This window comes from Phaenicophaeus curvirostris, chromosome 5, assembly GCF_032191515.1.
Source record: "Phaenicophaeus curvirostris isolate KB17595 chromosome 5, BPBGC_Pcur_1.0, whole genome shotgun sequence".
Lineage (NCBI taxonomy): Eukaryota > Metazoa > Chordata > Aves > Cuculiformes > Cuculidae > Phaenicophaeus > Phaenicophaeus curvirostris.
In genome coordinates, this window is record NC_091396.1 from 37662496 (window position 1) to 37950853 (window position 288358).

The 288358-nt window shown below is 37.6% G+C and overlaps 1 protein-coding gene and 1 non-coding gene across 5 annotated transcripts; both read right to left on the minus strand.

Annotated features, from left to right (window-relative positions):
• Positions 1 to 22714: 22714 nt before the first annotated feature.
• LOC138721669 (U5 spliceosomal RNA) lies at positions 22715 to 22797 on the minus strand. Its single transcript, XR_011337598.1, has one exon. It is a non-coding gene; the product is annotated as a U5 spliceosomal RNA (small nuclear RNA).
• Positions 22798 to 68042: 45245 nt separating this feature from the next.
• Positions 68043 to 174755, minus strand: STXBP6 (syntaxin binding protein 6). 4 transcript variants are annotated; one of them, XM_069858354.1, is made up of 6 exons: positions 174689 to 174755; positions 137016 to 137201; positions 90091 to 90221; positions 88225 to 88390; positions 73525 to 73682; positions 68043 to 69245 (listed from the first exon to the last, which is right to left on the minus strand). In XM_069858354.1, the coding sequence occupies exons 2-6, from the start codon at positions 137167 to 137169 to the stop codon at positions 69222 to 69224; spliced, it is 633 nt and encodes a 210-aa protein (XP_069714455.1). In that variant the 5' UTR covers positions 137170 to 137201; positions 174689 to 174755; the 3' UTR covers positions 68043 to 69221. The 4 variants fall into 4 exon arrangements, with proteins under 4 accessions (XP_069714455.1, XP_069714456.1, XP_069714454.1 ...); XM_069858355.1 differs by lacking the exon at positions 174689 to 174755 and adding an exon at positions 153829 to 153845; XM_069858353.1 differs by lacking the exon at positions 174689 to 174755 and adding an exon at positions 147780 to 148047 and having other exon boundaries at positions 137016 to 137197.
• Positions 174756 to 288358: the final 113603 nt, after the last annotated feature.

Genomic DNA, 288358 nt, shown 5'->3' on the forward strand with positions numbered 1-288358 from the left:
ATACATTTGATGTTAGGTAAAGCCCAGATAAAAAAAAGAATTTTGATTCCGTGTGCTTTCATATTTCTGAGTACGGGGTGGATTTGAATTCACAGATTAGAAGTAACCCTTCCGAGTTTAGTATTGGGTTGTGTCCAGAACCATATGGGACCTAATTTCTGGCTATACTTACATGCAGCCAAGAACTCACAGCTAGTACGAAGAAACCTGGGACAAGCTGACAGAAATAGTTTTACAGGCAGAATAATAATGAAAGATTTGCATCAAAGAGGATTCAAAACTCTCAAACTTCAATCACTTTGTTCTTACAAGTATTTGCAGGACTGCAGAAAAACTGAACACTAATTCTACTTTTTTCTACAGTAAGCAATTTAATTTGCTAAAAATTAAATGCCCTTTTAAACTAGTCATTCATACTCCTTTTGACGAAAAGAAGCTGGAGGACAATTAATTCTGCAAGTCTTAAATGACTAAACTTTTAAAATGGAATGAATGACCCACTGGAGTTTCCTTTCCCTTAAAATACAGAGAAAAAAAAAGTGTGCAAAATCTATGAATAAATGGGGATTAGTTGAACAGTACTAATTCATAATGAAAATTACTTAAAATATTTTCATAGCACTGTTTATGTAAAGAACAATATACTCTCTTTTTAAAAAGTCAGTGCTTTCAGTCTCAGGATGCATGTAAATGGGAACTATTGCTTTCTTTGTACAAATGGAAGAGAAAATTTTAAACTAATATGAAAGATAAAAAAAGAACTCATTCTTCTTACTCCTATAGTTGGGCTTTTACCACATTAACATACTTCTCTTCAAATCAGTAAGTTAACTGACAATAATAATCCCCAGAGCAGCACTGCCCTTACTGCACATGTGGCTGTCATTAAAGATGCATCTGAGCCTCCCAATCAAGAGGAAAGATTAATTCAATACAGCAAATGTTGGGAAGAGCTGGGCACGTAATTTTGAAGCAGCTTCCTCAAAACACCAGTATAAAAAAGGTCACTAAGTGTGTGTGAAGAGCTGTCTCTAAAGAGTAGCCATGAGCAAGTTGAAAGCCTGTGGTTTCAAGTCAGAAGCAACAAAAGGAACCTACTATTTGGTGTCTACTCCAGACCACCTGATCAAGGGGAGGCGATTGATGGAGCCTTCTTACTCTAGCTTCAGGAGGCAACATGCTCACAGGCTATCACTCTGCTGGGGGATTTCTGCCCTCATTCTGCTGAGGGATCACCCAGATATCTTCCACACAGGGAGCAGGCAATCTATGAGACTCCTGGAATGCATTGAAGACAAGTTTTTAAGTCAGGTAATAGACACCCCTACCTACCTGGTGATCATCAATGTGAGACAGCTAATAGAAGACATCAAGGTTGGAGGCTGCCTCAGGTGTAGTGATCATGCACTGTTAGAATTTGTGGTCCTGAGGGATATGGGTCAAGGAAAGAGTAAAGTTGGGACCTGAATTTCAGGAAAGCAAGGTAACACCTCTTCAATGAGTTAGTCAGAAGAAAAACCGCCCTGAGGGACAAAGGTGTAGAACAGAGCTGGCGGATCTTTAAGGATGCTTCTCGTAGAGCACAAGAGCTCTCCATCCCCAGGTGCAAGAAGTCTGGCAAGAAAGGCAAGACACTGGCATGGCTGAGTTATGACCTGTGGCTCAAATTAAAGGGCAATAAGGAAATGCATGAGCAGTGGAAGCAGAGTCAGGTATCCTCCTGGAAAGAGTACAGAGATGCTTCCTGGTTGTGTAGGGATGCAGTCAGGAAGGCCAAGGTATGGCTGGAGATGGATTTGGTGAAGAATGCAATGTATACGTGCATGCATTGGATACCATCCTGCTTCCTCATATCAACAGCTGTTATACTTCTTTATGAGCTATCAGAATAAACATTTTTTTTAAAGCACCTGTGATTTAAATATCAATACCTGAAGGTGTTAATTTTCTCTTCTCATATCTGCTAAATATGTGAGTATCAATTCAGCTTTTATTGTTTCAAAATTTTTATTAGAAATAATGCTGGTAAGGTGAAATCACAAGGCACAAATCTTATGAAAATAATAATTTTCTTATGCAAAAAAATCGTAGCCTTTTGACTAAAAAAGTGCATGTGTTGGGTGTATGTATACAATTTAGGTACACAATTGAACATTTTGTCAACTTCATGACATACCAGAAGGTGTTTGTAATTCAAATCAATAAAATACCCTCTCCTCTGAGTAGTCATGTCAGGTAAGATTACGCACCATGATGTACATACACAGCAATTCAGTGCACTGAAATTCCCGTGCCACTGTTTGACTGTGTTTACGTGGCAAGGCGACTGGCTACTTCCACAGCTCTGGTCTCCAGCCACCCATACTGTGGAAAACATTGAACTACACTAAAGCTCTTTTCCTCCCTGAACATTTAAATTTAGTTTTAAAGAAAAGGAGATGTGTGAGGGAACAGTGAGCATACAGGTACTGTTTTGTTATGAAGCCATTTGTCACATAGTTGAGATGCAAGCAGTGATTTGGCTGTGAACACACTGAAAAAGACAACTTATCTTAAGAATGAATTCAGGTCAGACTTTTCTAAATACTCCTAAGTCACTATCAGGCACCTCAGTAGTGTGTGATGGACCTGTCTTCCTGTGCAGACTTGACTGAGTAATGAGTGAACCCTTAGATAACAAGAATTTACCTACAGGCTCCATTGGATTCCTATATTTAGCCATAAGCATCAGCAGTAAAGCAACATATTGTATTTCCCTTCCACTCCAGTTAATGTTAGGTGTTATAAAAATTAACAGATACAAACTGTTACACTCCTTGCACCGAAATCTTTGTGGAATCATCACCAGGTGCCTTGTAACTGATGAGACCATTTTCCCCCATGTATTTTGTTTCTAAATAAAGTAACAAATTTTGGCCCCCCTCCTTTTTGTCTCTGTTTTCTAATGCTGTGATATTAATAAGGAGTGACATGTTTAAGGCCTTTATTTATACTGGTGAAGAATAATTTTGCAATATTTATACTGGAGTGCTCTGAGATGAGGACATTTTATGATGGTTTTATGGAGTAAGGCAGGAGATTTTCCTCACAAAAAAACCCATTAGCCAAACCAGTAGATCATTCGAGTTAATTAAGAGAAATTATTTCTTTTTGTGGACATTTCAAGCAATACAATTCACACAACAGCCATCTAGTAAAAGTGCTATGATGAAATCTGTCTTATCTATGCACTATTTACTTTGGCCAGCCCACAGGATTAGGTTCAGGCTCAAAGTGGGAATAAGAGGGTTGGAAATGTTTTCAGTCTGATAGCAACAGCTGTTAAGGCATAGTAAAAATTCAGTGCTGCCAATCCACCTTCTTCATCTTGCCCTTCCTCGGGATTCTCTTCAATCTGAAGGTCAGTAAATTCCTTAAGTATTCAGCAAAGATTTCCTGAGGCCTCCCACGTGCATTAGGGGCTGCTGCTTGTTACTGGGGGTGGCACAAGGCCATCATGAATTTCATACCCTTCCTCCACAGTTCTGTGTCAGATTCCTCTCTATTTAGTTTCTCTGAAAGACAGATTACTTTTTAGCAGCTCCCTCACTAGCTTTGACACCAAGTGATTTCTAGCAGCAGATTCACAATGTTTCTTTCCTCCAATCTCATCAAGGGAGAAGATGCACAGCCAGTTTGGTGCAAGAAAGGGAACAATCAAGTCCAGTTACTGGAAAGCAAATCCAGTAACTACCCACATGTCTGATGAATCTGGTTAGATTTTTGGTTCACTATGCTAAAAAACCAAAAAGTATCACAAATATTTTTTTGGAGTGAAAAGTGGAGATAAAGTTATATCCCTTTATAATACTGTTTGAACCTAATAAAATTGTAAGGTTTGGGCTGTGTACTTAGTATTAAACAAACATCGTTGTCCAAAAGAATGGTGGAAGAAAAATGAGGCCCACAGATAGGGTATCTCCTACTTCGCAATTTTCAGAGGCATTCCTCAAGGCCACAACTGCACCTTCAGTACCAACCTTTTGATTTAAAAATGAAGGTACATAATCTTTATCTCATTAGTAATCATAATCTTTTAGATCATGTGGAAGAGAACTTCATCATTCTCCCCTGCAGAATGAAGAACAGCATTGCAAATACTGATGCAAGTGGCTTTCCTTTCCATATTTAATTTTCTTCTATTCTTTTCAGCTTTCCGAAACTGTTTTTGTAAAACTGAACTTGTTCTCATTTTTCCAAGTAAGCTTGTTAAGAAGATATATCACTAATGGCACAACAGCTTCATGCATTTCTCCCTGGGACCTATACTTCGTAATGATCAGAAAGTTCATTACTAGATCCACTTTGGAAAATTCATGAATGTCCTAGTATATTATATTATGCAAAAGTTTACAAACTTACTTAAAAGATTAGGCATAACATTACGTATGGCTTGTTGCTGACCAGAAACACTTGTGAGTTACTTACTTGTTATCCTGGAATGTTGTTTTTCCTTAAAAACACATAAGGCTGTCAGCACTGTTCAAAAACGTGGTCTAACAAAGAGGCTGAAGGCCATGGAACAATGGAGATTTGTTTCAAAACTGCTGAACAACTTGGTGTGAAAAGTACATGACGTGCTAATCTGCTTTTCACATTTCCTAGTCTAATTTTGTAGGACAAGTGTGAGTATCCTACTGCACAATCTTATTCCTGAATTAATTCTTAAGATACTGAATTCCATTTTCTGAAATAATTTTCTTCTGTGAGTTGAAAGTGCAGCCTCCATATGAAATGGACTGTGCTTCCCTACAAGTTTTTTCTTCCCTAGCCGGTTTACTGAAATTGCGCATTAGAGCACATGTAATTATTGGAGCATTTGTTGTTGTTGCTTTTCTCCAAGAGGGCTTTTCCTGCCTAATAACCATCTGAATTATAATGTTTAGGAGTACACAAAGCATATATTTTTTTTTTACATTACACAGAAGAATCACTTGGCAGGTGTTATCTATCAGATTGGTTTGGAAGAAGTGATTGACAAGTAATTCCATATTTGTTTGTGCTATAATTGTCATGTTTTTCAAAATATTCTGAGCAAATATTTCAAGACATGTAGAGGACAATGCAACTCTATTCCTGAAAAAAATATTGGTATTTTCACAGAGTCACAGAATAATTGATTTATCATGGTTTTTTTCAGAGTGGAAATCACACAGTTATGACTGAGCAGTCCTGAGCTGATTTTTTCCATCCATTATCACAGAATCACAGAATCACAGAACAACCAGGTTGGAAGAGACCCACCGGATCATCGAGTCCAACCATTCCTATCAAACACTAAACCATATCCCTCAGCACCTCGTCCACCCGTGCCTTAAACACCTCCAGGGAAGGTAATTCAACCACCTCCCTGGGCAGCCTGTTCCAGTGCCCAATGACCCTTTCTGTAAAGAATTTTTTCCTAACGTCCAGCCTAAACCTCCCCTGGCGGAGCTTGAGGCCATTCCCTCTTGTCCTGTCCCCTGTCACTTGGGAGAAGAGGCCAGCACCCTCCTCTCTACAACCTCCTTTCAGGTAGTTGTAGAGAGCAACGAGGTCACCCCTCAGCCTCCTCTTCTCCAGGCTAAACAACCCCAGCTCTCTTAGCCGCTCCTCATAAGGCCTGTTCTCCAGCCCCTTCACCAGCTTTGTTGCTCTTCTCTGGACTCTCTCCAGAGCCTCAACATCCTTCTTGTGGTGAGGGGCCCAGAACTGAACACAGGATTCAAGGAGCGGTCTCACCAGTGCCGAGTACAGAGGGAGGATGACCTCCCTGGACCTGCTGGTCATGCCGTTTCTGATACAAGCCAAGATGCCATTGGCCTTCTTGGCCACCTGGGCACACTGCTGGCTCATATTCAGTTGGTTGTCAACCAACACCCCCAGGTCCCTCTCCTCCAGGCAGCTTTCTAGCCAGACTTCTCCTAGTCTGTAGCACTGCATAGGGTTGTTGTGCCCCAAGTGCAGGACCTGGCATTTGGCCTTGTTAAACCTCATGCCGTTGGACTCAGCCCAGTGGTCCAGCCTGTTCAGATCCCTTTGCAGAGCTTCTCTACCCTCCAGCAGATCGACACTTCCACCCAGCTTAGTGTCGTCTGCAAACTTGCTAAGGGTGCACTCGATGCCTTCATCCAGGTCATTGATAAAGACATTGAACAGGGCTGGACCCAGCACTGAGCCCTGGGGAACCCCACTTGTCACTGGCCTCCAGCTGGAGTTAACTCCATTTACCACCACTCTCTGAGCCCGGCCATCCAACCAGTTTTCCACCCAGGAGAGGGTGCACCTGTCCAGGCCAGAGGCTGACAGCTTTTCAAGCAGAATGCTGTGAGAAACTGTGTCAAAGGCTTTACTGAAGTCCAGGAAGACTACATCCACAGCCTTTCCCTCATCCAGCAGCCGAGTCACTTTGTCATAGAAGGCGATCAGGTTAGTCTGGCAAGACCTGCCTTTTGTGAACCCATGTTGACTGGGCCTGATCACCCGGTTCTCTTGCATGTGCTTCATGATAGCACTCAAGACCACCTGTTCCATGACTTTCCCTGGCACTGAGGTTCAACTGACAGGCCTGTAGTTTCCTGGGTCCTCCCTGCGAGCCTTCTTGGAGATGGGCACAACATCAGCCAGCCTCCACTCCAGTGGGACTTCCCCAGCCTTCCAGGACTGTTGGAAGATGATGGAAAGGGGTTTGGCCAGCACATCCGCCAGCTCCTTCAGTACCCTAGGGTGAATCCCGTCCGGCCCCATAGACTTGTGGGTGTCCAGTCGGGCTAGCAAGGCTCTGACCACCTCCTCTTGGATCACGGGAGCCTCATTATGCTCCTCTAGCTCCTGGGTTTGTACACAGACAGAACGACCCTCCTTACAACTAAAGACTGAGGCAAAGAAGGCATTAAGTACCTCAGTCTTTTCCTCATCCCCTGTCACTGTTGTTCCTTCTGTGTCAACTACTCTGTATTTTTCTACAGCATCATATTGACATGGAAGGAAAGGAAATAAATTTTTGAATCTGTTCACTCAAAATAATAGAAAGAATCATGCTTCTTTCCACAAGCTAAATTCATAAAACTGGCTGTATGGTGCTTTTTCCAAGATATGAAACACATTTTTTCCACCTTCCCTATAACTAGCACCATCTATCAATGTTCTAGAAGTCTGTTCCTTCTAATGCTTTGTAAGCTCTTTTCTTTTGAGGCTGTATTATTACAATTTTATTTTAGATATTCCCTATAAAGTATAGAGGCAGTTTAAAGAATATTTCAGCTATAAGTAGAAATAATTTAATGAACAAACCCATGTAGAAACAATTTAATGAACAAACAGCTGTTTAAGGGTATCATTCCTATAATACCTGCTCAAGAGGTCTATGTGTTGTTTGCAAGTAAATTTTTAATAAGTGCTTATGTAAGGAAATTTGATTACTTGCAATCATATTGCCCTCCCCCTCACCATCGTCTTTCCTTGCCTTTCCTTCCTCTGCCTTTTCTTCCCTTGGCTTTCCCTGTCTTTCCCTCTCCTATTTTGCCCTGCCTTTCCTTGCCCTTCATTGTCTTTCTTTCCTTGATATTAAATCAATCAGTGGTGAATATCAGACATTTAGGTTAGAGAAACATGAACAGCAAGAAGTTAGGGTGAAAGAAGATGGCATTTATGCTTTATATGTAATGTTGCCAAATTGTCTGCTAGCTGCCCTTTTAATAACCTCTTTTTATTTCACATCTGCTAAAGATGTCTCAAAAGCCCATGGTGAAGGCATAATTTAACAAAATTCAATATCCTGTAATAAAACAACATGTTTAGAAGTTCTCAACGCTGTCCCAGAAAAGCCAAAAGGTCATGAACAATCTACAGTATTTCTGGGAAAAGACAATGTTGTAATCCTTTGCTGGCCAGAATCAGCAGAGATTTAAGATCTTCTTCTGCAAATATTAACCACACAACTGAAAAATGTCATGGGAGAATCTCTGATCCTTTTCACTGACTTTAAGAACAGCTCAAACATTATTTTTCTCTACAAGCTACAAGTATGCTAAAAATAAAGTGGCACACTGGAGATTAATTTTATTTGGGGATGGTAGAATCCTTTAGCTGCAGATTGAGTAATGGTAGAATAATGAGTAGAATGTGGTAAGACAGAGGGTAAAGGGTCAAGTCAGGACTCTGTCTGTGTTCAAACCTTTTGACCTTACTGCAGAGCTGGAAAACAGTCCAGAATATGGTCCCAGTATTTCACATATTGGTACTATGTAACGGCAAAAAAAAAAAATGCACTTATACTAATTTGAGACTTAGATAAAAATACTGTAATTCAGCCCTTTATGCATTTGATGGCATTTCTGTTTATTCAACTTCAGCATCTTCCCACAAGTTCTTATGAAGAGACTTTTGAAGCAAAATGTGTAAGTAAAAACTGTTTAAATGCTTACTGTGGACTACTATCATTGAATTTTTTTGACCAACTGTAACACAAAGTTGCAGTGTTTCTATATGTAATTATCCTTTTTGATAAAGTAAAGGCATTATCTATCACATGAAATGTGAAAATTACTACAATCCTTGGTTTTTACAGTAATTTCTGAATGATCTTTGAGTCAGATTTGCCTAAAAGAATAGAATAATTAGAAGCAGAGTATATGTTTCATTTGTTTAATCTCTCAGAACAAATACTGAAACACCAAATATTTAGTTTTAAGCTTGATTTCTGTATTGGTATTTTAACACCACAATCAATTCTTTGATATGCCTGGATATATATATTAACTTAGTCAATTAGATTGTTCAGTTAGCACACAATTCAAGTTGCAGGCGCACAGGCTCCAAAATAGCTCAGTGCAGCCTGCTTTGGCATGGCAAGCTTGCTGAGAAGAAATATAGTGTGAATGCAGTGATTTTGTTTCAATGTTTGTAGAAGTATCCACATTCTTATCACACAGATCGTGAGCTACTAGGTATGACTGGGCATAAGCTGTTTTTATGTAGAGGCAGTTGCAATGTGTGTGCACCACAGCACTTTAGGTTTCATTTGAATATTGCACATGAGATGCAGCGCTGGAGATGGCCATGTCACTACTAGACTCATTTCCTTGCTTTCCCATCCTTCTGCCTCCAAGACAACAAACCCTCTTGGAACCAGGAATAATGTATCACTGAACATAGACACTGATCTGATGCTGTGTACCAGGCTATGCCAGCTGGGATCCTTTCTTAACCCATGTATTTCACTTTCCTCTTATTCTCTTCCTGCCAAATAGTGAACTAATTGCAGAGCTGTCCTGTTGTGATGGTGATGCTGCAGGCTTGCTACATCCGTCAGGCTGGCAATATGTGGAAGATCCATTCCTTCTTCTCCCTTTCTCCTCTGGTGCCACTAGCAAGTTGAAGGCTCTGCCCTTTCCTGAAGGTACAGGCAGAAGATAAATCAGTACGGTAACATGCAGATGCCTTTCCAGAGCTGCTCCCATCTTCTGCTACACTTTCTTTGATGGTAGTCAACCATTTAGCAGCATTGTCCGCTAAATTCTATCCTTACTAAACCTAATTTCATCCCGTTTTCCATGCCTGTAGTCTTTCTTTCAAAAAAATGCCTACGACAAAAGCTTTGTACATAGTGGAGGCTGACCCTGTAGCTGCCTAAATTGCTTCATGCTCGGCAGCATTTTTCACACACTCCCCTCACCACCTCCTAACCTTTATATTTTTATTATTTTCCTGTGTTTTAAAATTTTTATGTTATTTTGTGGTAATATTCAGAATGTCAGTACAGACACTTTGTATTTTCAAGTTTCCACATCATACCTGGCCCTGTGGCTGGTATTCACTAATCTGCAAATGCTCTAGTTCCAAAACACATGCGGGATCTTAGGCTGTGGGCTACTGAAGCCTAAACCTGTCATGAAAATGACGTGTATAGCTACCAGAGGCAGCAGGTTCTGAATAATCAGTAACACTAGAGCAGTATGTTGCATGGGCTCTGTGCTGCGAACATTATTTATAGTTCACTTGTGAGTCAATTGTTTGCAGCATTTGCTGGAGGTAGGTAGGGTTTTCAGCCTTTAAAAATAGATGTTAGCAATAGGCATGAACATTATCTTACACGCATATATATGTGAGTGCCTGCTATAGAGCTGCAACTAGCCATCCAAACAGAAGCAAACAATTGCATCATCACAATCCTGATGATCTCATTAGGCCTGTGGCAAACGTAGGGTTGTATCAAAGAATCATAGAACGGTTGGAATTGGAAGGGACCTCTGGAGAGCTAGACCAACTGCCCTGCTAAAGCAGCTTCACCTAGAGCAAGTTGCACAGGAACACTTGCAGGCAGATTTTGGATATTCCAGAGAAGGAAACTCCACAACCTCTCTGGGCAGCCAATTCCAGTGCTTTGTCACTCTCACAGTAAATAAGTTTTTCCTCATGTTAAAGTGGAACATCCTGTGCTCCAATTTGTGCCCATTGCCTCTTGCTCTGTCACTGGCCGCCACCAAAAAGAGTTTGGCCCCATCCTCCTGGCGCCAACCTTGCACATGAACTTGTGCTCCTTTTCAAAGTTATGCCTTTTTGTCACAAAGCACTGAATGCAGATCTTTCAGGCTGTGGTGGACTGGCTTGTGTTTATTTACCTTCATGCACAACTCTCCAGCCATGTACTGACAACAGCACCCAAGTCAGATATGTCACAGGGGTTAAAATACGGTAGAAGAGGAAAGGTCATCTTTGTACAACATTCTGCACCTGCTTGTGAGAAGCCTTGCCAGAGGGTGGAAGCAAGGAGATTTTTAGCCTCCTTGTCTCAGCTAGGCTTCTGAAATATTTGCAGTAAATACTCTTCATATATAAAGTAATTTCTGTTGGCCTCAGGGTTTTTTTGCTGCAAAGGTAAAAATGACAGTATGACAATTTTACCTAACGTAGTGGAAAAAAATACAAAGTTGACAAAGTGACAGAGAAAGGGATTAAAGTTTGATTCATAAAGAATAATGCACAAATAGATATACGTATATATAATACTTGAAAATGGAATTGGTTTTAATATTCTTTTAAGCACTTAAATAGAATTTCTTGAAATTTTCCCTGCTCTGTAGAGAAATTGAACTTCAAGGCCTCAGAACAATTACCAGGATTTCATTACCTGCAAGGTCTGCCAGCCTGAAAGCAATTGGGGCACTTTGCCACTTTGGTTTTTTTTTCTGCTCTGGCCAGGTAATGAACAAAATTTCTTTCATAGTTTGATTTACCAAAAGGCTTAAAAAACATATTTTAATTATATATGAGGATTACTTTGCAAAAAGGCTGTTGCAAAGAAATCCTAAGGGGTTCTAAATTAGGCTTGACCTCTAGAAATACTTGCTAGTTACCTAACTCATCTCAATGACCTTATCTGTTTCTGTGGGATTGCTGTGGTTAGAGTTAAATTAGAATCAGTTTTGTGACTCTAACTCAATCTTGCCTAAGTAACTTCAGTTTCTGAAAGATTACTGCATGTTTTTCAGGCAGTTTCTAGAAGTGATAACACAGGGCATCAGTATGCAGAAAGGCCAGTGCTTATAATTATTCCTATAGAAACCAAGGCCATGCTTGTGCTGGCGGAAAAGGGCCTCACCTGCAAGGAGGAGCAGGCAGGACAGGTGATCCTGACCAACAGAGTATTCTATCCCATATATGTCATGCTCAGTATAAAACTGAGAGATCACAAAGGTCTTGACACTCTTCTGCAATGGCCAGTATCCAGTGACGTTGTCTGTCTGGTTGCTCCTAATCCTGGTTCCATGCATTCGTGAATCCACTTCCTGAGTCCAGCTCCCTCCTAGCCCCTGACTCCTTCCCTTGTGTCTGCTCTATAGTATTTGTGGTGATTCATAGCCGTCAAGGGGTGGGGTGTGTGATCTCATGTATTTGTATACATTTTATTACATTATAATTATTTTTATTATTATTATTTTTGTTTCATTAAAACTGTAGTGTTAGTTTCCAACCTGCAATTCTTTTCCCTCTCACTATCCTTCCCCCTTTCCCTGTGTGTGGATGGGGGGAAGCAAACTGCAAGCTCAACTGCACAGTTTTAGCTGCCGAAATTAGCCAGGTCAGAACTAAACCATGACAGGGAGTTTGCATGTTAGTGAGACATTTTTAAGGCCTATTTCTTCATGAGGACACATTTTTGGATAAAGACAGAAGTGTCTAAAATGGGTCTTTTGTCACATTAAGTTATCATCACAAAACGACTTTAGGGAGAAGAGATTCTAAATAACACAGTCTAGGTTTGAGCTAAAATCGTCATACTCCTAATCAAAATCTCCAAAATGAGACTAATTAGACATGAGTGGGATCATCCTTGCTTTTAGCAGAACCAAAATCTGACTAAGATTATTAATAAAAATCAATAACAATTTTAGTTTCACCCAACCGGATATTAGATGGATTAAATGACTGCAAATATTCTGGACTGGAGGGTCTGTGGGCTTGGGAAGAATCTTTATTTTTGCTTCTAATTGTTGCTACAGAAACTGAAATTTGTTTCAGCAACCATTCTCTCCTCAAGTCCTCTTACTTCAGGAGAGCACTGGAATGCTCTGTCAGTACAGATAACACCTTCACATATATGCTGCTCACTGACCTCAAACTATATGAATAAAAGGCCAGAAGAAATTGTGGTGGAATAAGATGCAGTGTTTTAGTAAGGAATACATGTTTTGTATTTTTTTTGGCATTGTGCCACTGTTCAGAATTAAGAGATGGATTATTGTGGATTTGTTTTCTTTCAGGAATTAGGGCTGGCCCTGGCTTAGCTTCAGTACTGCAGAGGTATTAACTGCAATGCATTTCTGTCTTACAGCTTCATCCCATTTAGCCATTGTGACTTTGGAGTGACTTCCAAAGCAATCCAATCAGAATGAGTTGGCAGATTAATGTTAACTTTCATGTCAGGACTGAAGGCAATGCAAAATGAAAATGCTAAAAGAAGAGTCACTGCACCAGCCATACTGTAGCTAAAAATAAAACTGAACAGTCTCATGTGAGCTAATGAGCCTCTGTTTAATCTACAAATGGGTAAAGTATCAGTAAACTGCCTTTCTGTATAGTAATTACTCTTAAAATTTAAATAAAATTAATGCTATAGCCTCTGGCCAGTATACTAGATCATACCCAAGGGCTGCCCTTTATGTAAAATTTTGTATTACCACAAAAGTTTCCATCTTCCTTAGCCTTGGCAGCCACAGAGTTTGTGATAAATTTTATACTGCCATTCCTCAGTAACAGTACTGGAAAGATTAGAAAAAGATTCAGTGTCACCTTTTGTTTGGGAAATGGTTCAAATTATGCTTTCTTCCTTGCTACAAACCAGGATGGAGTGCACTGATACAATGAAGGGATAAAAGGTCAAAGGAGAATTTTGGAACAGTACAAATTACACAGAGAGCGCCCCCACCCCCCAAATCCCGTGCCATTAGTGTATTTATTCTTTTCCAAACATTGAAATTCAATGATCAGTGAAGCTCTTCGGAAGGACTGTATTACAACTAAGAGCCTGTATTGTTGTGTGTGGCTCAAGATTCTAGCCTGACACATTCCCCTCAATCTGAAGACTCAATTTCTCTCTCTGCCTAAAAATACTCATTTTTTTTTCTCATGTGCATGGTACTAGGTATGGATATTTCTTGTTCTTATGACATTTGAATGCTGTGTATGATTAAATCTTCTTTGGGGTTTCAATGCAATGATGCAAAAACAAGTCATGCTCTTTCTGGCTGAACACCTTCTACTGACAGTCATTTATCAGTGGCCTAAAAGATATATGGAAAACAGCAAGACACATGTCTTTCAACCATATTCTGTGGCTTTGGAGAGCCCTTTCTTCCATAGAACTTGTAAATCTTAGAAAAAAAGTAGTTAAATCTCCGTGATATAGTTGTACCTATACATTCTATCTACATTAGCTTAGCCAGGATGTTCTTAACATCAACACAATTTAACTTTTTAGATCTGTAAGCAAAGCTGGTTGAATTCATGCTCATAATCAAATAAAATTAATTTTGCTGCTCTTCTTTATTTAAAAAAATACTTTTTAAAAGAAATATCTTTAAACCTGTTTAAAGATATTTTCTTTTCACCAGGACATTTTCTCTGTTCTAATTTGCCCATTTTCCTATATGTAAGAATACATTTAAAAAATAAGTCTTGCTTTTTCTGCATGATTTTAATAACCACTTGCTTTAATATATAAATACACTTCTCTCAGTACTGTATTTGCTCCAAGAGTCAAGTATCTTCTGTTATTCACAATGGAATAGAAGCCTTGACGTGTAATTTTGTATGCATACTCATTTTATTTTTTGTAAGTTGGGAAGTACATGACAGAAAAAATGCTAAAAATAAAAACAGTAGGCTAAGAGACTTTGGAGAAATTATTGCTCTGATAATTTCTCAAACTCACATAAGATGACACAGACACTTTATTAAAAATATGTGGCTGCATTACATACTTAATAAATAATTAAATATTAACATTTCTCTATAATCCAACAGCTGACCTATAAGAACAGCAATCTTATAATAAGGACACTTGAAAACAGAAAGAGACTTCCCCATACTCATCATATGCAGTTATTCTAATGAAAACAGTATGGGCTAATAATATTGTCAACAAAATGTCATCTGCAAACTTACTGACATTTTCTAGAAGGTCAAAACCTTAAAAGAAATTAAATAGTGATGGAACTAACACCAGCTAAATTTTAAGAAAAAAATGTCACAACATACAGTTTGTTAAATATAAACTATCAAATGCATTTGTCCCACTTCCACTCTTGGCATGTTTGATTCTTCCTTTTTTTGCAGAGCAAACTATTTACTCTGGAGGTGGATGCTCTTAGCTGTGGATTCACACGAGACGTCAAGGTAGTGGATAGCTCTTCCTGCAGCAGTTCAGCTGATGCCAGCAGAACTCAGACAGGCACAGTGATGCAGTTCTTATATAACACTCCAGAGCTAAAAGTTGGGCTTGTTCCCACTTCCAGCAGCACGCAGCTTGCATTTCTTGTTCTGCAGTGTCATAGAGTACTAGATACTAGTCTCGACACTGATGAAGGTCTGAATAATTGTCACTTATTACTGAAGAATCTCAAACCTACTTAATCTTTAGGCAATATTAACTAGACAAGCAATTCTATCTTCGGAAGATTTCTCTGGCATTTTTTAAAAAATATTTTTATTTTTCTCTCAATTTCACAAGCTATGTACAGTGGTGAAATTCATAATGCAAAATTTTCATCTTCTTTAAATGCTTCATAACATATTTTCACAACTCGGACATCAGAATTATTGCCAGCATATGCTACTGTAGTTTTACTTGTAAAATGGAAATTGCTTATTAGAATTAGAAGACTTTTCTTTCCTAAACTTTAATACAGAATAATGTATAGGGCATTCCCTAAAAGCCTAAGATAATTTTTTAATGAGGAGTAGCAAATTACCTACAGTAACTCACAGTATATTATTTCCTTGAACATTATGTATTGTCCAATTAAATAAAAGCACCTTCTGCTTAAAATGATCTTACTGCTTGACAGATCAGTTTACGTTGAAAAGAAATGGCTTGTAGCACGTTACTGAAGTTATATAAGGAAAATACAGAAAATAATAGTATCATTTAACTAGTGGTAATAATGTATTTTAGAGATTTGTCCTGTTACTATAGTTCTCCAGGAAAATTAAAGAGTTTGGCTAGATTAATTCCCACAGGCTAAAAAAAACTGTTGTGTTCTGACTAGGTCAAAACAGACTAATGTGTGGTTTCATTCTGAAGACCTCTGAGGTAGCTCCAGGATTGCTGATATGGTCCTTCAGCACAAAGCATGGCTATAGCTATTACAGACCTATCAGCTAATAACTGAAAATAACACAGCTGTCACACTATAGTTTGCATCCAGCCTAATAGGCTGGACTTACAAACCAGCCTGATTAACTCAGCCACACTACTTACCAATCACTTACCAATTACTTACAACACACTATGAAAATATTTAAGTAATTTTGTCTTCTTTAGGATGAAATCAGTAAGAAACTATGAAAAGAAAACAATTTTTGCAGCAATAGCATTAAATATAATTTCATAAAATCTTTCCACTATTATTTCATATGTATTGTCTACCTCACTGGGAATGGCAAAACAATATGATAGCATTAGGTCAGTTTATGTTTATCAAAATTTTGGTAGACCTATTTTTTAAAAAACAATCAGAATGCAGTCTGATTTTTTCTGAAACTAACCTTGTAAATGCTAAAAAATAATATATTTAATAAATTACAGATTTATAAAAACATTTAAAGTATAATAAAGCATGTTTAGCTGTTCTCTTTATTATGAGGATGTGTTAGAATTTAAATAAAATAAGATTTCAGTGTACTTAAAATACTGGAAACTGCTAAATCCAAAAGTTCTAATAAAATAATGTTTTCTCACCCCACACCCTGGGTTGTTCAACAAAATTGGCTCACAAGAATTAGACTTGAAAATGCATTCATCATTTTCTGTTTGGGACAGTCTGGCTTTCAAGTTGTTCAAGCTCCACTTCACGTTCAACCACTTCAAGTGCAGAACTTGATAAGCTGCAACAGGAAAGATTACTTTTCTAAACTTTGTATGGAAATAAAACATGTACATTTTTCTCTGAAATTAATTTTAAAATAGAAAATCTGAAGATTTTTATAACACCTCTAAGGTTAGTGAACAGAGTTGTCTTAATTTCTTTATTTTTGATTTTCAGACTCTATTGAATATAAAATTCTTCTGTGAAGTAACCTTTATAGATCACTAGTAGGTTAAAATCTCAGATAAAGCTAATCCTTGATTTGATATTTTTACAGAGGTTATATAGTGGAGTCCACTTTAACTGGATGCCAATTGTCCAGACAATCCTGACAAAAGCTGATTTTCCAGGCTAAAGCCATTTTCTGTATGGCATGTTAAGCCCAGTGGAATATTTTTTTAATTCATTATTTATGGTCACCACTAACAAGCTCCTTTCATCCTCTAATACTTTTCTCCATCCTCTTTGACTAAAATTTTTTAAGTGCTGCAATTGTGCATGGGATGTTGAAAGCAAATGAAATAAAGTGCTTTTCTGAAGGACCTTAAACCTGAAGCCATGGGCTTGCAAATGGTTCTACACCTGCCCAGTTTCGCTATATAAGGAGTCCCAAAGAACTCTTATCCTGAAGTACATCTGATTCTGTACCATTTAAAGCAGCAAGAGTTTGGTATTGAATTCAAACTGCAGAGGAACAAACCTTAGCTGTTTGAGGGACTAGATATATTGCAGTGAGACAGGAATATAAAACTGAGAGTAGGCAGTACTGAACTGAGAGTTCAGACATGTGGGATGTAAAGCAACAAGAACTTAAATTTCCAAGTGAGATTAGCTTTAGTAATGCTGATATTGGTAGCTCTGTAGTGAACATGTCAATCCAGATTTAGGAATTTCTTGCAAATGTAAAGCATCAGGGTCATAAGGATAAGACCCATATCAGACAATAGGAGAGTGAAAAGTCACCCAAGCCAGTCTGTAAGAAAGGTGACCGAAGAAAAAGCAAAAGCTGCTAAACAGTAATTTTGCGAAGGTAGTAAGAAGGAAATGACTTTATGCAGTATGGTGGAATTTGGATTTAAATTATTAATTCTAGCTTCTAATGGCCTAACAGGCAGACATGATATTTCTCTTTTATACCACATCCCAGTGAAAAGATTTGGCTTCTTACTTCCCTGATTTGGAAAAGACATTTTAAAGCAGATCTCCCATCTGCTCCTTCAAAAAAATTGAAGTGAATTATTCAGAGATAGCCTAACATCCCTTCCCCTGGCCACAGGATGTCAGAAGTCTGATTTAATTTTTGGCATATGAGGATGTCTATGAGATTAGTCCCAAGAGACAAGCCAAGCAACAGAATGCCTAATTTGAGAATCGGCTATGCTCACATTCGCAGCTGCTCAGCTTCTTCAGGATATGCATAGGATATCATTATCCAACATCAGAAATTTGGGAACGTAGAAGAATTTATTGGTGGAGTGTTTCAGTGCTGAGATAACTTCAGTGCCTTTCAGGTTAAGTAGCAGCTAAGCAGGGCTTTCTGAGGGTCTCACAGCTGGGTTTGGAGAACTGAAGTAGCAGTCTAAATTTAGAGAGCTAAAGTGCTATCTAAATTCCTTTGCAAAGCCATGTTGGAGAGGTAGAGAACTAATCTTGTATTGAGGGAGGAGAGCTATTTCCAAAGGCCTGGACCTAAGGGAAGCATGTGCCAATGTAACTACTGACACTGAGTTTTCAGTACTTGCTTATGTTTCTAGCTAGCTTGGGACTATGCTGAGCTAACAGTGTGAAACAATTAAATTTCTTGTACAGAAATGCAGGGAATTTCTTGTACAGAAATACAAGGAAATATTCAGCACCAGTTCAAGGTCTCTACTTAGCTCCTCCAAATCTCCTCCACACTTAACGAGGTGCTCAGAACTAAGGTATTTGGACTTAGATACTTTAAGTAGGTGTTGTCTTTGTAGCCTGAAATAGATCACAAATGGGAGACCTGCTTACAGTCAGTTTAGTTTCTGAGTTTCTATACATGAATTTCTGCTCTCCAGTGCCTCCTTCCTTTCCTTTAAAGGCATGTGGTAAATTAATATGTAATCTGCCACCTATATTGAATATATATAGAACCTATAGAATATATATGTAACTTATATGAACCTTTCTTCTGGTGCTGTCTCTTATGTATTGCCTATACAAGCGTCAACACAAGATTTGTCTTTAACTCCATATTTACTTTCTAAAATCTGCTTAAGAATTATTCTGCAAAGAAAATAAGAATGATAAATAATACTATCCAAAAGTATCCCATTTTTTTCTGTGACTAAAATGCTTTCCTTTAGAGAACCTGTGTATTAAATTTTATTCCTGATTGAACATTCACCAATAAATCGCAGTTAGTTATTACTTTTACAAATTAATCCTAATAAATATATTCCACAAACTTTAGCTACAATGTAACCTATTAAAATGTATTATTACTAGATAGATAGGAATATATTACTTATAGAGTGTAGTGCATCTGTAATGAAGAGATAAATAGGATAAAATTGCTACTATTTTTGGCCATATATATAATGATTTGTAGAAACTCATATTATTTATATAGTTGCATCTTGCTAGGAACTTCATAATTCATGGTACTATTTCACTGAGTTTTTTGTTAATATATCTTTTCAAATGGTAATGCATTTTCTGCCAATTTTTCGAACATTTTGTTTTGCCAGAGGAGCGATTTTTCTTCTTGTGAAAGAAAATGATAATTCTTTACACCACAGGCATGGATAGCTAGTAAATGATTGTGTTTATATATGTATGATACATAAAACTCACCTCAAAGGCCCGTTCAAACCAGAAGAGACACCTGTGGATTGTCTGCGTACAGACAGAATCACTCAGAAGTGGTAGAGGCTGACATATAACCTCCTGGTTTCTATTTTTTGTTCCCTAATGTAGTATAAATGTGATTGCCTTTTAAGAACTTCTTATGTGTGCCAATGTTTATGACAAATAGTTGAAAAGCAGCTTTGCAGAAAAGGACCTGGGAGTCCTGGTAGACACCAAGCTGAGCATGAGCCAGCAGTGAGCCCTTGCAGCGAAGAAGGCAAATGGTATCCTGGGCAACATTATGAGGGGTCTTGCCAGCAGGTCGAGGGAGGTGATTTCTATTCAGCACTGATAAGGCCACCTCTGGAGTGTTGTATCCAGGGCTGGGCTCCTAGTACAAGAAAGAGATGGACATTCTGGGGAGAGTCTAGTGAAAGGCCGCCTGGATGACTAAGGGACTGGAGCACATCTCCTGTGAGGAAATGCTGAGAGAGCTGGAAGCATTTGGTTTGGAGAGCAGTAGGCTCAGTGGGATCTTATCAATGTATATAAATAACTGAAAGGAGGGTATAAAGAAGAGGGAGCTAGACTTTTTTTCAGTGGCGCCCAGTCACAGTACAATGGGTACAAGCCAAAACACAGAAGGATGTAACTGAACATCAGGAAACACTGAGCACTGGCACAGATTGCCCAGAGAACTTGTGAAGTCTCCAACCTTGGACACATTCAAAAACCATCTGGACACAGTCCTGAGCAACTAGCTCTTGATGGTCCTGCTTGAGACACTCTGTAATTCTGTGATTATTATGAACTCACAATACACCTGAAAACTTTCATGAAGTATAATCTATGTTGCATTAGGGTTAATCATAGTACATAGGTCTTATAGGTACTTTAGCTTAATACACTGAGTTTCTTTATTATAGGATTCTGTATGAACATATAAAATAGACTGCACAGGAACATTTTTATTCAAATTAAAAATAAATGTGCTTTTAGGGCTTTATTAAGAATTTTTTAATTTAAAAAAAATAAAAAAAATAAAATTCTTGATAAATTCTAATTTTGTTGCAGTTACACTATAATTTAGCCTTCTAAAAACATTTTTATCTTCATATATTTGATATAATCATAACCGAACCCATTTTATTTTGAGAGACATAGCAAGGGTATTGCTAAATCTGACAACAAAGATTAGTCATTAGTGAGAATTGTGATAATCCTTGAGATGGGAACATTCATCCTTTAGATCTAGTCCAAATCTACTCACAAAATCACACATAGATTAAAATGAGGGGGTTGTTTTTTGTGTTTTTCTTTTAAATTTTCTTTTGTAAATGTCATTATACTGTACTTCATGATGTAAATATTAGCAATGTATTGTTATTTTATGCATTGTTGGATTAATACTTCAAGATGAATGGTTAAGAACGGGTGAATGGGTTTGTAATATTGTCTTGAAAACTCATGTCATTTCTATCATTACTAGCCACGTGAAGAGTAAGTCTTAACAATGTGATGATTTGTTCACTCTGAATGCTAAAAGTTGAGTGTTCTCTCTCTCTTTTTCTATTTTGCTTTATGTCTCAGAAATATGTGTGCTGCAGTCCCTTGTAGAAAAATTATAGAAACATCAGAAACAGTATTTCTCCCCTTCACATGTTCTTGCTGTGTCTAATGGTACTGTAGTGGTAATTTACTCAATGGTAGTTCATTACCAGCAGTTACAACTGCTTCTGGCAATTAACCAATTACCTTGCTTTTGACTGTAGTGAAAGGAAATGGCCATCAAGGGCATTGTTTGCTCAATTAACCAAAAGCAATAGACACATACTTAGTACAAATTATAGAAGGAAATCACTCCAAAATGCACTCTTCTTACCCAATTTTTCACATGGGGTTGGGCAGTCTGAAATGACAAAATAAAGAAAGTCAGAGGAATTAACGTGCTCCTCCCCACATTGCTTATGTAAAATGTAAGTCCTTTGCTCAGCTAAGGTTCATGGTATTCTCAGAGCTCAAACTAATGCAGCCATGATCAACTCTGGCCAGGATGGTCACTAGTATCCTGTGAGCTGGATGTAGCCCAGGGGATGATTCTTCTTGGCCAGCTGCCTTTTCCTCAGAAGAGCTGTCACGCTTTCTCCATGTGGGCGTAGAGAAGGATGGGGCTGTATGCCACCTACAGAGAGCCTAGCAACACCTCCATATGGCCCATGCAGAAAAGACAAGGCAAAGCTGGTATCTCTCCTTAGTAAAAAGATTGCACTGTATCTCTTAGTCACAATCCCTTTAGGCTTCAGCTACTCTAATCTGTGTAAGATTTGTAACAAAAAAACATCAACCCACTAATGTATAAAGAGTTGCTGGGCAAAAGTTCTTCAGAGAAAGATGGCATGTTGTAAAATAATTTCTGAAATAAAAGATAAATTTTATTAAAAACACTGGTAACATGATCATAATTTTTCATTTTCTTCAGAGGAAAAATATCATACTTCTTACAACTAGTTATCTAAGAGGAACCATAGAATCATAGAATCATAGAATCACCAGGTTGGAAAAGACCCACCAGATCATCGAGTCCAACCACTCCTATCAAACACTAAACCATGCCCCTCAGCGCCTCATCCACCCATCCCTTAAACACCTCCAGGGAAGGTAATTCAACCACCTCCCTGGGCAGCCTGTTCCAGTGCCGAATGACTCTTTCTGTGAAATTTTTTTTCCTGATGTCCAGCCTCCCCTGGCGGAGCTTGAGACCATTCCCCCTTGTCCTGTCCCCTGTCACTTGGAAGAAGAAGCCAGCACCCTCCTCTCCACAACTTCCTTTTAGGTAGTTGTAGAGAGCAATGAGGTCTCCCCTCAGCCTCCTCTTTTCCAGGCTAAACAACCCCAGCTCCCTCACCTGCTCCTCGTAAGACTTGTTCTCCAGCCCCTTCACCAGCTTTGTTGCTCTTCTCTGGACAGGCTCCAGAGCCTCAACATCCTTCTTGTGGTGAGGGGCCCAGAACTGAACACAGTATTCAAGGAGCGGTCTCATCAGTGCCTAGTACAGAGGGAGAATAACCTGCTTGGACCTGCTGGTCATGCCATTTCTGATACAAGCCAAGATGCCATTGGCTGTCAACCAACACCCCCAGGTCTTTCTCCTCCAGGCATCTTTCTAGACAGACTTCTCCTAGTCTGTAGCACTGCACAGGGTTGTTGTGCCCCAAGTGCAGGACCCAGCATTTGGCCTTGTTAAACCTCATGCCATTGGTCTCAGCCCAGCAGTCCAACCTGTTCAGATCCCTAAGCTCATACTTGTTCCTCTCCACGGAAATCTTTAGTAAAAGGTGAAAGATTTATATGATTTGAAGAGAAACCAGAGAAACCTTGAATGATACAAACTTAATGACAATCCTTAACTTTTTCTCCATGTTCTTAATGCTTCGTGTTTTTTTCTGTTGTACCTTGAGGACTAGAGCTGATGACCAAAATGCCACTGCAAGATGGGATGATTTTTTTTTTTCCATTTAATTTCCTACTGATAATAATAATTGATTCATTTGTAAATGACTTGCAGCTCTCCAAAAACACCCAAACATTATCTTTCGCTTTTCTTTCTTCCCTGTTGATGTGATATTAAGCTTATGGAATGCTAAAAATCAACACCTCCCTCTTTGCTGACCCCTCCCATCCCCAACCATGAGCTACCGCTTCTTTTCTGGCTAGGAGAAGTCCCAGGGTTTAGGAACCTGGTGATATGATAACTGCTAATATTTCTCTTCACTTTAGGAATAATAAAAACATAAATATATTAAAAATTCAGAATTTAGGGACCATATACTGTAAGAACAATTGCAAGGTGTTTAAGGAAAAAAATCAAGATCTATTTTCTTCCTCAGAAAATAACATTTGTGACTTTTGTAAAATATGTTCTTTCTATATAAATAAACTCAGTTACACCACTTATCTTCCTTACCACTCATGTAAACAAACCAGCCCAACAGTCCCCTATCTGTCGTTTCTAATTTTTTCACAATTCACATTGCTTTCTCTGATCGCTATCAGCCCTACACAAACAAAATTTACTTCACCTTTTGCAGTGGGTAAGGCTCTTTGGAGATCTTGTTGAAAGAAAATCAAGACAAAAAAAAATACGCAAAGACAGTGATATCTTACATTTCATTAATTTCATTAAAGCCTTGAAGATATTTGTCCATATCTAATGTTCCAATGTCACTTTGATTTTATATAAAGCCTTCAATTAATTTTGATGAGTGATCAAGTCTTAATGAAGATTTGTAGAAAATTCTCCTGCACAGAGCTGCATATTCTAATGTGCTTAAACCTGTAGTCAATGTTTATGCTGTTGAGTGAGTCAATTTTTTTCAATAAATTTCATTTATTAAGTATGTGCAGCTGAGATCATAAAAACATATCATATGAACCTGAATAACTTTTCCACTACCTCCATAAGGACTGGCAAATACTGTATACTACAAAGATAACTATAAATCTCATTCACTATCCCTGTTCTCTCATTGCCTTATTTGGATGCTTTGATTTAACACAAAACAATATTCAATACTCCTAGCATAGCAACTGATATACTAGAAGCTATTAGTCTACTAGCAGCAAAACTATAAACCTGTCATCAAAATAATAAAGAACAGAAAGTTATGCATTTTTATAACCAATCTTCATGAGTTGCTAACCTATTAAGCAGGTTAATGTTAATCCAAAGGGGTACTATAAATAACACAATAAAGAATCAACTAATAATAAAAATGAATCTGTACAATATTTCAGAATCAACAAGTCCCACATGTGAAAGACCATTCCTGCTCTTTAGTTTAACCCTAGATGATTAGAAGCATATAGAAATGAATGCCCATTTGTCTTAAATCCTGTGGGCTCACCATCCTATGGCTTTTGTTTTCCTTATTCTTTGACAACATCTATAATTTCTTGAAACCTTGGAGAATAAAACATGTTTAAGTGACCAAAAAGCATCTAGATTCCACGATTTTGCCATTAAAAACCTATGACCAATGAGTGACAGTTTGGAAAATACTCTATCCTTTTGCTAGAGTGCCCAAGACTTCTGCAGGCTTTGTAAAATGTTAATGTTACCCAAAGGAAGAGACAATTGCCCAGATGATTATCAATGCAATAATAAAAATCTGCTTTTAAGAATCAGATTACATTTGCGGATAAAACAGGAAACATTTGTTCATAGCAAAGTTTATCATCTAGATGTTTTTGCCCCATGCTCTTTTAAAGATATTTTAAAAAATATTTTCAAATGTCTACTTATTTCAAATGTTTAATTAAATGTACTGTGTTAGTGAAATCATGATAAAATAAAGAAGTGTACAGTGCTGTACAGTGTCTGTGATATTACATGAATGAAGACTTCACAGGACAAATTCAAATATTCTCATGCAAAACTATCAAACTACATATATTGTTAATAAACTTAGAAATTTCTACTGAAATTTTCTATACATATGAACACCAAAGTTCAAAATAATAGTCACATGAATATGAAAACATTTTAAAATAAATTATTTCACTAAATGAATATAGTTATAGAATTAGCTGAAAGCAGATGAAGACGTATACCATTTGCATAAAATAAGCCCTATTCTGAATACAAACAGCTGTTTATTGACCAAATTGACCAATTGATTGCATGATCAGCAACAACAAAGAAAAAAATTCTCTGTCTATACCCTTCTCTGTAATGCTGTGTTGTCAGGAAAGACATATTATCCGTGCTCTTGCTACACTCTGAATGGAAGATCATGTTCCAGCTTAGTGTAAAAACAGATGCAGTAACACATCATGCCTAAAGTAATATGCCACTTACACAGCAGATGGAGCCCAGTATCTCAGACTAGTTTGGGAAAATGACAGCACAAGAAGTATTTTAGCATGAAAGGAGAAAAACACAGCACAACAGCAATCTTTTTTATTCTCCCTGCTGTATTCTCAGCAAGCTTGCATCTTACTGAATAAAAAAGCTCATTGCAATAACTGTTTCTCTTTAGCCTGCTGCAGTGGAGCAGACACATATCACTTAAAAATGTTCAGTAATATCACTTCAACAACCCTTAGAAAAGGAACACTGGTGATTAATGTTTTAGGAATAGCTTTTTCCTTTCTAATTCAAACAATTCATATGCTCATTCCTCTATTGAGTGCAATTCTTTTTACCTTCCTTGTAGGTTTCCCTGAAAAGTGATGGAGATTTTCAAAAGCCTTATGTTGGTGGTCTACCTTCCTTTCTGCCGCACTCATAGGTAAAAGTGCCCTTGATTTTCAGTAGGAGGAAAGAACTGTAACTTCTGCCTGTAGTTTCTCCTTACTATAGGCTTCTGTCTTTGTAGTATCATCATATATGTTTTAACGTTTCTAAAAAAAACTTTTTTAACCAGTCATTCCACAAATACTAAAAAAAAAAAAAGTTTTTATATCAGTTTTATTGCTATTTCCAAGTGCAGAAGGTCTAATCTCAGATATAACAGAATGAATTATTAATTTTAAATATTAAAAAAAAGCTGCAACATTAATTACGATAATGCCTTCTTTTTGAGTTTCTATGAAACTGGATTGGTACGGCTGTTAGAATGAACAGAGAAAATGTCTGTGCCATTTTGTAGGATACTTCAGGTTGCTAACATCCAGGCTGCACAGAAAATGGCTGACATCCACTATAAACAAAAAAAGGCATTAACGTCGCATAATAGCTTCAGGGCTGGTTTCAGCTGCATTATGTCGCATAGAGATGAATGTGAGAACTGCAAAGTGATATGGGGTGAAAATCACAGTACGTTTCCTAAACTAGAAACAGATAAAACCAATTGATGCATCCTGATAATACTTTTGAAATCATTTGGAAAAGTGACATATCTTCTTAAAAGCCTCCATAAATCTATAACACCTTGGCAGAATATTATATATGTCCTTAGCATAAAAGATTTTGTCTGCGTTACAAATTACTAGTCAAAACATATATTTTTCAGTCTAAATCTGTAGCATCTTTGGTGCTTGCCTCTGCATGTAGACGAAAGCATCCATTGACACTCAGTGCTTGCAATGTTTGTCAGTTCCATGACTCTGGCTTGAGGCTCTCAGATAGTCATGAGACAAACTGAGGGAGTAGCCAGAGGTTTGAAGTTAACAAAAAGTGACGGAGTTTATATCTAGGACTGTGTTAAATAAAGTTAGGTCAGCTGATTTAAATAACCACACTATTTATAGAGTATTCTGTTTATAAAGTATTTTTCACAGAAAAACTTAGGTTAATGCCCCTTTGTGTCCCACAATTTGTCCCTTAACCCAAAGAGAAGTTTGTGAGAGGTCATTCAGAGTTGTTATTTTTTAACCTACTTATTTTGTCCTAGAAAAGCTATTTTGTACATTGAAGAGGAAACTAAATGCGTACGCCGACACTGGAAAATACACGATGTTATTCAACCATTGAGAGAAAAAAAAAATAGAAACACAAAATATTTGGTAAATTACTTTTGAGAAACCATAGGCTATGTATGGAGACTTACAGACAGAAGAGCTAAAATTACTGAAATAATTTTTGAGCAAATTGTCCCAGTGAGCATTAGATCGTGAAAAAGGCAGGGCTTTCACTCTAGCAATATGATATTACATTTCAGTGGCCTAGAAATAGAATTTGCAAGAAAATATCATATTCTTTTATAATCAAGCTACTACCAAAGAGGTAGAGACGACTTTGAATGACATCTGCTCGATACTGAATGGAAGGCTGGACGAAACAGAACAGGGGTGTTGTCTGAAAGCATACATAGGTTCCAGGTACAAGCATCAAAGAACCAATTCTGAGTATTTTGTGCTTGGACTTCTTTTGACGAATATCGAGAAATTATTTAGTGTGCATATTTTTGTATGCACTATTGCAGTATGAATATTTTACATGCAACATTGCATACCACCATGCTCCTCCTCGATATATATCAGCTGTAAGTACACATTTCTGTAGCAGATAATACTGACAAAATCCCCCCAGTCTTCATGCAACTACAACAAAGATCATTACACAGACAGGAGAAAACCTAGGTGCAAGCTCTCAGGCAACCACAATAGGCTCCTGTACCATGTGGCCAGTCATGCAATAAATGGTGAACTCAAGGACAATCCTTCTGTGCCGTTTATAGTTTTACGAATTCATAGGATAAATGTTCATCTTATGCTAGTTTATCAGTGAGATCTCTTAGTTTTACCACATAATTAACAAATGAATACATCCTAAGTAGGATCCTTCTGATATTTTTAATTATGTTTCATGTTTTTCTTTTTATTTTCCTTTATGCTTGAATCTTTTTTACCCTGATCATTCATACACTCATTACATTACTAAATCAGTGTAGGAAGCAGTAATTCTTCTATATTGTCTAAATCTTTCTCGAAATACTCCATTTTTAACTTTTCTGTGCTGAAACATTTCTTTATTATTTCTGTACTAAAGTACATTCCAGCAGCTAAAGTTTTGTCTACTTCATAGTCTTCTGCTTCTTGGTCGTTTTTTTTCCCAAACCAGAACAGTGTAAATCATACGGTGCACTGGTGAGACAGCTTCTCAAATACTGTGTTTAGTTCTAGGCCCCTCACCACAAGAAGGATGTTGAGGCTCTGGAGCAAGTCCAGAGAAGAGCGATGAAGCTGGTGAAGGGGCTGGAGAACAGGCCTTATGAGGAGCGGCTAAGAGAGCTGGGGTTGTTTAGCCTGGAGAAGAGGAGGCTGAGGGGAGACCTCATTGCTCTCTACAACTACCTGAAAGGAGGTGGTAGAGAGGAGGGAGCTGGCCTCTTTTCCCAAGTGACAGGGGACAGGACAAGAGGGAATGGTCTCAAGCTCCGCCAGGGGAGGTTCAGGCTCGACATAAGGAAAATATTCTTCACTGAAAGGGTTATTGGGCAATGGAACAGGCTGCCCAGAGAGGTGGTTGACTCGCCTTCCCTGGAGGTGTTTAAGGGATGGGTGGATGAGGTACTGAGGGGCATGATTTAGAGATTGGTGGGAATGGTTGGACTTGATGATCCCGTGGGTCTTTTCCAACCTGGTTATTCTATGATTCTATGATTCTATACAGAGATAATTTCTGACATATTCAGAATTCTAGGTAGTCTGTGAAAGAGCAGTAATTCTTTATGAGACATTACTGAGCTAAGAGAAGGCTTAATGCTTAATACTAAAGTATCAGAGAAATAAAACTGACATTGGATTAAAATGTGTTTGAGGTCTCTTCCCATTACCTTACATTAAAGTGCTACACATCATATGCTCCCATTTTTCCTGTGTGTATGACTGTAGTTGGTTAATTGGCAATGTGTGAATTAACCAAAGACCTAAGATGTTCTGATCTAACCATCACATCCACTTTCTAGTTCTCTGTAGTGGTACTGGGAACTAATTTTTTTCCCTGAATGGCACCAGCGTTTCATGCTGACTCCCTGAGGTGCAGCACTGGAGGCAGAGAACAAGACATTCAGCCCAACACAATGTGGGTTTACGCATGTGGGTTAACTAGTCTCAGTGTTTTTTCTAACACATGGATTGCAGCTACCCTTGCTGAAATATGTATAAAGGAGGGCAAAGTACCCAATTTACTGCCTTTTGAACCACAAATCATGCATAAAATTCTAATTCTTCAATACAGCCTAAACGTATCTTAGGTGAAGCATTTATCAGGGCAGTATGGATAACTAAGATTTTTTGTTCCTGAACAATTTGCATTTGTTATTCTTTTTCAGCAATGTGATGAAGGCCATATGTGAGTATGTTACTGCTTGCAGATTACTTTTAAGATACTACTTTGAATGAGAGCTATTCATAACTCACTCTTTATGACACCTACTTACTACCTTTCACACCTCCAGCTGGATCCCCAAATTTATCAGTGCTTCTCAGCATAGTTGTGTGAAGACTTACAGTGAAGATATTTTCAGGGAAGTATGTTAGTGTAAGCATATGCAATTCTCTTTAATCCTGCCAATGTTTTTGTGATCAAAAATGCATTTTTATTTGTCTGCTCACTGCTGACATGACTGGTAAAAAATGCTTGCCAAGCCTTGAATGCAGTACATGTGATGTGCTAATTGTATCTTTTATTTTTCCTCATTAGTTATTCAACAATAGCAGCTGGTTGCACTATGAAGAATTAAGATTCCAGGAGGCTAGATTCTGTGATCGTCAGTAGGTGTCCAAATACCTTATCTTCAAAATAGGTGATGGATTAGTGCAACAATTTTAACACAAGCTATAGTCAGGACAGTACTCTGAGAATGTATGTACATGGGCAATTTCTAGCAAAAAATGAGAGATGAATGAATGAAAATCTTTGCAGAAATCCTAAATGTTTCTGCTTAACAAAAGTACATGCACTGAAAAATGAAACAGCATACAGGTCTTTAAGTAGATGACATAATATCTCACCTACAATTCCTCAATAATGACCTGTAAATGAATGTCATATTTGATGACATAACTGGTAAAGTAAAAAAGACAGGAAAAGATAAAAGTTGCAGCATCTCATTCATGAAGGAAAGTCGTGTACAGACAGTGGTATTCTATTATAAAGTCTAATTGCTTGTCTCTTGCTTTTGAAATGTTACTTGTTCTACACTCATTGATTAAACAGTATAAAGAAAAACCCCAACAAAATCCATTAACTCTCTTATACAGAAGGAAAACTATTTTATGGTTATCAGTTTTCAATTAAATTATTCTGCATTGAACGTGCAACAAGGGATGGGTAATGAAATTCTCATTTGTAATGAGAAATCTATATTTGATCAAGTGTTTCTAGAAAATGCTATGCAAAATGCTATGCAAAATGCTATTATAAAATACGTAATACTGTAACCAGACTATGGATCGTGTTACGGGCAATACAGCATAATGATCAAAAAGAACAATAAACAAAATGACAGAGATTGTCAAAACGGAAAAAAAATCAAGGTTTTTTTGAACAGCTTTCCTAAAGAAATGGATGTAAAAATGTCAATTTGAATTTAAATTTAGGATATTTAAAACATGAAGTTATGAGCAGTTAAGCAGCTGATAGTCTAGAGTCCTACATATATATATATATGTATATATATAAAAAAATATTATCTTATCTCAGAATTTGTACACTACAGCTACCTAAGAGGAAGACTTCAGAAGAAATATAATCCTCTAAAACCATGGAATGCTGAAATATCACCTTTTACAATGGTACAAAAAAATATTATAAAACAAGACTAGAAGGAATATTTTTCATAAAATATCCAGACTACACTGATAGGGTAGAGAAATGAAAAGCTAAGGCTGAGATACTGAACAACAGGCCAAAGAGAAACATTCCTTACTGTGCATCTACTTCTGCATCAACTGTGAAATTGATACCAGATCCCCTATGGAAATAAGCAATTTGTCTTGGTCAAAGACTATGATGCCTGTGAGACTGTCAGAATACTGGGGCTTGCAACATCAAGTATAGAATGCATTATATCTTTCCATAGCTTTCTAAAAGTAGTTAGTCTAAAATAATCAGTAGGACACCCATTTTATTCTAAACATTTAAGGTAAGTAAAAGGTAGTGGGTATCTTCCACAGACTATAGATCAAGCTAGACAGTAGTCTACTGCTTTCTGTTGAAGGTGGATGCAGTTAATTTCTCCCAAGGTAACTGAACACAGCAAATCTGAGCACAGCATTGGAGCTGAGACAGCAACAAATCCACCTAACAGCATATCAGAATTGGACAGAGTAACTCGTCAGATGGAGAAAAAGTATCCCAGAAGAGAAAGCCATACAAGCTGTGACTCAGTGCAATAAATGGCATCCATTAACACCTTCTGTACACTTTCAGAGATTACCCAGCAAGGTTTCTGTATGGAGAATCCTGCTTAAAATTTACACTATGCCTAAAACTGGGATAATCCAGTAAGACAAACTTTGCCAAAAAAAACCATCTAATTTGCCATTCTGAAGGGGTAATTACTTCTTAATGAAACAACGGGAAGTCAAGTACTGAGAAATGTCTCTTGGTGAGAAGAGAAGGTTTTGCTTTCTGTAATCATTTCCTACCAATGTATAACAAAGTGTATAAAGATGGAGTTCTGCATGTGGTAGGTCTCACCTAGAACCTGTTGAGTGTCCTTTTCAGGCTGGAGGAAATGCTTTGGGAATGATTCTCGGAAGATAGAGACATGTTTTGAGCCTACATATGTTGTTAGTTTATCCAAACAGAGCAAAGGAATCAAGATGCATTTCTTAATTTTAAGTCTTAGATACATTAACACTTCATGGAAACATGTAAAAAGGTGCTGGGAACAATCAGATCAGCCAGTCTCTGCCTCTACTGTAGGCCAAGTTAACCACGAGCAATTTACCTTTTTGACTGCCAGGTCCTTTTAAAATGAGATCTTCTCAATGTACCAAGAGAAAAATCCCCAAGTCTCTCAAGTCACCTGGAAATGCTAGCTTATATCTGCTGTAGTTGCCAGGCAACCATCACAATCTTCCAGTTACTAAAAATTATCTGACTGGAGCTGACCTTACTTTTATGCTATGGTTATCCCTGCAGCCTTCCCCAAAATAACAAAATTCTGTCAATCTGCCAGAAACAAAATTCTGTCATTATACTGAAATTTTGCAGCCCATTAGTCCATAATATGAACTACTGCCTTTAGCTGTCCCAAAGGGATGAGCTGCTAAAGCAACTGATTTATTTCTGTTGGAAACGAGGCTTTTGTATTTCCATGCATATACATTATGTATTTCTCACATTCTTTTTTTTAACAAATAATGTTATTTATTTTATGCATGTAGACTTGGGGACTTATTCTGCACTGCAGTCTTAGCCCAAATCCGAATTAGAGTGGAGAGAAACTCAACCTGTCTTTAAGAACGCAGAATATGACCTCTGGCCTTCCACAAAAAGATGCATGTCAGTAATTACCATGTGTCAATGCCAATGCACAGATCAATATCAGAGCAGAATGGTAGTCAAGCAATTCCATGTCAGTTAGGTCACATTTCCTTTTAATTTATTTAGCATTTATTGTTTATATTACAAATATGGTATGGGAAAGAAACTGTTTTACAAAAGCAGACAGATATCATTCCTACCTTGTAAACAGGAGAAATAAAAAAAAATCGTTAAGTGTTCCAAGAGACAAAGTACTCAGCCTAAATTCCACTCTTACTTCATACCCCTTATTTAATGACATCTGAAATTCTCAGAGGGACCATCCAGAAGGAAACTGAATATTGGTCATGGAGCTACTAGGTTGATCTTTAGCTCAGCTAACTTTACCTGGCTTAAATGGATGTGTACAGTCCAAACTATGTTCTATCTACAGACAATGGAAAGTGGTCCCAAGGAAGGTTCATCCCATTTGAAAGGTGTATTTGTGTCTGTATTGAGAACAGTTAGATGCAATCCAGACGGCTAACTCAAAACAGGCACCTAACTTTTAGATGTCTGAGGTTAAATGAGATTAATTACTCAGTAAAGGTAGTCAATGGAAACTACTATGCAGATGAACTTTAAGCTCGCATTGCAATTATGTGCAACAAAGAACTAGTTTTGTCTCTGATCATCTAGTTCTGTGATTTATCCACTGAACACTTCCCTTTCTGTAGATTCTTCTAATGTGTTGGAAAGATTTTTTTCCAAGCTCTTTAAAAAAGATAATTATGAGTTTAAGTAACTGTCTCTTTTCAGCTAGGTTTTTGTACTGCAAGCTCAACCTCTTAGTCTGGAAAGCATACAAATGTGTTATAACAATATGACTCATTCTGAATTTACTTAAAAAATAATTAGCTCAAGGGTTGCCAAGTAAAAGTATAATATAACAGTGCTAAGTATAAAAAAAGGTGTAACGACCTCCAACAGAGCACAGTGATTCAGGATCCCTCTTGGCAAAATTCAGGTTTATCTTCTATATCACTCAAAAAGGAACGAGTCTTAAGGGAGATATAAGCATAATTTTCTTCTATTTTACAGCCTATTTGGGCTTAATACAAGTAATATTTTATACTGAATATAATGTAACCTTCCATTTCTATTTCCAAGATGTTGATGTTCACACTACTGCCAGTAAAGTAAAAAAAAAAAAATTAATTCAGTGATGTATAACCCTAACTTTATTTTCTCACCCACTGTTAAAATGAATGTGAAATAGTATCTTGAAAGTGATTTGTATATACTTCATAAAAAATTCCTGCTGCATATGTCTTTTTTTAATACCAAATGGAAGCAGTACCTGTTGAAGTTTCCTGGGAATCAAGGTTAATATAATAGTCCTAGAGTCTGCACGGATAAAATGCTGATTGATGTGGTACCTTGGTAAGAAGATATCTAATACTTCAGCTGTATTATTCCTAAACCTTAAGCTGAGGCCACACCAGGCTATGATCCATAACAAGGAGTTTCACTAATGCTTTGAGCCTGAGCAGTTGCCCAAAAGAGACATCGACTGTTCTTCATACTTGTTTTCATCCTTATGCTGTTTTATTCCTTAATACCAGAACGTTTATTTGTGGCCATGCATATAGAATGTACGGAGCAACTAGTGGAACAGACAACAATACTCATTCAATTACATATGTCCTGTGCTGAATTTGTTTTAATCCAGGTTAGTTCTCCCACCCCACTTTTAGAGTCGTAGTCTTGTAAATGTAGAATAGGGCATAAGCGGGGTGGAGTGGAGATAAGATGAGATGGAGAGACACCGAAAAAGGAATGAACAGCTAGATCCACTCCTCTATTTGCCTGGGCTGATTTATGTGGATTTAATGTTTGTGAAAAGATCATCTCAGGCACCTGAGCAGTGAAACTGTTAAATGTTAATATGAGCATGTTTAGTGCTCTTGATTAATTTTACTTCAAGCTAAGTATCTAATAGTTTTACAACAATATGGTGAAAGCAGCATGGACAGTCAGTGAGTAAACAATCTTATGAATATATTTAAGATTAGCGGGTTTGTAGGATTTTATAACATCAGATCACATTGGTATTTTGTTTAAATAGCACCTGTTGTTTTGAATTGCTTTCAATGAAGATGTCGGCAGAGCAAGCAATGATGTATCTAGTGAGACTGCACTCAAAGATGAATGTATCTGGAAGTAGGACAACAGCAGAATGTAAGCAGATATGCTAGAGGATATAATGTCAGTGGCTGGAAGCTATTTGGATAGCAAATGCTGCAAGTTTTATGAATGGCTGTCGTGAGCCAATTGTATAAAATACACCTTGCATAAGCCATAGAGAAGCTTGGGAATAGACTTGCAAAATATTTTGGGCTCCCTACTTTAGGATCAGATGGCAGATCTGAGTCTAGATGGGATTGATCTTGGTAGTGCCAAATCTCCCTAAATTAATTTCTAACCTTAGAAGAGTGTATCTTTCAGACATAAAAATAAAGACATTTATGACTACAATGATGCAGAAGCCATCTTGACATGGTTATTCCCATTTCTAAATGTTATTCACATTTCGAAAAATGCAAACAAACCTAGTGTGAAATTTCAGGCCTCTGGATATTTTCACATGTTTTTAGGCTAATCTGAGAGCTCACTGTGATCAAATTGTCCCCTAACTTTATTGGAGTTCATGTGAACAGATATTTCCTAGAACTTTTTCCTACTATTGATGTTTTTGAACTCTTTTTATAAAAGTCATCGTAAAGGCCAGCTTTAGGCATCAGGAAAGTAGACATGGCAGATATATGGTGTCAGCAAAATGCCTCTGTGATGGGCACTTTTGGCCTTGGCTGGTTATTTTACCTCTGCAGGAAGAAACAGAAAACAAATTATTCAAATACTGAAAATTTCCAAAGAGTCCAAGTTTATTTTCCATCTAAAAGTTCTCTCCTAAACGCAACAGAAATGTGCCTAGTACCATCAAGTGGATTCTGTGGTATAGTATATCTGTTAAAAGCACAGGAGAAGTTTTTAAAAGTTGATTTATTCTTTAAATATTAAAATCACAATTTCATATGAGTTTGCAGTTATGATGACATCTAAAACCCAAGATATTCCTGAGAAAAATGCTCAAAGATTTAAAACTGTTTAACCATCTTTTAAATGGCAAGATTTTTTTCCCTTCATCATGTTGTTTTTAATAAGTTTAAAACATACAGGAGCTTTGAACTACTTGATTACTTGGATCTTACTTCATTTCTGGTTTTCTTTATGTCTAATGTTATTTGGTCAGATGTGACGACATCATTAAGCCCTTAACATCGACAGGACGAATAGATCTGACACTACTGAATGAATAAATACATGCTTTTGGACTTCCCCTGTATTAATTTTATGCAGCTAAAATTGCAGGTTTGGACAACAGCTGATTCATATGCGCTGTTAGTGCCCTCTGCAGTACTATAATGCAGTTGTGATATAAAGTATGATAATAAAAGTACAGAAGAAAAGAGTGACAGAACTCTGAATATTAAGGAGCCAAAGTTTGAGTAGCATATGCAGTATAGTAATACACTACCCAGAAGCGTCTATTTTATTTCCATCAATTTAAAATCAATGTGTAGTGCAATATGATTGAAGTTTGATTTTGAATGATCTCCACTTGTGCAAGCTGCTGCATGGACATCAGTAGTCAAAATAACTGCAAATTAGAAGATCGATGCTGCATTGTGACGGTTGTATGACATTACTAGGAACGTGCGCACATGACTAAAGTAATTTGGCACCTAGTAATGGCCTTCCAAGGCCATTCAAACTATAAATATCCTTGACTTTGTGAAAGTGCTACTCTTACCCTGTGTTTAGAGCAGTTTGTCATCATCTCAGCTATTGATTTAATCTACTCCACTGTCTTTATCCTCCTTAACCACAATCAAACCAAACCTGCTTACTCCCACATCTTTTTCTCCCACTCCTAAAAAAGTTTTCTGAATGCATGTGATGAATATTTGTGCCACATTTTGTTTTTCACCGAAATCCTAAAACTGCTACTCACACCTTTATAATATCAGCAGTAGAGAAGCACTTAATGAAAGACCTCATCAATTCTAGACTTATTCCCAAGATATCAATGATAAGAAGCAGTGTATCTGCTATTGTATCAATTCTCACGGCTTGGCTGCTGAGCTACTCATTGCTGGTGTTAGTTTTTGCTTCCTAGATCTTCCTGTGTCATCTCCTCTCCAGCAACTTGTCCCAGTTAAGGCTTAGAATGGGAGAATGCATAGAACTATGACATCTAGCCCATATAACTATGTTAGAGTTTGTAGGTTTTTATGTTTTAAAACTTTCTCCAAGTACCTATGGCAAATGTTTTGCATATGCTTCTCATTGGTAGCAACTGAGGATAAATTTCTGACACAGAGCCATTTTGTTTGGATAGTAAAGTTACAACAGAAGAGAAATTTTGAGAATAGAGAAGACTGTGCTGTGTGTAACAGACCATACATGAGTGATGCTGGAAAGAAATGCATTTCTAGATGCCAATACTAGACTAGGAAGACATTGTGCAGAGAAAAAGTTAAATAAGGAGAGTTCAAAATAGGATATCTTGCTTATGTAGGCAGTTTGCATATTGCTACATAATTAGTGTTATTACAAGGTCTTGGATTTTGAAACAATCTGTTTACTCTAATTGCAATTTTAGCTTTACCATAATATCAAAACACAGAAATACTTTTGCATCATTACCTCTGTTAAAGTACAGTTAATAGGTGGTAATCTGGGAAGTAGTGATTTTAAAGTGGCTTCAATACCTGAGATAATTTAGAAATAAACAGAGATTATTTTTGGTCTAGCCAAATGTATGATAAAGATCAGGAATAAAATGAACATTTTTAACCCCTGGGATAAAAGAGAACCCAAAAGGAAGCAATATTTCTAGAACAGATCAGGCTAATCAAAATAATGTATTTGTCCTAGAAAGAGCTGACATATTATTGCCAGCACAATGAAAATTTGTGAAACAAGTTCACATTCTCTGCCCAAAAATGGAAAAAAACCCCATGGACATGACTGGCAATAAATGTAGAAAAGAAAGTTGGATTTTTTTTTTGGTGTGTTTTGTTCATACAGACCTTTTTCAATATGTCACGCATAGCTGAATCTTGATGACCCTAACCAGGCTTAAAATTTTAACCCTCACTCAGAAGCCGCTTCCCGTGGAACAGTATCCTGAAGCTACCAGTCAGTGTGTAGCTTGTAGCAAACCCAAGTATTTGGAACATTTCAGTAAACTGGGAGTTTGAAGCGGACCTTCACTTTCTGGATTTATAGCTTTTGAATTTAACGGCTATTTTTATCATTGTTATAACCTCTGGCCAAGTGAAAATCTGTTCAGTTTAATTTTTTGTTTGGGGTTGACTTTCTAAAAAGGCAGTGATTTGCAAAGCAACTGCATTTCAAGAGACCACAAATAGAAAGCCCTGACAAAACAGGAAACGTTATGTTTCTTAGCCAAGAGAGCTACCTCAGGCCTTGGTCATAGGATGTTCCTCTTGGACTTTGGCCTAATATTAAGATACTAGTGAATATATTAAGATACAGCATATTCTAAGGCTAGCAAGAAAATAACTTTTCTGTCCCTACCTGCAAAAAAATACCTCCAGACCACCCTAAAATCACTTTAAGAAAGTTTGACTCCTAAAAATTATTTTTGGTTTGTCAAAATTAAAAAATGCCTGCTCCAGGGGATATGTCTGACACACTGCTCATGAAGCTTGATTTACACTTCCTGTTTTGTGTATGGAGTCTAAATAGTCACTGGCACACAAATACGTACCCAATACCTGTTCTGATGCACAGCTGCATTAGAAGCTGCAGTGAGGAAGGGTCTGGCCAAAATACAAGCATTTCCCTAGAAACTTTTCTGTTTATCTGAAATTATAGCTCTGATGAAGCTGAGGGGATCTTGGTGATCAATTTGCCCAATTTTGTTGAACAGCAGTGAACTTTTGTGGTGACAAGGCTAACTGTGTACCAGGCACAGAAATGGACCACAACCATCAGGCTGGGGGAAGTGGCTGCTCACTGCTGCTTGCTTAGAGTGCTGCTTCTGGTGTCTGTAGTCCAGCCTGAGATCTCAAAACAAAGACACACTGGCAAGGTGGAGAAAGACTTCTGGAGGGCCATCAAGATTACAAAAGGGGCTGTAATACATGCTCTTTGTCAAGAAGCTGAAGGAAATGTATTTTCTACAATTAAAATCTACTCTTCCTCGTGGAAGAGGAGAGTTGATTTTCTTATCTTAAATTAGAGAGTAAGGCCTTCTCACCAAAGACTGCCTTGTGCTACCTGTTTGTATATCACTAAGAGAAACAGAAGTTTATTCTGTGACTTCAATATACCTGAGTGACCTAATATACAAATCATATGTAACAGCTGAGTCTGGGGATTGCTGAGATAGTGGGAAAAAATACATCTGATTTTAATCCTCAGTCAAAATAATCTCACAAAAAGCACTTCTTACAGTGAATGTGGCTAGAAATAATGGTACTAGATGATTCACTTCCTTCATCACTTTTCTGTAGCACTTGTCATCTATTAAATGTCAACCTTGACCAGAGGAGAGCAGAAAGTAAACAGCCCGATTTCAAGAAGTCTTTCAGAACACAGAAAGTTTATTTTACTTTATTAACTTCTCTATTGTATTTGTTATGAAAAAAATGGTCAAGTTCTGGTTGACGTTTTTCCCAAACAAATCTTGATCAAAAGCTGAACTTGCACTACTTTTAATGCCTCATGTATTCCACTATACTATTATACTTCGACTTTTCCAAGATTCAGCTATTTCCCTGACTGATCTCTTTTGCTTTCCACTGTTTATAGTTTCACTGATTTTCCTGTTCATTATCCAAAATAAGCCTGTAAAATTTGAATTTACACAGGTGAAAAGAAGCAAAATTTTCAAAATGAAAAGTAGCTTCCTCTGAAGTAGTCTCAAGCCAATGCTGGATGTAATGTGTCAGAAAGTCTCACAAACACTAACAATAAACAATCACATGTCAAATTCAAAAAGTGAATTTAACAGCTAGAAATTGATATTCACTGCATGATTAACTCTAAATGTAACTTGAGTATTCCCACTATGTGCAAATCTCATCTCTATCTTAGAAGACGACGATGTGTTGTGGGCCATATTAAGTGTCATGCACAAGTGTAACCCCTTTCTCTAAATGTAGTCATGCCATGAGTTCAAATTGATGGATTTAAAAGAAACATATATGAGAACTTAATACAACTATCTACCTTGTAGCATGATTGCTCCATAATATGAGCACATACTGTGCCATTCAGACACCAGAACTCTTCTGTACTTTCCCACAACTGCCTATGAGGCCAGGAAAAAGTCACACTAGGCTTATTTTCTTAAAAGCACTGATCACACAACTCATAGAATAGTTCAGCTTACTTGAGTGCAAAACCCAAGAGGATATGACTCTTAGGATATTTGCTGCTTTACAGAACTCTGTGTCAAACAATAGCTGACTTGATAAGGAAAGCTTGACTGTAGATAAACCATACTAACTATACAGTAATTTTATACATAAAACTAATTTACAAACTTCTTCCTTTCTCAGAATTCTGCAGATATTTGAGAAATTAGCTCTGAGAAATTTACAATGAGAAGTACAAGGCTATTGATCTCATATGCTAAACTAAACTGGCATTGTTGTGATGATGTGTCTTAAATGTATACTCTTACAGAATGTAGAGAAGGAAGAACAGTACAATTTGAGGGAGTAAAGGGAAACAGCAGGATGGAAAGATGGAAATGAACATCTGAAAACATCCTTGACAATTGATGAAGCAGTATTACATCTTATTTGTTTTATTTTTTCCCGTGTTTTGCCCCAGAATTTTGTTTTCTGAGTCATATAGTAATACATATGGCACCATCTAGTGGTCTATAAAAATTTACTCAGATAATCACATTGGTTTTAGGGACAAATAATGAGTTACTTATGTACAGAATTCCTGATTAGTGAAACTTTGATTTTCTAGTATAAACTGGCACGAAGGTGTTATCACTGATTAAAAGTCAGAACAATGTGTAAGAAACTTCTAAATAAGACTATAATGGAAGAATCTATGACGATTTCAAATTCTGACACTCTAGTCTCTGGATAAAGGCAAGAAAGATGCAGCATTCTTCTTTGATGTGAAATCCCAAGTCCAAATAAATGGCAAAGACAAAGGAGAAGGCTACTCCCCAGATTCTCATTCGATGCTGAATTCTTTGATTTCTGCTGCAGTGTATCTTGACTGATCGTCTAACACAGTACGTTAGAGATGATGTCTACGTGTTATTGGTTTCAGGTTATAGCTCTTCCCTTAGTTCTCTTCAGACTGTCCACCTTTGAAAACTAGATTAATGATTTAGAGTGGGAAGACAGAGGCTTTCTTAAAAACATGAAGTGGTCTTTTCAGGTCTTCCCCAAGCTGAGCTAATCTGCACGTCTGTAGATCTGCTCTCAGTCATTGAGTCATTTGCATGCATCTAAAAATTATGCAGTTTTACTGCTCCATTTCCTATGTCAGCCTTTCCTCAGTCTTGCCCCTCTTCTCAGGTGGGAAATGCAGATCTATTAAATAATTCCGTGTTTTACCATCTTCATATATATACTTATAACACAAGCTAGATTATTATTTTTCATACTAAACACTTCTCTTCGTTAGGACTGATAGGATTATTTTTCTGTATAATGCAGAACAAGATACAAAAAAGTAAGAAATTTGTACTGTAGGTGACATTACTAGAAAATCTTCAAGCTATATAATGGAGATCTGCAATAGATAATTGTCATTGCAAAACCTCGTTTTTAACTGTCTTCATGAATGAAACTAACTTTCCGCTGTAGGTTTCATTAAATCCATGGGCCTTCTCAAAATCTTTAGAAAGCAAATGTGACATTCTTCACTTAGCTTATCACTCTCTTGGTCCATTTGTACAATTCAAGAGAAGGTGCTTAAAATGAGGTTATATCTAATCCTAAACAGTTAGCAAGTCCCCCAAACCTTTCAAATCAATGAAAAGACTGGAAGGAGAATTTTTTATAAACTATATAGTGATAATATCATTACCAGCCATTCCATATCAAACCAGATGATTTAAACAAATATGGACTCTTTATAAGGAACTGAATAAACAGTGATTCAGATGGCACTGCTGTCCAAACTGAAAAAGATAAAGCAGTTTACTTTGTTGGTGCTTAGATCTTAAAAAATCAGAAAAATATAGTGTAATTTCCTGGTTTGATCTTCCCTGGAAAGTCAGTTTGCCTTATTTCTTCATTCTATATTACTGATGGATACAATTTTAATGCAATTGTAACTTTGATTTGATAAAGGCATGGTTCAATTTTGCTCAGAATAATTTAAGTAACAGAGGCTAAATTGGGATATTCATAGGTTTTAAAACTGATTATTAACTTGCAATCAAAGTCATAGAATCATGGAGGTCTAATTTTTCTAAGAAAATTTCCTTGAGAGTATCCAACCATGCCAGTTTAAGATGTTATCCCAGCTGGTAAATCTGTAAGCTCATAAAAAGACTTTTAAAGCTCTGTGTATTTTCTTCAAAGTATATATTATGATCATCATTCTTTGTCATAAGAAGGTACATTGCACTTAAAACTTTCTAGGGAAGATTCCCGTTTTATTCATATTGGCAAAGTTCTCTCTGCTACACACTACTTTATCTTACAAACAGGAAATATTCTGTTTCTTTAAACTGTGAGTGCAGTGCATTTGCTCATGCTGCATGAAATGAAACACAAAGGTACCTCATGTTTCACCATGGTTCGTGGTATAAGTTGAGACATTTTACTCCATGACACTAAATTTAAATGCTGTCGTAGTGGGTTGTACACCTCTTATAACCAGGAATTCTTCATGTATACTGGCTCTCTGATCTTGACTGCTGCTTCTTTTTGTACATCTGGACGAAACAACAGATCATTAAGTTAGTTTCATGATGTGTAAATACTCAATGTAATTTGGCAGCTAGAGTAGACTTTAATGAATACTACTTTTTTGGACCCTAGCACAACCAAAATGTGTACTTACCACAAAATCACTAATATTCAGAATAAATAGCTTAGAAAGGATGCAGTAAATAAACTGTGTAATTGGAAACACCATATGTTCTGCAGGAAGAAAATGTGATTTTTAACAATCACTTCGGTCTTATTGAATAGATTTTATTCCACAGGCCAGAGAATATTTTGCAGTACAATTGTAGTAGTAGATCAGAGACAGTAGAAGATGCTGCCAAAGTAACTTAGAAAAGTTTCAGGACAATGCTAAATTCTTCTGTGTGCAGTGGCTCTGATTCTCAAGAACAGTCAGCGTAATTATACACACAATAAGTTTAAACAGTTTTTGCAGAACTGGGCCAAATACAATGCATAAAATAAGGGCAATATTTGCATAGTAATATAATTTACTAAAAATAGCTAAGATGGTGCCATCTTTGCCTTCACTATTTTAGAGTACAATGGTATAAATGAGCTTCTAATTCAAGCAAATAATACAAGTTTTGTTTTTTTCCTTTATGAGAAAACCAGAGCAACTTTTATTATTTGATTTTGTTCAATATTTCATCCCCAGTGATTTCCAGCTCTGTTGGAGATATATCAACTTACAAATCAGAATTTGACACTATCTTCAAAGATTTATTTTATTACTCCTGGGCTTACAATCTACATTTTGTCTCACATTGGGTCTCCCCCAAGCACAGCTTGTAATGGGTTAAAATTAAATAGCATTACTTGTGAAAAATGCCCTGCTAAACATGCAAATAAGCAATACACTGGAGATGTCTGAATTTATTTCTAATAAAAAATTATGGATAAAGCGGCTTCCAAAAATTACAGTCACTGATTTAAAACTTTTGGACAGAATTATATTACTTAACTTACCATCAGCTGCATTTGCTGGATCCTAATGACATTACATTGGAATACACCATGGGCCGGGTAATGTTGCATGAACTTTCAGAGTTCATTTTGCTAAGACACTGGTAAAGTTCACCTCGTAAAATTTTAGGCGCCTAATCAAGATCTTTAAATTAGAAAGCTATTGTCCCTAGGATTCTTTTAAAGACAGTAGAAAACAAGACTTCTGCTGTGAATTATCTTCTGAAGGACTCGGAGCCTTTTTGCTACAGTTGCACTGTGGACCAGGCAGCGAGAGATGGCTGGGGCGCAAGACTTACAGCTTTTAGGTTCCCTCTCCACAGAGTCTCAACATTGCCCAGTCACACACTTTAACCTGAGCTAGACAATCCTCTGTATGTTTTCACATAACCTGTATTCTTACAAATTATTTCTGTCCCTTTTGCTCTGGGGAATGTTTTACCGGTCGTTATATCCCTGTCTGTACCAGACCTGCATTTTGGGAGACTGTAGATGGGCTTCTTGCTCTTAGATTATAAGAAAACTACTGATGCACAAGAGGGCAGTATTTGACAGGAAAATCTAGCATTGGATTTAGAAAGTACAATGCTGCAGTTCTGGCATTAAAGAGTTTAGGGGCTGATACATCAGCTAAGTTATTTTAAATCTAGTCATTGAGCCAATTTAATGAGCCTAGGGAATGGAGCAAATTAAACATGTTTTCCTCCATTTTTCCAGCCTTTATACCTTTATTGAATATACAGGTTTTGTATATTCTATTTCATACTAAAGCATATGTGGAATTCTGCCAAGAGTGACAATATTACAAAATTATTGAAAGCTGCAGAAAAAAATATTGGCTCGGCGGCAAGCACTGGCTCTGAAACTTCAAGGTCACCTTTCATTAGCAGCTCACAAACATCCAATAGCTTGTATTTTGCCATTCTAAGGATCCTGGAACTGTTTTTTTTCCTACTGTGCAGTTACAGGAGGAATAAGAAATATTGGAACGGGTTGCCTAGGGAAGATGTGGATGCCCCATCCCTGAAAGTGTTCAAGGTCAGGTTGGATGGGCCCTTGAGCAGCCTGATCTAGTGGAACATGTCCCTGCCCATGGCAGGGGGATTGGAACTAGATGATCTTTAAAGTCCTTTCCATCCAAAACCGTTCTATGATTCTATGATTCTATGGTTCTATGATTTGTAATAAATATTCAGATAAGGCGTTTTAACTTACTTGACCATGAAATAAATTTTCATTGTGTCTTGGATCCAATATGACAAGTTAATTTAGGCCTTACTGCATGTTTCAGCCACCTAAGGCATCAAAACATGCAATTATCACCATGTAGTCTACTCAGTGTTCTGTTCTACATATTGTGAATACCTCTGTGGTACAGTAACAACATACTTAATATGTTTACTTTGATAACATAAAAGAGCTAAGAGTCAAAATGAATGTGTTTGTGCTATAGGTTAGAAAGTAATATTTGAACACTGTCAGTTCATTATTTTAAAGTCTGTTATAAACTCTTTTGACGCAGCATAAAATAGCAAAGTATATCAGTGTTCCTCATTGTGTCTGGAGGCCTATTCTGCTGAGGCCAGTGCCTGCCATATTACAGGGCAACGTACAGGTACATTAAAACAGCAGTAGGAGAAAAACTGTACAGTATTTCCCCCAATTATCTGGCTCACACCAATATTATTCAACTTACACCTGACTTAAAAATAAATGAATATGTATACAAAGTGAACAAGCAGCCACTGCTTTGTATTAGAAAACCTTTAAAAGAATCAGTATTACAGAATTGTAGAGCGTTTACACACTGAGGGAAAAAAAAGATAAGATATAGCGTATGAAATATCACTAATGTACTTCAAAAGTAACTTTCTTCCTATACTTGTCCCTTCATTGAATGTGGAATCCTAAGAGAAATAATTCTCCTGTCATTGTGCAAGGCATACGCTGTTTTGTGCTTGTCAGTTCATACTTTCCTTTATCAAGAGAGTATTGTCCCCATAGTTGTCACAGAAAGAAGGGAAAGATTGAGGGAGAAGAAAAAGCTAAGTCCAAATGCATTCTGCTGTGCCTCAGTCATTTGTGTTTATAATAGCACTTTCAAAAACAGACTGGGAGCAACCCTAGTAATGGTATCATGTGGAAGACTAATTTAATATGTCTGAAAACATATTTAAAACATGTTATTCAGCAAGAACAATCAATCATTGGCATTACCATCTTCCTTTCCATGCAATGCTTCGCAGAGGATAAATCCTCCATAGTGGTTAAGTTATTTTGCTAGATGTAGTCACTCAAATGAATATTGTTAATTTGGTATCACAGTACCTTGCAAAACAGAAAGAATAAAATATCCAGCAAATACATATACTTACAATGGCAATGACTTGCATTCATAGGCAACATGAGGCTGAAAAGCTATTCTCTTAAATTTCCAACTTCATTCCTATTGGCTAGGAAATTGCAACCTGGGCTGTGAAAATATGTAAGTTATATGAACGGAATCAGTCTCTGAATGCTTAGAAATAGTACTCAACTGCCTGTCAAAATACAATTCAGTACCTTCATGAGGGTCATGCAAGCTCACCTGTCAAGCCTGTCCTAGTCCCTCTGCTTTTAACCCCATTGTCCATGTCTCCAGCAAAGATGTTAAACAATTTCTATAATAGCCGGCAGTCCGTGAAAACTGTGAAGTCCGTGCATTTTTCAGTAAGGTTTCCACAGAGAAATGGAAATGGCTCTGCTCTGCACATCATTCTTCAAAACTGTTTGGATACGGGAGACAGTAAGAAATTTTCTGTCTTACTCAAAAAGAGGGGTTTAACATAAGCCAACATGTAGTGAAATGGGGAAATTGACTGAGTGAAAGATTAAATTCTGCTATCTTTAAGGTGCTTGTGCAATTTTCACATTTCCTTGTGATATTTCAAAGTTCTGGCCCACAGCTCATTTTCTTTTTCTTTGGTATTTTGTGGTTATACTTATTTAATGCTGAGTTACAGAGAACTGGGCAATTCCTATAGTTTCTCCCACAACTTTGTAATTGTTTGTATTTATTCAGCTCACATCTCACTTTGAGTGAGACTGAAAAATCTAGCATGAGACTAAATACAGTCAACTGTGACAATGAAAAAAAAATCAGGACAAGTTGTACTGAAGTTCATCATGTTATTTTTTATCCTATCTACTCTTCAAACTGTTCTGGCTTCTGTTGTTTATGTATCCAGATAAAAATGCCCATTGTAGCCAATATATAAAGGATTATTGTAGTGTATTAGCACCCATTTCCACAAATATATGTTACTGTCTTTTACAAAGATCATGAAGTTACCAAGAAGGATTTTGCAATGAGTCAAAAATGAAAAAAACGTAGGTCAATATATGATGAATTCCATCCAGACCCTAAAGTATCTTCTCTCTGGCTGCCTCTGGCCTGGACAGGCGCACACTCTCCTGGGTGGAAAACTGGTTGAGTGACCGGGCCCAGGGAGTGGTGGGAAATGGAGTTAACTCCATCTGGAGGCCCGTCACAAGTGGTGTTCCCCAAGGCTCAGGGCTGGGTCCAGCCCTGTTCAATGTCTTTATCAATGACCTGGATGAAGGCATTGAGTGCACCCTTAGCAAGTTTGCAGACGACACTAAGCTGGGTGGAAGTGTGGATCTGCTGGAGGGTAGGGAGGCTCTGCAAAGGGATCTGAACAGGCTGGACTGCTGGGCTGAGACCAATGGCATGAGGTTTAACAAGGCCAAATGCCGGGTCCTGCACTTGGGGCACAACAACCCTGTGCAGTGCTACAGACTAGGAGAAGCCAGGCTGGAAAGCTGCCTGGAGGAGAAGGACCTGGGGGTGTTGGTTGACAGCCGACTGAACATGAGCCAGCAGTGTGCCCAGGTGGCCAAGAAGGCCAATGGCATCTTGGCTTGTATCAGAAATGGCATGACCAGCAGGTCCAGGGAGGTTATTCTTCCTCTATACTCGGCACTGGTGAGACTGCTCCTTGAATCCTGTGTTCAGTTCTGGGCCCCTCACCACAAGAAGGATGTTGAGGTTCTGGAGCCTGTCCAGAGAAGAGCAATGAAGCTGGTGAAGGGGCTGGAGAACAAGTCTTATGAGGAGCAGGTGAGGGAGCTGGGGTTGTTTAGCCTGGAGAAGAGGAGGCTGAGGGGAGACCTTATTGCTCTCTAGAACTACCTGAAAGGAGGTTGTGGAGAGGAGGGTGCTGGCCTCTTCTCCCAAGTGACAGGGGACAGGACAAAGGGGAATGACCTCATGCTCTGCCAGGGGAGATTCAGACTAGATATCAGAAAGGAATTTCTCACAGAGTCATCAGGCACTGGAACAGGCTACCCAGGGAGGTGGTTGATTCACCATCCCTGGAGGTGTTTAAGAGATGGGTAGGTGAGGTGCTCAGGGACATGGTTTAATGGCAGATAGGAATGGTTGGACTTGATGATCCAAGAGGTCTTTTCCAACCTCGTGATTCTATGGTTCTATGATTCTGTGATCCAGATTGCCCTACGTTGGTGAGTGGGATAATTGCTCTTCTGACTTTTTCTACTAATGATGTGGGTAGCATAGAATATACATAGGATGAAAAGCGTTTTGAAGGTGCCCACAAACTATCCATGTAAAACCTAGTCCTATGGTTAGAAGGGTCCAATAAATTACCTTGGTGATTATTGGTGTCCATACAACCTTCTCCTGAGTCCAGTAAAATTTCGCAGTATGAAAATCAGAGGGGATTTGTCAAAAGAATTGCTTAAACACTAGAATGGGACTGTACAAAAAGGCACACCTTTGTTCATCGTCATGTACTAAAAATCAGGTACAATTGCAGTGTCCAGTGTATGAGCACAAATACTTCGTCTCTGGAACATATCACAAATCAGGATAATTTGCTGTTAAAAATCCTCAAACAAACAATAAAAAAATCAAGTAACTAAAAGTAGATGAAATGACTGGGTATTGCATATGCTCCATTATTTCAGCTAGAAATGCATTGACTGAAGAAAGTCTGTGTCTAAGGAGGAAGACCACAATTCGTATATGCTTCTTTTACATTTTCTATTTTGTTTTTATCTTTGCCTTTATATTTTAAAAGATGCAGTAATGTGCTTTCAGAAGAAAAAAAATATTTTAAAGATTTTGAATATTCTGTTGTAGAAAACAATATAAAAAACTGGGCAGAGGGTGTCTCATGAATTTCAAAAAGTGCTCATGAATTTGCAAATGTGCCTGCTTAGCACAGATAGTAAAAACACCTCTCAGACTACATGCTCTATAATGCACTTCGACATGGTTACTTGAGAGGCAGTAAATTAACTGCAGTCCTTGTTCAGAATGCTTGATCTAAAGGGAACAGTCACAATTGCGCCAGGCTTAATTCACAAAAAAAAGCATGGAGAAAATTAATGCAAGTGTATACAGGCTCTAAAAGGATTCCATCAACTTTATAGGACAGCAGCCTTTGCAGAGAAAGTAATCCAGAGGCTGGAAACCAATTTAAGAAAATAGGAAGCATCTGTTGTTCATACCAGCTGGGCTGCAGTGTGCTGACAAAAGAAAATTTTCAATTTGAACAGCTATTAGCAGGATGACAAAGTAGACTTTATTTCAGAATCTTCAGGACTTATAATTGTATTTTATAATGAAAAGTACAGGTAGAATTTGATTCTTTCTTTGTACAGACAAAGATTAATGGTGCTATTTAGCTCACCTTATTCTTTACTCATTAGATTTGGATTAAATATTAAAATACAGAGCAGAATCTTAAGAGTTTCTGAATTATAGCTCCAAAGCAGAACAGAAATATCTCAGATGTTTTTCCCACCAACTTCAGTGAGAGGCATATTCTGGCTTTCCTATTATAACAGAGGACTTTTAAGGTCACCACTTTTTCTTTTTTTATTTCTGAGCTCTTGTTCATTTTAAAAAACATATGTCTTCCTTTTTAAAACAGGTTATCCAGACTGAAAACCAAGCCATTCAATGTTTTCAGAATACTGAGACCAAAACAATGTACTTCCATGTAAAACAGTGACATGTAAATGTAAATAAAAACAGAACAAATAAAATTATTCTATATGTTCTTTTATTTAAATTTGGCCACTGTCAGAAGTTCTGGAAATACTTATAAAAGCAAAATGAACACAATACATAATATTTTTAATACTTATTGTCACAGACATATCTTAGTTGTTCTGCTACCTATAAACACAACAAAATATAGATGATAGCCTGTATACTGGAATGCTTTGTAGGTCATTCAGGCTGATCCAAATGAAATTCATGAGTTGAACATGTGTAACGGGTGTTTTTCAGAATCCGGCTGTGTGTCTGACATCACATCAGAAAGGAACATGTCAGATGAAACAGGGATAGAATTCAAATCACATTAAATGAAACAGGGACAGAATCCCACTCCCCAAAGTGGGAGGTGGTTGAGTCACCTTCCCTGGAGGTGTTTAAGGGATGGGTGGACGAGGTGCTGAGGGGCATGGTTTAGTGGTTGATAGGAATGGTTGGACTCAATGATCCTGGGGGCCTTTTCCAACCTAGTGATTCTGTGATTCTTTGAAAGAAACACTTTCCTGCCTGTGCTCTATGTCCATCTTCTCTCTTTCTCCAGTCAATATATATAAAAGGGAAAAAGATTAAAAGCAAGTTCCACAGAGCTGTTATCTGTGCAATACTATCATATTTGGAATTAAGCCAAGGATCTGTGAAGAAAAAAAGCTACATGACTACAAAATACTACATGATAAACTAAAATAATCAGTTTCATGTTGATAATACTTAAACAGACTGGCCCTTCCCAACTCTTAAATGCCTGATCTTGCAAATTTAAATGTACAGATAGAGGTCTGCACAAATAATATATATATTATCTACATATTTATATCAAACTTGCACATCCATAGAAGTATCTCAAACTTAAAAATACAGACCCAAATGTTTTACGGTAATTAGCATTATTTTTACTGGCATAAGCATCTTTTATATAATTTAAGATAGGTGTTTAAGAATATCACACCCGATTATAATTGCAAAAATAATTTGATCAGAGAGAACGTGGCTGTGGATTAAGATCAAGCCTGTTGAAGATGACAGTCCTACTATTACAAAATGCACACTAGGACCTTAAATGAACAAAAGTGGTCAGAATCTAGCTTAAACATCCTGCCTAAATGCTACATTTCTCATCTAGGACTACAGTGAAGTTATCTAAGTGATGGAATGGGAAAATCCTAAAAAAATGAGAGAGTAAGAAAAAAAATTGTCATATTGTTTATGCTTAACAATTGAAGTATATGTTAAGGGGACATATTCTTCCAATTCTGTCAGAATTTTCTTCTTGGTCTGTAGCATATATATTGCAATTTTATATAGATACCACTGTAAAGCTTTCTTCTGCACACTCAGCTAGGACAATGAAGTGCAGTCAATCAAGACATCTTAAGCCAAATTCATCCTTCATGCACATTAGTGCAAACACAATCACTGAAGATGATACGGAAGCAATTTTAATGATGAACATAGTTAATTAAAAAGTTCTAGAAATACAAAGGTAAACCTTCAAATCTGAATTACCACCTTCTTAAATCCAGGGTCTGCTTTCTGAAAATTGCAGGTTTCCATTGATAAGTAAACATCTGGAATCCATGAACTCAATAAGTATTATTTGACAAAAATCACCCACCATCAGCAACAGAGCTGTATTAGGGAGAAGAGTAATCTCTTAAGCATATTTCCAAAAACAGCTGTAACGTGCTATCCTGTTAAATTTGAACCCCATTTGTAGAAAGGACCTTTTTTACTCCTGTTTCTATTTCATATTCTAAGAAAAAGAGGAAAAATAGATTTCAGCCATGTGCCCACTGTTCAAATCACTTACAAAACATTAGAAGTTATATTAATTGACAGGATTTAAAGTAGAACTTTACCAAGCATGATCTATTTAAAACTGCAAAATATAATAAAGTAATTCTTATGTTAAAATATAGATAAGTAAAATGCAGCAAATAAAATCATAGAGTTCCAATATTTAAACTTCAGAATAGTTGTTTAATGCAATATGTTATTAAGCAATTAATATTCTTTCACTGAAGGTGAAAAAAAATCACACTTACTCATTTCTGATCACTTGCTTGTGTAAAATAAAGATAACAGTAATTGGATAACTGTTTTGAATTTAATCTTTTGACATTCATTAACAAGTCTATTTCTATTCACAGGGATTAAAGATATGGTATATTTGATCCCCACTTAGAACTACACCTTTCATTGCAGGGTGAATTTTTTTTAAACAAAAATACTGCTGGAGGTATGTATTGGATCATCAACTAGATCTAAACCTTGATACCTTTCCCTGTAGGAAAGAAATGTATAAGATGTAGAATGACGGCTGTAGGACTGAATTATAATAATCAACAAACAAAAACTCAGTAAAAATTATATATTTTATTTAAGATGTCTGTACCATATTGAAACAAACAAACAAACAAACAAACAGTCCTGGTATTTATTATAACTGAGTTTTAATTACCATATCGTTCATATCACAGTAACTATGGTAAAAACAGTCAAGTGCCTGCAAAACTTGCAGTTTCTTTTGTATATTTATTTACAAAAGTGACTAGGATTGCTCTAAGGGCATCACATGTTCAGAAAGAAGTTAATTCCTTTGGCTAAGGAGGAGATATATGATAAGCAGTGAAAAACTGGTTGAATGACAGGGCCCAGAGAGTGGTGGTAAACAGAGTTTACTCCAGCTGGAGGCTGAAGGGAGGCCTTATTGCCCTCTATAACTACCTGAAATGATATTGTGGAGAGGAGGGTGCTGGCCTCTTCTCCCAAGTGACAGGGGACAGGACAAGAGGGAATAGCCTCAAGCTGCGCCAGGGGAGGTTCAGGCTCGACATAAGGAAAAAATTCTTCTCTGAAAGGGTCGTTAGGCAATGGAACGGTCTGCCCAGGGAGGTGGTTGACTCGCCTTCCCTGGAGGTGTTTAAGGTGGGGGTGGATGAGGTACTGAGGGGCATGGTTTAGAGATTGGTGGGAATGGTTGGGCTCAATGATCCGGTGGGTCTCTTCCAACCTGGTGATTCTATGATTCTATGATTCTAAGCAATGGCAATGGAAGATTTTTCAGTCTTTCCTGTACCTCAGCTGATGAAGGTCTCTCAACGTCATCAAGATCTTCAACTTAATTAAGCTAGTTGAGATACTATGGTCTCATATTGACATGATAAAACATGGGAGGAAGTGGAGCAACACCTAGATTACATGCTTTACCACCACTGCCTTCTGAAAAAAACAACATGAGAAAAATTCGTGGATCAAAATGGGTAGCTCACTACTTTCATCCCACTAGGCAACATCAAACACTGATTTGCACAAATAACATGTGAAATACCTAATTCAAAGCAGAGTCCTAGAGACATGGAATGTATTCCATTGCACATAAAATTATTTAGTATAAATGTATAAAATTTATCTCTGCCTTTTCTTGGTGTTTAGAGATACAATCCAAAATACTATTTTATCAAAACCTTCTACAGGTAGCGTAGAAAAAACAAGTCTTAACAATTCCTTTCTGGAAACTTTTACATTTGAAGTTTTTACATTTATACTTACTATTAATTGTGAACAAAATAAGAAAGGAAACCAGAGAAAAATAACATAATAATGCTGCCATTAATATGGCACAAACCCATATTAATGGATTTTTTTTTTCCTGTGTAGCTATGCAATTGGTCTTGTACTTTTGCAACATATCTATTCAGTTACATTCACAAAGATGTAACAAGTCAGTTTTGGTTAAAGGCAACTGTGAACTTCAGACCCTGCTTACAATGTTCAGTGACATAGTCCAGGATTATTCAGAAGTGTGACAAGCCAAACAATTTTGCATTCCCCCACTCCACCTCTCATTTTGATCTTTATACTTTTCATTCCTCCCCATTTCCAAGGAGCCTTAGAATTTCTCTGCACAAAGAAAGATACCTATTTCAGAGTAAACTCAATAGATTTTTCTACTGTGTCATGTACTGAAGTGATGCTTTAAAGCAGTCCTCAAGGAAAGGTCATTCACAATCTAATTTAATTCGTGATGTAAGGAGTACATTTGGGGGAGCCAGTACAAGGATAATGATGATGTGAAATCCAGTTTGACTGAGTCTATTTAAGTGAACAGCTAATAGAAAAGAGATCAGAAGTCACAGAATCATTAATGATACAGATGAAAAAGATATTGAAGTTATCTGCCTCAAGAGAAGATGAATCATACCTCCATCATTTTTCTTCTTCAGAACTCTCAGTGCCCATTCAACCATATTTACACCATTAAGAAATATTTTTATTGTCTATTTTGTCTCTGCTTTCCTGCAATTGTAAACCCATTGCTTCTTAAGCTGTTATGAAACACTTTAATCCTCTTTAATCTTTAGTTGTTCATGTTATCTTTTTATGCATTTGAAAGTCATAATCATGTACTCTTTGTTTTTCATTTCTATACTAAATGACTTGGATATGTTCGGATTTCCCCCACTGTTTACACTTTGCAGATAATTTTTTTTTTGCCCTTGAGTTTCAGGCTACCCTCCATTCATGTCAAACTTCTCTCTGTGGAAGAGCAAACAAGAATGTATGCAAAATCGAAATTTGTTACTTGTCCACAACAGCAGCAGTAAAAAGTGTTTGGAGTTGTGTGCACAACATTTTTTTGTCTGGAAAGGCAAAAAACATTAAAAAAAATCATAGGAACTTTACCATTGGTTTTGTAGTGAAATGATAAAGAGGATAGTATTGGGGAGAGAAGGACATCAAAACTATATTAAGCAAAAAGAGATGAGAACAAGGATAAGGTAGCAGCATACTCTGATGCTGATCATTTGAATGTATATATTTGGGTGTAAGAAAGTGTCCCCGGAAAACTGAATTATGGCCACAGAGATTAACTTGGTCAAATAAGAGATCTGAAAAAGGAAAAAACAAAGCAGGTAAAAAGTTAGCCAACAAAATCAATTTGAGGGAAGATGATATCTCTCTGAACAAAATTGTTGCTTTGTGCAGAAGTAGTGTATTTTTGTTCAAATAAAGGAATGCCCCAAAAGGTTTTTATTTTGAAATTCTGTCATAGTGAGACTTTAGCTACAGTATTTCCCAGCAATGTTTTCTTCTTATGGTCAAATACGTGAGGCAATTTTTTAAAACATGATGCTCAACTTTAGTTCACTTAAAAAAAGCAAACAAAACCAACAACTCCACAACAATAACTTCTGTGGAAAGACCAAGAAAAAACATTTAATTTAGATAGGGTGGCTGTTTGGATGAGTGCTAGAAAGGTGTTATTTTGAAGATTTGATACACTTCTGATATCTTGAGCAAAATTCCCTGTTTCCATGTGTCTACTATCAAAAATGCAAAAGATGAACAACTTGACTAGCTACTTTGTTCTTCTGGCTTACCAGATAACCTATATGAATATGAAAGCTTCTTGGATCAGGACAACAGTTATCACAGCAATATTCCTGCCTCCTCTGTACGTTCAACCAGCTGCTGCTCTTTGTATTACTGACATAGAATAATATTCTCCAACAGTACAATACCAGATGGTAAGTGGCTTCTCATCACAGAACAAACCACAGAGTTTTCCTGCTGTTTTGCCTTCCTTAACAGGTGACAGCAGAAAGTTTGTCATCTGATAAATGCTGTAAAAGGAGTAAGGGATACAAAAAATAATGCAAGCCATATGGCTATGTTTGTCTACACTCTTAACATAGTGCTGCTGTTTCTTCAATCACTGTATGACGACAATTCCAAGGGATAAATATCCCTACATTGCATTTTTCTACTTGCAACTTGGCTACCCTTACTCAGATGTGTTTTCTGCAGCATACAAGAACTTATATTTATTTCTAAAAGGCCAGTGAAACAATGTGAAGATTCATACATAAAGGATTTCAGTTCCAGTACACATATTTCTTGGAATCAGAGCTGAAATTCAAAGTTCTCCAAACATCAGACATGTATCAGCTAGCATAGCTAATCCTTCAGGACTTCAAAGAAGTAAGGAAATACATTTTTTTTTCTCATTATGAACAAGGAAGCAATGTCCAGTCTTAAATTCTCACATCATTACTTGTATTTCTGTTCCAGTTTTATTTTTCCACCTTTAACAATATCCTCCAAGACCCACTTTTGAGCCTGTCTGATGTAGATACCCATCTGAAGATACCTACATCTCTCTTGTAGACACCAATGCCAAAGCTATCCAGTATTTTCTAGTCACACAAAATAATAGGACCAATATGGCCGTATTTTTTACCAGGCATCACCAAGAGTTCTCTAAAGAATTTTTCCAGCTTTAAAATCATGCCAGATATTGAGAAGAAGAGAGAGAAGAGGAGAACCAGAATACATGAAAGATAACTTTATCATCTGTGTGAGATCTTTCTTTCTCTTGTGACTAGTGTAGTGATCTAGTGTAGAAAAAACTACCTGAATTTTCTTACAACTCTGCATGGACAGCACATAGCAGGAAAAAAAAAATCAGACAACCTCTTTCTTCCCTTCAAGCAAGTTGTGAAGCCATAGCTGAGAATGAGACCTAAGCTGAAGTAAGTTTCAATCTAGAGTCACAATGTTCTGCTGGATGTTAAACATTGCTCCCTTGCAAAGGACAGGGTGAAATATTACGGTAAGTGCTAGTAATTGCATCATAAAACCATTTATTCTGCAGTCAACAATACTGAAAGCAACAATAATTAGCATTGATGTAAAACCAACAGCATCTAATATTGCCACTTAAATCAATTAGAGTGAACAGTGGCAGAACTTAACAGAAAGCAAATAATTAATAATAGTTATGTACTGTCGCAAGCTGAGAAGACATTTTATTTGTGAAGAATGTTTAGGGTAAAATTGTTCATTATCTCCTATATAGCCAGGCCAGCTACCTCACTTTAAAGAGCAATTAACACAACATTGAAGATCAGAAATATTTCTGAAAGAGGAAATTAAATTGTTGTGGAGAAACTGATCTATTTTCCTACCTTAATTTTTAATTAGCAATGCATTAACTGCATTCTAGTATTTCATATATTGTACTTAGAGTAAGGCAATTTATTGAAAAGCGTTTAATAATTTTAGAGCCTTTTTCAATTAAACTTTGCATCACTTTAGCAGGCAAACAAAAATTACTTATAGATATTACTAATAGATGAGCACATTAATAGCAGAGCCCACAGCTTGAGAATTAGAATTATCTAGCAAGAAATGTCCCCAGTTCCTTGTGTTTCGTGACAAGAGAGCATCTCTTCATGTTTTATAAGAAATCCCTTTAACAGAGAAAAATAAAAAAAAATTCCTAGTGTAATTTGCAGAATGTTACCAGAAGAATGGCAGAAGACTACTGCTGTCATATGGAGAATATGGCACAGCATAAGCTAAAATAGAACTGATAATATAAAGGATTTTATCTGAAGCAGAATAACCATGAAACACGAGGTGACAGCTACAAAGTTAAACTTGTAGGGTCATTAATATTGGAACCCGCTTAAATTTTCCTTCTTTTTTTTGCTATTCTCGACTTCCCTCATAGCTTGCATGTTAATTATGGGACTCAAGGGAGAAACCGCTTTTTCAGAAATGTTTAGTGGATAACATAACTGTAACACTGTTCTGGTGATTTTTCAAAGGCCAAGATAATTACTACTGGATAGCACAGTGTAGCTGTTTATCAGTTTTAATTGCTTCAAGTGACAACAGTAATGTTTTAAGAACTATATGTGTAAATTCCTGTATATACTGATATAGGAAAAATTTTAAAAGGATATTATAGCAATACTACTTTTGCTTTTTTATTTGGATGATTGATAAGGACATTTCTTTCTTTCAGAGCAAATAGTCATGCTTGAATTCATGACAGAAAAGCACTATGAAGAAAAATGTCATGAATTGCTTTTTTCTTTTCTGTAAACTCATTATAATTATGATATTACTAAAAACATATTTCAAGGACTGTACTATCATGATTTCTACTCTGCATCTGCAGATATAATTGGTGTTGTGCAGGAACAAGAATTACTTGACAAAGAACTCTGCTCTTCTTTGAGTCACTATTTCTCAGCCTAATTGTCAACAACTTATTACTGGTATTTACAACTAAAAGTGGCTTCTAGAAATCTCTTTCTCCTGACAAACAGAAAAAAAAAAAAGAGAAAGATTGAAAAATGATAAAAAGGAAAAAATGCACCCATTCAACCTGACCTCATCACTCGGTTCTAATTAGGGGAAAAATACATTTTCTAACACCAGCTGTGGTAGAACGTACTTTACATCTTGCTTCAGGAAAGAGCAGAATCTGATCTAATGATTCAGCTCATGATAGTTAAGGATTTACTACCAAGTAGACAAATATCCTGCTGTTTCAGAAATAAGTTCCTAAGAATATCTTTTATTTTGACAGTTTACTAGTTCAGGTGAACTCATCTTTCATCTTACTGAGATGCAAATAAAAACCTGAGATAAAAGATACAAAACTTGTCACCTCTCCAAAAGCAGAGGATTTTTAGGTGAAAAATGAGTCACAATGCAGAGTCATATTACAAATCAGAAATATGATGTATTGGGGACATGCTGCATGTGCACAAGTAATAGAATTCCTAAATATTCATTTTGTGCATCTATGAATTGATTTCCTTTCCATACAAAACCATGAACAAGTACTAACTGGCTGTGAGACTTGTGCCAGTTCACAGATCAATTCTAAACTTCAGGGATAGTGCTTGAGACAAAAATATATATAAAAAAAATATATAAAAATATATAAAAAATATATAAAAAGCAGTTGTTATTTTCACAGAAAGCAGTGAATACACAGCCAGGGAGATGGGCATAAAATCTTGTCTAAAACAGAAAAAACCCTAAACTAAATCCAAAACCAGAGACTCCCTCATGGCAGTGTCATTGCAGGACTGTTTTGTTTACAAATCAATAATGATGTAATTTATTGTAAATTGAAACTGACTCCAGTGACGGCAGGAACTAATGATCATGACAAATTGACCCAGTGCATGCATTGCCTCGCTTAATTCCATTGTGACCCAAAGTTACCTTGACCAACAAACTGAATCTTTAATTCTCCTGATTTTAAGTTTACATTGGAAATCTAGCTGTAAAAACTACTAAAATTAAGAAAGTACTTTTCTCAGATGCTCCAGAAAGCCAGTGAAATCCCTTTTTCTTGTAACAAATACACTGTGGTTAACCTAAACCAAAAAGACCTATTCTTTCATTCCTTCTTGCATTTCTTGCCTAGAGTTAGTAAGCCATTCTATGGTGCTCACTGAAGTAATCTATTTCTCAGGTCCTACTTCTTGTAATTCAAACTACGAGACATGAAGAATATTAACTTTTCAGCCTCTTTAAAAGAGCTCTAAATGACTCTGTTTATCATGTTGGGCAGGGAAGTTTTAATAAAGACTGAAAGAAAATGTGCTATGCCACACATCCCACCCTCTCTTTTCCCCAGTAATCTCAAAAAGGTTTCAAGGTGTGTGGCTCACTTCCATCTTATATAGCCAGATTTTTTTTTCTTTCAGAGGAAAACAAAGAGGAAGCGAAAGAGGAGAAGGGAGGGTTGTTATCTAACACAAAGCGTACATCCAAGCTTTTGTATCACTCCAGGAACTGAAATCTTAGATCCAGAGGTGGACAAGGATATCCTTGACCATAAGTCAATTTTAACAATCAAGCTAACCTATAACTATAGTGAATTTTCTTTTATTTTCCCTTTAGTTTTTGTAAATAGGTTAATTAACTCAGTAAGTGCCTTTAGACAGTAGAAATAGTTTCTACATACCTTATTTTTATTTTTCAGTTCAGCAAACCTGCACAGAATATTGTTCATGTCATTCTTTAAAATGTTTCTGAGAATGTCTTAAAAAATACACTCACATACAGGGTTTACATGGAAAAAGGAAGGTTGCTGTAGCAAAACCAGTGAATTGTTTATTTTAATTACATTTGTGGTACTAATGTTTAGAAAGAATATACATAACAACTCAGGAAATCTGTCATCTACACTCACAGAGAATAAAAGAACTGTATTGAGAAGGAAGAGCAAGAATTACAATGCAAACTACTTCAATTGCAGTAACTAAAATGACAAGAATTGTCACAGCGATATGACTTCTGCCACACTGTGTCAAGCAAGTTTAACTCACTAGAGAAGCTATAGAAACCGGACACAGATTCTTTTAGACTTCCTATACGTGAAATGAACCATGCTTGCTGGGTATCTGCAAACATGGTTTAAGCAAGTTTACTTTATTGGCTAAGTCTGAACCAAGGTAGTTGTCAGAATGTAAATTAAGGAACTCATTAAACCCTGGTATGTGAATTGCTTCTGATGATGTGCTTATAACATTTTCCTAAGGATCAACTACAGCTGCCATGTTGAAAGCGATTGGTCTTTTATCTTCTTACTCGAAGGTGTTCTCCTGTTTTATTTGAACATATGATTATATTTTTACAATGAGTGGTTATTCCCTGGGTGTGTTTGGCAAATAAGTATTTTTACAGACTAATGTGATTTTGCTTGTATGCTCCATTGACTCTACAAATGTTCTAGTCTTCATGAAAAGATATGGTCTACTTCTATGTTTTCTCTGTTTGAGATACATCATATGAAACCTTTGAAGGTTTTTCTGGACAGTATGCTGCTTTCCATACATTCCATTCAGAAGTGCCTTAATGCACTGTGCATAAAAATCTCACAACCAAAGTTAGGGTACAAAAATTGAATGAGTCTATGATTATAAAAGCAGGCTTACATCTTGGCTTGTACAAAACAATCCTTACTCCTCATCTGTCATTACCTCCTTGAAACCCTCTATTCTGTGCTCTCTAGGGATTCAAGCCAAACCTTCTCTTCTTTCCCTTAAATTTTAAAAAGATAAAATAACGTATTACTACCATTCCAATAGCCTTTCCATCATTGTTTCTTATTGACTTCCTTAGCAAAAAAAAAAAAATAAAAAATCCTGAAGCTATTTTATTTGATTTAGATTATTTATTTCTAGATCTCCCTGACAAAAGTAACTGAATTTGCAGTCTGATTTGGGGAATCACACTGCCTGTCTGGCAAAATGCTACCCTGTTGCTTTACAGTCCTTGGATTGTCAGAAGTACCAAATACTTTAATACAATTAGCGGCCACTAATCTCACTGCATATGTTTCAGATAGACAATATGCTGTAAAATAGCAAAATTGAGAAAAAAATCTTAAAACTGAAAAATTCCAGATTTGAAGACAGCAGATACTGGAAGTTTTCACTTAACTCCACCACAGGGCGAGGAATCTCAGCAGAGCTAGTGGAATACTAAATTACCAACTCTGCAAAGAGATTTTTGTATGGAAGGGTTGGCCAAAGAACAGTTTATTGTATTTTTTGACCACTTAGAATGCAAGTTAGGACATATGGTTACTTTTCACTTGGACTAAACTAAGCCCTCTGGCATTACATTAGCATTTGACTAGGAAAGGAAAAGTTGCCTGCAGCTTAGGGCATGGAACTTGAAAATGGTTGAGTTAAATTCATTATGTTAGAAAACAAAGCCTGCTTTCTTTTCTGTTTGTAAATTCTCTGTGCAATCTTAAGGAATTTAAGGTTACATGACTGCCTTGCCTTTTTCTAGCATGACAACTATGGATCACATCCTTTTCACAGACTATCACTTCGCCCCTGAAATTCTGAGTTCTGCTGCCTTTTGAGGGCCAAGGTGAATCAGTCCATCCTCACTTCTTTACTGTGACCTTCTGCTCTTTCTGTGCCTCCTGTGTTCGCTGCACAACTTGAGCAGGAGCTTCAGTTAGGTCGCCTGAAATGCTGATTGGAGAACGCATTTCTATAGCAAATACTTGCACTCTGGGATGGTATTTCTCATGCTTTAGAAGGACTCCTTCTTTTCCCTGAATTACTTCTTCCATGCTTTTAAAAGGGAGATTTTGTGTGTTTCAGAAGGGCAGTCTTAATGAAAGCTGACACTGACAAGGCGCTCTCTGTGGCTCTGACACTGAGATGCTTTTGTTCCTTACACTAAACCAAATAACAGTTTGAGCACAAGGCAGCAGACATTTTTCCTTACAGTTGCTGAGGCCTGTGTCAAAAGGCATGCATACACAGCATTCCCCCAGTTCTTTCAGTGCATTAATACAAATGCATTCAGCCTGAAAGCCAAAAGCCGAAAGCCTCCTGCAGTGCTTGTAAAATCCAAGTAGAGAAACAATGATATTTTATTGCCACCTTTGCCCAGCTTTCTTCTGGTGTTTCCCTTTCTCCAGAAACACTTTGTAACAACACACTGGACTTTGCAGGCAGCATATACTGCACATCATGAAAGATTATATACTGCTAGAGCAGGAAGGAAAAAAAAAGCTTTGGTCAGAAGCCTACTTTTATTTCTGGCACCTTTAACAAAACAAGAAAGTAAAAATGTTCTATCATAATCCTGATATTTCCTACTAGGAATAAAGAGGTCTGGGTTTTGTGTTCTCAGATCTCCATTCTATTACTCCTCATTAATTTACTCTATATTACTTATTTCCATGCCCTAGTTTATACCTGTATGAAAGAAATCTGATGTTTCTCTTTGAATTCCTGTTACAGAAGGGTGAAAAATACTACATTCATGATAAATTTCTTTATTACAGTTTGGACACAGAGCAAAATCTTTAGCAAGATTGCAGAAGAAACACATAGGTAGTGATCTAGTACTATGAATTCCTGACTATTAAATCTTGGATTAAACCCTTTCAGTCATCCTGAAACACCTTCAATACAACTTTGCCCTTGTCAAGTATCCTTACTACATCTTCATCTACAAAAAGTAACACACTGCAGTCAATAAATAACACAACAGGAGCTTTTCAAACCCCAAAGGGCAAGGGCTAAAGATTGCACTTCATGTCAGCCTTAAAAATCCTGAGAGTTTAGCTGTGGAGCCACCTCTTGGGATAAGGGTGTTTTAAGTCAGTAATAATACAAAAACATGATACTGAATAAGGAAAGACTGGACATAAGTGGTAACTAGGAATGCCAGTCAGGATAGTGAGGGAAGCCATAAATAACCTTACACATTTACTGTGCCAGACAAAGACAGGGAATGGATTCTATCAAACCTACTCTGTCAATGAACATGAGAACATATCCTCTTCCTTCTCACCTACTTCTCCTCTTTCAGTGCCATTGGAGATTGCCCTATAGAATAGAAACTTCAGAAAAAAAGGATTGTAATCTAAAACCTACTAAATCGAGGCAATTAGCAGTAGCCAATAGTTAATGATGCTTTCCTTATGAACAGATGCTAATAGTTATGAAACCTTGCTTGGTAGATAAATAGTACCTTTCTCAGCAATCGATCTTACAAATGATCCTATATGTACAGTCATTACTTCAGTCAGACACTGGCAGCTCTGCAATTGTTCATAGCCTAGGTGAAGAATAGTACCTGTCATGCAGTTTGAATGTTTCACCTTTCAACAGACCTTTTTTCAGCTTGTTTGAAATACTGAACAATTGCACATGAGGAAGTAACATAAAAGAACAGTTAAGATAAAAACCAATGATACTCACATTTTTCTATACATAGAGAACCTCCCCTCCACCTCCGCCCAAGGAATGTCCTGAAGACACTTTGGTAGAACTTGCTGCCAAAAACCACTAACAGCAAGCCCTCCACCACTGCTGCCCTCTTTCCTGGGACCTGTGTTATCACAGGGCTCACTTGGCACTTACTTCATCACCGTTTCTGACTTGCTTACATGGTGACCAAGGAGTCGCCAATCCTTCCCCAATATTCCCCACCTTCACCTCAGAATTCAGCTGCTGTTGACTTTCAGCACGAGCAGTGCTCATTCCTCCTTATCTTTTAAGAGCAATATTGGGATGCTTCCGACTGAGCTAAACTCTCTTAAAAGCCTCCAACAAACAAATGTAGCAATCTATTATTAAGGCTAAATGCCTTTTATCAGGGCACCAATTATACCTACAACACGAAGGATATCACAGCTGTCATAAATATTTCCAGATGCTGTATTAATAAAACTAGGAATTGTTTTGGAAAGAAGGATTCTTATTAAATTCTTAGTACTTCCCACAAGTAAATGTACTTTTTGTAGAAATCTTTATTTTCAGACCATTCTTATCCAAAGAAAGCTTTACTGTATCTCTTCTTTCTGAAATATGAAAAGAAATCCCCAACTCACTTTTTTGGCTGCACACCAACACGCTGATTAATGTTAGTCTCATACATTGAAGGTTTCCTTTTGGATAGAGTATGAAACACTAACCAAGTCTTTTGGTTTATTTTTAACACATTTCCTTTCTGTTCTATCAGGAAGAGAACATTTAAGACAGAAGATAACTCTCTGTCCTCTCATTTTTAGAGGCAAGAGAATTTCAACAAAGTAAGGCTTGAACTTAAAATCATAGAATAGCTTCGACTGGAGGGGACCTTAAAGATCATCTAGTTCCAATCCCCCTGCCATGGGCAGGGACACTTCCCACTAGGTCAGGCTGAACAAGGCCCCATCCAACATGATCTTGAACACCTCCAGGGAAGGGTCATCCACAAGTTCCCTGGGCAACCTGTTCCTGTGCCTCACCAACCTCACTGTGAAGAATTTCCTCCTTACAGTAGTCTAAATCTGCCCCTCTCTAGTTTATACCCATTGCCCCTAGTCCTATCACTATATGCCTCTGTAAGAAAAGTCCCTCCCCAGCTTTCTTGTAGGCCATCCTCAAGTACTGGAAGGTCACTATAAGATCTCCTCGGAGCCTTCTCTTCTCCAGGCTGAACAAACCCAACTCTCTCAGTCTGTTCTTATAGGGAAGGTGCTCCAGCCTTCTGGTCGCCCTTGTAGCCCTCCTCTGGTCCAGTTCCAACTGCTCCATATCGTTCTTATGTTGAAGATTCCAGAACGGGACACAATACTCCAGATGAGGTCTCACAAGAGAGGAAGAGGGGGGCAGAATCACCTCCCTTGACCTGCTGGCCACACTTCTTTTGATGCAGCTCAGGATATGGTTGGCCTTCTGGGCTGCAAGCGCACATTGCTGGCTCATGTAGATCTTCTCATCAATCAGCACCGCCACATCCTTCTCTGCAGGGCAGCTCTCAACCACATCATCCCCCATCCTGTATTGAAATTGGGCATTGCCCTGACTCAGGTGTAGGACCTTGCACTTCGCACTGTTGAACCTCATGAAGTTCGCATAGGCTTACGTCTCCAGACTGTCCAGGTCCCTCTGGATTACACAATGTCCTTCTGGTGTGGCAACTGTACCACTCAGCTTGGTGTCATTTGCAACTTCAGTTCCTCTGCAAAAGTTATCATCATTTCAGCTATAGGAGACTCCTGTCAAAGCTAGCCATCATCACACTATTAAAAAAATCTACTACAATTTGGATTGCATGAGCTGACAGGAGAAAAAAGTACAGTAAGAACTCTAATAATAAAAAAAATGTAATTGAAACATATATGTAATACCATATAGTGCTTCCAGATAATGCACAAAAGCAGCTGAAATGTGTTATGAAGTGGATGCTGAGGTTTCAGAATCATTGGAAAAACTAGTGTTCATATTAGTGCCTATTTTCAATGGCATCTTAGTTTGATTTTTGCATTCAAATATTAGGCTTTCAGCAGTGTGGCAGCAACAATATTCTCCAAAACACTCAACATATTAGCATATCTTTTACTCAGGAAACCTAATATATTGAATTGGTAAACGTTCATGCTTAAGCATCTTCCATGACTCAAAGATAACAAACAAAAAGCCATCATATTTATCACAAATTATACAGAGCAGCAGACTAGGCTGATGATTGATGAAAATTACAAGATCAAGAAAAAATGCCAAAATGGTAAAATTGATCCAAAAAAATGCTCAGAAAAAACCCCGAACACTTAATTTTTCTATTTTGAAAGGATAAACGTGCAATAATGATGGAAAAGAACTGCCAAATTGTAAAGTGTAAACTACAACAAAATGCTCTTCTGATCAAGTTTGCTTAGATTCACTGTGTTTTATTACAAAAGTTTCATAGAGATTGGGCATTTATGGAAATCAACACCAGATGCATTCTAGAAAAATTTACCTATAACAAAAGTAATTTAACTAGTTGACAACATTTGACAACAGGACATTTTTGAGATTAGTGAGATTAGGAATTTAGGGATCATGGGATCATGTTTAACCCTGAAAAAAAAATAAAAGTGATGACAGCAAAGTCATTCATATTTGACATGATTCTTCCTCAAGTAGCCCTCATTTGACCATATGGTTTTGCTTCTCTGTGTGTAGAAGAACTCTAGGGCTTTATTTCCATAGGGCAATTAAAATTGCCTTTGCTTTAACAAAAAAATAATCAATAAAACTTGATGGCCAAAATAAACAATAACAATTTAAGTATTTCACAGCAAATTAAAAGCAAATTAACACAGTTTTTTAACTTGTTCAGCCTTTACATAGGATACTAACTTAAATCTGTGTTAACTGTTGTCTGGAATCCACTTGGACATGAAATCCTTCAATCTAGTTCTCATTATTTTTTTTAATTACAGTATTCTTTCTAGAAAAAGTTTTCAGTATTACATTGAAAACTAATTTTTATTCAGTTTTGCTAGACTGAAATACAATTCTGCTAGAGTGAAATATATAAATACCATTTACAAATAATTTCCATTTTGAATAGACAACTCAAATAATCCAAGGACAGTGTTTTTCATCACAGTTGAAGCATTTAATGACAAAATCAGGTTTTCCAGTAATGTCTCAAGAGAGCAGGTCCCACTTCCCCGAGTGGCACAAAATTTCTACATCTTTGAGAACTTTCAAGAAATTGGGTTACAATAGATACCATGAAGTATTACAATTTTGGCATAGCAAAACCTACCTACCTTGAAGATTATTTTCTAGAGAGCACATTTTTGTTAATATTTCACAGAATGCACGACTTCTGGTAGACACAGAATTAGCCTTTTAAGACGTTTAAGAATTTGCAGTACAGTAGTCAAGTACAATACATTATTTTTATTCTTTGCAGAACTTTAAAAAGATAAAGAAACTATTGACGTTGTTACAATTTACAAATACATTCTTTCATATGAAACATTAACCTGAATTACAGAATATGTACAAGACTATCTAATGATACTAAGTTGTATACACTACAAGCTAAGTTCCAGAAGGAACTGCAATACTATAAGATTTACCTTTGGATAGACATTTATACACCTGATTTTTTTCTAAGAACTACCAAATCTTGTAGTTGAATGAACAGCAAGAAGAAAGTAAACACAGATGAACTGCTTTTGCTTCATTCAATAACACTAGGTTACTTAGAATTCACATGGTAAATGGCTTTTGATGGTTGGATGAAAGTCCTGAGTTTACGATACGTAACACAATACACTTAACTAGAGGATATTAAGAAAAACAATGCTGAAAAACTGTCAGTAGGACAGTATTTTAGAACAGTTCAGCTCACAAAAGGTCTGGAACTTAGCAGTGCCACTGTGCCCTCGTCCTGTCCAGCTGATAATCACGTAAACACCTGAAAACCTATGCCTTTTTATCTGAATTTAGACAACTAATTCTTTCCAGGTTTACCTGGTCTGGGTTTTAGACATTTCTTATAAATTATTGACAAGCTTAGAAGACCAGCTAGATGGCAGCAGTTCAAAATATATTCTTTCTTTCTCTCAAGAGAAAGACTAGTGAGGTAAATAACAGAATATAATCCGAAAAGAAAGAGGAAAAGATGATGATAGAAGATAGCTATGTGGTCAAAAACGAACTCCCTAAATGGTTTCTAATGTAGTTATTTTTAAAAAATAGCCTAACATTTTGTCTCTAGCAGAAGTTTAATTTCAAATGAGAGACTGTTTTCCCAGTTAATTTGGAGAAATAACCATAGTAATTACAATAGCACTCAGAAAGCTACTGACATTTCCCATTACCAGGGCAAGCATTAATTGTACATAGCTCAGCAGAGTGTTCAGAACTCACATCATTAATGAGCCTGTTCTGACTTATAACAGATGTGGCCAAATTCTTTTTCAGTTGACAGTGCTGGATGTGGTAACTGTTAAAGCTGATGCTAAACAGATCTAAATGATTGTGTGGTGTTACGCAGCTGACAAATTTACCCATTCTCTCAATTCCCAGTGTGAAATTAAATAAAAAGCTTCATATAAAACAGTTTAAATTACAGAGAAAAAAAAAACAGATGTAAAATTTGAATGCAATCAGTTAACTAGTCAGTGTCCTTAGTTCAAGTGAGAATGTTTTCCTAAAGCCAAGCATCTTTTTACAGAATGGGTATTTCCAAGAGATTTTCAGTTACTTCAGCTTACAGTAACTAAAATATTCTAAATTACTACAGAGGTTTTTATCTGTCTTATGGGTGCTGCTCTGAGGCTTTTAGACTGTTTAAAGTGTCATTAACAACGCAAAAACCTTATTCTACATTCAAAATGAAAACTAAAGTACATTCATATAATGCCAGTTTTCTGGCTTTCTGATAAGATGAGGACAAAAATGAAAAGCACGTATCTTCAGAAGATGAAGGCTGAAACTTCTGCTAGAATTTCTGGTTTTAGCTTACCAGTTAAAAAAAAAAGTGCATAATCTCTTTTTTTCCTTCATTCTAGAAGCATATTAGAACATATTAAAAATGTTAAGAAAACAGCTGTGAAGTAAAGAGAGTATCCTACTTATTTTTGCAAGAGACTACAGTGCATATATTGCATATAGTGAATACAGAATGAAGTAGGGAGTCACTCTTCCAGTGGTAGTATATATTGAAAACTGAGGTCCAAACTAGAAATTATAATTCTATTGTACCAAGATATGCTTTTTGAAAGCCTCTATTTTAAAAATCAGACTACTACCTAACAGAAAAGTAATTCGAATCAGAAAAAATTCTGAAGTGTTCCCAAAAATTCTTACAGTGGAATTTACGAAGAAAAAGACTTGAAAAACAGTGCATTCCAATTTTCCCAGGCCTTTGCATTCTCATTTGCATTGGCCTTTAGCCACAGAATCACAGGTAAAAAGAAAATGAAATGTTATTTTATATCAGACTGCTAAATTCTAGATTGTGTTTGAGGCACAGCTGTTTGTGTATTGGTGTAAAAATTACTTTTCTCCTCAATTTTGAAACCTCAAGCATACATTCTGTAGGTTTCATTACACTATTCAAATAATCAAACCCGAAGGAAAAATAGGAATATTCAAAATGTAGCACTGGTAACTGATCACCCTATGAAATTCAGATATGCACTTCTGAATGCTGGTGATGGTGCACACAAAACTACAGTAGGCAGACAAAAATAGTTTTCCTGTTTCTCAGTACAAAGCAGCCTAATTTCCACTATAGTTATAACCCCAGGTGTTTAATTCCAACATTCACTTTCTGCTGTTGTTACATAAAATGAAGTATACCTTTTCTTGGGATATTATTTCCAAACATATGTCCACAACCAGTTAAATTTCTGTACAACTGGGGAAGAATATTACTATTTTAATCCTGACCAGCTTGTCATTTGGTCCAGTTCCCTTGTTTGATTTCAATCCTGTAACAACTGAAATGCAAGTAGAAAATATTGCAGGACTGTGCAGCAATATTACAAAAGAGGAACAAAAGTAAGTCAAAAAGGTAGAAATGCAACACTTTTTCCTGCACAGAAACTGAAAGAATGCCTCTCCACTGGAAGAAAAAAGACACAGAAGTCTGGTTCTCCTGTAAAAATTGCTGAATGTAGCCTTTTCAGTTTCTCTTTGAAGATTTCAACTTTTGGCAGTGTCTCAGCATTTGTGCTTCATGGCAAGCTGAAAAAGAAAAAAAAAATAATTAAAACAGATCACATGTAAGAATAGCTATATCAAGCTTATGCGGCTAGTTTGGATCTGGAGAGTTAGTAAACCAAATTCTCCTGAAGGTGCCTGAATTCCCTAACTCCTTTGCACACAGACAGGCAGTCATTCCCTTTACTGTGACAGATAGGCAAAGTTTCTGTTTGCTATGCTGAGGATGCAGGATTTATCTGCTTCCATAGCTGTGTTTCCCACTGTTCTGCTACCTGTGAGGCATGCTACAGCAATACACTAAAAACAAAGACATGCTTGAAAGGATGGTCATTTAGACCTAATGATTTGGATTGTTAAATGCAATCAGAAATTCTAGACAAATAACTTAAAACACTTGTTCAGCAGCTCTGCCACTATATAATGACAAACAATTAAGACCTGATTTCCTTTCTACCTCTGATTACTGATTATTTCCATTTCAAATAGCTCCAAAATGTCTTAAAATAGGGAACAAGAGGTGAAAAAACAGCTACAGTGACTTAAATCCTGTATAAAAAGTCTATAAAAATATACTTTGCAAACCAAGCAGAGACCTTAGTTTTAGGCTCTGTATAATATATTGCCATGTGTAAATTATGGCGAAAGCTGAGATGAGTGAACCCTCTAGGAAGCTGCCTAGAAACCAGAACTGGTAGGGGTAGTTAAAATGTCCTTACTTGCGACCAATGAAATGCTGACCAATGAATGACTCCAATTTAATTGACATAAGCCTTTGATACTCAAGTTGATGCTCAGAAATATGTCATTTTAAAAATTATTCGTGCAGATAGACTAGGAAGGCATTTCAGCATGAAAGAGCTCAGGCCAACAATTTCCTCTCCAACAAGATTTTATAACAGAGAATCCATTTCTTGGCTCCTGTACAATAATCAACAAGGGGAAGGAATTCTGTATTGGAAAATGAAGAAGCTGAAAAAGGTATCATAAAGAAGATTTGATAGATACACTGAGCTATGTTCCAGCCTTTGTACAACTATATATAGGTATATGCTTTCATTCAACAAACCCTGATGACCAAACCAGAAGCACACTGAGACTGCTACTATTTCTGATGCAAACTGTTTTATTTGTTTGTTTTAACAAGTCACTACGGTGTTTTGTAAAGATGCTAGAAAGAATGTTTCTGTGCCACATATCTTCCACTGTCTTCATTAGGTGAATTATATCTTAAAATAACCAGATACGTAGCTGAAATACAATTATAGAATCATTTAGTTTGGGAAAGACCCTTAAGATCAGAGAATCCAACTGTTAACCAACTACGGCCATGTCCACCACTAAACAACGTGTCTAAGCACCACAGCTTTCCATCTTTCAAATACCTCGAGGGACGGTGACTCAACCAGCTCTCTCAGTACCCTTCGGTGATTCCCATCCATTCCCATTAACTTGTGTATGTCTAAGTGGTATAGCAGGTTACTAACCATTTCCCCTTGCATTGTGGGCGCTTCATTCTGCTCCCCATCCCTATCTACCAGCTCAGGGCGCTTGGTACCTGGAAAACAACTGGTCTTACTATTAAAGACTGAGACAAAGAAGGCATTAAGTACCTCAGCCTTTTTCTCATCCTTTTCACTACGTTTCCCCACACATCCAATAAAGGACGGAGATTCTACTTAACCTACCTTTTGTTACTAATGTATTTACAGAAACCTTTTTTATTGTCTTTTATGGCAGTAGATTAAATTCTAGTTGGGCTTTGGCCCTTCTGATTTTCTTCTTGCATAACCTCATGAGATCCTTTAGCCCTCTTGAGTTTCTCTCCTCTTCTTCCAAAGATCATAAGTTCTCTCTTTTCCTGACTTTCAGCAAAAACACTCTGTTCAGCCAGGCTGGTCATCTTCTCCATAAGCTTGTCTTTTGCCACATGTGAATGGCCTGCTCCCGCACCTTTAAGACTTCCTACTTGAAGAATGTCAACCCTTCCTGGAAGCCTCTGTCCTTCAGGACAGCCTCCCAAGGGACTCTGTCAACCAAGGTCTTAAACAGGCCAAAGTCTGCCCACCAGAAATCCAAGGTGGCACTTCTGCTGAACCCCATCCTCATTTCTCCAAAAAAACCCAAACTACTGTTTCTTGATTGCTATGCTCAAGACAGCCTCCAACCATTACCTTCTCTGTTTGTGAACAATAGGTCCAGCAGGGCACCTTCCCTAATCGACTCACCAGCTCACTCACCAGCTATGTCAGAAAGTTATCTTCCACACAATTCAGTAACCTTCTAGACTGTTTCCTCTCCATTCAATTATATTTCCAGCAGACACCTGGTAGGTTGAAGTCCCTGATGACAACAAAGCTTAGCAACTGTGAGACTTCTTCCAGCTGCTTATAGAATATTTCATCTGCCTCTTCATCCTGGCTGGGTGGTCTGTAACAGACTCCAACCATGATATCTGCCTGTTGGCATTTCCCCTGATTCTCGCCCATAAACACTTGGCCCTATTGTCACCATTATCAAGTCAAAACACTCCCTAACAGAGCCCACTTCACCACCTCTCCTTCCTTGCCTATCATTTCTGAAAAGTTTATAGCTATCCACTGCAACATTCCAGTCGTGCGAGTCATCTCACCACGTTTCTGTGATTACAACCATATCAAGAACTACACTATATTTTGTTTTCTTCAAAAATGAGATGTTATTTTCTTGTTCAAGAGACAAACCCCAAGCATTTATTACAAAATTTTAACTATCACCCACTGAAAGACTGTCACTCTCCTGTTTCAGCAACCCGGTAATTAGGATAGCTTCAACAGCACATGGCCTCATACTCATCAGAAGAAGACTGGTGTGAAAGACTGGAAGAGTTAATGTGAATGTATCAAACGTTGTTGCATAGCAGTGGATGAGACACAACACTGTTAAATCATGATAAGCAGGATGTGCCTGTAGGACAGAATTTGAAGGAGCTAGAGTAGCCTAGTTTGACCCATGCCCCTCTGAGATGGTGACCATCAAAAGATCTTTGCCTCATTATTGGTCAAGTTAATATAACAACTAACACCCATGCATACACAAATTAAGATTAGAGACTGAATGCTAATTGCAACATCCCATGTAGAGGCGTACCCTTTCCTTATACCACTGACTGACTTGGTAAGGGGGCATAGGGGCATAAAAAGCACCTCCCTAAGGGGTTGAGTGCGCGCACCTGCCACGAGAGGATCTTTGTCATGACCATACCATCATTGTCACAGGATTCTAGGGTGGTGATATCGTTATATCTTTCTCTTTTTCTGTCTCTTTCTGATCCTTCTTATAAATGCTCTGAAGAAAACAAGCTGCCTGCCACTATGCTTTCCCAATTCAGGTTTCTTGCTATCATGAACAAAACTTTCATAGAATCATTTGGTGTTGCTTCACCTTAATTTAGCCCAAGGGGATTATGGAACCTTCACAACATCCTAATTTTTCTTATTTCGGTTCTAACAACTGGTAATCTGTAGAACTGAACTGGCAGGAAGGTTTCATAAATCTCAGCCCAGCTCACATTCCAAATGGAGTTTATCCTTTTCTATTCTGCATCATTTCCTGCAGAATCTTACTTACTGCCACCCAGACATGTAAATTCAAATGAGTTTGTACAAAGTCCCGATTAGGAATTTTCCCATATTTTATATTTGGTTAGAAAAATAAATACTCATATTGTGGATGTTTTTAGCCTCTTCACCATTCCTCTAATTTTTGCTTTGAATGATTAAATCAGGATTTTTTAAAACATTTACTTCTAAATATTGCACAGCACAGGCTCAAATCAAAGACAGCATTTTTATTACAATACTGCATCATTTAATACTGAGATTTTTTAAATAAGATTTTCCTAATGGAACCTGTTGAAAGATCTGTTTCTGATCAAAGCATGCCCTCCTTTGTGGAACTGCAATTCTGCATATGTGGAAGATGAAAGGGCAACACACACTAATGAATCCTATTCAAAACTTAAGATTCATAGTAGCCCAACTATCAGAGGCATTTTTCATTTTTGAACTCCCTACACCAAACATCACTGTATGCTTTACTCTAAAGCAGCAAGCCTTTTGCCCCCTTATCCTAAAATACTCGGTTTATAACTGTTTATTCTATTATAGACCAGAAATCTGCCAAGTGAGGAACAGAATAAAGAAAAATAGCAAGCTGTTTGTAAACAGTGACGGATTGCAATTCTTTCTGGAACATCCTCTTCTTGAAATAAAGGAATGTGTGACCTCAACTTACTGAGTGCCTTAACCCACCGAAATCTTACCTTGTGTGCAGTTTCTGCAAACTGCTGAGCACTGTTTTTCAGCTCCTCTGTCTTCTCTTCTGCTCGACCTAGCCTTTCACCACGCTCATTCAAAGCTTGACTTGCCTTCTGTACTGCACTTGTCACACTGTCTGCTGCAGAGTGGAGTATGCTGTTTCCTGCAATATTAAAAGAAACTATTAGAACACCCATATAAATATATGCTTCGTATTAAACACACATATTTGCATTTGAAGTGTTCTAGAGCTGATACATTACATACTAGTTTACCATCTAGTTGCATTTTGGACAATGGGATAAGTTATTGTTTTCTCACTCAAACCATATTATTAGCAACTTACAAACAAGTATCACATGGCAATTTGATACCTTGGGAACATAAGGGGGCAGTGGACATAACTATGTATTATTTTTTAATCTTTATGCTCATATATCATTTCAGGAAGCTATTCTGCTACATCAATAAAAATGTTCACAAGTGCACATAGCTTCTGCCCAACACTCTCATATAAATATAGATCAGCTTTCTTTGGAAATTACAGTGTTTCCCTACAGACTAAGTGACTGACACCGCAGAACACGTCTGTACGAAGTCACCTTTTTCTTTCCATGTTATAATTATTATGACAATATTATAACAATATTTCATTTACAAGTGCATCCTAAACACTATTACTACAGTTATTTTACACCGCTCTGATCTATCTACCTTTGACCCTTCTTCACCAGCCACATTTATGTGACAACACACTTCATTTAAACCTTAGTAGTAAAGTTCCAGTAAAGCTCAATATTATCTATGCCTCCAGCTTTATAATCCAAATCACTTTATCATTTTCTGTTTCTTTGGTGGTACACAATGTAGTAGCTTCTTGGGATTTTTCAACAGAACTGCATTTCGCCACTACTTATACCCATTTTAATGCTCAGTCATTTCATTATGGCTTCCCAACAGAAGGGCTTATCCTCCTTCTGGAATGAGCTGCTGATGGATGTTTAAAATATGAACCACAGCATAAACTGAAAACTCTTCAGAGAAAGTTAGACATTATCAGTATCTGCTGCTACGTATTAAAATATATGTAGAATAAAAAATACTTTGTCCAACCCTTAAACTTTTTCAGCAAAAAGACCAGCAAAAATTCAGCTTTTCACAAGACAGTACATCTTCCACAAGTTTAGAATTTAATCTACCTTAAAGGGAATTAGCTAACTAGGAATTTATCATCTACACACATACAAATGCACTGCTAGAGACAGAAAGCTAATACAGATCATAGAATCATAGAATAACCAGATTGGAAGAGCCCCACCGGATCATCGAGTCCAACCATTCCTATCAAACACTAAACCATGCCCCTTAGTACCTCGTCCACCCGTGCCTTAAACACCTCCAGGGAAGGTGACTCAACCACCTCCCTGGGCAGCCTGTTCCAGTGCCCAATGACCCTTTCTGTGAAGAATTTTTTTCCTAATGTCCAGCCTATTCGAGTATTCGAGGAGCGGTCCCACCAGTGCCGAGTACAGAGGGAGAATAACCTCCCTGGACCTGCTGGTCACGCCGTTTCTGATATAAGCCAAGATGCCATTGGCCTTCTTGGCCACCTGGGCACACTGCTGGCTCATGTTCAGTCGGCTGTCAACCAACACCCCCAGGTCCCTCTGCTCCTGGCAGCTTTCCAGTCAGACTTCTCCTAGTCTATAGCACTGCACAGGGTTGTTGTGCCCCAAGTGCAGGACCCGGCATTTGGCCTTGTTAAACCTCATGCCGTTGGTCTCAGCCCAGCGGTCCAGCCTGTTCGGATCCCTTTGCAGAGCCTCCCTACCCTCCAGCAGATCAACACTTCCACCCAGCTTAGTGTCGTCCGCAAACTTGCTAAGGGTGCACTCAATGCCTTCATCCAGGTCATTGATAAAGACATTGAACAGGGCTGGACCCAGCACTGAGCCCTGGAGAACCCCACTTGTCACTGGCCTCCAGATGGAGTTAACTCCATTTCCCACCACTCTCTGGGCCCGGCCATCCAACCAGTTTTCCACCCAGGTGAGTGTGCGCCTGTCCAGGCCAGAGGCTGACAGCTTCTCAAGCAGAATGCTGTGAGAAACTGTGTCAAAGGCTTTACTGAAGTCCAGGAAGACTACATCCACAGCCTTTCCCTCATCCAGTAGTCGAGTCACTTTGTCATAGAAGGCGATCAGGTTAGTTTGGCAAGATCTGCCTTTTGCGAACCCATGTTGACTGGGCCTGATCACCCGGTTCTCTTGCATGTGCTTCATGATAGCACTCAAGATCACCTGCTCCATGACTTTCCCTGGCACTGAAGTCAGACTGACAGGCCTGTAGTTTCCTGGGTCCTCCCTGCGACCCTTCTGGTAGATGGGCACAACATCAGCCAGCCTCCAGTCCAGTGGGACTTCCCCAGTCTTCCAGGACTGTTGGAAGATGATGGAAAGGGGTTTGGCCAGCACATCCGCCAGCTCCTTCAGTACCCTAGGGTGAATCCAATCCGGCCCCATAGACTTGTGGGTGTCTAGTTGGGCTAGCAAGGCTCTGACCACCTCCTCTTGGATCACAGGAGCCTCATTTTGCTCCTCTAGCTCCTGGGTTTGTACACAGACAGAACGACCCTCCTTACAACTAAAGACTGAGGCAAAGAAGGCATTAAGTACCTCAGCCTTTTCCTCATCCCCTGTCACTGTTGTTCCTTCTGTGTCCAATAGGGACTGTATGGTCTCCCTAGTTCTCCTTTTATTATTTATATATTTGTAGAAAGATTTTTTGTTATCTTTCACAGACTTTGCCAATCTGATTTCTATCTGAGCCTTAGCCCTCCTGATTTTTTCCCTACACAATCTCACTTCCCTCCTGTAGTCCACCCAAGAGGCCTGTCCCTTCTTCCAGAGGCCATAAACATTTCTCTTCTTCTTGATATCACTCAAGATCTCTCTGTTCAACCAAGCTGGCTTTCTCCCCTGCCGGCTTTTTTTCCAGAACATGGGGATGGCTTTCTCCTGAGCTGCTAGGACCACCCTTTTGAAGAGCTCCCAGCCCTCCTGGGCTCCCTTGCCCTTGAGTACTGTCTCCCATGAGACTTCACCAACCAGCCTTCTGAAGAGATCAAAGTCTGCCTTCTGGAAGTTTAATGCTACCGTCTTGCTAACTACCTTCTTCACTTCACCTAGAACAGAAAACCCTATGATCTCATGGTCACTTAGTCCTAGGCGCCCACCTACTGCCACATCCCCTACAAGGCCTTCTCTGTTCACAAACAGCAGGTCCAGGAGGGCACCCTCCCTTGTTGGTTCATTCACCAACTGTGCAAGGAAGTTGTCTCCCACGCACTCCAATCACTCAAGATCTCTCTGTTCAACCAAGCTGGTTTTCTCCCCTGCCGGCTTTTCTTCCGGAACATGGGGATGGCTTTCTCCTGAGCTGCTAGGATTTCCTTTTTGAAGAGCTCCTAGCCCTCATGGGCTCCCTTGCCCTTAAGTACTGTCTCCCATGAGACTTTGCCAACCAGCCTTCTGAAGAGTTCAAAGTCTGCCCTCTGGAAATTCAATGCTACTGTCCTACTAACCATCCTCTTCACTTCACCTAGGACAGAAAACCCTATCATCTCCTGATCACTTTGTCCTAGGCGTCCACCTACTGCCACATCCCCCACAAGGCCTTCTCTGTTCACAAACAGCAGGTCCAGGAGGGCACCCTCCCTTGTTGGCTCATTCACCAGCTGTGCAAGGAAGTTGTCTTCCACACACTCCAGGAACCTCCTAGACTGCTTCCTTTCTGCTCTATTGTACTTCCAGCAGCTATCAGGAAGATTGAAGTCTCCCACAAGAACGAGAGGCATTGATCTAGAGATTAACCCCAGCTGTTTATAGAAGAGCTCATCAGCTGCTTCTCCTTGGCTGGGTGGTCTGTAACAGACTCCCATCACAAAATCTACCTTCTGGTGGGCTCCTCTGATTTTAACCCACAGGCACTCAATCTCCTCATCGCCACAATCCATCTCAACGGTGTCCAAGTCCTCCCTTACAAAGAGGGCTACCCCGCCTCCTCTCCTGCCCTTCCTATCCCGCCTGAAGAGTTTGTACCCCACCATAGCTGTACTCCAGTTACATGAGTCATCCCACCACGTTTCCGTGATGGCAATGACATCATAGGCTCCCTACCCTACGACAGCTTCCAGCTTTTCCTTCTTATTCCCCATGCTGCGTGCATTGGTGTAAATGCACTTCAGATAGAGCAATAACCACTAGGCACACTTTCAGTTTTCTAAATGGTTCCAAATATTGTAATCACACAGAGCCTTTTTTCACAGCATTAAAACAAAATATGGAACACTTCAATGAACTGTGCTGGGTCAAGGTACAAAATCAGTTCAAGACAAGAAGATGAACTGAGCACTAGAGCAAATCTGCTGTTAGAACAAAGTCTGCTGTTCCTAAAGTTACTCCTTTTATCATTAATCTGAAATCATATCTACCTCAAAAATATTGTCAGGTTAAAAAGTAAAATAAACATTAATTTGAATGGTTATTTTGCAATTAGTTTCACAAGGAAAAAGAAGACCAAAATACTCATTCTGACTCATTTTACAGACAATACCACTTTCCTTAGAACACCAAACAAACAACAAAGTATAGCATGTTGGGGAGTAGAAGTCAACACAGATTGCTGACCTTCTGTCAATGTCAATAGGAAATGGCAGAATGAAAATACAGAATATTTTCTGTATTCCTGAAAATAGCAGGATTTTTCCACATTATTTTCAGCAGAGAAGAAAGAACTTGGAAGTCTGGAACGGTCATAATAATTGTTTTTCTTTCTAGCTAATACAGTATTGAGCTCTCTCCAGGTAAGATCTGTTGTATTTTAGTATGGGCAGGGACTTGCAGAAGCTTCTATTCTGAAACTGTTTTGGAGAACTATTTTTGGATAACCTTTCCCAAAGGAATCTCAATTAAATAATAAAAAACAATCAACTCTAATCTACAAACAACACAGAAATCCACGTCAGTAGTCTACTAATTTTCATCAGTGTATTTCTAAGAGCATGTGTAGGTGGTTTCTGGTATGGCTGCCTATACCTTGGCCTTATATTAGTATCATTGCAAGAATAGCAATGCTTGTACTGGATATATTGGAGAATTATTCCTATGAACAAATCACCTACTACTTGTAAAATTTTTAAGCTGTTCTTCAAGAGATAGCTACTACAATTCAAATTCTCCAGAGAAGTTTATTCATCACCGAAGAACAAAACTATCTGAACTGTTCCCACTTACTGTGTAAACTCATGCCACTTGAACTTGTTTGGTTTTTTTTTTTTTTTGGTCTTCTTCCTTTTCCTCTAGGAAGAGTCTGAGGAATTTCAGGACTTCTTATCTATAAGGTGAGAGACACAAGCTCCCCAGTGGAAGACTTTCAACAGCATTTCACATACATGTTCTCAGGAAAGAAATTTTAGAATGCTTGCAAGATGACATAAACACTACCAAAATATGGCTATGGGTCAGCTGATATTTTGTATTGTTTTTAGTGTGAACGCATATACATTGTTCAGAAGATGTTCAACTCCAAGGGCATGCGATCTCAAATTTTGCATGGCTACAGCCTTCACTGCAAGCAGAAAGAGTTGCATGCTTGTGTTGCTGCTTTTTCTAAGGCATACAGGGATATTCCTGTTTTTGGAGTTCATATATATTTCTACAGCTCTGCAGAACAAATACCACTAGTTGAGACTACAGACTTTTCTCTTTGAAATAAATATGAAAGGAAAAAAGAAAAATTTACATATTTCGTCATTTTATTAAACTTTTTTTTTGAAGTCTCTATGAAGGGCAAGCACGCAGCTTTTCACTATCTAACAGTATTTGCAGGCTCACAGAGTAAGTGAAGCAAACACTGGCAGATAACAGGGGAAAATGTATTTGTAAAATATGTATTTACACTGAATTTAGTATAAAATATTAGGTTAATATTAATTTCTAGTATCAGTAAAACATGCATGTTTAGGTCAACTTCAGTTTGAAACTAAACAAATCAAGTCTAATTCAATGGGTTTCTTCAGCATATAAAAGCACACAAATACACTGCTAATTTATTTTCAGTTACTCAAGTAAGTGGCTTAATAAGGTTACCTCTAATATAACTTTTTCTTCTATAATACATTCTGTCTTACTATCTCAAATTTTCTACTCACAGGAAAGAAACATGTAGATTTCCAAATCAACCAATAGCTACACAGCTTGGTAATCACATTTTCTAAGCAAATCATCTGTTTCACTTTGAATTTGCTGTACTGAAATATACTCTTGGGATTAAATTCCCCTCTATCCTTAGAAAATTAAACTACAGACTTGTACAATTACACATAATATTACTGGGCCCAAAGGTAAAGAAATAGCAGGAGGGCAGTGGCCCCTGGGCAAGCGCTTTAGACCAGTGATCCTAGAAGTATTATTATTTCCATCTTCCAGCAGTCCTGGAAGACTGGGGAAGTTCCACTGGACTGGAGGCTGGCTGATGTTGTGCCCATCTACAAGAAGGGTCGCAGGGAGGACCCAGGGAACTACAGGCCTGTCAGTTGAACCTCAGAGCCAGGGAAAGTCATGGAGCAGGTGATCTTGAGTGCTATCATGAAGCACATGCAAGAGAACCGGGTGATCAGGCCAAGTCAATACAGGTTCATGAAAGGCAGGTCTTGCCAAACTAACCTGATCGCCTTCTGTGACAAAGTGACTCGACTACTGGATGAGGGAAAAGCGGTGGATGTAGTCTTCCTGGACTTCAGTAAAGCTTTTGACACAGTTTCTCACAGCATTCTGCTTCAGAAACTGTCAGCCTCTGGACTGCACAGGCATACGCTCCCTTGGGTGGAAAACTGGTTGGATGGCCGGGCCCAGAGAGTGGTGGGAAATGGAGTTAACTCCAGCTGGAGGCCAGTGACAAGTGGGATTCCCCAGGGCTCAGTGCTAGGTCCAGCCCTGTTCAATGTCTTTATCAATGACCTGGATGAAGGCATTGAGTGCACCCTTAGCAAGTTTGCGGACGACACTAAGCTGGGTGGAAGCGTGGATCTGCTGGAGGACAGGGAGGCTCTGCAAAGGGATCCGAACAGGCTGGACCGCTGGGCTGAGACCAATGGCATGAGGTTTAACAAGGCCAAATGCCGGGTCCTGCACTTGGGGCACAACAACCCTGTGCAGTGCTACAGACTAGGAGAAGTCTGGCTAGAAACCTGCCTGGAGGAGAAAGACCTGGAGGTGTTGGTTGACAGCCGACTGAACATGAGCCAGCAGTGTGCCCAGGTGGCCAAGAAGGCCAATGGTATCTTGGCTTGTATCAGAAATGGCATGACCAGCAGGTCCAGGGAGGTTATTCTCCCTCTGTACTCGGCACTGGTGGGACCGCTCCTTGAATACTGTGTTCAGTTCTGGGCCCACCATCACATGAGGAATGTTGAGGCTCTGGAGCGAGTCCAGAGAAGAGCAATAAAGCTGGTGAGGGGAGCTGGAGAGCAGGCCTTATGAGGAACGGCTGAGAGAGCTGGGGTTGTTTAGGTTGGAGAAGAGGAGGCTGAGGGGAGACCTCATTGCTCTCTACAACTACCTGAAAGGAGGTTGTAGAAAGGAGGGTGCTGGCCTTTTCTCCCAGGTGACACGGGACAGGACGAGAGGGAATGGCCTCAAGCTCCACCAGGGGAGGTTTAGGCTGGACATTAGGAAAAACTTTTTCACGGAAAGGGTCATTGGGCACTGGAACAGGCTGCCCAGGGAGGTGGTTGAGTCATCATCCCTATAAATTAATAAAATTAATTTATAATAAAATTAATTTAAAAGACAGATGGTCGAGGTGCTAAGGGGCATGGTTTATTGTTTGATAGGAATGCTTGGACTCAATGATCTGGTGGGTCTTTTCCAACTTTGCTGATTCTATGATTTGCTTACGGACATAAAACCTGAAGAAATAACACTTTGCAGGAAGCACTGCTGCCCCTCTCTGACCAATTTTTGTTCTTATGATTGCAGGCTATATCAGAGGCTCTTGCAGCCCATGAAATCAGGTGTCATTGCTTTAGTCCTTTTATCATACACAAGAGAAAAGTACATCCTTAACCTACCTACCCAGTATATTAAAGATACTAGAATACTACCATCAATCAGCTTGGGAATGCATCTATTTGTTAAAAAAAACTAATTGGTCTGTAGAGATAACATTATTTAGTTTGCATGATTTGTGGACCACACTAATCGTCTGTCTAGCTGTATTCATTACCACCTTCTCAGAGGGATGTAATGCTGCAGTAGGCAAACTGGAGTTAACTACACAATGAAGTCATCCCCTAAGCCTCAAGAATTACTAGTTGCTTGATGATAAGAAGAACAAGAGAATGACAGATTACTTCTAGACTTTGCTTATTAATAAAATTATGATTATATTTATATCATTAGACAGCTAATCTTTTAAATGTTTTTACACAGGCAGCACATTAAAGCAAGGATTTTCATAAGCTAAGTGTTTTTTAAATTTCTTTCTATCTTTGATCTCTTTGTCTTGATCTTATATTAGTGCTAATAAATGATCCATTAAAAAAAGGATAAGACATTATCTATAATCTTTCAAGCCAATTACGCTCACATGCTTTGGTTTATTCTAGGGCTCAACATCACCATATAGTTTACAGCTTTGTCTTTCTGCCTCCAAAATACATTAATAAAATTTAAACTTTAGTCTAGATTACAGAAATTAGAAATTAATAATTAGAATTTGGAGAACACACAGGATAAAGATTAAGAACCTAATTTACAGGTCACAAATATCTTTCAGAAACACTTTTCTTCTTTATTTCAAATGTACTTCTCTGGTTGATGTTTCTATAGCAGTGACTTAAGGACAGGACATTATATATTGCAGATTGGATGTAAATTAAGGAAACATCTAATTCATATTACCACAACCTTTTCCCTCTTTCAAACTTGGAAATGACTTTAAACTTGAAAACTTTAAACTCTAATTTAATACATTTATAAAAATCTATACTAACCTAAGTCAGCAATATTTTAAATAGTAACTAATATCTATATTTAATGAAAATCTAACCAACCAGGAGCATTCAGAATCAGTAATTACTACAGAAGCATAGAACTCCACTCTGCTTCTGTAAACACCAAAATCTGATAATTTGACACAAAATCTTTCCCATTTCTATCACACAGACTAATATACTGCACCTTGAAAAGAATACTTCTCTTAGACCTTCATTCTTCAGAAAGGCAAGAAAATATATTGCTTAATTCTTTCTATATTATCTCATCTCAGAGTTAATAAATATCAAAAAGGAACCAAACTTTATAATGATAAATGTCTCTTCTCATTTTATGTACCCCTACAGATTTTACAAGAATATAATATACTTTTTTTTGCCCAAGTTTCCATTTTAGAATGTTAATTTTTATACAATGTTTCTACGAAACAGGCAATCAACTATTTTTATCCATTCTGATCTCAACACATGGCTATTACAGTTAAGATAACTAAAGTCAATCCAGTTAAATAAAATAATGGTAAAGCGTAATTAATCTTGACATGAAATGGGTTTTGGCAGTGGAAAAATTATTTCTAATATTTCAGCCTCTAGAATGACAACGTCTTTTATTTTCTCTAAAGCAGATAACTGAGTATTTGGTATACTTGGGCAAGAAATATCTTAATCAAATGCAAAATAAAAATTGTTGTTTCTGTACGGAAACATGGCTAAGATTCATCTGATTGGTAATTTAAGAACAACAAAACACTGCCAAAATGGTAGATACTTCATCTTTTTCTTTTTCTTTCTTGGTCAAATTCATTTGCATCAGAATTAATTTACAAGTGAAAGTCTCTAGAAATTTTCAATGATTATCAGGTAAGAACTGAAACTATAACTATCAGGTATTTGAAAGGATGGAGGGGAGCAAATGCCTTTCTTCCCATCCTAATTCCTAATCCCAAGTTTTTGTTCATCTCGTAGTCATTCATCTAGCACAGTATGGTAAACACCACTATATGCTTACCAGGTCTCAAATGGGGTAAGCTAAGAAGTCTCAATAACATGTGAAAAAAGAAGTTCTCATTATCATTCTCACACTGGCAATATATTCTTTGAGGAGAAAAGAATGATCTATTAACAAACCATGCCAGATGTCCTAGAGGAAAGGTTACAGAAGCAAAGATGTCATTACTATGGGCTTCTAAGAATATTTTAATTCAGCAGCATGACTATTAAAACCAGAGAATAGAGGTAGGACACAGCTTAAAACAAAAACAAACAGAAAAAAAAAATCAAAAGACCATCATCTTCCTCCAGCCTAAGGTCTTGCTACTTTCCAAGTACTCTGAATTTCTAATATGTATCTAAAGATGGCAGAAACTGTTCTTACAAGCCGTGAATAAATCTCTGAAGAGCTTCAAATGCTGTATCACAGGGTTCCTCCCAAAAATTAGCCAAATTCATCCTTAGTGTCAGCCTACTGTGATGTCAAGAATTAAGTTGTTCTAACAGAACCTGTAGATGACAATTTCTGGACATCACTCATCCCCAACATTGTTTTTTTACATTACTGATGTAAAAGTAATCCAATCTGATTAACAGATGAATGGCCACTGAAAAATATATAACATCATACAAAGATACTCAAAATCAGACATATTCCAGTACCAGAACATGTATGTTATAAAAATACAAAAATGGAAAATATTTCCTACCCCATCAATAAAACTTCAACCCCCAAATGCCCACCTTTCCTTTCCTCTTCAAAATAACATCCAGAAGATACATAAGCTATTGAGAGGGCTTTTTAAAATTCTAAATAAAAGACATAAAATAGAATTATAGAATAATTAAAGGTGGAAAAGACTGATATTAAGGTCAGGCTGACAGGCTTGTAGCTCCCCAGACCCTCCTTCCAGCCCTTTTGTAGACAGGAGTCACATTGGCAAACGTCCAGTCATCTGGGACATCCCCTGTTAAGGAGGACCGCTGATAAATGATGAAGAGTAACTTGGCAAGCTCCTCTGCCAGCTCCTTCAGTACTTGGGTGGATCCCATTCAGCCCCATAGACTTGTGAATGTCCAGGTCATTAACTGCTTTCTCCTGGTTTATGGAGCTTTCTTCTGCTCTTCATCCCTGTCTTCCAGCTCAGGGGGCTCAACACCCCGAGACAACTGTTCTGAACAAACTTGAAATATTTAGTATAAAATACTAGTGCGAGAAATCTTGATATAGTCTTCCTAAATTTAAATTTGTTCTCAGAATTAGCTCCCACACCTTCAATCAGTTCTCATTATTGCTGCAATTACCGTCACTGATGAAGTTACAAAAAAACTGCCTAGCCTATTTAACTCCAGAGACTATAACCTTATATGATACTCAAATAAAAATAATACAAAAAATGGTTCTAGAGGAGAAGAATCATGGGCAGTAGTCTGGCCTGCAGGAGGAAGTGTGTGTGTGGAAGAGGAAGTAAAAGGAGGAAGGCAATGAAGGGGTATGCAGTTCCACAAGGACACCCGTATTTACTTATGGCTAAGCTCCTAAGTACTTCCTGCAGAAACAGGAGCCGCATGAATTTCACTTTCTTCACGCTTATCCTTTAGGAAGTTATATGGCTTAATAAGATAAGTAAGCTTGTAAACAAGCCCTTCAAGTTCTTTAATCTTCAGTTCCACTTGGGAGGAGGTGTTCTTTGGTGGTGGTTCTTTTTTTTATTTTTGAAAATATGCATTAGCTACAGGAAACACAATACAGGCAAGATATGTGTATCTATATCATTACATACATAAGCATGTGGCTGTATGCATATAAACATTCTAATAATTTTTTTTAAAATGTACTTGTAGCATATTACAAGTTGAACTAACTACCCCCCAAAAATATTACCTTTCACATCCTGTAGAAAGTTCAAAAGCCTAAGCCTGCCCACTATCAACTCACAGAACAGCTTCTAAAGTCACTGAATGATGCTGCTTCCATTTGCCTCAAAGTAACGGACCAACTAACAGGGACTGAACTGTCTTCACAGTATTACATATTACCAAGGAGACTTGCCTTTAAATGTGAGATATTTCAAAGCTGGTCTAACAGTTACTTATTTTTAATCAGTGGAGGAACCATGGGGTCCATTAGATACACACATTTAAATAGAAAGTAATGCAAAAGCTTTTGAACATGACAGAAAGATTAGTGAAATATTTTCCCACGTATACTAGAACATTAGGAAAAAAGTTAAATGACCTAGTAGGGAAAAAAATTTCCACAACTCAAAGAAACTTAGTTTGAGAAGGTAATTTAATCTATTTTTTCATAATTATCTATATTTTCAAGAAATACCAGCATGGGTGCTAGAACAAAGCTTGTAATTATAGCAAAGATATAGTATGTCTGTAGAAAACTTTGCATTGCATTAAGAATACCAGTCTGAATATTGAAAGGGACAGCAGATGTTCAAACAGACTATTGTGCCTTACATATTACAAGACTATTTTCAATAATACAATAGCATTGCCCTTTATAACTACTGACACCCGTTATTTACCAACGAAGACTTCTTTTTTTAAAAAAAAAATTAGTAGTATTCCCATTGATTAGTGAGGCCAACACACAGGAAGTCAGTGGAATTTAGGGTAAGCTATTACTTAGTTTACAGTTGTTATAGTTTCTGCCAAATTTAAACTTATCTACATGATTCTTATTTAAGCTGTAACCCAGTGTAAGAAAAAAGTTGACAGTGTGAAGAACAGCAGAAGCAGTGTATCGATGAGGAGATTCAGTAGTGCCTGGCCCTGTGCCACACCTATAGCTTGTACCATGTGTGTATACACATGGGCTGTGTCTGTGCACAGTTAGAGTGACAGGCAGGGAATATGGCAACAGTCATCATCAGACGATGGCTGAATAAACCCATTTTAGCTATGAAGTTGTAACAGAAATTGTGGGCATGTTTCATGGGACATGGTTAGGTCTAGTGTGTGTGTTAAAAGTAGTAGAAGTCAAGCAGAAGTTTATAAGCCTGAGCAGCAATGTGGGTTTTTGTGGGTTTGTTTTATTTTTTTTTTCTTTTGCCTGTGATCACACTTGATTAGGATAAAGGTTAATATTTGAGTCAGTTGAATCAGGAACACAATTTTGGAGAAGTCAAGCTTATAAGAATAAAATACTTCCAGAGGTTGAAATGTCTGGTGGCTTATTAACACTGACTTATTAGCAGGAAGGACCGAAGTGAGCATCATTAGCAAACAGTTGACAAACAAAGGCTTCATATGACATTTCTTCCACATGAAATGAAATGTTTTTGAGGATATATTCTTCCCTCAGCACAGAAATTGCTTCACCTCCCTCCTCCACACCATGCCAAAGAGAAAACAAAAGTAATCCTACTAATGTGGAAGGGGAGAACACAAGAGAGAGAGACTTTACAAGAAATTTTGTTTCTTTTTTCTTAGTTTGAGGAGATGGTAATAGAAAAGGATTACTTGACAGAACAGTTCTGTCATGACTACAAAGCCAATGGTAACCTCAGTGTCAGTAACTAACAAGTAAGCTCCAAACTGGAAATGATTTCCCTCTTCATTAAGTTCACCTTTGGTGTTTTAGAGAAAAGGGGTACAAGACAAAATAAGAGCCAGAAAAAAAAAAAGCCAAATATTTAAAGGTGGCTGCACAATATGCAGTTCTGAAAGAAAGCGTACAGGAATGTATTCTAGATTCATGAGACAGGAGAATTACCAGAAAGAACTGAGTAAGGTTCTCCCTATTTATAACAGAGGTCTATTGAGGGGAAGAAACAACAACTGAAAAAAAACCCCTAATCAGCTTGCACTTCTCTTCTACAGCATGGAAACTCACTGAGAAAAAAAAAATAATTTTTTTATTCCAGCTATGAACAACACAGGAGGTGTAAGAGTTTTTAAAAAGTGTTCCATTTTAATGCAGACAAAAAAAGGAGACTATTTGCAAACATTTCAGTCTAAGGGAACAATTAAACCAGTTTATATTCCTCAAAGATACTTGGTGAAATACATAAAAATCCTTCCCAAAAAATATTTTTTGCTACTTGGAAAGTGGATGGTAAAGACCAATTTCACATTTTGACCAGAGTTTTTTTTTACCTAATCAGTCATTTTTCAGTCTAATCCCTGACATTCACCTTAAAATATGTGAATTATAAAGAGTAATAAAACTTTAAACTCCCTGATTTCTGTCAAGACCAAAATAAATTCCAAGAAAAGCCCACTGGAAGTTTATAAATAACCACTTTTTCCACAGACTTGTGAGGAAATGGCAACATAGAACAGACTTCTAGTAGGAAATGGTATCTGTTAGACTACCCAGAAGTGTTTCAGGATTAACAAAAGTAGAGACACAAATGGAAATCAAGGCTGCTAAAAAGAGGGAGGGGAACAACTTCTCACAAGGTCAGTAAGGGATGTTGCTCCAGAACTGAAGACTGAGGAAACAAAGACAGAGGAAAAGTGCGAAGTGGTGCTTGATGGAGAAACGCTGAAGCCTTTGAAATTTCGTACTGTGAAGTTAGCATACTCAGACCCATGACTTCAAGATGTTATTAGGCTGCAAGCTCATTTGAACACAGAATAACTCATGTGGAAATCATTTCACATTCAACTGCAGGAAGTACTCCAACTTCAATTGACTTACCTCCCATAATTTTAGATTGGCAGTTGATAAATTCTGGCTTCTTGTCTGTAAGGTACCGCTGACAAGTGTGATGTAGAACCTGAACAAATGTGCATTTTTCTGAAGCTGTGCTTGCCACCCATTGGTCAAAAGCATTTTCAAATAGTAAATCAAATTCTGGGGAGTCCTAGAAGAAAAAAACCCCATACTACTATTATTCTGGTACACAGAGGATACAGAGCTATTATTTTTTAAAATGTATTATGTTGAAAAAGCAGAAAGGTCATGCAACTCAAGACTATCCTGGGATTATTTTACCTCTGAATATTTTTGGATGCAAAACACTGCGCAGGAAGTTTTTTTTCTTGCAGGTATTTTTAATGAGCTATGACAAAATACAGCTATAATAAAAAAAACTGAAAACAAAAATACTTTAGACAAAAGAATTAAAAGTTGGAATCTCATAAGAAATCATTATCTACAGATATTTTGTTACTTATGTCTTCTATATTGCATAAGGGTTTGTGCCTTTCAGCACAAAGTCTACTTTCACATTGCATTATCGAAGATGTGGTTCTGCTCTTGATGCTCAACCAAAGGAAAACAAACAGGAAGGTGTAGTTATTGTTTTTAATGTATCATCATGAAGTGTTGCATAGGTCTCAAGATGAACAAAAGAACACTCCCAGAACAAATCAAAGCCCAGCTCTATATCATGCATCAACTGTCAAAATAAATAGATATTATGCAAGAAATATAATAAATGCTTGTTTGAATTAATGACACTGTGAATTCACATGAAGAAAGTTTGAAAGGAGCACGGCTAAGCTTAAGAACTTGGTGGGACTTTCAATCAACGAGTATCACAAGTATCTGATATTTACATAGCTGCAGAGCAGATGTTAGGAAAGGGCTTAAAATTCATATCCGTCATCTACTCATCATTGCTCTCATTTTCTTGTTCCCTTACCCAGAGAAAATACAATTCCACTCCCTGTATTTCACAGGGCAGGGGCCAAAGTGCTGCTTTTTTGTACAAAATACTGCACTGGATAGTAACAGAATTGGTGCACGTTTGTTAAGATGCTTGGGTGGCTCATCAAGGCAGAGCTTGGAACAAACCAAGGGGGTTAGTCACTAACGTATTTTGCTGTACAACGAATACAGTAAGTCACTTTGTGATCACGTAGTATGAGCCACATTTCTAGCTAATTCTGCTGTTTTACAATTGAAGATTCATATTCATAAGCCTATTACATATTAGTATGACTTTATCTTGTGAAAGCTCAAGGCAGGCTGTATTTTCCATGTTAAATGAATAACTACAGATCTGTTTAGGGGAGGATTTGTTTATTTTATTTTTTCAGGTTTTTTCTATTTAAAATCAGCGTTCACATGCCACTGGCAACTAAACCACACCAGGACCTCTTGTAGAAAAAGATAAGAAATGCAGAAGGATCTGAGAAGAGAATTGTCCAAGAAAAAATGCAAGGTTCACAATATTTCACAAGCTTGAACCTTAGTTACCTCTCTTGTCCTTGCTTCTACTTACTGCTCTATCTTACAACACAGTTGCATGCCAAAATGGACCCAAGAGACTTATAGTTGAAGACAAGGCAAATGACGCTCTTATTTTTCTCTTTACAAAGAAGAGAGAGTAGGAAGAAGAACAGGGAAAGACAGGAAGGAAAAAACCCATATGACTATGAGCTTTGTCATCCTCCATCTGACGTACTATATTGAGTTATATCTTGTTTGACATTTTGCACTTAAACTTGTATCTAATCTCTCCAGATGCATTTTGTATAGTGAAAGAATGCCTGATTCACAAATTGGTTATTAAAAAAAAAATCTTATTTTTCTTTTTCTAGAACTGTTTAAACTCACCCGATTAGGGTCTATGCCATTGACCTGGCGAAGCTGCTCAAGCATCCACTGTGTTCTCCTGACAAAAGATGTAGAACCTTCAAATTGCTTCACCTTCGTAATAGAAGCTTGAGATGGTTTCTTGTTTGTAACTGAACAAATAAAAGAAAAAATATATAAGTGCAATGGGCTTAATTTTTCAGGAACATGTCATTTAGTTCACTGTATTGATAGCTGGTTTGCTTGTGTATTTTCTATAATATTCCACAAAGTAAAACACATTGATAACATCCTGAAAAGAACATTTTTCATAGTCATAATGATGGTATGATGCCAAACAAGCATTATACAACTCAAAACTGTATGTATTTTAGCCATTATCAGCTTATGGTGCAAACACCCTGTAAAAAAACAGAACTCAAATGAAGGTCTTTCCATCTGCATTCTTACAATCACCTTACTGTTCTTTTTTCATAAACCCATAGAATCACAGACTCATTAAGTTAGAAAAGGCTTCTAAGATCACCAAGTCCTTCAGTCCAATATCACCATGCCTACTAAACCAGATCCCCACTCGTGGGACTCCACAGTTCGTGACTCCACCTTGAGCAGCCTGGTCCAACACTTTACCACTCTTTCAGTAATTTTCCCTGAACTCCAATCTAAACTTCCCCTGATGCAACTTGAGGCCATTTCCTCCTGTCTTATCACTAGTCACTTGGGAGAAGAGACTTACACCCCCTTTGCTATAGCTTCCTTCCAGGAAGTTGCACAGAGCAGTAAGATCTCCCCTCAGCCTCCTCTTCTCCAGACTAAGCAATCCCAGTTCCCCTAGCCACCCCTCGTAAGACTCGTGCTCCAAAATCTTCACCAGCTTCATTGCCCCTCTTTGGACATGCTCTAGCACCTCAATATCCTTCTTGTATTGAGGGGCCCAAAACTGAATACAGTATTCATGAGTATGGTCTCATCAGTGCCAAGTACAGTGGGACAATCACTGCCCTATTTCTGCTCACCACACTGCTTCTGACACTAAGCCACAATACTATTTGCCTTCTAAGTCAGTCATGAAAGACTGCTCTGCTTTTGAAAAAAAAAGCAAGATAAAACACTCCAACTAGTGTATCCTTAACTCAGCATCAGATTTCCAAAGAGTACCTATATATTAAAGCTAACTTTTCAGCAGCAGGAAAAATAGCTTTCTGTATTAGATTCTTTCCCTAAACAAAGAAATTTTCTTTTCATAAGTGTAACTTCTAACCACCATGAAAGTTTTGTAAGTAGTATTAGGCACTTTCTATAGTCATGCATTTTATTTACATGTTATTTATCTCTTGCTGCACGTTAAGTCACTCCAAAACACATTTCCACTTCCCGCAAAGAAATAATTTGAAGAATCATTGTACTGAACAATCTACTAAAGGTGGTTTCTCATTTCTATTTGTCCTTAATCTCTTTATATCTATATAGTCCTCCTAAATGTATTACTGGAAAAGTCACTTTTCTCTGCTTTTAGATGCTGGCAGTTGAAGAAGGCTTTTAAAATAATCAAGACTTGAATAGTAAGATTACTTATTTTTGTGTACCCCCTTTACCCATATAATCAGAAATACTAACAGGCTTCTCACTCTGAAGATATATGCTGCATACACTTCTGCACTCAGCGGCACAGTTATATAGTAAGTAAACACTGATGTAATACCTTATCATTCCATAAAGTTAAAAAGTTAATACTGTTTCTTGGGGTGAAATGCATAGATCACTGTCTTGTTAAATGTACTTTGGAATTCGCATTAATATGAAAAGTTCTTTTTAATATCTCAGATTTATAAATTTCCAGTTCAGTGTGTGTCAGTGCATGTGAATGTAATCTTATGAACATAAAATTGATTTCCATGGAAATTTTAGTAGGTTAAAACCAAACTAAACCAGATACTGACATTCCACGTGACAGAAAACTGTTTTTAAGTAACTTTGGTATAGAAAGTATGGACTCTATATATATTGACCAGACTATCAATAAGAATGTAATGAACAGACTGCCAGAAGTATCTTCATCAGCAGTTAAAGTACTGAGAACCAAATTTGTGCAGTATGAGATTCAGAATCACATCTCAAATGGTACAGACCATGGAAAAATCAATGTAGTATCAGAAAGGCAGCATACAAATTAGATTGAAACAACTACCAAAATGCAAAGACTAGAAATTACTAAGAATTAAGTTTAGTATTAAAGATTCATTCATTGATTGCTCAATGGCCTACGCACCCAAGCCCATCAGTATCAATAATGCAGAGTTGACAGGCATCCTATCTATATTTACATAGTACATAAAGGTTTTATTTCCTTTATTTCCTGCCTTCCCCAAATTAACTCTTTCTAATATTTACTCGTCCTTTTTGTGAACTCCTGTGATCACTTTGGCATTCCACTGGACCAAGTTCCACATATTTTCTACAAGGTAGTAATAATGAAAGGCTATTTAATAGTGGCTCAAGTATCAAGGTCTGTGGAGTACTCCCTTTCCATGCCAAACAGGCAATAATCTACTGCTGAATGAACCATGTATTAAAAAGAAAAAAATGTGCATACTATACATAAACCTCATATAGAATTAACACTAGTAGCATTGCAAAATGGAGTATTCAAAACTAGGAAGCTAATTTTTTTACTCCTCAACCTCATGGATAATCAATTATGAGATGCATAGTCTTAAACTTTAATACAGCAACATTACTGCTCTTAAGATTTCTATGTTACATACATTCTAGTGCTCTTGAAAACAGGGGTCATTACATATTTCAAGGTGAAAATATAAAATTTTACAGATACAGTAATGTCTAATCTTAAAATCTCAACATCTCAATAAATGGTTTGGCTGATTTGACATATCCAAAACCTAATTCTCCAAACTTCTCAGTATAGCACTTCTAGTAATCATTGAAGAGGTGCTTTCTCTTCAGCTGGTGCTGTTACTATTCTGTATTTCGGCAAAAGAAGACCACATTAAGTGCCTGAACTTTGGCAGCTTTTAAAAATGCCTATTAATTATCAACTACAAAATCATCTTGATTAGATGACTATTTCTATAGCATCCACCACACAACAGCTATGGGAGAGTCCAGCTCTTCTACAGAAGACCTTATAATGCTCTAGTGTACATCAGTTGTCCTAAGTAGAAATTCAGCCTCTAGGTAGCTGATGTGAGCAAAAAAAATGGCAGCTCCCCCTTTAGGTCTCACCCTCATAAATACTAAGCACAGGCAAACAGTTCTAGTTGCATTTCACCATTTATGTCTTGGTATTTGAGGAAAAAGCTTGCATTTCTAGAACACTCAAAAACCCTGCTACCCACAAACCCATCAAACTTGCTTTGAAACCTTCATTTAGTCCATGACAGCTTGACAGTAGTATGGCAGTCATCATAACTCTGTGAAACCCTTTGGCAGCTGGGAAAAATCATCCTCACTAGCTGCTCATTATGTTGCTTTGCAAACTAAAGCACTTCCACACAAGCCACTGAGTGGGTGTTATCTTGCAAACACATAAAAAGTCTGTTCTTAAATCTGAAAAAAACTCTGGAGCAATTACATGCTCCTAGCCAAATTCCATCTCTGACAAGTCATTCAGATGTGTTTGCTAAAATCTTACAATATCATCTACCTTAACATAATAAAAGACAATATGTAAGTGATGCTTCAATTTTAATTTTAGTTGAAGTTTTTTGTTTGCCCTTTTTTTTTAACATGACATTATGCCTTCAAAACATGTGGACAAAACACATTTATTTGGAATCTGTCAATAGATGGGAGATCCATATGGTATTTCTGTGTATCATCAGACACAAATAAGCAAGTTTTAAAATTTTTATTTATTTTTATTTTTTCAGGAACATATAGTTACTGGTAAAATAAGAAAGAATGTGTGAGAAGTTAGCTACAGCAATTTATGATGGCAGGCATTGTGAGGGATTTTTTTTTAGTGTTGCTTTTTTGTTTTTTTTTTTTAACAAACACTATATTAACATACAACCAAAAGTCTGTAGTTAGAAATATTTCTTCCAGGATTGAAGACATCATTAACCATTCTGCATTGTAAATAAAAATGAGTATCCGTATTACATTTCAAAGAGGTTGTTACAGTTGAAAGCCATGCCTTTAAGTGAATTGTTTCAAAAGCAGATCAGAGAATACAAGGCAGAAACAGTCAAATCAGAATACGCTTTCAAGAATGCTGTGACAGTCAGGAAAGTTACTGTTCTCACCATCTGGAACACATGGGAAACAAATGTATTTGAATTCCACACCTTAGCTAGAATACAGTACCACAAGCATGTCTAGCATCTTAAGCAGCAAATCAATACATCTCCTCACACAGAAAGCTAAGGGAGACTAAAGTCACAGTTCAATTTCATCTCATCTGCAGTTCAGAATACATTTTCTTTATTATTTCAGTCTCCTAAAATATCTTTACTTGAATGGAAAAGATAAAATAATGAAAAATGGTATCCCAAAATGTCTGCCCTTGAGAAACAGTCCAAAATCTCTCAGCCATCACACTATGAACTTTTACTTATTTTATCATGGTAAAAATGCATTTTCTTTCAAGCCAGTTCTTAAGGAAAAAAGTAGGTTATGAACAGACTGCGACTCCTCTGTCCTTTCCAGTTCTCCAGAGCTACATATTGAAAAGCTGTCTTCTCCCTCTAGACTTCTGTTTGTGTAATTACATCTAATTCTCATTCTGCAAGTCCCTTCACCCCCAGCCACCGATGAAACAACTATTTCTTAAACTTGCAAAAAGCTCACTGTCTAAAATTCTGACAGTCAGGTACACAATCCCAGTGAGCTATGGCTACCAGTTAGGCTGATAATCTGCAGTTTCTGACTGTTGAAAAAAATAGTGAAATTTTTGTTTCTTTGTCCAATTTCTACTCAATTCTTCAACATGTTTGAGTTTCTGTATTCAAAGGATAAAGTGTGAGTATCTTGTGGAGATATCTCACAAGTTCAAGGAAACCTAAGGCAGGTTTCTTTCTGGCAAATGTCATTAAGTACAAAGGCTCAAAGATAAGACATCATCAAAATATTAACAAGGACTGACCTTCATTTGTTATTCTCACATAATTCCAAAGCAATAGTCAAGAAAAGAAGATTTATCTCTATTCTTTTAAAATGAGGAGCTATTCCCTCTGTCCCAAGAACCACCTCACAATTATTTTCCCTCACATTTCAAAATCTTACTCTTTCTGTTTTCTTCCCAGAGTAAGGAAGTGTGGTCTAGACAGGGATACTAAATTACTCACCCCTCAACCTTATGATATAAGCTTGTATTACTTGTGTTCTGCAATGCTCCAAAGTAGTTCAGCTTTACCATTGTTGAGGCTATGTGGTCCTATAAGCAAAGCACGGTCCTAGCAAGTAGCTTCCAGAATTTCCCAAAGCAACTTGCCAACAAACAGAGAAATGAAGCTAAAGATTAAGTAAAATGGAGCAAGTGGGTACATTCTGACTTATTTACGTATTAAAGAATAAGGACCAGATACATGACACTGTCTTAGTATTCCATGTGGATTTCAGGAACAGTATTTCCAGTCTGCTTAACATGATGATTGTGAGTTTTGTTGTCTGTCAACTCTCCCTTTGAGTTTGAACTCCAAAACTTGTAATATTTACTATTTTCTCAGAGCAGTTTCAACTAAACACTGATATAATGTGGAATCTAAATTAATTCCAGAACTTGGAAACTTTCTACTGTGGCAGTCCAATTGCTACCTCCTGCAACCTTCATACCTGCCATACTGCTTAGACCTCAACTACGTATAAAACACAGAGACACTCTGAGAAGATAGTGCTAGTAGGAACCTGGACTTACACTGTTACTCCGAGGATTAATTTTAGGTACATTAAAAAAAAAAAAAGGATATGTCTGCCGTAGAAGACAGCTAGCCTCACTGAAAATAAGTTTAGGCTTGACTTCTCAGAACTGAATCTCCTAGTTTGTCCCATATTTCCTCTTTGATCATGCTCTTTCTCACCATCTGGTATGAAAACAAGGAGAAGCTGTACAGTTTCCACCTTCTTCACTTGCCAAATAGGACAAGGGGATGTCAGTGACCCTAAATACACAGCCATTTAACCAAAAATCAACAGCATTCTGTTTTGACATCAAATCAGAAAACACAAAGCAAAGTGAAGCTTTCATATACAGAGGGAAACTGTTCATAAGTCTAAATGCACACTGTTTTTCCCAGAGACTTTCTGGATAGTTCAAATAACAAGCAACGTCCATCATCTGTCTGCTTTAATCAGCATCTACTGCATCATTGTAACAAATTCTCAGCCTCCTTCTCACGGCTTTCTAAAGATGTATGAAATATGTATCTCAATGTTTATGCATACCTTGTTCAAAATATAGTTTTGTTTCAGTAATATTTTTTTCTATACATAAGTTAACATTATGTGCTGAATAGTAAAACAAAAATCAAACCCTAAAAACATCAGTTGCTGTGGAAATTCAGATTAAGGTACGTAGTATTTTTCCAAGATGAAAAGCTAGACAAAAGATTGTTCTGGTGCCTTCAAATGAAAAAACAATTGCTTTGAGTTGCAATGAAAAAATACTTTTAAGACACCATAAAGTGCTACAAGCCTGAAGTAAAAGCAGGATGTTTTCCAACTGCTGCTTATAAATTTTGCACCTACTTTTCTATTATATCTACTTTTCACAGAAGTAATTACATGTCCTTAAAAATAGTTTTTATGCACTTTAAGCCCCCATCATACCACATACATCACAGGTCTTATAGTTCCCAGAAAGGCTCATTGTTCATTTCTATCGAATTTCTAAAGCTAGAAAGATAGAAGTATTGCAGTTATAAATTAATAGTTTGCTTAAATTATTCTTCATACTACAGTAATAACGTTAACGTATTGCTAACCAAAGAAACTGCTTTTCATATTGGCACAGTTATACAGACAGATGCAGTAACAGTGGAAAGAACTTCATTCTATAGCCAGAGAGAGAGCTTCTCCTTAACTGCATATATTTGGAAAGGAATCTTATTAAACACACACTTACTTCCAGAATGATGACTGAACTTCTAGGTTTTGCTGGAATTCCCTTTTACTATTCCATATTGCAAAGCAGCCAACTTTCAAACTTTTCCCACCCACTTTTTCCTGCATATGGAGTCAGCTCCATTTGAAGACTACTGAGATAGTTTTCTAGTGAAACTAGCAAATTAAGTTGCATACGCATTTTCAGTTGAAACCTAGTTAAGAGCACAGGACAGTGCTCTGACAGATCTACTAAGGCACTGTTGCCGCAGGGGGAGATAACAGGTATTCCAGCCAGGCCCTAGGGAAGAGGGATGACTTCCTCACAACCCAGAGACCAAAGTCTTCATTAGAGGCCTCTCAGCCAGTGCAGAGCTCCTGCTGATCTTGGCCCAGAGCATTTCGCATTACTATTCCACTTTGTCCTGGGATAGTAGAGCCTGACCTCCTAACTGGAATGTATTTGGTGACTGAGAATTTCAGCCCACCATAGCATGTGCCCTTCTGTATTAGTCTGGATGATCTACAGTTTCAATATTATCAGCTCTCTTTTCCTTAAAGGGCTGGCAGTATCCTACACAGACTTTACTGAACAGGATACTTTAAACATTTACGTCCACTTCAGAAAATCACACTTTAATCTAGTTTAGAAATGAAAGCCAAAGATACAGACCACAGCGAATATCTGTGTGGGTGGCTTGAGATATGCCTTTTATCACATCCTGGTCACTTCAACACCCACAGCTATAGAGAACTAGTTTAAATTAATACCATGAAAGTACTTCTACTCTTATGCGGAATTTGGCATAATTCCCATACAAGGTAACAGATGTGCATCCGTATGCAGAGAGGGAGTACACTAGGAACTACCTCACCAGCCTGAAAACAATGTTTGAACTTCACAGCAAGTGTCCTGAGGGGCAGGAAGAAGCTCTGGAAAATCAAAGTTCAGATTCATTACTCAGTAACTCACACAAAAAGAAAGTATTAAGAAATTTTCCATTTATAAGTTTGCTTAGATAACCTGACAGGCTTCAGGTTCTGGAAGAAACTGGCCGAGTTTTTAAGATCCTTCAGTGTAAGAAGACCCTATTGTAAGAGGGTAGAGTGTTCACTGGAGCTTTTAACAAAGTGACTTATAAAACTGTGCTCCTTTCTTGATTTTGTACTGAATCAATGACCTAATATCTACTAGATAAGACAACAGCCAAAGAAAATACTTAGTACACAGTAGGCACAAGAAAGGACTCTATTACACCTGTTCAATACAAAATCATTTGCTTTTGATATACAGTGGCCTAAATCAGAACCGCAGTGGGCAAATTATTCCATATACCTATGACTCACTTTCAGATGGGCAGAATTCTACAAAAATCTTCACGTTCACATGTGGCGTCATAACATCCAAGTATCAAATACAGGCAACTAAAAAAGGCTGGTAGACTTTGACATCTTCAGATTAAGAAAAAATTTTAAAAAAACATACACACAAACCTAAACAATTAAAAATGCAAAGCACATCTATCGGAAGTACAGGAGGTGACCAAAGGCAAGGCCAAGCAGGAAGAAAAACAAGCAAGTGGGCCAACAGCTGCAATCCCAAGTTATCATCATTCATTATTTTAACTGAAGCCAGTTATTCAAATCCTGTTCATTCAACAACAAAAATCAGTATCTCAACTCCACAGCATACAGCCCACAACACATTTACTCAGTAGAAGCCAGAGAGCCAGCCCTTCTTGCATCTTATTGCTGCAAGTACAATAATACAATGCAGGGTTGTTTTTTTTCCCATGTCAATTATTTTCTGCAGACAATTAAAATGAAACACAGCAAGCAACATACAAAAAATAAAATAAAATAAAAATAGTGAAATTTTTGTTTCTTTGTCCAATTTCTACTCAATTCTTCAACATTTTTGAGTTTTTGCATTCAAAGGATAAAGTGTGAGTATCTTGTGGAGATATTTCACAAGTTCAAGGAAACCCAAGGCAGATTTCTTTCAGGCAAATGTCATTAAGTACAAAGGCTCAAAGATAAGACATCAAAAATAAAATAAAATAAAAATATCTCTAAAGCATGTATAATCTGTGAACTTAAGTTCACAAAAATGAGGCCACCAGGACTACTACCACTACATCCAGGAGAATGCTCATGTTACATGTGTCTTACATTAATGCTAAGGGTATTGTACATACCAGCAGGTACCATGTCTGTACTACATATCTGGTAGTAGTCCAGAAAGGAATTTTTTATTTCATATATTCATACACGAATGAACAGACATCTGAAATGCAATCTCACCTCCCAATTTTTTAACTTCTTTACAAAGTATGAACGTGACAAATTAACTTTAGACACCAATCTTCACAAATTTACATACGAAACACCATCAAGGCAGCTTAGAGTTAAGACCAAAAACCTTCAAGAGACAGAATACTATGCAGTGTTTTATGGACAGCTGAGTAGACAGCATCCTTGTCACACTTCCAATGCCCATTGTGCTTCTAGAAATCAGTTATTGGCCCATCTACAACCAAGGGTTTTCAATAGCATTCTTGCAGACTGAGTTCAGTGGTTAAGCCCTCCTTTTCAATGGCATCATCCAACAAGTATTCCTGACATAACCCACAAAATAGAGGCTTTTTTAAACTTTCAAAAATTTTCCCTACAGCTTCTGTTACCTGAAGAGACACAGTATGCCCTCTTGACAAGATATTGACTACTATTTCCATGTGTTGTTCAGTGTCAGAAGTCATCTCCATTTATTTTTACGCCAATTTGGTACGCAAAGTACTCTGAGACTGTGATATGGAAGGTAATATGTGATTAAATTTAAAAGTTTGAAATCTTTTAGCACATGAATAGAGATGTGAAAGCAAAGTGAAACTGAGAATCTAACAAGGCTAATTCAAAAAGCATTAAAAAAAATCATTTTACAGAAATAAACATCTTGCTGAACCAGGACCCAACATTTAGGTTGTATATTTACCCTCCCTCCTTTTCCACTATGCATTATTCTCTTGCTCCATTTTAAATTCTAGAATGGTGGCATTTCACAAGCTGCCAATTTTTTCTCTTTCAGCTATTGATTTATTGCAGTTACCCACTGAACTCGTTTCACTTTGTAAACAAGATGCAGGTAATTAAAGTGTCTACAAACTGAAGTATATCTGTACTCTGGTACTTTTAATATAACAAGGTGTGCTTACAGACTGACATTGAAAGGCTCTCTCAAAATAAACCAAGAGCAAACAAACAGCCACAGGCAACACCAGAATAATGAGAGTGACAAATTCTGAACAATCAGTTACAACTCTAGAAAATATGAGAAAAGAAACATGACAGTCCATTTAAAGCAATAAATCATTACATTTTTGTTCCCTTTCTCTCCACACAGCAAAAACAGAGCAGGGCAAGGAGAGGCATCTAATTGAATTCCCCTCTTCCTGTCTCTCTTACTGCACAGTCCAAAATAATCAACATGATCCTCATCTTACCTTACTGCACATGCACATGCAGTAAGGTGGCATGCTTTTTGTGGGAAAGAAATTACTAGCTGCTCAAAGCTTACAAGAAAGGGTCAGTGAAACAGATGATATAATCAACTTCCATTGTCATACTGAAAAGTTGTAAAGAAAGAGTGAAATAAAATTATTTATGGTATGAGTTGAGGAAAGGTAATCCACCCCTAGTGGTATGAAAACAAACAAAAAAAATCCCCCTCAACAAACTCTGGAACTCTTGCCTATTTGTTAATACAAAGACAATTTACATTAATTTGAAATGGTTACATCAGAACATTTCCTGGAATTAAGAGCAAAGCAAATGTGTACTGCATACTATGAGAAAAAAAAATTCAGAACTCTGGCACTTGAGCACACCACCATTGCACCTGAATGCTTTTCAGCAGGACCATTTGAACATCTTTTTTAATATTTTAACACAGTCAGTATCAATGGCTGATCACTTGGGTTAGCACCCTCAGAAAAGCAAAATAATGCAAAAAGGCCTTTGGCAATATACTTCAACTGTGCAAAGATACGTAATTTCTCAGGCTTTGAACAGACACTCAAATCTGAATATCTTCATCCATGTTAAAAACAGCTGCTTATTTTTCTTGAAACTTGGATCTTGGGCACATTCACAGATCAAATATCCAGTAGGAATATAGCCCTCATTAAACTCCATAGAAACAACTGAAAGAAAAATTTTCATTCTATATACTACATTCCAAACTTCACATGTGTGGTGGACTAGATTTTTATTTGAAGGTGCTGTATGCAGATAGCCTTCAGTTACTGTATGTAGTACCTTAAGTTACCTGACATGAAATACTGCACACAGTTCCTTTTATTAATATAAAAGATTTCACTGTAAGGGACTAGAGCAGAAATTAAAAAGTAAATGCTTAGCATCTGAATTTTTACTATTAGTATTACGCAAGTCCTCTGCAAAGGACTGAATCTCAGAACACCCCTGTAAAATGTTGTTCTTTTAACTGAAATATTTTTAGTAAAATAAAACTACTCTCATCTGCCACTGCACAACCTTGCAACAATAGGACTGAAAATCTGACTTAAATTATAGTTTTCTCATATTTACTATTATTTGGGACAATTCTCTAAGCCATTGTTTTTTTTACCAAAAATAAGTCTGCCATTTCCAACCATGGAGCATTCCTAGGCTTTAAAGAAGAAAAAACCCAGAAACTGGTAAAAAAATTGTTGTAGAAAGTAAACCACCACATTTAATAGTAGAAGAGAAAGGAAAGCACGCACACTGCTAGCAAATACGTGTAACAGTTTTTATTTCTCCAGCTTAATCACTCTCCTTAAATGAAGTCCCAGCAACCAAGGAATGACATACGCTTCCTTAAACAGTAATTTTAAAAGGTACTCCACCAATGGAAGATCTGTCGGGGAGCATTTTGTGGTGAGACAGAATTGGGCACAAGTTGGTCTCACTTTGATATGCATTAAGGGGACAGCTGAATGACTACCCTAACAGCTTCCACACCCCAGAACAGAGACTATATGACTAGCACAAGGTTAAGACCACTTCCATAAATTGGAAGTTTATCTTAATCATATCTTCAAAAATTCATGCAAAAGGCGCAAAGTCGTGAAGAAGCGATTTATACTGATGTACGTAAACAACCGAATATTTTGAAAATATATTTTGAAAAGGTACATTCTGAACTGCTTAACTGAACAAAAGCTGAACATCTAAAACCACAGACACAAGACATCACAGTAAAATTAATTACAGGGAAATATCCAGCAGATGAACAAAACCACCAAAAGATACTGTGGTGGATCCATGGCTTTCTGCAGCTTTCTTCCATGAACGCTCAACATGCCAGTTACAATATATATTTTTAAAGTGTCCATATTTGTGCTTCCCTATAACTAGTTACAGGAAACCTCTGAGAAACTGTTTGCCGTTCTCTCCATCAAGGATTTTATTGACTTCAAAGATTTTCAGCAGGTTCATCAAATCTACACCTAATCACTTCAAATCTAACTTAATCTAGTAGATTTAATCTATGCCATTTAATATGGTGTAGCATAATGAATAGCAGGTGATCAAACTGGTGTTCAGTCAATCTGCGATTTCCTAAAGGGTTCGCAGAAACAGGTCATTTCCAGGCAGAAAAACACAATTAAAAAGATATTAAAAGATGAAGGCTACCTTATTATTTACCATGCAACATTTGGCTAAATCTAATTGAACTATTGCCCTTATAAGGTCTGCATGTAGGCAGGCATACAAAGGTAAGACTAAACATCTGAACTGCATGCCATCAACTTTTTTTCCCTCACCAGCTTTTTTCAGCTTGCATTCTTTTCCATTTGAAGGAGGCCTTTTTTCTTCTTTTTCTTTTTTTTTTTTTTGTGTGTGTGTATATCTTAAAATGCATAGCTCCTTATCTCCAAGGATTAATTACTGCTATTTCATAGGCATACTTCTTACAGGAATATACTCCAGGGAGTCCTTCCTTACAGGCTACAATTTTTCTGTTCATGGAAGACCCTGCTCTTCTCTTTATCCATAACTCAGTTAAATGAAATTTTGCTTCAGAATTAATTTCTCATCTGTGAAGCTAGGAAAACCTAACCTCCTCTTTATCTTGGCTTGTTATGTAAGTATTTTTCAGGTTAACAAACATTCACTAAAGCCTTCAAAGCACTGTGATCCTACCAAAATGGATACAGAGCAGAGAAGGAAAACTAACAGACTCAAAGGCCATGAAACAATTTTTGACACATTAGGTGATAGTTTAAGAGGTTTAGACCTAAAGTCATAGCTGAAATGTGAAGTGAAGCCAAAAATGAAAAGACATTCCAGTTTGGAAACATTTTAAAATTACATTTTGGGTCCCAGGTCAATACTGAAGTATTGTTTAAGGATTCCCCATTGATTGCAGCAACTTTGTTCATCATCTGTAATGGCCAACAAAAGAAGCTACTACAGACCTACATTTTAATTTTCCTCTACCAAGAACCAATTATCTTCAAGTACAATGTTACCAAACAAACAAGCAAAAACCCAAAGATAATAAAGTTCATTAAAACAAATGGACCCCCAAAAGCAAATATCTCATTGATACTGTAAATAAGTTAAATAGAAACCCAAAGTACTGATTAAAAAATGAAAAGAGAACTTTCAGAAAAGTTATTTTTTATACTACACATTAGTATTCACCACTCAAATTAAGAAAAATAGGAGGTATTTAGCAGTACAGCACTCGAATGTTATAGCATACATATCTTTCAACTCTCAAAGACAATTTTGAAACTTTCTGATAGATGTCACTGATATGTCCTTTTTTCCTAAAAGATTAAAAATGATGGCTCTCTCCCTCCTCCACTAAGATGCAACAGCAAGTCCTTTTCCTCCTTTACAATGCAAGAAACTTAGCCACTATTTTCAACACTTCCAATACACAGAATGAAATACAAGACCTAGAGGTTGAATGATGGCATTAACAGATAATTAGAGAAGTGTACTCCCCAAGAGCTGAAAAAGAACACCTCCACAACCATGTTTTATGAACTTAGTTGGCCTTTTGAAGGGTTATTAATCATCCCTACACAGGGCCAACTGAGTTCATGACTCATGTCCCCTCGGCTAAGCTCTATGGACAAAGAATGCATACCAATGCCTACTTTGCACAGGCTTTTTGTTTTTCCTTTTTTCTTCTTGTTCCAATTCCATTTTGTCGTGGTTTCATGACAGACTGGGATTATCATACTTTGTCTAAATACACTGGAGTTCTTCCACTGCCACCTGCTCATTTACAGAATTCAGAGACACAGAATTGGAACAGAGCTCTAAAGCACATCTAGTTCCTGCTCAAAGCAGGTCAAACATTAACATTCAGTGAAGTTGCTAAGTGGCAAAACACAGTAAAGCTAAGTGTATAATTTCATTTTCCCACAGTGATTTTAATTTTTTTTCCCCTTTTACCTGATTGGGATTTCCTCCATTGTGACTTGCTACCTTTGTCTCTAGTTTTCTACTGTATACATCTAAGAATCTAGTTCCTGCCTTCTCTATAACCATGAAACATTTAGAGAGTGCAAGGCTTCAATTAGATCTCCCCGGCCTTGTCTTATCTTTTGATCTTTTCTAAACAAAATCAGTTTCCTCAATCTCTCCTCCTGTCATATGTTACAGCTTCCTATACACCTTAGTTGACTTGGGCTAGACTCTGCAGTTTAACAGTATACTAGGAGCATGAAAACAGGTTTCCAGATGCAGTCTTACATGCCCAGCAGAAGAGATCTGCAGGCTATGCTCCTGGTAAAGGAGCTTAACATGCAGTATATGTCTTCACTGCTGCAATGGTGGTCCATTGACGCCTGTCCAGCTTGTCTTTCCTATGAGGCTGCTCCCAATTCAACTAGCTAGCACCTAGCCCAAGCAGTGGATTATTCCAGCCTAGGTGCTGGACTTCGTATTTCTCTTGGCTAAACTTCATGAAGCTCCTGTCATCCCATTTTCCTATGCAGAGGCAGCTTATTAAAAGCCCTGTCTCCACCCCTACTTGTCAACTACTACCCTCCAATTTGGTAGCAGCTGCAATCCTGAGGGAAACACAGCACATCCTATTGTCCCAGTCATAGACAAGGACTTGAACTAGGATCAGCTTCTGCACTACGTCACTGACAGCTGCCTGGTTAGATTCCAAACCTCTAAGGAAATGCAGACTCACACGTTTGTGCTCTGTGGTCCTCCCAGATCTTCCCCTCACCTTGCAGTCCACCTCTCCAAAACAAATTACCCCATCTGCCAGCAAGGATGCTGAGCACTGAAAGTTGTGCTATATGTCTACATGACTAGATTCCCATATGATAGCTGAGTGATACTAAATTTACTTGAGGATTTATAAATTCGGTTACAAGTATCAATACATTGATTTACTGTTGTAAAGCAAAACAGTGAGCTAGACGTCTTTTGAAGTCAGTTTTATGTAATACATAATTTTTACCCTCACCAATGTTCAATTTCAGAATTAGTTAATTACTGAAGGCTCAGGGCTTAACACTTAAAATCAGACGAATTATAGTTTAAATGTACCAGTGTGTTTCTCAAGGGCTTGAAACTACATTGAAATTTATTATTTAAGATGCAAATAGAATAGCCTTGAACTTGAGCTACAGCAGTGGCAGTAATAGCTCCATAGCTTTCTCAGTTTCCTTAAGCCTTTACCCTATGTGAAATGAAATTATTTTAAAGCTTGCTGAAAGTCTTAAACATATTAAACCCTTGTTGTAGTGGCTAGAGATTAGTAATTAGCCATATTCTCCTCAGAAGACAATAATTTGTCTTCTTAAAATAAAAGTATAATATAAAATTATTTTATAAAAATTATAGTAAAAATGAAGTTGCATTTGTTAAATTATTAATAGCCATAGACAAACTAAAAAAGTGGGACTGTGTCCTCAGTGCTGCATTTGTGAAGTGAATCAGTATCACTGCACACGGTCAGCTTTGACAATTCAGAAAGTAAATTCTGGGTATTTTTTACCACATTCTATGCCTCTTTGTTGTGTATCTCTATACTTGAGACATAACTTGCAAGTGTTCAAATGCACAATTTTACTCCCCTAGTTTTTTTAGACTTTAGCAGTCTAAAAACAGGCTTTCCAACAGACAGCATCATAAAGTAAATTGTCACTACCTCCTTCACTTCCTATTAGTAATACTGTATATTTTCATTGCAAGTTAAGAAAGACTTCTGGTATAAAAAATACAGATATTAAGTTCATGTAAGAAAAACAGTTACTGCACAACACGCTCTGAAATATTCCCATATGAAATAAAGTTGAAATGAGTAATTAAATCATAAAATTCAGAACATAATTTACAGGTATTGACTTACTAGTTTTAAAACTAGTAAGTTTAAAACATTAAGAATGAAAATGCTATACTTACAGATTGATCGCAAGTATAGCCACATTTTTAATACAATATTCAGAAATTGTATTATGACAGCTGACCAAGAAAATGAGGTTCAAAACTTCCTAATGAAAATATCCTGAAAAGAACCAGGTTTTGCCACTAAAATCAAGCTTCAACAGCTTTGTCCAGTGATTTAAAGTGATTTACATTACCAAAATGATCTCTCAAAAGTATTCATTTTAGTGAAGAAAGGTTTTGTAACTCCACAAAAACAATATGGCAGTCTTAACTCAGATTTACTTAAATAACTATAATACTATGCCATCATAAGATTTGGTATATTACTAACCATCTATTAAACACAAAAGAGACTAACTAAAAGAAATCCTATTTGACTCTGAACTTTATCACCTACTGAAGACAATGTACATGGAAATCTGTCTTAATGGACTGTGGTACATTACGCTGTCTGTCCAGTTGGTCACTGTCAAGAGGGCATAAGTCACAGTCTAACCTCAATTTACAGAATCATAAAATCACTAGGTTGGAAAAGACCCACAGTATCATCGAGTCCAACCATTCCTATCAAACAATAAACCATGCCCTTCAGCACCTCATCTACCCTTCCTTTAAACACCTCCAGCGAAGTGACTCAACCACCTCCTTGGGCAGCCTGTTCCAGTGCCCAATGACCCTTTCTGTGAAAAAGTTTTTCCTAATGTCCAGCCTAAACCTCCCCTGGTGGAGCTTGAGGCCATTTCCTCTTGTCCTGTCCCCTGTCACTTGGGAGAAGAGGCCAGCACCCTCCTCTCCACAACTTCCCTTCAGGTAGTTGTAGAGAGCAATGAGGTCTCCCCTCAGCCTCCACTTCTCCAGGCTAAACAACCCCAGCTCTCTCAGCTGCTCCTTATAAGGCCCGTTCTCCAGCCCCCCTCACCAGCTTTGTTGCTCTTCTCTGGACTTGCTCCAGAGCCTCAACATCCCTCGTATGCTGGGGGGCCCAGAACTGAACACAGTCTTCAAGGAGCGGTCTCACCAGTGCCGAGTACAGAGGGAGAATAATCTCCATGGAACTGCTGGTCATGCCATTTCTGACATAAGCCAAGATGCCATTGGCCTTCTTGGCCACCTGGGCACACTGCTGGCTCATGTTCAGTCGCTGTCAACCAACACCCCCAGGTCCCTCTCCTCCAGGCAGCTTTCTAGCCACTCTTCTCCCAGTCTGTAGCACTGCATAGGGTTGTTGTGCCCTGGCATATGGCTTTGTTAAACCTCATGCCATTGGTCTCAGCCCAGTGGTCCAGCCTGTTCAGATCCCTTTGAAGAGCCTCCCTACCCTCTAGCAGATCAGCATTTCCACCCAGCTTAGTGTCATCCGCAAACTTGCTAAGGGTGCACTCAATGCCTTCATCCAGGTCATTGATAAAGACACTGAACAGGGCTGGACTCAGCACTGAGCCCTTGGGAACCCCACTTGTCACTGGCCTCCAGATGGATTTCACACCATTTCCCACCACTCTCTGGGTCCGGCCATCCAACCAGTTTTCTACCCAGGAGAGTGTGCGCCTGTCCAGGCCAGAGGCTGACAGTTTCCAAAGCAGAATGCTGTGAGAAACTGTGTCAAAGGCTTTACTGAAGTCCAGGAAGACTACATCCACAGCCTTTCCTTCATCCACTAGCCGAGTCACTTTGTCATAGAAGGCGATCAGGTTAGTTTGGCAAGACCTGCCTTTTGTGAACCCATGTTGACTGGGCCTGATCACCCGGTTCTCTTGCATGTGCTTCATGATAGCACTCAAGATCACCTGTTCCATGACTTTTCCTGGCACTGAGATCAGACTGACAGGCCTGTAGTTCCCTGGAGCCTCCCTGCGACCCTTCTTGGAGATGGGCACAACATCAGCCAGCCTCCAGTCCAGTGGAACTTCCCCAGTCTTCCAGGACTGCTGGAAGATGAAGGAAAGGGGTTTGGCAATCACATCCGCCAGCTTCTTCAATACTCTTGGGTGGATCCCATCTGTCCCCATAGACTTGTGGGTGTCCAGCTGGGCAAGCAAGTCTCTAACCACCTCCTCATGGATCATGGGAGCCTCATTATGCTCCTCTAACTCCTGGGTGTGTACACAGAAGGAACAACTTTCCTTACTGTTAAAGACTGAGGCTTTATACTGTGTTCGATTTAAACATATAGTCTTTAAGTCCACTCACCATCTGATGCAAGTCAATACAAATCCTTTAATGATGATCCATAATGAGGACTTAAGATTCTTCTAGCTTGGAAACTAATTATCCTGGTGAATCTTTTCTGGAAAAGGCATTGTTTGTACCACAACAATGAATCAATACAATTCCACTCAATAGTTCAAGTTTAGAAGCAAACTCAGAAATACTAAATCAAATAAATAAAACACAATGTTGATAAAGACTGTGCTATCACCAATTTTAAAAGGAAGTACTCATCATTTCAACAAAATATAATCTTATCTGACAGGGAAAAGGAAAGAGAATTAAAAAAAAGACTGAGAAAAGTTTAAAGACCATCATCTGACAAAGACTGTATCTTAAAATAAATAGGTCATCATCACAAAAAGGTGAAGATCCAATTCACGAGGGTAATATTATTTAATTAATTTGTGGTTTTCATTATAACATGCTGTATGTTTCTATATTATATAATTTAATTAAGAATATTAGATAATAACAAAGTAATTAAGATACCCATGTATACATTCAGTAGTACTGTACTACAGGTGTACTTCCATCTTGTTGAAGATAAAAGTAAACCTAGAAGTAGTACATAATAACATAACAAATATGAACAAATATTTTGCAGGGAAATTTTGCAATGGGAAAATAAAAATAGCATTTTTTTAATCTAGAAAAACAGCACTAAATGCTGGGAGGGCTTAAAGGAGGGGATGAGTATAATGTAAGTCCTAACTTCAAGTATGCAATGAAGATAATGAATAGGGAATAACAATTCACTTCTTCCTCAAAAATTCTCACAGTAACTACAAGGCATTAAGTTAATCAAAAAAGAATATGCGTGCAATTCAAAATTAAACCATATAGGTATTGTCATAAAACATAGAAAACCTAGATGAGTTTAAACATTGATGAGACAAGCTTGCAAAAAAGAATCCTCGGAAAAAATTAAGTATAAAGATCCAGTATCACGTTCAGTAAATCTAAGATTTAAGAAGGAGCTGGAAAATGTTTTAGTGACTACGCTGACATGTGCTAGCCCTTTTTTTGTCTTCACTCTCCAAGTACTCTCTATTAGCCAGCATCAAAGAAAATAGGGCTAGACAGATCCTTCTGAGTATTGATGTTATAGACTAACCAGTCACAAACTAACACTTCCTTACAGGCAAGCACGAAGCTATTCAATCAAAACTCAGTAAAGAATAAAATCCCAAACTATTGAATACTATGTTTTCTGGCAAGTTACCAAATACTTAGCTGACATTGAGGGGAAAAGAAAAAATATTGAGAAAATTACTTCTCAGCTGCCTTCTCTGAAGTCCTTAAAAGGAGTTGAAATGGCTAAAAGCAAGGTGCTAAACAGTGAAAAGAACACCGTAAAGTCTAAATCATACTGGTAAAGCAAGTGAAAGTCTCTCTCTATCAAAGGTTATTTATTTTACTGGGCTCCACTATACACAGTTTCAGGAAGTGGGTCTGGGAAATTCAGGACTGCAGCCCATACATCACTGTTTCGCAATGCTTAACTAAACTGCACGTTTGTATTACTTGCCACTACTGTATGCAGAGTTCAACCTTGTAACACTTCCCTTTGCTATTGGGGACCTACAACAATGGCATAACAACCTTCTTAAGTCAAGATAAAAGTAGAACACAACAAGAAGCTTTCATACATACAATCTGTGTACCCTTAATGGTTCTCTTCCGCCGCTGAGGGAACTGGGATTGTTTAGTCTGGAGACAAGGATGCTGAGGGGAGACCTTATAGCTGTCTACAACTACCTGAAAGGAGTAACGAGGTGGGTATTGGTCTTTTCTCCCGGGTAACAAGTCAGAGGATGACAGGAAATGGCCTCAAGTTGTGCCAGGGGAGGTTTAAATTGGATACTAGGAAAACATTCTTCACTGAAAGGTTTCTCAAGCATTGGAACAGGCTGCCCAGGGAAGTGGATGAATCACCATGCCTGGAGATATTTAAAATACATGTAGATGTGGTACTTGGGGACATAGTTTAGTGGTGAACTTGGCATTGTTAGGCTAATGGGTGACTGTGATCTTATAGGTCTTCTCCAAGCTAAACAAATCTATAATTTCACAGCCATCAGTCCCCAGTGATCAAGATGTAACTATCTCACAGACTCCAGATCTTTGGCTGATGCTTCAGAGAAAAACAGTTGAAAGCCACTGTCTTATACACGTGGCCTAAGGCTAGCATTTTTTTTGTTGGTTGTATAAATTGAGGAACACTTAAACCATACAATGCAGTGTCAAACTGCATCCTGCTTCAGTAATAAACAACTGCTTTGATTTGCTCAGCCTGGAAAAACTCACTACACTGTTTAAAGAGCTATTTCATTGTGTTTCACAATTTGCAGTTGGTTCTCTAATGCTAAGAAATAATTTTTGTACAAAATGCTCTAACCAATCAACCAAGTAAATGTTTTGTTTCCTTCAGATAAGCACATATATTTTGAAGAGATGGGTAATTCAAAGCAAGTCAAACACCGTACATCTATGATTGGCTTCTACCTCTATCCTCTGCCATCCACCAAGGAGGTGGTGTGCCCTTGCATACCTTTTCCTTCTAGATGAGTCAGAAACAGTAGTTATAAAGGACTTTTTCATTTCAAAGGAATTTTAATTTACATGATAGAACCTTGTTGAGTAAATAAATTCAAATTTCAGAAGAGAACTGAAGTGTAAAAAGTGCTTGAAATGAAAATGCAAAAAACTAGATACTTAGAAGTTCTCTAAACATTTAAGTTCAGTTTTCATTTCCATATTAAAAAAAAACACAGAAGGCTTGCTTCATAAAGATTCACTGTCACAACTTTGAAGAATTTACTATAACAGCATATTGCCAATAGCTACCATAACTCCTGCAGGTCTGATTCTGCCTCCCACTGAAACTAAGTTAGAAAATAAGTTGGATATTTCCGAGTCCCAAGCCTCTGTGAAAAATGAAAAAGGAAAAGAAAAAAGATAGTAATAAAGCCAATACATTATTTAAGATGCTTCAGAGTGAAATTTAAGAGGAAATAACAACACAGAAATTTCCTAGAAACACAAGTTTAAAAAAATTACCAGCATTACTGAATTTAATTACATAAGTACACATTAATAGCAGCAGTTAGGCACAGCACCTTAAAAGAAGAAAAAAAAAGGAGAGTGTGTATACTCCACCCTACAGACTAATTCTTGCAATGAGAAACATTTCATTGTTTCACAGGTGTCCATTTCTATTACCTTTTCCTTCAAGAAATTTTTCCTATTTATTGACCTGTTACAAACACTACTACTTCAGTTTATGTTCAGTCAGAACAGCATTCTGCTGCTAGTTAAGATGCTTTATTGAAACCAAAGTTACTTTGCTTCACTCCTGAAATAATTAAATAAAAGATCAAGAAATAGGATGCCTTGCTTTAAGGGGTTTATTTCCTCCCTTCCATCTTTTCATATGACCATTCAAGAAATTAAAAGATCTAACATTAAAGTTATGTATTAAAAAACGCTGCAGCATTTCTGTTTGAGTTCTGCACTGCATAGCACTTTTTTCTGCCATTGGCTTTTCAAGAAGCAGCAACTTTTCTTTCTGAACTCTGTCTCTCTTGATGACATGTTAAATGGGATATTAGAATATCTGGAAATCACTGGGATACAGTAATTGGTCCCTATAATCTGGCCTGCCTAACTACTGCAACAGTTGTTTATAACATTTGCTGGCAAAATCTCCCACAGCACTGGTGAGACACAACTACTGAACCCTTCCATCCTTCTCCCAGGCCTGAGAATAGTGAAATAGTTTACTCTTACCTGAACTAGAATCTTAAATCCACAAAATTACCTATGAATCTAGAAGAGTTTTTTGCAAAGTAGAGATAGCTACTTACAAGCAGTAAGTTGCTGCATCAGTTGCTTAAATAGTTCTTAACCAAACATATCTGCATCCCAGTTACAGGCTTCCACAGACCTACTGCATCACAGCTGTGAAGAAAATGCTATTTGAAACTAAAAGAAACTTCTTGAAACATTATACTGCATAGGGACAGGAATTCAAACACTTAATGCTCTGGCACTGCTAAAAGTGGAGGGATGTGTCCCTACTAGCATGTCAGGGCAGAAACTGATGGCAATGAGGCCTTCAAAAGGCTCTTCAGAAGTCAATTTAGCCTTGTCAGAGATTTACTGAATGAATTTAATGAATAATTGCAAAGATTACCAACACAAGAAGTTTAATGCGATCCAGAATAGATATAGAAACTACAACATCAGGGAGAGAAAGCAATTTGGATTGAAAGGATGCAGAGGAATTACAGGGGAAGTGGGTAGAGCAGCCCTATCCTATTCAAAGGGTTTTATCTTGTTGTCTTGCCATCCCTACTCAAACTCAACATCATGAAGCATAACAGCAAGTACAATACTGGTGAACAGACTCATTAAAAAAGCTTCCCAATAGTTTACAAATGCTTAAAGGTTACTAGTCAATACCATGGGAATAGTAAGGCTTCTTGGTTTCAATTACATTCTAAACGGATGCTTGATTCAGTGGTTTTTTATGTGCTGAATTAGGTCAAATCATTTCCAGAACAACAGGTATTGAATATGAACAGCAAGGTTGTAAGAAAATAACTAGGGTCATATTATTTTAAAGCAAACAATTAAATGACATCAATTTCTCTCAAGGAGATCTGAAATGCATCATCAGCCAAGTGATGTTGCACAGCTACATCGCCCACATACTGTGCATTTCAAGAATTATCTAAAAAAGGGGAGGAAACTTTTCCACTCTTCTATGTTTGTCAAATAATCCACACATAAGATCTATTACTTTCATTTTAAACAGACCTTGCAGAAAGGCCAACTGTGCAGTAATAAAAGACCTTCAAGCTACATAGCTTTCTTTACTACTCATGGACCACACACCACACACACATTAGCATCATACTTGCATAAATCCCCAGGAAAAGGGATGCTATCTGATGCAATACTTCTAAAGAAAGAAGTAGTTCTCTTCTTATATCCCACTATGAGATACTCCGAAGGATTACAATGTGGCAGGAAAAAAAAAATGCCATATGCTCTCCCCAACTCACCTGATGTTGCCAATCAGAAACACTTTTCCTGAGAAAGATGAAGATGGAGACATTCTACAGTTACTCTTGTAATACATATTATTCCAATATATAAAAAGGAAGATTTGATACCATCTACGATGTTGATACTTACCAAGTCCTCAATCAGTGACAAAAAATGAACAATAGTCTGAGGCAATAAATCATACATTTCACATAAATCTGTTAGGGATAAATGCCTATAAGACAGAAATCTTTACAATGGGATACCAACAGCCATATTTGAGAGGCTTGGATCACCAAGCTGGAACACTTTTTTGGGTTGTGAGCTGCCATTCAGTGGCTGAGAACACTGAGCAGCTTACTAACATCTCCTTTATATAATGGGTTGTTGTGCTCCTTAGCTTCGTATCAGCCCATATCCTAGTATACATGACTCAGAGAAGGCTATGCAAACTACATTCTAGTCTTTGGATAAAAAGCACACTCGAACTAAGTATTAAGGTGACAGCAATACCTATTGCTTAGGAAAACCCTTGCATTTCCCTTGTGAACTTCACTTTGTTCCCATTCTGATTACTTACACTATTATTTACACACTTTTAATAAATGCATAACTTGTTTATGAAGAGCTCACTTGATCTCACTAGCCTCAAATAAAGCTTTGCACAGATACATGGGATCAGTTTGTTCAAGATTTGTACCAGCACCAAACAAGAGCCCCATGGCAAAGAGAGCACGGGCTATGGTTTGAAGCTTGGTACTCCTACAGCTTAAATCAAGTACTGCTGCCAGCTACCTCCTGCCATTGCCTTTGTTTTCACTATGTCCCATGCTGTGGGTTTCATAGTCACAGAAAGAACCAGACTGCAAAGCGAGTAGGCTGAAAAAGAACACAGGAAAACAAAAATATTTTTCAATTGAATCATTTCCTGACCTGGGTCAGTATATGACTGCACAAACTGCAGTGCCATCTGAGAAGGAGAGAATGGTATTTCCCTGAACTGCCAACCAAAACGTTAAGAGTGAAGGCCTTATGCTGAAGGACTTGCTTTGCAGACTCCTTTCAGATCTGTGGCTTTTGGGTTTTTGGTTTGTGTTTTTTTGTTTGCGTTTCAGTACTGCTATTTTACTGTGTGTGTTTTTTTCTGAGGGGGGAGAGGGTGGTGGTGGTGGTCTAATTCCCTGTATTCTACAACCTGGACTGTGTCAATCCCCCGTTACAATGCATAAGAGCTGACTAAATACCAATTCAACCTTAGTTTGCAGGGCCGTATTTTGTGACCTATGCTACAGGTGAAATGAGACTAGATAGATTAAAGACTGGTTTCTTCTACATTTTCTAACCTCTGGTTCTAGGTATGGCCTTCCTGTTGATGTAATGTTTTTTTCAAACTCTTTCAATAAAGTAAAGTAAAAACAACCAAAACACTGCAGCTTAAGAAAAATGCCATGAACTTGTCAAAATTTAAACCACAGTAATGTATTTAACAGGAAATAAACAGATCTAACTGACTAGTTTATAACTGTTTCTTGATCCATGTTTCCAATAATACATTTCAAGCTAATATATATGACTTGAAATATATCTTATATAATTTAATTCATTTAGATATTTCACCCAATAACTTTATCTGAAATTATGACATCTTAATATATGACATTAAAAAGGGATTATTAATTTCATCAAATAGTCAAGTTTGGAGCTATTGCCAAGCACATTCCCTAAAAGGGCTCAACTCCTTTACTTTTATAAATGCAATTGCTAAATAACCCTTACTGCCTTAGTACCCTACCTACTTTCAATTCACCCATCAATATAACAGCAATGTGTTATTACTAGAATAAGTATTATATGATTTTTGTTCAAGTGTAACATCTAATCTATCTTTTACTGCTGTATCAGCTAGAACCTACTCTCCTTTACAAAAGTACCAACAATACAGCAGTAAAGTACAGCTTCCCACGCCTACACTGCAATTAGGACTTGGCCCTAACTGTTACAACCAACTACAGCATTAAAAAGATAATTAAAGCCTTATAACCATCACAGCACTAAGCACTGCTGGATATATTACTAAACTCACCCAAATCATTACTGCTAAAAAAAGAGTAAATAGTTCAGTATGTATCTTTACCAATGGTGTGGCAAGTTCTCTAGGTCATTGCTAGGGATTTCTAGGAAAATATGACTTTACAAAGCTGCTAAAGATACTGTGTTTCACACATGCAGAAAAAGAATCCACTAGATGTATTTGATTACAAATTGAAGCAAGACAAAATAAAGCATCTTAATATGGTTTTCCAGATTAGAACACAACAATCCAACATGATTCATACTTGATCCCCAAATTCTAAATCACAACATAGAAGTACAATAAGCTTTTAAGAAATTCTATGTATCTGTCGTCTATTTCAGATCAATTATTTTAACGTTACCTAACCAGACTAGTGATTTCAACAGTTTGTTTATAGAACAAGTCAATTTCCACAATGCTGAAAATAAAACAAACCTAAGAAACAGACCTACCTTATGTTCAGATTTTCTCAGATATATCCTGCTCTCTTTCCATCTGGAAGCCTTCCCTAAACATAAGCTGAAGACTTCGAATACCTGCACGAGGTTTCCCACACAATTTGTTACTCAGTTGAGACTATGAGACTGAACAACATATCAGGATCCCATAGTACAGTGTGTGCACCAATTGTGCACTTGCAGTTTGCCTAACACACTTCAGGACTTAAAATGTGTGTGCTTTCATACAGTTTTCTGGAAATCTCATGTAAAAACCCAAGAATAGTGCTTAAGATTGCCTGAAGTCCTCGTCAAAATCACAGAAATCTCACTCAAATACTCCTTCACTGAGAAAGGAAAAAAAGCTACTAGAGTTGCATATACCTCTCCCAACGGAGCAAATAAACAGGATTCAAAAGTCCATAGCTTGGAATGATATCAGCTAGTTCAAGTACCTGGAACAGGAACAAACTGATACTTGGCTGAGTTACTTTTAGCCATATGATGCCCTCCCTGCTTGTAGCCGTATGACGAACCATCTAAATATCTACTTAAAGTTCCTGTAATTCCTTAGCCTTCTATGTATGCAGTGCAGACCAATTTTTGTTCTGAAAAAAACTCTGACAGGGTCATAGAATCACAGAATTGTTTGGGTTGGAAGGGACCTCAAAGACCTCATCTAGTTCCAAACCCCCTGCCATGGGCAGGGACATCCCACTAGATCAGGCTGCCCAAGGCCCCATCCAACCTGTCCCTGAACATCTCCAGGGATGGGTCACCCACAGCTTCCCTGCGCAACCTCTTCCAGTGCCTCACCACTCTCATAGTGAAGAAATTCCTCCTCATGGCTAATCTAAATCTCCCTCTCTTCAGTTTATACCCATTGCCCCTAGTTCTATCACTACATGACTTTGTAAACAGTACCCCCCAGCTTTCTTGTAGGCCACCCTCAGGTACTGGAAGGTCACTATAAGGTCTCCTCAGAGCCTTCTCTTCTCCACGCTGAACAATCCCAACCCTCTCAGCCTGTCCTCTTATGGCAGATACACCAGCCCTCTGATCATCCTTGTAGCCCTCCTTTGGACCCTTTCCAAAAGCTCCATATTCTACTTATGTTGAGGATTCCAGAACTGGACACAACACTCCAGATGATATCTCATCATATCTTGATATACTAGAAAATGCATAGTATTACAAATAGGGTTTTGCAAGGGCATGGCTCTTCTATTTAGAATATTTTCCATGAACAAATAATAAATCCTAATGCTCAGTACTACAAATATTTACATTTTATTAATGGTTGATTTTTAAATCAGAATTTCATACCGTACTTACCACCACTGTCCTCAGATTAATATCACTCAGTACATTATAGTAATCAGTTAGCTTTAACAGGAATCCAAGCCTTTTACTAGTCAGTCCTAAGACTAAGTTTAGAAATTAGACAGCAAACTCATAATGGATTCTTAGTAAGTTAATGTTGTTAAAACTCTACATAGCATACTGCACAACACTCCACAAATTGCATTTGTATTACCAGAGAATGCAACAAGTTCTCTTGTCACTGTTATTTAACTGATTTGTATTTGTCCTTCTATAGAATACTTAATGAAAAGGATTTAATAACACAAGAAACAGCTTCATCTTGAAAGCTAACACAGATGTTACCAACCGAGATCCTGTGGAATATATAACAGAGATGAAAGACAGTCGAGAATGATTATCATATGGATGACCTTGTAGCATTAAAAAATACAAGAATGGATGAGTAGGAAATTATTAAATTTTATTATTGCATTACGATAAATAATGCTAATCTGTAGGCTGAGGTTACAGATTACATGAGAGATTTTGCTGATTAATGATTTAACATTATGGGGCTTCAGATATAATATTGTTTGCCATCACAGATGGAGGTTCAGGATAACAGGATTTAGAGCTTGTGGCTTGTTTTTTTTCGTATTTTTATACAGATATATGACTGAAAGAAAACAGTTCTGAAATTACAGCCAAATAATAATCAGAATAGTAGGACCTTACAGGATAGTAACTTTTCAGTCTTCAAAAGAAGATTTTCTAAAGAGTATATGAGAATACATCGAATTGTACATTGGGTGCAGTAGAGGTCAAGTATTCTTGGGACTAGGAATTACTGATGGGAAAATGTGAAGTTCTGTTCTCAAGTGCATTAGAACATTTATATGAATAAGATGTTGAAGTTTCCTGGAACAATGATTACAACTGTCCTATTTAAAAAATACCCCACCTAATAAGTATGTGATTAGCATTTCTGTGGAACACTAATAACCAAGTTCAAACACAATCCAACAGAAGGTCAGGCACAAAAGACACCTAATCAACTGTGTAATAACTTTAATGGCATGCTGAACTGTCTGCAGACATTGTATATCAGATATAAAATAAGACTTCATTCAACTGGATATGGTAGCATCCACCTAATTTTACAGGTGAGCTGTACTGTCAGCAGGATACACTGGCTGCAGACAAAGTCACAGCTCTTTTCTCTATATATACTGCCCTCACCTCTTCTCAAACAACTAACAGATTGTACCTTGAAGAAAACTGTATTGGTAACATCATTAAATTCTTTAGAAGTTATCAAGTGTCCATCAAACACTTAATAGCACAGCACAAAAGGAAAGGGGAAAGATAACGAAGTCCTTTTAGAACATTATCTGCATTTCAGAGCAACAAAATCCCAAAGGTGCACTCATGAAAAAGGATAAGAGACGCTATATCACTCAGCATTTGCTTTCAAAGTACACCCAGCTTTTTAGAGATGTCCATATGAATCACCTTTTATTGCTCAAATATTATGACCACTTCCAGTTTCTAGATTGTATCAACACAGGGTTTGCATTTATTGACACAGTTTAGTAAATCAATCTCCTTCTGCCTGCCTCAGTCTCCTTGTTCAATTCATAGAATAACAGAATCATTTGCGTTGCCCAAAGCCCCACCCAACCTGGTCTTGAAGACTCCAGGCATGGGGCTTCCACAAACTCTCTGGGAAACCTGTTCCGGTGCCTCACCACCCTCACAGTAAAAAAATTCTTCCTAATATCTAATCTAAATCCACCCTCTTCCAGCTTAAAATCATTACTCCTTGTCCTATCACTACATAAAGAGCCTGATAAAGAGCCCCTCCCCAGCTTTCCTGTAGGACCCCTTTAAGAACTGGAAGGTTGCTATAAGGTATTCCTAGAGCCTTCTTTTCTCCAGGCTAAACAAGCCCAACTCTCTCAGCCTGTCTTTGTATGAGAGGTGGTCCAGCCCTCTGATCATCTCTGTGGCCCTTCTCTGGACTTGTTCCAACAGGTAACTTTCCTGTGTTGAGAATTCCAGAACTGAATGCAGTATACCAGGTGAGTTCTCACAAGAGCAGAGTAGAGGGGGACAATCACCCCCCTCAACCTGCTGTTCACACTACTTTTGATGGTGCCCAACACACAGTTGGCTTTCTGGGCTGCAAGCACCATCACACATCACTGGCTCATGCTAAGCTTCTCATCCACCAGCGCCCCCAGCACTCCCAAGTCTGTCTTTTCAGGGCTACTCTCAACCCATTCTGCACCCAGACTGTATTAGTGCTTGGGATTGCCCCAACCCAGGTACAGGACCCTGCACTTGGCTTTGTTGAACTTCACTGGGTTTGCACATGCTCACCTCTCAAGCCTGTCCAGGTCCCTCTGGATAGCATGCCTTCCTTCCAGCATGTCAACTGCACCACACAGCTGGAAATCCTTTGTGTTTCTTCTCTTCAGGTGCTTTCCTGCTGATGTGTTCCTCTTCCAGGTTCTGGGCATCTATTGCTAGCACTAGCATCAAACTGGTAGGAGTGGGATGGAGTGAAGTTCCCCTCTCCCAGCAACTTTAGTTCAAAGCCGTCTTTATAAGCTTGGCAAGCCTTGGACCAAGGATGCTCTTCCCCTTCTCTGGCAGATGGATCCCATCAGTCCTCAGTTTATCAGGTTTACCCAAAGTGAGTCCCATTGTCTAAGCAGCTGAACCCCTGGCCAGGGCTTGATTTGCCAGGCTTGACTTACCCTTTCAAACCCCATCCCTTAGACCATTATGACTGACGAAAGAAAAAAAAAAAACAACCAAACTACCTGCATTCCAGAATCCGTTATCACTGCTCCCAGGGCTCTGTAATCCCTGGTAATACCTCTCAGACTGCTCCTGGCTGTATCACTGGTGCCAACATGAAACCACAGCAGTGGATAGCAGTCAGTGGGCTATACAAGGCTTTGCAGCCTATTGGTGACATCCCTGACATGAGCCCCTACTAGGCAGCACACCTCTCTGTCAGGTCGGCAAATAACTCTGTACCTCTCAGAAGAGTGTCTCCTATTACTATCACTCATCACCTTTTCTTTGTTGTGCTGGTTTTTATCCAGGGAGCAAACTGGGCTGCCTTTTTTGGCTCCAGTGTTTCGGTGGATGTGAGGGGTGTTTCCTCTTCCTGCACAGTGGTGAAGCAGTTCTGCAAAGGCATCTCAGGCTTCAGGGGAAGCCTCTTCCTCCTGCTGGTCTTAATTGCATTTTAGATATTCCATAGCCATCATCATTCCCAGTGTATTATTTTCTTTGTGGCACATCTTAATTCACACCTGCCAGTCTCTTAATCCAGATTCAACTTCAATAAAATAACTACAAATAGCACTAGCTAAAATAAATCTATAAAAATGTACCCCCAGAGGTTCTAAGCCTCACTCTCCTGTGGATGGTAATACTGCACTTAAAAGATCTGGCCCCAAAGTGGATGTGAGCAGAGCAGTTGAACAGCTGCACCCTTCTCATGACGGAGTCTGCACACCATACTGTGCACAGCTTGCACAGCATGGCATCACTTGTCTCCTGAGACTCCCTGTCATCTGTACCTCAAAGACCCTGCTTGCATTTGCAAAGAAAAAAAAAGAAAGAAACAAAGTACTAGCCAACATTTTGGGTGATAAGGAAATAGCATTCCTTGTGGAAAGGGAATCCTGCAAACAGTTACATTACGTTTCCAGGTTCTCTTAATGTATCTTTTGGTGCTCACTCTCTGCAAGATAAACTGATTTCTATGCAAGTTGTAGTCACAGTGTCAAAGAACAAAGCTGAAGAGTTAAGACAAGAGTTCTTAGGTTTATATTAGGAATATTAAAATTGGGCTGTCTACCCCTTTTCCTTGCAGTAGCACCCCTTATGCAAGCTTACTTGTATAGTTACTTAGCAACTTGGTGGTAACTGCCTTTGTTCCAAGAATATTAGTAACTAGATTATGAAACTACTGGTTCGGTAAAAATAACACCTTAAAATAAAGGACATGTCAAAATTTCCTAGAATAGGAATGACTTGACTGTGTACACTCTGAGTCAGATTGCTTTGACAGATAAAAGCACATAGTCAAGACATAGCTTGACAAAGTTACATGTGCATATATTATATTAAGTTTCAAGAATTTACTGAATATCAGTTCCATCCAGTTCTTGAGATATTTCTATTATGCTCAAAATGAAACAAAATCCACCTTTTTAAAAACATTCATATCTTTGGAAAAATAATTTTAAAATCAGCCCTCAAATTGATGCATTCCTGTTATGATTTAAGAGAAACTGTCTGCTTAGGCAGCACCTCAAGGCCCATAGAATCTGTATTTCTCTTATTTTGAATACGTACAAATGTTTGTCAAACTGTCACACTAACATGTCACACTAACATAGAAAGTATTTTATGAAAAAAATATCTCACCATATTGCTCATTTTTTATCCACACACTTTTGCAAGAAATGCTGTGAGACAACTCAACACAGAGGAACTAGATCTAAGGCCAATTTTAACAGATATGAGGATTCATATGTTGGGAGATCAATTTGTATTCCTCTCTCCTGTGTTGTTCACTGAAGCTTCAACACATGGAAAACATAATATACTATCTTTTTATACGTGTACATGGTAATACTTGCGGAGAATACTAGGTAAAAAGAGGGGAAGAACTGTAAATTCTCTTTCTGCTGAGATTAATGTGGAAAAGAGAATGAAAGATGAACAACAGTCAAGCCAAAAAGTTCTCCTAGAAAGGAGTAATACGCTTTAACAGGTGAAAAAGAAGCCAAACTATAACTAGCTAAAGCAGAAGTTTACAGTTGAATCCTGAACAGTTAAGGCAATGCAATGATCCATCCCCTCAAATGTGTCCTAATGCCACTCATTCACAGCCAAAAATATAGAACTACAAGGCTGCTTTAATACTTATGGTTTTCTTTGCTATTCTGTGCACTTCTTAATATTCCAAATGGTTTTAAAACCAGGCTCTGTGGCCAAAAAAAACTCAAATCCTTTTTCAGGAATAACTTCCCTGCCCTTCTGCTCTGTGACCCATTGTACACAGTGGACCAGCAAGTGCCTTAATCAAATATTATACAAATCAGCTGAATGATTCTTTTTGATCTCCCAATAGACACTCACTAACAGAAACAGCAAATATCCTATTTGGTTGAAAGCAAAGAGTGCAAGGGGAATAAGAAATAGGAATTCTGCACTCCAAATGATGCCTCCTGAGCCCGGAATAAAGCCAAGTGACAGGATATAAAATTTTCACAGAAATGGCATAGCAGAAGCCTGTGTTTACAGCTGTAGAAGGATTCTAGAAACAAAGGAAAAGAGAAAAAACAAAGCAAAGCAAATCAAAATATGGTTCAACAGAGCAGACAATTTACTGACAGTTAAAAGAGGTTGATTGTAAGATGGGAAAGTCAGAGAAGACTACCTAAAGAGAGCAAGAAGGTAAAAGGGGAATGGTTAAGACAGAATCAGCAACACTACTAGTCTGAGCTAGGAATGAAAGAGGTTGGCATAAGCAATGGTTGACAGAGGAAGAAAAGTAGTCTATTTTATTTGGGGTTTTTTTGAAAAAAGGTAGATTTTTGTGTAGAGCTTGACAGCTGCAAATTGAGTTAAGCGTAAGTAGCGGCAAGATGACAATAGCTTGTTACTAGTGCATATTCACATTCAGGAAGGAAGTGCGCAAAATTAAAACGAGAATTAACTTGAAGTGAAGGAAATATGCTTAGTGACAGAAATTCCTCCAAGAAAGTGTTGCACCCTAAGAGAACCACAGAGATAATTAGCTGACAGAACACAGTTGAGGTAGAAAAAGGCAATATAAATGGCTGCAGAAAGAATCCAATTAACTAACAATGTATAAAGAAGAGCCTTTAAAGGTATTTTAGATACACAAAAAGGGGAACAACATAATGAGACCAAGTTGATTCCCCTAAATCATCTAGGTTTATTTAAAATAGGACAAAAGAGCAAATGGAAAAAATGAATGTTTGAAAGTAAACAAAGAGGTAACAATAGTTTTTATGAAAACCATTAAGAAAGTGACTATGACTGTACTGAAACAGTCTGAAAGCATAGGTGATGGGTAAATGCTTACAATAGAAAAAGCAGAGGTGTAGAAAATCACAAACACAAATAACTCCTATGACATTTTCTCATCACAAAATCCCATTACTACTGGAAGTTCATGACACAGTGCTTCACTCCTCATAGTATCTCAGTATGGATTGAAAGACCCATCTTGCAGAATAGCAACATCATGCTGCGATACATCATTAGACTAAAGAGTTCTAACAGCTTGCGTAGTTGCAGACGTTGATTCTTTCCACTCTGCTCTTACCCTCTGGACCCTTCCCCCGGCGAAAAACAAAAGCTATTTGACATTAGCACAAAAATGTTTTATTAGGCTACATCAGTTTCTAGCTAGAAAACAAACAAACCTCAGCTTTGGTTAAAAGTGATATTTATTGCTTTACACAATCTGCTAGGAACACAGATCAATACTCCAAGAAGTTGACACACCCAAAGTCAGGCTTCCTGATTTTTAAGGGGTGGGGATGGGTGAGAGGCAGGGGACAGGACACAAGAGGAACACTTTAAATTCTAAATTTACCCCCAAAAATAAAAAAATTAATTGGGTGTCCAACTGAATAAATCATTAATACTTCATGGCATTATCATTCAGCACACACACTGGCCTATCAGTTTAGAACCTTTCAAACGCCATGGTGCAAGCCATCTCTTTTTCCAATTCCTGACAAATTTCAAAGTATCCTTCTAAGTCTTTTCCAATTTTCAGGTCAATTATCATTCTGCTGCTCAACTATCTTCCATTAAGAATGAACACTGGGTAAGCAATCAGCACTCCTCCACGGAGATGGTACAGCTGAAGGACAGTCTGTGTGTATTTGTATGCTAAATTTATGTAGTCTAAACTTAAGAAAGTTATTCTTTAAAGAAACCATGATATGCGAATACAAAACAAAAACAACACAAATAATTTCAAAACTTTTACTGAAGTTCCCTACCTAGCTACTATTGTTTTCCTTCTACGTAAATTTTACAAATTTCAGCTGCCAAAAATCTTATCAGATAGTGTTTTTGACAACTTTAGATATTCCCAGACACTTGAAAAACCAAGATTTCCTTAGGAACCTGTCATTAATGCAGGTGAACAAACATTATGACTGGAGGTTGAAAGCTTTTGTTTATCTAAGCTTTCAATTTTCACCTCACTCAGGAAAAGCAAGAGAATATTCTTTTAACAGTTCTGTTCTCTTCCAAGTCATTGATATTGTCACAGAAAACTGCTCTTGTCATTACTTCTGTGTTCCACAAAGACCAATAAGAGGCAGAGATTTAAGAAAACTAACACAGCAGGAGCCGATATCATATTATTCATGAAAAGCATTTACTAGTTATTTCATCCAGCAAGAAGTTTATGTTGCAGCTTCCCTTCCAGGCGAGTCTGTCCTCTGAAGGCATGTCTGAGGAGACAATACAGAAGGGCAATTAGATGCTGAAAGCTATTTTCCAATAGCCATCCATATTTAAGGGATAAAATTGCCTACGAAGCTTCGTATGTTTCACAATATTATAAAGCTATCTCAGACCTACCCTCTAGAAATTTCACCTTAACTAAGGTTTCTTCAAAACACTCGCGTCAGAGGATTTAAGCTGCAGTAGGACTTCGACACCATCATTCCCTCAGGCTACTGAAAGTTACTGTGTGCTGCTGAGCTCTAATGAACACAGCAAAAGAGCAGCTGACAGGGCGTGCCAAACTTTCTCTATGAAGTTGTTCCAGCTAAACAGTTACTGGAGATTGTTTTAACTTGGACAAACGGGTAGGCTCCTCCCTGATACAAGGCCAACAAAACTTTGCATAGTTTATATTCTCTCAGCCTCCCCACCCTTCATATGTTACTTTTTCCTTCTTGTTAGGATATGCATAATCAGATTACAAAACCCAAGTTGCATAAAAATCTTAATGTAAGTAGGCTGGAGGAAAAACACTGCCTGCTGTAAATGCAGAACAATTGTTTGTGGTAACATATACACATGCATGCATGAGACCATGACCTTGTTTTTATTGCTACAGCTAGAAATGTTCATATGGTATACCAGTGAGGAAGAACTGGACATAATTAGTTCAAAATTAACCCTCTACTGTATTTTATATGTGGCATGCTACTTGGTTAGTGTCTGAGCTCCTGTGGTAGCAGTTTATATAAAATGGGGGATGCAGGCAAATCACAGCAGAAGATCAGGCATCAGTTCTGATCTCTTCTTTTTAACTTGCCTTAAAAAGATTACTTGTAGATTAAAAACAAAACAGAAAATATTTTGAGATCAGAGCTGCATCATTCATCTTTTTCTTTGTTGAGGCAACACCAAAACCTACATAATATTGGAGAAGCTTGATGTTACATTCAGCTTAGCAATTCCTTTGTTAAGTACTTACACGCTGCTCTGCACTGAAAATTATTTGATAGTACAGTCTAAGGTCAGAAGCATGATGAAAACTTACAAGATTCAACACCTACAGCTTGAAGTACTACAAAAGGATAAGATTTCAGTCTGACAGTCTGTAATACACAAACCACTGGACACGCAGAAAGAACTTGCAGTTTTCTTTATGAGCTGCTAGAACCACTAAAAGCAGGACTACACAGCAAGTGACAGATATGCTTTAGGTACAACTGCAAGGGAACAATCCAGGTGTTTTCTGCCCAGTATGACAGAAGCTCAACAATCCGTAATGCAGTGAGCCAGTGTAGTACAAACACCACACACAATGAAAACTAAGAAAAGTGTTCAAAATGAATCCTGCTTCAAAGCAAAACACAACAACTTTAATTGTCATGGTACAACGAAAATGGTTTCAACCAAAGCTAGCAAATAGAGAACACTCAGGCAAGTCTTAACATGCATGGCTGCTATGCTTAAACTTGAAGGAACATAAATCACGAAACATAGTTTCATCTTCACTTGTAGCTCTGCATTTTTATCATATATGAGATAATACCAAGCCTTGCCAAGAGCTTCACTTGGACAAACAACAAGCAAACTACTTCCAAAGACAGCACAATATTCATTTTAACCTGGCATTAAACTTGATGCAAGCATCTGCCACATTCTGGGCAAAATACTCGAGAAATATCGAATCACAGAATCATAGAATAACCAGGTTGGATGAGGCCCATCGAGTCCAATCATATGCTGCACTCACTCACAAGGAAGCTACTACTGCCAGCTCTTGAGGAATACAAACCTACCCAGCAAAAGTAATTCCCACAAATGGATAAAGTACTGCAGAGCCACCATTCTCCTCTGAACATGCAGGAAGGAAAGTAAGTCTGCAATCGAACTACCTTGTGTAAGCCATGGTAATTTTTTGATGCCTCCATGGAAAAAGCTACAAATTCCAACTAAGAACAACCTTGTTAAGCTCCCTGTATGACGAATGGGGCAACATATAGCTTCCAGTGTACAACTTCCAACATACAGCTTTACAGCCAACTTGTTTTATGCATAAAAACTTATTGCATCAATACAGGCTTCGTATGTATGAACATTAAATCTATCCCTTTTGACTACTGCAAAATTACATCTGACTAAATAAACAGATCAGATACCTCACTTTGCTCATTAAGTTTTCAATGGCTTTGTTTTGCTCATGTTTTGTCTTTTCTCATTTTTCCAAGATAATCTCAATTGGGATTTTAGAAATCTTTCCAAGGAATCCACGTGTGCATAAGGCAAAAGGGAAAAAACAATTCTAAAAGCTCAATTCTGAATAAAACTGAAAGCAACATCAGTAACAGAAGTTCCCTGGATGGACACATGATTTTACAAAACTGAAAGTGATACACAACAGTTAACTGCAGCTTTATATCAGCCTGCCAATTCTATAATTCTATTCTGGGGAGAAAAAGAAAAAAGAAAAAAGGAAAAAAAAAAAAGAAAAAGAGCTAACAATCAGACATAGCTGCACACCTTCACCTTGCAATTTAGAAAATTTCCTGCATGCAAATTAGATGAAACAGTAGGTTGGGGGGGTGTGCACATACGTCATTCTTTCTCCACTTTAAGATGAAAAAATCCAAACCCACTAATTTTAGACTAGATGTTTTCAAATACGCAGTCCTGGAGCTTTGTTATAACAAGAGTCTCTCCTACATAAAATTGTTGCAAAAAAAGTACTGGTTAGCTTAAGTTGAACAACTCAGAGCCAGGAGGGATTGGAGTATAAACATATATTGACAGTACTATCCTGAATATGATCAATAAGTGTAGCCTACCTGCCGAAGTTGCTCATCATTTCCTCCCCTCTATTTTAAATAAATACAAAAAGATCAATAATGAAGAACAAATAGCAAATCTGGCTCCCATCAAAAAGCCACTGTTTTTTCACTTAAATGATTTTATCACTGGTGAAGCTTTTCAAAAGCCCTCACATGACTTCAGATTTTTAAATTCCTTTTATAAAATAGAATTTGGCACTTGTTATCATTAAGAACAAGTTATATTTAGACTTCTAAAACTTCTTTTGAGAACCATCAAGTTAAAATATCAGAGATATCTAACAAAGACAAAGCATGTTCTGATTAAAAAAGAGGAAAAGAGGCTTGGTGAAGAACTGTATTCAGTATCATAATCACTTACTATAAGTGGAAGAGGAAAATTACGTTTTGACAGTTTAATATGAGCACTGCACCCAAAACATCAACATCGTTGCAAATTCACTGAGCTGTGATGCAACAGGGAAACTGTCTTGTGAGACGTATTACCATTGTCAGTGCTGCCAGTCTTCCAGGCCACTACATGAGATATGCCTGAGCACAGCTGTATTATTACATCAACTTGTGTTACTGGGACCAGTTGCTTCCACAGTTTCCACAAACTCTGAAGCTAGCAGCCAAGATTAAGCAGAAACTTTGTGCACATGAATACATTCAATATATGTTTAATTAGATACAAACAGTACACTAAACGAATGTAACTATGTTAAGCAACAATTCTGAAAATATCAGTGCTCTCCTTTACCCAATTTCATGGTCAATTGAGAGTGGTGAATACAGGTCATTGAGCACACACAGCAAGAGGAGATAGACATTCATTTGCCCTACAGGTACCTGAATGACTGAATTTTCATCTTAAAGAAGCCTTTACCAAGATAAGACAGCAATGGTTACAAACTTTGCCCTTGGAAGAAGTAGAAGGAAGAGAAGTTTGCTTGCTTTTTCCCTGTTCTGGCAAAAAGATTTGCATTTTTGTCATGAAACACATCACAAAACTTATGTGATTGCTGTTGTTTATGAAAAAAACCAAAACAAAACCCAAAAAACCCAGCTAACACTTGAAGCCCGAGAAATACATACATGCACAGTAAGGAAGACAAGGTCTGAAATATCTTTTAGACTTTACTTACTTTTTATTTCTTTTTTTTTTTTTTCCATCAAGGTTTTAACAGGCCTCAGGTTCACTCCAGGAAAAGGTTAATGATAGTACTATATCTCTGTATACATGAGCTTATATTTCATTATTTTCAAAATAACATAACAACATTTAAATAACTTCAAAGTTTTTGTTAAAACTCGCTGGTATTTTTTAGGAAGCTATTTCAAAAGGAGAAGGAAAAGCAGAGTAAATGTCAGATAATTCCTCCAAACTTCTATGATGGTTAATCAAGGTTAAAAGAAACCTTAGTAAAGACAAGGTAAGGGCACTGGAGACAGCTATTTGCTTAAATCCTATCACTTTTAGAAAGGTTTTTAACACCACAAAGACTGACTTCTGAAGCAATGTTAATAGGCGGAAAAAATGTATGACCATAATAATGCTTGCATATTTGATGATGGGAAAGTGTTTTCCAATGAAGAATTTACGTTAAGCAGAAACTGCCTTCATAGTAATACTTGGGGTAGGAAGTATAGGTGGATTCTTTGCATAGGATTTAATGATTTTTTTTTTTCATTTGGTATTGTCACTAGAAATAACTTTGCTAAGCAACAAATATAAGCACCAGTCTAAAACGCATTCAGCGTTAAAAAAAATACAGAGCAATTTGCCATGTATACAACCCTAAGAAGGCATTATCTCATTCAGAAGTAGAAACGATAAGCATTGGAATGATCAAATAATTCTTTTCTTAATTAATAGAGCAAAGCCAAGAGGAAAGTGGAAAGAGCCTATTCTGCCTTCCAAATATGGTAAGCTTCAAGGCAAAACCATACCTACTGAAAAGGACACACTCCTTGACCCTTTTTAATGTTTGCCACAGCCTCCTGACTCACTTCAAGGAACTCTCACACATGCCCTTAAATTTAACTGAAGAGCTTAGGTATTTCAGCTTGTTTCTGGAAAGCTTCTCCAGTGAATGAGTATTTCCCCAGATGAGGAAAACTGATTTTTCAGATTGAACCACAGCTAGAAGGACTGAAATTAAGTATTCAAATGTCTTCTACAAACTCCAATTATCAACTAAATAATGTTCAGACAGTATACTGTACATACCCAGAAAACTGTTTCCCAGATTTTCTAATCTGAAAATACATACCAAAAAAAAGGTTATGTGGAAAGAAGATACAGCACATACGAAATGGTAAAGAAAAGCTGAAAACACTTGAGTATATTTAGTTACTTTCTAGTGGTAAAAAAATTACTGTATGAGAACTGAATAGAAAGAAAAGCATTTTGTATTACTACATTTTCACAGGTATTTATCTAAGTATATTAAAAGGTATATAGCAGCAGAATGTGGAAAATAATCAGTAGCTTATTCATCACAAAATAGTAGTATTATTGATTTCTTTTCCCCCCAACTCTGTGCTGTGGAAAAATAACATATTTGCACCAGTTCAGCCGAATAAACACTGGTAAAAGGCTTCAGTGAGATCCTACAATCAGTTCATTATATAGAAACATGAACACCAGTGGAGGCACTAGGAAGGCAGCTAGAGGCATCAGTCCACATAAGTCCAGGAATAAGGATGAAGAAGTTGTCATTAAACTTGCATCTAACTACAAATGTGTGGAAACCACAGAATGTTACATTCATTTAACTCTACCCACACTACCAAATTGTACCACTTTGTCAAAATGAACGCAAAATCTGCACAAAATCTGTGTAGGGTAGATTTCTGAGTAACTAGAAGCAAAAATAAGCACTGACTTTGCAAAATGAGGTTTTACAGGGATCAATAGCCAGCTGAAGAAAGTGCAACTGAAGACTCAAGGAATTCACTAGACACATAGGAATACTTAACATCCCTCTTCAGTGAGGGACAGAATATAAACATTTACGTTAAATCATAGAATCACAGAATCACCAGGTTGGAAGAGACCCACCAGATCATTGAGTCCAACCATTCCCACCAATCTCTAAACCATGCCCCTCAGTACCTCATCCAACCACACCCTAAACACCTCCAGGGAAGGTGACTCAACCACCTCTCTGGGCAGACCGTTCCATTGCCCAATGACCCTTTCAGTGAAGAATTTTTTTCCTTATGTTGAGCCTGAACCTCCCCTGGTGGAGCTTGAGGCCATTCCCTCTTGTACTGTCCCCCGTCACTTGGGAGAAGAGGCCAGCTCCCTCCTCTCCAGAACCTCCCTTCAGGTAGTTGTAGAGAGCAATAAGGTCTCCGCTCAGCCTCCTCTTCTCCAGGCTAAACAACCCCAGCTCTCTCAGCCGTTCCTCGTAAGACTTGTTCTCCAGCCCCTTCACCAGCTTTGTTGCTCTTCTCTGGACTCGCTCCAGAGCCTCAACATCCTTCTTGTGGTGAGGGGCCCAGAACTGAACACAGGATTCAAGGTGCAGTCTCACCAGTGCCGAGTACAGAGGGAGAATAATCTCCCTGGACCTGCTGGTCACGCCGTTTCTGATACAAGCCAAGATGACATTGGCCTTCTTGGCCACCTGGGGACACTGCTGGCTCATGTTCAGTCAGCTGTCAACCAACACCCCCAGGTCCCTCTCCTCCAGGCAGCTTTCCAGCCAGGCTTCTCCCAGTCTGTAGCACTGCATAGGGTTGTTGTGCCCCAAGGGCAGGACCCGGCATTTGGCCTTGTTAAACCTCATGCCATTGGTCTCAGCCCAGCAGTCCAGCCTGTTCAGATCCCTTTGCAGAGCCTTCCTACCCTCCAGCAGATCCACACTTCCACCCAGCTTAGTGTCGTCCGCAAACTTGCTAAGGGTGCCCTCAATGCCTTCATCCAGGTCATTGATAAAGACATCGAACAGGGCTGGACCCAGCACTGAGCCCTGGGGAACCCCACTTGTAACTGGCCTCCAGCTGGAGTAAACTCCATTTACCACCACTCTCTGGGCCCGGCCATTCAACCAGTTTTCCACCCAGGAGAGTGTGCGCCTGTCCAGTCCAGAGGCTGACAGTTTCCGAAGCTGAGTGCTATGAGAAACCATAAAGCCCCCATTTGCAACAGTTAGCCCTTACGCTGAGTACAGGTACCAGAAATATTTCCCCTATCTAACACACCAGTCTAGACTAGCCCAGATGTTCAACTTGCTTGCTGGTTGTTTTCTAGGTCCATGGGGCTAAGTTGTCTTCACACGGCTGTCCAGGTCAGAGCTTGCAGAAGACTGGACCACCATTCGGTTTGCATATTCTTCTGAGCTGACTGAATCTCTCATGTCAATCATGTTCTATTTTGCACAAATAATTAAATACTCAATTGAGAGTCTGACATCTAAAATAGGGCATTGATTTATGAGTCTGACCCATGTCTGACTATGAATACTAAAGTATCATTCTCACTTCTAAATACAACATTCAAACAGACAGGAAATGTTGTCCCCTCCAACGTGCAGTAATACCTCAGTACACCCTATAAGGAGGTGATTACAGCATTCTCCTGGAAAGTCAACTGAAAATGAAGTTTAGTTTGGTTTCTCAGGTCCCGAGAAGGAACTGTGAGAATCCTCTGCACTATAAACTCCTAAAAATGGGATATTTACTTCAACAAGAAAAAGTAGAAAATAAATAGGGAGATTGTCACATCGGTACAGTAACAAAACTTAAATGGAAGATGAGAACACGGTAGGAAAAAACTGAATTCTTTTGATATGAAGCTTCTCACTACTTTTCAGTTTTCAGTTCAGCTACCACGCTGAAAACTCAATTGCATTTAGTCTGCCCTTGAACTCCACATGAAATGATGGCCAGTTTCTGGCTGCCATGTCAAATGACCTTCAAAGGAGCAAGAGATATAGGTCATTCCCAGGTAACAGTCTATTCCATGAGCAGCCTTAAAATTAAATTAAATCTTAAAGAAGGAAGGAAAAACCAACACACTCTCCCCTTGCTTGTGCAACTTATTTTTGTAAATTATTTCTTGTGATTTCTTTGCATGTACTTTTGGCTTTTCTAGTACTATTCTCAACAGACTGTACTTTTGCATAGAAGTCATCCAAAAAAAACCCTGAAATGATGATATGTTAATAACACTATTAAAGTTGCAACCACATGGGGAAGAAGTTACACTCCTAGTTTTAAATAACTTTAGCTTTACTGTCATACAACAAGCTTTTCAGCAGGAGGACTAGAAACAGCAATGCAGCTAAGCCAAGAGTATTATGACACACAGGAATTCAGGTTCAAAAGGAACCATCTGGTTCATTCAATTCACTGCAACTGGAATAGATTAAGCCCTGAAAGGTCAGTGCTACATCCATATGTACAAACTGGAACACTTCAAATGCACTATAAAAAACTAAAAACCTTTTTAAATATTAGAACTTACTTTAAAAACATAAGTACATGGTGTCAATGGAAATAACACACAGAACTGTGTAGAAGCACATGGAAGAGATCAATGTCTTATATTTCTCAAGTGACCTTTGAAGTATTTTATACTTAATTCAGAGTTCTAAATAAGGCTAAGAACTATTTTTAAAAAATTGTGTTTCAATTATATAAGACAATGATGACAAATTAAAACCTAGATCTGCTACACTAACTGTCACTAGGTCTGCTAGTATGGAGGAGGTGATAAATATCCACTTTTGGCTCTGAATTTCTTGTCTTTTCTGTGTTAAATCCTCTAACATTAAAAAAAAGTAATTAAAAAAAAAAATCTCAGTTTTTATCTTCTCTGTTCTGCCTACAGCCACCCAATCTCTGCATTTCCCATCTGTCCACTACTTTCTTGATATTCTTCAACTAAATAACTCTCAAAGGATCTCTCTTGGCTCTACTTGCCAGTCTAACTTGGTGAGCCTCACCACTACAGCAGGCTAGAAGGTCACAGGTAACACAGCTGCTCAGTTTCCTATGGCCCTGCATGCAGTCTTGCTACAGCTTTCTTACCTTAAACTGTCTCCCGTTTCAGCTGACAAGATTTAGGTATACCTTTTTGGAGCATTAATGAGTATGGTCTTGTAACCATTTCACTATTTAGTATTCTGAAAAAAAAAAATCCAGTACACTCTTCAAACAAATGTTAAGGAAGTATCTCTCTTACTCTCTCATCTTGCTTTGTTCGGTACTTGATTCTTTTAATGCTTCACTATCCCATCACTTTGAGGCCTACAGGCATTCTCCCCAGTCAGCATTTCTATCCATGCTTACAAATGCAGATAGGCAACAAATATGATATGATGTATTTTCAGTTCAACACAAAGGAAAACATTTCACTGATTACAGCAATTCATGCAATTTGTCAGTTACAAACCAAGCAGTAAATACAAGTAGCTATGAGAATGGCTGATGTTTAATTTCTTGTACTCTATCTTGAATGAAACTACAACTAGGCAGAATATTTTATATCCCCAAATATCTATAAGTCCCTTAACATTTCAGTTTCTGTGTAATTTTTTTGAATGACAGATTCAGTTCTAAACAGTACATTATGAAGTTCCTTTTAGCAAAGGGCAAACTGAATTAGTCCAAGGAAATTAAGAACACATGGATATTCAAGTCACTCCATTTACTGAAACCGTAGCACACTTGGAAAAATGCAATGAGTGAAAGGCCAATAAAGGTGTTAATAACAGTGGCAGAAACAGTGGTACCTTACCCTTCAGTTTTGTGCCACTGATTATTCCTGACTAAACGACTAATTGCACTTGAATCACTTGATGCAATTGAATTGCATCATCTTCCTGATTGGACTGTTTGGAACTCTAGTATCACCCTGAAACAAGAACACTGTGAGGCAGACCTCTCCCTGGTCATTTTGTTGTCTATTGAAATTACCAATCATATTGTACATTCCATAGTATAAACCATAAATGTATATAAAACAACTGTTCTCTGATCTTGCAAAACTCCACTAACAGTGAGCCACATATAAGGTCTCTCCCAAAACAATTGTGCAGCTTTTCAGTGCCCACCATACAGTAATTTTATTTAGATCCTGAATGCTTCTCCTTGTCATCAGTGGGAAACAGTCAAACCAAGGACATCTGCTGTTTCATCCTTACTCAATGTTATTTCTTGCAGAAAGGCATTAGATGCATCTAAGATTATTCAGGCTCTTAAAATCCATGTTGGCTGGAGGTAGGGGAGGGCTAGGTTTCCTATAATGGCCATAAAAAAAAAAAAGTCTACTGAACAGTTAGTCTACAGAAAATTACAAGCACAGATCACACCTCTAACCTTTCCTCATGAATATGTGTATCAAACACCTGGGTATTCCAAAACTGACTGCACAGCCCTAGAACAGGATTGTTCTTTAAAGAAAGATGACTTACAAAACTTGGACTGACACTTGAAAAATGTGACTGCCAAAGGAAGAAGCTTTGCTTCAGAAGGTTAGTAATTTCAACACTTCCCTAAAAGACAGGAGAGCTAGATTCAGTTTCCTCTGCATCCTCAGAAGACTGAAACCTGCAATCCTTGCATCAAAAAGACTATCCCAACCTTAGAAAATCAGTTTTTAAACTCTTCCTTGAGGCTTTACATACAAGGAGAATACCAAGCAGAATACTCAGCTGAAAACAAGTTCCATCTTACTATCCTCAGTATGTGTTTGCATATAATCTGCAGCTTATATTTTAATGTAAGGATTAGTACATATGCATACAAATAACATTTAATTCAATAACATTGAATAAATATACATTCTGTATCCACGCACATGATTTCTTGTACCAGTATTAATTATTGGGGTTTACTTCCTATGTTTTGAAAGTTTTCAGTGGAAAAAAAATTCAGTCATAGAATTATAGAGCAGTTTGGGTTGGAAGGGACCTTAAATATCATCTAGTTCCAATCCCCCTGCCGTGGGCAGGGACACCTCCCACTAGAATAGGCTGCTCAAGTCCCCAATTCAACCTGGGCCTTGGACACCTGCAGGTATGAGGCATTCACAACTTCTCTGGGCAACCTGTTCCAGTGCTTCACCACTCTCACAGTAAAAATTTCTTCCTCATTTCTAATCTAAATCTACCCTCTTTTAGCTTAAAAACATTACCTCACGTCCTATCAATATACTCCATGAAAAAGATCCCCTCCCCATCCTTTCCTGAAACACTGATTTAGTCCAAAAATAATTGCTCTCTTCTGAGATTCACAGTGTACTTCTTGCTCTTCAGAAGTGTGTAGTCCAAGGACAATCAAAAGAGACTTAAGGGCCCTGGAATGGTTGGTAAGGGAATCTGGAGCTCAGGATATTTTTCCCCTCTACCCTTCCAGCTACAGATAGCAACATTAGAAGAAACATTTTGACATGGCCATTTTTGATAATGGGATGGCCTATGTGGCATCAGGCTTGCTGGCAGAAGACATGGAGAGAGTCCAGAGGAGGACTACAAAAATAATCAAAGGGACAGAACACCTCTTCTGTGACGAAGGGCTGAGAGAGCTGGGCTTGTTTAGCCTGAAGGAGAGAAAGCTCTGTGTAGTTAGAAGTACTTAGAGTACTTAAAATCGGGGGCTTATAAGAAAGATGCGTTGAGACTTTTTAGTAGGTCATGTTGCAACAGGACAAAGGGTAATTGCTTTAAACTAAAAGAGGGTAGATTTATACTAGATAAAAGGCAGATAATGTTTATAACATACAGTTCATCCCTCCAAGAAACATTTTAATAAGCAAAGACTGTTAGCAAATATTCTATTTGTTTATATTTTCTGGCTATGCTGTGAAAGAACACCTAATTTTTTAAAAACGATGAAACCACCTGAACAATTGATTATATAGTATAAATATGGATAGCCCTGAGTGTGTGGTTTCTCATGATACAAGCTCCATAATTCTGTGGTTACATCATTAAGATTTGAGCCCTAAAACTCCTTTTAGCTACAGATAAAATCTAATCAGTTAAACGTAAACCAAAACACATAACTGGATGTAAAACCCATTAAACTTACCTGAGAGGCAGATGTATGTTAAATATTCACCCTGACCCCCAGTAGCTAGGAAAGGAATCTTTTTTTTTGTTCTTCTTTTCACTTGGACAGCTCCCAGCATCCTCTCATCATGTGGGGCAAAAATTTGTTTGCTGATTGCAGATTTGGCATTCATTATAGATCACAGACACAGTACACTGCTGCTTCCTAAAAAAAAATAAATTTAAAAAATCATAAATAAAAACATGTATTAGAAACTCCTAAGTTACATGAAAGTACCACTAACTTACACAGGCATTAGCAGGTCTAACCTTCCAATAGACTGTAATGTTTCAAATAATGTAAAAGAAAATTTCATACACTCAGAGGCATAACTTTCAAAGTGTCTAAGGAGTTTTCACTTAAGTTGTTCTCCATGCTTCTTAATTTCTCTTAAGCTAGCTTAGCTTATTTTGGGCTGAAACTGTCCATAATAGCACTTCAGTATGATGCAAAAACTTCTAAGAGGGATGCTCTGCAACTCTATGCTGCTTATATTAATTCCCTCTCTGGTGAGGTGCTCTAGACAGCACCACTACAATTAGGTCTCCACTCAAACCTGTTAATAAGTATATAGATCCCACTGACAGAGACTACTGAATGCCCCTGTTAATTGTTCAAACACAATAATGCACCAGTACACATATTTTAAATTCCACATCTCCATATTATTACGACTTTCAAGCCCTTAGACTTAGATCTTGACACCCTTAGCTCTTCAGTTCTCAACTACTGAAGCTAGAAATTCTGACCAGAGGACCACTGTACGTTTGCTACAATTTAACTATCAGAAAACATAGATAAATTCAAATCAAATTAGATTATGAAACCAAGAGTCTTACGTCCATTATTTTTAGTATGCATACTCTCAAAATAATTAACACTTTCAGTCTCAACATTTCATTGGCCTTTGTCTATAATATTCCTTTATTGTAAGAAAAAAAAAAAAAGCTATATTCATAGAAGTGTGAGAGAGTACAAACTAGTCCAAGTCAAATTTAGCTATGTTTGTTAGGACACAAATAGATTCCTTTGTCAAAATAATCTGTAATAGTATATCTCAGTTAACAAATACAGAGTTCTGACAAGTTTCAGCAGGAAGTTATTTTACATGTACCTTTAAAAAAAGCAATTGCATCTAAAAAATGGCCCCATGAAAGGAAAAATTCAGACCAATTTTAAAGGAAGAATGAATGCGTATCTCCTGAAAAAATCTGATTTCATAACTCCTGCCATCTAAATTGCCTATCCTTCAACAACAAGTAAAACACAACAACACGAAAAATGAATCGAGAATAAAATTACCTGCTAGTTACTTGGAAAAGGTTGCTTTCACATTCACGTTCATTATACCACAATTCTCTTCTCTTATGTGTTATGAAAACATTTCGAGTATATCTTAAAACATCATGTGAGCAGCTGGCAGTTTTGGATTTTAGTTTGGTTTGGGTTTGTTTTTTTTTTTTCAAGGCCACTATCAACGACTGAATTTAATCACACAGACCTTCTGACCAAGATAAAAACTGATAATCTTTGCAAAAACACCTTCATTCTCAGACTTTCATGTGCTTAAAGAATTTTCGATACATAGCTTATTGGTAAAACACACACAAATGTTGTCAAGTAAAAAAAAATGTTCAACTCACAGCCAACTAAAAAAGTGTTTTTCAGCTTGCAACAATCTGATGTTGTTAATTCTGCAATTGAGTCATTAAACAGATGTTCTGAGACACATTTCTCAGGTTCATGTGCTGCAAAATCAAGTGTGTTATATCCAGTGATGCAAGAGCTCCCTGGATTAGGAGAGGATATGTTTTCCTTACATACAACTGGTTGCATGAGAAAATATTATTGGTTTATAGCTTCAAAACATCCATATAGTACTTCAAGATTTACTTTAAGGATATTACAAGCAATAGGTCTCACTCTATATAGTTGCATTTGATAAGACTCAGCTGAACAGGAGGCAAGCCAAACAAGAGACACTATCCAAATCCTATTTCCTAGATTTCATAAATAATTTTGCTTCCTATATGCATTGCAAGTTATAGCATGAAACTAGAATGACTGTCATGTAGACAATAACCCAAAATAAATGCATCAATCTCTTAATGCAATATCCCAAAATAGTTTAAATCTGTTTCAAGAGACACATAAAACATGACAGAACAATCAAATATTGCAGTTTATTGCTGCGTGCTGTTAGTTGCTTTGTGATTAAGCTGGTTGTATAGACATGCACCAGAAGTTGTGCACAGAAAGATACTGTAAACACTAAATGCTGTAACCAGAACCTCTGAATAAGGTATGTGCTCACTGTCTAGGAGGTTGTGATCCTCCTGTTCCACATATTTGGTTCACAACAGCCTCAGATGCCAGAATCAACCAATTAATCTAATAGTGCTACTTGATATGACTGCTGAATGTGATGTGGAAACTGACACTGGCACAAATAATAAAACCTTATTTATTTTAAAAAGAGAATAACTAACTGTGTCTGTGTACAAATAGACTTCCAAACTGTACCAACAGCTCAATCCTGGATGCAGTTGTTTTTCATAGGTCAAAATAATCTTCAGCTGGGTTTAAACAAGCTATGTTCTTCGTATTTACTGGTTGATCTATGGGAGTTGGCGTTGATGACTCCTGTGGGTCCCTTTTCAAACTGAGATATTCTATGACTCTAAGAAAAGCAGATTTCATTAAGTCTTAAATAAAATATACAAGCACTCTTTCTCAAAAGCAGGCATGTAATCTTTTATTAGTCTCACTAAAAAATGTGGAAGAAACATGCTCAAGAAACATCACTAAGTCTCAATTTTTCCCACTCTCCAATAAAAAATGCACCCATTTTAATCTTAAAAAAACCCATGCTTGTGGTACAAGCAAAACTTAATGTAGCGCATGCATACTTCCTTACACAGTAATGTTTGTTCTTGGCACAGATTCCAGACAAATTCAAACCATCAGCAGTTTCCATTCATGGCCCACATGAATTCACGTATTTTAGAATGTAAACATTTTCCCCCATACTCAAATATAAAATGTCTTAAAAGTTGAAACATTTACTGGGGGATCTCTGAGCACTCTAAGACAGTGCATTACTGTTTCCGTTTACCCCTCTGTGGCAAGAGTGATTTAAAAATTTCAGTAAATGTAAGAATCTTTAAAGAGAGACTGCATTTCCTGCCTCGCATGTTTTTGTCGTATTTAATTGTGCTCAAATTACTATAATGATGCTTTTGGCTGAACAAAGAAAATTCCATTTTTCTCCTACAGTTTTTCACTCCAGCCATCAGTATTATGGAAGAGGATGTCAACATTTACACTGAGCTCAACAGACACACCTAGGAGGGGAAGATTCCTCTGCAGATTTGAACTACTGCCTGTAATATGCTGCCAATTTGCATCTCCTCAGATCTTAGCTGCAATTCTTCTCTACGACATTTTCTAGCATTAAAACCTTCTCTAGGAACAGCTGACCATTCCTCTGCATGTATATGCGAGGGGATGGGGATTCAAGGTAATTTCTAAAAAAGATATTAAATGAAAACAAGATAATAACTTCAGAGATTCCACACATTCAGTAACAAAAAATTTGGACTGTTTTCTGGTCAGACAAAATATCAGACTGTTCCCAGGCAGTGAGCCAGGAAGCGGCTGATTTATCTTTACATCCAGATGTTTTACTGGACCATGCAAGTAAGTGGAAAAAGGGAGACAGAAAAATACAAATCACCTTAACCTTGTTTTTAGCCAAGATATGGTTTGGTTACTGGGATTTAATGGTGTTCCAGCACTGTTTAGTGACCCCTTAAAGCACTCTGGTTTGGATGATCTACGATTCTCTAGACACCAAGAACAGGCAAAAGGAATGAGAACCATACTCTGTGGCCTAAAAACACGCGAAGGTTTCAGTCAAGGGAAAAAAGAAAAAAAAAGAGGGCCAAAGTGCACAGTTAAAGTCAAATAAAAGCAATAAGTGTCTAAATATTGATATTTGACATGTTTTCTCCACCTGAGGCAAGCAGCCTGAGGCCTTGAGTAATTCCTACAACCTTTCATCCCAAAAGAAGGCAATGCAAGTTCTAGGCAAGTTGTACGGACCTATGGATCTGAAGAGAGCACATGCATCAAAAGCTCTGAATGTATTTATAAAGAAAAGATAAAAAAGAGATGCACAACAAAAAAGGTGTTTTTGAGTTTACATCATCCAACGCCTCAATCTGGCAGATCATACAAAATCCTTCCAAAAAATGAACAAAGTTCACCTAGAAGCTTTGTTTACTTCCCTCCATCCACTCTCAAAACCCCTGAAAATCTACTTACAACGACAGATTATCAGGGACATCACGGAAATCCCACAAGTGGGTAAACAGAACTAGTCCCACTTTCATGCAGAAGACAGAGCAGCTGTTCCACTCTGCTCTAGTAAAGGTAGATTCCTTCTGAGAAAGGCACACATAGAGGATCCCGGTAACCAATATCCTTACTTCCCCAAGCCAGATAGTAGCCAAAGCAAACCCACTTGCATCTTTTGAGACTCTATGTCCCCAAACCTACCCCATGAGGTACAGAAAATTAAGCAGGAAATGGTACAAGCAGTCACCAAAGAGACGTACTGATGGATTACTGTCTACTCCAGGTAAAACAATTTTTTCTTGTTTTGACAAGAAAATAGCTATTCCAGACCTAGCAGCTCATGTCCTAGTAAACAGTACGGTGGGTCTCAGCTAAACTTTGCTCACAGTACACCAAGCTGGAAAAATCTAACTGTAAGACATGATATATCTTTTCTGTACTGAAATTCTGTGTGTAAATGGCTGCAGACAGTTAGTAGAATGTTTTAAACAAGCATGGAAAGGAATCTTAGTACTAGGTGGTATAGCCCTGTCAGGGCCTCTCTGAATGAAGAGCAACAGCAGGGGACCCATTAATACAGGTTCTCATTAGAAGTGTCCCTAAATCTGAAAGTTGCTACTGTTAGAGAACATATGAATTTGAAAGCAACAATGGGCAATGCCACATTAAGTAGCACCATAAAACCAGCAAAACTATTTACTAAAAGGTAATTAAGAATTGAAACAGGGACATTTTGAATCTCAGAGATTAACAGAGAAACTTAGGAACTGCCAGAAGTTAAAGCAAAGCCCCAGAGAGATCACATGTGCATTTGTGAAAAGTTGTTCATTATTTCAGGACCCTGGGAGACTCATAGCAGTAAAAACTACTACTACTGCATGGCAACATTGAACATCATAGTTTTAAGAGATCAGCTTAATTCTTACAATCTTTTAGATATTTTTAGATGTTAAGATCAGCTATTACATCTATGCTTGGACTTCTATTTGCAGACTGAACTATCACAGTTTCTTTCGTCATTCCTCACAGATTTCTTGTTCCAGGACACCTCATCTCTCTAGACTCTTTCCCATTGGCCTAGATCTTCTTTGAAATGTAATCCTCAAATACAGACTTACAGCCTTATTTATGGCACCGCAGTCCTTATGGGTTCCCTCCAACTCAAGATATTGTACGAATCCACAATGCTTTATAGACCTTACAGTGCTTACTCCTCCTATACAGCTACTGCTATATGTAGATCTTTTCCAACTGGTCTCTGCTGACAAGAGCTTTAGTTCAAGCTCTACCACCCTGACATCTGAGTAACTAATTATTCCCAGTAGACAGGGGATTTTTGTACTTACTACTTTCAGGCTATTTCTACAATACTGTATAATTATTTTTGAATTCTAATCCTGTCTTTCAACACTTGCAGGTCTCTAGATCAATACCCACCAAAAGTCAGGATGTACATTCTATATGTCATCACTTTAGTCAGTTAAAATTGTTTGAGACCTAACACAGCCTCCCTTCACTGCTCCAAGCAGAACTAGGAAGATATCAGGTCCCTTGAACACACCTCCACAATCAGTTCTGTCTTCCTGCATCTTACACTACTTCCACGTAAACAACTTCCTTAGTTAACTCATGACTAACCTCACATGAGACAGAATCAAAGGCACCATTGATGTTGAGATATATCTGCCAGTTCCAACTTATTCATGTGGCCTAATACTTTATTACAGAAACAAATCAACTGGTTTGTTTTGAGTTCTCCCTCTCTCTCTCTGTTTATTCGACTTTGTCCAATATTTTGGCAAAGAAATATCATTACAAAAAAACTAAGAAATCTTGCTGAGAAGGAACAGTCCACATTCCACAGGGAAAGGAGACTTAGACTGAAGGACTGCAGTTTGGAGCATGCAGTTTCTTTGCATTGTTTCACATCTAATTAAAGCCCATCTCGTGCATTTGTACTGGTAGAAACAATTGATTCCCCTGTGCACTTTTCTTCCTTATGACAGTACACATACTTATATGCTAGTGGAGTGAACTAGAGAAGAGAATTAATCCAAGTTTAATCAGCTTAAAGGTAAGAAAAATAGTGATTAGTTTTGTTTTTACTCAGATTATCTCCCTGACTCAGTTCAATATACAGCTGTGTGTCAGCACATGGGAAGGAAGAGCAGGGGTAAGATTAGGGTTGCCTTAGACACCAACAATATTAGTTTGCAAGGTTTGTGAAACTATGATTTAAAGACAACTTGAAATGTCAGGAGCTTTCAGCAAATATTACATTGGCTGACTGAAGACATGGCACAGAGCCAATCTAGATATAATTTTTCAATATCAAAACTTGTAACAAAGAACCAAACTGAATAAAGAGTAGTAAAAACAGAGGATTTCATATGGGGCTCTCCTTGATAAGAACAAAGATCGGAGCAAATTTCTTCATGTACTGACTCCATTATTTGTATATAAACAGAGTCATAGCAAAAAGACAGTTGGAAATTGGGCTCTGTTAGCATGCAGCACGATTTCTGCACTAAATTGGAACCTGCTACGTATAGGAATATACAAAAATATTATGCAACACTATTACTGCAGTATATCCTACATAACTAGAACACACTAAGTCACGGCAGTTACTCTGCCAAGACATCTCACAGGAACCCAATTTTGCATTATTAGCATGAACAATCACAGACGTTCGGTAAGGAAAACCCTTCAAGTACTAAGTACTGATTACTGAAAAAATAGATGCTACATGGATTCATAACTCAGTGCACAAGTTGCCAGAGAAAGGATACTACTACGGTATTAGTTGAAGGTGTTCTAAAGGAATAAAAAACAAAAAAAAACCCTAAAAAATTGTTTCAGCTAACAGCTTGCATGTAGTACTCTTGACAGTGGCTTACTCAACTAGTATACCTCAGTAACATCTTAAATCATGTTTTCCAAATCCTCACAGTTCCATTTCCATTCCTCCTCCAGTAACTGATATTGGCACAAACTGCAAATTTCTGCACATTGCAGTCACCTATTAAATGGAACAGGGAACAAAATTGAGACTCTCAGGCTGAAGATATTCTGTTTTCTGAACTGCAACCTGCAACACCAAGAGCTGAAAATAGGGGGGAAAAAAAAAGTATGTAAACTCTATTTTTAATGTTTCTTATATTCATTTTATGCCAGAGAGAGTCCAAAATCAGAGTAATACAATGGGATAAGACATAACACTAAAGCATTAAAGCATTCTGTTTTATCCACCCAAGATGAATCAACTTTCTCTGCTGTAAGTTTTTTTTTGATCACTCCAAATGCATGAGCAAAATCACCTACTAGCAAAATGCATAGTTCTTTCAAGAATGGAATATATCACGTTCTGGTGATACTGGAATCTCTGTAAGGGCAGGGACATCTATGTAAAGTATTATACCAACATTTTAATTGAGGAAAAATAAGAACTGTGTAGAAGTAGTAAATCATCTGCTGGCAGTGTGCTGGTATTTCCTAGCAGTTAACTAAATAAAGTTTTCTTTGTAGCAAATAACACAAGCTGAAGGCGTTTCTGACATGCTGCATGCTTCTTCCCAGGAATCCTCCATCAGTAAGCACCACCCATTTCAAAAATGGGTGACCCCAGTAAAGCTTTCAAAACTCTAAAGAGTCCTGCAGACTGAAGGAATTACGAAAAACTGGTCTGCTCCAGTGTTCTGTTCAAGGGATGTTACCTCAGGAATTATTAAAAATGCTATCTATAGCTTTTATTCCCTATGTTTGATTGCTTAGCTCTGCACTCCTGAACAGAATTTGGGGGGGGGAAGAAACAACAAGCAAAAAGAAATTTCCATTAAACATTGAGGTGGTGGGCAGAAATCATTTTTGACAAGTGATAGCCTATTGAGAGTGAGATAAAAAAAAAAAAGATACCACTTCTTTCATGGACCAAGTAGTGCCTTCTTAAAGATGTGAAAACTTTCATCCTTAAAAAAAGCTTTCATGAATCTGGACACACCAATACATTTTAGAATAAAATACCTGTAAAACACATAGTAACCTTATACAACCCTACACCAAATTCGGAGATAAACAGTATAACAGCACAGTGAGGGATGAAAGAGAGGAAACTATACAGCCAAACCAAACAAAAAAACATCCTTCTCTAGTTCTTTCCATTATGTCTTTTTCCCAGAAGAGAGAGATAGTGGAATACCTTTATCAATGTTTTCACTTAAAATAATTAGATATGTTTTTCAGGCGTAACTGAGATAACACAACATGGAAGCTTGAGAAGATGGACCAAACAGTGGCACTCAAGTGCCAACTAAGAAACATCCTATCCAAGGAAAGGGGACAGGATAGGACAACACAACATAAAAACTCTGCAACATTCCATTCATAAATTTAAGAATGATTTTATGCTTCTCGCACACAGAACTTCCATTTATAACCCTTAGGCATGTAACCATTTAATGAATCAAAATGTGAGAACTGTTTAAGAAAAACAAAACAATACAATGTACATCTTTCATTAGACTGATCCCAGAAAATACTATCTCAATCAATGTATTAGATATCTTTCCAATCTTAATGCACTTGAAGCTTTGCTGCGAATAATTTTCTCTAAACAGTGGGCCCTGAAATATCATCTCTCAATATATCTTCACAGGCTACACAAAGACAATTATAGCACCAAAAATACATCCAATTTATAAATATATATTTTCAAATGAACTAAGAATTTCATTCTTCTCCCTATCAAATTCAGAAGTATAATAATTGATGTCCACAGCAACAAATCCTCTGCAGTGGATTAATATGTCCCACATTTATTGTTGAGTTGCAAACACCGATATTACAGACAAAATGACATCTCCAACCTTCATAGTGTTTAATGACCGAAATCATCTAAAAAAAATATGAAAAGTATTTCACATGGCAACACCCTTAGATAAAATGGGATCCAACTGCAAGAAGCAGCATATATCCCATAAAATGTTGGGATTTATCTCACAAATACTTTCTGCTCGTGCAATAAGAAGAAACAGATTATCCTTAACAAAGACATCTGCAAGAGAAAACAACTGCCAGCCACACACCTCTGTGTGCCTAGAAAAGGAATCTATGTAGATATATACATAGAATCATAGAATGGTGGTTTAACTGTAGGATGCCACCAAATACAGTGGTCAGTATCCTTCATCTCCCAGGTTTTTGCTGATTCATCAGAACACTAATCCTATACTTAAATTTGCAGCTGCACATCATTAGTATCAACACAGTGAAATTGCTGGGAATATGTGCTACTTTTGGCAATAATCTACAGCTTACTTTTTTAATTCATTCTTAAAACCTTACCTCAGCAGATGCCTTTAGAAGCAAGCCTGAAAATGATGTTCTTAAACTTGACTATTCTTGAATCCTAAAGTGATATCTCACAAACAATGATATGATGTTTCCTGTTAAAATGAACCTATAGACTCCCCTCCACAGCTTTGATCTCTTTCTTTCTTAACTCAACAGGACACATAACCTCTGCTCACCCCGCCACCACAAAATTATTAAACTATCTTGCCTTTCAGTCATCATAAGCAGTTGAAAGCAATTAGGTCCAGTCAGTAATTAACAGCTTATTACAACCTACATCCAGAAAACTTTACAAGTATATCTTATGGTAGACCAAGTGATCTCTTTACTACAGGCTTTTCCTTTCATATATTCTGCAGACATAAAACAACAAGACAAAAAATTCATAAATGTATTGATAGCATTATCTTTAGACTGGCAAGTCCTGAAATTCACCCACCTACAAAATCAACTTCGTTAAAAGAAAAAGGGTAATTTAATAATATGGATGATCCAGATCAAACCTCGCTTTAGCTTTCACTTAACTTTTCATTTCACATAGTCAGTACATAATTAAACCCAGCTTTAGAACCTGATACTCACCCATTCACTAGACTAAATCACTACAAAGTGCTTACTTCAAACATGCTCATTTCACAGTAAATAACAAGATTTGGCAAAGAAGCCTGAGAACTTACACAGGTGGCTTAAATTCACAATACATATTTACAACATCTGCCACCTAAGGATGTTTGCTTATTTAAAGTAACTTACAATACATATAGTTACAGAAGAATTTATAGAAAAACAACGTAATCAAAAACTTCAAGGAAACGATATTAAAGCTCATTTCTGTGCCTGGTTGATACACATTTAAAATAGCACTTCGGCAACATGAAGTGCATAATAAAGAAAAAGCTTACTACACCTGTCTTAACAGACTTGCAATTTAGATAGTAATCAGCAGTTACCCTGTACAAAATTACAATGAAGAAAAGATATAGGTAAAACAAACATTTGTTTGTCAAAACAGTATGGGTACAGTCAAGAAACTTGGAGAAGAGAACAATCCTAGCTTCCTCCGGTGAAGAAAAGGAGGGAGATATAGGGAACGTTCATTGAAATAGCAGTAACAAATTAGGCAAGTACAACAAGTCCAAGTGTGAGTAGCCCTAGATTAAGTAGCTCTTGGTAGGTGGCACAGTTATGAAGCATTTTGCCATCAAAAAAAACAAGTTCTCTACATTCCAGGTGAAAAGGTAAAACTTGTTTTCTCAGCCCATGTCACATAACCATCTCCTAGCAGGAGGGTAGAGAGAACCCGCAATCTACCAGAAGAAGAAAAACATCTGAGTATGAGCTATGGAGAAAAAAACAAAAAAAAGCTAGGGGAGTAGGATGGTAAAGCCCTACTTTTCAAAGTGCTATGATGACATCAGAAGAGGAATAAATAAATTTCACTGGGAGTATATATGTCCTTATTTTGTCCAGCCTTCAGATCTCTTCCCCTCATGCATTGAGGGAGTAGTTTCATCACAGAAAGCAGATTGGTCAAGCATGATTTACCATCTTGGCACTTCCTACTCACCTTCTTGTCCTCATACATCTGAAAATAGCTTCCACTGACAAAACACACGAGCCTACTATAACTTCGTACATGAAAAACTGGGGTGAATATAGGGTAGGTATTCTGTCTTTCACATCACTTACCCTGTTGCCTTCACACCATTTCTCAGCTGTGATCTTCTGCACCCCCTACCAGCACCTCACTGGTGACTTAGGTTCTTTAGAAGCTAATGTTTGCCTGCACACCTTGTTGGGCAGAGAGACTCAGTCTTAGTAATGAAAAAGGATGGCATAAAAACCAGTTAAGAATGCTAGATCTTTAAAATTTATTTTGTGGAGATGAAGATGTTGCAGCTCTGCATATTTGGTCAAGGATATGCATGGAGTTAGCATAATATGCTTTTGGTCTGTGCTTCTTACTTGCATTTTAAAATGAGATGGCTTTCTACAAAACACTTGGGGGACTCTACTCCTGTCAGAGACAGACACAGTATGTTGCAATTCTGGCATTTATCATCAGAGTTTACTCTGTGAACAAGTGGTGACGCATCTAATGATGGTGGCAGTTCAGGGAGTAAGTCTGTGTACAGTTATTACACTATTTTGTTTCAAAAACAGTGATCTGTTATTTCCAGGCAACAGTAGATGCAAAGCAGAGAACTTCACTGAGAGTTACCCATGCTTAGTGGATTCTTGCCGAAAAAAGGAAGCTCACTGTTTCAAGGCTATTGTCTTCAAATTGACTCTATCCCAAAATGTCTCTTCCGAGCACGGAGAAGAAGTGTCCCCACTTCCTTGCATTCATCCCATCCAAGTACAAGAATATGAAAGTAATATTTTTCTTCTCTTTCTATCTGACCCTCTGGCTGAGATAATACGAAGAGGTACAATGCTCTCATCCAAGTACAATCACACACACTCAGAACCAAGAAAAGAAGCCTCCTCCTAAGAACATAAGCAAAACACAGCAGTTGTAAAAGATTCCATCCCAGCCAGGAAGAAGAGATACTTCATTCATCTCTGGCAATGGATATGAAATGGGGCTGTGGAAGAAGGCAGCACCATCCCTGACTAGGTTTCATATGTCTGAAAAGATACCTGGATAAAAGGCACTTCCTCTCCAACACTGAAATGAACTTATAAGATACCAAACCTTGACTTTCAGAGCCTAAGAGAACCTTTATTTCTTTTTTAAACTGGCAATCTCTAAATAAAACCAAGCCATTGCTTCAGGAGCTGATTTGCCTGATTCTGCTGCTGCAGAAACATGGATGCTCCACTCAGAAGCACTTCAGGGGCTCCACAAGGGTCATATTATGAAGAATGGTTAGGATGAGGTGAACTCCAGGCTTGTGCTTTATCAACCTGGACTACTGCTATGCCAGGGGCTGGCTAGACAAAGGGATGAGGCTAAAAGACATGGGAAGCAGCGCAGTGATAATACTGTTGTACCCTAATGGTCTTGGCAAGTACGTACGAAATATGTTCATGCTTTAAAGAGTCTTATGATAAGTTTCATCTCTCAATTTCTGTGCAGCTGTTTCCAAGACATATTAATGTAAATAAATGGAACTTTGAAAATTAAAACTCCCACAGAAAATGAGATCCTGAAGAGGAAATGAGACCATGGGTGGGCCTATGACTAATAGCTGGAGTAGAGGTTCCCACTGCTTAATGAGATTGCCAGATAATGAATCTGAATGTGGGAATATATGCAAAAGACCCAGATACAGGGCCACTGACCACTGTGGTAATAAAAGATCTCAGGAGGCACATGTGATCCAGGAGCTGAGGTATAAAATAAATTAAATTCTTTTAAACGAATGAAACTGGATCAGTTTCCATATAAATCAAACGCAGAGATTTAATAAAGTATCTAAAAAGAAAGTGCAAGTGCAGGGTAATTAAAGCTAACCCGAATGTGTACAGAACTAAATCTGGAAAATACAGTTATACAATATCTTCACTAGACAGTATTTCAAAACTTACTACATCTTCAAAAGTTACAAGGAATGGACTTAGGTACTGAAAGAATCACCTCAATTTCTTCTTTTAAATGAAACGTAACTCAACTAGATAAATAAATTAATATTTCATAAAGAAAACCTCAGGATAAAGCAAATGCTGAAGAGAACAGCTTCATTTTCAAAAATAATTTTCTGTATACTGGTACCATAATACTGCTTTTCAAGTAGTTTGTGTTTAAAGTCTTATATTCTTTGAAACATTTCTGCACTACTTTTTTCCCCTCAATTATGGAATTCACCCACATATAAATTTATGTCAAAATTGAACTGACAACACCATGCTGTTCTTCACCACTCTTGCCATATTTTTCATTCCTCCTCACCGCGTTCAGATTCTTACTTTTACTAGTATAGAAATTTTTGTCCCAGTCCATTTAATCTGTTTAATGGTGAAGAAAAGGAAACCGCTCTCCTGGAAGGGAGTTTGTAGTATTATAAGGGCTCAAAAGTAGAGGATCGTATGCAAGTGTAGAAAGGAGATAATTTTTACTGAGCTCACAATATAATTTTTATTTTTGGAAAGCACATTGAAAATCCTTCAGTCTTCTGGTGATTTCATTGTGCTGAGATCAGCACAGTTCCCAAGCCCATGACTCATTCTGATTCTAGCAAAAAAATTGCTGGGGAGACAGATGTTTTGTTTATGATGAATTAATTCCTTCAGTGTGTTTTGCTCAAAAAAAAAATAATAATCTGGCTTCATTTTGTATACAGAAGATAAAGCATGATAGTCATGCTCCTGCCTTTCCCCTTTTTAAACACTTCAGTGTTAAGACTGAAATGGCAGTGGATGCTGCCAACGCTTGAACAATTTATTTAGGAAGAAGAAAACACTGTCTTGCCAATAAGGATTTAATTTCCCAGTTATGTTCTGTAAACGTGTGTAATTTCTAAACATTCAGGTTTCTGGCTTTAAAGTTTACTTCCATAGCAGCAAAATATGATATTATTTGTTTCTTGTGACATAAAATTAAACTAAGGCCAAGTATACTTTGTTAACAGATAGTGAAATTGAAAGGAGTATTTTCAGCATTGTTCAGTGTGACATCAAACCTCAAAACAGTAGAGAGCTTTCATTTAGAAAAACTCGTTAGTTATTTTCTTAAACAGTCTTTCTCTTTACACATTGTGATAACATCAATGGAGTTATGCTACCTTAACCTCTACATATTTGCTGCCTCCCCCTGTAAATAAAATATTTGTGTCTACCCCTAAAATGCACAGAATGTCATTATCAATCAGCTCAACAGAGATAAATTTACTTACGATGCACACGTGCATCCTCCCCCATCTTCTGTCATCAATGTATCCTCCTTTGCACACGGCTCATTGTTTTCTAACATAATACTTCCTCCTTCCTATCCGGTTTCTTTTATAACACTGTTCTCAGGTGTATCTAATTTTTATCCCAGCGAAGAAAACCTGGTACTTCAAAACATCAATGGAAGCTAATTGAAATCCATGAAATGGAAAATTATCTCCAAACATACCATCAGAAAAACCTCACTTCATATTATTTTATTTATCCTCAAATATATTAAATTTCACTAGCATTCCAGGGAATGGCTGGTCTTTATTTAATGCCCTAGATACTGTCCAATACTGCAGAAGCAAGATCTTTCTCACAGTTCTCATACAGAATGCAAGAACAGACATGCATCCACGCGCTGAAATGTTAACAATCCAGAAAAACGTTAGGGCAATTAACCACAAATGTATGCCTTTACTCATCTGAGGAAACACATGTAACTTGAGCTGGAGATTTAAGAGTTCGGTACCACTGCAAGATGCATGTAACCAGTTCCTTAGTAAACTGTAGGCTTATTTGATATGAAAAATGCAAAACCAAAAAACACTATAACCACCACCTGAGTACCATCCTTGATTTTCTACTTTGGCAGTAATCAACATGTGCCTTTTAAATTGGGTTCTATTAATGGCATTGTCAGCTGTCTGACAGAGCTACAAACCTACCAATGTAACAGCTAGAGGTCACTTATAACATACCAAGTTCAATACACCAGCATGTTCATGAACTGATTACTGCCTGATAACCAGAGAGCTGCTGGGTTTAGAGAAATGACTTTGGCACGTTCCCACTGCAATCTTCCCAATAAATCTGAAATTATTCCAGTTTCAGAGCTACGAAAAGCAATATTAAAACTACGCCACTTTGTATCTGCTTTCTACATTAAATAAAGTAACTAAGGAAACAAATTTCTCCCAAATGGAATAGGCATTTGTGGTACGTCAGAGAAAACACTCTCACAAAACAATTTGCTTTACATAGCACCCATGATAAGATAAATACATTGCACTACTAACTTCATGTACAACCAACAGCAAAAATCAAGTCACCTCACCAATACCTTGTAACGTACAGAAAAAACTCTTAAGGAATTTTGTTGTTGCTGTAAAGCATATGATCTTTAGCACACCAATCACATGAACAAAGTTCTTCACATGGTAATTCTTAATTAGCATAAAGGAGAAAGAAAAGACATTGACAAAGAAGGGAATATTGAAAGTAATTCCCTTTTCTCAGCCAAGATTTAAAATGTAGACTACAATATGGCAAGAAGATATCGGCAAACTAACGATGCCAAGCTGTTATTTCCATAACATTAAATCTGACCAAAAAAAGAAGATTGTACATTTTAAGTATCAGCAGAGATATATAAAGAGAAATATTAAAATTATACAGCACTTTCTATTGCTATAGAAAGTAATTTTATTGTTATAGAATGTAATTAAAATAAGCATTTCAAAAACCTAGCTAGTCAAATTTTTAAAAGCTATCGTTTATGTTGTCAAAAAAGACTGACAGTATGTTAATGATCTTTCTGTGTTAGAATATATCCTTACTGCAGTTTTCTGCACATCTGACTGCCACCAGGGCTTCTGCAACCTCTTACTTTTTTCAATTAAAAGCCCTCATATTTAAATAGGCAATTCAAACCATTCTATTGGTTATTTTAATTTTACATCTACAATTTTGTATAGGTTTTGCCAGGACCCTGACAGACTATACTGGCCCTGCCAAGCTTCCTGGGGCTGACCCCTCCCTGCCCACAGCCCAGGACCTCACACCAGCCCTGCCCTGCCTGACTGCTATTCCCCTCAAGGGGCCTGATTCTGTCCCCCACCTGCTGGAAGGCTGATCTCTGGACCTAGCCTCAGCTTATTCTCATTCCAAAGGAGATGTCCAATGCCCCAAGAAGAAGCCCTCACAGCTGCTGGTGCCCAGGCCACAAGGAGCTGCCACCCCACTGGACACCTGGGCAGGTTTAACAGACATGAGAAATAAAAGAGTAGTTTAAAGCCATCAGCAATTATTTGCCAAAGGATGATGTACATCAACAACATTTTGAGTAAAAGTATGAAGCAGCAAGCAAGACCCAAAGCCCGTACTGACTCCAGGTTTTTCTGCTGCAGGAATTCCAAGTCTCATTGTGACAGGGAAGAAAAAACAAAAAAAAGAATCAAGTAAAAAATTGATTTTTACTTACTTTCAGAAGGTTTTAAGTAACAGATTGCACAGCACAAGAGAGACTATTGTGAAAGCTATCAGTGAAGGACAGCCAACCCATGGGAGCCAAGAAGCAAACAAAATCACCTAACCATTGCTTGCACACAGTAGCATATTGAATTCAGCAGCAGTAGCTAGCCTAAGCTATTTTTCTTTTTCAAAGAAAAGGCAATTATGCAAGTGACTGTCCAGCACAGCAGCTCAGCAGCAGGAGGGAAAACAGCATGTATCTGAAAGTTATACCACTGAACTGAAAACGTCGTGATTATTTGTGGTTAGCAAGGGCAGCAAGGACTTCAGAACTGCAAACAGATCTTCATAGGGTGGGCTGCAAAACTTCTGCAGAATGACAGCAGCAGCCTGATTCGGGTTTGACCTAGAAAGGCTACACTGTCTCCCTTAGTCACCATCCCTCCTGTAGGTAAGCCTCACACTGAGGTGAAATGACTAATGACGTTCTTTGAAACACTCACCAGCATCGCAAGAACATACTTAGTCCTTCTGACTAACTCTGCGCTAAGATTTAGTGGGAAAGAAAAATGACATGAGCAACTCTAGTTTATAAAAAGCACAGTGAAAAACTGGCTTAGTGACACAGGCAAGAAATCCAAATTAGATAGCAGGCAAAGGACACACAGATGCATGCCAGGTCTTCCACTATAAGTCAAGAGCATGAAATGAATAACTGCTTTACCAATCATAAAATAATTAGAGCCCAACACATCATACCAGTGTCAATAAAACTGACATGCATAATTGAAGTAACTGCTCAGACTGTGACTGATCCTTATCAATATTTATCAACATCCTGAGGGCATAATCCCATTTAAGTGAAGACAAAATGAAGCAGGCCAGAAAGGAGAATTATGCACAAAATAGTATTGCTCCATGGCTCAGTATGGTTCCCTCTTGATACGGTTCGGCAACAGGCAGTCCTCTGAGTGTCTGGGAGATTCTAGCCCATAAATTTGAAGAAATTAGAAAAGAAACAAGTCCTTGAACATATAACTATGTCTGAACACAAAGGAAAAGCAAAAAAAAACAAACCAAACCAAAAACTGTCTATCATTGTTATGATAAACAGCACGATAAATAGTGAAATTAACATTTCAAATCAGTTTTTTGAGCAATTTATGCAGTTATTCAGAAGGAGTTAAAACAGTTTCCCAGATTACTAGCACAGGTAAGTATCAATAAGACACTGTGTACAAACCTTAATACTTCAATTAATTCCACCTCTCAAAATGCTAGCAATATTTAAAATAAGAGACTGCAACTTCTTCCTGAAGAGTTATGAGAAATTTTGAGGTCATATTTTGTAACAACCCTTGGTGAATTTCAAAGGTCTCATTTCCCACAGGTTTTCCGCACTTATGGCCAGTGGATATATAAAGGAAGAGCATAAACGCCCACTGAAAACAAGCACTGTTATATCCATTTGTGGATAAAATAAAACGATTCTTTTCAAAAAGAAGCAACATCTTGAGATTTGAAAGAGAAAACAGCAACAAGGAGCAAATAAGCTAGCATTACTGCCAGGCAAACTACCAGTTAAGAATTACTGACAGGTAGGAAAACAACAAAAAAACAAAAATCAACTTATTTCTGGGGACAGGACTACACAGGGGGTGGTTTTGTTCTGAATGAAGTTCAATTTGTACTGAAACTCAGAAAATGGGTTTGGAAAGCATTTCAAGAGGTCCAGTCCCATCTGGGAACAGCTCCAGCACATGTTTACAAATGGTATTTCTCCAAGCTGTTTTTAATGCCATCCCATGGTAAACTCCTTCCAGAGGTATTTCTTTCCCCCAGGAGATGAAAAGGGGGAACAAGCTATTCCTTGGCTTGTTTTAATATCCTTTTTTCTTACTTACTACTAATGTAATTTATACCACTCAAGCCGAGTTCCTTTTACGTAACAGTTCAAACTCAAACACCACTGAAGTTGTCTGCCTATGTGAAGTGCACAAGCATCTTAAGAAAGCAATAATAAAACTAGAATTCTGGCATTTTAAAACCAGAAACTATGGTCCATGTGTTAACATAAAATTAGTTCGAATGCCATTAAAAGAAATACAGATCTCTGTCTTCTAAAGCTACACTTAAAACACAAAAAAATTAAGAGCTTTCTATTAGAATTTGGTAATTGTCATCTAGCGTTTGATAGATCAAAATGCTAGATATCTGGCCTTCCCAAAGACAACTATTTATTTGTCCTCATTAAAGACATACAGCTCTTATGTTTGACAGATACACATCCTGTTTGCATCACACTTAATTACATCACTTCACCAAACATTACTGTATTGCATCAGTATTCGGTATTGCACACTGGGTTCATGCCCATACTTGTGACACATAAGGTAATTGCAGCCACTTACGCACAGGATAAAGGTATGCAACAGACTCATAGATCACATGCATCCATGCTAGTATAGCTCAGCATTTTCACATCAAGCAATAGATAGTTCACTAGGCGATAAACGGTGATGCTGACAAGCATTATACGACAGACTCCTTTATTAGTGCAATCTAAAAGGAGACTAATGCAATCTACAAGGATTCAAACAAAACTCTTGAATGTCTGTTTGAAAGTGGCTTTGAAGACTGTCATTTATACTGAAGCTGTCATTTTAACTTAACTAAAAATCCACAACGAGAGCCATCAAAGCATCTAAAAAGACGAGAACAGAGACATAGTTAAAGCACATGCATAAAGACAGGTTAGGTGAAGCATTAAATTAATCCAGTCACTCTCCAGTGACAACTGAAATCAAATGAAAACATAAGATTCTAATTCATATTATATTTTTCCTTGTGGTTATTAAGTTCTTCAAACAGAAATTACGTGCATTTCATCAGTTACAAAAGTTTCTGCCTTGTAGCAAGTTCCAGACAGAAACAGATTTACTTCTTTTCCAAAATTAGACTTACACTGAACAGACTTTCTGGGATGATGACACATGCTTACTAAGCACTGCCAAAAGAGAAACAGCCATGTAATATTAATTCCATGTAACTTTCCTTCAGTAATTCACAAGAAACTGAAAATGTGAATTAGTTACCTTGAAGAACAGCAAAGGAAATTAACTGAAAAACATCCTTAAACTGCATGAAAATACAAGGTGTCAGTCACCACTTTCTAGCACAATCTCACAAACCAAAAAAGATCATTTATGAGCAGAGAGCACAACTCTTTCTTTAAGCCAAAAAAATCAAAAGATATTATGAACTTCATTGACAAACAGTAACATTTTAGGCCACCGAGCTGCTTAACAATACAAACAAAGTGCTCCAATATAAAAAAAACAACCAACAACCAAACAGGAAAGGTCAATCTTAATGCATTTCTCAGTTTGCTTCTAAGACAGCATTTCCCCATATGATGACAGAGGGGTTATACGGTTTGTCTCTAGTATACCCATGGTATTAAACCAAGAAGGAGTGGGGGGTGGGGGAAATACAGAAAAACTGTATGCAAAGATGAGACTTCCAAGCTGTTCGCACTGGGTCATAGTGACGATATCTGTAGGAGACTCCCTTTCTCCTCCTGCTCTATTTCAAAATGGCCTTTCTTCGATTACCTTCAAAAACTTGTTTTGCCAAACTGGAAATATATAGGAACATTGCTGTGGCCACTAATGGAAAACAGTAGGCAAAAAGACTTTTTTTAGTTATTCTGCAACTCTGATATGGAAAATAATGCAGAAAAGAGGATCCCTTGTTTCCAATGCAAAGTACCTGCAGTACCCAACAAAGTCTAAAATCTAAAATAGCTCATAGAAATAATCTGCATTAAGTAACCAGCCCCAGCATTGTGCAAGCTTCAGTATATCAATACTTTTCTTTGAAAACTTAAACAATTGTGAGCTCAAATGCCTAAACAGCATTAATGCCCACCAACTTGTAGATTAAAAAAAAATGAAACATTTGGTTGCTTTAAGAGATTGCATTCTTAGAGATCCACTTCCTGGCAGTCTCACTGTCACACACATAAGCGGACATCAGAAATCTTCTGTGAGCAGAACAAGAACCTCCACCTCAGAAAGAAAAAAAAAAAAGGAAAAAAAAATCACACAATTAATCAATATAGTCATAACCCTTTCTAGCGTATGCAAGTTACTGCAGTATTTCTTTGTATTATGCAGTTTAAGAAAATAGTCTGCCTTCAGGCTAAATCAGTACCAACATTCTTTATCTTTTAACATTATTATAGTAATCCAGTCACAAAGGAAGTAACTGTCTTTTTCACCACAATACTACAGTCTGTTCAACAACTTTCTGCTCCTGTTATTATATATAAGAGCTGTAACTCTTGTCCCGCGCTTATTGTTTGGGCACACTTCTGAGGAATGCCCTGAGCAATTCAAATCCCCAAATTTCATTCCACAACTTGAATAAATATAAAATAAGAGATAATGATCTTAGCTGAAATAGGAGATTACATCACGTAGCAAATTCCCCACTTTATGGGGAACTAGGGTAACATTATTAGGTGAGAGGGAGCATCTCTACACAGACGGTGTAGAATGGAATTAGGAACAAGGGTTTGGATCTACCTACTCCAATCCATATAAGTCTACTTTATTGACTTTTTGGGTGTGCACCCCAAAGAAGTGACCAACTACCACTTCTTACATAACTTTAGTTAAAAAAAAAAAAAGCTTAAACTAATCAGATCTTTGAGCCCATTTCTTCCAACTCAAATATATTAGTAGACTGCATTTTTTAATACTTCATAAAACAAGAACCATAAATCCATTTTGGTTGGAAAAGAAAAGTTTTGATAAGAGAGCAATCTAGGACAGTTTTACAGTTTTATTAAAACACCCTGACTGCTGTTACTCAACAACAGCCTTCCAATAAGAACTGCAATTACCTTACTTTTCTTATCTTTATTTAAGGAGAGGAAGCAAGGGGGAACCTACAGCACTGCAATCACATATGACTGAAGCTGGAGGTATAATTTCAAAATATGAATGGAAGGGGTAGTATAGGTGAAAGGGAGAAAAAATGTCCCATGTGAAACAAGTACCCACAACCTCTTCAAGCTACCAGAGTTTCAAAAACAAACTTATGTAGTTCTACCTCTGTGGGGGCTTGTAAATCGACACTGCAGAGCTTACTTGAAATCAACAGGTGATTCTGGCTACTTCTGCTGTCCTCAGTTATGATGAAAGATTAATTTCATCTCCCTTTCAAGTCCATGTGATTTGTTTTTCATTTTTATGTTTGTCAACACACCAACCAGATAAGAGCACACTTCAGGCCTGGTCCCTACCTCTATCATTAGTCTACCAGAAAATTATAGGATTTTTTCATACAACGCTTACAAACCCAGTCTGCGTGGACTCTGAACCTCTCACAGGAAGACTGGCTAATTCTCCCCTCCCTTGCACTGCAAAGATGCTGCTAGCTGTGTTTGAAATACAGAGAGAAAGAACTAGGCACTTCAAACACTGTCAGGTTTTGTCTGCCTTCTGTTGGTAAGGCTCACCCTTCTCAGGATCTTTGTTCCCAGTAGTCAAGATGCCAGCTCAAGTAACTGTGTTCACACTGAGGAGACATGCTTTCAGTGTACCAGCACATCTGGTGCCTTATAGGTTTATTCTGACACCCGTGAGCTTGCCTAAAATAAAGTACAAATGTTTACGGAGTATTCAAATGCATGTATTATTCCTTTCAGCTTTTGCAAATATGTTAACTGCTTCAAGGCATTTGCCACTCAGTAAACCCAAGGTACAGACACCTGATGAAGGCATAAATGGAAACTACTCACCTTGTAATTGCTACCAGTTCCTGTTCCACTACCATAAAAGCAGGTAGCTTTGTTAAATAAACTTCGTAAATGAGATTCAAGATCAAATCCAAATGTTTACTGTCCTCTAGCTGTCCTGGCTGATACAAAGTAGAATTATTTACTGCTCTGATGCCTTTTCACTACTGCAATAAGAACAATTCACATCTAGCATTGCCTCATACACAGCTCTAGAGCTGTCTTCACCAGAAACACAATCCTCTCCTCTATTCATTTCTGAAAGGAAAGAAAAATGGCTTCACTCACATTTTTTGAGCCCTGTTATGGTACAGTGGGAAGGGCAGAGAGCTGTGACAATGTACAATGAAACCTAAGGGAAGTATTTTTAAACCAATTTTCATAAATTATAAATTTGTCTCAGTATTGTTAAAATCTTATTCAGATTACTGTCATTAATATTCTTTTGTGATTAGTACTCTTCAATGCAATGTGCATGGCATTCTATGCTTCATTAAACATCAAGTTTTTGTACTTTTTTGCTGGTAGATTAAGATATTTTTCTTTCTTTCAAGTCTTCTCCTTTTAATATTTGACTTTCACACTAGCTGTGCTGTAACCTGAGTAAGCACCCTGCTGCAACTACAGTCTTTTCAATCACCCTTACCCAAGTGAAATTTAGTGAAGGGAGGGAACAGGTGATAAAAGAAAAACAATCCAAATACATGACAGCAGGATGAGAAACAGTCAAGTTGAGAAGGAGGAGAGAAGAAAAGGAAAAGAAGGGAAGTCCTATTGATTTTCATATGAAGAAAAGCCTGGAACAGGATCAGGACAAAATCACAAGAAAGGAGAAATTTCTTCCTCCGAGAGGAAGAATACCCATAACTGTCATACCTTCAACAGAGTGCCAGGATCCTATGGTATATGTAAGTATTTTTAAAGTTAATTATGTCCTGTGCTCATTATGTTTAACAACTGGAGAAATCCCTGGGAGAGATCTTCAGGACAGGTACTTAAAGCTTCACAGGTAATTCTTCATATTGAACAGTTCTTCCAGTAGTTCTCCCAGAATGTAGGAATGATTCAGCCATGTACTTTATCGTAGACCTTATCATTAATACAACATGTTAAACACAGTATAGACAAAAGCAAAGAAATACAACTAAACAAAGTATCAGCCATACTCCACACAGATACTTAGGCAGACCCATTCCAAGTCACACACATCCCTTTGCAAATAACATTTTCATCCCTACTCTAACTAAAGTAAAGACTACCTGGCTTACACAATTCTTCTATCTGATCAATACCTCAAAGTAGAAACCTCATTCCTCACTGCAGTTTCACAAGCAATATCCAAGCCACAGAAAAAAAAAAAAAAACTAAACAAAAAAAAACCAACACAGAAACTCAAAGGTCTGAATTCAAGTCTTGGCAGATACGAAAAGATTAAAATGTGTTTTTTTAAAGAGTGTTTATGTGCAGTGCATACGTACGCATCCGAGGAGTGATGCTGGGCCAAAATATAAACTAACAGACTATATCCAGCATAACAAGTACAGTGAGGCCACCAATGAATCACAACACATGATAGGCAAAGAAGTTCCAAAAAAAGGAGACCCACCAAACATTACCCTTAAAAGGGTGTGATGACAGAATGGGTACAAGCACATATATACATAGGCTTTCTTCTAGGCATTCAGCTCTATGGTAGCTGAACCTAGCTTTCTGCAAGTTCAGATGTTTTCATCAAGATTCACCAGCACAGAAAGTTTTTTAAAAAGTAGGATACTATCAGTGTTGCAGTACTTAAATATCTTTATTATTCCTGTTTATATGTCAGAAAGATTGTAAAGAAGAAAACCAGGTGTTGATTGAACTTTCAAAGTTAACCTTCCAACATGCGGGGTGGGGGGAGGGAGAGGGGGGAATTAGGGTGGTGCAGGGAGAAGGGAAGCTTAGGATTATTTCTTTTGGTCAAAAAAGTCAAACCACTGAAACATTACTCCCTTATTTCATTTGCCTGAAGAAAGAAACAAAGTGCTTCATTGTTAAAGTATACATCTTAAAGGCTTCAGAAACTATTACTATTGGCGAACCTTGTGTTTCTCCAGGAAAATTTCATATAGGAAGTATCACAAGAACATCCAGGCAACTCTGTAGAAGTCAGCATCTATAATGCAAGAGCCATGAGGGTAGGCACACAGCATGATACAGCTATCATTCTCAACTTCTTAAAAGGCTTTCATTTCGTTTTACAAGGATACCAATCTGGTAAAAGATATATCATTGTGACAGCTGCTTTTAAATCCACACCAGAGAGATATTTTGAGATTGAGGAGTTAAGTGCATTCTGTGCTTTAGGCTACTATGCCTAGTGACGTTTCATTTTTTCTTCAAAGAGCTATCTTTTGTGTGACCATCTGCAAAGCAAAAGAAAAAAAGCAAGAGATGTTTTTTCAAATTTGGATGGTATCAGAAAAGTGTGGGTATAGCCCTAATAGCCAGATGCATACTTTGAATTCTTTGCAACTCATTATTTTCAGTTGCTTACTCAGCTTGATAATTCTACCATCGTTCATATACTTGAGAGACTATTTGCTTACTATAGGAAAGAACAATTTTGAAGGAAACCCAAAGAGAACTGAAAGATTTCCATCTGGAATTAAACAAGGATCTACTGTTAACAAACCTTCCAAAAGCCTTCAAAGAAATACTTTTTGCCTCAGCCGTTCTTTGAGTCCACAGACAAAAAAAAAAAAAAAAAAAAAGTATTCTGTCAACAGAGCAAAGCAAACAATAAATCACCTACCACGATTTATATTACCCATCCAAAACATAACAGAGCTCAGACCACTTGTGTACTGGTAACACAATGAAGCTATGCAAACAAACCATTAGTTTTATTCAGCTTCATACTCTATAAAGAGCAGATTTTTTACAGATACCCAAAGTTCAGATAATTCATATTTGATTTAAGTTTTACTTTTCAAACTAATATTAAACATCAAACAAAAGTACCTGCACATTACGAATATGCAAAGATACAGGTTCACTAAATGTCTAATTAATTTACAAATTTTGTATAGTAATATTACTTGTAAAGGTTTAATTTTAAGAAGCACAATAGAAAATTCAGATATATGGTAGAGATATTACTAGTATTTAGTCTGTGTATTTAGACTTTCTGGAACAAGATAAAATACCAATCAGAAGAGAAGGCAGGCCTTCAATGTCCTGTATGTTGTTTTACAGGTAATCCTACACTGAAATCAACTGCTCCTTTCAATGAAAGAATAAAAGAAAACCAACAGATTAATACTGTTCCAATTTCCAGCTTTATTACACACAGAATACTCAGCAAAATATTAAAATACATATATTAGACTTGTGAGTACCTTACTCTGGAGCAAATAACCACCTACCACCCTAAGTTTGCCTTTCTTAATTTTAGCAACCGTTCATTCCTATTTCCTCCTTTCAGCACTGGCACCACTTTGGCTTTTTTTGCTCCCCTATGGCGTAAGGAGCAACCATTTAGTTACCTATCTAACATAATTCCAGGGCCCTCCCTCCAATTTGCATTCCCAAATTCAACTTCTTATTCTAGCCACACCTTTTCTAGCTTTTCACTTAGGATTCACCCTTAGCAAGTTTGCAGACAATACTAAGCTGGGTGGAAGCATGGATCTCATGGAGGGTAGGGAGGCTCTGCAAAGGGATCTGAACAGGCTGGACTGCTGGGCTGAGACCAATGGCATGAGGTTTAACAAGGCCAAATGCCGGGTCCTGCCCTTGGGGCACAACAACCCTATGCAGTGCTACAGACTGGGAGAAGTCTGTCTAGAAACCTGCCTGGAGGAGAAAGACCTGGGGTTTTGGTTGACAGCCGACCGAACATGAGCCAGCAGTGTGCCCAGGTGGCCAAGAAGGACAATGGCATCTTGGCTTGTATCAGAAACGGCGTGACCAGCAGGGCCAGGGAGGTTATTCTCCCTCTGTACTCGGCACTGGTGAGACCGCACCTTGAATACTGTGTTCAGTTCTGGGTCCCTCACCACAAGAAGGATGTTGAGGCTCTGGAGCAAGTCCAGAGAAGGGCAATGAAGCTGGTGAAGGGGCTGGAAAACAGGCTTTACAAGGAATGGCTGAGAGTGCTGGGATTGTTTAGCCTGGAGAAGAGGAGGCTGAGAGGAGACCCCATTGCTCTCTATAACTACCTGAAAGGAGGTTGTAGAGAGAAGGGTGCTGGCCTCTTCTCCCAAATGACAGGGGACAGGACGAGAGGGAATGGCCTCAAGCTCCACCAGGGGAGATTTAGGCTGAACATTAGGAACAAAAATTTTCACGGAAAGGGTCATTGGGCACTGGAACAGGCTGCCCAGGGAGGTGGTTGAGTCACCTTCCCTGGAAGTGTTTAAGGGATGAGTGGATGAGGTGCTGAGGGGCATGGTTTAGTATTTGATAGGAATGGTTGGACTCAATCTGATGGGTCTTTTCCAACCTGGTGATTCTATGATTCTATGATTTTCTGGAACGAGTTATCCAGCTCTGCTAATTTAAAAAGCATTGACTCCTAATAGCTATTATTTACTCAATGTGCATGAAGTATTTCACATCCTCCTGTCACAGAGTGTGACAACATATCTGGGACCCAGAATGAACCACAGTGGCATTTAATAGAATACTTACCTTTTATCCTTTATCATCAAAAACTTCACTGTTTCATTTGAAGTATGCAAGTCTCACAAGAACAAGAGAAGAAACTTTGTGAAAGGGAAGAAGGCTGGAAATTACAGGGAAGCGGAAGCCATAAGTGTCACCTCTTATTCTCCCCAAAAGATACCTTGTTTTCAAGGTAAGCTGGAAAAGTCTGATTGTTCAGATAAGGAAACAAGAAAATGAGAAAAGGGGAGAATGAACCTGTCAGTAGAGGAAATCAACTCTAGTCAATTTTTTTTTGTCCAAAGATTCATAAGTTAATATTTAAGGTAAGGTATGACAGAGAAACACAGACCTACTGAGTCCCAGGGGACTGATAAGTGATGTTTGAAAGACAGCTGCTAGATGATTAAAGGCACATACTAAGGATGACAAGATGATAAATGATGAAAGAATAGACAGAATTATAAAGGTAGAAAATTTAAAGAGCAAAATTAGACAAGAGTAACACACAGCTGAGACAAGGTCATGAGAATAATCCTTATCTGAGGAGGACAGTCGAACCAGTGCTACTGGTTCATTAATCAAATAAACAGCTTCTACACCCCAGTGTTAAGAAGGCTACTCACTGCACTTCTCGTGTTTCAGTGGTACTGAAGCCTCGCTTCCTTCTGTCTCAGATGTGTTCATAGGGAGGCTGCTGCATTTTCCGAAAGTCCTATAATATCTCCTTCTCATTTTCAGAAGAGTTTATCCAGAAAACTCTTATTACAATACACTATATTATAGTTCAGGTTCCACTTCTGATCTCTACTATTCTCCATTCCCCGCCTCAGGGTAGCTCATTGAACAAAATAAAAAGCGTATTTCTCTTACTGCCAGCAAAATTATGTATTTACCCCCCTTTCAGAAGAACAAGGTTCCCTTTCAAAGCCATAATAGACATAAATTTTCATCTCTACCACCCTTTTGGAAACAGGAGGGAGGATGTTGAAATGATAAAGCAAAAATGAATACAAGCACTCATGTCAAAGCTGTTCATGTCTCGAAGTTCAGACAAGCCAATGCTGTCAGTACATTAAATAAATCCACATAGCGGAGGCAACATATAGAATCATAGAATCACCAGGTTGGAAGAGACCCACCGGATCATTGAGTCCAATCATTCCTATTGAACACTAAACCATGCCCCTCAGCACCTCATCCACCCATCCCTTAAACACCTCCAGGGAAGGTGACTCAACCACCTCCCTGGGCAGCCTGTAACCCTGGCTTTACTGCATTGTCACCAGCAGGAAGTGACTAAATGCACTTGTGTACCTCTGGCTGCTAGATCAGGTCCCTATGAAACACTCAGACACTACACCTTCACACAGGTAGCTTTATTGCTCCACCTGTAAAATTTCATTTTCTTCTGGTTCAGAGACAGGGTACATGCACAAACTACGTAAGACTACAGTGTAAGACACAATAGATGCAAAAAGAAAGAGGCAGAAAGTCTAACAGTCCATATACATCATTGCCAATTTTACTCTGGAAACATAAGTAACTGATTTATTATAAACTGGAAAGGTGAAGTTTGTTTTACCAACTGGACAAGATTCTCCCTGGCATATATCCACAAATTCAAATACCATGAGTCTTCAAAATGCACACTGAGTTGATTTCAAGTCTTTTATTGACTTGCTTAAAAGATAAAAATAAAGTCAGATACACTGACCATCTATAAAATTGGAAACAAAGATGCATTATTATCACAATTTCACCACTGAAGTATAAGGTGACCTTAAACAGCTCACTCTAGGTCATTTACTTCAGCAGCAAATGAAGGTTCACCACACCCAGCTCACGGATCTAAAGGAGAGCTCAGCGTCTTGTGAGCAGTTGTGGGACCTCAAGTGCCAGGTCAGTGCTACGGGTGTTGGAGAGCTGCATTCCTCAGCCCTATCACTCCTCTGAGAGGGGGCTATAAATTAAACTCACCCAGCACTCAAAGTCATGCCTGGGTCATCAGCAAGGACAATCCACTCCTGTGCTTTCCACAGTTACTAAATAGAATACAGAAAACAAATCCCAAACCATACAGTTAGCTTTTGAATTAATAACACAACTACTCTGATGCACAAAATGGAGTCGATGTTTAAAGTTACTCCAAGATTTCAGATAAATAATTTGAAGACATCAGCTGTTACTGTTTGAAACAAACACCTAATGACGAACTATTTCAGCATCTTGACTACACACTGCTTCCACAGGGGACAAACATCGGAGAAAAAAAAATCCAGAAACCGAGTGAGCTCCCTAATAAACCAGTGGTGGAGAAGAAGAAGCGAAGTTGCAAACATGTTCTTATCGTCCCCCTAAGAGCAATGCAGAAGCATTGCTATTGCACTCTAAGGACAAGAAGATCAAGACCTCAGCCCAGCCCTGCACACTGTTATGCATAAGTAGCCATTTCTATATGAAGAACCAATTATAAGATTTACACGCATGTAACTAGGAGTAGGATTGATCCCACAGACATCCGGAACCATGACAAAAGAGTCTACAAAGCACATCATAAATGCTCATTCTCCCACTCCAAATAATTACTATCTTTTTCACAAGAATAACCACCACAAAAAAAGCAGGTTTATTTTACGTGACATCACTAAGTCCAATATGTATGTGTATGCACACACATTATACACACACACTTTCTTTTATGGAGAAAAATAATCAAGACATTCCTTAACTGACAGGGGTTATCCTTGAGGTTTTCTTTTTAGGAGGTTAACATGCCTGATTTTTAAAGGAAAAAAAATTAAAAGCCACCAGAGTCTAGAATATTTTAGCTGCCTGCTTCTTGAACACTGTTTAGCAACTAAACAGAACCTGAAACTAGGCTACGTAATTCTTTACGTAATTCTTCTGAGGATCTGAAGGCGCCCTATACACAGCTCACATCTGGTAGATTCCTTAATCAAGGTACAGGCATTTTGATTTCTTCCTCCTTCAAGGGCTGGCATATTAATCTTCTGTCAGAAAAAGGCTATGAGTTAAAATATCATATTGGGAACACAGGTTTTGCTTTTATTTTAAGATGTTAAATGCTATATTTGAGATTCCATCAAAGCATTAAAACTAGAATTACAGGTCCCAACTTCATCCTCAGAAACCTCACAAATCAATGAATTCTCTTACCTTCACAAAGCTTTCTCAAGTGACACACCCATGCAACAGATCCCCTGGTCTGGGGACAAGAACCATTCACAGCTCAGTATTACCTTGGTAAGTTGGAGCATGCAGGGATGCTGGTATGCCAAGATGTGTAAAGGGGACGTAACACAACAGACAGACCTAGCTGGCACTATCTAATGTGGAACAGTCACAAAACTACAGTTTGTGCCGTATTGCCAAATCACATAAAAGCAATTTCTGTTCTGATACTGCTTACTGAACTAATGACATTACTATTTTGTGAAACGCTGCAATGCTCAAATTCATGCCCTTGGGGCTTCAAATTCCTTCTACTGCTCAGACTGGAAATGTGGACACCTCAGGTCACAGAAAAATCAAGTGCCTGAAGTAGACAGCATCAACTCAAAGCCTGATATAAGAGACAGAAGAGATATTAAGCACAGACAGAAATACAAATGCAATTTGTTTCTAACTGCAGGTTAATTAACAGCTTTGCAAGATACAACTGGCCACTGTAAGAAAATCCTTAATCTTAGATTTGGTATTTCAAGAATGGATTATATTCTATAACTACAGTCTTAGCATCTCAGAAACGTATGTCACCTATTCCTTTAGGTTAAATATTAAAGGAACGTCTGAAATCTACCTAAGTACATAGGAGATAGAAAAGTAAAGCAACTCCGTGTAATAAAGCATGCCTAGCTGCTCTGTTCAAGTCTCTGTGAAATCAACCACAGCCTTTTCTTTAATTTCCATAGGAGTTAATTTAAGTCAGAATCTTCAAAAAAATACACTTCAATCATGAATTACTGTATGCAAATTTCAAGCCCTGGTAAACTGAAAGTGACTTGAATACTCTACTTTAAAACAACCTCAGTCTGCTAATGTAACACAGTCAAACTAGCTTGTTATGCAGAAAAAATATCAAAAACATGTAAATATTCAGTCTTGGTTGTACTCTTCACATACAGATAGTACTGTATTACCAGCGATGTGGGAGATATACAGCATTTCATATAGTGGCGAGTCCCCTTTGCTCCTCTCTGACAGTCACTTCTGAACAGCTGCAAATGCATAGATGCTACAGTAAAACTTGTGTTTTCAAAATTTAAATGAACTGACACGGGATTTCAGTTCTCTTAAGCTGGAGTTTTATTAAAACCAGTTAAGAATAATCCTTCCCCTAAACAACATACTTGAGATGTGTTTATACTGAAATTGAACATCAGTACTGATCAAGACAAAAATAGTTTGGGCACAATTTTAATTTTTCAGATCTAGTAACTAAGAACTCTGTTCCTTCTTCCTAGAAACAGAATCAACCTTCCACCACTTCTAATACAATACAGATTGTTAATTCAACCTGCTAACAACAGAAGGGCAAAGCACTAAGGTCAGAAGACACAGGAGGGAAGTAACATTAACATTTCTGGAAGATGCCTATGGAATACTGAAAGTCCGAACTTTAGACGGCTCAGAAAAGACATAAGTTTTCTAGGCCTATAATTTTTCTAACAAGAACTCAATTCCACCTGTGAGTGCCTCCCTGATCTCTCTCAGATGCCTTCTTACAAAACAATGGGAAAAGAACAAAACAAAACCTCCCAGGTTAGATACTTTCTCTTAACTAGTCAACATCTGAATTTGCGAGCAACAATTTCCTTTCTACATCATCCAAAACAAACAAATAAAAAGCTAATCATAACATAGTTTTCCTTCTGAAGAGACGGGTATGATCTCCAGAGGTCCCACCTCAGCTGTTCTGCAATGCTATGACTTTGTTTTTTCTATTTTTAAGTCAGAACGCTTTCTTCATGCAATCACTTGTGTATAAATAGAGATTTTTAAGCGACAAAAGTTGTGAATTCTGAATTTCAACACCTACCTCTAAGCCCATCTTAAAGAGACTAAGGACAGCCGAACGCAACTTCTTTTGTTGATCTTTCCCAGTAAAATGGGTATAGTGACACGTGACACTTCTTTTGTCTCTCTGCAATCTCATAATTTGTATTCACTGAAGGAAAGGGGCAAAGGCCACAGATACAGAGTCCAGCAGCAGTAGCTGTACATCAGCAAGGAACTGATGGGCACCAGGAAGCCAGTAAGTCATCCCTTTGCGTTGCCAGGCACAACTGGTGAACATCTCTGAGCATCCATCCCTTCTCCAGTGCATGCTGCCCAAATGGCTAACAACCCAACACCAAGTCCTACAGAACAGCAGTGTATGCTGTTAGAGGGTAAAGCTGCTTATTAACCTACAGTGAACAAATTCCCACTCCACAAAGCTAATCGGAGTGTTTATAGAAAAGTCACAAAGGTAGCAGACTAGTCACTAACCTCTGGGCATATCAGAGCACTAGGACATTTTTTATTACAGTTTCAGGCACCTCCCGTACAAACTCAAGAAAATAAATGAACTAATAGGAACTCACTCTAACAGAGTAATACGACTCTGTCAATAATTGATCATATTCTTTCTTTCTATATATGAGTGATGATCACGACCCAAGCATTGTGTATCTTTAAATGGAGAGAGAACGTTGATATCATCAGATAATGGCCCACAAAGGCAAACAATTCAAGAGGAAGCTTGTGAAATCCTACAGACTTCTGTTGATTGCCAAGAGGGAGTTTCCAAGTGCGGATTGCATATGGTCAAGTGTTTGCTGTTCCCCTCCTCCAAAATACACTAGCAAGCGGAAAGGTAGAAACGGAATTAAAACACCAATTTTGCACTACTGAAAAAAATCTATAAGTAAACTTGAGGAATTCCAGTTTTGGTTTTGAGAACAATAACTGCAAGATGCAAGACAGTGATTTCTAAAACAGCCTGCATGCATAGCACAGAATTGCCTGTGAAAAGGAGACCCAAAACCAAAACACAAACAACAAACTTGTTGGCCAGCATAGCTACCAAGAAGAAATTATAAGTATTTATAACATTTTTTTTCAGATGAATTGCAGGGCAAGCAAACTCTATAAAACTTACATTTCCAATTTTACCTTATGGTGGTACTTCATGCAAAAGGAATTGTTTCCACAGCAGCATAATACATGATTTAAACAGGTTTATTTTGTCTCAGTTTAACTAGAGGAGAAGTAGGTTAACTTCTTGTGCTGAAATCTAATTCATAATAAATATATTACTGACATAGGTTTAACTAAACTGGTTCATGCAGAAACAAGAAAAAATAAACCTATACAGAAACCTGTTCTGCAAAGTCTCTCCATCCACAGGGTTGTATAGAGATATAGACAACTTGTGGGGGAGGGTAGCCTATTGTTAATAGATCTGTATCAGATATAAAAATCACATGCCATCTCTAAGAAAAAATAATGAAGGGGAAGTATCTGAAGTTTATCACACAAGACAGTCAAGGCAAGGGGTAGCAGGAAGAGACTCTCGGAGCTGGCACTGCTCTCCTCTCTACAGCAAGACTAGAACCAAATTTAAAGGGCAAGAAAGAAAAAGTGCTGGCTTTTAACCCATACCAGCTCATGCCAGTAAAACGCTCAATAACTTCTGTTCATAGCCATTGGTAAGAATTCTTCAACACTGAGAAATCTTAAAACACCGATAACACTTCTGTTTTCTGGAGGAAACAAAAATGTTAAAGATCAGAAATATCTAGATTTTTTCCTTTAGGGCTACTGTCATTCTATTACCACTAACTAATCTACACATAAAAGTCAGAAGCTCACAAAATTAAACACACACATACATATAAACCTCGGTCTTCCAAGTATCAAGTAAAGAACACAGCCCACCCTTCCAGGAACTTTAAAGTCCAAACTGCTTCCAGACCTGCAGCACTCCACCATAGCTGGGAATCCTGTCCCAACACTATCTGCCAAACAAAACTTATGAAAGGGAAAGTAGGAATACATAATTATTGAGCTAACCTACAGTCATGCAATCCCATTTCCAAAGGAATTGGCATGTTTTATACTTATGTCAAAGGAGCCTCGCAGTATCATCATCTGTGTCAAAGACTTTAGGTGCAGAGGAAACACACCTACTGCTCAACTACGAGCTCCAGAGTGTGACAAAGAACAAAACATGCCAATGTCAACTGGGCCTCCAGCAAACACATACCAGAGAAAAAAAGTGGACTACCAGAAAAAGACTTTTCAGGATGGAGGGAGGGTACTGGCAGTTCTGAAAGAGTTTGAAAACAATGATTTTGTAAAATGGTCTTGTCTCTTTTCTCCCCTCAGTTACCCAGCAGATACATTTCATGAGTTTATTTCTGCTATATATAGCCTCAGAAATGCATTTGCTTCCCGAAAAACTATCATTCATTTCTGTGATAGCAGCTTACTCAGGGGAGGGGAGGAAAAAAAAGGCAGTACAAGGAAATGTACTTTCCCCCACTAAAACCAGACTTCCCTCCTACACATCAGTCTAAATGCTCTACGACATGGTTTGGGCAGAAAAAAATAGAAGAATACCTTCTCTTGTCAAACCATTTCTTGTTTTTTATTGTTGCTACTATTTTGCTCTCCCTCCAAATTTAGGAAATTTGTCTGGGATACAGAAAAAAACCCCAAAAACGTGTATTTGTGCGCTATTAGAGATTCATATAACCACAGAATGCTATACAAGAAGAAACTAGAAATAATCAGGTGATGCTTATTAGCACTGATAAGACACTACGTTTACCATACTTAGCGTGTCCTGACTCAAAACAAGATACAGTCAAACCTAAAGCCTAAATTTAAACACACTTCTATATGTAACACTGCCTGCTGCAGCCACACTGGCACATCCAGCTACAATACAAATTAATGCCAAGCTTTTTAGTTCATCCATTTTTCAAATCCCTATCATCACTAGAGACTGCCAGTCAAAGACTAAGTAAATTAAGTGTTCTCTTGAAGGGCTTGTTCTGTCTCTGTAAACACAATAGCTGTATCATTCCTGTTTGGTTAAAAACAGAAGGAATCAATTTGTCTTACCATCATGTTATCCAAACATAAGCTTCCAAAACTGTGATTAAAACACGTTTGTACAACCTCAGCAACGTTAACTTGCTAGTTGTACACTGGGAAGGAATATTAAATTACAAAGGAAGAAAAGATAAAGAAAGAACAAATGCGCTATTATTCAAATAGCATACATCCCCCCAAAATAGACCAACAGGTACTATTTTCCCTATTTTCCAGAGTCAGCATTTCATGGAACTTTATCCATAATAAAACAAAAGTAATGTTATTCTATACAGTTTTTAAAACTGCATCTTTTTTAAAAAAGGTATTTTTAAATTCTCTTATATATGCCTTATTCCACTAATAACAGTACAAACTCAAGAAGTATCTATTGATAAATTCATCTTATTGAATAAGTAAACTTCCAGTATAAATAGCCTAATGTAACATAGTGGAAAAATGTACAACTAGGACATGAAAAACAACCCCTACATGCTGAGGATTTCATGAATTGCTTATATTTATACTATCTTCACTGTCTACAAATCCCACAAGCACACAAAATGAAGTGATCTGCATTTACAGATGGAAGAAAAAACATAAATACAAAATACTTCTTTTTGGCCCTTTTAGAGTACATGATATTGTATTACTGTTACAATTCCCTGCCTCTAGCTGTCCAGCTTCAGACTAGGTCTAGGACACGCAGAAATATGAAGGTAAATGAAATCAAGGTCCAAAATGACCATGTGTGAATTACAGCAACCTCAGTTCCTATGGCAAATGCCCTGCCTCAGGGGTAAAACATCCCTTACTTCCCATAGCACAATTCTTCACAGACCTTTTTCCACATGGAAATTTCTTCACCAGGGAAGCTATCACAAAACGGTGACTGGGCTAACGCCCCAAACGGTGTTTTCACTCCACTCTAAAAATTTCATGGTACTTTTCGTTGATTTGTCTTAACGCATTTTTAAAGGTGCTATCCAACTTTTACGGCATGCTCTTAAAGAAAATCAAGGGTATGCACAAGGAAAATTAGTGTGGTGTGACTACACCCTAACTGCATTACCCCAGGCAGAAAGGTTCTAAAACATTTCGCTGAACAAGACCTTTTTTAAAGTAATTTATCAAATAGACTACCAGCAGCCTCACAGGGGATCATTCTTCCTAAGCGCAAGAAATCATAATATATTATATAGAGGGTTGGGGGGGGGAACAAAACTAACTTGCCATCATGACTATTCACACTCAAACTTATGCAACTTTTTATTTTGTGTTTGTTACTTAAAAAAACACCACATCTGGAGTTTTTAAGGCTGCATTAAAACAGCTAACTACACTTACAGAAAAATTCAAGAGTGAATGTGTGGTTGGAAGCTACAGATGTGGAAAAGATTCAACGCATCTCCAGCAAAGTACAACTTTCCTGCACTCTGATTATTCCTCTCTTATGAAAGAGACAGCAGATCAGAGATCTTCTCCGCAGTTAGATGCTGCAGCTTTGATTAGATGTTATAATCAAAAGAGAATCAAGAAACCATGTTGTCATCTTCCAGTATTTCAGGATGGAAAAAGGTCCTGCCCACCTCAGTCAAGTTAAGCACAAAGAAATGTCTGATCATCACATGAGCAACAACTCCTAAAACTCTGAAGAGAGATGTCGTGGGTTTCTGGAGTCCGCTGAAGCAATGCAAAGCAGTAACGCTAGTTCTGACTCACAAAAGGAAAACAGCCAAGCTGAAGACATCCTAAAAGACAGCTTATTTTTAGAAGATAGGGGGATTTGCAAAGCGATGTCATTCCCAGAACATAAACTCCTCTGTTTGACAGAGGGCAAAATAAGATGAAAAAAGAATAACGCAGTTCTCTAAATAACAGTGAATATTCCCTTGAACTTCACCAGCATCGACGCAACACGAAGAGGATAAAGAAAACGGACGCTCCAAGTTTTACTTCTCCATTAGCAAAGATACCTCAAAGGGAAAGGCAGGGAAGGCAACGGTGCCCGTTTCAGTCGGCTGCCAAGGTTATTCCTAAAACATCGCGCTGGAAGGAGTCTGGATCCGCCTAACATTTGCGGGCCGGCTCTGCGCTGCTCTTCCCCACCACCCAGGAGGAGCGGCGGGGGCACGAAAAGCGAAGCCCCGGGCCGAAGGGGCGACTGCGGAGTCGAGTCCCCCCCACCCCGCCCCCGCCGCAAGACCCCAGCCGCCGCTCCTCGAGGCGCGGACCCGGACGCCCCCAGAGCCGTAAACTCGCGGAGGGCGGACACGCAGCCAGCCCCCCACCCCCCCGCCCCCGCACCTACCTGGCTCCCCTCGCGGCCGCGGCGCGGGCGATGCGCGGAGCCCCGCGCGCTGCCCCTGCCCGGCGGGCGCTGGCGGCGCCGAGGCGTGAGAGCGACCCCACGTGCGCCCCGCGCGCCAATCGCGGCCGCCCGGGCGCCGCCGTCCCGGGCCGCCCGCGAGGCGAGCAGGAAGCCGCGTGGGAGGCAGGGGGGGGAGCGGCGCGCCGGGGAGCGCGGTTTGGGGTCGCTGGCGGAACGGAGAAACCCCGAACGCTGCCGATGGCGGGGGCCGGGTCCCGCCCTGCCCGTGCCTGGCTCGGGAAGATGAGTTGGGAGGGACGAACCTCCGAAATCAACGCGCAAAGCATCCTTCTAGCTCTGTCGTGAGTTCGGTGGCGCTAAACGCGCTGAGGAAAACGGGAACGCGTTCGGGCTTTGTCGGAAAGCCGGCAGGGTGCGAGTCGGGGCTCGAAATGGCCCGAAGATCAGTCAGGCTGAAGAATGATTGGAGAGCCTCAGCTCCGCCAGGTGTGGGAATAGCTACCTGAAAGGCACTAAAGCGTCAGACTTCGAGTAAATAATAATCGAGGGCTGTTTATCCACGCTCAGAGGTTAAGGCTGGCTACAAACTCTGCTACTGTGCTTTTTGCTTTGGATATTAGTGAGGTGCTCGGTTTCTGGGCCGGGTTGCTAGAGTTGTTTTGGTTCCTGTGGCACCTAGGAATGTAATGTTTGAAAACAGTAAGCTGGTTAGTAAGAAAATAAACATTCCTAACATAGAAAAATATTTTTGTACTTTACAATGCTTAATTTATAACACTGCATTTTTTATGGGTTTGTCAACATGAATTGCATTTTGTGTAGTTTCCTTTAGTTAATGAAAATGAAAATATAAGTTGATTATTTTCTCGGTGTGCATGTATTTTGATTCCATCATTTAATATAATGGTTGTTATGTTACACAGTGGCACTAGTTCACTACCACCTCCATTTCTCAGTCCATTACACTCAGTTGTGCTGCTGTGCCTTTAGATCTCTCTTAAAAATGCTCTAAAATCCGTTCAATGACTCACATTAATTTCAATATATTTTGCATGAGTGTTGTGGAAAAAAGCCAATCTACTTTTGTTGTAGGCAACAGCCTCCCACAAGTGCCTTACTGCCTTCCCATCTTATATATAAAGAAGTTCAGCCCCCAGCGGCCTTCTGTTTTCAGAGAATCACAGTATCACAGAATCATTTATGTTGGAAAAGACCTTTAAGATAATTGACTCCAACTCTAAACCTAACACTGCCAAATCCACCACTATACTGTATCCCTGTATATTATAATAAAAATAATTTTTCAAAAGACAGATCCTTCTTTTGTGTGAGACTGGTTGACAATAGAGTTTGTTGTCTCCATCATCCGTGGCCAGATGCACAGCCATGGAAAGAAAACACAGGAGTCAAGGCCAAACTGTGAAACGCAAAAATGGAAACAATGTTACTTTTTCATTTAGTAGAAGGGGAAGTCAGAATCTGAGCATTGAGACAAAGAGTTTGTTACTACCTTTTTTAGAAAGATAAACTTGGGGACAACCAGATATATAATCCATTTTTATTTACAATCTAAATATCTTGTGGTTTTAAACTTCTCTTCTTCCATACAGCCTAGTAATACTTAAGCTGAGATGGTAATTTACTATAATTGCCTGATTCCAGAAATCAAGAAGGAAAGAGCTTAATGTGTGTTTGGGAACAATAAAAATGCACTTGCCAGGCCTTCAACCTTTTATCTGTTTTTTTCTTCTTTTAGTTCTAATGTATTTTGGTGAGATTTCGTTGTTCATTTGTTCGTTCTTTCTTATTCCCCCACCCCACTCCCCTTAAGTTCTCTGCAGGCAATGTATTTCAGATTAGAGTAGAACTTCATCATGGTTTAGCCCCAGCCCAGCTAAATTTGGCAGCTAAAACCCTGCAGCTCCAAAATCCCTTTCCTCTCCATCCTTAGGGAAAGGGGAGAGGAAAATGAGAGGAAAAAGACTTGTGGGTTAGAAACTAAAACTACAGTGTTAATGAAATGATGATGATGATGAAAATAATTGCAAAGTAATAAAATATATGATATTGTGACCCCACCCCTCGATGACTCTGTGTTACCTCAAATACTGTAGAGCAGACACAAGGGAATGGGTCCATGGCTAGGAGGGAGCTGAGATCAGCAACTGGATTCAGGAGTGTACAGATTGAAGATCAGGAGCAACCAAACAGACAAGGTCCTCGTTGGACATTGGCCATCGCAGAAGAGAGCTAGACTCTCATGATCTCTGAAGTTTATAGCAAGTATGATGTATATGGGATGGAATACTGTGTTGGTCAGGTCAGGATCACCTGCCCTATTCACCCCTCCTCACAGGTGCAGCCCTTTTCCACCATAACAAGGATGGCCTTGGTTGCTATAGGAATAAATATAAGCATTGTCCTTTTTGCATACCAATGCCCTGTGTTATCACTTTTAGAGAAGAACAGTCTCAAAAACATGCAGTTAGCTTTCAGAAAATTAAGTTAATTACAGCAATTGAGTTAGTCACAGAAACCGACTCTAATTTAGCTCAAACCACAAAAAACTTCAAGTCCAGTTTTTATCTTTGCAGCGACTCAGAACTTTGAAATGTATCTCATTTTTGCTTCCATTGTGTTTTGAACTGATAGTATTTAATTTTGGTAAGTTGATTGTTGTTACTAGAAATGCTGAATTATGTTCATGGTTTATATTTAAGCCTACAGCCTGTCATCTACATTGACTTGTACTGTTCTTGTAAAATGTCATCTTCACTGTCCTTGGGCTTTGTCAGGCTGAGTGGCATGCTTGTGCTCAACCATTGTTCTCCTCCTATGACTGGATAAATTTATTACTTAGACAGATTTAGCACACCAAAACTGTCCAGAAGACATCAGCCTTTATGCCTAACAGCTCTAGGCAAGCAAGTGGTTATAAGTAGCCCCAAACAACACAAAAAAGGTGGGTCAGTCAACCCTGTAAAATTATTTGAGTGCCTAAAGGTTCTGGCAAGTAATATCTGGTGGATCTAAATGAATAAATTGAGAGATTAATGCCCACAGCAGTATATAGACTTGTTAACAAAGCTTGCTTTCTTCATAGTAGAACAGTTTGTGTCTCTCCTACCGCAATTCGTAGTCTGTTATCTCAGTAGAACCAGCCTCACCCCTAACCTAAACATTCCTTGCAGCAGCCTCTGGCCAGGAGGCACAGCTTCAACCCCAGGAAGCGATACTATGTTAAACCATTGTAACTAATTCTGCCAAAGCACATCTCTGTGCCATGGACTCTGCAGGGTTGAGATCCGAGAAACAAACTCTGAGCTTGCCCATGTTCCGTAATCCTGTGGGATCAGGAGGGAGATGCTGTTTCTGAAAGGTTCGCTTTCTCTCAGTTTTACCAGAAGAGAGGTGAAATAAGGATATTGCTGGTTATCTGGGTCTATGATGGATCAGAGTATTCAAAAGCAGAACTTGAAATTTGCTCCATGGTCACGTGAGACTATGGAAATAGCTTGTGTGCAAGACACTTGAAATTACATTTCAAATAATAAACTATTTCCAAGAAATATGACCTCAGAATTTAGGCTAAAGAAATGTCATACAGGCCTGGAGATAACGAAATCTGACTATTATAGCTATGCATTTGAACCACCTGAGTGCCTAGGAATATCATTGATAAATAGCTTGATAAAGAACTAATGAGCAGGATTAGCTGTGGTCCATCACAGCAATAATTATGCAGGGGACCTGAAGTAATATGGAAGTAATGTACAAACAAAATAAAGACATGTAGCATAAACTGAATGCACAAGGCTGCTAATGACAAGTGATGTTGTTCATGCTTAGTGCATAGCTAAAGTCATTAACCAATTTAAAGGCCTGACAGATGCAAGAGATGATAACTGGTAAGAAAGTGCATGATTCAATGTATTGATGAACTATATGGCAAGGGCAGCTGCGCCTTGGAGTCTGCATTTTTTAGGCTGCAGTTCTATGGGAGCCAGAATTGTGTTCTGCTGCCACCTGCATCTGGTGCTCCTTTTGCTGATTATCCTAGCTAACCCTCAGAGCAGAAAACCCCATATGGTAACCCCAAGTCTGTAATTAAAAGTGATGGGGTGAGTCAGGGGACTTGGTGGATGGTAGGGGCAGATTCTAGAGCAGCCAATGTTCACATTTCTTACTGGAAGGCAGCCAGTCTTGAAGAGGCAAAAGGTGGAATCTATGAAGAGCTGGCAGTAGGAGGTGTAGAACCTTGTGACACATGGTAAAAGTACAAACTAATCAGCTGTGATGAACAGTGCATACTGAAAAACTACAGTGTACAGCCTATCCCAAATGTGTCACCTGAAGGACTGTAACTGATTTTCTTTTCGCTTCAGAAGCAGTAATAGTTTTTCTAATGATGAAAGAATGATAGATTCATAGAATGGTTTGGGCTGGAAGGGACTTTAAATATCATCTAGTCAGTTCTAACACGCCCTGCCATTGTCAGGGACACCTCCCATTAGACCAGGCTGCTCAAAGCCCCATCCAACCTGGCCTTGAACAGTTCCAGGGATGGGGCATACACAACTTTTCTGGGCAGCCAGAAAAGTTTTCTTTTCTGTTCCAGTATCTCAACATTCAACATGAAGAATTTCTTCAAAATGTCTAATCTAAATCTTCCTCCTTCCAATTTAAAGCCATTTCCCATCATCCTATCACTACATGCCCTTGTAAAACATCCCTCCCCAGCTTTCTTGTAGGCCCCCTTCAAGTACTGGAAGGCTTTTATAAGGTCTCCCTGGAACCTTCTCTTCTTCAGGCCAAACAAACCCACCTCTCCCAGCCTGTTCTCATATGAGAGGTGCTCCACACCTCTGGTCATCTTTGTGGCCCTCGACTGGACACTTTCAAACAGTTCCATATCCTTCTTATGTAGGGGATTCCAGAACTGGACACAATACTCCAGGTGGGGCCTCACAAGAGAGGAGTAGACCCTCAACATGCTGGCCATGCTTCTTTTGATGCAGCCCAGGATAAGGATGGCCTTCTGGACTGCAAGCACACGTATCCGGCTCATGTTGAGCTTCTCATCAGCCAGCATCCCCAAGTCCTTTTCTGCAGGGCTGCTTTGAATCACATCATCCCCCATCCTGTACTGTAACCACGAATTGCCCTGACCCAAGTGTTAGGACCTTGCACTTAGCCTTTTTGAACCTCATGAGGTTTACACAGACCCACTTTTCCGGTTTGACTAGGTTGCTCTGGATGTTATCCTGTCTTTCTGGTGTGACAAATGCACCACTCAACTTGATGTTATCTGCAAACTTGCCAAAGGGTGGTCTCAATCTCGCTGTCTATATCATCGATAAGAGTATTAAACAGCATGTAAGAAAGTAAATGGACAGAATTGCATCTCTAGTTTTTAAAGGTACAAAAAAGAAATTTAGCATAAAATTATTAAAATATTAAAATATTTATAAAATTATACTTCCCATCACCCTTGCTGACTCATATTTTCTTCTGGAAGTACTCAGCATTAGCAAATGCTGCTGTACCAAAAGAAATTTGGTACAATCCAGTCTACAAAATTAATACTATTTACTAACATTTGCAGGAAAAGCAATATGCATCTATGCTCTGCAAAATGGATAAGTCTATGTTAATAGATACAGACTTCTTGGTAATAATAAGGTCATTTAACAAATTGCTCCCACCCCTATGTTACCCTTGGAGGGAGCGTTCAGGAGTTCTAAACTTCTTCCAGCAGCAAAAAATATTGGTGAGTAGCAAAGGAGACATTACTTGTTTCATAGAATCATACAATCCCCAGGTTGGAAAAAACCACTTGGATCATCAAGTCAAACCATTCCTTTCTGCCACTAAACCATGTCCCTGAGCACCTCGTCTACCCATCTTTTAAATAACTCCAGGGGTGATGATTCAACCACCTCACTGGGCAGCTTGTTCCAATGCCCGATGAACTTTTCTGTGTAAAATTTTTTTCTGGTATCTAGTCTGAAACTCCTCTGGCACAGCTGGAGGCCATTCCCCCTTGTCCTGTCCCCTGTCACTTGGGAGAAGAGGCCAGCTCCCTCCTCTCTACAACCTCCTTTCAGGTAGTTATAGAGAGCAATGAGGTCTCCCCTCAGCCTCCTCTTCTCCAGGCTAAACAACCCCAGCTCTCTCAGCCGTTCGTTCCTCATAAGGCCTGTTCTCCAGCCCCTTCACCAGCTTTGTTGCTGTTCTCTGGACTCGCTCCAGAGCCTCAACATCCGTCTTGTGGTGAGGGGCCCAGAACTGAACACAGTATTCAAGGAGCGGTCTCACCAGTGCCGAGTACAGAGGGAGAATAACCTCCCTGGACCTGCTGGTCATGCCATTTCTGATACAAGCCAAGATGCCATTGGCCTTCTTGGCCACCTGGGCACACTGCTGGCTCATGTTCAGTCGGCTGTCAACCAACACCCCCAGGTCCTTCTCCTCCAGGCAGCTTTCTAGACAGTCTTCTCCTAGTCTGTAGCACTGCACAGGGTTGTTGTGCCCCAAGTACAGGACCTGGCACTTGGCCTTGTTAAACCTCATGCCATTGGACTCAGCCCAGTGGTCCAGCCTGTTCAGATGCCTTTGCAGAGCCTCCCTGCCCTCCAGCAGAGCGACACTTCCACTCAGCTTAGTGTCATCCGCAAACTTGCTAAGGGTGCCCTCAATGCCTTCATTTCGGTCATTGATAAAGACATTGAACAGGGCTGGACCCAGCACTGAGCCCTGGGGGACACTACCTGTGACCAGCCTCCAGCTGGAGTTAACTCCATTTATGACAACTCTTTGACTAATGTGTACATGTATATATTTATATATATATATTTTTATATATACACACACATGTATTTATGTGTGTGGAAAATCCAAATCCTAAATTACTGGGATACATTAGAGCTGTCCAACTTCCTAAAATGAGGGTACTGGAGCTTGTTCTCAGGAACATGCATGGATCCGTTTAAAAGTAGCCATATAAGAATGAAATGGAGGATTATCTTTTATGACCAGTACTATGAGAAAGCTTTCAGACACACAGCAAGGCAGTGGGAAACACAAGTGAGCCTCAGAGGTTTTAGAAATTTGGACATTTTCCTAAATTTTTGAAAATATACACTTTTCCAAAAATGTGTGGTTTTCTGAAAACACAAACTGGGTTAGGCAGCAGTGGGAGCTTTTACGGGGTTTGATTAGTACATACTTATAGGACTTGGAAGACCCTAGCATTTTATTATATCTGATTGGCTTAGTCATTAATTGCAGGTTTCTCTTGAGCAGCAGATAATATCTACGCATAATGTTTATGATTACCAAGGGAGTGATGTCACATGCTGCCTGGCCTAACAAAGTGTATGACTCAGGCACAGAAATTCTAGTGTGATTCGTAATATGATATGAGGAATGCAACATAAAATTATATATCATTTGCACAGAATGCCTTCCTGCTTATTATCCCTAACTGGTTAGTGTCTTAGCCATGTGGAGACTAGTGTTAAAGTCATGGGGCTGAGTACAAAGTTCATAGACTTTGCAAAGGTTAAAAATATGCTTTCATGAAAGTTAATGCAAAATTTTTTATGACTGAGGATTTTTTTTGCTTTGGAGTCAGGAGTACTTAAAAAGTTTATAGCAGTTATTTGAAAAATGTCTTTCATGATAAAGAGCAGAAAAAGCAGACAGCACTAGGAAACTTACTATGATGCCTGTACAAAGCACTTTTGTAATGGTTGATTTGCTCTGTAGTATTCTTTCTTAAGTCATGTCCCAGATTAGCTAATACAAATATGTCGCTTCCTTAGAAACAAGTTTCTTTTTCACTTCAACTTGAAGCTGTGACTGGAAAAAAAAAAAATCTGATTGTTCTGGGGAAATGTTGTTCTTTCAGAAAACCATTCAGTTTGTTTTTCATTATTGCAGTGATTAGAGACCCTAATTTTTTTTAAAGTGTAAACAATTATGTGGTTTTATATATTGAATATAAAAAGTACATGACATGTATTTTCCTCAAATTAAATGTTGTATGTGAAACAGCTAGGCAATAATGAGGAGGACAAGGTTTAAAGGCCGTATAGATAAATCACTGAAGGTATGTTGTGTGTTGGAGAAAGATGCCTGAAGGAAGCATACAAAAAAGCTGAGGAGGGACTTTTATAAAGGCATGTAGTGATAGGAGAGGTGGAATGGATATAAATCGGGGAGGGCAGATTTAGACTAGACATAAGGAGGAAATACTTCACAATGAGGGTGGTGAGGCACTGGAACAGGTTTCCCAGGATGGCTGTCCCATCCCTGGAAATGTTTGAGGCCAGGCTGGATGGGGCCTTGGGCAGCCTGATCTAGTGGGAGGTGTCCCTGCCCATAGCAGGGTGTTGGAACTAGATGATCTTTAAGGTCCCTTCCAACTCAAATGATTCTATGATTCTAAACCAATAAACAAAACTGTACAGATTTTGGCAATTAACATGTATGGTGTTCTATGAAGTACGTTCCAACTTTTCAAGTGATGAAGTAAGGCCCACATACAGCAAAAGCTGCATCTTCAAAAGCGATCTCAAACTTCTTGTCGCTTCAGGTTTGAAGAATCATTTAAAATGCCAAAATAATATACATGAGAGAGAAATGTAGTATTAGAAGTAATTTTTATAAATGTGACCATGATTGCTCAGCAGCTGGTAGGTTTGGAACAGAAGAGGCTTTGGTCTGCAATTTTATGCTTTTTTTTTTTTTAAGAGGGACTGCTTTTCTTAACAGGTCTCACTGATGTAACTAATTCTTTTGCCATGACTACAGTATTACACATAGATGCAACTGGAAAGAAAGTCTTGGTGATGAAAGTGATAATGTGCAGGGAGAGGAGACTCAGAGGGGTAGTGGAATAGCCATCATTGTAGAGGCCAAGCCTATCTTTGAATTTAGCCCCGATTTGAGGTTGGGCAAAATGACATCTAACGGTCCCAATCTAATTACGCTTTTTTGTGATTCTGTGACTGAGATATATATAAAGAACTGGGAGGAGGCTCTGTTTGAGGCCAGTATGGAAATTCAAAACCTACCTGGTTTTATCCTGATGTGGCACTGGAGAGGTGCATGAGGAGGTAGACCAGGTGTGGGTGACGCTCTGCAAAGGATTCCTTTGCCATTATGGTGGTCAGTTCTCTGGTAGGACAGAGAATGTTTGTTGTAACCTGCCACATGAAATTCTAAAAGGAACCACTATTGTACTACGTTCTCTAGCCAATTTTTTTCTTGGTGAATCTTCAAGTGGGAATAAGGAGTAAGAAAAATTGCAAGGAGGTATTCTATTTTTTTTTAAAAAAGTGAAATGTCTGCTTAAAAAACCTCATCACAGACAGAACACAATGATAAGGCATTTTGACTTACCAACATTACTGCCTATATCTTCTTTTTCTTTCCCTAAAAATCATCAAATTATAAAAATCAGAAAACCCTTATATGCAGAGCAGTTGATTCAGCATTAGTCCAAAACTGGAAAAACATAAATCTTAGAGAAATTTCAAGATCTTCTCAAGCTTATTCTCTGGAACTTTGATTTGTTGTCCTAATGATTATGTTTGCCTTTGTTTCTGCAACCAGAACTTTAAAAGACACAAGAATGCAGTTATGAAAACCTGCCTCAGAAATACTTGGGCACCATTGCTCCTTAAATTGTTCTTATAATATTTTTTTTCTTCTAACATGAATCTATAATAATATTAAAATAGATATTGTAAGGGGTTTTTTTAATTTATTTTTCTACCACTGACCTTCTGTCTGCCTTTTGTGAAGACACATCACACAGAAAATAGTTTAAAAGCTCTCTATATCATAGACTTAATGTATGAAATACAATAATCTGGGCTGGATTTGAGTCTGCTTCTGGAAAAACCAGCCACAGGCTCTGTTAAGTAGATAACAGTGAAAGACGTTCACTGATTGTGAATGCCTGAGGTTGTACTGAAGTTATATTAAACACAATTTGTATGGACAGATTGCTTGGATAGGAATGTATATGTGTGTGAGAATGTGCTTTTTTAGAATAGTAGGGATTATTAGATGGGGTGCCAGTTACAACCTGAAAGCTGTATGATACGTTGTCCACGTCAATGACAATAAATTAGATCTTGTCTTCAGAGGCAGAAAGAACCAAACCAATTGCCTTAAGAAAGAAATTAATAGGTTATTTAATGAACATATACATTAAAATATTTTTTTATGTATATCTGTATCTATGTGCTGTGTACGCATATAGGTAGATATGTGTGTGCCTGTGGAGGTGCTGTTTAACATTACCACCTCAGTGAAATAATCACAATCCTCAAAGGCTCAATACAAGTGACCTGAGAATTTCTGCAGTAGAGGTGAAACAGTCTTGTGCAGTGAGGCCTAAATAATGCAAAGCTGTGTACTTAGTCATGGCATGGGCTTTCTGTTAACCGCCAAGTCTTTCAGAAGCAATAGGGCTCATATTCTTTATTTCAGAAAGAAAAGCTTAGTTCAGTCACCTCCAGCCCTGGAAATATCTCAAACTTCCAAAGGGTCTCACTGCATACTGCGTAGAGGAACAAGCATGCATACTTAATAACTTCTGGGTTTCATTTTGTATTTAAGAAAAACAATTTTCAACCTGCACATAACATAGTACTCAGCCTCTCCAATCTTTTAAAAAATCAGCCAGGTGAAAGGGCTTTGTATATCCTGATAATGAATGAAATGCCCAGTGGACAATTTTTCACTTATCATTAGCTGATTAATGACACCATTCCCCGAGGGAGCTACTCAAACAATGTTTGTCAAAATAAGCAGCTATACATAGAGATATACACACATATATATATGCACAGTTCTGATTAGATACCAGTTTGTTTATTTCTTTCAAAAATAGAGTCTAATCAATACTGTGCTTTTTAACTGAAATCCCTTACCAAATAATACAATTGATGGCACCATCAGGTTTCTTTCAATACAAAAATGCTGATTGAATAGCTGTAGTCAATATACAGAGACATAATAAACTGTTGGCAGGGGGGAAAATGAGTGTATTTACCATAGAACGTTCAAAGTATTTGATCATATATAACAGAAAGGTGCTTTAAAAATTAATATTCTTGAGGATTTAGAAGAGAATGAGTGACTTTTCCTTCATATTAGAAAATTAATTTCACTACATACCTATGTATGGCCTCTGATTTTAAATTCCCAAGAGGGATTATAAACTTCCCAGTACCTGAAGTCTGATCTTCTGAATACTCTGAGAAATTAAAGTGCAGTTCATTCTGAAAAGCTTTCATTCTCTGTATAACAGTAAGAATAGTCACAGAATCATAGAATCATGGAATCATAGAATGGTTTGGGTTGAAGGGACCTTTAAAGGTCAGCTACTCCAACCTCCATGCAGTGAGAAGGGCAATCTTCAACTACACCAGGTTGCTCAGAGCCTCGCATTCAAGACAACCTGGTCTTGAATGTTTTCAGGAACAGGATGTCTATCAATACTCTGGGCAACCAGTTCTGGTGTTTCACCACCCTCACTGTAAAAGATTTCTTCATTATACTTAATATACCTTAATATGAAACCCAAACAATTTTTTTAATAAATTCAGTTCTCAAAGTACCTTCAGTACTGTTTTTAGAAACATTTCCTGTGTTATATTTAAGCTAATAAATACATAAAATATTAAAATAGCCTTTTGTTGTTACTTATTGAAGAGAAATAACGATGAATGCAATTATTTAATAAAATCCAGAATTCATTTCCAAATAAAATGAGAAAAGAAAATTTGTGTAGAAAATGAACGCATGTGAGAAGAAGATACAGTACTTAGAATTCATTCCTATTCAATTTCTAGGCCACTTAGCTGTCATCTGGCATTTTTTCATCATATGTTTTGTTTCACTACCATGCTATTTTTACCTGCATATCTGTGGCAAACAGCTAGGATAAATTTTGTACTTTATAAGTGACTTTGGTTCAAGATAAGCAGTACTAAAATCAGCATTCATTGACGCCATTGGGTCTAAGTGAAAAAAGTTTTGGATATTGTATTCTCTTGCCTTTGTGTCTGAAGGCAATTTTTTTTTTTTAAGGAAAAAAAAGAAAGAAAATATCCCCGTTATGCAATTTCTGTCTCCTGAAACTTTATTCCCTGTAAGGGGAAGTAGAAGAAACTAGTCAGGCTGAAAATCACTAATATAAAAAGGAGGGAAAAAAGAGAAAAATCATGGAATGATATGCTCTTGTTCATACCCAAATGCTAGTTTTAAATGTTAGTGTTCTGTGAGTGAGAATATTACTGCAGCTAACTTGTATTTTTCCGTTATATGATCAATGTTAAAAATAAATATTCTGCAGGGTGTGCTGGCCCTGCTCTGAAATGTGCAGTTTCCTGTGTTCTTGTGGCTGGCTAATTTCAATGAGGTTACTTTTCTTTTAACCTTGCAATCTTCCCAAAATTTTTAAATCTATTTTTTACTTTCAATAAAGCAAATGTTTTCCTTATCTACTATTGAAAAATATTTCTAAGACTGGAAAAATGTGGTTTTGTTCAGCTGAAGTTTTCTATACATTTACAGTATTAAAAAAAACAACAGAACAACACTTGCCTACTACTTACAGGCTGTAGACCAATTTTAAAAGACACTTTTCTTTTGAACTGCCATCTTTTATCTAGACATCTTTAATATTCTGCGATATGTACTATGATATACAGAAAACCACAGTGTCCTTTAAGTGGTTAAAGATGTTTAAATTAAGGAAATTGAAAATGTCATGGATTTCTGTATAGTTCTCAGGACACATCTGATTTTAGACTACTCAGTGATCTGTGATCTCGTTCCCAGATGTTAATAAAGAGAACTCTGAGTAAGAAATTACAGCTAGAATGAGAGTTTAACATAACAAAAAGGTAAGTTAAACTAGAGAACAGCTTTTAGGAGAGAAAGAGTTCCATTCCTGCTGAAGGCCACACAATCACGTTCATCCCTATCACCACAGATCACTAAGTAGTGCAGATTTAAATAGGACCAGGTATGAATAAAGACTGCACATACTGTGGCATTTATGTCGACATGGTCTGTGATCATGTGGGCTGCTATTCCAGATTGCCGGGTGTTTTCCTTTGCTTCTCTGCATGGCTCATTGAGGAGGGTTTTGGCAACTGGTTCTTAAACTCTCCTGCTTCTGAGCTCAGCCCTGCAAAAAACACACATTACTATCAGTACACTGTTACTTTTCAGCCCAATCATTTTGAGTGATCTTCAGAATCCTTTCTAGTCTGCAACCTGACAGCAACCTGAAATGGAGCTATGTGGTCACTGAAAAGAGTGCACCTTTTCGTGCTTTGCAAAACCTCACAGTGGTGGGCAGGGAGCAGAGCTGGTAGTGCAGCCAATGCATGAGTGCCAGATGTCTGTCTCAAACATCCAGACACCCACACCAGATAGTGTCTGGGTCCAGAGGAAAATACTGATTGAGTGCTATTGAGTGGTTGCTGGTGAAGAGACAGCTTCCAGACTAAAGAGTCGATGCTCACTCATGCAAATCTGTGCCGAGTTCACCCTTTAGGTGCTGAAGTAGACAACTGACATTTCTGGCAGCCAGTAAGCCTACTGTTGACTATCATCTGACAAAATAATTCAGAAGGTGGCATTGGCTGGTTTGATAACTCTTGCCCATCATCTCTGTGAGTGGCAGTTACAGGAGGGATCATCATTCATATTTTTTCCCCTCAGCGGAATCTGGCTTATGTACATGATGCTGCCTATAGTTTTTGTTCTCAATTCTTAATGAGTCAGCATCCAGAAAAGGAGGAATTACTCAAAAACTAACAAGTGACTCAGACAATAACTGGCCTAATCCAAACATTCTGGTGTTTGTTATAGTTCTTTCAAGTGTCTTGAACGGCCACTCATCCTGACAGCCTGAAGCAAAGCAACATTAAAATTACTCAATATTTATTGGGCTTTCCATGTTCAGGATGTTAGTTAAGAGAAGTCATTAAGTTTTCCTATGGCCCTATAATCAAACAAAGGATTTTACTTAATGTTTGCTCAGGTTTCAGTGATGAGTAAGGAGATTTTTCGGTACATAAGGACTGGTTAAAAAACCCCCAAGGTATTCCAAAAGCTCTAAAACTCTAATTAGATTTTGCAAAACTCAAAACTGATCAACTAAGACAATTGTTAGAAATTGAAACTAAACTGAACAAAGAGTGTTTATTGAAAAGACATATTACTTAATAAGTACAAGTATGGTCTCGTAAGTTAAAATTATTGAGGTCCTTCGCATAAATGGCACAGATAATTATGGCAGTGCTGTTGAGTAATCACTGAATAAATAAAAAAAAACCCTATTGATTTTATGCAATTTTTATTTACAGGACTTTGCAGACAAGATATAGTGACAAAAGGCAATAGGTATATTTCCTTAAAAACATACTGTCACTTTGTAGTGACAGTAGAGAGAGAAGAGATTTGGAGAAAACTGTGAAAAAGCATGTGGTATTGACAAGGAAACAGAGGAACAAAACCAAGTTCTCTAGAACATGTTGTGGTACCAGCATATACAATATCTTCATTGAAGGTTAGAGTCCTTGGATTGCATTTTGCATCTGAAGTCTCTGCCTAGAACAGTTTGCTACAGTGTGCAGTTCAGGTTTTGGTGAAATCTGGAGAGAATGTAAGATGGTGACCAAGGCATCTGTGGGGACTGTCTAAGAAATTTTTATATGCCATGTATTACACGTGTATGAAGCAGGCATTCATAGCTGGCATAAAAAAAGGACTGTACATATCAATGGGTCACTAGATTCTTGAAACATGAGGTTTGCCTCCTAAAGGGGAGGGTTGGTTTTCATCCTGCGCCTGCCTGTGTGGCTCTTTTGGTGCGTATAAGGATAGCTGGGATTGAAATGGAAAGAGAGGGGAGGTCACAAGGCTTTGGGGATACTTCTGCAGAAAGCAGGTACTGTTGTCAGACCGAAACTACTGACATCAGGGAAAGAGACTAATAAGCACTTCTGAGCCTCTGATAGTACGGTAGAGTACGATTAGCTATTGAAGAAGACAGCAAAATTACCACTAATTTGACTAAAACAAATTTCATCCTAGTGTTCCTGGTGATTTCACATGGAAAGAAGCTAAGCAGTCTCTTCACCACTCTGCCAAACTGTTTATAGAATGGTAAGGGTGGAGAGCCTGCTCACAGCGATTATCTCTGCTTCAGCAACAAGAACCGCAATTCCTCACATTCACTCTGCTATGATGCTATAATTATCCCTCAGTACTTGATGACTAATTTGAAACCAAGCATTCTTAGAGGCTGCCCAAATAATATTTTAAATATATTTTTAGAATACTTTTTTTTTTTGTTGGAAACAAAATTGATGAAACTCTGGTAGTTCTTTCTACCTATCTCCAATCCACACTCTAGATACAACGCAGCAGCATTTGATTTCAGCTTAAGTTTATGAAAAATGCTTTATCCTGACTGCATAGACTGCAATTTTAATAATCAGTAGAAGAACTTTGCCTGTCAGTTGTATATTAATCTGTAGAATTCAGAAGCATATTGCTAATAAATCTTTGCCTACAGCCTCTGTGAAAATAAATAGTATGGCTGTTTCCCCAAGAGCTTAGATTAAGGCTTAGAGATACAAAATGGGAAGAGAAATCAGAATTCAATGAGCCAACCAGTAAACAAGCCTTTTCCTTTTGCACACTTTGCAGACAAAGAGGTGTGAAATAGCAGTTTAAAAGGTACTCTGCTTTGTAAATCCACCTAGAGTAAGAACAACTGCTTGTAACAAAAAACCACAAGAATTTATTGTGTGCAATACAGCATAGTAGGTCACACATATCCTTCCACAGTTTCTAAGAGCATCAGTGAAATACTTCCCGGCAGCAGAGGCAGAACCTTTACTTTCCCAGCATTTACATTTTTTCCCTAGAGGATATCTTGGAGCTTGATACTCTTCTGTGAATACAAAGGAGCTGTGTCTCTTTCTGAATGCAGGCTGCAGGCATGCAGCCTTTAGCAATTTACTGTCCACTGACAGAAAAATTGTGAATCTTCCTTAAAAGCACTTGCCCATCTGTGACGCAGAAGCAGACTTTCTGTGGTCAGAAGGAATTTTTATCTGGATATTTAAGCCCTGACAAAAGTCCAGTTCAGATTATAGACATAGCTTTTTACACATAAGTTTTTCTAGGTGTTTTGACATCATTTGATGGATTCACAGCTTCTGAGGCCATTCTTTTAGGGAAAAGTACAGTCATCTTGATTCAGTTTCTAATATAAAGGCTTGAGGGTAAAGTACTATAAGTGAGAAAAATAATTGCAAATCTTTTTCATATATTAAAAGATAATAGAAGAAGATAATTTTTGGAAGATGGTTGTACTATCTAACGATAGTTAAGTTGCGAAGTGTAAAATCTTGCTTTTAAACCTCCAGTTTAACTGATGTGCCTGACTCCAAAAGTGGAAGTATCATATAAATGCCCTAGTTCTTGTACTCTCTCCTTATGCCGTTGCTTTAAGCCATTGCAGGATTAGATAGACCTTTGCCCTGACCCTATGTAACATTCCTTATATTTCAGTGTTGATATTCCAAACACAGCAGTGTTTCACTCCTGCATGAAATGTCAAATGGTGTAATACAAAAAAGCGAAAATAAGGTTTTTTTCTCAATAACTTTAAATAATTCTGTAAAAGCATATATTATTATGCAGGATTTTTTTTGTATCAAGATAATCATGTTCTATTTCCTTTAAAGCAAATTAATTTCTTTTTGTATGACACTTCTTATGAAGGTCAGAGTCTGTATCATAAGTGATGTGAAAGAATTTCTGTGAGTTACTTGTACAGTGAATTATCAGATGCCATAAAGTACTGGAGAGCTCAATGCAGTGACATAGAGTTATTTATTTTACCTAGCATTTATTTTACCTGTGTGTGCTCTGGAGGAGCTTACAAGCTGCCTAAAGTCTTTACCCTGAAACGCCATAACCTGGAAGCATATGTATTTGTCCATATAAACATACTACATATGTATACATATGTACGCTGTATATAATATTTTAATATAATGTACATATATATATGCCTGTATAAACAGATAGTCAAATTCAGAGATGGGAAGACAACAGACTGCCTAGAAAAATAAATTAAGGTTAATTAAAACTAAATCCAGACATATTCATATTAAAGGAAATACAACATGTTAAGGGATTTTATTTCAGTTGTTCCCAAATAGGACTGAAAGGAACCACATATAATCTAGTTTGTCTTCCTACAATGACAGATAGCCAGGCAACAAAATTTTAATTCAGATCTCCACAACTGCTCCACAAACTTGCTCTACAGTCCCCCGATATGCTTCCATATACCCTTACTGTACCTGCTGCTGCCAGTAGTGTTGCATAGCTAGCTAGCTTGAATTTGTAGAGAACACTCAGATATATCCATGTACTTATTTACAAATTGTTAAAGGAAATTTGGTTTTCAGTCTTATATATTTTATTATCTCAGGTTCCTTTTTTTCCCATGTGCTCTTTCCTTACCTTTTGCTTTTCAAATGTATTTCGGAAATAAGGAAGCCAAGTGTCTTGCAGTATAAACTTTCGAGTTTTCAGCCTGGCTTCCTTTCCTCTGCTTCCAATATTTGCAAATATGCAAAGTGGAATGTATGACTTATACAAACTAACTGCTGTATTGATGTAAATCCAGTTCATTTCAGGATAAGCAGCATAGTCAGATGTGAAGCAAGCAAGCCAGCAGATTAGTTTTGTCCTGAAGAGAGAGGGCCACTTGGACATCTGAGAAGTGTAGTCCAATACCTGTGTTTGGAAAATCACAGCCTCATGCTTACAAGATCAAAAAGGAACACAGCATACTAAAAATGTGAAATCTTAAAAATTTAAGTGAAAGAAAGTAAAAAGTGTATTCTGTATGGCCCTTGTACAGTTATTTGATGACTGAAAACACCTTAGATGATTGAATTTTAAAAACAATGAACTAAGCTATATCTGTAAGATTCATATTTCTGTAGCAGAGAAATATTTAATAGGAGAAGGATACAGAAAAATGAAGTTCAAATGAAACACCTGATAGTGCAAGTCTTTATGCAAAATAATCTGCTAACAGGCAAGGATCCCAGCTGGTATTCATCTGATATATTTCCAGTTGCAGATTATCTGGATGTTGGTTACAAGTATTTCTGAATTATTATTATCTATCAAATGCTGTTATATTTGGGAAATGTATAATATACAGCCCTGGTTTGTTCCATATTAATTTTCTTGAGACTTTCTAGACAGATTTTTGTCATTTCACAAGTATGAAAATTTTTCTTCCCACTCATTTGTCTTCCCCACCTGTCAGATTTACAAATTCCATCTGGAATCTGAAAAAAGCAAGCTGTTCATTCCCTCCACTCCCCTTTCTAATGAGGGCTTTGCAGACAGAGCTAAGCCAACAATTTGGGTGATGTAGATGGAAACTTGCAGTCCAGTTCATTCTTCCATGACTGTATCGATACTGTAACATAGAAGTGAAAAAAAGGGTCTTTAGTATTAAAGTAGGTATGTGGGACTCCACATTGTACAAAGATATTCATTCAGAGTAATAGAACGTCACTCTTTAACAACGTTGCTTTTTCTGACCATAATCTCTGCAGCTTGGTTTATTAATGGATGCCATCAGATTCTCAAGATGCCTAGAGGGAATGAACCAGCATGTATTTCTTTATCTGCATCAAGAAGAAAACATCTCTGCACAGCTTCAGCCACAATATAAGACTGCTTTAGAAGACTAGAATCTCTTTCTTCCAGGAAAATTATACCCTTCTTCATTTGTCCATGTAGCATTGTTGGGACATATATCTGACTATTTAGCTCTACTGTGAGTAGAAATTCATTATTTAACTATGGAAAAATGATATGACTTATGAAACCACAAAATAAACAGGAAAGAGAAAGTGGCTGTCATCCTAAATGACAAGCTCATAGCAGCTAGGCTCTTGGGAAACTGCCAAACATCAGTTACCTCCCACATACGTGACTGCAGTTCTAACATTAAAAGACAGATATTGAAATCGTGTAAATATAACCAACTTTCTGCGATACAACAAGTATTAACAGTTTCACTTTCATTCATTTAAAAGCATATTGGAAAAATAAACCCAATCTGCATTGACATCTGTTATTTTACAGTTTTTCAGTTAATGTATTACAGCTAAAAAGTGCATTATTTTCCTTTCTGAAAACTATAGAAAGCTGTAAATATTCTTTTATTTATTAAAGAAAACAATAGCAGATTAGTTTACAGAGGTAAGATAAGAGGTAGTTAGGAGTCACTCATTAGTTTTGGGCAGAATGAATATAACAGACAATATCACTAATATCTGACCATGAAAAAAACAATTAAAAATTATATTCATAATGGAATTCTGTAGTCTATGTTTCTGTAATGTAAGTAGAGGTGATTGTACATACTATAAACACAGAGAGGAAGGTAGGAGACATAACTGAAATTGTAATGAAGTATTACTTATATCAGTAAGTAATTTGCAAAGCAGTAACATACATCTTATTTTTATATTTCCTTGGCATACGCATTAATGGCTGGTGAAGGAATTCATACAACTTCATTACATGACAGCTGTGCCCTGTCCGTGTACACCACTCTAGCACTGAAACTCTCCAGGGGAACAGTGTCACCTTCTATGCCACCGTGTTCACTTTCAACACCTGTCTCTCTGTTGTGTTAAGTATTTTTTAAAAAAAGAAAAAAAAAACAAGAACGAATGTTGCTCTTTTTCATGATCTGCCATGATTCCTACTTTTTGTTGTAAAATGGAAGCTTTTTCCTCTTCAAGTTGCTAAACATAAAAATTCCTATTAAAAATTATTTAAATAAGAAACAAGTTTTTCCCCCTGAGGAAAAAGGGGCCAAACCCCCCTCTAGGTAAAAGAGAAAAAAAAATAATTCTCAACACATTGTTTTCCCTGTACTGGAAGATTTTTTCATTATCTTTTTTTATTTAATTTTCTCTTTCTTCTGGTGAATACATACATGTGTATGTAAATAAGCTTGTATGCTATTTCTCTTCTTTTTTAAAAAAATTATATTCCTTACAAAATACTGCCCATAGAGTTTAATTTTTAAATCTGTTTTCTCACTGTACAGAAGAGAGGCCTGACACGGAAATTTTGGAAGCTTTGACTACTGTCTAAAACTGCTCCTTTGTATTTTTAACTTTATTGGTAATATAAAATGTACGCATCACAGCCATGTGAACTAGCCAAACTCCTAAGCAAACTGCATTTTATCTTCTAGTATTGTATCAGCAATCTGTATCAGTGGATATACACACCCTTCAGTCATACATACTTCAATATTATCTTCCATAAGCAGGAATTAATACATTATAAGCTAACTTCTAATAATCATTAAGCAGTAATTCAGTAATTAATCAGTTGCAAATGTCTCTGAAGATTTCTTACATAGCATACAGCCTACAACACAGAAAAATAATTCATAAAAAGGACATTTTAAGATATTAAGGTTTCAGTGTAAGTGCCATTCCTCTTTTAGGTCCCACAGCAATTAACACTTGAGGAAGGCAACAACAGGTTTTGAAGAAATTTCTTTTCATTTTATTGAATACCTGAAAAAACAGCCTTCTGGAGGGATGAATCTTGATTTGTGTAGAAAACAAAATATACTACTGTTCCATACAACTTAAGGGCTTAATTCGTCAGTTGCATGGCTTTGTCAAACTACCTTTTTCAGCTCAAATCTTATTAGGATAAATGATAGTAAATGATAAAAGGAAGAAGAAACAACTATTTGCAAAATATCGTGTTAGTTATTTATTATAAATGAATGTTATTTATTCAATAATTTGGATTCTGTTATCTGAAGAAATAGTTTTATCTCAGAAATATTTAAATAAAAGTCTGATTTTCTACAGAAATTAATAACATTAATTCATAAATATTTAAACATGCATGCCAAGAGATACTATAAATTTAAATGTAGTCTATGGAATTTTAGATAGGTTTATAACTGATCTTCCTTCCCTATATACACAGAAATGCCCTTCTTCAAGTATAATATAAAGCTCATTCAAAAAAATGATTTAAAACAGTTTTCATGTACACCTATATTTTTTTCTAATTAAAACAGTCAAGGCTTATTATCTCTAGTTGCAGCTCATATAGCAGTATAAGAACAACCCAAATTTAATTGTGTTTAGCAAAATCCTTGGACAATTTCATTCAGCACAGCTTGAAAATATGGAAGATATTTCCATTCTGACTCCACTTTTTTTTTTTAATCAGAAAAATCTTCGTCACTTCAGGGAATGCTGTAATTTTACGTACTTTTGTCTAACCAGGTATCCATTGCTTATAATGTATAAGCATTTATAAGCCCTGGAAGAACTAAAGTATGCATGAATCAAACACAATCTCATTAAGTTATCACTTTTCCTTTCTATTAACATGTGATTAATGATAAATTCTCAGGGCTTTAATTTTCCTCAATACGAAAGATAATTTCTGTGACAGATTGGGCATTTGTTTGCAAGCCTTAGATACTTGTTTCTGGATTTTTTGTTCGTTTGTTTTGTTCTGTTTGGGTTTTTTTTTCAATTGCAATGACAAATTTTCTGTATCCTACTTTGAAAGTTACTCCTGCTCTGCTTTAGGATATCTATGTCTCAGTACTTTTACTCGCTATCTATCTAAGATTCAAACAATCCTACAGAATATGTTATTGTGAAAGAAGGGGAAGAAAAGACAAGCTATTTCTCCCAAGATAGGAACAGTGACCTGAATTTAGCAGCTACGCACAGAGTGCAAATTGGCCTCATGACATATTCTTCTAGCTTCTGCAACTGCAAGAAGTCAGGCAAAAAGATTAACACAAGCTACCAGAAAGCAAACTCTAGTTTCCATTTGTTACATGTGTTGAAGATATTTCATTATAGCTCGTTACTCACAATACTGTATTCTAAACTGATGACCAGGCTGGGCAACCTGTATATAGGTGAGAAGACTAAAAGATCTTAAATTCTAAAATATCATTGAATAGATTAAAATGGTGCAATTTGGGCTAAAGTGCGAGAGCAACACATAACATAGTAGAAAAAATGTTTAACAACAGGTTAGAAATAAGTTTATTGTAGCTTATCCTTTCTGATCCTTCCTAGATGTTTGTCTGTTTTAGTTGCTTAGATAATCCAGCTCCAAATGCTCTTCAGAAACTGTCAGCCTCTGGCCTGGACAGGCGCACACTCTCCTGGGTGGAAAACTGGTTGAATGGCCGGGCCCAGAGAGTGGTGGTAAATGGTGTTAAATCCAGCTGGAGGCCAGTGACAAGTGGGGTTCCCCAGGGCTCAGTGCTGGGTCCAGCCCTGTTCAATGTCTTTATCAATGACCTGGATGAAGGTATTGAGTGCACCCTTAGAAAGTTTGCAGATGACACTAAGCTAGGTGGAAGTGTCACTCTGCTGGAGGGTAGGGAGGCTCTGCAAAGGGAACTGCTAGCCCGACTAGACACCCGCAAGTCTATGGGGCCGGATTGGATTCATCCAAAGGTATTGAAGGAGCTGGTGGATGTGCTGGCCAAACCCCTTTCCTTCATCTTCCAATAGTCCTGGAAGACTGGGGAAGTCCCACTGGACTGGAGACTGGCTGATGTTGTGCCCATCTACAAGAAGGGTTGCAGGGAGGACCCAGGAAACTACAGGCCTGTCAGTCTGACCTCAGTGCCAGGGAAAGACACGGAACAGGTGATCTTGAGTGCTATCATGAAGCACATGCAAGAGACCCGGGTGATCAGGCCCAGTCAACATGGGTTCACAAAAGGCAGGTCTTGCCAAACTAACCTGATCGCCTTCTATGACAAAGTGACTCGGCTGGTGGATGAAGGAAAGGCTGTGGATGTGGTCTTCCTGGACTTCAGTAAAGCCTTTGACACAGTTTCTCACAGCATTCTGCTTGAGAAACTGTCAGCCTCTGGCCTGGACAGGCGCACACTCTCCTGGGTGGAAAACTGGTTGAATGGCCGGGCCCAGAGAGTGGTGGTAAATGGTGTGAAATCCAGCTGGAGGCCAGTGACAAGTGGGGTTCCCCAGGGCTCAGTGCTGGGTCCAGCCCTGTTCAATGTCTTTATCAATGACCTGGATGAAGGCATTGAGTGCACCCTTAGCAAGTTTGCGGATGACACTAAGCTGGGTGGAAGTGTCGATCTGCTGGAGGGTCGGGAGGCTCTGCAAAGGGATCTGAACAGGCTGGACCACAGGGCTGAGTCCAATGGCATGAGGTTTAACAAGGCCAAATGCCGGGTCCTGCCCTTGGGGCACAACAACCCTATGCAGTGCTACAGACTGGGAGAAGTCTGTCTAGAAAGCTGCCTGGAGGAGAGGGACCTGGGGGTGTTGGTTGACAGCTGACCGAACATGAGCCAGCAGTGTGCCCAGGTGGCCAAGAAGGCCAATGGCATCTTAGCTTGTATCAGAAACGGTGTGACCAGCAGATCCAGGGAGGTTATTCTCCCTCTGTACTCGGCACTGGTGAGACCACTCCTTGAATCCTGTGTTCAGTTCTGGGCCCCTCACCACAAGAAGGATGTTGAGGCTCTGGAGCGAGTCCAGAGAAGACCAACAAAGCTGGTGAAGGGGCTGGAGAGCAGGTCTTACGAGCAGCGGCTGAGAGAGCTGGGGTTGTTTAGCCTGGAGAAGAGGAGGCTGAGGGGAGACCTCATTGCTCTCTATAACTACCTGAAAGGAGGTTCTGGAGAGGAGGGAGCTGGCCTCTTCTCCCTAGTGACAGGGGACAGGACAAGAGGGAATGGCCTCAAGCTCCGCCAGGGGAGGTTTAGGCTGGACATTGGGAAATAATTCTTCACAGAAAGGGTCATTGGGCACTGGAACAGGCTGCCCAGGGAGGTGGTTGATTCACCTTCCCTGGAGGTGTATAAGGCACGGGTGGACGAGGTGCTAAGGGGCATGGTTTAGTGTTTGATAGGAATGGTTGGACTCGATGATCCGGTGGGTCTCTTCTAACCTGGTTATTCTATGATTCTATGAGAATAAGAGCATATTCTTAATGGTGACCAAGAATGATATTTCCAATATCTGTGCCAGTATGCACTTACTGAAAGTGCCTGTTGAAGAACCTAGGTGACTAATAAATTTGATCTAAAATTTAATTATTGCTTTGGCTTTGCGCTTACATACATTTTCAGGGATTTTTGGATGAAAATGCTTACAAATTATAAAAGTCACCAAATTGATTAAATATTCTTGATATGTTGTAGCTAAAGACATGACATGTTGTTCTAATGTGTGACTGATTTTGGAGAAAAAAAATATGACCCATTATTTGCCCTCTTTTGCAACAACAACAAATTTCTCCCTATTTCTGGAGCTTTTATTCTCTTTGAAAATATCTTTGTTTTCTGTCTGACATTACCTGCTGAACTTCCTCAGAGAATAACTGTTCTGGAGATACGTCTTTTGCTCATGTTTTCAAGCATTCAATGTTGATTTCTGCTCTGTTAGCACCATTATTTCTCTTGAAGTCTTGAATGGCTATTGAAGTTTCAGAAGAGATTTTTTTCTGTGTAACTCACATCTTAACTCCGGCAAAGTCATAACTCCTCCCCCAAACAAACAAGCTCCCCCACTTGAAAAGCAAAACACCAGCTGTACTGTGGAAGCTTAAATCTAGCATTGCATATCCCAAAGCTTTCTAGAGCTACTTTAATTAGCTTACAAATCAGTTTGGGTTCCAGATGGGGTTCTATCTTTGGTCATTGCTTTTAGTTATTATGGGGTCATGCTATGAAATTTTTCACTGAAATAATGAGAACAAATTGGACAAGAAATTCTAGAATAATTAGGGAGCTGGGCAATCACCAACCACATGAAATTTAACAAGGGCAAGTGTCAGGTTTTGCACCTGGGACACAGCAAACCGGGGTATACATACAGACTGGGAAACAAGAGGCTGGTGAGCAGCCCTGTGGAAAGAGGTCTGGGGGTTCTGGTTAGCAGCAAGTTGAACATGAGCCAACAGTGTGCCCTGGCAGCCAAGAGGGCCAACCCTTTGCTGAAGTGCATCAAGCATAACATCGCTAGCCAGTAGAGGAAGGTGATTGTCCTGCTCTACTTGGCACTGGTGCAGCCTCACCTCAAATATTGTGTGCAATTTTGGGTACTGCAGTATAAAAGATATCAAGCTACTGGAGAGTGTCCAGAGGAGGGCCACAAAGTTGGTGAAGAATCTGGAGGGGAAGCTGTATGAGGGGCAGCTGAAGTCATTTGGTTTGTTCAGCCTGGAGAAGACGAGACTGAGGAGGGATCTCATAGCAGTTTACTGCTTCTTCACAAGGGAAGGAGGAGGAGCAGATCTCTCTATTGATCAATGACAGGACTCAAGGGAATGACAGGAAGATGTGCCAAGGGATGTTAAGGCTGGATTTTAGGAAAAGGTTCTTCACTTAAAGGGTGGTGGAGCACTGGAACAGGCTCCTCAGGGAAGACGTCACAGTGCCACACCTAACAATATTCAAGCAACGTTTCTAAGTGCTAAAGAGTTAAAAAACCAAAAGCCTGCTAGATAATGTAGATGTCTAGGTTAATAAAAACCCTTTAATTTTACTAACATATTGATATTATTATGTCTGGGAAAACACTACAAAATTACTGGTAACAAGCACAGTGAATCTGGGATTTTCAGATACCATCTGGTCTGTAGCTTAATAGTTCTGCTTTCTCAGTAACTCTATTTACAGTGCTGCAAACAGTGACAATTTCCTGCATTATAGTTACATACTTGAATTTCACAGTTCATTTTAATTTATGGAATTCCTTAAAGTTTGATCAAGTCTGAAGAAATATTATCCTGGAATGTGGAAAAATTATTCCTAAAATGAAGGTCACACAATAGAGAAGAAATTACCAGAAGACAGGAAATAAACACAGGAGAAGTTATTAGCATTACAGAAGTATTTTTTCTTTGAACCAAGTTGGTTTACACTTTCCACAGCTCATACTCAGAATGACGTAGAAAAATTGAGCATAGGAAAGAGAGGAGGAAAGATGCTGTTTCAGTATTTGTCTTTGTTTCTCACTACCTGAATTTATTTTAATGGGCAACACATTACATTAATTTTCCTCAAATCACTCATTGGTAAGTGATGTCCCTGTCTTTATCTCAAATCCCAGTCTTTCTTATCTTATTTTCTCCCCCGGTTCTGTTGCACAGGGGGGAAAAAATGAGCAGCTAAGTGGGAAACTGGCCCTTAGACAAGGTCAATCCACCACAGTAAACCAAATGAAACATACAGTTTTCAACTTTTCTAACAGTTTTGTTTGGGGTAACCATCTGACTCATCACAGTTCCTTTCAAATCTTTCAAACAAATATATCAGAGCATTTGAAATAAAACTCCAGGTTGTCCCACAGTTCATTACCATTTTCCCTAGAGTATTTATTGGCATACTAAACATGTTGGTTAATAAACTGCAATTAGAGCTAGAAATAAAGATTCAAAGATTGATATAGTGAATTTTTCATAACTGTACACTTCCTTAGATAATTTCTTTTGTAGACATAATGGAAGTCTAGCTTTTTGTATTGAGCTAATGCTGATTGTATATTATGATGAGAAATCACATGTGATATTATTGCACATACTTTTAATGCATTTCTTCTGCATACACAAATAAATCTTTTATTTTAGAGAAATGTGTTCAGTTCTCTGCAGAAATTGCTTGAGGAGGAAACTGACTGAAAGAAGGCTTATTTTCTGCTTTAATTTCTGAGCACAGAAAATTCTTGAGAAATAATTTTTCTGTAGGTATTGAATTGAAGCTGATTTGAGATATCAGAGGAGAATTATTGTTTCTTTGTTGCTTGATCACATAGTATGTTTAACATACTTAGTATGTTATGTATGTTACTATGTTAACATAGTATGTTACTTAGTATGTTACTATGTTAACATACTTAACATAGTATGTTAAGTATGGTTTGCGCACTTGAGCAAAACAAGATTTTACTTGGAATCAATTATTGAAATCCAAGCTCTACCTTATAAAAAGCGATTTGTTATATGTAGATATTTATGACTATGAAGGAAGAATTTTTTCAGAGTGAGAAAGGAAGAAGAGAAACAATATTTACATTTATAAAGAAAATTAATTTATCTAGTAATAAAAGTAGTTGGATTTCTGTTTCTTTTTTACTTAGCATATGAAAGCATGTTGCATAAGATAGCAGGGTATAACTTACTAGGCCCTGTAGATGGCAAAGAGCTTGTTTTTGCAAAACAGAGTGGTTGACAAGACAGAGTGACTGGCAACAGACAACCACATCTGGTAAAACAGGTGAGTGCAAGTGGTGGTCTAACAGCTAAGTGACACCTGGGGAGAGTTGGAGGCCTCATATCCTGGTGTTGCTTCAGATAAGAGCAGAAATACCCCCAAAAGCACATATTCAGCTGCCTGTGGAGTCCTCACTTCTGAGGACACAAGTGGCCTTGCCAAGGGCCAATCAATACATACTAATTGCCTCACTCCCACCTCACCAAGAGGTGCAACAAAGTGTTCAAAAAGTATACAATTAATACCTAAAGCCCTTTTCTTTGGGGGTAGAACAAATAACCACCTTAGCTGATGGACAAGTAGATGGGCCTGGATCTCTCTTCCTCCACCAATAAGAAAATATAATTTCGGTAAGAATTAAGCCCCTCTGACTGTCAGATGTTCTTCTTGGGAAAATGACTACTAACTTGAGTTTTTATTGCTACTCGTTATATATATATATATTAATTATTAACTGGTTATAAGTGTTTAAGTGCTAACACAGCAAGTGAATTTATCAAGGCAATCTAAAATTTGTTTTAATCTGTCACTTGAATTAAATTACTTACTGCCTCCAGCATTGCAAAATTGTCTCTCAGGCAGGCATTGCTGGCTGTGAACCGTAGGTATTAACCCTGTGTATACCAGTCTCTAAGGAGACTCTCACAAATAGCCAGATTCCGACTTGTGGCAAAAGCATGTATAAGCATACACACATAATACTTGCATGTGAAAATTGACCTGTGTATTAATGACACTCAGATCTGCAAGCAGGCAATAATGAAATTAAATATCTACCTTGTTCTTGAACAGAATTCTTGTTTGTTTGCATTATTTAAACAACACAACGGACATACATACCTACAAAAAGCAACATATCAAGGAAAATTTTTCTTCAGCGTATTGGGAAATGTACCACATGATCAATTATCTTTATCCCAGCCTCACAATTAGGGGTAAGATATACAGATATGTAGTTGTTTAGAGCAATTGTGTAGCAATGAATCAATAAATTAACTTATGAGTAAAAGATCAAAAGAAAAACAGATGTAGTGCTTAGAAAGTTGCAACAGCAACACCTGGCTCTGAGTTACTGTATACATGCATTACAGTGGAGTCCTACAGCTCTGGGGAGCTCTGGGGACAGTTCCATTGAGCCTATCACCTCTACAGTAACTGCTTCACACTGAAACTGGATATGGGAACAATTAGTAGTTACTGACAGGACACAAGTGATAGAAGTTGTCAGTCACATTTGAGACACAAAATTACAGTTAAAGTATAATCACAAGCTATCATACGTGTGAAGAAATTGCTATATGAAAATCTGGTAAGTTAAACAGCTGGCCAGCAGCAGATCTAAGTAACAGAAGGAATTACGATGATAAAGGTTTCATCAAAGTTCTGAAGAGTTCTTTGGGTCACAGTAAAATATTTGTTCCACTGTTTAGATCATCCTCATTTAATTAATACTACTGATTCTTAAACCTTGTGGAAATAAGAAACTGATTTCAGAATTGTGTACAAACTATATAAGTACACAAGCATCTTTCTCTGTGGCCCACCTGCAGCACTTACGTTTTAATTTCTAAAACAGTGCAGCATTCTTCTCTGTTAAAAGTAGATGTAGATGCTAATGCCAAATTGGATTTTTTGCTGATGTGAATCATAATTGTAGTTTTGGTAACTCATTAGGGAACAGCTCAAGGAAGTTAGAGTAATTTAAAAAAAAAAGTATGTATGTATTTCCCCCTCCCCCTAGGTAGCTCTTGAAAAGAATCAGTTTAATCTATGCCAACCTGCACTTATTTTTCTTGGTAGTAGAGACATGCAATTATCCAATAAAAAATGTTTTTAATATTTAGCAATATACTGAAAGCAATGCACAGAAAAGTCATTATGAAACATACTTCTAAATGCTCATTGAATCAAGACATTAATGTTCTAAACCTCTAATATTAACATCTTCTGCAATCAAGTCAAGAAAATCCATTTGCTGTCATTAGTCTCACCGTTAAAATCTGGGGAATGCTGAATGTGTTTAAAATGAGATGCACATTGAAGATATTGATACTGTTTTTCAGATGGAAATTAGGAAGGCAATATAATCGCACTTCCGAGCAATGCCCAAAAATCTCTACTTAAAGAAATGTTGAAGGAATGGAAAGAAGATCTATTGTCCAAATTGCTACTGACAATTACTGCTGCTGAGCATGGCAGTTTTGCTAACGCTGCTGCTTCACAATGCAAGATCTGAAAGGGATCAAGCCTATATTTTTCTGACAATGAATGAAGTTACATTCTGTGTATCCAATTGACTGCTTTTCCAAAATCTAATATTAGAAGATGCCTTTCAAATCCCTGAGGAACTCCGTTGCAAAGAAATCTGTAACTGTAACAACATTTCCAGTTCCTTAAATTAGACTGTCTTCTCACCTCCTTCTCTATTTCCCTTTATCCCCAGAAGTCCTTTCTTCCAATATAAGTGAAAGCAACATATTTATTTCCCAAGCATTAAGTTGATTTTCTCAGACAAGGTCCTGGTCCTGAAGCATGTATGACTGAAGACTTGACAAACATAGGTCACATTGAGAACAGTAGATTTCTGAGGTGGGGACTGTCATAGGGGCAGGTTGCCAGCAAAACAGGACTGTGAGGTTTCTAAGGAATAGCAATAAAAAGTCAGTGCTCAGAAGGTATCTAAAATTACAATTAAAGGCTTAACTGTTTAAACATCCAGGCTCCCATCATGTTTGTTATTGTTCATAGATGCTGAGAATAAGTTTTTCACTACAAATACTTCAGATTAAATAAGAAATATTGCCTCTCTTTACCTCAAAACTGAGGAAAGACTCACAGCAAAGTAAAAAACTTAGAGCTATTCTATCCGTCTCCACTTACATCAAAATGAAACTCCAGGCACCTGCAAAATCACCAATCTCTCAAATTTTCCTCACTCTCCTTCCCACTCCCTTGGGTCTACTTGTCCTTACATTTTACTGAACAGAATATTGGTAGGGCTTTTTTAATTCCAGTTCTTGAGTAAATCTCAAACTAATAAAAATGATTCTGTTAATTACTTGAAATTAAGTCTAGCAATTATCAAGAAGCCTAAGGAGGTCAAAGCTTTTACTACAGAATGTTACTGAGGAATAACGGTACATCTAGGCAACTTAATTGGATTTTTAAGCGCTTGCAGTATGCAAGGTTGATTTTAAGGACAAATGTTTCTTACATAGCAAAACCATATGAAGCTACAAATCTTTCTACTGCAAATTTATTTGAAGCAGGTATAAATAGTTCTCTTAGCCTTAGAACTGAAAATAATTTGCAGAATATACTTTCCAGAGTATAGAAATAAGAATATAGAATTTGCAGGATATGGACAGTCTGTAAGCAAAGATCCACCAGATTTTGGGTCACCTTTGGCTTACATATCAATGAATGAAACTTTTAAAAGCAGAAAAGAGACAAGTTTTCTGATGAAGCATATTCAAGATAAGATAGTTCACATATTGCATAAGTTTGAACAAACATGATATATCTACCAGCTTGAAAAAAAAACCCCTCAGACAACTGATATGTATTACCTATTTCTATTCTTCTGATCTTCCCTTACTGTTTTACTTTTTCCCTTAGTGTTATCTTCCCAAGTGTTTTACTTACATAAATACAAAGTGCCTTCTCAGAAACTGTAAGATTTTTGTCTGGTACAAACATTAACCATGGAGAAGAAACAAGCAGTGAGTCCACATATGTGAAGGATTAAAGTGGAACAGATATTTATAATAACATTTGCATGATTAGTGCTTTCATAATGTCTGACTCTCTGCATGTTCCTTTTATGCTTGACAATTTGCTGCCATTTTACAAAAAATATATAAATATCATGGGCAATTTTATTGTCAGATGTAGTAAGTTTGCAGCTTACAGGCACACTGGAGTGCCTGCCCAAGGCCTGCCAAAATTCAGTGGGATTTGTTTATGAAGTATTTAAGGACGTATATTCTCTAAGTCACATTTAAAAGAAGTAATGAAATGGAATTAATGATCTACAGAACCATGAATTTACACCTCAGATCTTAGAAGCATTTTCGTATATTTCTGTATTTAGGATAAGGGAGCCATAAATAACCCTATAATGCTTGTGCAAGAATATTTAAGTGCTATGGAGGATCACGTATGCCTTTCAATTTTAATAAATTTCAGTTTAAGAATTCAGAATGGTAAGGTATTTTCTGTTATTTGGAACAGAAAAAAATATTGCATGTTGCTGACATTTTCTGAGACACTCCTTTCCTTGGAATGTAACATAAGTTATACTCTGGACTGGTATCTGGGATTTTCAGAAGTTTTGATGCCACTGCTTTATTTGAGCCCCTTTTGTAACAAAATACTTCAAACTCCAATCAGTCGTACAAGTTCACAACAAAAATGTTTTGTCAAACCCCAAAAGTTTACTGAAATGGACTCTTGTGTTGTCTTAAAAAACCCTAGGAACATAAGGATTAAAGTCCCCACTAACTTGCTGAGATATTTTTCCATACTTACTGAGAATAGATAATCCTTTGGCTAAAGGAAGATAAGTGAGAACGCTGACTGTGGGCAAGTCTTTTGAATGAGATTTAGATGTGTAGACTAAAGGGCTGATGGGATACTGGTAAAACTGTCTGCAGTTGAGAGCCTTTCTAGACAGGGAGATCCCAATTACAAGAGGTATATTACATGTATTAGATCATTTTAAAATAGCAGTTGTAAAAGATATTAGATTTATTTGCTTTTTGGAGAATGAACTTGATTATCATTCTGTTTTTCTATCAACAACAAGAACATGTTTTTCTTCAAAGGGTGATCTACATTATTTGAACGCTTCTTAGGAACAAACACATTACTCTTTCTACAAAAAAAAAAAAACCTGTCAAATAATCACGGTGACTTGTCGCCATTGACCGAGTAAATATTAAAAAAAAGAAGATAAAGGAGTCCATATTCCTGAAAATTTTTGCTTTTCTTGTCTGAAGAAATCATTATGAACTCTTCTTTTACACATTCTTCTTCCTATATAATTCTGATAAATATTTCGCTTAGAATTATGTGATTTATGCCATTGGGACTATTTGCCAAGAAAAAAAATGTTCTTTAAAAAAATCAGTAGTGTTGTCTAATATAAATAAAACATGGGAAATAATTATGCTGAAGGAATGTTGATTTTGTCATGCTGACAAAGCTATCTAACAACAACCTCTTTAAACAAATAATGCTGTCAGAGATTAAAAGCATGACACTTACAAGTAAAGACTGAGGATTTCTGTATCAGAATAATGCACACAGTAGTTTACATGTTAAAAATCAGAATATACTGCGCCACTTCATTGTGTATAATTTGTTGTTCTGTTGGAAGAATTATTTCTTTCAGAAGCAATTAAATACTTCCAAGTATAGGGAGACAGTACTTATTTTGAGTCAATATGTGATTAAGTCTCATCATTACATGAGAACCCAGTGTTGCTTCAGGACATGGATTTCCAGCATTATAGGATAAAGTCTAATGACTGGGAAATAAGGGACGTATTGTACCTATATTTAAATAGGGTAGAAAAGACAACACTGGGAGCCACCAGCCTGTCAGCCTCACCTGGAAAGATCATGGAACAAGCTATGCTAAGGTACGTGGAGGACACAAAAATGATCTGAGACCACCAGCATGGCTTCACCAATAGCAAGTCCTGCCTGACTAACCCAGTGGCCTTCTGTCATGCAGTGACTACATCAGTGGACAAGGGATCTGCTACAGATGTCATCTATCTGGACTTCTGTGAGGCCTTTTACATGGTCCCCCACAACATCCTTGGGGTTGTTCAGCTTGGAGAAGAGAAGGCTCCAAGGAACCTTATAGCGACCTTCCAGTACCTGAAGAAGCTACAAGATGGGGGCTTTTTCCAAAGCCTTGTAGTGACAGAATTGGGGCAATGGGTACAAATTGGAGAGGGGTAGATTTAGAATTTCTTCTCTATGAGAGTTATGAGACACTGGAACTTGTTGCTCAGGGAAGTTCTGGATGCTCCTCTAAAGCCTGACTTTGCTTCTTTCTTACCCTTAAACATTTTGTTTGAAGGTGTGCCATCCTGGTTGTCTTTTCCTTCCCATCTTTCTTTCTTTGTCTGGCATATTGCGATCCCAAATTCCTCTTCTCTTTCAACTGTGCAAGTAGAAAGAGGCCTGGGCACGAGCTGACAGCTCGTGGAAATACCCCGTATCTTTTAAATGGGCAAGTTGATAGCTCATGGATCTGGGACATGACTATCCCTTCCTCCTCTCTCTTCCTCCGCCTTATTCTCTGTCATCTTCTTCCCTTCTTATAAGGGTCACCGCTATAGACAGCACAGACTTGAGTTTTGGATTTGAATTCTGTGACAAACGTTTAAGTCGTGAAGTCGAATGTAAAGCCCAACCAACTTTGCTTCTTTCTATGCCTTAAACATTTTGCCTGAAGGCTGGCCATTTCCGTGTTTGTTTTGTGGCACCAGTAACAAATAGTGGAGGTGGTGCAGCAGCAGAGCTCCCTGAGAATGGAGCTTGGGATGTTACTGCCTGAGGGCCTGATCTGTGGCTCCAGGTGCAATGGAGGAGAGGAGCAGAAGTAAACACTGCTCCCCCTTGCGGGGCGGAGCTCAAGGTCTGGAGTCTGCTGCTACAGGGGGAGGTGATGTAGCGGCAGATGCTGCCTACCCCCTCCATTCTTCCACCTGCCAGACTGGGGCTTTGGGCAGCCTGACCTTGTGGGATGTGTCCCTGCCTGTTTTAGGGGGGTTGGAATTAGATGGGGGATGGAATTAGATGGAATTTAAGGTCCTTTCCAACCCAAACTATTCTATAATTCTATGATTTACTCTAAATTGGAGACAAATTGATTTGATGGGTGGACTGTTTGGTGGATGAGAAATTGCCTGAATGGTCACATCTAAAGGGTAGTGGTCAATGGCTCAATGTCCATATGGAGACTTGTGACAAGTGGTGCCCCGCAAGGGTCTGTACTGGTACTAGTATTGTCAATGATATAGACAGTGGGATCAAGTGCACCCTCAGCAAATTTACAGACAATACCAAGATGAGTGGTGCCGTTGATACACCTGAGGGATGGGAAGCCATCCAGAGGGAACTGGACAAGTTTGTGCAGTGGGCCCACATGAACCCTATGAGGTTCAACAAGGCCAAGTTCAAGGTCCTACACTTGGGTTGGGGCAACCTGTGGTCTCAATACAGGCTTGGGGATGAAGGGATTGAGAGTAGCCCTACAGAAAAGGGCTTGGGGTTCCAGTGGGTGAAAAGCTAGACAAGAGCTGACAGCCAACCATATCCTGAGCTGCATCAAAAGAATTGTGGTCAGCAGGTCAAGAGAGGTGATTCTGTCCCTTCACTCAGTTCTGGTAAGACCCCATTTGGAGTACTGTTTCCAGCTCTGGAGTCTTCAGCATAGGAAAGACATGGATTTGTTGGACTGGGTCCAGAGAAGGGCCATGAAGATAATGAGAGGGATGGAACATGTCTGAGAGAGCTGTGGTTGTTTAGTCTAGAGAAGAAAAGGCTCTGGGGAGACCTTATTGTGGCCTTTCAGTACTTAAAGGGGACTTACAAGAAAGATGGGGACAGATGCTTTAGTAGAGCTTGTTGCAATAGGACAGGGGTAGCAGTTTTATACTGAATGGGTAGCAGTTTTAAAAAGAATGACGATTTAGACTAGACATAAGGAAGAATATTTTATCATGAGGATGGTGAAACAGTGGAGTAGGTTGCTTATAGAGTTTATAGATTTCCCGTGTCTGGAAACCTTCAAGTTAAAGTTGGACAGGGCTCTGAGCAACCTGATTGATTGGAAAATGTTCCTACTCACTGCAGGGGAGATGGAGTAGATGACCATTAAAGGTGCCTTCCAACCCAAACTATTCTGTGATTCTGTTCTATGATTCTGTGATTTTACTTCCCCAGCAAGTATCTAGTTATGATACTTCTTGATATTGTGTGAAGTCTCCCAAAGTGCAGGGAAACAAAGTAACAGAATATCATGAAACAGCTTAGAAGTGCATACTTTTGCAGTAGCCTACAGTGCAGTTTACAATTAGTTTTCACTGAACTGCTTCACAGAATTAGTTATTAGCACATCAGCAGCAAAACTGTTACTCAGTATGAAAATAGTTTCTTAAAGCCAATGGCTATTCTGTGTTGCTGGGAAAAACAGAGACCGCACAATGAAAGTGTGCAGACGTAGAGTAGTACAAGTGTGTATATAAAAAGCTGTCCCAAATGTTCTACCCTTGACCTTGCTTTTTCACAACTCACTCTTCTGTCAGCACGTTAATGTTCAATCCCATCACTGTCATCTGTTTCACATGAATTTTCCTATGGAGTTGAGCAAATAGAATAATTTCAAACTCATTAATACAATATTGTTTACCTTTCAATGCATGATCTTTGATTTCTTCATATCTGACAGGAGTAGTTACTGAAAATACAGCTTTCAAGAAAGTATGTTAGGTAGTTGTCCCAGCCCAGCTTTCAGAATGAGTAGCATATGCTCATAGAAGAAAGTTCTTGGCTACAGTTGCAATTTTTTCCACTTGAATGTCTGCAAATCAATTTAAAACTGTCTGTAAGCTCTTGCTTTGTTCAATTATCTTTACTCCAAGGTTCAGAATATTAAAGTGTGGGGTATCGCTCAGAACAGATATGAGTACTGTTAGTTGGAAAAAGAACAGAGCATGAAACTGGTTAAAACAAGACAGGTATGCTGATGAAAACAGTGTTGATTTCAATGCTTTTTCTCCTGAGAAACTAACAGCACAGGCCATTAGAGGAGAATATAACCTGACATTATAAAATTTAGCCACATGGACTGTTACTTTCCGAAAATATTACAAAGTAAACAGAGATGTATGGAAAGCTGACACTTTTGCCCTTAAAAAAAAAAGACATATCTCCCTCAAAGGAAAAGACCCCAGCTGCTTAGCATTAGAGAGATCAAGTTGCCTACAGAACAGAAGATTTGAGCATGTGGGACCCAGACTTGCTAAAAGGCTTAATGAAAAACCCTAACTTTGGTGACAAAACACACTTTTCTAGAAAATACAATGAAATTTTCCAAAGGAAGGAAAAGACAATATGATGCATATTAATTCCGTTCTGCTGTAAAGACTGGAATATTATTCGTGGTATTTTTGGAGTAAGAATCAAGACTGGAATGTCAATAATTAAGTGCATCTCAAGAAAGCCTATAATATTGCTGGCATTACCAGATTTGCATAAATGCTTTGTACAGTTTTGTTTACTAGGAAAATTAATTTGGACCCCTGACTGCACTTATTTGTCCAAAGGTTTTCATGGAAGTTGTTTCCTAAAGGCACTTCTGCACATACACCAATTCGAGAACTTTCCACATGAAGAAAAAATGCAGCTGCAGTGAAACCACTTCTTGCATGCTAATAGAGCATAGACCTTGGTCTATAAATTATCCCTTCCAAGAAGCATACATGTGCATGCCCGCTGCCCCATGGACCACATTTCATGAGGAACTGATGTTGAACTCCACTATGGTGGTGATTATTTTTGTTTTTCCTGCCAGTTCTCTTATTTTTCTATCTTTCTGCCTTGTTCACTCCTTATCCTGTGCCATTATTCTACCACACCTTTTTTTTCTTTTCCTTCTCACTTTCAGATGAATTCAGTCATATCTGAATTCTTTTTGTAAACTGTGAGAAACCTTGACCATGTCCAAGGTACAGATTGAACTACTTCAGCTGTGTTCAAAGTCGTTCACAGATGGATCTGTGTTCTTGTTGTGGTAAAGTGCAGACTGAGACCTGTTTAGCAACTTTGCTTGTGTTCAAGGTAAATATTGGATTTGAATATACCCTGGGAGTGATTTTGTTGTCACTCGGGATTACTGTGCAAATGCACAAAAGAACCCTCACCCCCTGCCTCCAGCTGAGCTGGTTGGTAAGGGCCAGGCTGTAACAAGTACTATTAAGAATGTTCAGCTGTTTCTGTTATCCTTAATTAGTTGTCACCAATAATGACAGCATTTTTATTGCTTACTTGCTTACTGCATTGCGTGGAGAGCATGGAGGAAGGGTAACAGTATAGCAATTGTAAGTAACATCTCCCCAGAAAAATTCTTTTGCCTTTCTCCATCATTTTACAGCTCAAATGTTACAAAGTCAGAAGTGGATCCTTTATATTCAGCAGTCCTTAAAATTATTTTTTCTTCCATCGAAGCAACCTTTGGCTTTTTTAAGTTTTGCAAAATTACAGCATCTACAGTTGCCTGTGACAACTTAACTACACATTGTCTGAAGAACCACTTCCTTTAATTTGTTTGTAGTGTAATCCCATTGTTTCCCTCAAAGCCTTCTAGTGCTCCCTTTTTTTTAAGGGTGTTTCGTTAACTTATTAAGTTGGTATGAGCAGTACACTGATAAAGTAGTGGGAATTGTGAATTTTCCCTGGTTACACATGAAACCAAAACTAACCCAGAACGTCAAAGTAAGTGACTCCCAGGCTATTAGATGCAGTCTGTGAAAACAAATCAGTCATTACATCTTGAATGAAAAATTCTGCTTTAGACCTACTTAAATGGACTTGAAATTCACTTTGATAATCCACGAAGTGAGACCTCTGAATAATCTTATCAGTGAAGACAGAGGTTATATACGCAGAGAGACTAACAAGAAGGGTCTAAGCGAGACCATGGAGCCATCTTTTGATGCTGCAGACCAGCACAGCACTAGTAGAACACACTACTCCCTGCTCCCCTTTCCTGCTTTGGGAAACCTAATGGAAATGAAAAATTCATACGGAGCTCCAGGAATTTATGGAGGAGGGAAAAGATCAAGGAACCCATTTCTTAAGAGGAACAAAGAGTGAGCTGTGAAAAAACAATATAAGAACACAAATTCCTCACAAACCATTGTGGCCATTTTTATCTATAATATAGCTTGGAAACTGGTGGCTGTATTAACTTCAAGGGGGTGATACAGTATCTTTTCTAGACTTCTTATATCAGTCATGTGTGATAAATATGATAAACTCACTTAGAAATTCCATCTTTTTAATTTCTTAACTTGTTTTACGCTCCTGTGCATTTCTTTCCTCTCCCATTATTTCTGTGCTATATATGGCTCATTACTTTTTTCACTCTTTCCTTTTAATTTTCTCTTCTTCATACTTAGAAAGATATATCTTTTCCTTGCCCTTTTCAACATTCATCTTTGACTTATACTTGAGTTACTTCAGTACCTTTTGTTCTCTTTACCTCCTTTTTTCCCTAGCTAGTTGCTGTTATCAATTTCATCTGTCTTTAATAATTAACACATATGTAGTATTTTATAATAGTGAAAATACCCATTTTATTAACTGGAAGAATGGAAAAGCTCAATCAATCCACAGAAATAACAGAGGTCAGAACTGCAGGCCTTGGAGACCTGTGCCACCAGTCCAGTCATTATTGACCTTTTTCCCATGTCTACAGACATGCCCTTCTTTGTAGCCAGAGATTTTACTATCTTTTGAGAACAGAAGTGACTGAGACACAGAAAGCTATCTAAAAGCTGAGAGGAGGCTTGTCCTGAGTCCTATCATTAGAAACTGAGTCACCCAGTATAATTCATTGTCCTGGATTTGTGTCATATTTTGAAGAAACCAGCAACATAGCAACTTGATATGGGTGACTACAGAAACTGAAGACCTGTGAAAAATTTCTAAATTTTGAAAGAAGAACATGGTGATAGGTCTGTTAGACCCATAGTTACTTTCCGTGACCAGAGGATTGCATGGGTAAAGAACACTCACTGGGCACATAAGAAAAAATAATAAAATCTGTGGTTCTATTTCCCAAAGAAACACTTTGCTGATCTATAGTAATTCCTGAATCAAAGTAAGCTTTCTTTGATGCTTTAATAGATAGTGAAAGGAGTTTGGCACATTTTTTAATAGTACTTAGTAGTGCAATGGGGAAAATATTCAGGCAAATACAATCCATTTTATTAAAATTAAAGATGAAATGTATTACTGCAACATAGTTATATACGTAAGTAACTTCAGTATCTCTGGCCTAGGGGGATGCAAGGATATGTTAAAGCAGTTTGAGTACAGTGTTTTCAGAAGAAGTCTTGGAGTTAAGACTTTTATCCTAATCTCTTTTTGTATTCAGCAGATAAAAAGATGAATTTTCAGGAGCTACTTCGGATTAACATGGACGATACCTTTGCTGGGAAGTAGGAAACTAAATTAGAGGTGGAAATTTACGCTGTAAGTAACTACATTTGTTCAAATGAGTCTCACACAAAATGTCTGCACCACTGGGAAGCAGTTGTCCTTCCCTTGCATTTGTCATCTGATCAACTTATTTGTCATTTTATAGCCAGTCATTAACTATTATCAGTGCAACACTTCACTGTCAACTTAAAATAGATAAATCTGAGTAATTTCATATTGGCACCAAAAATTATCACTTCACTGTTCCCAAATATTTTGTGAATATGTTGAACTATGCAGAAGACTTTGTTTCTTTGAACTCCCAAGGCAATTCCTCAGAGTATAAGAACTTAAACATAGCTTCTACAGCAGACATAACTGAAATTGTTAGGGCAGAAGGCTGTCTGAAGGCTTTGGTCACAAGGACAGTTTCTCAGATTTTAAAGGGCATATAATACACAAAACACAAGGGTATTTATATTTAAAAAGAATAAGCCTTTCCCTACAGTCAATGCTTAAATGAATAATAAATGTCATGTTCGTTGTCTCAAAGTAGATCCTCAGATGTAACATTAGGAAACAGTACTGAAAACAGTACTTCAGGGAAGTCTAGCTGAGTTTCTATTCATATGTAGGTAGCTAATGTCATAAGTGACATTACAGCTTTTAGACTATTTTGCAATTGTAAAGGATAGTAATTGGCTTTCATTAGGAAGTTCTTATATAGAATTTTTCTTTTTAATTTAGGTTAGATCAACTAACTTTAATTTCAACAAAAATGTCTATTGTTAGCAATTGTGGTTAATGTATCATTGAACAGAACACCAGACAATTTCATCATCTCCTAAAATTCTGATTCAACCAGGCATGTAAACATGAGGAAAGAAATATGGCTTATCTGCATTTGGGCTCGTGTATGAATGTAATGGTGAAACAGCAAAACTGTCTTTATATGCTTCACAGCACACAAGACCCAAACCTCAAACATTTAGGAATTCTGTAACACGTTTACAAACCATGTATGTGGCCTCAGCGTAAGCATATGTTGACTGGTCTGTAGAATTACAGTCGGATAAACCAGCACTGAATGTGCATTTAAGTGGATTGAGAACTAATAAGATGAGTTAAAGGGGAAAGATCTATAGCAGTGCCAGTGCCTTCAAGGAAAATGCTGCTTACACTGCAGGACATAATTTCCTTCTACTTCACTATGTAAACTCCAAGACTTTCATTTATCCACGTGAAGACTACATACTTGGGTCTTATTTGGCTGAATTGGAGTTCCCATCTCATGACGATGTTATAAAAGAGAATAAAATAGAAAATCAGCTTTTGCTTGAAAAAAATATTTAGGCATTTAGTGCTCTATCACAACAGGTGTCACAAATCGCTGTGTCTGTCTAATCTAGTTTCTGCCAATTCTATCCAATACATACAGCTTCTCACTACGTAACAGGTTCAAGCATAGATCAAATCCTTAAATAACAGTGATTAAATGAAGAATCACCCTGGCATGCTATGGGTACATGTTAATTCAGATAAATTCAGCAGTAAATTAAGTTGATTACCTGTTGGCAATATATTTTGATTTCTGATTAGTTCCAATGTTAATAACATCCTGGCTTTCTTAAATAATGTATTGCTTTACTGTCATAGTGGCCTAGATGAGCTAATTTTATTATTACAGGTGGCTTTTATTAACATCAGATAGCATATACTAAAAGTGGGTAATGAAGAAGTTCATCAAAGATTTCCAGTTTTCCACCCCTTATTCCAGAAGCATCCTACGTTTTCTTTCTGTGCTTCCCATTGAAAGGGATATTTTTTTTCTTAACACTACTTCAATTGTACTGGTGCCCGTTATTCTGTAATCTTACAAGAGCAAAACTGTGAAAAAATCCCTGTTTATCATTAGAGATAATATTTAATATATTTTGATTTTTAGCATCTTCTTTTTCTTCTTGAATTTTGACAGGAAAAAATTTTAACTGAAATATATCTTCCACTCATACCTCTGATGTTAATTTTCAGAGATCCAAACAAGAATGTTAATGTTCTTGAGTCAAAAAACTAGCTAACATTGAACATTTACAGTGCAGTCAGAATGTAGCATTTGTCATCTCTTATTTTTAAAAATAATTACTGCTGGAAGATAAAGCTTACAATACAGATGATATAAAGGTTTAGAAAACATAAAGAGGAAAAGAGAAAAAATGTAGCGGAAAGACAATATGTCTGAAACATGTTGTTCAACTTTACTTGATGTATGACCTTTAAAGTTATCTGCATTACATAAAGCTTCTATATGATTTAACAGATGATAATTCCACAGAGTTCTTCAGTGAGTTTAGGTGTAGTTACTTACTAAAAGGAGATATAAATAATGAGACCAAAGTTAATGACGGTTTATCAGATTACACCATTAATATATCACGTAAGTAATAAGTCCATAAAAATTTAAACTGGCCTATAATGATTTAGACTAGTTACAGATACACAAGCAGAACTTATTAGCCCCAGCCAAGCATTACTTTCATCACCCATGTCGTTGTGCTAACACATCAGTTTTTACATCTCCATGGTGAAAAGGAAACATTTCTGTTTGAAAAATAACCATATAAAAAAAGAAAAAAGACAGAAATTTTGTTTACCATGAGGTATTACAAATCATTCCAGAAAAACAGAGGAAATCTGGATTGATTAAATGAGCTTTTAAGCAAAAAAACCTCCCACAGGTCAACAACCACACAGCAGAAATATACTGTCATAGGATATGACTGCAACATAACTCTTCGTTTCTGACCTTGCATTGTGAACTCTTACCATGTGATCACCTGTTTTGTGAGTTGTAAAGCACTCCTTTGATTAATTTAATAGTTTCTCAGTTTTCCTTTGTTGGAAAGAAATTTTCTTAGTTCTCATGACTTTAGAAAAATTAAGCTTAGGTAAACAACATAAAATCCTAAAAGCAACACTGAATAATGTCAGACTATTCAAAAACTCCTTGAAAACTGACTTAATATTTCTAGACATTTTGAGCTGGCAGTAGTGCTGATGCTCATATGTGGGTTAACAGCTAGGTCAGAGCTATTTTATGGACTGGCTACTATGACAGCTTTATACCATCCGAAGAGTTTTTTTTATTGCCAACTTCTCATTTACAGCACAACTTGACAGGAAAAAAAAGGACTAAACTCTGATTCCTCATTTTAGCCAATTTAACAAAAAACCTGCCACAATATCTTCACTGAATGGAAAACTCCTCTCAATGGCACTCTCCTTGATAAAAAATACGGATTATTTTAAAAAAGAATACTAAGGAAATACAATGATATTTGCAACATAATGAGCTTCTTTTGTCTTTATGATGTGTGAAGAAAGCAGTAATTAACCAGTTATTTTGAAACTTGAGCCTTGTAAGCTCTAAAGAAGAAATGACTACGCTGACAGTAATTCCAATAACCAAGTTATTGGAAGTTACTAATGTTACTAGTTACTAATGTTACTAATGTTACTAGTCACGCAAGTTACTAATGGATGTAACCAAAGTGAAACTTGTGACAATTCTCACTGTTTAATTGTATTACTGTGTACACACAACAGTTATGAAGATTTTGATTGCAATTTCATAACAAAATGTATGATCAATCTTTATCCTTATATTTTATCTTGTAAGTCAGAATCACAGAATCATAGAATATTTAGAGTTGGAAGGGACCTTAAAGATCCATTCCAATGCCCTTGCCATGGGCAGAGACATCCCACTATATCTGGCTACTCAAGGCCCCATCCAGCCTGGCCTTAAAAACCTCCAGGAATGGGGCATCCACAACCTCCCTTGGTAACCTGTTCCAGTGTTTCACTACTCTCATGGTAAAGAGATTATTCCTAAAGTCTAATCAAAATCTGCCCCTCTCCAGTTTATACCCACTCCCCCTTGTCCTATCACCACAAGCCTTTATGAATAGTCCCTCTGCAGCTTTCTTGTAGGCCCCTTTCAGGTACTGGAAGGTCACTATAAGATCTCCTCAGAGCCTTCTCTTCTCCAGGCTGAACAAAACCCAACTCTCTCAGTCTGTTCTTATAGGCAAGGTGCTCCAGCCCTCAGATCATCCTTGTAGCCCTCCTCTGGACCCATTCTAACAATGTCATATCCTTCTTATACTGAGGATTCCAGAAGTGGACACAGTACTCCAGATGAGGTCTCACAAGAGAGAAATAGAGGGGCAGAATCACCTCCCTTGACCTGCTGACCACGCTTCTTTTGATGCAGCCCAGGATATGGTTGGCCTTCCGGGCTGTGAGCATGCGCTGCTGGCTCATGTCAAGCTTCTCATCGACCAGCACCCCCAAGTCCTTCTCTGCAGGGCAGCTCTCAGTCAAGCCATCCTCCATCCTGTACTGAAATTGGGAATTGCCCCTACCCAAGTGTAGGACCTTGCACTTGGCTCTGTTGAAGCTCATGAAGTTCTCTCAGACCCACTTCTCTAGCCTGTCCAGGTCCCTCTGGATGACATCCCATCTTTCTGGTGTGGCAGCTACATTACTCAGTTTGGTGTCATCTGCAAACTTGCTGAGGGTGCACTCAGTCTCGCTGCCAATACCATTGATGAAGATATTAAACAGCACTGGTCCCAGTACGGACCCCTGAGAGACACCACTTGTCACGGATCTCGATAATGTACATGGTGACAACTGGTGTCTGTTTTAAAGGTGAGTCAAAAAGATTTTCAAACTCCAGGTATATGGTGCTCAAACAGACCAGAAGCCAAGTAGTTTCTTAGAAACTTTTTCTCCTGAAGCCATTGAAGAGGAATTGATACTACAACACTTTTGAAAAAAAGAAGGCTGGTAGGGCAGACAAATGGACCTTGACATAAGAAAGAATTAAATAGAAAATAGTTTTTAAAAAGATAAATTAATATTTTTTGATGTTTTATGTGAAATGGAGGGTCAAAATATATAGAAGAGACCCGCTCTGTACCTCATGTTGTATGGACTCATGTTGAGCTGATGATTAGATGTTCTGTAGTCATAGAAGACTGTCAGACAACCTCCATCATTGTTGGTGTTAAGAGAAAGAAATATTGAAGAGCTTTTTGAAACAAAAATGCAGAAAAATTCAGAATATATCTTTTTTTTTTTTTTAACCTGTGTTTGCACAAAGACCTTAGCAGGAACTACAAAATGGATTTGGCTTCTTCATGCTAAACCTTTTATGATCCAGTTATGTTCTCTTTCTAAAAGAGACAGTTGTCTATAATTAAAATTTCTAAAATTTCTAAAAAAATTTCTCAAATTTTAGTTAAGAATCCTAGAGAATTAATACAATCTCTATGAAATCAGTGCGAGCAACACCAACAATAAAAAATGAAGTATTAAAAATTATGGAAGCTCGTCTTCATGAATAAATTGCAAACTATGTAAATTACTTTGAACTTAATAATTACTCTCAAAATGAAAGGTTTTTAGTCTCTAAAGAAGTGCCAAAATTTAAACAAATGTACATGAAACAGATTTTGACCTGCTTATGGATTTATTCTTTGATACAGGGGAAATGCTGTGCATCAGAAAGTTCAGCATAGAATGTTTACATCAGTATCTTCTTCCATGACAAAAAAAGACAGAAATAGTACCAATCAAGTCAGTCCCTTTTGTCAGACTGCAAATGTCTTGACTTTGAAATTTGTCTATAAAAATGTGTGATCTACTTAATCTATTTCCTAGTATATCAGAAACTGTTACACCATGATATGGTCCAAATCGTTGTTTCATTGATTTTCACATGAAATGACAACACAGTTAGATCTTAGATATTAAGGAAATTTAAAATCTAACACTTTTGTACAACATAGAATAGATTCATGTTGTTTCCTTCCTCTTGGACAATTTCTAAAAGACCTTGCGAGAATTACACATCTTGCATTTATGAAAAGAATAAGAAAAATAATTTAATCTGGCAAACCAAGAGAGGAATGTCAAATAGAATAGTATAAAACAAGGCTGTAGTATGTAGAAGTAGGTTGTGGTTTAAACACTAGAAAAAGAACATTCCAATACCTATAATAGCTTGGAAAAAACTGTATTTAAATGTCAATACTGAGTTCCTTCAAACTTCCAAATAAGGAAACAGAACTTTGATGAGTCCCTTTATAAAAGGCTTGGATTGTAATTTAATTGAAAAATAGCAGTGTTTCAGCTTGTACAACTTTCAGGGGATCAATATTTTAGTTAATGCTTTGTTTTGAAGGACAAATATTCCGTAGGAAAAAGTCCCACACTTTTCTGATGAAGTAGGCAAAAAAATTGGGGAATGCAGACTAGTGTGGAAATCACAGAAGAACACTGTGAATAACAATATATCACTCCATCCTTAGGAAGAAAAACATCTTATTTAGTAAGATTAAACAGATGATGCAAGTACTTGGGGATTTCAGGATTCAGAAACATTTTCTTTCATTTTGAGGAAAAAAATATAACCTCATTCCCTTCCTCTGGTATTCTCATCAGGGCTCTTGAGGAGTCTGGGGCTACGAGGGGGGAAAGTTTAATACACATGGAGTATAGAAAGTTCTTCCAATGTTAGGCTGCTACCATTGTATCATAATGCTAGTCTCCAAAATTCCTGATCTGTATAAAAAGGTGAGGAGAAATATTTTAGTCTGATGTAATAATATAAAAGTGCACTTTTACTAGGAATGTAATTAATACATTGCTTTGTCACAAAGAGTTAAAACAATATCCTGAATGAATAAGAGAAAGAAATAATCTGAAGTTTTGCATTTTTTTCATGTAAAACATGTTAAATTAATTATGCCAAGTATAGAATAAAAAAAATAATTAAAAAAGAAAAAATAAAAGATTTAACTGGACAGGAATAAACTGATGAAATGCTTTTGGGAATGCTTTCTACAAAAGTCTGTACTGATCCCTATTGATATCTGTGAGAATTTACTCTGATGAGCTCTATGGGACATTTCCTGACCTGTGAGTAACATTTTGGGTTGTCTAGCCATGCTTTGGTTAGTTTAGCTTGAGACACACCCCTGAAAGCTGTAGGAAACGTCAACGTAATTTTATTTTTCTAGTGTTTGGACTATACATTGCATCTGACAAACTAATTTATTTTCCCAGAAATATATATTATTCATATAATAAAACCACTAAAATTAAGGCATTTTGCCTCTTTATACATTTTGGGGTTGATTTATTTTTTTATTTGTTTCAGATTAATTTACTATGTGGAAAAAATTAGGACTATCAGAAGAGAGATTGTGTTTCTGTTCATCCAGGCTAGTAATTTTTAGTATTAAATATTTTACTAAAATGATTCTGAAATCAATGTTATCTCTAAACAAGCCCAACCTGGATATTTGTGTTTTTGAAGAGACAGTTTGGATGTAATATATGTTTCTTTCTACCAGATGAAATATATATTCTTAATAATTAGCATATATTTTCTCAGTACTCTCAGACTGTGTATTGAGCACTCAGTTACTTTTCTGCTGAAGTAAGATTCTGCTTAATTTTACTTTCAGTATTTCCTTTATTGGATTTGACCAATTTAACATAGTCTCTTCTTGTTGTAGTACAAACAGATTATAGCTGCATACTGGCCATGCAGTAATTATCAGTCTATTGAATTACAAATATTAGAGGCAACAATTATGCTAATTTAAGAAATAGAAAAGGTTATAGAATTTTCATTGATCCATTATTTTTTGGAAATACATTTTTAAAAATATATTCTTTGCAGTATGTCTACTGAAAAGATATCTAGAAATCCATTTAGGAACTTTTTGCTCTGGAAAAATAAACCCTCTGCTTGAAAAATGCATTCTTTGCATAGATATTTTATATTGCTGTTAGCATTTTTCCATTTTTTTTCCTGACACATTAGTTGCAGATCTCATTATATCCTATGATAGATCATGTAATTACAATGTAAAAGAACAGTTGCTTTTTTGTACACTTAATTTGAAAAATGAAGGGCAGATGTCACATAGAACAGAACTACATAATTTTTCAGAAGTATCATCTATTACTTTCGCTCTGCAACCTTTGGCTTTACATGAGCATACAAAACTTCCAGCTACTTCATGGAATCATAGAATAGTTTAGGTTGAAAGGGACATAAAAGATCATCTAGTTCCACCCTCCTGTCTTGGGCAGAGACATCCCACTGGATCAGGCTGCCCAAGGCCCCATTGAACCTGTCCTTGAACACCTCCAGGGATGGGGCCTCCACAGCTTCCCTGGGCAATCTGTTTCAGTGCCTCACCACTCTCATGGTGAAGAAATTCTTCCTTATGTCTAGTCTAAGTCTGCCCCTCTCCAGTTTATACCCATTCTCCCTCGTCCTGTCACTACAAGCCTTTGTGAGCAGCCCCTCCCCAGCTTTCTTGTAGACCCCTTTCAGGTACTGGAAGGTTGCTACATGATCTTCTTGGAGCCTTCTCATCTCCAGGATAAATTTCCTTGGGCTTCATTTCATATTCTAACCTGACGGAGTACCAATTCATTCAGTATGCTTTCTCCTTTGTTACTTCTCTCAACCACATTACTTATGTTGTACATCTACATATTATTTGTTTCTTACTACATGCACGTTTTAATTTTCTTGAAACTAAGATAGAAATTACAGAAATACCTCTTCCTCCCCTTTTCCAGCTCTCTTAGTATCAGGTATATCAACGTCTGTTCCAAGTATGAGCCCAGATGTTAACTTTCCAGTTATTCCTGGTGATAATATCCAGAAAGATGTGATACTTTTCCCTGCTTGTTTCCCACATAACTACTTAAACCTTTATTGGTACATCAGCTTTCGATCTTATTCTTCACTCTAACCTTCCTATTTGTACAATAATTTTGTAATTTCTTTTCTTCAGGGAAGTAAGGCATCAAATGGAAATCATTCTTCTTCATGAGACATTTTGTCAGCCTTCACCTAGTTATCCTTCGTCTGGTCAAGTAGGAGTCCAGTAGTGTTTTACACAAAGATAAGCAAAAAACAGCGAATATTTTTTCAGGTCCCATTACAATTTTTAAGAGACTCATGTCTATACCTGCAACTGCTCCTGTGGCCACTGACCCCATATTCCCTTTCATGAGCTTCAAATGAAAATAAATTTTAATAAGTGCCAAGTAGCATATTTGGGGAGTTCTAATTATTTTATCCTTTATTCTTCCTCTCAACAACTGTAACAGTGCCTGTGTAGTTATTAAAATTTTGAATGCAGTAGCAAGAAAACAAAGAGTTGGCAAAATTGATTTTAAACTTATCAGAATAGGTCAGGAGATGGTACCTCAGCTTCTTGGCTTCATATGTATTTCACTGGGGATGAATGAAAGAGGTGGTGTGTGGCTTTTACCACATCTCACTAAGAAAAGCCTGACAAAAAATGGCGTAATAAAATCCTCAATTTAATAAGAAAGAATAAAAAGACAAATGAATATAGCAAATTAATTCTATGCCCTTTTATCTTCTAGGAATCCTGCATTGTGCAGCATCAGACAGACTTCAGATGATTTTTCCACAGCACGTTGTGCAGATCCCATCTAAGGTGACATTCCTCTTCCCTCCAATATTGTAGTGTGTTTTATGTTGGGTAACAAACAAAATCATGTATCTTGTTCTGACAGGCTGGAATCCTGTCTCTGCCATAACACTCACCAGGGCCCAGCACAAGCTGGCACAGACTGTCCCAGCATGGCCTGCAATAGCTGCTCGTGCTAACAAACTTCTCAAGCCTTAAGGACAGGGCCCAATAGAGCAAGCATGGTTTGCTCAAGATCACAAACTCCTTGAATCAATGCATTCTACACGGCTCCAATTATGAAATTTTCATGTCATAGGTCATTTTGTAAGAAATAAGTTTTCACAACTTTGTTTTTCTTTTATCCTACGATGATATCGAAGTGAAACTCCAACACCTTGTGCAAATTGTACCAACGGCTCAAAACCATTAAAGACATTGCTTGCTTATATTAGAAGTGAAATTGTGTGGGAAGATGATTATTAGTTTCTCTCTATACTTTGAACTTAACTATATACTTCTTACCTGCGTATCAATCCTATCTGTCCTTGGGTACTTGACTTTCAATGCATTTTTAAAAATAGTGAAATCCCCAGTCACTACTGACCCCTTATTTGGTCATGAGTTATTACAATCATTTATTCCTAATAAAATCAACTTGTTTACACATATGCAAGTCTCAGGGATCCTACTAACTGTTAAGGGGGACTTAAAGGGAGTTTCTGATTTAAACTCAGCAAGCTAGAGATTAATTGTCTTTGTGAGGTTGCTAATAAGAGCTCTGTTGCAGTGGGGTTGAGCAAGCTGGACAATACTAATTGTCCTTGCATGTTTGCTCAGTGTTTGCTGCCACCCAGCAAGCTGGATGGTATGTCTTTGTTCTTACAAGACTGTTGGAGAAAGGAAGAGGTGTAGAGCCAGCTGGATAATATTAATTGTCCTTGTGTGATTGCTCAGTGTTTACTCTACTCTGGCAAGCTGCGTGGTTTATTTCTGTGTTTGTGAGATTGTTGGAGAAAGGGTTAAGCAGATTGTTAAACTATCCTTCTGAAGTCACTCATATTTTAAAATTTAAATCCTGACTAATTTGTGTGTTTGTTTACATTAGAAATTTCTTCTGTTGGGCTAACTTTGGTACATCCACTTGTTTTTCCATTTCTTTTTTGCCTTAGTGGTGTTGATAAGTGTTTATTACACTGGAATAAATAAGTGGTACGTGGCTAGGGACTAATTTTCAGAGCAAATGCGACTCCATGTGCATAAAAGACTAATACTCTAAAAGACAGCAGGTAGGTGCGTTTCAAAATATATTCTTCATATAACTTTCTGCCAGTCTGTGTAGGTTCACTTTGCAGTACCTAATTTTTCCATCCAGTACAAAAGAAGTCACATTAGCACAGTTTGTTCTCAGCAGTTCATGTTGTCTTAGTCATAACAATCAAGCTGTTCAATTGAGTTCTTTTTTCCCTAGCTCCTGTGATGCATTTTAGCACCACAGTGACCATTGTATTTAATATTTTTTTGAATTTGATGCAATTTATTTTTGGAATTGCTAGTATCTGTAAAACAGTGAGGGTAATTAATCACTGGCACAGTCATCTTCTTCATTACTTAGTGGCTTTAATTAAAACTAGATTTCCTCTTAGAAGTAATGATGTAAATTTTCAGCACACTTGCAGCACTTAGGCTCCTAATTTCCACATTTGAAACTCTTGTGCACTCTAGTGGGGGGAATATCAAGTGTATTGACAGCACCACAGACAGCCTGAGTGATTCAGAAAAAAGTGTCTGGGTACTTCAGGTGATTACTGCCACTGTTAGCTCAATAGTGAAACAGTCTGTTACTGAGGTTAAACTTAATATCCAGCTATGTTCTTGACTCCTGGACTGTGCTTCTATGATTTCACATCTTATGTCATGAAATTAGTCTTGAAACTATGAATACTAACTGACATTCTCTGAAGACACCTAAACAGTTAACTTTACAACTACTACTTGGTTTCAATACAGGATGGGGGATGATGTGATTGTGACTAGCCCTGCAGAGGACTTGGTTGTGCTGATTGATGAGAAGCTCAACATGAGCCGGCAATGAGTGCTTGCAGCGCAGAAGGCCAACCGTATCCTGGGCTGCATCAAAAGAAGCGTAGCCAGTAGACTGAGAGAGGTGATTCTGCCCCTCTACTCCACTCTTCTGAGATCCCACTTGGAGTTTTGTGTCCAATTCTGGAATCCTCAATGTAAGAAGGATATGAAATTATTAGAACGGGTCCAGAGGAGGGCCACAAAGACGATCAGAGGGCTGGAGCAATTCTGCTATGAGAACAGGTTGAGAGAGTTAGTTGGGATTGTTCAATCTGGAGAAGAGAAGATTCCAGGAAGACCTTTATAAGCCTTCTAGTACCTGAAGAGGGTGTACAAGAAAGCTAGAGAATGACTTTTTACAAAGGCATGTAGTGATGGGACTAGGGGGAATGGCTATAAACTGGAGAAGGGATGATTTAGACTAGATGTTAGGAAGAAATTCTTCATGATGATGGTGGTGAAACACTGGAACAGGTTGCCTGGGGGAGTGGTGGATGCCCCACCCCTGGAAGTGTTCAAGCCCAGGTTGGCCAGGGCCTTGGGTGGCCCACAGTATTTTTCACTGTGTTTGAATGGAATTTTTGTGTTTCAGATTGTGCCCATTGCCTCTTGGTCTTTCACTATGTACTGCTGGTGTTCTCAATCAATAAATCATTCATGTGGCCAAAAATGTTTCAAGACTCTAGTTTCACACAGCCTGCATCTCTATTAATTTTGGGCAACTTTCACAAAAGATCGACCCTTAAGTAAAAAGTCTCTATGAATTATTTATTTCTGTACTTTCAGGGTAAGTTGAGATGGAACATTGGCCTGTTGTAAATAACGGGAAAATGCATCTAGGTAAAGAACTCATATAATTTTGTAGTGCTTGAAAATTGCATTAGAAGTTCCTGATGTATAACTTGTGTGATTTAACTGCACAAAAATAATCTTGAGTTGAAAGAAAATTTTTACAGTCTCTAGACTTCTGAAATGTGGCTGTCTCTTTCTTATATTCAGAATGTCACATGCAGAATCACAGTTATCATCCAAGAAAGGAACTTCTGATTCTAAACTATATAGATAATTTGAAGTCTGTCACTGCAGCTTCCAAGGACTTGTTTTGATTTTCAGCTGAAACTTGTATTAACTTTTTGTCTGTTTGCTTAAGTAAAGGTAGTAGGCTTGCTTTAAAATTATTTGCAACTTTTTTGATACCACACAAGCAACTGAACCCTAAAGTATTCAGGGTCAAACCATTTCTTCTCCCTCAGTAATATTTTTAATAGCTTTACAGATAGTGTTGCATCAGGGATTCTACATTTTGTACATTTTGAAAGATCCTTTCCAGTCAGATCACTGTTACTTAGTAACCTGTCATTACCTAACAGTTTTTTTCCTCTGTTTCATAAAAACTTTTTTTTAAAAAAAAATTAAACCCCCACCAAAATGCTTCGAAAACAAATTCTTACTAGCATATGGTTTTAAAGTTCACATCATTTAATTAAAAACCTCTGAAGTTTATGTATTTAATTTGTTCTGAAATAACTTTGAAGGTCTTTCCATTAAACTGGGTTTATTTTTCAAATATTTCAGTCTACTTTGTATTGAAATGTTTGAATCTCACACTTACATTTTTCTGTAATTAATATATGCATTCTTTAGCTGTTTTTCCTCAATTCTGCATGTAATCATGTTGATGAACTCTGTTTGTCTGTGACTATCAAGAAGTTATTTATGTTGAACTTCCTGAGAGGCAAACCATGGTTGTCTTGTTGGCAGACAACAGTACCTGTCATAAAATTCTAGTGTTGAATATAACTGCTCATTTGAAAGGGTAAGATCTAACCATATTGCATTCTGAAAAGGGAGATGGATGGAAACATCTCAGGTACTCATAGAGTAAATACTGATCATCATAAACAGTGCCATGTTTTATGTTTAGTTTTACCAATGAAGTCTGTGTGTGCTAGAGAACAAAACAGCATAGAGGGAACACAGTGCCAGATCTGGAAAAAGTAAGCTAATGAATCCGCTAAGGAGCGAACGTCCTGTCCTATTTCTTCCTCTGAGGGGTCAAGCATACCAAGGAGCCACAACATCCCATAGGTACAGAGGAAAGATGTGTTAAAGGGATAGTGTTCAAAAGAAGATGAACATAAAGGATTCCAGAACCAAAGTCCTCTGTAGCTGCACTGAGTTCCTGTATTTATGTGCATCTTGGTGCACCTCTTGTTGCAGACAGTGAGAGCGTATGAGACACATCAAATAAATCTACCATGAGATGCAAGGCTCTTTGACCTCCTACAAGCAGTGTTGCAGCACTTTTTGCACAAAGGTCATGATGTAAGAATTTAAATGAACCTCCCACGCACACACCTTGCTCACCTTCCTGCGCTCACCTCATTGTCTCTTCTCCTCACAACATGCTGTGTGTGCCTTCCAAGAGTGGGCCTCAGTGGGCTTTCACTGCAGTGATATGCCATTGTTGGCAAGGCTCTAAAATTACCACCACAGGGAATGATATCTTTCAGGAATCTAACTGTATATTTACAGTATTTCATTTCCTTCCCTCATAAGTTTAGTTCAGACTGACAACCATTCAGATCAAGGAGGATGAAAACTTGGCTTCTGACTATTAATTTACAGGAGCTTATGTCATTCTTTTTCATCCAATTTTAGCTTCTTATCTATAATGAAACCCCATCGTGGGTAAGAAGAGAAATGCTATTAGTAATAAAACAACTTAAAAATTGGGAAGGAGAAAAAAAAGAAAAAAATTAAGCGGAAACCCCAGCAGTAACAGATGATTTGCTTGCTATGTTTTCTCTGTTTGAATGCGATTTAGAAAGGAAAGAAAACATAGCAACTAATAATCCTTTAATCTAAGCATTCTGAGGATCACTAAGAGTGCGACTTTTTCAATTCTTTGCCTCACTGGCAAATATATAAGTATGTATTTAACAGGCATTATTTTATATGGATTCTGTTACATTGATGCAGATTTGGAGTAACATCTATATTGCACCATTGCACTACTGTTACAACTGAGAATAGAATAAGGAATATTTATATAGACTCATTGTAGCCTAGTTTGACTCCATGAATATTGCAGCCAGTATATCTTTTATTTTTTTCATATACAGGTTTACAATATTAGTTAGATTTTTCTTTAATGTTATGAATTTTGACATTGCCACTGAAGTACAATGTAGCTTCAATTGCTTTCTTATACTGAAAAACTTGTGTAATAACAAAATTCTCCTTGAAGACTGATTTGTATCATAGTGAAATAATCATTGAAATTATTACCTTTAACTGCTGTGAAACCGACCTGTTGTTTTCTGGAAAGAAATTTCTAGAGGTCAATAAACAAATAATTGTTTCCAATGTGTTGTGTAACTCTCAACAAAAAACAATACAAATAGGGAAGGCAAAACCATATCTGCAAGAAATGGTTCATTAGAATAAAAATCTAACCTTATCTGAAATATCACTTGAATTCTTGTGCATGAAGGACAGATAATAATTTTCTCCATTTTTTCCATTTTACCAGGAAATTCAAGTTTTTAATCCTAGCAAACAAGAAATCTTTTAAGGTTCAAATTTCCTTTTTTTTAAAATTTTGTTTCTGTTAAGGCTCATGAAGTTGGCCCCTCAGTCTTTGGAAATATTATACAGCATAAGATAGAAGTTAGAACAAGTCCCAATTCAGCTCCAATGTGATGTGCTTACTTTGAATCACTATAAACACTGATCAATCAATGTGATATATTTTTCACCTATATCCCTTACCTTGTCCATCTTCCAGCTCCACATATTTGTTTTTAACTCTATCTGAGAGTGTCTGGGCAGTCTTTGGTAGACTTCTTGCATATCAGTTCTCTACTGAAGATATTTTCTCAGCAAGAAAATATCTCAGCAGTATAATATACACTCCTGTTCTTCTTCAGCCTCCTATATACCACTCAACTAGTATAAAAGAACAGGAACATAACAGAGAATTAGCTCTTAAGTCTTTCTATGAAGATAAATAGATATGTAAGTGAGCAGATATGGATATAGATAAAATAAAAATGACACATTTTGGATATGGTTCAATACAGACCCTTGATATTAAATGAAGGCTGCTGCACTTCTTAATAAAAAAAAAATTAAAATTACTATTCTTACTATTCCTCTGAACTCTGATTTTGGCTGGGATCAGAATATGAAATTTTAACCATCTCCTGAACCATATTGCCAACTTGATCAAAAGACAAAACATATTACAGCATTTGTAAAAATTCTCTTTTCAATATTACGAGACCTATTTTTAAATTTCAGTACAGGATAATCACTTTAACTTCTGTCTGAAAAATATAGATAATTAGGATAGTTGACACCAAAAAGAAAATCCTTGAGGAATGTAGGAGTTCAGGAAATATACGAAATTTTGGCACATATGATAAATTATTTTTCTGCAGAGGTAAGTCTTTGGGTATAAAAAAACCCATTCAGGGTTCTGGTTATTGATTCATTCTTCACTATATAAATTCTGTTTTGATTTGTAATCTGAAGCAGGGACTAGCTATTTTTGAAAAAAATATCCTAGACATTACGGACTATGGACTATTACTGCTCTCTTTTCAAAACTTAAAAATTGGAATTGTTAATCAGATTACTTAAACTAACCAGAACACTGCTCCAGAATGCTGAAGTGAACATGGTTGAAGTATTCCCTCTTGCAAGTAAGATTCACATGTTTGGATTGATTCATGTTCTTGTGAAAAGGACTGCTGCCCTTCAAATTTAATTAAATACTTCTGTCTAACTTTTCAAAGATGTGATGATTTTTCAGTAGCTGATTTCCATGAGCAAGATTCCACATTTGTTTCAGCCTCTTGAAGATTTGTTATTGTTAGCTGATCTGCTTTTCATCTTAAGCCTTAATCAATGCATCTCATCAGCTGGAGAAATTAAAAAAAAAGATCCAAGACAAATCAAGGATATCAAAATTGCACTATCCAATTGAGTTTACAATTTCTGATGATGTAAAGTTCCCCTGGGAGATTTCAGTTAAGAATATTGCACTGTGACACAAAAGATATCACCTTTTCCATCTATCCAAGTACTATTAAAACGACATAGAACTAATTTGAGTTCTGGTGATTGACTCTTCCTCAATCAACGATATGAGTGATGTACTGTATGAATGAGCTATAACTGCATAGAGTCATCAAGTAATCACTGATTGCAGTTGGAAGATGGAAAAGAAATCCAAGTACCTTCAGATAAGTTAAATATTAAAGTTCGTGTTAATGGATTCTTTAGCCAATTGAGAAAGTGGAGCAGCATTCTTAAGAACCTTAAGAGGTTCCTGTGTCAGAACTTATAAATAGAGTGATGATTACAAAAATGAGAAAAAGTTTGTCATGGAGAAAACCTATGTGAACCACCACTGTCTGTCAGGCTTCCACTAATAGCAAGTGCTTCAAAATGAGAAGTTGTTAAACCTGTTAAACTGGAAGATTGTATTCTAGGAACACAAGTGTGACACACACTCCATCCTGGTAGGACTACTATACCTGCTAGTATAAAATTTCAGTCAGAGCATGCATCAGGAAATGGGTGTAAGATAATTATTCATCCAAACCCAAATTCCCATTGCAAGGATTACAGTGGGGACAGACACACTTCATGCCTTACTACAGCCATAAGTGTGTGGCATTATTTTTTTGCCAAAAATTAGTCTGGAAGCTGGAGAAGGTTCTCAGCAAGAGGTGGTCAGTGGTACAGAGAAGTACTGTAGCATTAAGAATAGAAATGCTCCAGTATTTCTCATCTTAAGCATTCAAGAGTCATGACTGAGGCTGCGTAGAAATCATGAGAAGGCATAAAGTAATAAGATACAAACAAACAAGCAAACTGTTTGATGAAGTGGATGTAATTTTAATTAGCCCCCTGCCTGGAAATCTTTCAGGTCACTGAGGTCAGGAGTTCTAACTTGTCTTGCCAGCTGCAGAAGCTAGAAACAGTTTTTAAAATGAGAACGAATGTGTTCATATTGGCTGCAACTGCCTTGAGGGGTTCAACTTTAAGTAATACATAAGCATTACAAAAATTTGTAGGGAATACTACATTCTTTCTCTTACTTTAGTATTTCCTTTGTTCAATACTGAATTAAAACCTTTTTTTTTATTTTTTCTTTCTTTCCTCACAGCTAGTATTGGCAAAGAATGTTCTTACATAATTTAAAAAGGAGTGGCAATTGCCTTTAAAAGAGCTTTCTGAATTACTTTGGTCATCTTCAGCCTGTCTCTGTCCTCCACAAGCAGTTTCCTTCAGGTATCTCCCTCCTGAATGTGAAAGAAGTAGCACTTACTTCTGCCTCTTTAAACAGTCTGTTATTGTATTTCAGAAAGTACAAAGATCTGCTTAAGTATATGTTACGGAAAATGCTTCTCTTATGTTAGTTTAAAATGTATAATAGAACAAAGAAGAAGAGTAGTTTTTTCTCTATATGCAGATGAAAATATGTCTAGAAGCTGCTGAAAAGTTACTTGCTTTCCTATTTTTTTTCATAATTTCATTGCACTGTTTTGCTAATTTCGGATGTTTACATGCTCTAATGAAAAACTGAAGTATGTACCAAATCACTGTGCTTCTGTAGTGTATAAATTTTCTTACACTTCTCAATGACATCCTTCCTTCCTTCCTTCTTTTCAGGTAATTAGAGTATTTAGGACTAATATTTTGATACAAGTGTATGCTAGATGGAAATGATGTACATATAATTCTTATACTGTAAGAGTTTATCTATAACAGCCAAAGTTTAAGTAAGGCCTGAGCTTTTGAGGTTCTAGGACCGTTGATTTCCTTGGAATGAATGTCATCTTTTCAGTGGTAAAATCCTTAATAGTAATTATGACAGTGCTTATTATGACACCAGTAAATTACATTGTGAGAAGCAAGTCAAAATTCTTTGGAGTGAAGAACACTCAGGGAAAAGCCCAATAATACAGTTTTAGATGTGCAGGTAATGAAAGACTCTTCTGTAGTGAAGCACAGTGCTTCTGAGCACAGTGCCGCTATACTGTTAGGTTTGTGAAAACGCTGATTTCATAGTATTTATCAGACCTGAAGTCTATCAAAGCTGTAAATGACATAGCAGATTTATTTGTACAACAGACTACTTCATGTTGAAAACATTCTGAAAGACTTAGCAATAAAGCAGCCATGTTTAGTGCATGTAAATTATTACATGAGTGGCTGACGCTAGAGAGGTTTTGAAATTGTATATGCAAAAGATGACATTTACAACATGCAGACAAACCAGTCAAAACCCATTTCCTTTTAATGCTCAGGCTTTTTAAATATTAAAAAAAAAGTTTAAATTATAACTTGATGCTAAAGATGAAAGTGTTGGAGAATTCTTAGGGAAACATTATGTTCAAGGCCAAAGTCAGTCCTTACATGAGTACTGGAAGAAAATGACTCACAACTATATAGCATGTTGTTTGATATTTAACCCTGCAATGAAACTTGCGCAGTGGGATTTTGAGGATGGACTTGGAGTTTTCCTACAATTTGTTTTATATTAGATTTTTGCATGTTGCTAGCACAGTTTATAATGATCAATATATTGTGCAGTAGGGAAAAAATCATATTAAAGTACAGCCCATGCAAGTTAACAGAGAACGAGCAGCTCCTTTGCAACCTGTAATGTAAATATTTACCAAGGTGCGTCAATGTAGCTGGTAACTTGCCAGGGCTGTTAGGTAGTTGTGTAACTTAAAGCTGTGGGTGTACTTAGAAAGCTTGTAAATATTTCTTTGAAGTATTTATTCTGTTCTAAGACTTTGTATTATTTCCAAGGTCTCAGCTTCTGCTGATCACATGTGTTGCAGTAATGTGTCACTCCATTATTCTTTGTCTTCTTCAGCTTGCTCTGAACTCCAGGCTTTCTAAATGCTTCAGCTTTTTTCTAAGTAACAGTCATTAGAAATTGCATTCTAAAGTATTTCTGCATCATGAACACTGTAGCTCTAAGTGTTGTATGTTTTATGTGTCATATCATTAAGAAAAAGATAAATTTTTGTATAGAACATAACAGGTAATGTTATAGGTAATACCTATGCAGCAAAGTCTATTGGCCGTCACATTACAGATGATCAGCTGTCCAGCTGTCTATCTATAGGAAAAATAAAATAAACTATATACGTTAAATTGATAATGGAATAACTTTTCAAGAACTGGAATGCTTAGTAATAATTAATGCTTACTTAGTATGTTTTACCAAACGTGCTTGTTGACTCAGCCACCCCAGATCCTTAAGCTAGCTGATGATATGGACCCAGCCATTAGCTTCAAGAAAATAACAAGTAGTACAAATTATGGTATCAGAGAGATCAAAGCCCTTTCACACCAGTACATTCCTGACTTAGTAGGAAGAATCCATAACCCTTAACTGGAAAAGCAACATGAATAGTAAGAAAAGCATTCTACTTGAGAAACTGTCAGCCTCTGGCCTGGACAGGCGCACACTCTCCTGGGTGGAAAACTGGTTGGATGGCCGGGCCCAGAGAGTGGTGGTGAATGGTGTTAAATCCAGCTGGAGGGCAGTGACAAGTGGGGTTCCCCAGGGCTCAGTGCTGGGTCCAGCCCTGTTCAATGTCTTCATCAATGACCTGGATGAAGGCATTGAGTGCATCCTTAGCAAGTTTGCAGATGACACTAAGCTGGGTGGAAGTGTTGATCTGCTGGAGGGTAGGGAGGTTCTGCAAAGGCATCTGAACAGGCTGGACCGGTGGGCAGAGTCCAATGGCATGAGGTTTAACAAGGCCAAATGCCGGGTCCTGCACTTGGGGCACAACAATCCTATGCAGTGCTACAGACTAGGAGAAGTCTGGCTAGAAAACTGCCTGGAGGAGAGGGACCTGGAGGTGTTGGTTGACAGCTGACTGAACATGAGCCAGCAGTGTGCCCAGGTGGCCAAGAAGGCCGATGCCATCTTGGCTTGTATCAGAAATGGCGTGACCAGCAGGTCCAGGGAGGTTATTCTCCCTCTGTACTCGGCACTGGTGAGACCGCTCCTTGAATCCTGTGTTCAGTTCTGGGCCACTCACCACAAGAAGGATGTTGAGGCTCTGGAGCGAGTCCAGAGAAGAGCAACAAAGCTGGTGAAGGGGCTGGAGAACAGGCCTTATGAGGAGCAGGTGAGGAAGCTGAGGTTGTTTAGCCTGGAGAAGAGGAGGCTGAGGGGAGACCTCACTGCTCTCTACAACTACCTGAAAGGAGGTTGTAGAGAGGAGGGAGCTGGCCTCTTCTTCCAAGTGACAGGGGACAGGACAAGAGGGAATGGCCTCAAGCTCTGCCAGGGGAGGTTTAGGCTGGACATTAGGAAAAAATTTTTCACAGAAAAGGTCATTGGGCACTGGAACAGGCTGCCCAGGGAGGTGGTTGCGTCACCTTCCCTGGAGGTGTTTAAGGCACGGGTGGACAAGGTGCTAAGGGGCATGGTTTAGTGTTTGATAGGAATGGTTGGACTCGATGATCCGGTGGGTCTCTTCCAACCTGGTTATTCTATGAATCTATGATTCTATGATTCTATGAAAATAAGCACTAAATAATGGTAGAAGAAGAATATTACTCTAAACATTTCTAACTGTGTCACAGCCAAGAGGATATAAGTCTCCACTCAGTTTTCATAGAGATTGTTTCTGAAACAGTTTAAGTGTTTAGCTTCAATTTTTAGACAGATGAAACATAATTTATATTAATTTTTACCTAGATGAAACATTATAAATGGAAATTCTATGGGAAATTTTGATTTTTTACTGTTTAGTTAATTAAGATCAGAAGTTCTCAAAGAAGATTTGGATATTCTCTTTTGAAGGGACTAAAATCACTTTCAGTAACTGCTGGAGTTTTCACAATTTGCTGTGTCTTAAACAACTGTGAAAGCTCAGAGGAGTTAAGTAAGATTTCCTTAGTAGATTTTGGTACTGAGTTGGTTTAAAAAAATATCTGATGGTTAAATAAGGAAAGGCTCAGAGGTCCTCATTTAAAAAAACCAAAAAATATAGAAGTATGCTGCTTCATAAGAGCGCTCTCAGTCACAATAATCTCATTTCCTGCTGCTTTCACCTGAGAAGCTGGTAATTTCTCTAATTTCCTATTTTAATTGCTTCCCATTTCTCTTTTGTCATATAAAGAAACCAGCTAAACAAGAAAATGTTATTAAACGAGAAAGTTTATCCTGGTATGCCTAAATTTCAGACTTCAGATAATGTACCACTCAGGACCTAATAAGGAGCATTAGCCCCCTCTTGTGGAAAAATTACTTTATTTCTCCAACATTTTAATCTAGAAGATGTTACCAAAAGGATACGTAACATTATGTCAAACAACATGGATATCAGAGGAATACTTATACAAAAAGATCAAAAATATACAGGTGCAGTACATTTTGATAGACTATCTGTCAACAACCATAATATATATCCAACTAACTCTACTTGAGTATTTGCTAATGTGTATGGCCAGGAATGAATTTCAGTCATGTTCTTTTCAGTCTTTTCCTCAAAAATATCTTGCTGTGCTGCTAACTGCCTAAAGCAGTGATAACGATCCCTTCTGAGTACTTTTGAAAAGAATTCTTGTTTCAGAAGAGATACTTGAAAAATTTTAAGGAGAATGAGAATCATATTTTATTAAATTAATTGAGATATTTATTTTCTGCTAATTATAAAATCTACTGATTAGATGGAACTAAAGTTGAAGCTTAAGGTGTTTATATCAGTAATGCTAAAGAAAATGTCTTTAAATGAAAGTAACTGCATTGCATTAAAATATGCAGTGTAATACTATTTACTGAAAAAGTATTTAATCTAAGGTTCAGAGGAGCTAAACAAAATATACACTGAAGTTTGACTGGCCCAAATCAGCAAAGCAGAAAAATCTCATTGCTAGCTCATTCTTACAAGGACATAGAAATTTAAGAGCGTGTAAGGTCCTTTTAATAATTGATTCTTCATTGGATTAGTGTTTGGAAGTACACCCTTTGATGTTCAGTCTGGCAGTCACACGATATGATCTACTAAGGTTTTCAGACACTGAAAAACAGTGTTTAGGACTTCACACTTCTCAATTAAAGAATGTAAACTGTAAGTATCATGCTAACAGTTTATTTTGGGAGACAAATCTTATTTGATTACATTGCATAATTAGCCATATTCACCATAAGAAGGATGTTGAAGCTCTGGAACGAGTCCAGAGAAGAGCAACAAAGCTGGTGAAGGGGCTGGAGAACAGGCCTTATGAGGAGTGGCTGAGAGAGCTGGGGTTGTTTAGCCTGGAGAAGAGGAGGCTGAGGGGAGACCTCATTGCTCTCTACAACTACCTGAAAGGAGGTTGTAGAGAGGAGGGAGCTGGCCTCTTCTCCCAAGTGACGGGGGACAGGACAAGAGGAAATCGCCTCAAGCTTAGGCTGGACATTAGGAAAAAATTATTCACAGAAGGGGTCATTGGGCACTGGAACAGGCTGCCCAGGGAGGTGGTTGAGTCACCTTCCCTGGAGGTGTTTAAGGCATAGGTGGACGAGGTGCTAAGGGGCATGGTTTAGTGTTTGATAGGAATGGTTGGACTCGATGATCCGGTGGGTCTCTTCCAACCTGGTTATTCTATGATTCTATGATTCTATGATTTATGCTTTGTATGTTAAATTCAGTTTCACTCTAACATTATACTTTGTATTGCTGTTCTTTTGTAAATGTTACAGATTATATGATTTGCAAATTATATTTGCTTTTTAATGCTGGTTTCATATTGACAGCTCACAACCATTCTGAGATCAACTGGTACAGTTCTTCTTCATAGTGATTTTACTCATGTTTCAAGGTTATAAAAGGCTTTTTGTTATTAATACCCAAGTACACAGCCATGGATTTCAGTTCACACTATATGTTTCTGTCTTTTTGTCTGCAGCCCTAAGCTATCACAATTGAACTCATACTTCACTCCAGTTTAGGAAGATATTAAGAGCTGTTTCAAAATGAGTATATTATAACATCATCTATTCTTATTTCCATTGTCACAGTTTCTTAACAAACTTAGCATTCGTATAATAATCACTATTCTCCATACTTACTTTGTAATGTCTTATTATTTTAATTATATTACTAACATTACACATGCAGAATCTTACTTCAGTAAACGTATACATTACAAGATGAGAAAAGTTCCTCTGAGACACATCCATGCAACAGCCCGTTGAACCACAGGCGATATTTCTTAAGCAGAAAAGAAAGTTTAGTCCAATTAAAACTACAGTTTTACAAGAAAGGGCTGAAAAGGGTTATGGAATAGAGCAATAATATGGCGCAGGTTTCTGTTCTATTTTCAGCTTCCAAATACATTGTGTGTCAAGGAACATCTCTGTTTATTGTAAAACATGGATAACTATGGGTAAATAGTATATATACAGATATGTATATACTTCTCCATTAGAAACATGCATTCTAATCACATATTAGCAATGGCTTGCACATAGAATATGATTTCCAAATTATCACAAGCCTTTTTTCCCCTGTTGAATTCTAGCTTGTTTTTTGTGTGTGTGTGTGTGGTTTTGTTTTTTTTTAAATTATTTTTCCAGGTCAATATTAAAAAAAAATACTTATGCAAATACTTAACATTATTAAGTCAGGTAAATGGCATTGCAGAGTTAAATGGTGTCTAGGAACGTGAGTAGGCCAGGGGCTTTTCATATATTTTGAGAAGATCAGCATTTAGGATGCATAGATATTTGATACATTTTAAAAAAAATATTTACCTTCTATGGGTATTTCTACACTTTAAAAATGTATTTCTATAGCTACAACCTGGAAAGTGAAAAAATACATCCAGAATAACACATCAGACATTGCCTGTATCTTTCATCCCATATTGCTGAAAGGTTTCTGTAAAATCCTTCTAGTGGGCAAAGGCTAACTGCTGCTAAACCCACAAAACCCCTAAGCCCACAAAAACTTGTGAGCAAAGATGAGCAGGTAGTTGGAAATATTTTTTATGTATTTAAATCATTAAAACCTAACTTTTAGTATTTCCCCTAATCTAAATATAGGAAATTCACAATTTATTTCCATAAACAAACTTTTTAGGGTTAAGAAATAATTGTGACAGTATAAAAAGCTCTGAGAAAAAATAGACATATTCTAGTTAAGCACAAAATAAATACTTTTTCTTAATCTGCTTTTCCTCCATATAAGAAGAACATTTACCTGAAGAATGCTTAAAGAATAAATACATTTTTAAAAGAAAAGAGATCCCTGAATAACCAAGAAGACAATTAATGTGTTTGGGTTGTTTGAATGCTGCTATTGACAATATGTGCTTTGAGAGTTATGACTCCAGCTGTGAAAAACAACTGCTTTTGATCATGTAGTCATATATGCTGAATGGCAACTGCTCTGTTTTTCATAAAAAAAATTGTACAGAATCTAATTGATGTTATTATGCACAACAGCCCATCCAGGCAAAGCTGATTGTAAGGCTATGATTTAGAATTTAAGGACAGTAATTGTCAGGGAAAAAGTTCTTCTAAGTCTAGAACTGGCTGATAAATAATAGGTAGTAAAGAACTGTGACAATGTCTACCAAAACCATCTCTTTATCTACAGTTCAGGGCTCTTCTGAGACAGAGTTTGTGTCTTTATGTTTCACAGCTCTTGATAGGCACATTATTGACTTACCCAGTTAGTCTACAATTACATTTTTTGCTTTGTTCTCTACTAGTCTTTCTAACATTCAGATTGTCTTTTCAACTTGTCACTGAGAATTGCACTGATGTTCTTGCAGAGCCATAATAATTCTAAGGTCTCTCATCCAACTGGCAATAACTTGTTCAGAGCTCATCTTTGCAAGTATACAGTTAGGTCATTTTCCTCCATGTATAATACATTTTTATAAATTGTACTTGATCTGCCATTTTATCACCATACTCTGTGCATTTCAAGTTCTTCTGTAACTCTCTGTGGTCAGTTTTCTGTGTAACATATCGGTATATTTTTTCCATTCACCATTAAACTTGAAGTAGTGTGAAAAAGAATCCTGATATTGTATCACCAGGAAATATTGACAAATTTTGGAGTAAAAAGACAACAAATGTGTGTTTGGTTTCTAACGGTTTGCTGCCTAGAAACAGCGTCTCACATATATGAAATGAGCATATTGAACTTTACATTTGGTATGTGTCCCATACCAAAATTGTAAAAGAATGATTGTTTGCTCTGTTCTTTAATGACATAATAGATTTTATTATCTTAAGATAATTATAGTAGGAAAGACAGTATAAATTTAAATGGCTGTATTTTCAAATTAGATGAGACCAACTGAAAACAAACATTGAGAGGAAAGAAATCAAAACCCCACAGCTAACTCACCCTCAAAAACTGGAAAAAAATCAAGAATTCAGGTGTTTAAAAAGCATTTATTCATCCCAGTTAAGAATCCACTGTGATTATCACAATGATCCTAGACTACTAATCTCCTCTGTGTTCTTTTTCATTGTACATAATTTTTTGCATCTAGTTCACGGGTACTTCACATTTTTCAGCTAAATTTATATCTCTGGAGAAGACTGAAATATTGACTGTTTTAAATGTAGTTCTTTTTCCGTGGAAAACTTTTTGTTGACTAGAAAGCCCAAATCATCCATGCTCTAGCATATTTTCAAAGTGTTGCTGTTGGCCCATAGTGGTCTTATGACAGCATTATTCTCTGTGGCCCATCCTTTTCTTTACTGTCAAGAACTCCTACAATTCACAACTCACTTCACAGCAGACGTGGAGACACTGAACAACAGTGTGTGACACCAAAGGTTCCTACTGTCAAGAGTTGGAGAAATATGATACTGAACTACGGTATTTTCCAGCAAAAATGATTTTTGGGTGATTTTTATCAACCAATGTCTGTACTTTTCATTGACACCTGAGATGAAAACCACTTCTATCACTCTCATTAAATTCCTGCACAAAGAAAAGAAATATTTTCAAACACTTGGCATGAAGAGAGTTGAAAGTCATTCCAACCAGCCGACCTCATTCTTTTTGTCACATCTGCAGTGGTGGTACTGTTTCACTATTCAACCAAAAGGAGCTAAGTGAAAACAAAAAAGCCACCTGACCTAGTGGAAGGTTGCTCTGCTGATGGCAGGGGTGTTGGAACAAGATGATCTCTAAAGTCCCTTCCAACCCCAAACATTTTATGATTCTATGTTGCATAACTAAAAAATTATAACTGTATATCTGTATATCTGAAGGTATGATGTTTATTTTAATTGTATTCTGACAGCTACCCATATGATTATGCATTACGATTATTCAGTACCTCAAAACCGTTATCAGCCACTGCAGTTTACCCAAAATCATTGCTTTCTGGTCTGTTACTGTAATTCTGTTTTCCCCAAACAGTAAATGCAGCCAAACAAATCTGCTATGTTTCTTGGCTTTTTAGTTTTTGGAAGAGCTGCTGAGTTATTTTTTAAAAAACAATAAAGCCCTGAGTCATAAAAAATAATTGGGATGTAAAAATAACTAAGAATGCTAAAAGTTTCATTTATAAAAAAGGTAAATTTGAAAATTTTATTGAAAAATATTCTTTGTTCATCTGGAAATCTTCAGACATTTTCTCCTTTTGATAAGCATCTTGAATGGCATCCAAGGAAACCATATCATAGTACTTTCTGTGCTAGGATCCTGAGAAACTGATTTGTGAACCAATCACTTGCCAATGGACTGTTTTCCAGCTGAGAAACTTGCTTTGAATGACCGTTTAGCCAGTGTCCAGGATGGATATGTGAATTGCCTCCTATCTTTTTACTATGAGACATTGCTATGAGTAGGTTATAGTATTTGCAATAAATGAGTAACTTTTGTAGCACATGAAGACTGCATGTCATTTTTTCCTGTAGTGAAGATGTGGCCTTCTGTGGTCCAATAGGTTACACGGGTATGTCTTAAAAATGGCACGGAGAAAGTAAATAGAAGTTATTACCAAGCTCTTGTTTTACAAGAACTAGGGGTAATCCTACGGAACAAAACACATGGAATTTTCACACATTAGTAATAGTTTAAACTATTAAAGTATGAAACTCAGTGCTAGTGGATGAACTCAAAATTATTGAGGAGCTCAAAAATATACTTATTTCCTTAATTTTAAATGCAATCAGTACTCAACAAGTGTCTACAGAACAAGGTGATCCAAATTCGACCTCTGAGTTAGGGAACGTCCACAGTACAGTCTGCAAGAAGCTGGGAGGCTATATCAGAGAAAAGGAAGATCTATATATTCCTATACATTCAGGGTTTTTTTCCATAAGCATGTTACTGAAGACTACCGAAAAAAGATGCAGGACATGAAGAACCTTCGGTTTGACCTTGTTCTTGTCTTCGTATTTTATCTGCTGTATGCAGTTAAATAATCATCTTATTGAAAAGTGTGTCTGAAAGAGCAGAGCTCATTTATTTTATCTCACTACAGAGGTGCTGACAGAATGGCTGTTTCTTCCTCATAAATAAAATACAGACATCAAGGGATCATAGTATCCTTTGAGAGAGGGAAAATATTGGCAGCAGATTGACTGTGTCTCAGGAAGTTACTATAAAGGAACTAGATTGGTATGCATACAAAAGCACACTGTTGCTATCCAATACTGCTGATGTAGTACATGCCACTGGGCATCAAAGTAAAATGATTAGCTCATGTTTTTAATCTCCCTGAAATGTCAGTTATTGAAATACTTGTTTTTTTATCAATTAACCTTTGGGCATTTCTGATACTGATTTTGTAAGGATACTAAAGTAAAGATAAAGATTTATGGGAGAATTCATTCTTGTTTGCATTGTAGTATGTCTATAAATGCTAGGTGATGGAATTTTATGACTTTTTGAATTAATTTATCTTAAAAGAATGATCTGATGTAGCCTAAATTTAATCAAGACAAAAGAGAAAGATTTTTCATACATAACAGCTTGTGTACTTCTTGCTTGAGGAACTAATTGCTTTCCAGCTTTGAAAAACATCTCTCTTGAATACATTTCTACTTACAGAATTAAGGAATGACTCAACATTTTATTTCAGTCATCTTTAGATACTGTAGAATTTCTACAGTTATATTACTTTTTGTCTTCAGTTATATTGTAGATTATTTTTTGCTAAATATTGCTAACAAAACATCTAAAGCTTCAAAATCTGGATCACAAATGTCTGTATGCTCGCTGGATATTGAAACTGAGAAAGGTTTGAGCCACTGAAAAACAATGGTCTTCTACTAAGTTTTGCTTTCAGTATGAACTATGAACACTCAGAAAGTTGCTCTGGTCAGAAAGGTTGCTTGGAAACAGAGTCTATTTGCACTTCCATCAGTACTGCACTCTCTTAGTCATACACTCCCTGGGTTTTTGAAAAGGCCTGGCTCACAGGGAGCACACTCAGGATAAGCAGAATGGGTTTTCATCCATGAGTTCATAAGCTTTTCCATCCCTCATGTACTCTTCTGTTCTCTGTGTCACTCTGCAAAGCCTTGCAAGGCTAAGGTTACTCTTGCGAGGCCTCAGGAACTCATGACTATTTTTACATTCTGATGTTGTTCAACATTTTCCTTGTTATTATTTTGGCTCAGTAGCATTATTGAACATTTGTCACAGTCCTGCCTTATCCTCTAAAGTGTTAGCACCTATACACTACCCTAGCGTACTTTGAATGTGTGAATTCTAGTCCTATCTAATCATCTCTGTCAGTTCATTGAAATGATCCTGTTGTCTCTCAATAAACATACATGCATGCAAGTCTTATTTGCTAAAAAAAACCCCAAATTTCTTTCAGTATTTTTTTCTATTTCTTCTTAGAGCCACTTAACTTCACTGTACTGATTCCTATTCTAAATATTTTATGTAATTAAAAGAAGAAAAATCAAGTACTTTGTATCATATTTCTCTGACAAATTCTTTGCTTTCATTGCTGTACATGCCGTAACATCTCGCTACTAACCTGCTTTTGCACTAAGCTCCACATGAGACAAATATGTTTTGGAATTGAAACTGGGGATCAACCGTACTTGTGATGTTGGAAGAGTTTGTGCATGCTATAGAAGTAAGGCAAACTGTAAGAAACTAATTAATACAATTACTCTGGAAAAATATCCGATTTCCATTTTATTTCACTGTATTGATGAATAAGCCTCTATTTACAATAACATTTAAGTACTTAACGGACAGAAACTTTTTCTTTACATTGTATTCAATGAATGATTGCTTGGCTATAGTTAAAACTGCAAGCTGAACTGATTTGTACCAACCAGGATTTTTTATGAGTTATGTTCTATCAGCTGACTATTTCAGTTCAATTGCAATGTTTCTGTTAAGTTCTGTGGGCTCACTGTATTCACTATTTTTGAAGCAAAGATATTTGAATTTAAAACATGAGCTTTTTTCTCAGTAGGTGGTGAAAATTTTGGAACTTATCAAGAGGAAAGAAATGACTCCATTGGGAAACTAAAAATATGCATTTCCAAGTACTAAGAAAATAGTTTATCTTGCATTAAGGCAGGCAGTAACAAAAAAATAAAGAAAAAGAAAAGGACAGATCTCAAAATGTGTCTTAAATAACAGACACTTCTCTTCTAGGCTCCTTTCATATTGCCAATTATTTAGCGAATCATTTATTTGCTTTTCAAATGAATGCACTTCCCTTTCATTTATTCACCCATCTTAGTTACCTGCATAGGACCAGAACTTCTCATCCAATTTCAGTATTTGGAGGCTGAATAAAAATTAACATATTGAATATTCTAATATATTGAATATCTTTTTAGCATAGTTGTTCATAGGTCACATGAAGAAAATAACAGAGAAGATGAGGAATGTAGCTATGCTAAACCTTTGTAGTACAGAAAGTATGATCACTACAGGTAAAAGCCTTGGGATTAATGTCTTTCATTGGAAAATCCCGTGGTGGGGAGGCAAATATGGAAAAAAGCCTATATTTGTTTTCAAGTATTTTGGCAAGCTTAAGTTTGTTTTCTATGAAACCAGGTTTCTTCCACAGGAAGAGAGAGATCAAAGGACATGTACCCTTTCTGACTCTGCAAGGGGAGAGAGGTACCCTGTTGTGTTTCTTTTCTGGAGAGACTCTTCCAGACAGATAATGGTGTTTGATGACTGCAGATCCTCCCCTCTATCCCCCAGCTCCATATCCAAGTATCTTTATGCACACATATACATGCACACACAGACCCACTGTCAGTAAGACTTGCAGCTTGCCAGTCTGGGATGCATGCCCGTTATTCTTTATTTCTTATCTTCACCTATCCTCTTTTTCTTCTCAAAGAGACTGTGGAATATGTCTTGACAAGGTTCTGATCAAACTGGACTCATATCAATTTTAATCATGCTTTCAACAAAGAGTTGGACTTGATGATCTCCAGAGATCCCTTTCAACCAAAATTATTCTATAATTCTTATGTGCAAGATGCATTTTCTCTCATATAAAATGATACATGTCACCACATTGTATGATTCTATGTGACAAAACAGAATCACCTGCAAACCTTCTCCTGCATCTTCCTTTGTGGGAACTGATGCTCATTTCTGAATCTGAGCACAAGCAGGAACAATTGTCTCAAAGAAAAGGAAATTCAGTAAGTGTATTTGGTGCAAGAGATCAGATTCAACCACTATTCATTATCTGTTCAAAATAAAAACATTGAAATGATGCAGAAAAGAAACTGACCAGACAGAGAACTCATCGTTAGACCATTTCACTTCCATGCACTGTCTCAGTTCATATTTGCATCTTACTTCTCCCTGTTTTAGCGGCACTTCATTCATTGTGACGTTAATTTTCATTCGGTTGGCAATAAAAAGGCCTTTAAGTGTATTTGTCGGATATAAGTTCATTATATAGAAGAGACAGCATGCAGTTACATAAGAAAGTGCCTATCTAGTTTGAAAGTGGAATAGAATTATAGATGCTTGTAGAATATATATTCTGTTTAATGTCTTCATTGCCATTTAGTATCTTCATCAATGATATAGACAGAGAGACTGAGTGCACCCTCAACAAGTTTGCAGATGACGCCAAGCTGAGTGGTGCAGTTGTCACACTGGAAGGATGAGATTTCATCCAGAGGGACCTGGACAGGCTGGAAAAGTGGGCCTGTTCGAACCGCATGAGGTTCAACAAGGCCAAGTGCAAGGTCCTACATCTGGATTGGGGCAATGCCCAATTTCAATACAGGGTGGGGGATGATGTGATTGAGACCAGTCCTGCAGAGAAGGACTTGGGGATTCTGGTTGATGAGAAGCTTGACATGAGCCGGCAATGTGTGCTCACAGCCCAGAAGGCCAACTGTATCCTGGGCTGCATCAAAAGAAGTGTGGCCAGCAGGTGAATGGAGGTGATTCTGCCCCTCAGTTCCTCTCTTGTGAGACCTCATCTGGAGTACTGCGTCCAGTTCTGGAATCCTCAATATAGGAAGGATATGACATTGTTAGAATGGGTCCAGAGGAGGGCTACAAGGATGATCTGAGGGCTGGAGCACCTTCCCTATAAGAGGACAGGCTCAGAGAATTGGGCTTGTTCAGCCCAGAGAAGGCTCTGAGGAGATCTTATAGTGACCTTCTAGTAGCTGAAAGGGGCCTACAAGAAAGCTGGGGAGGGACTTTTCTCAAAGGCTTGTAGTGATAGGATTAGGGGCAATGGGTATAAACTGGAGAGGGGTAGATTTAGACTAGACATAAGGAAGAATTCCTTCACCATGAGAGTGGTGAGGTACTGACACAGGTTGCCCAGTAAAGTTGTGGACGCCCCATCCCTGGAGGTGTTCAAGGCCAGGCTGGACGGGGCCTTGGGTAGCCTGACCTAGTGGGACATGTCCCTGCCCATGGCAGGGGGATTGAAACTGGATGATCTTTAATGTCCCTTCCAAACCAAACTATTCCATGACTCTATGATTCTGTGTGATTACCTTAAATAGTGGGGGAGTAGGCTCAATATTTAGAGTCAGGGCTTAGGCTTTCTCTATAAAGACAATGAGAGCTTTGCAATTAACTTTAATGGGAATGGAGTTAATCCATAATAAAGACTTTTGCTTCTCGATTAAAACCTTGACTGAAAGTCTCACAGCGGTTTTACTTCTCTCACGACCCGCTGCTGATGCAATGCAGCACTGATACATGCCGCCATCTAGTGCCTGCCGGAGAGAGCGGTGGGCTACCGAGCTTGTGATTTTCGGAGGTACTGAAAGAATTGTAATTCTTGCTCTTTATTACTACGAGAGCTTTCTTATTGCCTCAGTTTTAACCTTGCAACAAACCTTATGGACAAAACCCAGCCAGGAATGAGTAAAAGTGGGCACAAGAGGGGTTTGGGGATAAGGAATGGAGGGAGGGAGAGAAAAAACAAACAATAAGCAAAGACGCAGACAGTAGACAGACAAAACCCCCTACTGATTACATTTGCAGCTATCTTGCTCCTCAGAGTATCAGAATAAGTGCAGTGGGGTGGCCATCTGAACCAGAATAAATAAAGCATTTTATGTAAGTGGAGAGTATTGTGACCTTGAGAGAACAGCAACAGCATTCAGCAAGAAAAGATGAGGGAGAAGGGTTTGTGATTCAGCTGCTAGCTTAATATTGGCTAAGTAACATGAATAATTTGCATTTGCCAATTAGCACTTTAATAAATAATATGCATTCTTTGATACAACTAAACTTACCCAAAGACATTAAAGACTGCTCAATCAACTAGCCTCATGTCTGCAAAATGACTGGATTTCCAAATAATGAAAGATCTCAGCCAAGGGAAAAAATGGTGCACGTGACAAACTATTCAAAACAAATATATTGTGCAGAGCGAGAGTCTCCCAAAGCATACTATATATTAATCTAAACTTAGACTAACTCATTATTCTTAATTACAGCAAATATAAGTCAAATGTTTTGAATTCTGACAAAATACGCATATAGGGGGAGCATATATCATTACATTCCCCTGTCCTCAAAAAAAATCTTTAAAGAAATATATTCAAAAGAAAAACATTCAAAAGAAAATGGCTATGCATTTTCACATAAATTCTCATTTGAAATATAATTTTGAAGGACTTCTATTATTTCTTAAGGGTATAGTTTGGTAAAGTAATCTTTCAACACGCCCCTAACTCACTCCCCCATGGAATCCCTCTTGGCAGGTTGCTGTTGATTAAAATTAGTAGTTAAATGTTAGTAGTATTTTTTATGATCTGTCTCTACTTACAAAAATGAAGAACAATATTAATTCTTAATTTTTTTTTCTTGAATTGGAAAATTAAAACTGCACTTTTATTTCAGATATTTAAACCTATAAGTCTACTTGTAATTACATCTTTTACTGAAATGAAAATAATATGCATAAAAAGCAATGTATGGCATCCTATGCAGTTTCAGAATATTCAGAAATTTGTTATTTCCTTCCACAGACAGGCAACAGACAGGCACATGCACACCATAAACAGAAACTTTTCAAAAGTGAAAAATAAACTTCTCAAGCAATATAGAGAAAGCATATATTGGAAAAGCAAATATTTTTCTGAGAATGTAATTACACAGTGCCAAAAAATATATCATTGTCAATCATTCTATTAGACAGGACTTTAAAATACCAGTTTGAAGTTATAAATGCAGAGAATATTCCCTCAAATAAGCAGATTATACTTCAATGTTGCCCTACTGATACAAAATATTTGAGTCTACCAAACTTAAATTTATTTTAAATGGACAAAATGTACCTACTGAACTATAAACATTATATAAAGTTCAGCAGTATTCACAGAGAAATAAAAGAAATAAAGACATTTTTCCCTTTGAAGTTTTAAGAATTACTGTGGTGATGTTGGAGAAACTTCTTCTATCTTCACATGTCTTGGGAATATACCAACAATGAACTGTATACTTGATATAATTTTCTTACCTATGCCATTTTTCAGGAGATGTCACATATTGTCTGTCTACTTTTGTGTTGGAGAAATGTGTCACAATTTTTTTAAGCTTTCCCCTATAAAGGTAAGTGTTATTTCATCCAAACGTGCAGATCTCAATAGGAGCGACAAACCCTCCAAAACTGTGGGCTTTCTTATATTGTGAAATGTCATGTGTCAGAATGATGAGAGCCAGAGGGGGTTCTGGCTCTCACTGGGAACAGCCAGCAGGTCGGTAGAAGAGCAAAAACGTTAATGACACCTTTGCCTATCGAAGGCTGTTAGCATGCAAGGACTCAATTGCCCTTTTCGATCCTCTGAGGCCATTTCTGCATTAGCAGCCTTGGTACAACTAACCAGACATGTCTAGTGTCTGGAAAAAACATGCTGCAAAGAAATGTATATTCATGTCCCCTTTTTGTGTGAGATGCATTGTCTACAGAGACAGTTATAGTTTTGGAGACCACCTGTTTTTTGTTGTGTTACTTTTCTTCCGTTTGACTCTTTTTGTCCTTCATGCACAAAAGTTAGCCTTTGTTGGTTGAGAGTTAACCAGAATTATGAGGGAATAGTTGTGATTAACACGTTTGAGAACCACCTGAACGCCAAGTCATGTCTAGCTGACACAAATTTAATTCATTATGGAAACAATTCTTAATACTTTTTGCACCTATCTTACCAGCAAACAACAACAAAACCTCTTAACTGCTGCCCCAGCATTAGCAAAGTTAGTTTTCCAGTAGGTGTTGGCACCTATCACTTCTTAAAAGTCAGTGTAGCAATTAAATTCCCATGACTGTGCTCTTACCAACTGCTGGCATTCAAAATCATCAACTGAACCATAAATATCTTTAGCTTTTCATGTTGAACAATATTTTCAGAGAAGTCTTGATGATGAATTTGTAATTAGCAACAAGTTTTAACAGACATAATGAAAAGGTCATATGAATAATTAGCTCATAATCTGTGTTAGAACAACCAAAAGGTAAACACAGTGTCACAAGGATGAGAAGTTAGCTAGGTAGCATGCATTTTAGATGGGAATGTGATTTCAATAGCATAAAGAGTAAAGAAAAAGAAGGAACATAAAACTGAAGATGATTCTGTAGTTTAAAAATTGACTGGTATATCAAATCAACGATAATGAGTAAAGGTCCCAGAATCTGCCTGGAGCTAGAATCCTATTTAAAAAATTAAATGTTTCTCTGCCTATCTGTTCATATTAATTGGAATTCTATGGACTGCTGAAGGCACTATGCAAAACAGAGTGAATAAAGCTTGAAAACTCATCTCCCTCAGAGTTGCATTCTCTCTAGACCCAGTACTAAAATCATTGCAATGGCATTTGGAATTTGGCCATGGTTCTGAAAATGGTTCTTCACTCATTTTGAGGATTTGTTCAGCCCAGGCAGAGTGTAGACAGAGTCCCAGTTCATGATCCAAGGTCACAGAGTTCACAGAAACTTTTCTCTTTTTATGGGAGGTAGTGCTTTTCATTCTCCTAGAGTTTTATATTATTGTAAGAGTGTAAAGTAGTCTAGCTTGGATGATGACTGCCAGACAACTAACTCTCTTGCCTCTCAAGTTAACGCCTAAGACATTGTTGCCCTAATTCAGTTGTCACTGGGAAGCTGTGTTTCTCCTTTCTGTCATGTCTTGCCTTTTCTGAAAGGATTGTTAGCATAACATTGTGCAGTCCCATTGGACTTAATGATGCCCTCGAAGCTGTCAAGGTAATGCTAAACAGATCAGGTTCACGTATACCAGTTATAAAATAATATAGATTTTTTTTTTTTCCACGCAGGTCATAGATGAAGCTGCTGGTATCCCCATTCTTGGCCATTATTTCAGGTGCTCCAGAGAGCAGTTATTCACTGGTGAAGACATGGAATAGACAATCTGTGCTGTTTTCCATGTTGTCTGCTTTCTCGATTTACTTCAATCTGAAGAGACAGTGAAAAGCTCAAGTTTGTTTGCTTTAGTCTTATCAGAGAGCAGGTTTTGAATATTTTGGACTAAGTCAACTTGGAAAATCACTGAAAAGAAAGTAATTTTATTCTTCAGAACGATTTATTTGCACACACTTGCATCTCCTTCTGCTTCTTACCTCCCCACTCTGCAAATCATTTTACTTGCAAGAATACATTGAAACAGCAGTTTTTATACAAGTATTGCAAAAAGCTTACAGACTTTCAATCCACACTTCTATTCTTGCATAGGCACTGCAGAGTCAAATGCATTTCTTCTGCTGTGTGTCTTCCTGTACAGCTGGTCTGGGGCCTGTTTGGGATTCTCTTGGCACTATTTGAGTTTCAGCAGTTGTGCTGTCCCACATAGGGAGCAGAGAGATCTTTAACCAAGGAATTTAAATGTATAATTCTTCCAACTAATTGGTTGTGAATGAGTTACAGATCAAGAATAATTCACAAACCCTATTCCACAGATAATCATAAATTCTAGAAAATTGCAGTCAAATCACATATAATTCCTGAATGGAAAAAGAACTGAAACAAATTACTGAACCAATTTGTTTTGATTACTTTCTTCTCTTTCTAACACATCTGAAATCTGTTACTGAATGTTACTATGCAACATTGAGATACATCTATGGTAAGGACTGCATCCAGTATTTGAAAGATGTCTTTAGTAATGGTTGTAGTTAGCATCTATACACTGGAGGATTTAACATAGTGCAGAAAACTATAGTCCTTGGCATAGTGAAGATAAATACTTCTTCTTAAAGTTACCTGCACCGGCAAGGAAACAAGATAATGATCTGCCCTATATGGCAGAAAGCTCAGGATCTAGCCCACTGCCTTATCTTTTTCTGCAGCAGACTAATTTGCAACAGCTTCAGTTTGTTAGTCAGGCCAAAAATATATAACTGCAGCATTTTTTTCTAAATAAAATGACTTTCAATGAAATTAGCAAAAGGCTTACAGAACAATTTCAAACCACCACACTAAGCTGAAGGTAGTCTCCTTTTCTTTCAAAAAGTTCCCAATGGACAGAAAACCTCTTGAATTCCATGGTCATCTCACAGACCTTTGCATAATAAGACATTTTTCACACAAAATTTCTGCTCTTTGGATACAATTAAAAAAAAGGCTTATGCTTCAAAGAGCAGGAAAGCTGACTTAAGCTTTAGAGTAAATACCAAAATATCTTATCTTTCCATATTTGTAATGTTATAATCCTTGCAAGAGTGGCCTCCATCGTGGTAGGAAAAAAATTCTTAAGACTGGCTCAACTGAATAACAAAGACATTATACATAAATGCTGGTTAGGGGACAACTATGGGGGTTTTAAGTCTTAGAAATTATAAATGCTCATATTAAAATGTACATGAATTTCCAGTGGGAATGTTTCATCACACATAAAAATCCTACTTCTGAGAACTAATTTATTGTCTAGCATATATGAAGAAGAAAGTCCTGGGTACTACCAGGGCAAGGACAGAGGGTTCCTGTGTATAAAAATAATTTTTTAGTATTTTTATATTCCTTTCTATTTTTATGGCAAAACCTGTTCTTCATGTATGCATAACCCCAAACAGTCTGATCCTCCTTTCAAATGCTGTCTTGCAAAGAAATAATTTAGTAACAATTCTCTGAATGCAGTACTAGGAAGATATTTTATACTGATTCTCTAGTTTGGCTATAGGTGTGACAACATATACACTGTGGATAAATACTAGCCTTTTTTCTCCCTATTACCTCAATTTGTCCAATTTCCACATAAAAATACTAATACTTTACAGTACATCTATATTTTCCTTAGATAATCCTTTTTTTTTTTTCTTAAAGTAACATTTGGAAGTGATTTAGTTTTGGAGATTGAACTCCATGTGATTCTGATGGTAATTTCCATAACAGAACACTTTTCTTACATGTCATTGATTCATAAAGGTCTGCTGCTTTTATACAGCATAACTAAATATTTTCCAAACAGACATCTCTACCTTAACATCTACCCCCTAAATCCTAGAATTATGCTGCTTTGTAGCTGACCTGCAGAGTCAGCTGAGAAGCCCTAGGAAATGAATGATCCCTTTTAGGAAGCAAGATATGTACCTCTTATTCCCAGTATCACCCTTATTTGCCTTTGCCTTTTTCTGCGAGTAAAGAGGGTGTAGTCAATTTAGCCAGTGAAGAACTGAGCTGGTGATAGAAATGAACTTGTGTAAAAGTAAATTTTATGTTATCATACTTATGGATTTTGTTGTATTTAGGAAAAAATTAATGCAACATTTTAGATAAAGTTTCATCCTGGTCATAGCAGATGTAATTTGCCATAGATTTTGAGACACCTCTATTACATATTCTTAAGTCAGTAATATCCTTTACCATTATTATTATTTCTAAAATGAAAATGCAATTACTGTATAGTTACAATAGATATTAATACATCTTACACATAAATTTTGATGTGGATACAGTCTACAGAGTGGCAACAGAAACTAAAGGAAAAGAACACAGAGAAGATGGTAAAGCTGTCCCTTTCCTCTGCACATTGCTACTCATTAATCACTAATATATCAATGAATACTAATATTTTTATAGCAATTTTTATTTTTCTCTGTTATTTTTTAGTTTGCTATCTGCAGTTATATAAGAAATACACTTTCCTATGATGTTTTCTTTTCCTAAGTAACATCTTGCTAAAATGCCACAAAGAGGTGCTCTAAACCCACAGTAACTATTGACAGCAACTCTACCGGGAACAGATAGGAATGCTGTAAGCTTGCTGCAAGGCAGGGGGTTCTGATTTTAGTACTCTGCTTTTTTAAAAAAAATACTTCTCATGGCAGTCATTGCAATAAAATTTGTTTCCAGCAGTCAGAACTTAAAATAATGAGATTCATAGCTGTCACCACATTAGCAAGTCAGGTGAGATTTATTCTATAGAATAGATTCAGGCAGAATACTATCCATCACCTCATTTTTTATAAATAATCTATTCCATTGAACAGAAAGTCTTTTTCCTTGAAGTAATAACTTTGTAACAAGTGAATTGTTTGGTGCTATTTTACAGAGGTTCCTGTCCTGACAATTGTGGTGCATTTGTCTAAAATGCAGTTTTTGTGAATTATTCTGTTGATTGTAGTTGGGTTACCTGCACAAGTAGAGATGAACATATGTACAAGTCTTCACACAATCAGGGTTGAAGAAATAAATTTGCTTTGAGATCTAATTCCTAAATCTTCCTTTAATCCAAGTGAAATTAGCTTCGTAATCTCAGTTGAGTTTTAACAATTTTTCTGATTGTCAGACAAGACAAGTTTGGCTGAGGCACAGAAGTCTGAATACACTCTGTTCTTCCTTGTCTGCATTACTTCATGCTAAACTGGATGGGAATGAAACTTGATTGCACTCCCTGCAAGAAGTATATAGCTTTGACCTATTCAATCAAGGGAAGGTTCACCTGCTGTAATGGCATCATCTAGGGGGTCTTCATGAAGGCCTACAATTATATGGAGGCCACAGGAGGCTAAAAATCTGACATTCTGATTCTTTTCAAAACTGTACCTATATATACTGCTGAAGAAGGAATTTTTTCCATTTTGAGTTTGAGGAAGCCTGGATCTGAATCAAGATGAAAGTTTATGGTTCAAGTTTATTTGGAAACACAGCCCTGGTTTTAGTAAATTTATTTCTGAATATAATTCATAAAATTATGTACAAAATACAGTATATGTCACCTTTTGATCTGCATTCATTTTGTCTTACACAGGCTAAATTGTATTTCTTTATTGGATTGAAAACAGTTCTTCCTAAAAACCTCCTTACTTATGAGGCAATATATTTCATTCTTATGACACTTGAATTTGAGCTTCAGAATTTACCTCTATATTTTTTTTCCAATGTGAAAATATTTTTATGCTTCAAATTTCAATTTGAAAGATTTCTGAGGTGATCTGCATTTTGATTGCATATTACTTAAGGTGGAATAGATCAATTCTGCATTTTGAAAGAAGATTGTCTGCAGTAATCAATATTTATAAATGTTTAAAAATGAAAGAAAGAACGAATTTAAAAAATGGTGATCCTGGAAATATGATCTATATTTAATAAATGACTTTTCAAGCAGATTTGATTTTTATTTCAGCAGGATCTACCCATCTACAATTGAAATATTACTTGTGCTTGTCAAGGTCTGCATGGTTCTATAATAGTTTTTAGAGCTATACAGCATTGGAGCACACTGTTCGCTTTGGTAATTCAGTTTGAATTCTTCAGTCTAAAATGTACAAGCTTACTGTACAGTTTTCAGCTAAACAGAATATAGGAGAAGCACAACTGTTTGAAGAGAAGAATGGTAAGATTAGAGATATTGACACAAATTTTTTAATTGAAATGAAGGAAGATAAACATTAATACTAGATATACAATAGTTTTCAGATCCTCTATATGCCTCAAATATATGAATGATCATGCTGCGCTAATACTTTTGCCTTCTTACCCTTGTCAGTTCTCTTTTTAAGTGTTTATTAAGTATTTTTTGCCATTATCTTTCATTTCTAGATGCTCACTAACTGGAGGTTCTTTAAAAGCTTCTGTGAATTCTCTCTGACTACAGAAATCTTAGGCTGCTATCAGGAATACTGCATTGCCCAAAGTTGCATTAAGCAGAGCCTCATCAGCATTCAGCACCGCTGCCATGTCGTAATGCCTAGAAGAAATGGGAAAAATACGTACTGAAACATAAGAAGAGAAGATAAAAGGGTCCAGTGAGAAGAAAGAAAAGCTCCTTATGTCTGTTCTGAAGCTTCTTTTCCTAATGGATACCCTCCCAAGCACTGTTGTGAGTGGCAGGTGATGTGTTCTGCAAATAGATCGGCAATGTCACTTCTAAAATTGCACCTTTTTGGCATTCAAGTGTTAAAGCCAGCCAGCTGGTGGCCAGGCTTTACCCAAGGCTGTATTATAGAAAAAGAGTATATGTTAGATCATCTAGCAGCAATTACAGTAAAACACCTCTGGCTTGAGCTAGAATCACTGTTACTGTTTCTTCCTGCAGTGAATTCTGTCACTATCGTATTTGCTTCCTTTTTCACTCCCAGGTGTTAGACGTATTTGGCTTGAATTATTTTGCTAGGCTGAGATTTTCCACAACTTTTCCAGAAACTGGAGTGATTTTTAGCTCTCCAACAGTTCTCAAACACCAAGATCTCAATGAAAAATTGCAAGGAAGTATATCAGGTTATATTTTGAAAGATATTGCATTTGATAAATACATGAAATAAATGATGAGATATTCACTGTTATATCTACTCCCGTCACAGATGTAATATTTTCTTCTTTCCTTTTTTCCTTTCACCAAAATAAGCACTGCAGAAAGTTGTAAATGCAATGAACCCCCCTGCTATCTATGATGGAGGGAACAAAAATTGATTTATGATATTGTACTGTGTAAAGGTCAGGTGCAGTAATAAAATCCATCTAGTTTCAGAAGTCTCTAGAAAGAAAGAATGCAAGGAAGAAAGGAAGAACAAAAAGAAAGAATAAAAGAAGAAAGAATAGAAAGAGAAAGGAAGAAAAACAGTATATTCCCCTCCTCACACGTAAAAACTATAAAGGAATTTATACATGCACAGACACTGTAATAGAATATGCAGTGGTTATTTTCACTTTGTATAACACTTGTTCATCTCATTAATTATCTAAGATATTTTTATACTACTGTTACTGCCAGTTATTGCTACTACCTGTGTAATTTTCTGTGTTGTAGGCACTAATGTTCAGTTGTAGCTTGAGCTTTGTACAGCTTTATTTTGCACAGGCTTTCTGAAGAACTAAGAATTACTGTGAGGAAAACCTACTCTTCTTCTATGAAGTTGTCATGTTTTAGCCCCACCCAGCTAAATCTCAGCAGCTAAAACCATGCAGCTGAGGCTTCAAAATCCCTTCCCCCCTCTACCCTCCAGGGAAAAGGGAGAGGCAAATGAAAGGGAAAAGATTTGCATGTGGGAAACTAAAACTACAGCTTTAACAAAATGATGATGATGATAATAATAATAATAATAAAGTAATAAAATATATACAAATATATGAGGTAGCCCCCCCCCCCCCGATGACTATACATCACCAAAAATTCTGCAGAGCAGGCACAAGGGAATGGGTCCATGTCTAGGAGGGAGCTGGACTCAGGAACTGGATTTGGGAACACACGGATCTGGGATCAGGAACAATCAGACAGATGAGGTCCTCACTGGACATTGGCCATTGCAGAAGAGGGCAAGACCTTGTGATCTCTCAGGTTTATACCGAGAATGATGTATATGGGATGGAATATTCTGTTGGTAAGTTTAGGGTCACCTGCCCTTTTTTGCCCCTCCGAGCAGGTATGGTCCCTTTTGCAACAACTAGAGGATGCACTTAGTTAAGTACAAGCATTAGCCTTTTTGCATGCCAATGCCCTGTGTTATCATTTTAGAGAAAAACATGCAGTTAGCTTTCAGAAAAATGAAGTTACTTACAGCAACTTCATCACAAAACTGACTGTAATTTAGCTCAAACCCCAACAGAAGTCTTCCTCGATGGCATCTTTAATGGGCTTCAAGAGCTAGAGAACACAGCTACTGTCTTGAAAGTAATGTGGAGCAATGGTTGAAGCACAGGTGAAGTTTTTAGAAAGTGACTAGATTATGTGCAGATGTTGGGCGGGGGTGTGAAGGTTTGCAGCTGCAGCAGAGAGTGAAAGCATAGGAATGAAAGGTTTTTTAAGAAGTAGGAAAAGTGGATGATGACAATATTTCTGTAAAACAGGGAAAGAAATAAGGAGTCATCTAGGCTGGTTCCTCTCAAGCCTCTCCCCTGTGCTTTAGGCTAAATCACTGTCTTGGTTTCATAATCATAGAATCATAGAATCATAGAATCATAGAATAACCAGGTTGGAAGAGACCCACCGGATCATCGAGTCCAACCATTCCTATCAAACACTAAACCATGCCCCTTAGCACCTCATCCACCCATGCCTTAAACACCTCCAGGGAAGGTGACTCAACCACCTCCCTGGGCAGCTTGTTCCAGTGCCCAATGACCCTTTCTGTGAAAAATTTTTTCCTAATGTCCAGCCTAAACCTTCCCTGGCGGAGCTTGAGGCCATTCCCTCTCGTCCTGTCCCCTGTCACTTGGGAGAAGAGGCCAGCACCTTCCTCTCTACAACCTCCTTTCAGGTAGTTGTAGAGAGCAATGAGGTCTCCCCTCAGCCTCCTCTTCTCCAGGCTAAACAACCCCAGCTCTCTCAGCCACTCCTCGTAAGACCTGTTCTCCAGCCCCTTCACCAGCTTCGTTGGTCTTCTCTGGACTCGCTCCAGAGCCTCAACATCCTTCTTGTGGTGAGAGGCCCAGAACTGAACACAGGATTCAAGGAGCGGTCTCACCAGTGCTGAGTACAGAGGGAGAATAACCTCCCTGGACCTGCTGGTCACACCATTTCTGATACAGGCCAAGATGCCATTGGCCTTCTTGGCCACCTGGGCACACTGCTGGCTCATGTTCAGTCGGCTGTCAATCAACACCCCCAGGTCCCTCTCCTCCAGGCAGCTTTCTAGACAGACTTCTCCTAGTCTGTAGCACTGCATAGGGTTGTTGTGCCCCAAGTGCAGGACCCGGCATTTGGCCTTGTTAAATCTCATTTAACACCATTTCCCACCACTCTCTGGGCCCAGCCATTCAACCAGTTTTCCACCCAGGAGAGCGTGCACCTGTCCAGGCCAGAGGCTGACAGTTTCTCAAGCAGAATGCTGTGAGAAACTGTATCAAAGGCTTTATTGAAGCCCAGGAAGACCACATCCACAGCCTTTCCCTCATCCAGCAGCCTAGTCACTTTGTCATAGAAGGCGATCAAGTTAGTTTGGCAAGACCTGCCTTTTGTGAACCCATGTTGACTGGGCCTGATCACCCGGTTCTCTTGCATGTGCTTCATGATAGCACTCAAGATCACCTGTTCCATGACTTTCCCTGGCACTGAAGTCAGACTGACAGGCCTGTAGTTTCCTGGGTCCTCCCTGCGACCCTTCTTGCAGATGCGCGCAACATCAGCCAGCCTCCAGTCCAGTGGAACTTCCCCAGTCTTCCAGGACTGTTGGAAGATGATGGAAAGGGGTTTGGCCAACACATCTGCCAGCTCCTTCAATACCCTTGGATGAATCCCATCTGGCCCCATAGACTTCTGTGTGTCTAGTCGGGCTAGCAAGGCTCTGAAACCTCCTCTTGGATCACGGGAGCCTCATTTTGCTCCTCTAGCTCCTGGGTTTGTACACAGCCGGAACAACTTTCTTTACAATTAAAGACTGAGGCAAAGAAGGCATAAATTACCTCAGCCTTTTCCTCATCCCCTGTCACTGTTGTTCCTTCTGCATCCAATAGGGACTGTATGGTCTCCCTAGTCCTTCTTTTATTATTTATATATTCATAGAAGGATTTTTTGTTATCTTTCACAGACTATGCCAATCTGATTTCTAGTTGAGCCTTAGCCCTTCTGATTTTTTTTTCTACACAATCTCACTTCCCTCCTGTAGTCCACCCAAGAGACCTGTCCCCTCTTCCAGAGCCCATAAACATTTCTCTTCTTCTTGATATCACTCAAGATCTCTCTGTTCAACCAAGATGGTTTTCTCCCCTGTCGGCTTTTTTTCCAGAACATGGGGATGGCTTTCTCCTGAGCTGCTAGGATTTCCTTTTTGAAGAGCTCCCAGCCCTCATGTGCTCCCTTGCCCTTAAGTACTGTCTCCCATGACACTTTGCTAACCAGCCTTCTGAAGAGTTCAAAGTCTGCCCTCTGGAAGTTTAATGCTACTGTCCTGCTAACCACCCTCTTCACTTCACCTAGAACAGAAATCCCTATCATCTCCTGATCACTTTGTCCTAGGCGTCCACCTACTGCCACATCCCCCACAAGGCCTTCTCTGTTCACAAACAGCAGGTCCAGGAAGGCACCCTCCCTTGTTGGTTCATTCACCAGCTGTACAAGGAAGTTGTCTTCCACACACTCCAGGAACCTCCTAGACTGCTTCCTTTCTGCTCTATTGTACTTCCAGCAGCTATCAGGAAGATTGAAGTCTCCCACAAGAACGAGAGGCATCGATCTAGAGATTAACCCCAGCTGTTTATAGAAGAGCTCATCAGCTGCTTCTCCTTGTGTGGGTGGTCTGTAACAGACTCCCATCACAAAATCTACCTTCTGGTGGGCTCTTCTGATTTTAACCCACAGGCACTCAATCTCCTCATCACCGCAATCCATCTCAACGGTGTCCAAGTCCTCCCTTACAAAGAGGGCTACCCCACCTCCTCTCCTACCCTCCCTATCCTGCCTGAGGAGTTTGTACCCCACTATAGCTGCACTCCATGCACTCCAGTTATATGAGTCATACTGCAATGATAACTCTGTCCTCTTGATGGCAGAGTGATGGAGACACATCTTCATTCCACCAAGGTCTGACATTGTTTAGAAGGCAGAAAACAAACCCATTGATCCAGACAAACTGCTTTTCATATCTGTGAAAAAAGCATATTAGTAATCTCTGATTGCTCATTCTGTCAGTGGATGTAAAATGCTACAGGGATCTACGTGTCTCCTCCTCATTAGGGGAAGTGTGATTGCACACGGTCTTCCAAAAAATACAAAGGAAGTACTAAAAATATTACAGGAGAATTAATTAAAAGACTTTTCTTTTTGTTCACAGGCATCTTTGAAGGGTTGAGTCAGCTCTAGAAGTAGTGGTAAAGCCTTCTTGCAAGGAAAAGATAAGTCTGAGACCAAGACTTATGCTGGAGCTTAGTGATCTTTATTTTGTGATTTTCTACTCTTACTTAAATAACCGATACAAATAGACATAATTTTTCTGTTTCCATTTCACCCTTACCCTTTCACAATCAAAATGTAATTTTTAGTCTTGCCTCAGACTCTAGCTACTTGCACTTTGAAGAATGAAAATTACCTTAGTCATCATACTTTCAAACTTTCAACTGACAATATGCAGGAAACTTTTTCTATCCCTTTCCCTTTCAGTAATGATCTTTCTTATCTGTATCAGAGCCAGGAAATCTCTTTATCAAAAAATAACTGTCAATATTATAAAGATATTTCCTCCTGGCCTATGCTTCTTTGATCCACCTCAATAGCCTTCTGTTCATAGAAGGATAGAAGAAAAGAAAACATACTGAAGTGATCATAATCAAAGCCAAGTATAAAACATGTTTAGGCAAAAAAACCTGAGTCTGATATGTGAGCAACTCTTTCATCAGGGATGTTGTATCCTTTCTTAAGAGTTTATTCTCTGATTGGGTGATACAAGATTATTCCCTTAATCAAACTCAATTCTGCTTTTTAACACTAATATATTAAGCAATTTCTTTCTACTGAACCAAGAACTGTTAGAGAAAATTATTAAATCTACATGCATCATTTGATACAACAAAAATTAAATCTCAGCAGTAGAATATTTTCTTATCAGCAGTGTTTCTCAGTGTGCTTCGGCATTTACTTTCTTTAGGTATTTGGCATCTCTCTGCCTACGTATTTTTTTTAACAAGCTACAACCATCCTATGACAATATCTTAAACTCATCCAGCTTTTCCTGTGAATTTTAAAAACTATTTGTTACTAAACGTATTAACAGCAAGATGTAGCCTGCTTAATGACTGAAGATGAGTGTTACAACCCAGCTCCAGGCCTACCCAGGCCTACTCGGTGGAGGTATGTATCTGGGGAGGTATGTTTCTTTGGTATGTTTGTGCAGCAGTCTAGAGTGAGGCAACCACTGCAGGGATCTACTCAAAATTCCAATATCTACTTTGAACACAGTCAAAGTTACAGCTCTTTACTTTGAGCTCAGTCAAAGTAACAACAATTTACACAACAATATTTTAATTTGAGCCCAGTCAGAGTAACAAGCAGTTTACAAGATGATCTTGGATACAACTAAATTCACCCCAAAATGCCAAAAGTAAGGTATATTTAAGAAGAGAATAAGGACAAAGAGAAAGAAAGAATAACAGAAAAAGGGGAATGTAACATAAAAATAAACATGGTTTCCTTAGGAAATGTGGTCCATGTGGCAGAGGGTGTGCACATGTACTTCTTGGCATGGATTATTTATAGAGGAGCTCCTTCCCCTATTAGCATATGAGGAGGGGTTCTGCTGCACCTGTGCCATACCTCTGCATGGAAAGTTCTAGAATTCACAGAATCACAGAATCACTAGGTTGGAAAAGACCCACAGGATCATTGAGTCCAACCATTCCTATCAAACACTAAACCATGCCCCTTAGCACCTCATCCACCTGTCTTATAAATACCTCCAGGGATGGTGACTCAACCATCTCCCTGGGCAGCCTGTTCCAGTGCCCAATGACCCTATCCACAAAAATTTTTTTTCTGATATCCAGCCTGAACCTCCTCTGGCGGAGCTTGAGGCCATTCCCTCTTGTCCTGTCCCCTGTCACTTGGGAGAAGAGGCCAGCTCCCTCCTCTCTAAAATCTCATTTCAGATAGTTGTAGAGAGCAATAAGGTCTCCCTTCGGCCTCCTCTTCTCCAGGCTAAACAACCCCAGCTCTCTCAGCCGCTCCTTGTAAGACTTGTTCTTGTTCTCCAGCCCCCTCATCAACTTTGTCACTCTTCTCTGGACATGCTTCAACACCTCAACATCCTTCTTGTGATGAGGGGCCTAGAACTGAACACAGGATTCAAGGAGCGGTCTCACCAGTGCTGAGTACAGAGGGAGAGTAACCTCCCTGGACTTGCCGGTCACACTGTTTCTGATACAAGCCAAGATGCCATTGGCCTTCTTGACCACCTGGGCACACTGCTGGCTCATGTTCAGTCGGCTGTCAATCTACACCCCAAGGTCCTTCTCCTCCAGGCAGCTTTCCAGCCAGTCTTCTCCTAGTCTGTAGCACTGCATAGGGTTGTTGTGCCCCAAGTGCAGGACCCGGCACTTGGCCTTGTTAAACCTCATGCCATTGGTCTCAGCCCAGCAGTCCAGCCTGTTCAGATCCCTTTGCAGAGCCTCCCTACCCTTCAGGAGATCGACACTTTCACCCAGCTTAGTGTCATCCACATCCTTATATTGTTTATAGAAAGTATTATTTATAGAAATGTTTTTTGTTATCTTTCACTGACTTTGCGAATCTGAGCTCTAGTTGGGCTTTAGCCCTCCTGATTTTTATTCTGCACAATCCCACTTCCTCCCGGTAGTCCACCCAAGATGCCTGTCCCTTCTTCCAAAGCTCATAGACATTCCTCTTCTTTTTGATGTCCCTCAAGATCTCCCTACTCAACCATGCAGTTTTTTTCCCTGATGGCTCCTTTTCCAGAACATGGGGACGACTTACTCCTGAGCTGCTAGGATTTCCTTTTTGAAGACCACCGAGCCCTCGTGGGTTCCCTTGCCCCTAAGGACTATGTCCCATGGGATTTCGCACACTAGCCTTCTGAACAGTCCAAAATTTGCCCTCCGGCTGTGTCTGTTGTGCTAATGTGACTGTTCTGCTAATCCCCCTTCTCACCTCAACTAGAACTAAAAATTCTACCATCTCATGACCGCTTTGTCCCAGGCATCCTCCAACTGTCACATCCCCCAAAAGGCCTTCTCTGTTCACAAACAGCAGGTCCAGGATGGTGCCTTCCCTTGTCGGCTCACTCACCAGCTGTGTGAGGAAGTTTTCTTCCACACACTCCAGGAACCTCCTAGACTGCTTCCTTTCTGCTCTATTGTATTTCCAGCAGACATCCGGAAGATTGAAGTCTCCCATAAGGACAAGAGCTAGCGATACTGAGACTACTTCCAGTTGTTCATATAAGAGCTCATCAGCTGCTTCTTCTTGGCTGTGTTGTCTATAACAGCCTCCCATCACAATATCCACTTTCTTGTGGGCTCCTCTGATTTTAACCCACAGGCACTAGAATTGAGCATGTGTAGAAGTTCCTTTGAGAAAGTTCTTGACCTGGGGCTGGGGGCTCCAGGGGTCATTGGCAGTCCAAACTACTTTTGGCAGGATAACCTCTGCTTGAACCTTTTAGGTGTGCATGTGCAGTCCTTCTTCAGGGTGCGCAAATACCTCAGTCACTGTGGCACGGACAGCTCAGTAAACACTAGGAACGCAAATGCAGGCTGAGCAGGTGAAGGGAGCAGCACCTAGTCTTGCAGCTTTTCTTCTCTCCTCTGCTGCTGCCAAACTGCACAAAGCCCAATGCACTCATACAGCCTTGCACCAAGACAGATCTTTACAATGACCAACGCGTTTCCACTTTCACCAGTGTGTGAACCTAACAAGATACTGATATTACTTGACAAAATTTCCACTATGTATTCAGAACAAGTCTGAGCTAACTGAAGGGACAGGAAAGCTAACATGCTTTTGATAATGCCTTTACTGTTACTTGAGCCAGTACACTGGAAATGGGACCGGTGCCTCTATAGTAATTTTCAGAGTGTTTTGTCAAGCCCAGATAAAGAAGCAGAGTGAACCATTCAATCACATTTCAAATCATTGATGTAGATATTAGAGCTGGATATTACCACATTTTGAAACCTCCAGGACTGCAATTAACTTAGAGTATTCCTTCCTGAATGTATCATTCAGGAATATTGCTGGGGATGGGAAACTGACTTTGAAGTCCAGTCCTGTATGATGAAGCCATATTACAGTATCAAAGATGGGCCTAGAATAGGACTTGCTTTATAGGACAATAAAGTATGACTTACCACATGAATTTTCTGTTCTGATTTTTTTACACTTATCAGTAATGCACTTTAGTATCTTCCAAGAATGTATTAAATAATAGGACTAAAATCTGTCACTTGGAAAAAATAACATTCCTGCCTCTTGCTGCAGCATGATTTTTGGTGTTTTATCTACCACTGTACAATACCAAAGTGTCTCTGAAAACAGTAAGTTTCAGTTTTGTTTATGAATTAGTAACTTTATCCACTTCAATTTGCAGTTCTAAGCAAATTAAAGGGAAATCACATAGCTGTGTTCTGGCTGCACCATTTCAGCTTTCATTTTATGGTCTATTTGCACTTAATCTGAGGTAAAAAATGTGATATGAGTTAGTCAGCATCACATTCTTTACAAAGCAAAGTAGTGAGGCAATCCAAATTTGCATGTTGCAAAACATTCTAACTATTTTAATAATTTCTAAAATAAAACCTATGTTTTTTTTTTTAATTTATGGTAAATTGATGGAGAAAGTGAGACAAAAAGGAGAAATATTTTAAGATTTTTTGTTTTACGCTCCTGCTCAGTCTTGCCTAAATAATGTCCAGATAGTCTCTTTGAAATATTCGTGTAGTTTGAGAACTTGCTCTTGGTTTCAAAAGGACAGGTGCACTGCACTCTATATCTTATGCATATGACTTTAAATACAGTAGAAGGTTAAAATAAGCAGGTACTGTAATGCAGATTTGTCTAATTGAGGAGTGGGCTGAACTCTCACAGTACCTCAAGTGTACTAATTTTTAATGAGAAGTTTAGATCACTACTGGAGATAAGATTTATTACCAGATCAAAATAACAAATGGGACAATATTAAAGAAAAAATGATAAGACTATGATGTTACAAGATATCATAACATGTTAAAATCAAAAACACTGAACACTTAATTCTGCTTTCATTTTTGTATGTCTTCTGTCAAGACAATCAAGGCCTGCTGAACTGGACCATAGCCAGGAAACATCCGTATTGATGGTGCGTTTAATAAATGCTTCTTTTAAAAGATATTGCTACATCCAGTGAAATTAAACCACGTAGCATCTATTGTTTCTCACCTAACGCTGAAGCGTCTTTTTAATAAAATGAGCAGAAATCCAGGATCTTATCTATTGAGGATTTAAGTGAATCTGTTCTGAGGTGGAAATAAGATAGGCAAAGTAACGAGGATGCTCCAAGCAATCTCCATTCCATTAGAAGATAAGGTGTCATTCCTTCATTCACTTGCTTAGGTAATGGAGTTTGATATTAAAGAGTAACATGTCTAGCAGGTGAATTATGCACCTGAACTTTATGAGAGGGGCAAAAGTCCTGAGTGCTAAAGCATAGGATGTAGAAATCAAAAATTCAAACCAAGAAAATTACAGAAGTAATTACAAAAAAATTGCTTTACACTGTAGAGGGTTTTTTTTTTTGAATCAAGGTACTCTTTTTAAGGCTTTATTCTGTTTTATGTAGGGGTTTTTTTTCCCTCAAAAAAATCTTATGTGGTCTACATAAGGCAAGTTATTTCTCAGTTTTACATATTCTTATTAGTAATGAGTATATCATGATATTCCAGAAAGCAGATTTTTGCGAGGACCGAGAACTGATGTAAATCCAGATAGAATGTGTCTCTGCTGAGTGCAGGGATCCAGAGGAGAAATTTTTGAATCAATATTGAATATTGGTTAGGGTAATACAAGTCTGTAAACTGAAGAGTTAGAAGCTGGGAAAGAATGAGGATAATCCCGAATTTAAAGCTTTGATTCTACTTGGTGTTTCAGTCAAAAATTCAAGATTCCTCCATCCAGTATCTTCCCTAATTCTTGAAAGCAGTTGTTCTACACTAATATATTTTCTTTTATTCATGATAAAAAAATGAGCTGCGATTGAAGAGAGAAGAAGAGAATGAAAAATATGGCATGCAGTGAATACAGGTGCTCTTTGCTTCCTGGTTTTTACAAAACACCAGAAAGTTCCTTTTATTGTAAAATAACATCACCTGTTTCTTCCTTCTCCCATCCCTGCTAAAACCTGAAGATTAATTTAACAAATCGACTATGATACTAGAACTTGCCTACAGAAAAAGAAACCCAAACAAACCTTATTTTTTTCCTTTAAAAAAATGGAGATGTTTTATTATGTTATTGTTTAAACTCAATTCAGTCCTCCTGGAATTTTCAAATTGACTGCTGAAGGACAAAACTTTTATTTGTAGTGTTGTTACTTTTCTCAAGTTCTTATTTCTGTAGGGAATTGTGTAAAAAATGTTTTCTTCATGTAGATATACTCAGAGACAAGAAATATTTTTGTATAATTGTAGCTGCATAGTGAGTTTTTTTTTCCTCCTCTGTTGTGTAACTTGATACTGAATTCTGGCAATTTATTATTTGGCTTGATTTCACTTCAAGATAATTTATTACATTTCTTTCTCTCCTTCAAAATCAAAATGAATGTTTCTTAGGCTCGGTACACATAAGATGTTAATACTTTTAAACAATTATGAAGAGCTTTTCTGTTTGTTATTATTGCTGAATGTTATCAGGGAGAGTCCTCAGTTCTGTTTTAGACTGAATTCTAAGTATAACCCATCAGCTGCTATAATTCATATCTGTGAGGAATTAGACTCATGAGTGCTTACTTTCTGAGCACTGTCATAGATTTCTGTGGAGTCATTTTGAATTTACACTACTATAAATTATATTTAAAGTCACACCCATTTGCTTTGCACAATTCAGCAGGGGCAGCATAGAAATTAGCTGTAAATATTGATCTAAAATTTGTTATATACAATCTTCTTGTGTTTTGAGCCTATTATTTTGCAAATATTTGGAAATAAGTATAAAATGATAAATCTTTGAATATCTGGAAAGCCAGACTTCTTTACAGGTTCCTATGACCATTAGTTCTGGAACAGATTTCTGTATGAGCAGTTCAGACCTCAAGAGGCTGTGGGAATGGGCTGACAGGCATGTTATGAAATTTAACAAAGGCAAATGTAGACTTCTGCACTTGGGAAAAAACCAACAACTTTGAAGAAATCCAGGCCGGTTACTGACTAGATAGGGAGCAGTTCTCTGGAAAAGGCCTTGGGGCCCTCAGGATGGCAGCAACCTGATTATGACCCAACAGTGTTTCCCGGCAGCAGAGAAGGTCATAAGAATCCAAGGCTGTATTCACCGGACTAGAGTCAGTAGGTTGGGAAAAGTTATTATACTCCTGTACATGGCATCCCTTAGCTCACACCCGGGTATTGTGTGCAAGTCTCAATTTACAAGAAAGCTTTGTACAGGAAAAACACTGGTAAACTCCAGAGGGCCATGAAGATGATTTGGGTCTGCAGCACTCGCCCTGTGTGGGGAGACTGAGAGAACTAGGCTTGCTTGACAGGAGAAGAGGTGGCTTCGGAGAAACCTGATAGCAGCCTACCAATACATCTAAGGAGACTGAGGGAGAGGCTCAACTTATACAGAATTTAATTCCAGTAGGAGAACCATAGTGTGAAACCAATTAACTTGTATAGTATGATTTGTCTAACATAATGCATAGAAAATTGTTTACAAAACTATTGTACATTAAATCTTTGCTGACTTTTAGGTAGTTTTAGTGTCTGAGGAGTGCTCAGTTTGTTAAAAATTTGGAACATCTGATTTTCATTTCTAGGAATCCAATAGCAGTCCAAAATAAAATAAATGTGAAAGAAGCCATAGTGGAACATTCAGCTAGGTATAATAGGTTCTTGTTTCTTTTCTCTGGAAACTTTGAGCAGCAGGTACTTTCCAGCTTAGCTAGTCACTCTTCTGAAAAACTGAAAAAAGAACTTAAGCAAGAATAACCCCCTCAAGTTTTCCATACTCACTGTGTCTTTTTTTTTAATATTCTTGATGTTAATAAATGATTTCAATAGTATGTAATAATAGTAGATTTCTGTATGAGAGGAGCAAATTTTCACTTAAAATAAGACCATCCATTATAATCAAAGACAGACTACTTGAACTGAAGATTACCACTCAGTTAAAATAAAAAATTATGGAAGTGATATCTTTAATAGAAACTGTCATATGGATACATGACAAGTGATGCATATTTAAAATGCTTTCTATAAGTCATGCATGCAGGTTTGGGTTTTAGAACTTAAAAAACCACTGTTGGCCTGGGACACTACATCTGTATTTTTATTTGAGACATTGGAGTCCATAGAGCTACTTAACTGTATGTCTTATGTGACAATAGATAACTACTGAAACAAATGAATACTAAACCCACAAACAGCAATCATAAATACTAGTGGACAGATAGGACATAAAGTTGTAATTCACTGTAGGGATTCCTCCAACATATCAAATTAAGAAAGGACTATGAGTACCAATGTGACCCCTGGACTAAATAGCAAAATCTTTGACTTGTTTGGAAAACAACTATAAATTTAAAAAGTGTCCATTTATGCCTCCATTATTTGGTACAGATTTGTAAATGAAAAAATGTTCATTCAAACTTATGATTTTCGGAGTCTAGCATAGCATTTGGCAACTATGTGTTCAGGTTTATGGCAACAGTGTGTTTTAGATAATCACAAGCTTACGGAGAAGTGAAAAAAGTACAAATACTTAGTCATAATAACCTTGTGGTGCAGTAAAAAAAAAAAAGTAGGCATGTTTATCAAGGGTTTTATTTTTATTTGTCTGTTGATCATATCATACAAGAACATTTTGTTCTTCATGACAGTGCTCACACTTTTAAAATCAACTGCTGCGGTTTTTATCAAACACTGTCTACAAAAGTATCACTTTATTTTAAACCAAACATATACCGTATATGATTGATAATTTGATGATTAATAACATCTTCCAGGAGAAAGCCTGTTCACCATATATTCCAGTACCAGTTGGTTTGCCAGTGAATAAAAGAGAGATGGTGATGATTCTGGAGGTGGCCAAGGAATGTATTGCGTCTTTATTTGAACAGAAGGTGTTAAAAGAACATTTCTGAGAGACAGATAGGGAGATAGCACCAGGACCCAACAGTATGCATTAAAGCTTTCTAAATAAATGAAACGATGAAATTGGTTAACAAAATGATGTAGCATCTCCTTATAATCTTTACAAAAAAACTGAAGGGTGGCAAATACCCTAAGAAAAATGTTAGATCCTGAGCAGAACAGTTCATTAACCTTGTAGTATAATAGTATCGCTTAAAATGAAATCTAAAGAGGATTGTAGAACGATGTGAGCAGGTGCATATAGCATGATAGATTTGTATGTAGCTGCTCAACACAAAAACTTCTGAAGCTTCTACATTTTATGAAAAATCGTAGATATTGACAAATTGAGGCTAGAAGAGGCAAACTGGATTTTCTGAACTGTCTTTTGAAGAAGTCTTTGGTAAAGACTCTCTTACAGGAGGTCAATAAGGGAAGTGAAGAATGGCTACAAGAACTGAAGTTCCAGCATGAACTAAGACACAGCACAGTAGCAGAAAGCCAAATTCTTAGCTGCAGAAAATAAGAATCACAGGAGAGTCCAGAAAGTGCTCCCTGTCCTTGCACCTGGACAGTACCAGTTTGAAACTATACATTCCTAATCCCATTTGATCAAGTTCTATTCAAATACTGTACAGATAAATACTTAGTATATTTGCTGTACTCATGTGTACTGATACTAGATGTTATTGTAGGAATACGACATAAGAACTACAGCTATTAGACCTCTCTGATTTCTGGCTTGGCAAGAAAATTTTAAACCATAGTTTACGCTAAAATGAGAACAAAGCAAAACATGACCAGGACTACAGGCTGGCATGATTCTGACACAAGTCCATCTCCAAGTTCCTTCAAAATGTAATCCAAGACCAGGAAGAGAACTCCAAAAAAGTGAGTTCAAATGTCAAGTGAAGAATGAGATAATAGTGATTTAGGAAAAAAAAAAGAAAAAAAGGTAAAAAAGACAGAATGGACGATTAAAACTCCATGAGATGTGTTCCAGTAATTCTTACAAGAGACTGATTAGATTAAACACCTTTTTTCCTGATTTGGGACTTTTCTCAGCTTTCTTTATTGAACAGGCATAAAAAGTAATGATTTAGAAGGAGGCTTGATATTCAGTGTAGAAAGTAAAAAAAAAGTAATTGGTATGTTTAGTCATGTTCAGACAGTGAAACTTTAAGCTTCTAGTCTGTAATGTTTGCAAAATTAGAAGAGCTTTAGTACACCCAATCAACATGACACTCCTCCATCAAAATTTACATACTTATGATAGTCACCCTCTTTATTTACAGATATAAATCTCTGATTAAAATAACATTTATTGAAAGCATCATAGACAAATGTATACCATATACAGAAGCATAGACACAGCCTGATGTTTAACCTTACAAGTATGTGGTGTTAGAAAATTATTCTTAGTACTTGTACTAGGGCGTGAGGAAAATGTTTTATTTCACTTTTATGAATAAAGGTCAAAAGCTATGTTAAACCTGGATATCACTTAAGTGAGTGCTACATCAAAAGCGTAATCACCCCTGCCAAACCTGTAAATTTCTCAGTCCTGGATCCTAATGTTTCTGAAAAACTGGCTCCTTTCTCTTGGCACTGTTAATGGAGCAGGCTGTGGGCTTCTCTGAAAAATCTGGGGAAAATCCAGGAACTCACAGGTTCCACTGCAGACAAGAAGGAAGAAAACTTCTTGACGCAGTCATATTCCCTGTTACCTGTTTATATACAAGATCTTGTAGTGTTTGATGACTTTCCTTTTGCATTAGCAGTTCCACTTTCCTAACACAGATTTGGATAACACATCCAAAGCTTGGGGCAGGTTATTTAGGAACACACTGACAATCCTGCTCTCCAACAGCAAGGTCAAATCAAGGTGGGATTCACAAAAAATGCTATACTCATGGCCATCCTGGGCATCGGGGCAGGGCATAAATAAATCAATGCCATATTCTCAGACAAATCAAACATTTGACTTCTACATAATACAAATTTGAGCAATGGAATGGAAAAAAACGAAATCTGCTAGTCAAACTCCTCTTGAAAAGGTTTCACATCTGAAATATTGTCTCTCCTTAGGCATTAAAATGTTTTCATATGCACATCTTTACTCATTGCATATTTCATTAGATAATAAATAAATATTGATTAGATTTTAAACTTGATTTGGTTGATATTTTACTCTGGACAGGAGAGATAGTACTTGAATGTTCTAGGGAACAATTTAGATCAACTGTACCACAAATATGTTAATTACTGCACTCTAAATAAGTTTGTCTCCAAAGTCTAACTCCAAAATCTAACTGACTCCAAAATCTAAATGAAAATTTCCACTAAGTATTTATATATGCAAACATTTCCAAAGGAGATATTGAAACTCGTACAACTTGTGATCTGTAGTTAAGCTGTCTTCATGTGAACGTGGACATGCTAGCCCATAACAAACTTTAAGAAGCAGTAGAGAATGTCACATTAATTACGGTTGTGTTTAAAGAACTGACAAAGCTAAGGACATACACTTCATTTATATATACTTCTGCATACATATAAGTATAGTATATCTTACATAATTTTTATCCATATTTCCACTGTTTTTGTAGTGCTGGACATTTTGAAAGAGGAGTTTTCTTGCTTTGGTGCACAATCCTCCTCCAAAGCTATAATTTTTACTGTTATTGCAGTAGTTTGTTAAATAAACTATGAAAATAAATAGTTATTTAATTAAGTCACAAGGAAAATTAAGATGTTAATTGCCTACTATCTCTTCTATACCATTTTGAAATTTAATTTCATATATTTTTCCCAGAATAGGCCTCTCAATTGCATTTTTTTCAGACAATACTTTCTGAAATTCTCCAGTTTTTCTCCTAATCTTTTATGAGATTAAGAATCTGCCACTTTTCAACTAGCTCCACAAGTAACCTGTTAAGTACTACTTCTCCTCCCACCACATTTTTCTTAGCTTCTAATTTGTACTCAGCTAGATTCTGCTTCCAGTTCTATCTGGTGCTTATGTCTTTGAGTGAAGATCTGCTAACTATCTGTTCATATTCTCACTTGTATATGTTGTAATTAAGTCACGTCTCAGTTTTTCTGATTAATAAAATCGCATTTGTCCCTGGGAAAAAAAAATAAAATTGCTTAGATATAATTTTCTTCAGTTCCTGAATTTTCCAACTTTCACCTACACTCCTGAAATCTATGTCCTTCACCACACAAAATACTCCAGGTAGGGTTAGTGAACAGCCAGATAAAATAAAGAAAGTGAAAGGCTAAATCATTTTAAGATCATTAATATTAAAGTAAAATGGAACGTCTTAACCATAGAAACTTATTTTTCTATAAGACAGTATTTCCACTTCTGAATATTTTCCATCAGCATTTTTGAGATGTGAATCCTGGACGGTACAGATAGAAAGCATTTCTCAATGATTTTTAGAATTGCATTGTACCTATGATCTGACTGTATGTTCTTTAACTTGCTTTACTGCAAAATTCAGAATATTTGTATATCACATGCATTTGAAAGAAATTCCATTGTTCAAGTATATTGAAGAAGAATATTTATGGTCAAACATGTATTATTCTGTAACAAAATGAATTAATTTCACTTAAAAATTTGCCCATCAGCTTTAAAATGAGCCGCCAGTCTCCAAGGAAGAAAACTAGGGAATTTTGTTCCACCAGGCTGAGGCTAGATTTGTGAGCGTGGCATTGTGCCCCTCTGAATCACATGAGGAAATGCTACTTGTGACAGTGGATCATAGCTTTTATGGGCTTGCAAAATAGAACAGTTTCTGGAAGGAAGAAGGAAATAAAATTCTTAAGCAATTAATTCTTTCCTACTCAGTGTCCTTTTCCCGTGATTTTTTTTTGTCAGGGGACATACTACAGTGAGATTTAAAGGACTAATCACTGAAGAAATAACTACTTTGAAAAACTCCTGGAGAAATTTTAGAATTAAACATATCAGAAATGATATACTAGTCACCAAAAATAAAATCTTTGAAGAATTTGGACTAGGTGAAGAGTTTGGGCTTGTATCGGTTGGGCCATAAGTTACATAACACTAAGGAAGAGAGACAACACTTGTAAAAACTGCCAAAAGATTCAATATTTAACCTTAGGGATCAGTGAAAATATGAAGGAAGATGTTTTTTCTATAAAATGCATGAATTCCACTTGAGTGTCAAAACATTGCACCACTGTCATTGTGCTGTGCTAAACAGGCCTTGGGTCTCAGGTTATTAAACTAATGGGCTCCGTTATAAAGTGTATGCTCCAATGAGACCTATACTAGTGTTCTTGCTCTTCCACTTCCACTATGTCACATAGAAAACCAACCTGAAGGTGCCTGCCTTTGAATATTAGAGTTTATAGTTATTTTCAAATCGTACTTTGATAATTGATGCTATGTTTCAAATAGGTGTCTTTCTTTTTATCTCTTCATAGCAAATTCCTCAAATGCTGTAACTTAAATATTATAGATCTGGAGACTCCATGGTTTATTGACACAACTTTCCTTAGTGGCTTACATTCTGAGTAAACAGTAATTTGGGACCTAATGACAAAATGAGAGAAAATTACAGTATCATAGTCACAAATTGTTCACTGTAAACAAAATGTGGGGTTTTTTTTTATAATACGCTAGCATTTTTTCTAATGGAAACCATGAAAAGTTGGCAGCTGTCTTGGTCATTTATTGACACCAAGGGTTTAAAGAAAGATCCAAAAGCAAGTGATTCTTTTCCTAATTAAGTTATTTAAAGATTAATTTTAACTTTCGGATTTTTATTTTCAAGTTTCTTTTGAAATCTTGCCCTACTTAGCACACAAGTCTGCTTAGCTTCATCCTTGTGTCCCTCATTTGTTAACTTCAAAATACAATCAAGACCAAATAAGTCTTCTAATGCTGGAAATCATCATCACCAGAATGAGGCCACATTTACTCAGTCAGGCACCTTATTTCTTTTTTCTCTTTCTACCATTACACTACTGCTTCTTTTCTGTTGCCTCCATTTTTTTTTGACTTTTTAGAGAGTAAGTTTTGGAGGGAATGTTTTTATATCCTGTAAATCACCAGACCAGCACAAATTTGGACTACTGTGACATTAAGTTCCAAATCGTGATGTTAATTTGTTAAGTACTTTCTTTCATGTGTTAAATCTTTTTAAAAATCATCAGGTTGGTTCCCAATTGATTGTATTAGTGATAGTTATGTTGCCACTACTACAGAAAAAAATGTCCAATGACTACCTGAAAACTCCTTATTGTACAAGGGTTCCCTTGTGGTTTCTTTGTTTGTGTATTGCATCGATTTTTAACCAAATTAAATTTTACCATTATATGTATTTTCTAATACTTCAGAAGTATATTATATTTTTCATATGTGGATTATAACCTAGTTGTATTGTGGTAACTCAGTGATTTTCTTAGTTTTTAGTACTACATAGCATACGCATTAAAAAGCTACTTGGAAAAAAAGTCTGAATTGAGTGACTAGCGGTTCTGTTGTTATTGGACAATGGATTAAAAGTATGTTAAGAAAATTATTTTCTGAGCTGTTAGGAGTAAAAAATTTGAAAAGAAAGTTTTCAAAATTTGTATTAGATTTTTTGTATGTGAACAGAACTTACAGTAGGTTATTCAAGGTCAAGATTCTTTGTCTTCACTTAGATACAGAATGGTGCTCCTTAATTTTGCATGTGCAATGAATACGGATAAAGAAGCTTTGACTTCTTGCTTTCTGCATCAGGAGCTTGATCCAGGGACATCTCAGTGGAAATGCTCATACTGATTTCAGTGGCTTTGAATCAGGGCTTAATTCTGTTGTGATTGTATTGAAAACCAAGATATTTCTGTCTTTTGATTTCTACTTCCCTATTTTCATTTAGAAGATTTTGCTTAACTTTAATTCTTTTCCTATTGCAATTCAGGAAATGATTCAAATAATTCAAATTCCTTCCTATTTAACACATATTTTGTTATCAACTGTCAAGATAATTAAATACTCAATATGAATTTGAGCACTTAAGAGGACAAAATTGTTGCAGATAAGAATAATGGAAGGAACAGAAAAGCAGAAAAAAATCACAGGGATAATTCAAACCACTTCATCTGTAAATAATGAGAATCTAATGAGGCTGGTACTCAAAAGGCTCTCATTTCTTAGGGTATAAGACATCCATTTTTCACATTAACTGTCTTTTTAGTAATATTCTTTGGGCATTACTTGAAGAGAGAATGTTATGTGAATGTAAGTACTTTACACAGAACTCTCTCTGCTTCTAGAAAAGGCAGTTCACTTGTAGACTTCAGAAGATAAATTTTGGCTGCTAAGCAGGAGAGTGAAGACTAACACCTCATGATAGCATTCTTTAAAATCCTGCAAATTTTTTGTTTAAGACCTGAGGAGTACATAGAGACCTGAAGCCCAAATGTGTGAATGAAGCAATGATGTAGATAGGAGAGTTACAGCTATGTTAGGAATCAGGAAATTCCTCTGCTGGAGGAATCTGCTCAGGTAGTGCAGCCTGAAACCTAATCATAATGGGGACAAGCAGTGAAAAATTAAAAGTGTCGAAGGTGAATATTTTTAACATCAAGAAGGGAAAATCTGGGAGAAGGTTAAAATAGAAAAAAGGGCACCCAGTTCAGAATGGTGTAACTGCAAGTTAGATGTGGCTTGTGTTCAGTGTGCTTCTGGGGACAGAAAGGACGTAATACCTGCTACAGCAATAATTGAAGTAAATATAGCATATGAATACTCCAATTCATGACAGGAGAACACATAAAGAGGGGAGGGGACATAAAAATAGTCAAAAAGTGTGAAATTTAATAATTTAAAGGCTGTTAAAATTTTTTGTATCAAAAACCCAGGTAAAATCTGTGCTGCAATTCAAGAAGAAAATAAAACGGTCCAAACACTCTGCACCATAACAAGCACGACACATTGAGAAAGTTAAAGAATATATCACAGGAAAAAGGTTGAATTTTAGGAAATGGAAGGCTTGCCTGAATGGGAAGAAATTAGAAGGTTCGAAATAGATTTGAAGTGCGAAAAAGAATGATTAAACTAATCTCAAATAACTTTCATATCAAAAGCAAGAAGCTAGATAGGGAATCAATGGGACTGTTTAATAACAAAAGTGTGAAAGGGGCACTTATCATGGACAATAAAGATAAAACAGAAGCAATATGAACGGTTTTGTATTAGTTCCTACTGCTGAAGGTTTTTTGAGAAATATCGGTATTATTTGTGTAAGTAGAGTCAGAAGGATAGCAAAATTTGCTGCAACTATATATCTAGTTTTAGAATAAATAACCAAATTAGATCGTAGTAAGTCACCATAAGGAGAATATATTTGCTGAAAGTCTTGTCAATAAATCATTAGAACTGGATGCAATCTGTGGAAATGCTGGAAATCTTCAGGTTAGTGAGGAGAAGGTTGAGGGAAAATATTATTAAGATTCACAAAATGCATGAAGAAGGTCTTTACCACATTATACAAAACAAAACATACAGGACACTCAATGAAAGTAGTAGTAGATGAAGTAGATAAAAGGAAACACCACTTTGGAAAGCAGGCAATTATGAGTGAACCTCTGAAACTTGTGCTACAGGAAGCTGTGGAAGTAGAGAGTATCTGCAGATTCAGAAGGGAATGAGTCAAATTCAGCCATTTGGGTTCAAAATGCAGACTACTAGTCGAAATGGAGATGGTCCTTAAATTTCTAATGTTCCTTGCACAGAAACCTGGATGCAGGGATTATAAGAGGACAAAGGTTGACAGAAAGCACCCAGGATCATGTTTCACTCCAGGAGGAGTCAGAAGGTTGCTCTTCATGGATCATTGTCTTAACCAAGAAGGGCTTTTAAAACTTGCCTGCTTGAAGTATATCAAATATCTAAGAAAAATATTGGACACAATCCTAAGACAAACCAGAAGTATCACTTCCAAAGATATTGTGGTATGGTACCTACACTGGGTAGGCATGCAAAAAGTAATCCTAAAATTTTACAAAAAGTCTTTGAACAACTAGCCTGGAGAGCAAGTAGCTCTGGGACATTTGAAGTCCAGGGTCTCTCAGTTCTGTTATCACCAAATAGCCCAGGTTTGGCTGGGACTGTTCCAGAGGAAAAAAATGAAAAAACCCTGTTTCTAATGTGTCATGGATTAGCCCCACTCAGCCAAACTCAGCAGCTAAACTTACGCAGTTGAAGCCCAAAAATCCGCTTTCCTTCATCCTCCCCACCCCACAGGAAAAGGGGAGAGGGAAATGACAGGAAAAAGACTTGAAGGTGAAACTAGAACTACAATTTTAATTAAATTATAATGATAATAATTAAAATATAATAAAATATACAGAAATACTTGAGATCGCCTCTTTCCCCCACCCCACCCTCACCCCCCGGCCCTTTTGATGACTATACGTCACCACAAATGCTGCAGAGCAAACATGAGGGAATGGGTCCCTGTCTAGGAGGGAGCTGGATTCAGGAAGTGGTTTCAGGAATGCATGGATCTGGGATCAGGAACAACTAGACAGATGAGGTTCTCACTGGATGTCAGCCACCACAGAAGAAAGAGAGACCCCTGTGATCTCTCTTTTTTGCCCCTCCTTGCAGGTGCAGTTCCTTTTCCACCAGCTTGAGGATTGCCTTAGTTAAGTATAAGCACTGGCCTTTTTGCATACCAGTGCCCTGTGTCATCATTTTAGAGAACAACACTGTCTCAAAAACATGTAGTTAGCTTTCAGAAAAATGAATTTACTTACAGCAACTCAGATAGTCACAAAACTGACTCTAATTTACCTCAAACTCCAACAAAATGTTAATGATGGCTATAGAGAAGCATTTGTTATAGATACCAAATCACTTTGTTTTGGCAATATGCTGCTCTCTCTCTTTCTGTTTTTCTCTTAGCAGTCTTGGTAACTTGATCTCTGGACTGTGTTTACCAAAAAAACCCTACAGAGATTTTGATGGCTTACTCAAATAAGATTTAATAGCTGATGTTTTAAGAAAATCTTCAACTTTTCTTCAGAAGTTGGGCACAAAGGCAGCTGGTGCTTTTGTCAAAGTAACTAATATGCCACCCGATCAAAGCACTGTATTGTTTTCAGTATTTAGTTTTTATCATCAAAGATGTACCAAATCCAGTCACAATTCCACTGTGCAACAGTCCACTGGGAACCAGAAGTGGTTTGCTTAGGACAGCTGAGCTACTGTAATGTGTGGCTCCTCTCTTTTCCCACCCCACTATGCAAAGAGATATTCTGTCCTTTATAGCTTTTAAGTAGCTCAATGGGAAAGAAACATGACACAGATCAATCTAATACTTAAGTCTTTTGATCCAGTGGTAGATAGACATAATTTTGTGTGAACACTGCGGTTATTGCTCAGAATGAAATAAAGATTTTACTAAGAACAAATCGGTTTGACTTGGTCAGCTGTTTATTCCTTCATTTTAGATAGAGAACGGAGAGATCAGTGAAACATTTGGATGCATGGGGAGTGTTGTACTGTTTACAGATGGGAGAGCTTCCTCTATACTATGGCTTTGGTTCCTCTTTTCTATCAGCTTTCCTGCATGTACCTGCTATTTCTTTGAGATAGAATCTAGCTCTTAGTCTTTTACTAAGATAAGATTACTTCATTAACCCAAGTGATCAGTATTTTTCTTTTTCTCCAGCAGACAGGGGCAGAAAAAAATCTCTTTGATTATCAAGTCCAGGTGCCTGCTATCATATGTAACCATATAATCTAATCCCTTTCTTTAACTTATCTAGTTCCGTCTTAGCTAGTGTCTTGCCCCACCAATACTACTAGAAATATCTTTCAGAACCTGATTGCTATGCTTAAAATTATGTTATTTGATATTTTAGGAATTTATGAATTACATGAACCTATAATAATGTATTATTGAAAGTAGATAAATATAGTGAATTGAACTAAATTTGAGGCCCCTGTGGCTTTCTCCATGGTAAAGATGACTTTCATATAATATGCATCTTGGTACCTTAAAAGGCCACAACACAATAATAACTTCATTGAGATATTATGATTAAGATCAAATTTACACTCTCATTTTGAAATTCCATTTACTCTGTGCCTCTTTGAGGATATATTAGGGATTTTATTGGTTTATGTTCCATATAGAATAGGCAGTGATGTGTGAACTACTTGACCTTCTTTTCAGGTCTAAGAAGAGCTTCAGAAAGGATGCTCATTTCAAGGTTCATTAGGAATATATTTTTGTTATTGAAAATTAGTCAAGAGCCACTTCTTTTTAAATACTAGATGAGGCTTTGGGTCAGCCAGTAATATGCAAATTTTGCAGCTAGAAAGTCAAATAGAAAACTTTATTATAATCATTGATGCAGAGAAATGGTACTAAGAAGCCACCTTAGCCCTATTCCCCTCAGACTTTAGAGCTATTCATTTTTAAGAATATCTAATGTTGTTTCCAGCCTTGAGAATGGATGACAAAACCTGGAAACTGAGTACATCATGATACGGTGGAAAAGCTTATTTTAGTCTAAGGATAATGGCACAGGTCTGTAAAAGTCTGATAGTTACTCTGTGGTTCAATCTGAAGCACGAACAAATCAGTGCTGAGGTGCTTCACCACTCACTTTGCAGTGCTGTGGCATAAAATTCCATTTTGATTATGCAGGTCAAGATTTTCTGAATAGGAAAGGCTATCACATCCAGAAACAATGATTTCCATAAATGCTAACCAAAGTGGGACTCAGTACTTCTCAGCTGAACTGTAATTTGTAGCTATGTCAAGAAAACCTGTCCACAAGGGAAGGGGGAGGGAACACTTCAGAAATTCTGTACTTCTATTTTCTTTTCATAGACTCATTGAATGGTTTGGGTTGGAAGGGATGTCTTCCACTAGATCACTTTGCTCAAAGTTTCATCCAGCCTGGCCTTGAACACCTCCAGGAATCGGGCTTTCATGACTTCTCTGAGCAACCTGTTCCCGTTCCTCACTACACTCACAGTAAGTGTTTATTTGCTTATATCCAATATAAATCTACCTCCTCTCAGCTTAAGTACTGCAAGGCTGCTACAAGGTCTCCCTGGATGGAACCTGCTCTTCTCTAGGCTAAACAAACACATCTCTCTCAGCCTGTCATCATATGGGAGGTGCTGCAGCCCTCTGATCATCTTTGCGCCCCTCTTCTTTTGGTCCCCATCTTTGTGGACATGCTTTAGCAGATCCATGTCCTTCCTGTGTTGAGGACCCCAGAATTGAATGCAGTATTCTCATGAGAGCAGAGCAGAGGGGGAGAATCCCCTCCTTTTGTCTGCTGGTCATGCTTCTTTTGATGCAGCCCAGGATATGGTTGGCTTTCTGGGTTGCAAGTGCACATTGCCAGCTTCTGTTAAGATTCTCACCCACCAGTACCCCCAAGTCCTTTTTTTCAAGTCTGCTCTCAATCCATTCTCTGCCTAGCCTATGTTTGCTCTTGGGATTGCCCCAACCCAGGTGCAGGACAATGGTCCCAATACTGAACCCTGTGGAATGCCACTTATCACTGGTCTCCAGTTGAACATTGAGCCATTGACCACAACTCAGAGTGTGGCCATCCAGCCAATTCTTTATCCACCAAGTGGACCACCCATCAAATCCATGTCTCTACAGTTTAGAGATAAGAATGTTGTGTGGGACAGATTCAAATTCTTTTAACAAGACCAGGTAGGTGATGTCAGTTACTCTTCCCTTATCCACCAGTGCTGAAGAGCCATATTTGTCTCTAAAACTCATGAAATAATTTAAAACAACAAATGTTTTGCAAAATACCTTTCAGAACACAGGGATACCAAAACCCTGTTGATGCAATGCCTCAGGTAATTTGCTACAATCATTCACTAAAGGAGCTAAGACTCCAAAGAGTTCAAATATTCAGAAAATATGAAAGACCACTCTATTTTTGGACACGATACAATGTTTGTTAAACCTAATCTGTATTGTTTTCATTCAGTTCTATTTGGATGCTAAACTGGAGACTTTCCTTCAATATGCATTTTTTTGTGGGGGCTCTCCTATGCCCATTTTTTTAATAAATAACTTTGATTTGTTCACTTGTATGCTATATGTATCATAATGGGCTTCAATATAAATTAGAAAGTATTTTTTTAATGTTTGGTTTCATGAAAAACATGCCTCTTTCAAAATTAGATAATCAGTTCTATGAAACATTTTAAAGACTAATATGGGGGAAAAAGATTATTTAGTGAGTGCAATGTTGTCAAGGACAATATATTTTTCACTTTCTAAGGCGCACCACTGATTCGATACTGAAATTTTTAAAGGGCAATATTACTGAAACCTTCAAAAAATTCCTCTGAGACTATGTCTTTTGCTGAACTTGCTCCTTTACCATTAAAGAATAAAACTAAAAGCTGAATAATTTGCTGGAAAACTCTTATTCTGGTGAAAGAATACTTTAAGTGATATTAGTATTTCCATTCAACAACAGAAGCAAGCTCTACTATTATAACTGTTCACACAGTAATTTTTAAAACAGTCCCTTCTCCACTTTCTTAGAGAAAATGGCACCTCTATTGTCAGTGTTACTGAACACACAATCCCTGTTTTGCTTGATATATCTGTGCTCAGAAATCTTACTAGTTTAACGACATTGGTGTAATCTCTCCGACATCTTTTTATCTTACTCATGAGCGTTATCTACATCTCTTTCCACCTGCATTGTGTTTTGTTCCTTTGTTAGAACTTTGATTATGAAGAGTAATGTGTTGCAGAAATTCTTTACTTCAATCTGCTAGAATGCTACTGAGAATCAGGATAAGTAGGCCACATAAAATATACGTTATTAATTTCATATTACATTACTGTTTCATTCAATTACATACTATAGGCTTTAATTTATTTTAACAAACATCATATCTTGATTTTTCAAAATTATTTGTATCCCGAACTCTCACATATGTTTATTGTGAATCTTGTCAATGCAGGAATCCTTTGTTAAAAATGGTTATTTGTTAACTTTGGAAATTTCAGACATTCCACTAACACTTGATGTATATAGGAAACACCAATTCAACAATTGTTGAATAACAGGTCATTTATTTAAAATGAAAAATGAAATCGTCATATTATCAGCATGAATTTTGGGCAATAGCCATTAATTGGTTCATGTTAGGATAACGTTCATTACTAGACTACCTTTGAATGAATTTGTGGCTTCAGTGGTAAAATACATATCCAAAAAGAACCTGTGATCACCTGGTAGTGTAATAACCTACACAAAAAGCCTGATGCATGGTAGGAAGAAAGGAAATGGAGGAGGACGGAGAGAAGAACAAGTAAACAGTAACTAACATATGAAGACTATCTTAATTTTACTTTCTCTTCTGAAGTGTTATAAATAATGCTAAAATTAATTTTTTGCTTGAGTTTTAAAAATTACCTTTGTGGTTGTTTCATTCATATGTGGGATTTAGTCTATATTGCTCACATGGTAAATAACCCACAATCAGTTGTTAGTCATCCTTATTGCACCACTGTGGCCTATAGAGCTGTGTCACCAAACATTGGACTGTATTAGGATGTTATTTAGTCACTAAGAAAAAGTTCTTGCTGCTTATTTAATTTACAGCATAAAGCATAAATTTTGCATAGCTGGCTGCTGCATATAAAAGGCCAAACTTATATTTCATTTCACACTATTGCCTTTGAATTTATTGGCTCTCTTTGCTGTCCTTGGGGAACCACTTTGAATGCAAGGCACTGCAGTTATAATAGTTAGAAAGAAATCAGTGGTTACAGGGGAGGTGATCAAACAGTAAATAAAATAACCACTTATAGCTGTTTTAACAGTATGCCTTTATGAGTTCTTGGAATTGCATCTCAGTAAAGCACAAGCTAAGAATTCAAATACGCAGTTTCAAAGGTAACATGCAAAACAACTCCTTTGCCAGACTCCACCCTGAGGGTAATGGCATGTTTCAAAATATTGCTTGACTAAGCTTTTATTTCTGGCAAAAATGATCTTCAACCAAATGGCACTATTCTGCAGCAACAGTTATAATCTGCACTACAGCCACAAGAAGCTTTCTGTCTTCCCCTCTCCCATTTAACATTTATATTTACTTTATTCCCTTCTCTCATTTATTCCAGTTACTGTAGCAACTGCATTTTTTGAAACAACTCAAAGCAAAATTGGAGCTTAAACAAAGCACTGGAAAACGAGCAGCTGAAGAAAAGTTTTTCTGTGTTGCTGCTGACAACATGTATAGGGTATAATAATACAGTGCTGAGCTCATACACTATGTTTTCTACTTGGAGGTCTCTTGGCAGTTTAGACAGAAAGGAAAGTGGCTGACCTGATTTTACAGATGGAAGGGAAGAAGAAAAAGCAGAAGTAAAAAGAAATTATATACAACATCACTTCAAAAAGAAAGCAAGTCTCATCATGACTTTTTCGTATGCTCTGGACAAAATGTCTTTGCGTGATATCCTTGCAGTTTTCCTATAAATGCATCATTGCATTCTTTAAATATGGCTAGGAGAGAATGTCTAGCAGTTTGTCAGAACAGTGATATTCCACTAGCAAATGTAAAAGATGTGATATGGGTAATCTGTACATAAGGAACTGAAATTAAAACAGTAATTCAGTGTATGCAGACTACTGAGCATCTTAATTTAGTAATTAATTTTGGTCCTTCTCAGCCTAACTGGACTAAAAGCAGGAATGGAGCAGCCGATTACTTCCCTGCATAGAACCAATTTATCATTCATTTCCTAAGTGTATACTTACTCCTTAACAGCTGCATTGTCACACATGTTCAGTCTTCATTGTCACATGCAATACTGCCATCTATGACTTTTTATCAGTACATTGTCATGAAAAACAATGCACATCCTCAATATCAAAGAAATGATTGTGTGTAAAGTGTACATTACCTAATCTGTAGCAAGGAGGAATCTAGGGCCACTTGCCTCATCAAGGAAGCAATAGAAGCAATTTATGCTCCTGAGCAGCATTTTCTTTCTTATCAGCATAGCACTTGCTGTTCCCCTTGATTTTATATGTTTTTTTTCATCCTTGTTACACAGTTTATTTTACTGGTAGTGTATTGCTTGAAAAGCATTAGCGCACAATTTATACCCAAAGGAATAAAATGCAATGACAATTTGATTTGTTTCAGTGGAATACTTTCTTTTTCAGAATCCTCCTTATCTAAGTAATTGCAAATGAATAGTTCGGGATTTGAAAATATTACCAATCCACTCATTTCTTGTTATGAGGAGATTCAGATTTTCTCACAGTGCTGTTTGTGATTTCTGACCTGATATCTGATAGAGAGAAGCAAGCTTCCTGGATATCTTCCTCTATTGATGTAATTATATTTTCTTCCCGGACTGTATTTTCCACCTTTTTCAAATCTAGGATATACTTTCTTCCTTACATCATTTTATTAGTATTCTGCATAAAAAGAACTCTTCATTACTAAAGATAGCAACGATTTATCTTCATATACATGAGATGTCACCTATGAATTTTAGAATTATCGAGTTTAGAGATTCTGTGAAGCACCTTGCGTAATTCTCATCTTCCCTTGGCTTTGTCATTGTCAGTACATCTGCAAACTGAAAACCGTTTCTGTGTTTTGTCTTGCATGCTGCTAGGCACTAGAATGCTAAAGGCACTTGTTTAAAAGGCAGTGAGACTAGGAGCATAAACGCATTCTGATAGATGATCCAAGTTATTTTTCACATTTTCCTGTTGTTCTATTGATTTGCTAAAGAGAAAGAATAATTAAAATTTATGTTTTATATATTTTCTATGGTCTCGCCAGAATTGCCCACCCTCCCACAACATTAAACAAAATCTTTTTATCTTTGTATTTTCCAGCCACAGTCAGTAACATCAACTAATCAATTTCATTGCAAAACTAACTTTTATTTTAAACAAACGTCACCATATTTTGTTGACACAATTAAACGTTATCCATGTTATGCTATATATCTAGCATGCACCCTAGGGAGCAGGTAGAAGCTACCACACAAACCATGACACATGCTTCTGCATCAAATTAAATATTTTCCTCTTAATCCTATCGCCAGCAGCTGTTAGGCACTGTGGCTTGCTGCATATGGCCTATATAATGAGACATTCAGGCAGTTCAAGTTCCTCTGCTGAATGCTGAATAAGGCCTTTCTCTCCAAGGACACTAAGACTTATTGCTTTTGAAACAGCCCTTCTCATGCAAATGAATACATTTGGTATTCAGGTTTTATAAAGAGGAAAACCAGCACTGTTTGTTATTTCCAGGGACACAAAAAATAAAGAGGATTGGTACATGAGATACAGGAAACCTCCACAGACAGAATTTGGTTCAAAAATCCTTTATTTCTTTTTCTGAGTCAAATTAATCCTTTGCAATAACTACAAAAGTTCTCAGTAAGCCTAAAATTGGAGGTGGCTATTCCCAAGGTTTGACTCAGTGTCCTGGAAAAAGTAATTTACTGATTATGCAAAAAAAAGTAACTGTCTGCAAGTGGATGGTATAGCTAATTGACCCTTGATATTAAGAGCAGAAGTAATCAGGTGCAAGCTCCATTTTACTCATCTCGCATTCCAGTACTTAGCAGGCTGCAAGGATACGGGCAATCCTTCCACACTGCCCAACAATGTGAAGATAGCTTTTCCATATTTGAATAATCAAATCCTGTTAAAAGGACTACAGGAACACCAATTAAATTGCTGCAATAGAAGTAATCTGAAAATATGATACATAGCTGAGAACAGAAAAAAAACAAAGCAGGTCACAACCTCAAGTAAAGTGATGATTACTTACTACTGTAAACTTTGTTGTTAGACTTCATTGCAAGTGTGGGAAGTGAAGGGTTTTTTTTAATTGTGTTTGGGTTATTCATATTAAAGCAGATTAGCGTAAACAGGAAAAATAGCATAATTATACATTTTTCGAGCTGGGTGAAAATTAGTTGTGGCAGTATAACTGAAGTTACTTGAACTTGGAAGGCCAAATCATTTCCCTGCTCTGTAGCCAAAGTAAATAAGTTGTTAACAGAGGTAAAGGACGAGTCAAAAATAATTCTACAGGCCATAGATTACCTGTGAAGCCAGAATACAACTGGTGTGTTAAATTTGTGGCATCTTTTGCAACTGTTTTCCTCATATATTCATATATCTTACTGTAAGTGAGCTTTCAGCCTTCCCGTTATTCTTTTCCATACTGAAAGTATGTGGCAGATGACCCTGTCAGACACCATGTGCTCACCAAAGCTGCTCTACAACTTGGCTCCTCAGCTGGACAGGGGAGAGAAAACACAATGAAAACCTTGTGGGTTGAGATAAGGGCAAGGAGAGATCATTCACCAATTACAGTCATGGGCAAAAAAGGCTCAACTTGAAAAATATCAGCAAGAGAAATTGTTAGCACATTTAGAAAACTATGTGTTTTCACGGCTTACACACATACCTGCTTATAAAGATTGTATTCCAATAAGAAAAGGGAAGTAGAAGTCAGTTAAACTGATGTTTTAGTATTTAAGAAGTAGAAGTATGTAATACATAACACCTGTAAGTATAACACACACTTTTGCTTGAAGGAATACATGCAAAGTAAAGGATGATAAGTATACCCCCAAAATAGTAGAAAAGTGGGTGTGGTGGTTTGGCCCTGGCTGGATGCCATGTGCCCACCAAAGCCGCTCTATCACTCCCCTCCTTAGCTGGATGGAGGAGTTAAAACGTAATGAAAGGCTAGTGGGTAGAGATAAGGACAAAGAGAGATCACTCACCAATTACTGTCATGGGCAAAACAGACTTGACTTGGAGAAAATTAGTTTCATTTTTTTGCCAACGGAATCAGAACAGCATAGTAAGAAATGAAACCAAATCTTAAAAGCACCTTCTCTGTCACCTCTCCCTTCTTTCTGGGCTTGACATCACTCCCAGTTTCACCTCTCCTTCCCTGCAAGAGCTGCAGTAAGACAGGGAATGGGACTTGTGGTCAGTTTTTTTTTTTTCACATGTTCTCTCTGCTGCTCCTCCCTCCTCAGTGGCAGGTCTCCTCACACTCTTTCCCTGCTCCAGTGTGAAGTCCCTGCCATGGGAGACAATTCTCGACAAATATCTGCAATGTGGGTCCTTCCCATGAGGTGCAGTTGTTCACAGCCTGTTCCAGTGTGGGTTTCTTCCACAGGATGAAGTCCTCTAGGAATAGACTGCTCCAGCTTGGGGTGCAGTTCCTGTCAGCAAATCCGTTCCATTGTGGGCTCCTCTCTCTACAAGTTGACATGTTCTGCCAGGAAGCCTGCTCCAGTGTGAATTTACACAGGGTCATAGTCTCCTTTGGGCATCCACCTGCTGTAGTGTGAGAACCTCTGTGGGCTGCAGAGGAATCTTTGCTCCATCATTAACTCCATGGTCTGCTGGGGCACAAGCCTGTCTCACCATGATCTTCACCACAATTTGCAGAAGAATCTCTGTTTCAGCACCAGGAGCACCTCCTCCTCCTCCTCTCTCCTCACTGGATTTGGTGGCTGCATGGTTGTTGCTCTCATATTTTCTCACTCCTGTCTTCCTACTGCAGTTGTCTGGTTTTCTTTCTCCCTTTTCTTAAATATGTTATCCCAGAGGTGCTACCACCTTCACTGATGGGCTCTGTCTGGGGCAGTGGCAGGTCTGTCTTGGAGCTGCCTGGCATTGTCT

Bases quoted from the DNA above. Each gene is read 5' to 3' on its own strand.
- STXBP6 (XM_069858354.1), bottom strand. From the start codon at position 137,169: ATGAATGCCAAATCTGCAATCAGCAAACAAATTTTTGCCCCACATGAT. The intron at 90,222-137,015 runs GTAAGTTTAATG...TTATTTGTTCAG, and splicing joins AACATACATCTGCCTCTCAG to TTACAAACAAGAAACCATCT. The intron at 73,683-88,224 runs GTAAGTCAATTG...TTAATATTGCAG, and splicing joins CCAATCTAAAATTATGGGAG to GAAACAGCATACTCCACTCT.